The sequence below is a fragment of the Podarcis gaigeae genome, assembly GCF_964106915.1.
Source record: "Podarcis gaigeae genome assembly, chromosome: 13".
NCBI classification, from domain to species: domain Eukaryota; kingdom Metazoa; phylum Chordata; class Lepidosauria; order Squamata; family Lacertidae; genus Podarcis; species Podarcis gaigeae.
This window is the reverse complement of record NC_139689.1, coordinates 3,476,285-3,705,011: the sequence shown is the minus strand read 5'-3', so window position 1 is coordinate 3,705,011 and position 228,727 is coordinate 3,476,285. Positions and strand designations below refer to the sequence as shown.

At 46.8% G+C, this 228,727-nt stretch overlaps 4 protein-coding genes across 23 annotated transcripts in view; all 4 read left to right on the top strand.

Annotated features, from left to right (window-relative positions):
• Window positions 1-223: 223 nt before the first annotated feature.
• ACADVL (acyl-CoA dehydrogenase very long chain) lies at window positions 224-36,380 on the top strand. The gene is made up of 20 exons (XM_083706751.1): window positions 224-394; window positions 1,219-1,297; window positions 4,654-4,728; window positions 9,792-9,864; window positions 11,843-11,907; window positions 12,362-12,496; window positions 13,590-13,734; window positions 14,593-14,722; window positions 16,737-16,862; window positions 17,460-17,658; window positions 18,355-18,459; window positions 19,502-19,588; window positions 19,799-19,861; window positions 22,164-22,265; window positions 25,898-25,995; window positions 28,620-28,692; window positions 29,694-29,766; window positions 31,907-31,979; window positions 33,603-33,678; window positions 34,392-36,380. Exons 1-20 carry the CDS (start codon window positions 330-332, stop codon window positions 34,527-34,529), a joined length of 1,980 nt encoding a protein of 659 aa, XP_083562877.1. The 5' UTR covers window positions 224-329; the 3' UTR covers window positions 34,530-36,380.
• Window positions 36,381-54,299: 17,919 nt separating this feature from the next.
• Window positions 54,300-190,252, top strand: DLG4 (discs large MAGUK scaffold protein 4). 17 transcript variants are annotated; one of them, XM_083706653.1, is made up of 22 exons: window positions 54,300-54,416; window positions 57,291-57,361; window positions 135,241-135,306; window positions 163,780-163,833; window positions 163,986-164,036; window positions 165,575-165,699; window positions 166,838-167,007; window positions 168,967-169,103; window positions 170,295-170,439; window positions 170,832-170,970; window positions 171,720-171,876; window positions 173,207-173,309; window positions 175,071-175,185; window positions 177,330-177,506; window positions 177,613-177,649; window positions 180,693-180,720; window positions 181,500-181,547; window positions 181,751-181,852; window positions 181,995-182,167; window positions 183,332-183,441; window positions 185,337-185,428; window positions 187,430-190,252. In XM_083706653.1, exons 1-22 carry the CDS (start codon window positions 54,323-54,325, stop codon window positions 187,534-187,536), a joined length of 2,301 nt encoding a protein of 766 aa, XP_083562779.1. In that variant the 5' UTR covers window positions 54,300-54,322; the 3' UTR covers window positions 187,537-190,252. The 17 variants fall into 17 exon arrangements, with proteins under 17 accessions (XP_083562779.1, XP_083562778.1, XP_083562776.1 ...); XM_083706652.1 differs by having other exon boundaries at window positions 163,986-164,038; window positions 165,553-165,699; XM_083706650.1 differs by having other exon boundaries at window positions 135,241-135,405.
• A 9,818-nt stretch (window positions 190,253-200,070) lies between these two features.
• LOC310828982 (asialoglycoprotein receptor 1-like) overlaps window positions 200,071-228,727 on the top strand; it is a 44,053-nt gene continuing 15,396 nt past the window's right edge. Inside the window, exons 1-3 of one of the 4 annotated variants that reach the window (XM_083707111.1) lie at window positions 200,089-200,143; window positions 203,650-203,753; window positions 205,562-205,687. In XM_083707111.1, the coding sequence (XP_083563237.1) occupies window positions 203,684-203,753; window positions 205,562-205,687 (196 nt within the window). In that variant the 5' untranslated portion in view covers window positions 200,089-200,143; window positions 203,650-203,683. Of the gene's footprint in view, window positions 200,144-203,649; window positions 203,754-205,561; window positions 205,688-225,944; window positions 226,060-228,727 lie in introns of all 4 variants that reach the window. The other 3 variants (XM_083707109.1, XM_083707108.1, XM_083707110.1) reach the window with 3 other exon arrangements.
• On the top strand, window positions 205,819-218,082 carry LOC310829038 (asialoglycoprotein receptor 1-like). Its single transcript, XM_083707196.1, has 6 exons — window positions 205,819-205,914; window positions 207,114-207,185; window positions 210,189-210,281; window positions 211,305-211,456; window positions 215,880-215,986; window positions 217,749-218,082. The coding sequence occupies exons 1-6, from the start codon at window positions 205,893-205,895 to the stop codon at window positions 217,897-217,899; spliced, it is 597 nt and encodes a 198-aa protein (XP_083563322.1). The 5' UTR covers window positions 205,819-205,892; the 3' UTR covers window positions 217,900-218,082.

Sequence of the window (228,727 nt, the reverse complement as noted above, 5' to 3'; positions counted from 1 at the left end):
CCCTGGATTAGCAGGGGGAAGAAATGCACTTTGCATATGCTCAGGGCAGGCCAACTCTCTCCAACCCCCCCCCCCCCAAAAAAAAACATGCTTTCTTCCTCTGCTGGCCTGGAAAGGAAAGCCACGTCTCCATGGGGGAAGAAAACTACAACTCCCAGCATGCCCCGGGGCCATGGGTGGGGCAGGAAGTAATTAGCCCTATTCCCCCCCCCCCACATACACATATTTGAGCTGATGACCTTGCAAAAGGGGAGGGGAGGAGCAAGACGGAGAAACAGGCAAACAGAAACTTGAAAGCACCTCCGAGGTCCCCTAGACACCCCCCAGCCATGCAGACTTTGAGGCTGCCCCCCAAGTTCTGCTGGAGCCTCTTGCGGCTGAGCAGCCCCCCAGGGTGAGTCTGGACCATGGTTTGGAAAGGGGCCAGGAAAAGTTGCCTTTTGGTGGGTGTGGGGTGGTGGTTGTTTTGGGGGGGGGATCTGAGTGTGGGGCGCTTTGGAAGGGGTGGGGGCTGGTGGGAAAGGGGTTTAGGGGTGCAGAGGGTGATGGGGAGATATTGAGTGTGTGGTTCCAGGACCCTCCCCATAAGTGGATCATTTTGGGGAGACGGGATGGTGGGGTTACCTGTTGGGGGGCGATCGGAGACAGCTGTGCTTTTTCCCCTTAAAAAAATGTTTGGGGGGATTTTTTGGGGGGTACTCTCATTCTGACTCAAGAAAATCTCAATTTTATACTTCAAATCGGGGGGAATTAAGTACAGTAAATGGACCAAAGTACAAAGATTCACAAAATGTTTAGGGGTATGCGTACCCCTAGAAAAAAAAAAAGCACTGACTTTGAACTGGAAGGGATTAAACGGAAGAGTCTTAACTGGACTTTGAACAAATGTACAATTATTATTTGTCGCTGCTTCGAACTTGACTGTGTTATGACTTTCCTAAGTGGGTCCTGCGGGCTGCTCTTCTGAATAATTCTTTCTGTAGGGTGGTGGTGGGGCACTGAGGATGGGTTTAAGGAAACCAGGGGGTGGTGGCCCTAAAAAGAAAATTGGGAAGCCTTCCTCCACACCCACAAAAAGCCCTTAGAATCTTGGCTGTTTCTAAAAAAATATACGTATTTACAACCACAGCCACTTTACCTGGCCAGGTAGTTGAGGAGCCATTTCACTAAATTACCCTCTTCTTCTGAATTATCCCTTTCTTTTTTCCCCCTTCCCAGGTCTGGTGGGCTCCCGGCTTTGACGTACCCCCCTCCACACCCAAATGGAAGGAGACTCTATGCTACGCAGACGGCGGAGGTATTTTGGGGGTGCTGGGGGGAAGGAGCAGGGCCTGTTTCTAGTTACACCTCTTTATTTTAATGGGAATCCCCAATTGTGGTGGATCGGGCCCAGGGGCTTTTGCAGTTTGATGGTTGTGCAAAGGGGCTTTTGTTTTTTGTTTTAGGGGGGAGGTTTAAAAAGGTAAGGATTTGTGGGCCGTGTGGCGTGGGACGGTTCTTGGTTCGGGTGCTGGCAAAACAGGTCCGTGAACCTTTTAGCCCTTCCTCTATTGTTACCGGAGACACGTGGCTCCCTAATTTGATAAATGCCTATTGCGCACTCATTAATCTCATTTATGCTTGCAACACCCTTTGTTGGGCTTGACGCCTTCTGGGGGAGTGAGTCATGTTAACTTATCCCTTCCTCCATGTGGACTAGGAGCATGGTGGGTTTAAAAACCAAAAGCAGCTTTTGGAAAGTCAGGCGGATTTTATCCTAGCTCCGTTACGCGGAGAACCCCATTGAGAACCCCAGCAGCTACTGGCCTCGCTTATTCCTTTCATCTTCTCCACTCCACCCCGGGAAAAGAATATATATAAATTCTGAAACCCTGGTGCCCCAAATCCTTTTCAGGTTCCCATGACAGGGAGGCCAAAGTTTTTTCCCCCTCAGTTGAAGTGCTTTGAAGTCAGAGTGTGTCCTTAGTATGTGGTTGCTCTAAAAGGCAACCCTTTCTCACCCGAATGTCTGGAACTGGCATCTATTAACTGCCCACCCTACAAAAGGTGCATTTTGAACCCCCCCTTTTTTAATTATAAACACTCCACCCCAGAGGCAGCTGCCACCCACCATGGTGAAATCTAGCCACCTCAAACCAGACGGATTTGTAACTTGTCACTTCCAGACGTATTATTTTGTCTCATAAATACGCTGCTTGCTTTTAGAACAAAAAGCAGTTCACAAAGATGACGGAAAAGTGAAATTATCAATAAAATACGCTTAAAAACGGCTGTTTAAAGCAATCGGGTAACAATTAAGGTCAGCAATAAGCTTAAAATATTTTTTAAAACATTCCATATAGCTGGGTAGGCTTGCCTAAACAAAAATGGTTTTTTGGCAATTGCTTTTATTAGAAGATTTTCTTGGGTAGCAAAAGTACATAAAGCGTCTGTTCTCAGTTCATAGAGTCCTTCATACATCGAATGTGAAACATTACTGTTATGGGTGTTGGGAAAAATAGAAGTGGGGAGAAAAAGGGGGGCAGGGAAAGTAAACTTTCATCCATCTATCTATCTATCTATCTATCTATCTATCTATCTATCTATCTACTGTCTGTCTGCCTGCCTGTTTGTAATTTGCCCTGAAAAGAGCACAAAAAGGTCCCTGCCTGGCGTCAATAGGCAGGGAGTTCCAAAGTTTGGCTGCTGCTATGCTTAAAAGGCTGATTTCGTACAAAAAATAATAATAACAATAATAATTTATTATTTATACCCCGCCCATCCAGCTGGGTTTCCCCAGCCACTCTGGGCGGCTTCCAACAAAATATTAAAATACAGTAGTACATCAAACATTAAAAGCTTCCCTAAACATGGCTGCCTTCACGGCTAAACATTGCCTTCAGATGTCTTCTAAAAGTCTGGTAGTTGTTTATTTCCTTGACATCTTGTGGGAGGGCGTTCCACAGGGCGGGCGCCACCACCGAGAAGGCCCTCTGCCTGGTTCCCTGTAACTTGGCCTCTCGCAATGAGGGAACCGCCAGAAGGCCCTTGGAGTTGGACCGCAGTGTTTGGGCAGAACGATGGGGGTGCAGACGCTCCTTTGAGGCCATTTAGGGCTTTAAAGGTCAGCACCAACACTTTGAACTGTGCTCAGAAACGTCCTGGGAGCCAATGTAGGTCTTTCAAGACCGGTGTTATATGGTCTCGGCGGCCGCTCCCAGTCACCAGTCTGGCTCCCGCATTCTGGATTAATTGTAGTTCCCGGGTCACCTTCAAAGGTAGCCCCACGTAGAGCGCATGGCAGCAGTCCAAGCGGAAGATAACTAGAGGATGCGGAGCAGGGATTGTGTGTCACCTGCAGCCCTGCCGGTTTTGCAAATTGAGGTGTTATCCTGGATATCCTTCCCTCCCTGACTTCCACGCGCCATTTTCTAGGGGAAAGGTCAGGTTATTTAATCCCCGATTTGGGAAGTATGTAGGGGAAAGGTGAGCTGTCACCAGCTGAGCCCCAGGCGCCCTGTTGACATGGCTGCAAAAGGAGGAAGATCGCTCATCCCAGCTGCGTTGGAATTCCTGGAACAAAGCGGCAAATGTCCCGGCAGTCCTGGGATCCCGCCAGGATTTTCCTCTGCAGTTTCCCTCCCACTGCAAGGTTGATTTCAGGTTCGGCTCCAGTCTGAACCAGTAAGAGGGACTGTGCTGGGTTTGGCTGGAGGACCAGCTCCCTGCTCCTAGCAGTGGGCAGGCTGAATCATAGTATTCCAGAATTGGGAGGGACCCCCAGCGGTCCACCCCCTGCAATGCTGGAACCTCAGCTAAAGCAATCCATGGCAGATAGCCTTTGAACCTCTACTGAAAACCTCCAAGGGAGGAGAGCCCGCCTCCTCACAAAGGGGTCCGTTCCACTGTCAAGCAGATTAATCTGTTTTGCATTACAGTGGTACCTTGGTTCTCAAACTTAGTCCGTTCCGGAAGACTGTTCCAAAACCAAGGCGCGCTTTCCCATAGAAAGTAATGCGGAACGGATTTATCTGTTCCAGACTTTTAAAAAACCCCTGAAAACAGTAATTTAACATGAATTTTACTCTCTAACAAGACCATTGGTCCATAGAATGAAAGCAATAAACAATGTACTGCAGCCACACAATCAATCAGTCGGTAGCTGAACTGGGTTCCACACAGTCACCAAAACGAAACAAAAAAGAGCCGCAAAAATAAAAACGCAAAGTAAATAGCAAAAACAGGCAAACCCTCAAAACAAGCGTAACACTCATATATTTCCAGTAAGAAGTCCTTTTATCTTCACCTTATAAATTTTTCCTCGCTACTTGTACTTTCTTATCTACACCTAATCTCTGATTTTATTCCCTGATTTGTTAATGACTCCCTTCTATGCGGTTCCTAATTTCTCATATCTTAAAATTTCTGCATCCGTTCTTGTTCTACAGAAGACCATTCTCTTAACTCTGGAATTTAGTCTATGCTCAACCAAGAGTCATCATTGGAAATATATTTCATCATCTAATTTTTAAAAACATCCCATTCTGCTTTGATTCTCGGCCGAGGTCCTTCTGTTGACTGGTCAGCAGGTTGATAAGTCAACAAAGCTTTATATATAATTTCTCTAGCCGGAAAGCCTCTATCACCAGATAACTTTCTTGTTGCTTTTTGCAGGCCGTGGTGGATAAATCGAGTGTGAAGTCCGACACAGTTTCCCAAGCGATACCGGAAAAGAAACCTTTAATTGCAGTAGGTGCTTTTTTCCTATTTTGGGGCAGAGACGACGACAGGGAATTGATGGTGGGGAAGATATTTGGCAGATTGAATTGAATTTTCGGAAAAACAAACGGCTTAGGTGGTGTCCTGGTTCTCTGACCTGCCACCCCAGTTTCGAGGGAAAATGCTGTCCTGAAAAATCGGAGTCGTATAATGCTGTGTAAACCCCTGACCTCCCCACTGGCTTGAGCTTCCGGGATGTTATGGGGTATTCAAAAACATTCGTTCTCTGTGCTCGGAGGACGGTGGGGGAGAGGGCTGCCTAGGCAAGGGCCCCCCAAGCATTTTGGGACTTAACTGTTTGAAAGGCTGCCTTTTAAATTAAATTAAATGCCTCTTGAGAGTCCCATGGACTGCAAGAAGATCCAGCCTCTCCATTCTGAAGGAAATCAGCCCTGAGTGCTCACTGGAAGGACAGATCCTGAAGCTGAGGCTCCAAGACTTTGGCCGCCTCATGAGAAGAGAAGACTCCCTGGAAAAGACCCTGATGTTGGGAAAGATGGAGGGCAAAAGGAGAAGGGGACGACGGAGGACGAGATGGTGGGACAGTGTTCTCAAAGCCACAAACATGAGTCTGACCAAACTGCGGGAGGCAGTGGAAGACAGGAGGGCCTGGCGTGCTCTGGTCCAGGGGGTCACGAAGAGGCGGACACGACTAAACAACAACAACAAAATGCCCTTTTCAACGTGCCGTGTGAGGGGGGTTATTATTAATAATAATAATCATAAAGTTTTATTTATACCCCGCCCTCCCCGGCCAGAGCCGGGCTCAGGGTGGCTAACACCAGTAAAATTACAATTTAAAATACAATTTAAAAAATAAACCAATTTAAAATGCAGGTTAAAATATAATTGGATTGTCTTTATTCTTATTTTTAATATTTTTAAAATATATTGTAATTTTGTGTTGTGAGATCTATGGGCATATGGCAGTATGCAAATTTAATATATGGTGATAATTCTGCTGCAAACCCCCCACTGTCTTTGGAATACCTTAAGAACATAAGGATTGTCGTGCTGGATCAGGCCAGAGGCCCAGCTAGGCCGGCTCCCTGTTCTCGCCGGGGGTCACCCTGATGCACACTATAGGAAACCCCTGAGCAGGATCCGAACACAAGACCCTCTCCCCTCCTGCGGTTTCCAGCGACTGGCGTCTAAAGGAACGTTGCCTCTGATGGCGGAGCCGTTTTCCAAAAATATAGCTAAATGTAAATTAACAAATATAATTAAATGGGATGATAAGGGTGTGAGCGCGACAGCCCTGGCAGCTAATTATAGGGCAGGTATAATTCCAAAATGTACGCATGTGGGCGTTTCTGCACCGGCGAAAGTTGGCTGGTATTAATATCTCCCCTGCCTTTATTCTCCTTTGCAGAGAGAGACGTGGTTTAAATTTATGTCGGTCTGCATGCAGCTGTCAGTTGTGAGCTACTGCAGGAGCATCTGAACCGACATGGGTTTTTTTTTGTTACACAGAGTGAGGCCCTGTGGTCCAGGCTGGCTGGCTGGTTCTCCAGGGTCTCTGATTGCTTCTTCCGAGCCCTTCACGGAGGTGGCAGGATTTGAATCCGAGACCTTATGCAGGCCATGCAGGTGCCTTTCCCACCAGATTCCTAAGAATGTGAGGAAAACCTCCTGGATCAAGCCCATGGCCCAGCCAGCCCAGGATCCTGTGCTCACAGTGGCCAACCACGTGCAGGATCCGATCACAAGAGCCCTCTCCCCTCCTCCTGTGGCTTCCAGCGACCGATATATATATATAAATACATAATTTTTATTAATAACATTCCAGTTGGTAACAGATCGGGACGCAGGTGGCGCTGTGGGTTAAAGCCTCAGCGCCTAGGACTTGCCGATCGAAAGGTCGGCGGTTCGAATCCCTGCGGTGGGGTGCGCTCCAGCGGGAAGGTAAACGGCATTTCCGTGTGCGGCTCTGGCTCGCCAGATGCAGCTTTGTCACGGTGGCCACGTGACCCGGAAGTGTCTCCGGACAGCGCTGGCCCCTGGCCTCTTGAGTGAGATGGGCGCACAACCCCAGAGTCTGTCAAGACTGGCCCGTACGGGCAGGGGTACCTTTACCTTTACCTTTATGGTAACAGATCAAATCAAATCTTGATACCCACAATGTAACTGGCTGTGTTTAACTATCTAAATTCTTTATACATCATATAAGCATAACTCTTTTCACATTATCTAATTGAGTAGAAGCAATTAAGGACCAACATTTAGAACAGGAAATACAAATAGATCAGTTCTTATATACGTAACGTCCAAATGGAAGCTTTTTGTGTTCCACGTATGTCTTAGCGCATACAAGTGTCAAACGTAACAACTTTAAGGAGCAGTACTTGCAGAAGATGAACTTTTCTTTGTAATGTTCCACATTTTCCAAAGTACGGTTGTTGTACGCTGTATGCAGGTATCAGATGAAGGATATGAAAGATCTTAACATGTGCCTTTGCAAAATATAGTTGCTGTATGCCGGTGTCAGACAAAAGAACTTAAACGTGACAAGGATTCCCGGAATAATATTTTGTTTTGCCTTGCCGGGCTTCGTCAGCCGTGCATACTCTAAATAATCATAATACAAAAAGATAAAGCCAGTTATATATTCCAAATTAAACAATTTAATGGGACTTCCCATGTTCTGGCTGTTGGGAGAAAGTTTCTTTCACTTCCCTTGTTTTTTCCAGTTTCATAATTCCGCTCTTAAGCTCATCATTGCAATCGCTGGTGTATGACTTTCTATCATATTTAGCAAGTCCGTATGTCTATTAACCTGCAAGAGGCCTTTTTAGTCCGTCTTGTTATCTGTCGGTTGATTTTCAACTTGCCACCCCCTTCATTCTACAGTTCAAGAGCTCTGCACTCTCTTTCGTTTGAGTTAGGCGCAGCAGTCTTTCAGATCTTTTAACGAGCTGATAGTCCAAATATCCGTAGAAAAGCAACGCTGTGGGGTATATTTCACAAGCCAATAATTGTGTAAATAATCCTCAAAAATCCTAGCTTGCTCCTCCCAAGCCCCCAAGCCCTAGGGCAAGCTCGCAAAGATCAACGATTCACCCTCATTTTCACATTAATCCATGTACAAAAACAGATGCAGCTTTTGGTGTGAAATATTAAAAACGAAGATCATGGCCACTGGGCCCATCACCTCCTGGCAAATAGAAGGGGAAGAAATGGAGGCAGTGAGAGATTTTACTTTCTTGGGCTCCATGATCACTGCAGATGGTGACAGCAGTCACGAAATTAAAAGACGCCTGCTCCTTGGGAGAAAGGCGATGGCAAACCTAGACAGCATCTTAAAAAGCAGAGACATCACCTTGCCAACAAAGGTCCGTATAGTTAAAGCTCTGGTTTTCCCAGTAGTGATGTATGGAAGTGAGAGCTGGACCATAAAGAAGGCTCATCGCCGAAGAATGGATGCTTTTGAATTCTGGTGCTGGAGGAGACTCTGGAGAGTCCCATGGACTGCAACAAGATCAAACCTCTCCATTCTGAAGGAAATCCGCCCTGAGTGCTCACTGGAAGGACAGATCCTGAAGCTGAGGCTCCCAGACTTTGGCCACCTCATGAGAAGAGAAGACTCCCTGGAAAAGACCCTGATGTTGGGAAAGATGGAGGGCGCAAGGAGAAGGGGACGACGGAGGACGAGATGGTGGGACAGTGTTCTCGAAGCTACCAGCATGAGTTTGACCAAACTGTGGGAGGCAGTGGAAGACAGGAGTGCCTGGCGTGCTCTGGTCCAGGGGGTCACGAAGAGGCGGACACGACTAAACAACAACAACAACATCATTCCCCAATTGTATTCCATCGGTTGTCTTCACCCCCACTGGGTGGAGGCCGTTTCTCTTTTGCCCAGCCTCACAGCCTGTGCCATTTTCTTATCCTAGCGACCAATATTGAGAAGTACCGTATTTTTCGCTCCATAAGACGCACTTTTTTCTTCCTAAAAAGTAAGGGGAAATGTCTGTGCGTCTAATGGAGCGAATGCGTGGTCCCTGGAGTCGAATTGCCCAGGGGCAAAAAGCAGGTCATGCTTTTTTTTTTTTAAAAAAAGAGGGAAGTGGGTGTTGAAACAAAGCCGCTGAACCAATATTCAGGGAGAGATAAGGGGCGCTAGAGATAAAGGAGGCTGCCTGGCAGGGGGGAGGTAAAGATAGCGAACTTGCAAAGGGGGGAAACAGGAAAACCAAAGCAATGAGGAGAGAAATTAGAAGAAAAGGAGGAGCAAAAAACTGCTCCAGTTAAGGAAAAGACACTAAGGCAAACAAGAGGGAAGGGAGTGTTGAAAGGAAACAGCTGATCTGTGGGATCAGAAGAGAGATAAGGGAGGCTAGCGGAGGCTGCCTGGGAGGGGGGAGGTAAAAGCCCATGGGTCCTCAAGATTTTTGCATTGGGTCACCCCAAATTCACCATCAGATCACATAGCATGTCCATGGCTGCAGCCGGCACCAAAAAAATCACGCACCCACTGTTGCCTGGGGCCGCAATGACGCAAAAACGTGGTTACAAAGCACGGATCCACATGGATACTCAGGATTTTTGCATTGGATCACCCCAAATTCATCATCAGATCACGTGTCTGTGGCCATAGCATGAAACACAAAAATCATACATCCACTGATGTATGATTCAGAATATATTTTTTCTTGTTTTCCTCCTCTAAAAACTTGGTGCGTCTTATGGAGCGAAAAATACGGTATTACTGCCTCCAGAGCCCTCCTGACTACTTGTCCTCCCTGAGTTGGTCTAATCCATCTTTAAAGGCATCCATGTTGGTTACCCTCCTTCCCTCCTGTGGCAGGGAGCTCCAGAGTTTCTATGGATTGTTTACCAAAGGGCTTCCTTTTTAATCTGTCCTGAATACCTCCAACATTCAGCTTCTAGTGCTGTGAGAGAGGGAGAAAAAGTTTGTCGCGTTCTGTGGGATATGCATGATTTTATCGAATTCTGTCATGCCGGCTCTCGCTCGCATTTCCTCTAAATTTAAGAAGGCCCAAGTGTTGCAACTCTTCCTCTTGTTCTCCATCCAGGAGTCGAAGTCATTTGCTGTTGGGATGTTCAAGGGCCAGGTCAACACAGAACAAGTCTTCCCTTATCCTTCAGGTAAACATCAGGGCTTGGAGAGGAGATGGGTTGCAGGACTTTAATGTTTGATGTCTTACTGTGTTTTAGTTCGTTGGAAGCTGCCCAGAGTGGCTGGGTAACCCAGTCAGATGGGCACCATGTAAATAATAATAATAATCCAGAGTACAGTGGTACCTCAGGTTACATACGCTTCAGGTTACAGACTCCGCTAACCCAGAAATAGTACCTCGGGTTAAGAACTTTGCTTCAGGATAAGAACAGAAATCGTGCTCCGGTGGTGCGGTGTCAGCAGGAGGCCCCATAGGCTAAAGTGGTGCTTCAGGTTAAGAACAGTTTCAGGTTAAGAACGAACCTCCGGAACGAATTAAGTACTTAACCCGAGGTACCACTGTATTGGGAAATGATCCATAAGGAATTGAAAAAAATGTTTAAAAGTACTTTCCAAACAAACCCAGAGTCCTTTCTGTTGGGGATAATTCAGACTGAAATTCCCAAGAGTCAAAAAAGGTTATATATGTATGCCACTACTGCGGCCTGTATTTTGTTAGCCCCAAAATGGAAAACAAGCGAGGTCCCAACCAAAGAAGAATGGCAACTTAAGTTGACAGAATATGCCCTAACATATAGAATGAGAGAACGTTTAAAGAAGACTGGAAAACGTTTATTGACTATATGGGAAATAATTGTGTACAGCTGTAAACGCTGGCAGCATTAAGATCAATTCAGCAGTGTAATCAAGTTTTGATGGGTGCAATAATGGAATACTGAATGGTGTCATTTTTGTGAAATATGCTGGGATTTGTGAGATGTAAAATGAACCATGGAAAGAGAAGAAGAGAAACCATTGGTATCTTAAGGATGTAAAATGAGTATTTTAAATTGTAAAACTGAAAACTTAATAAAATTATATACAGAAGGAAAGGAAATGCAAATAATGATATTATAATAGCAATTCATACACCTGCCAGAAATCCAGCCCAAGACCCCTTTCATTTTGAGTCCTGGGTCTGCCTCATTTCCTGTACTTTCCTCCTGAGAACGAGACACTTCAATCAGCGGCCCATGTTTGACCTAGTCCAGCATCCCCAACCTTCGGCCCTCCAGATGTTTTGGACTACAATTCCCATCATCCCTGACAACTGGTCCTGTTAGCAAGGGATCATGGGAGTTGTAGGCCAAAACATCTGGAGGGCCACAAGCTGGGAATGCCTGACCCTAGTCCTAGAGACCATGGGTAGGCAAACTTAGGCCCAAATCCGGTCCAATCACCTTCTCAATCCGGCCCGCGGACGGTCTGGGAATTAGTGTGTTTTTACATGAGTAGAATGTGTCCTTTTATTTAAAATGCATCTCTGGGTTATTTGTGGGGCCTGCCTGGTGTTTTTACATGAGTAGAAGGTGTGCTTTTATTTAAAATGCATCTCTGGGTTATTTGTGGGGCATAGGAATTCGTTCATTATTATTTTTCTTGCCAAAATATAGTTCGGCCCTCCACAAGGTCTGAGGGACAGTGGACAGGCCCCCTGCTGAAAAAGTTTGCTGACCCCTGGACTAGCCAGACAAATTTCTTAATCTCGCTTCTTTCTTCCGTAAAGGGCAAGGCAGAGGGAGGTCTGTGGGTTTGCGTTTTAAGTCTAAGAACGTTGGCTGAGGATAGGAAAGACCAACTCTAGCTGTGCAGGGCTAAGTTGCCCCCTTTTCCTTAATAATAATAATAATTTATTATTTATACCCCACCCATCTGGCTGGGTTTCCCCAGCCACTCTGGGCGGCTTCCAAACGAATATTAAAAACAATGCGGCTTGGCGTGCAGTTAAGAGAATCCAGCCAGCCGTCTCAGATGGGAAAAGCTTGGAGAGTCTAAAAAGCAGAAGGAGGCAAGGAAATCCGAATTGGTTCCGCCGCAAGGTGCATGTTGGGGTTTGGAAAAGCAGTTTGCTAGGAGGGCTAGCAGGCTAGCAGCGGCTGATATTTTCCTTCCCTTCTCTTATTACAGTTCTAAATGAAGATCAAGCCCAGACTCTGAGAGAGCTGGTGGGCCCCGTCTCTCGGTTCTTTGAGGTGAGGACTCCCAGAATGGCATCTGTCTTAATAATAATATATTAGGGCAGAGCCAGAATTATGTGGGTGGGAATTGCAGAGAAATGGCAGGTTTTGGCTGAACCTTGGGGGACACATTCCCAACAGCAAGGGGAAATGCAGAATGGGTTTAAATCACAGGTAGGCAACCTAAGGCCCCGGGGGCTGGATCCGGCCCAATCGCCTTCTAAATCCGACCTGCAGACGGTCTGGGAATCAGTGTGTTTTTACATGAGTAGAATGTGTCCCTTTATTTGAAATGCATCTCTGTGGTGCATAGGAATTTGTTCATTTCCTCCCCCCAAAATATAGTCCGGCCCCCCACAAGGTCTGAGGGACAGTGGACCGGTCCCCTGCTGAAAAAGTTTGCTGACCCCTGGTTTAAATAGATGCTTTCCCCATCATCTGACTCTCCCTTCCTCCCTCTCTCTACCAGGAGGTGAACGACCCGGCCAAAAATGATGCGCTGGAGAAAGTGGAGGACAAGACCATGGAAGGCCTCAAGGAGCTGGGAGCTTTTGGCTTGCAAATCCCCGTCGAGCTCGGGGGGCTGGGGCTCAGCAACACCCAGGTGAGGCTCGAGGGCTGTGGCGCCCCCCCCATCCTTCCCCTAAATGCTACCAGACTCAGAGGGAAGCCTAGGAACATAGGTGTCAACCGTCCCGTATTTGCCGGGAAACTCCCTTATCCCAGCGCCATGTCCCGCTGCTGTCCCTTATTGATGATGTCCCTTAAATTTCCCAAGTTTCAAAGGAAGCAGCTCCTCTCCCTCCCTTCCGGCCAGGGAGGAGGGAGGCTCCAACTGTGTTGCTTGGCTGCCTGGCCCGCCCCCCTCCGGTCTCCTCTCACCAGCCTCGACCCCCGGGAACCCCTCCCCGCTGGGACTGAGGAGCCTTGAGAGGAGAGCGAAGGCAACCATAGAGAAAGCAGTTCAGAGAGAGGAGGAGGAGGCAGGTGTTCCAAGGGCTAATCATAGAGGGGGAAAGCGGAGGAAGGACCGCTGGAGCTTCTCCCATAGATTTGTAGTGGTAGACTAGCATAGATGGTCTGACCTGTGGGTTTACTTCGGGCGCTATTCCCCCCCGCCTTCCTCCCGCCCCACCTGGTGGAATTGAGAGCTGCAGATGGAGCACGAGAGAAAAGAGACAGAACTGCAGCAGCATCTTCGTTGCTTGGACTTCGTTTTGCACGAAAAGTGGTTGCTGCTTGTAGTTATTTAATTGCAATGTTTCATCAGCTGGTGTCTTGAGGAGCAATCTCTGGAAACGAAGGGCTAAAAACAGGCGCTGCTCTCCAAAATTATCTGGTCCCTTTTAACTTCGTATTTCAGCTGGTTGACTAAAATCCCTTATTTTGACTGCTGGTCCCTTATTTTCAAATCTGTAAGTTGACAGCTATGCCTAGGAAGGTAACGACATGGAGGTTTGTGAGCTTAGAGGGATTTCCTGCTGCTCTGTGCAGCCATTGGTCAAGTTGCTGTGATGTCATGGAATGTTCTCAGACATTGTCCTTTCAGGGATGGGGGTGGCTTTCCTCCTTTGAGGAAGGCTGAGCTTTCTTGCCACTGAGAAAAATGTGCTCTGCCCATGCTCAGAGGCGAGAGAGAGAGAGCTTTGAATGCTTCGCGGCCAACGACCCCTTCTTTTTCTCTCTTCCCGCCGCAGTATGCGCGAATGGTGGAGCTCGTCGGCATGCACGACCTGGGGGTGGGCATCACCTTGGGGGCCCACCAGTCGATCGGGTTTAAAGGCATCCTCCTCTATGGCACCAAGGAACAGAAGGAAAAGTACCTCCCCAAACTGGCAACAGGTAAGGGGTCGTGGCCTTGTGGGGGGTGGGGAGCTGAGGGGCAGAGACATCATAACCAGGGGCAGGCGATGGGGAGGCGAGGGGCAGAATAAGGGGCTGAGGGAGGAAGTTGAGGGAGGGAAGTGCACCCTGCAGCACAGTCCCTCCTGCTGCGTGAATCCCTGCTTCAAGGGTTCCTCGCTTCACAAGTTCCCCCTTTCGCTGCCCAACATCCCATTTACCTGCCTAAATTCCCTTTCATCATGGTGTATGTGTGTTTTTTGTGTGTGCACAAGGTTGGGTTGTGTTGTTATTATTTTTTGAAATAGTTATAATATATAAACTTAAAACAAAATCCATTGAAATTCCATATTGCGAGATCTCTCTGAATCTCATGACTGCTTCCCCTCCCTTCCAGGGTCCTAGTATCAATATTTACATTTGCATAGCAGCCTGTTATCCACATTTTTTTCCTCCATGTAAGTTGTCCGTAGTCTTTGTTACCTTGCAAGTGAGATTAAAATCCTGCTAGTGTTTTCATCTGCTTACAGTAGTTTCCTAAATAAAATATATACCATTCCCCCCCCATTCTTTTTTTAAAGTTCGTATCATCTTGGTTCCTTAGCTTTCCAGTTAATTTGGCCATTTCGGCATAGTCCGTCAACTTGGTTTGTCGTTCTTCCCTGGTCGGGATTTTTTCTTCTTTCCCATCCGGGTTGCGTTATTTGGATCACGAGGGTTGAGGCATGCTTATATCGCATAAAACTTGGAAGCCGCTTCAGACCTTGTAGACAAAGGTGGCTGTGCGTATTTTGGGTGCCTCTGTCTTGCCATGACGACCCTCTTTTTTAAAAAATAAAATAAAATAAAACCCTCTAGGTGAGACCATTGCTGCGTACTGTCTGACGGAGCCCACTAGCGGCTCAGATGCGGCTTCCATCCGATCCACAGCTGAGCTCAGCCCCTGCGGCACTTACTACACTCTCAACGGGAGCAAGATTTGGATCAGGTGAGTTGGGGGCCAGCCTGGGTGGGTAGGTGGAGGAGAAGGAGAAGGCACGGATTGGGGCAGGGTGGGGGGAGTGGTTGCCACCCACCTTGGAGCAGAGATTTAACCAAAAAGAGCCTTGAACCTGCCGCACTTCTCTTTGGAAAACACCCCCTTCCTCAGTATATTTTGGATAATTTTTATACTGCCGCTTTTGATCATATATTACTACTACTATTATTATTATTTATTGAATATACGGTATTTTTTGCTCTATAAGACTCACTTTTTCCCTCCTAAAAAGTAAGGGGAAATGTGTGTGCGTCTTATGGAGCGAATGCAGGCTGCGCAGCTATCCCAGGAGCCAGAACAGCAAGAGGGATTGCTGCTTTCACTGTGCAGCGATCCCTCTTGCTGTTCTGGCTTCTGAGATTCAGAATATATATTTTTCTTGTTTTCCTCCTCCAAAAACTAGGTGCGTCTTGTGGTCTGGTGCGTCTTATAGAGCGAAAAATACGGTATATACCGCCCTATACCCAGAGGTCTCAGGGAGGTTCACATAAAAAGATCACAGTGTGAAAAATAAAAATAAAAGCAATGACCCAATAATACAGCCCCCCAAAAGAGCCACATTTTAAAAGGGTATGGTATGTTGATCAGGTCAACCAAAGGCCTGGTTAAAAAGGAACGTGTTTTTTTATCTATATATCTATCGATCTATCTATCTCAATGTTTGTATGTGTATTAACACACACACACACACACACACATATTTACTGACCTGTACTATTATTTTTGGATGAATCCCACCCCCCCGGTATTTTTCGCTCTATAGGACGCACCTGACCATAGGACACACCTTGTTTTAGAGGGGGAGAACAAGAAAAAAAAAATTCTCCCCCTCTCTGCTCAGCGCCCCTTCAGCGAAGCGGGAGGAGAAATGGAGCCCCTTCCATTTATCCTCCCGCTTGGCTGAAGGGGCGCTGCGCAGCTCTCCCTCTCTGCTGAAGCCGGGAGAGTCAGCCAAAGGAACCTGAAGCCTGTAGAGCGCAGTGGGAACTCACGCTGTGCTCCGAAGGCTTCAGGCGGCTATCCCTGAAGCCTGGAGAGGAAGAGGGGTCAGTGCGCACCGACCCCTCTCGCTCTCCAGGCTTCAGCAAAAGCAACGCGAAGCCTCCGGAGCGCGGAGGGAGCACTCCCTCTGCGCTTTGGAGGCTTCGCGTTGCTATCACTGAAGCCAAGGAGCCTGCATTCGCTCCATAAGACGCACACACATTTCCCCTTCATTTTTGGAGGGGGGAAAGTGCGTCCTATAGAGTGAAAAATACGGTACATTAATACAGTGGTACCCCGCAAGACGAACGCCTCAGAAGACAAAAAACTCGCTAGATGAAGGAGTTTTTCGTTTTCTTAGCCGCTTCGCAAGACGCATTTCCCTATGGGCTTGTTTCGCAAAACGAAGCTTGCCCCGCAAGCTCCGGGGGTAGCGGGGAAGCGCAGTGCGTCTTCCCCGCTGTCCCCGGACATCTTTTGAAGCAAGGGGCGGCGGGGAGAAGATCGCTTCTCCCCGTTGCCCGCCCCGCAATCCCCTTCCGCCGCGTGCCTTCCCCTCTCTCCCCAGACCCCTTTTGAACCAAGGGGCGGCAACGGGGAGAAGCTATTCTTCACGCCTTCCCCTTTGTGTCCCCGGAGATTGCGGGGCAGGCAACGGGGAGAAGCAATCTTCTCCCCGCTGCCCCTTGCTTTAAAACAGGTCCGGGGACAGAGGGGAAGGCGCGCGGCGCTTCCCCTCTGTCCCCGGACGGTCTCCATAGGAACGCATTGATTGATTTTCAATGCATTCCTATGGGAAACCGTGCTTCGCAAGACGAAAAACTCGCAAGAAGAAAAAACTTGCGGGACGAATTAATTTCGTCTTGCGAGGCACCACTGTATAGACCTTCAAATGTGAGGTTGGGGGCTTGCCTGTGGTCCTGCAGTTACGAGCGCCAACCCCCCCCCCCCCGACGAATCCTGACTGGCAAATCTCTTGCAGCAACGGCGGCCTTGCGGATATATTCACCGTTTTCGCAAAAACGAAGATAAAGGACGAGGCGACTGGGGAAGTGAAGGACAAGATCACGGCCTTCATAGTGGAGCGAGCCTTTGGGGGCGTCACACGGTGAGTAGGATCGGAGCAAGCCACCTCACTCCAGCTTCGGCTTATTCCTCTACCCGGGCCAGTATTGCCTGCTCAGGCTGGCAGCTGCTCTCCAGATTCTCAGGCCACGCACAGGAGGAGAGATTTCCTGGCTCCGCTCACTGGAGATTGAACTTGGAAGCTTCTGCATTTAAAAAACGGGGAATTTACAAGAATGCCTGCAAATGATACGTATGTGAAAATTTAAAATTGGGGACTCTCCGCTAACTTATTATAGGAAGGTGCTTCCTTAATTGTCAGTGCTTGGCGACGTAGAAAAAATTACTGCAGGCTTTTAAAGGTTAAATGCATTTACTGTATTTTTCCGTGTATAAGACTGTATTTTTTTAGGTTTAAAATTGGGAATTGTCTTATACATAGTGCATAGGGGGGACTGGCAATTCCCCCCCCCCAAAAAAAGCTCAGCAACTCTGGCCAATCATCCCCCAAAACAGCTTAACAACTCTGGGCAATCTCCCCCCATTTTATTAATTGGAAGTCCCCAAAAATAGGGGTCGTCTTATACACAGGGGCGTGTTATACACAGAAAAATACGGTATTTATTTCACCCCCCTCCAGCGGACCCCCAGAGAAGAAGATGGGCATCAAGGCGTCCAACACTGCTGAGGTCCACTTCGACGGGTGCCGTGTTCCTGTCGAGAATGTCATAGGGGCCCCCGGCTCTGGGTTCAAGGTGGCCATGAATATCCTGAACAACGGGCGGTTTGGCATGGCCGCCGCCACGGCCGGCACCATGCGGGGCCTGATCAGCAAAGCGGTGAGTGAAGTCTCATGGTACCTTTGGTTTGTTGAGTTGGAAGAGGACCCCCCTCTTTCCAATTTTTTTAATGCTTGATGTTTTAGCGTGTTCCTATATCTGCTGGGGGACATGGGTGGCGCTGTGGGTTAAACCACAGAGCCTAGGACTTGCCAAGATCAGAAGGTTGGTGGTTCGAATCCCCATTACAGGGTGAGCTCCCGTTGCTCGGTCCCTGCTCCTGCCAACCTAGCAGTTTGAAAGCACGTCAAAGTGCATGTAGATAAATAGGTACCGCTCCGGCGGGAAGGTAAACGGCGTTTCCGTGCGCTGCTCCGGTTCGCCAGACGCGGCTTAGTCCTGCTGGCCACATGACCCGGAAGCTGTACGCCGGCTCCCTCGGCCAATAAAGCGAGATGAGCGCCGAAACCCGAGAGTCATTGGCGGCTGGACTTAACTGTCAGGGGTCCCTTTACCTTTACTCCTTATGGCTTTGATCTATAGGCTACCACTAAAATGAGGCTGCATTTTAAGCTGCATTTTAAACTGTATTCTAACTTATATTTTAATTTTTTTTGGTTTTTTTTGTTTTTTTTTACTAAATTTATATTCAGTGTTAGGTGCCCTGAGCCCGGTCTTGGCCAGGGAGGTCGGGGTATAAATAAATTATTATTATTATTATTATTATCATCATCATCATCATCTTCATCCCAAAAGGTGAACTACGCTGCAAACAGGACCCAGTTTGGAGACAAAATCCACAACTTCGAGGGAATTCAGGAGAAACTGGCTCGCATGGCAGTTCTACAGTACGTGACAGAGGTGAGGGCAAAGGCGAAAGTGAGCTAGCGCATGAGGTTGGGGCAGCGATGCGCCAACTGCTGTGGCGTGCCGAAAAAGCCCACTGCTCTGCACCAAAGCCCCCGACTTTAGCCCATCCTAACCCACCACCTTCCCCCAGCCTGGCAATGCTCCTTTAAATCTTTGCTTCATAAGGACTAGGAACTTGAGAAGACCGTCAGGAGAATCCCTGCAGCGGGATCAGGCCAAAGCCCATCTAGCCCAGTTTCCTGTTCTCACAGTGGCCAACGGGGGGGGGGGGGGCGGGGATGAGTGCAACTGAATTTCCCAAAGGGTTGTAAACTGAAAGGTGAAATTAACAGGACGCACCCAGAAGCTGTTAGTTTCAGCGCGTCCTCTTACGACACAGACTTTTTCAAAACAGTGGTGGAGCAGAGCGTGGGTAGGCAAACTAAGGCCCGGGGGCCGGATCCGGCCCAGTCGTCTTCTAAATCTGGCCTGCGGATGGTCTGGGAATCAGCGTGTTTTTACATGAGTAGACATGTGCCCTTTTATTTAAAATGCATCTCTGGGTTACAGTGGTACCTTGGGTTACATACGCTTCAGGTTACATACGCTTCAGGTTACATACGCTTGAAGTTACACACTCCACTAACCCAGAAATAGTGCTTCAGGTTAAGAACTTTGCTTCAGGATAAGAACAGAAATCGTGCTCCGGTGGCGCGGCAGCAGCAGGAGGCCCCATTAGCTAAAGTGGTGCTTCAGGTTAAGAACAGTTTCAGGTTAAGAACGGACCTCCAGAACGACTTAAGTACTTAATCTGAGGTACCACTGTATTTGTGGGGCCTGCCTGGTGTTTTTACATGAGTAGAACGTGTGCTTTTATTTAAAATGCATCTCTGGGTTATTTGTGGGTTATTTGTTCATTTCCCCCTCCTCCAAAAAAAATATAGTCCGGCCCCCCACAAGGTCTGAGAGACAGTGGACCGGCCCCCTGCTGGAAAAGTTTGCTGACCCCTGAAGCAGAATCTCACTCCCTTGGCTCCTTTCCTCTTCCCTACAGTCCATGGCATACATGATCAGCGCGAATATGGACCAAGGGGCAACTGACTTCCAGATCGAGGCGGCCATCAGCAAAATCTTTGGCTCGGTGAGAAAGGGGCCTGGTGGGAAATGGGGAAGGTGGCCTTGCCCCCTTGTCTGTTGGTCACGTGTTTGGCTGCATCCCTGTTTTAACGGGCAAAGTCCCCTCTGTTTTGACAATCTCTCTTGGCGGCCGCTGTTGGTGTTTCAGTGCGCCCATTTTACAGCCTGAGAAGACCGAGTCATTTCCCCCTCTTTTTTCTTTTGTGTTGCCCAGGAGGCTGCTTGGACTGTTGCAGACGAGTGCATCCAGGTCATGGGAGGAATGGGCTTCATGAAGGTGAGTCAGTTGGGAGCAATCTCTTCCAACACCACCCTGTCCAAAACCACCAATTGTCATCCACAGTGTTCGTGGTTCCAGGTTTTCATTCCCTTTTCCTTTCCAAAATGATTTTTTCCCCTTTTCTAAGAAATAACTGCAAGCTAATACCTGAAAGATTGTCGTACCACCATTTGACCACTTTGATATATGAAACTGGCAGTATTCCAGGTGCCAAAATAATACCCATTCCTCATTCATTTAAAAAAAAATAAATCATTTTTTTTAGCGTGGCAGCACCTACGCGCAGGAACGCTCTGCCTATTGGCATGTACTCTTTTCAGCGCCTGCTAAAAACATTTTTCTTTGGACAAGCCTGCCCAGACACGTAGAACGTTGCTATATGTTTTAATCTGCTTTCAGTTTATTGCTGATTTAATCTTCTGAGTGCTTTTAAGGAGTTGTTTTTACTGCTATTTTTCTTTTTTTTTAAATAATAATATTTATTGAATTTTTAACAAAAAAGAGTTACAAAATAGTAACACACAAAAGAAAAATACAAAAACCAAAATTTAACATAAGAAGAAAAAATAAAAACTAAAAATCCCTCTTTATAAAGTCTTACAATCATTTACTTATTTTCGTGACTTTACTGCTATTTTTCGTTTTATTCTCTTTGTGTATCGCTTTGAGGTTGTTGATTTTTTTAAAAAAACAATCGAGCATTGTATAAATCTATGAAATAAAATAACAAGGCAGAAAAATACAAAGAGAAGAAATGAAAACTCGGCTTTGTAATTTACTGAATTGATAAGAAATAAACAGTGGCATGCGAAGGAGAGAGAGGTTGGGTTGTAATTGCAACGACAAATTATTTCGAAAAGAAGAGAAAAGGTAACTCTAAGCGACGTTAAATCCAGATATTTGCATGAACCCAAGGGACCTGACATTTCTGACCTGTATTTGTATCTGAAATAAAATTAAACTAAGTGGTGAGGAAAGTAATCTCGAGTGCTCTGGGACACCTTGAATTTGTTTCTCTCTCTGTGTGTGTGTCTTTTCCCCAAGCAAAGCAATTTTCCAAGACTTGGAAAACGAGCAGTCCAGGTTGCCAGGACTGAAATCCTTCCAAAACTTGGCCTTTGTGGCTCAGCCCCAGATTTTCCTTTCTGAAATGAATGAAACCTGGCCTTGCGACTCTAATCCAAAAGCAATCTCCTGCCCCCAAATAGGAGATGGACAAAGGCTGCGTATGATTACTAGAATTCAGAAGCATGGCTGCTTTTGAATGTGGAGGCACAAAGCCACTTCACGCCCACCCCACGTGAGCGGGGGCTGGTCCCAGCCCCTGCGAGAGCAGGGGAATCCCGGTCGGGTCTGCCCCCCCCCGCCAGCCAATCAGCTGGCTGGCTGGGGGGCGTGGCCTGCCCTATTTAGGGCCGGCGCGGAGGGGGCTCGCCGTCTTTTCGCCAGCTCGCCCCCACGTTTTCCCACCCTCCCTCCCTTTAACTAGGCTTAGGTAGGTCTTTGACTTTGCTATGGTCTTCGGTCTGTCGCCGCAAGGGGCATGGTAGGAATTTTTCCCAATTGGCGATTTCTGGCCTTTTGGTTTTTCGCCTACCTCGTAGCAACTCGTCACAACTTCTCGGCATTGGTGGTAGGCATTGGTAAGAAGGGGTTAAGAGGATGTGGGGGGGGGGGAGGAACGCCATCACCTCCCCCCAGCGAGCGAAGGGTGGTCCGTTAAAGGACCCCGGGGGGCGTGGCCCTGTCCGAAGCCTATGGAAGTGTGGGCCAAAGGCACGCCCCCGAGCGGTGACCCGGGGAACTCCTAGACGTGCCTCGGCAGGAGACTCCCCCGATATAAGGTTAACCCTTCCCCGTGTCTCCAGCAAATGGGCTGGAGCCGGATAGTCGTTAGGACCAATGCCTAAGCCAATGCCTGAATTCAATAATGTTGTGGCCTAATTCGCCAATTAACCTTAAATTATGGTGTGTCGTGTCTTTATTTATCCTGGTGGGGGGCGGGAACTCGCCACGCAACGTATACAACCCTCTCCTCCATCCTCTAGGTTGCTGGCCATCTTGTGGCAGGGAGTTCCAGAGTTTATGCACTGCGTGAAGGAGCTCTCTTTCCTTCATCTCGTCCTAAATCTGTCCTGCTCAGGCTCAGGCTCTTGATTTTAAACTTGCCTTGGCCAGGACTCTCGGCCATCCAGACCCTTGGATTGAAAGCCCCCCCATGTCAAGGTCAGAACCGGTGGGGGAATCCTGGTTCTGTCCACCTTGACCCTCCTCTCCTTCTCTTCTCGCTCTGCTGCAGGATGCCGGAGTGGAACGCGTGCTGCGTGACTTGAGAGTGTTCCGGATCTTTGAGGGAACCAATGACATCCTGCGGCTGTTTGTCGCGCTCAATGGATTTCAGGTGGGTCGTTGGGAATGTGTGTCTGTGGTTCAGAATCTGGGGAAGAGGAGAAAGAGAGGAAAGAGCGCAGTGTTTTTTAAGGTGGGAGGCAGAGCTTCTGTGTTGCCCCCGTGGCTTTCATTCGGTTTTTTTTTTTAAAAAAATGATATTTTATTCAGTTTTACAAAAAAAGAAAGAAAAAATTCAATAAAACAACAAACATCAAAACACCGACAAACATCAACATTCAAACAACAAAAACAGGCAATCAAAAGACAACCAAAAAACAGGAAGTAGAAAAAATATTACAAACCTAAAAAAACTTAAGAAAAATTTAACATAAACAGAAATAAAAAAAAGAGCTCTTTTCAAATTCATATCCTTCATAACCCCCGTGGCTTTCAGCCATTGATGAGAACATTGGAAGAGCTCTGTTGGATCAGGCCTAAGGCCCATCTATTCCTTTTTTTAAAAAAAAAAATTAAAAATAAACTTTATTATACATCAATTAAGATCACTTTGCACATTACAGTGGACACTCGGGTTGCGAACGTGATCCGTGCGGGATGCACGTTCGCAATCCGCAGCGGTGCAAGTTGCGATTCGGCACTTCTGCGCATGCGCAAAGTGTGATTTAGTGTTTTTGCGCATGGACGAGCACTGAAACCCAGAAGTAACCCGTTCTGGTACTTCCAGGTTTCGGCGTGTCCGTAACCCGAAAAAACACAACCTGAAGTGTCTGAAACCCAAGGTATGACTGTACTAATAACATTTAACTTAGACAGTACATACAACACAACCAATACACACTACACAAATTACAACATAAACACACCAAACAGACCCTCGACACTAACTTCCGATTCTTTTCATTGTGCTATATTACATTTTGTTAAACTATACATTTCATTGTCATTAGTTTCCATTTCTTCCAACTGATCTTATTATATACTTTCTTTTTTTTTCATGATTCATTCTGCGTCTGCCAGGAGGTTAGCATTATCACAGCAATTTTTAAAGTATTCTTTAAAAATTATCCAAACTTTATTAACTTTTTGTATTGAGTTTCTTCTTAATAAGAATAATAATAATAAGGCCCACCTATTCCAGCGTCCATCTTTGCAGAGGAGCCAGCCTGATGTCTCAGGGAGACAGACCACAGGAAGGGTATGAGGGCAGTCCCCCCCCCTCTGCTTGTTTGGTTGATTTTTTTAATATGGAGAGAGAGAGATCACACTCTCCTTTATAAAATAAACAGCAGCTTACAGAAATTCATATCCAAAACAGTAGAAGCAGTGCTCCCAATGGCTAAAGTGGATTTCTTACAAAAAAACCTTGCAGCTCCCTGTTGGCTAGTGTTTAAAGGTAAAGGGACCCCTGACCGTTAGGTCCAGTCGTGGCCGACTCTGGGGTTGCGGCGCTCATCTCGCTTTACTGGCCGAGGGAGCCGGCGTACAGCTTCCGGGTCATGTGGCCAGCAGGACTGAGCCGCTTCTGGCAAACCAGAGCAGCGCACGGAAACGTCGTTTACCTTCCCGCCGGAGCGGTACCTATTGATCTATTTACCTATTTATCTAGTTATCTGATGTGCTTTCGAACTGCTAGGTTGGCAGGAGCAGGGACCGAGCAATGGGAGCTCACCCCGTCGCGGGGATTCGAACCGCCGACCTTCCGATCGGCAAGTCCTAGGCTCTGTGGTTTAACCCACAGCGCCACCCGCGTCCCTAGTGTTTAAGCTGTGAGTCATAGCTGTTCACAGACATCTCCTCCCTCCGTGAGTGTGGCTTAATCATCTTTAAAAGCCACATCCTGTGGCTGTAAGTTCCGTGGGTTAATTTTGCCTTTCAAATTAAAAACGGAACGTTTTTTTGCCTGTTTTTGTATCTGCTTTTTGCAACCACGCGTTCAAATGCTGCCACAGTTCCTGGAAGCAGAACCGCTTCCTGGAAATAAACAAGGGCACACAATACCCCTCACTGTCACTGCCTGTCAACTGTGCCTACCACACAGGGTTGTTGTGGGCATTCGGTGAGGGTGGGGAAAAGCATGTCATTGCTGCCTTGAGTTCCTTGGAGAGAAGGTGGCATGTTGTTGTTGTTGTTTAGTCATGTCCGCCTCTTTGTGACCCCCTGGACCAGAGCACGCCAGGCCCTCCTGTCTTCCGCTGCCTCCCGCAGTTTGGTCAAACTCATGCTGGTTGCTTTGAGAACACTGTCCCACCATCTCGTCCTCTGTTGTTCCCTTCTCCTTGCGCCCTCCATCTTTCCCAACATCAGGGTCTTTTCCAGGGAGTCTTCTCTTCTCATGTGCTGGCCAAAGTACTGGAGCCTCAGCTTCAGGATCTGTCCTTCCAGTGAGCACTCAGGGCTGATTTCCTTCAGAATGGAGAGGTTTAATCTTCTTGCAGTCCATGGGACTCTCAGGAGTCTCCTCCAAGGTGGCATATCAGTGCAATAAATATTAAAGAGTGTCCCCATCCGCATTAGCATCTTAAATTGGGCCTGGTAACGTAAAGAGAGCCAGATCCTGCAGAATAAGCTTTGTTACGACCTCACACACACGTATTCTGGGGGGCTTCGCTATTCTGGACCAAGTGGTGTTTCTGAGCCATCACCAAGGGATGCCCTATCTAGAGCGTGTCACAGTAGTCTAGACACATTTTTGCTACCTTTTTACGAGCCCTCAAAGCCTGGAATCCACTTGACTTTTCTTTTCTTTTTTTTTAAAAAAAGTTTTTATTCAAAATTTCACCATAACAATTTATCAAAAATATATCATCCTGATTTCCCGCCCCTATTTTTCCCTTCCCCCCTCTGAGAAAAAAGAAAAAAAGAAAAGAAGAAAAGAAAACCCACCCTCCCACCCCCCCACTCGGACTTCCCTCAGCTCCTCTCTCTGGTTTTTCAGCACATGTTATTCTCTGCATATTATAAAATTTTAAAGGTCCTTAAATTATCTGTCTTTATACAATCCATAATAAATTTGTGTATGTTTATTCAAAACCTGCAAAGGAGTCTAATTCAGTTTGTTGTTTCTTTAAGTACTTTGCTAAATGTGATTTCATTCTTTGAAATCACAGTTGTCCTTATCACGCAGTTTGTATGTCAATTTCGCCAATTCCGCATAGTCCATCAATTTCTCTTGCCACCGTTCTTTGGTCGGCATTTCTTCCTTCTCCCATTCTTCTGCTATTAGGACTCTGGCCGCCGTTGTCACATACATAAATACCATATTTTTTGCTTTATAAGACTCACTTTTTCCCTCCTAAAAAGTAAGGGGAAATGTGTGTGCGTCTTATGGAGCGAATGCAGGCTGCGCAGCTATCCCAGAAGCCAGAACAGCAAGAGGGATCGCTGCTTTCACTGCGAAGCGATCCCTCTTGCTGTTCTGGCTTCTGAGAGTCAGAATATTTTTTTTCTTGTTTTCCTCCTCCAAAAACTAGGTGCGTCTTGTGGTCTGGTGCATCTTAGAGAGCGAAAAATACGGCATGTTCTTCAATTTCCTTGGCAGGTCTTTTCCTACAATCCCTAACAGAAATGCTTCAGGCTTTTTTTACAAATGTTGGAACATTTTCTTCAATTCGGAATCCACCTGACTTTTCAATATAACCACTCCCTCGTGCTGACCTCTCCTCTCCTCTTTCCCTACCCCAGAACGCCGGGAACGAGCTCCGCGGGTTGCAGCGTGCCATCAAGAATCCTCTTGGAAATGCTGGGCTCATAGTCAGCGAGGTTGGGAAGCGAGTCCGCAGGTATGCATCCCCCAAGGGATGTGGGGTGCGGGTGGGCATACGACAGAATTAAAGCCATGCAATTGTTGTGCATATCCCCATCCCTGAGCGGGAAGACAGTGGTGCCTCGCAAGACGAAAAGAATCCGTTCCGCGAGTCTCTTTGTCTTGCGAAGCAAGCCCATTAGCGGATTAGCGCTATTAGTGGCTTAGCGGGCTTAGCGGATCAGCTGATAAGTCGCTTAGCGGATCAGCTGTTAAGTGACTTAGCAGCTTAGCGGATCAGCTGTTAAGCGGCTTAGGGGATCAGCTGTTTAGCGGCTTAGCGGATCAGCTGTTAAGCGGCTTAGCGGATCAGCTGTTAAGCGGCTTAGCGGATCAGCTGATAAGCGGCTTAGCGGCTTGGGAAAAAGGGGGGGGAGGGAAAAAACCCCACAGGAACTCGCAAGACATTTTTCTCTTGCGAAGCAAGCCCATAGGAAATTTGTTTTGCGAAGCACCTCCAAAACGGAAAACCCTTTTGTCTAGCGGGTTTTCCGTCTTGCGGGGCACCACTGTACGTTTTGGGGTTCCAGCAATGCACCCTGGGGTGGTTACCTTTGAACAAGGCCACTGGAGGCTAGTGATCTACCGTTTGGTCTACTCCAATGCACTCTACATGGGGCTGCCCTTGGAGATGGGCTGCAGCTAGCTCAGAATGGGGCTGCTAAGGGGCAACATGATGGGACCATGGACCGCCATTTTTAAAAAGCACAGGGCAGGGTGCCAGTCAGCTGGCAAGCCCAGTTCAAGGTGGAAATGCTAGCTTCTAAAGCCGTAAATGGCTTGGAACCCAAGTACTTAAGTGAGTGCCTTTCCCCCAATATCGACCCCTTCTAGTTAATTTTTCTCACTTGATTTTTAAAATTCCTTTTTTGTAAGAGCTTTTTGAGGGCTTTTTCCTGTCAGGCGGTGTATACAGTGGTACCTCGGGTTACATACGCTTCAGGTTACAGACTCCGCTAACCCAGAAATAGTGCCTCAGGTTAAGAACTTTGCTTCGGAATGAGAACAGAAATCATGCTCCGGCGGAGCGGCAGCAGCAGGAGGCCCCATTAGCTAAAGTGGTGCTTCAGGTTAAGAACAGTTTCAGGTTAAGCACGGACCTCCGGAACGAATTAAGTACTTAACCCGAGGTACCACTGTAAATTTTATTAAATAAACGACAACAATAGCTGCAGGTTCTTTGTGGCATACAGTTTTAATTACAACTGTATCCAGGGGGGGAATAGGCAGAGTAGCTGCAACTCTTAACTAAGATGTCCAAGTTTGCTGCCTTCCCACCAGATTCTGGGGGACGTGACCAGCCCCCCCCCCCATGCTGTTAGCTCCCCCCCCTCTCTCTCTGTAACTGCAAAAGCTGTCAAGTCAGTTGTTCTCTTTCACACATGCAGACACCTCGAGTGACGTCCCCTCCAGCCAGGGGACAGTGGGGCAGAAAGGCTTGCCCCCCCCTTTTGTCAGGCTGGCTATCACCTTTCTCCTGCTATCCAGTTTCCATGGCAATGCGTTGCCCCCCAATTTATATAACAAATGGGAGTTTTAGCAGACCTGACCAGGGCTGTTTAAGTAAATGAAACGAAGTAATGTGACCTAATTTGAGCATTTATCTCTCTCCCCTGCCACCCCGGAGGATGCGTATGAGGAGATGTGGCCATAATAATAATAATAATAATAATTTATTATTTGTACCCTGCCCATCTGGTTGGGTTTCCCCAGCCACTCTGGGCGGCTTCCAACAAAGATGAAAGATACACTAAAATGTCACATATTAAAAACTTCCCTGAACAGGGCTGCCTTCAGATGTCTTCTGAATGTCAGGTAGATGTTTATCGCTTTGACATCTGGTGGGAGGGCGTTCCACAGGGCGGGCGCCACTACCGAGAAGGCCCTCTGCCTGGTTCCCTGTAACCTCACTTCTCGCAGGGAGGGAACCGCCAGAAGGCCCTCGGAGCTGGACCTCAGTGTCCGGGCAGAACGATGGCCATAAAATGGTTCCTCCCCCCCCCCCATTTAGCTGTGATTCCTGTTTTTCAGGGGGTTAAACTAGATGACTCCATGATTCTTCAGGCCCCGGCTATCTGGAAACTGGAAGTTACGTTGCCTCTGAATATGGACGCCCCACATTCAGCTTTCATCACCTTCTCCTCCTCTTCCTTGTCCAGTGAATCTGTTTTAATCCTTGCCTCTCTTTTTTCTTCATTTTCTCTCAAAGCAATCTGGACAGGTGGCAGCAGCCCCTTCCGCCTTGTGGCAGTGAGTTCCATAAGTTAGTCACGTGTTGCATGACCGAAACAAATAAACTCCAACCGCCCTTTTGTCGTCCATATAAACGCCGGCTACCTTCTTCCGAACCAACCTTGAGTTTTTGGTAGATGGAGGAAAGAGAACCATTTCTCTCTCTCTGTCCGTCTTTCCACATCATTCATGATTTTTGTCAGCCTGTCTGGAGTCCTGGTTTGAGTCATTCTCTCATTGTGTGTCTCTGTTCCCCCTTCCTGATTGGCACTGTTCTGAAAGCATTTTATTTCAAGGGCTCTCCTTTTTTCTATACCTTCTCTTGCCCTAAGAATCATGCCCTCTTTGTCTTCCTCCTGCTCCTTTCAGGAAAGCCGGTTTAGGAACGGGGATAACCTTGAAGTCCGTAGTGCACCCAAGTCTCGACTCCAGCGGTGAGCGGGTAAGTGGTGGCTTTTCAAACCCAGCTGATCTTTTTGGATCCTCTGCACTTTGATCGATTGCATCGTTATCCCAACTTTTCCTCCTCCAGTTTGCTCAGGGTAGTTCTCCTCCTCACTTTGAACCCCACAGCAACCCTGTGATGTAGGTTAGGCTGAGAGAGGCAGTGACCTGGGCCCCTAAGGTTAGCCTGTGAGGTTCGCGGCTGAGCCGGGATTCGAACTCTGATCTTACCCAGGTCCTAGCCCGGCACCCTACGCCACACTAGCTCTCCACTTGCCTTTTGAAGAGCCAAGCAGGATTTATTTTTTATTTTTTATTTTTTTGCACAGATTTACATTCCACTTTCCAAATGACATGGTTTTTTTGGGGTGGGGCGAGGGTTTACATTGATTTTTGAGGATGAATACTTGAAGCATGTTGAAACAGGTTCTGAAGCAACATTGGCAAAACCAGTGTAACAAAATGGAAATTTACCCCTCTCTCTCTTTTTGCCTTGCTTACGCAGCTAATTTTGATGAATACTGTACTTTATAAACTGCATAGAGATTTTCCCCCCAGCAGTATACACTAGCAGCCAGAATTGTGGAAGCCTTCTGGAAAAAGTTTGTTTCCAAGGTTTGATGGCTCATAACACCTGACTGGCTCTCTAAACACTCATGTTCATTGGCTACTTTCAAATGAAGATAATTTTATGGAATTATTAAAAAAAAAAAAAGTGGTGTTATGAGCCATCAAACCTCAGAAATACACTTTTCCCAAAAGGTTCCCGCAATTTTATCTTGCTAAATAAACAAAGCACTAAACTGGAGAGAGTTAGTCATATTCAGACATGTGTTCTTATTTAAAAAACAAAACAAAACCTCTGGATTTTATCTATATTTTGACAAATGTGTTTGGAATTGTGAGGGGGGTCGTGTCTGATAGAGAGAGGGAAACTTTTAGTTGCCTCCTCTGCATGGCTTTTGGCTGCCATATTCTCCACCTCTTCCTTCTTTTTAGGCAGTACGGGCGATCGATCTTTTTGGTGCTGTTGTAGAAGAGAAGATTCTGAAACACGGCAAAAAGATTATTGGTGAGTGTGTGTGTTTTTAATAGCCAAAATGGCACCATCCGTGCTCTTTCGGTTAGTTTTTTCAAATTATTACAGTGGTGCCTCGCAAGACGAAATTAATCCATTCCGCGAGTCTCTTCGTCTTGCGGTTTTTTCGTCTTGCGAAGCACGGCTATTAGCGGCTTAGCAGCTTTAAGAAAAAGGAAACAAACTCGCAAGAACTCGCAAGACGTTTCGTCTTGCGAAGCAAGCGCATAGGGAAATTTGTCTTGCGGAACGACTCAAAAAACGGAAAACTCTTTCCTCTTGCGCGTTTTTTGTCTTGCGAGGCATTCGTCTTGCGAGGTACCACTGTACTTCATTTGATAATGTATGTGAACCAGAGAGAACAATGATGACAACAGGGCAAAGATGAAAAGGTGGAAAAGCAAAACTGTAAAATAGGCACGTACAATGAATGCAGTTGCACATGAGTTAAGATAACAAAGTCCAAGTGAAGACTATCAACATTTATCAGTTCATCAAACAGAGTTCCAGATTGCCTTGGAAATGGTGGTTCTGCTGTATATGTCATAAAGGGATGGCAAACCATATAAAAGGGGTCTGTAGGTTCTAGTCCTTGTCAAAATCTCAAAATTACGCATAATTTTCTTTATGATAGTTGTGAATGAGTAGCGCCAAGTTTCCAGTGTAAGATTTGGGGCAGTTTCCCATTGAGTTGCAATTACTATTCATGCTGCCAGGATCATATATAAGATCAGTTCTTTTTACAGTATATTTGCATTGGTCTCTTCAAAAATATTCAGTAATGTTAATTTTGGACAACATGCAGTATTGTTTCTTTGGTGATATTTATCATTTCGGTCAAAATTATATTCCAAAAATCTTGCACCAACTGAAGTTTCTACCACAAATGAAAAGTTTGCCAAGTCTATTGCAACCCCTCCAACAATTAGATGATACAGAAGAAAACATTTTTGACATTTACAGAGGAGTGCAATACCAACTGTGTAGTAATTTTAAGGAGTTTCCCCTAAGAATACTGGAAACATTTCCCCCCCCCCCATCCCTGCAAAGAATTTGAATTCCAATATCCAGTTCCCATACCTTTTTAAGGGGTTCTATAAATCTGTCATCAAAGCTAGTTTTAATCCCATTAAATTAAAGCGCAAAAGAGATGAACAACCCCAGATTCTTTAGCTACACTTGCAGGGGTGCAGTGGGGGCTAGAGCATAATGACAGCCCATCAGGCCACAAGGCCCACTTTGGCCAGCATCCTGTTTTCACAGTGGTCACCCAGATGCACCCAGGTCCAGTGGTGTAGTGTGGGGGTGCAGGGGGGGCCAGCCGCACCGGGCGCAACATCTGGGGGGGGCACGCTCGCCGCTTCCGGAGTCACCGAAGAGCCTCGGGCGCAGGCTGTAGCAGAGCCCCATGTCTTGCGGAACCGACGAGCTGTGCGCGCGTCCGGGCTGAAGGCGTCTGGCAGGCAGCGGCTCTCAGTGCTCGCCACGGAGGGTGCGCCAGGCAGCCCCTCCTCACAGCCCCGCTGCTGCAGCTGCTGGGCCATGTTGCATTTTCCTCGCCTCTCTGTCCTCCTCCTCCTCCGGGCAAGCGGCAGCGCCAGCGGCAACTCGCCTCAGATCACCTGACACGGACCTGCCGCCGCCGCCATGGCTACCTTACCGTAAATACCCCAGCCCAGGCAGCAGCAAGAAGAAGCTGGCAGCGGCGGCAGGTTAGGGGGCGCAAATTACTTGCCTTGCCCCGGGTGCTGACAACCCACGCTACGCCGCTGCCCAGTTCCTGCCTGTGGACTTCCAACCAGATGCCTTTTGGATGTCTGCAAGCAGTATCTGAGCACACGAGCCCGCTCCCCTCCTGAGGTTTCCAGAAACTGGTATTCAGTAGCATTTTAATCAAATATTGAGGGTGAGCAACTGGAGAGGAGCTGTTAGTTTCACGGACTCCTTGCAGGAGCAGCAGGAATGAGGCGGCTTCTTAAGAGAACCCAGCTGCCCACAGGATCCTGGGAACTTGGATTTCTTGTTTTTTTTTTTGCTGTGCTTATCTCCATCCATCCCTCTCTGGCTTCCTGGTATAACGGCTGGTATCTGTTTTCTCTCTCTCTGCTCTTCTCCCCCTTCCCACAAATCCCAGATGAACAATTCGTGTTGAAACGCATTGCTGACAGTGCAATTGATTTGTACGGCATGGTTGTGGTACTCTCCAGGTAAGGCCTATTTTCCAGGAACATAGGAAGTTGCCTTATTATATACTCAGTCACACCCACTGATTCATTTGCATTGTCCACCTTGACTTGGAAACGGCAGCTTTCCCGAGTTTCTGGTAGGAAGTCTCTACAGTGGTGCCTCGCAAGACGAAATTAATCCGTTCCGTGAGGCTCTTCGTATCGCGGTTTTTTCGTCTTGCGAAGCAAGCCCATTGACAGCTGAGCGGATTAGCGCTATTAGCGGTTTAGCGTGGTGTGGTGTAGTGGTTAAGAGCGGTAGACTCGTAATCTGGGGAACCGGGTTCTCTTCCCCGCTCCTCCACCTGCAGCTGCTGGGGGACCTTGGGCCAGTCACACGTCTCTGCAGTCTCTCAGCCCCACTCACCTGTTTGTTGTGGGGGAGGAAGGGAAAGGAGAATGTTAGCCACTTTGAGACTCCTTAGGGTAGTGATAAAGCGGGGTATCAAATCCAAACTCTTCTTCTTCTTCTTCTTTAGCGATCAGCTGATAAGCGGCTTAGGAAAAGGGGGGAAAAAGGGGAAAAACCCCGCAGGAACTCGCAAGACATTTTCGTCTTGCGAAGCAAGCCCATAGGGAGATTCGTTTTGCAAAGCGCCTCCAAAACGGAAAACCCTTTCGTCTAGCGGGTTTTCCGTCTTGCGAGGCGTTCGTCTTGCGGGGCAGCACTGTACCAGCCCTCGCTGGCAATGCCATGAGAGATTGAACCAGGAATCTTTTGCATGCAGTCAGATATGCCCTCCCACTGAGCTATGATCCCTTCCCCTCTTCTGGTTGCCCCGAGGATAAGTCCCCCACCCCAAATCCCATTGGCAGGCCATGTCCTAGAATCTTTGAGTTGCAGGGTTGGAAGGGACCCAAGGGTCATCTAGTCCAGCCCCCTGCAACGCAGGACTCTCAGCCTTCAAGAAAGTTTCTTTCTGCGGAGCTCTGGGGTCAGTTTTCTCCCCTCCCCAAAACAAATTCTCTGGTTTTTTTTTTTAAATAATTTTTATTAATTTTCAATACATCACACTCATACACATTTTATCTGATTTTAACAAAATTCAAATTTTGGTCTTCCTTCGGCTTCTCTGGTAATCATCCATTTTTACCATTCAATACACATTTCTTTCATTATATTGCCATTTATCTTCCCTCATTTTTTCTATTTCCTTTAAACAATACCTCTTAAAGTTTTACAGTGCTTCTTGAAACCCCACTAGCGCTGTTTGTACCTCACATATATTTTTTCGATATTCTACAAATTTCCCCCAATCTTCAGTGAACTTTTGGTTTCGAGTATATCTTATTTTCCCGGTCAGTTTATCAAGTTCCGAGTAGTCCGTTAGTTTCATTCTCCATTCTTGGATTGTCGGTATTTCCTCTTGTTTCCAGTTTTGGGCCATTAAAATTCTTGCTGCTGTAACTGCGTACTGGAAAAGTCTTTTCTTCTTATTTCTTTTCCTGTGATCCCTAAAAGAAAAGCTTCTGGTTTCTTAACAAAGGTGTATCTTAACATCTTTTTCAATTCATTATATATTGCCTCCCAGAAGCTCTTTACCTTTTTACACTCCCACCACCCCCAAAACAAATTCTCATGCCTTTTCTGTCTTTCCCTGGTAGGGCATCCCGGTCCCTGGAGCGTGGAGAACCCACAGCCCAACATGAGAAGATGCTTTGCGACACCTGGTGCATTGAGGTAAGGAGCTCCTCTGTTTTTGCTTTGCATGAGAACAGCCGTTGTGTTTTTTAGACCCAGACGTGGCTCCCTGTTTTATGTGATCTCTGCCCAGAAATCAGTGGTGCATGCTTCACTCTTGGGGCTGTGATTGTATTACTCATTTATTTAAAGCATTTTTTAAAAATCCCACTCTTGGATGACCCTTTGAGTGGCTTATGAATGTAAACTTATAAGGCAGTGCCTGTCTCGCTCCCTCCCTCTGAGGTTATGGGGAACCAGGCAGAGGGCCGTCTCAGTAGTGGCGCCCGCCCTGTGGAACAGCCTCCCATCAGATGTCAAGGAAATAAACAACTATCTGACTTTTAGAAGACATCTGAAGGCAGCCCTGTTTAGGGAAGTTTTTAATGTTTGATGTTTTATTGTGCTTTTAATTCTGTTGGGAGCTGCCCAGAGTGGCTGGGGAAACCCAGTCAGATGGGTGGGGTATAAATAATAAATTATTATTATTATTATTATTATTATTATTATTATTATTTATTATTTTACAATTTAAAAGTCATAGCACAAAAGGAAAATGGGTCTGGAGGGAGGAATTAAAAAACAAACCCTGAAGCACAATAATTACTTTAAGCAAAGGTGTGTGTGGCGCATCAAAGAGAGTGGAGACTTGGTACTATGTGCTGAGACCTCCACCATTTTTATGCTCCATCTCTCTCTGTTCCCCCACTCAGGCCTACAACCGCATCACTCAGAACCTGACCTCCCTGCGTTCCGACAACACACGCCACTTCTTCAGGAACCTCCGGGGCATCTCCAAGGCGTTGGTGGAAAACGAAGGAGTGGTTTCCCACAACCCTCTGGGCATCTGAGGCGCGCCAGCCGTTCCTGGAGCTGCCTCCTGTACCCTCTTTGCCCCCACCCTAAGAGATGTAACAATTAGAGCCTGCAGATTCAGAAAGGAGGGGTCAACCGTCCGTAGCTCATTCCCCCTCCCAAGAGAAATATACCTCTTTGCTTTATAAATGCCTTAATGGACTCCTGTGCGTTTTGGCAGGGTACGTGAAGACTAGAGTACGATCTCAGAATTGTAGAGTTGGAAGGTACCCAGAAGGTCATTCAGTCCAACCCCCTGCAATGCAGGAATCTCAGCTATTCTTGTGCTCAAGTAGTAGGTTGAATTTTGAAGGAGTGGGGAGAGGCTTTCATTTGAATTCTGTATTTGGCTTCCTTTGAGAGTGTGGCAAATCTTCCCCTCCACGCATGTGCACCGTGACCTTAGCAAAGACTCTTCTCCCGTCCCCAGTGCAATTATCATAAATTCTGAGGTCAGAATTCTCTGAATTGCAAAAGGGGACCAGACTCCTAAATCCAGCTGCTTGCCTATTTCATTGGCGTCCCAGAATTCACGAGCCACTTGAGTTGGAAAGTTTAGCTATAAATCAGCGGCATATATAAAGCCCTCTGCCTCTGATTGCTGTATTTTCTGTGGGAGAAAAAAACCTATTAAATTGCATCGACAAATCTGAAGAGCTGCTGAAGTGGGATAGATTTTTCAGAGAAGCTGTCCAGTGTAATGCACGTGTTGACATCAGAAGAGCCCTGCGGCTGGATCAGGCCCGCCTAATTCAGTGTCCTGTTCTCACAGCAGCCAACTAGGTTCCCCTGTGGGAATCCCAGAAGCAGAAGCTGTATGCAGACATGCTTTTGCCACTTGCGATTCCCAACAACTGGTGTTCCAAAGCAATACTGCCTCCGACGGTGCAGTTAAAGCATAAGAAGAGCCTGGTTGCTGGATCAGGCCAATGGCCCATCTAGTCCAACGTCCTTTTCTCACGGTGGCCAACCAGGTGCCCCAGCAGGCAGGGCCTGAATGCAACAGCAGTGCTGGCCCCATTTTGTGACTGCCAGCAGCTGCCTCCAACCGTGCATGTAGATAGAACATAAACCATTGTGGCTAGCAGCCTTTGATAGCCTTTACCTCCAGGAGTTTGTCTTGTCCTCCTGTAAAGCCATCGTAGTTGGTGGCCACCCGCTACCTTCCTTGTGGGAACGAACTCTGCAGTTTAACTTATGTTCAATGAGAATTTCCTTTTATCCGTCTTGAATCTTCCAAGTGTTGATTTAAAAATAGTCGCTGACACACACACACGCAGCAAATTAAGAGAAAGTGGAAGGCAGCACATCGGATAGAGCATGGGTTTTTAATACCCAGTCTGCAAAGCTTTTTACAGAAAAAAGGGGGCTGGGGGACGTTTATAGTGGCAGAGGAAAACACGTCTTGCCAACTGGGCAGTTTCTGTGATGTTCCTGGGGTGGAAGGGATTTGAGCCATTGGGGGAAAGGATTGTAAAATAAGGAGCAGAAGTGCCCTCATCCCACCCAGAATGCCAAGTCTTGCATTTTTGGTTGTATAATATACACATCTTGGCCTCCCAGCGCTCATGTTAACTTCTTACCTCTCTTTCTCAGCCAAAATTGGGTTGGAGTTTGGCACTTGTTGGAAGTAAGAGTCTTGGAATTTAAGTCTGATGTTGCCCATGTCATTTAAAGGAGGGAAAGTTGTCACAGTTGAAATGCAATGTTGGGGGAGTGGGCCATTTCAAGCAAGCAACTTTTTCCCCTTTTGGATCTGCTGTACTAATGATTGTTGTCAACATTCCCACTTATGGATGCCATCTGATTGTGTTTTATGAACAGTGTTATTAAACATGTGAAACTGAGCTGCTGTATGCTTGATGTAACTTGTCACGTTACAAACATTTCTAAAAGGAACTCTCGGCCGTGACATTTTTAAAACAACCTCCCTTTTGAAAAACAATTCCAGAGCCTGAGTATTTTGCTGGATCTCAACCCTTTCGTGAAACTTCCGCCTGACTTTTTTATGATCTGGGATGTGTCGAGCTGCAGGCTTCAAAAGGGGCCTGACCAATACTACATCTCCCAGAATGCCCTTGGGGAAGGGGTTAGAGTTTGCAATCTGTCCTGCAAATCTTTTAAGCTGGCAGCTGTTTGGGAGAGAGATTAGGAGATTAAGGTTGTACATGTACAAACTGCCTCCGAGATGCCAGTGAAAAGGCAAGGTAAGACGGCTGTCCTGTCATTTGTTTTTATTCCTTTTGGTGAATGCGCCCCTCCCGTGGAATGTATTCAGGGTGCTGGCTTGAGGGGAAGGGTGGTTCCTCCATTCTAGGGCTATAAATCTTTAATCCGTTTTCCAGTTCCTGTTTTGTGCACACACACACACACTTCCTCTTAGGCTAAAAGGTGCAGGGAGAAATCCTCCCCAAGGGTGATCGGCTAATGCAGGGTGGCCGCGCTCTTTCACTGCTCTTAGTCTGGGGCGAGAGAGAGCTGGTCATTTTGCTCCACATTTTGGCACTGCGGGTTTGTTGACTGAAACAGCAACCCTAAGATGCCTCTTTCGTAAGGGTTATGGAGCAGGCTGGTGGCAGAGTTACTCCGTGGTAGAGCATCCCCTTTGCATGCCGGATTGCCGGAAGGTCCCAGGTTCGGTCCCAAATGGTGTTTCCAGTTTGGGCTGAATCCAGGGGAGCCTCTGCTAGTCAGTGTGGACAATATGGAGCTAGATAGACCTCAGTGATCTGATGTGGTATAAAGCAAATTCCTGTGTTCCTACGAGATGAATTATGAATAACCGTATTAAGTTTGCCTTGGCAATATGTCAAGTTGAAAAGCCATACAGAAAAATATATTGGGAAATGCGGTATATCAGTGGTAGAGCTCCTGCTCTGCATGCAGAACGTCCCAGGCATCTCCAGGTAGGGCTAGGAAAAGCTCCTGCTTGAAACCACTGGCACTGAGTCTGTAGGCAGTACTGAGCTGCATGGTCCAAGGACTTTGCATGATACAGTTTTATATTCTCTTGCACTCAGTTAATTCATTGAAGAGTGGGCGAGGGGTTGAGTCTGTGTCTGCTGGGATGTTTGCAACGGAAAGGTGTTTGCCCCGTGAAAATGGTGTGTTGTGTATCACTTCTGGGAAGGGGTCGTAGCCCAGTGGTAGAGTATCTGTAGTGCATGCAGAGCATCCCAGATAGGGCTGGGATTTTCCCCTGCCTGAAACCCTGGAGATGCGCTGCCAGTCAGTGTAGACAATACTGAGTTGTTGTTGTTGTTTAGTCGTTCAGTCGTGTCTGACTCTTTGTGACCCCCTGGACCAGAGCACGCCACGCACTCCTGTCTTCCACTGCCTCCCACATTTTGGTCAGACTCATGCTGGTACCTTCGAGAACACTGTCCCACCATCTCGTCCTCCGTCATCCCCTTCTCCTTGTGCCCTCCATCTTTCCCAACATCAGGGTCTTTTCCAGGGAGTCTTCTCTTTTCATGAGGTGGCCAAAGTCTTGGAGCCTCAGCTTCAGGATCTGTCCTTCCAGTGAGCCCTCAGGGCTGATTTCCTTCAGAATGGAGAGGTTGGATCTTCTTGTAGTCCATGGGACTCTCCAGAGTCTCCTCCAGCACCAGAATTCAAAAGCATCCATTCTTCGGCGATCAGCCTTCTTGATGGTCCAGCTCTCACTTCCATACATCACTACTGGGAAAACCAGAGCTTTAACTATACAGACCTTTGTTGGCAAGGTGATGCCTCTGCTTTTTAAGATGCTGTCTAGGTTTGCCATCACCTTTCTCCCAAGGAGCAGGCGTCTTTTAATTTCGTGACTGCTGTCACCATCTGCAGTGATCTTTGTCTTTGTCCATGGAGTTTTCTTGGCAGGGATACTGGAGTGGCTTGCCGGTTCCTCCTCCAGGTGGATCACGTTGGGTCAAAACTCTCCACTATGACCTGTCCATCTTGGGTGGCCCTGCACGGCAGAAGTGAGACTCTGATCCATTTGACTTGGGAACACTGTGTGAACAGAACAGGTGAAGTGTGTGTGTTACGCATTGTGCAACAAAGCAATGCAGCCACATTTCATAGAATTGTAGGGACCTCCTTCCAGGGTGATGCAATGCATTTCCAGAATATGCATGAATAAATGCCTATTTCCTATCCCTAATCTATTTATTTTAAACGGGGAGGCTTGCCTACCTTCTTGCTGAGGGGAGTAAGGCTTCCCTTAACCAAGACCAAAGGAATACAAACTGCACATGTGCAGAAATGCTCTTGATTACTTTGCATCTCCTGAGGCTGAACCATGACAATAGAAACTTGTCCCAGGACTCTGGGCTAACTCAAAACCTGGCATGCAGAAGATCCCAGATCCAGGTAGGGCAGGGAAAAATTCCATGTCTGAAACTATGGAGAGTCACTGCTAGTCACCTTCTTACACCCCTAGCCAATTAATAACTTGTACAGGCCTAAATGCACTAGAGTAGAGGGCGCATATTTATAATTTTAAGAACGGCCACTGCTCTGGAGTAGGCTAAAGGAGCCTTGTCCCCCCCAGTGCTCTGTCTCCAACACTGGATACAGCTTTAGGGGCCTCGGGATGAACAAGAATAAGTCCATGTGCTTCAGTGTCTTTGCAGCTATTGCCAGGTGCATCCCTGACCTTGGTAAGCCGTGAGAAATTGAGACGTCCATATTTTTGTAGAGCACTTATAAACCTTCCGCCAAAAGGTTCCTACAGTAGTGTACAGAACCAGAAGAAAGGCACTTCCTGCCCGCAAGCTTGTAAACTGCAAGACACAACACACAAGGCAAAAAAGTTGGGGAGGGAGGAGGGGGAAAGCAACTCAGGTAGCAGTCCTGGTTCTTATAATGGGGTCATATACTGGTAGTTCTGGCTATGCAGATTCTGAGCATCTTGAAGAGCAAATCCTCCCTTAAAGAATTCCTTTGCACCCCACTCCTAGTGAAATCTGGGAAAACAGCGGGTGATGATACAGTGGTACCTCAGATTAAGTACTTAATTCATTCTGGAGGTCCATTCTTAACCTGAAACTGTTCTTAACCTGAAGCACCACTTTAGCTAATGGGGCCTCCAGCTGCCGCCACGCGATTTCTGTTCTCATCCTGAAGCAAAGTTCTTAACCTGAAACACTATTTCTGGGTTAGCGGAGTGTGAAACCTGAAGCGTATGTAACCCAAGGTACCACTGTATATTAAGGGGGGTGCATGAGGGCAGGGCTTCCACAACAGATACCTTCACTCAGACAGCTGTTCTGGGGGCAGGTGAAATCACTGTTTTTTTTCTGGGGGGATGCAGGGGGATGCATACCCCTAAACATTTTGTACTTTTGTCTATTTACAGTGGTACCTCAGGTTACATATGCTTCAGGTTACATATGCTTCAGGTTACAGACTCCGCTAACTCAGAAATAGTGCTTCAGGTTAAGAACTTTGCTTCAGGATGAGAACAGAAATCGTGCTCTGGCGGCGCAGCAGCAGCAGGAGGCCCCATTAGCTAAAGTGGTGCTTTAGGTTAAGAACAGTTTCAGGTTAAGAACGGACCTCCAGAACGGATTAACTACTTAACCTGAGGTACCACTGTACTGTATTTATTTCCCCCGATTTGAACTATAAAATGGTGATTTTCTTGAGTCAAAATGAGAGTGCTCCTAAAGATTTTTTATTAGAAAAAAAGGACTGGGTGAAATCCTTGCAGGACTGATTGAGTCGCTGCTCTCCCTCGTGATTTGTGCCTGCGGTGACCCTCAGAAAGCAACATCTGAATGTGTGCAAACTGGTTCCATTTAAAAACACCTGTGCTTGATGATACGAAATGTTCTGCCTGTAATGAAGACTGGTGAAAATGTTGTGTGATTTTGCAGTTAACTAGCAGTGGCATATATGCACATAATGTGTCATGTGTCTTAACCAGACTTTATACCCCAAGCTGGTCCCCTCCAGATGTTTTGGACTACAGCTCCCATGCTGGCTGGGGCTGATGGGAATTGTAGTTTAAACATCCTCAGATAGTGGAGAAGGCTGGTCCTACCATTAGTGTGACCTGTTGCTTAAGGTCAGGAGAGCAATTGTGTTGTTTGATCTATTTCTCTCCTGTTTTTCCTCTCCAAGGAGCCCTAGTGACAAGCAACGAAATAACAACACATTTTTTAAGATAAAAAGCAATATTAAAAACATTGGAGAAAGGACCCATGTAGCTGGTGGGTTGTTCCTCATGCAGGTAACAACTTAGTTTGTAGCATTGTTACCAGAACAAACTCTAAAAAACTCTTAGCTCAAAAGTTGGTGAACAGGATGTTATAAGAAAGGTTGCAGAGCATTTCCTTCGCTCCTCAGAGTTCCGTAGGGTTGCCACATTTTAAAAAGTGAAAATCCTTTTCGTTGAGCTTTTTTTTCCAGTTTTGACCAAAGTCGTTGAACTTTTTTTTGCAAAATCTCTGGGGGGGGGGGGAATACATTTTGAGCTATTCTTAAGGAAATTACCGTATTTTTCGCTCTATAGGACGCACCCGACCATAGGAGGGGGAGAACAGGAAAAAAAAACATTCTCCCCCTCTCTGCTCAGCGCCCCTTCAGCGAAGAGGCAGGAGAAACAGAGCCCCTTCCATTTCTCCTCCCGCTTGGCTGAAGGGACGCTGAGCAGAGAAGGAAAACTGTGCAGCACCTCCCCAGCGAAGCGAAGCCTGGAGAGCAAGAAGGATCAGTGTGCACCGACCCCTCTCGTTCTCCAGGTTTCAGGCGGCTAACCTGTCCTCTCCTCCTTCAAGGATATCCTAAAACCTGTGTAAGTCACCCCCCCCCCCCGGCCTCAAAACTGCAAAATTACTTTTCTCTCTTCTAAAAATCCACAGCTAAAGTTTTCCTCTGCTTTTTCACAAGATGCTGTTGCAAAGGCAAAATGTTACTTTTATCTGTACGAGAGAGCTTCAAAAAGCTAATGAATAGACTCTGTCAGAGCAAGCCTGAGAACTGACTCTTATCTCATTCGGTTGTAAGACATCTTGAACACACTGAACCGTGAGACTCCTCGACCCCCTTGGCTTCTCACCCCCTTTCCTGGGAAGGGCGCCAAGAGTCCAAAAGAGTCCCAAGGCAGGAGCTTTCTGTTCATGCTCAGGAAACTCAACTTGGGGCAGGACTCCTGAGGAGGAGGAGAAAGGGGAGGGAACTGAAGGGGAATATCCTAGAATCCTAGAGTTGGAAGAGACCCCAAGGGCCATGGAGTCCAACCCCCTGCCAAGCAGGAAACCCCATCAGAGCACTCCTGACATATGGTTGTCAAGCCTCTGCTTAAAGACCTCCAAAGAAGGAGACTCCACCACACTCCTGGGCAGCAAATTCCACTGTCAAACAGCTCTTACTGTCAGGAAGTTCTTCCTAATGTTTAGGTGGAATCTTCTTTCCTGTAGTTTGGAACCATTGCTCCGTGTCCGCTTCTCTGGAGCAGCAGAAAACAACCTTTCTCCCTCCTCTATGTGACATCCTTTTATATATTTGAACATGGCTATCATATCACCCCTTAACCTCCTCTTCTCCAGGCTAAACATGCCCAGCTCCCTTAGCCGTTCCTCATAAGGCATCGTTTCCAGGCCTTTGACCATTTTGGTTGCCCTCCTCTGGACACGTTCCAGTTTGTCAGTGTCCTTCTTGAACTGTGGTGCCCAGAACTGGACACAGTACTCCAGGTGAGGTCTGACCAGAGCAGAATACAGTGGCACGATTACTTCCCTTGATCTAGATGCTATACTCCTATGGATGCAGCCCAGAATTGCATTGGCTTTTTTAGCTGCCGCGTCACATTGTTGGCTCATGTCAAGTTTGTGGTCAACCAAGACTCCTAGATCCTTTTCACATGTACTGCTCTCAAGCCAGGTGTCACCCATCTTGTATTTATGCTCTGTGCAAATGGCTGTGAACTCATGCTTGTTTTGGTAATCTATCACACTTGCTCCTTCTACCACCTGGATGGTAGAAACAAAGCTTTTTCTCTGAAACTATTCCTTGAGTGTCTGTTGACTCCCATTTTCCCCGTCCCGGGTGCAAAGCTCCTCTCACCCGAGGCTAAAAAGGCTACATCCTAAGCTGTCCTCTCCTCCTTCAATTATTCTTGTAAATGTCTGCTAGGTGATATAGCCTTTGTGCTGTGTGATGTGATGGAATAACGGGTGATAAACCAAGGAGATTAGTGGGGTTGGGGACAATATGCCTACTTTTTCTTTCCATGCCTTAAAAGTGGATAATGTGAACCTATTTAGTGTTGTGCGGTTTTCCCCCCCAGCTTGTTTTGGAGGAAGGGATATGCAGCAGGGGTGTTTTCAATTGTATCTAACTCCAACTGATCCAACTGTCTCCTAGAATGTATGTTATGATGTGTGTTTGGTTGCCAAGGTAGTAGTATTCTATATTGTGAATTCCCCATCCTTAGTCTGAGGTTGAGAAGAGCAAGTAGCTGAGACCTGCTCTTTAAGTTTTGTACGATAAAATGAGTGGTTGTAATTTATTTGTTCGGCCACATACTAAGATGGTTTGGTAGATGGTGGAATGAAAGGGTTGAGAACGGGTAGGTTACCGTATTTTTCACTCTATAAGACGCACCAGACCACAAGATGCACCTAGTTTTTGGAGGAGGAAAACAAGAAAAAAAAATATTCTGAATCTCAGAAGCCAGAACAGCAAGAGGGATCATCTGCTGCACAGTGAAAGCAGCAATCCCTCTTGCTGTTCTGGCTTCTGGGATAGCTGCGCAACCTGCATTCGCTCCATAAGACACACACACATTTCCCCTTACTTTTTAGGAGGGAAAAAGTGAGTCTTATAGAGCAAAAAATACGGTAATTTTAGAAGGGTGATCATTTTGATCGTGGCCATTTTATCTGAGAGAGTGAAGTTAGTATTGTTCCATCACAGGTCTTTGTTAATTTGTCGCCACGGGGATTTTTAATTATGGAGGTATAATTTGTTGAGGTTTCTGGATATTTGAACCCCTAGGTATCTGAATTTGGTACAACAGAGTTTTATCTTTATTTTATATATTTTGGGATATGAGAGAATGTTGAAACACATTGCCTCAGATTTAGCAAACTTCACTTGTTGGCCTGACACCACGGCAAAAGTGTTGAGTTCTTTGGCTAGGTGATTGCTGTATGAATAGGGTATGTTGTCGTGACCATTAGGCCTGCAAACAGGGCTAGTTTATATGTTTTACCTTTTATTTGCACTCCCTTGATATTAGGGGCTGCCCGGAGTTGGATTGCTAGAGGTCCTAGGGCCACAGGGCCACGATGCATAGGAAGGGAGGCAGCAGGCTACCCTGTTTGTGCCTCTTTGGATTGCTATAGTGTTAGAGTCCATATTGTTTTGTTGTTGTTTAGTCGTGTCCGCCTCTTTGTGACCCCCTGGACCAGAGCACGCCAGGCCCTCCTGTCTTCCACTGCCTCCCGCAGTTTGGTCAAAGAAAAAAGTTTTTTCTTCTTAGGAAGAAAAAAGTGCGTCTTATGGAGCGAAAAATACGGTACTTCTCAATATTGGTCGCTAGGATAAGAAAATGGCACAGGCTGTGAGGCAGGGCAAAAGAGAAACGGCCTCCACCCAGTGGGGGTGAAGACAACCGATGGAATACAATTGGGGAATGATGTTGTTGTTGTTGTTTAGTTGTTTAGTCGTGTCCGCCTCTTCATGACCCCCTGGACCAGAGCACGCCAGGCACTCCTGTCTTCCACTGCCTCCCACAGTTTGGTCAAACTCATGCTGGTAGCTTCGAGAACACTGTCCCACCATCTCGTCCTCCGTCGTTCCCTTCTCCTTGTGCCCTCCATCTTTCCCAACATCAGGGTCTTTTCCAGGGAGTCTTCTCTTCTCATGAGGTGGCCAAAGTCTTGGAGCCTCAGCTTCAGGATCTGTCCTTCCAGTGAGCATTCAGGGCTGATTTCCTTAAGAATGGATCGGTCTGATCTTCTTGCAGTCCATGGGACTCTCCAGAGTCTCCTCCAGCACCAGAATTCAAAAGCATTCATTTTTTGGCGATCAGCCTTCTTGATGGTCCAGCTCTCACTTCCATACATCACTACTGGGAAAACCAGAGCTTTAACTATACAGACCTTTGTTGGCAAGGTGATGCCTCTGCTTTTTAAGATGCTGTCTAGGTTTGCCATCACCTTTCTCCCAAGGAGCAGGCGTCTTTTAATTTCGTGACTGCTGTCACCATCTGCAGTGATCTTTGTCTTTGTCCATGGAGTTTTCTTGGCAGGGATACTGGAGTGGCTTGCCGGTTCCTCCTCCAGGTGGATCACGTTGGGTCAAAACTCTCCACTATGACCTGTCCATCTTGGGTGGCCCTGCACGGCATGGCTCATAGCTTCTCCGAGTTATTGAAGCCCCTTCGCCACGGCAAGGCAGTGATCCATGAAGGGGTCCATATTGTTACCGGTAGCTAAAATCTGCACTTCCGACTTGGGTTGCCATATGTCCAGATTTTCCCGGGCTTTTTTAAAAAAGCGAATTCTGCCCAGACACTGTTTGTGACGGTCAAATCCTGGCTGCGTTGGACATATGGCAACCCTAGAGTTTTGTGTAACATAGAAGCTTGGGAACACAGGGAGTTGCCTTATACCGAGTCAGGTCATTGGGGTCAGTATTGTCAACACTGACTGGCAGCACTGCCTCTCTGGGGCATTTTCCCCAACCCTATCTGAAGATGCTATTGAGAACCTTCTGCATGCAAAACACAGGCGTGCTCTCACTAGGCTACAACCCTTTCCGTTACTTAAAACAAAAGAAAATAAATGAGCTTATAGGCTAAATGAAAGAGTTCTTTCTCTCAGCGACTTCACAGGGCCTCAGGAACTGGGAATGCCAAAGTCTCGTTTTGCTCTGCCCTCTTGATTCAAAATGGCTCCCAGCGCTCAGACGACAGGAACCCTCATGCTGAGTTTGGTGAGGAGGGGTGTCTGAGCCTACAAAGCCCCCACCAAGCTAGGGCTTCAACCTGACCCAGACCTGCATCATTCTTTTTATTGGGGGGTGCTTAACTAGGGTTTGTTTGGTCAGCCATCTTGATTCAAAATGGCACCCGCATCAAAGCGTCTACAGCGTCCGCCAAGCCCACGTCGGGAAACCTCGTGGCAAGTTTGGCAATGGCAATCTCGAGAGGCGGCCGGACCTACACCCCCCCACCCCCAAAAAGAAGGGCAAAGTCAGGTCAAAAGTCGGTGTGCTGAATCAAAATGGTGGCCGGTGTCGAAACCACTTTCCAAAATATATATTGTGATAGGAATTTTGAGGTCTTAGATATATGGCAATGTTCATAACTGCACGTACATAGATCAGCACAGGAAGGCCGATCTGAAGCCATTTTGATTCCTAAACTGAGCAATGTTTTCTCTGCAAGGTCAAGGTGGAAAAGCCTCCCCGTTGTCTTTTCCTTTACAAATCCTGTCTTAAGGGTATGTCTGTGTTTGAATAGGGTGTGAGCCTTTGACCTGACGCAGGAACTAAGTATTTATCACTACAAAAGACTGGCCAGGCTGCCCAGGCAATCCGATCAAGTAACCTGCCAGACAGGAGATAAAAACGACAGGAGAAAAACATTCAAATTTCTGTTTAGACCACCTTTTCTGTGATGTAGGTATGATGTATCTGAGGGGTGGTCTTGATCTACAGGGTGGCAATTTCAAAAGTCTTTATAAGGCCTTGTGCACCATTTTTCTGGGTCCCTCCTCCTCTCCTGCGCGTGAGGGGAGCACCCTGTTGCAACAGATCAATAAAGATCAAGCTTACTAGCTTTTTTGCTTCCCAATATTCTCTGGTTGGCCTCTGTTATTCTCTCCTACCAATAGGGAACCTATGTAAGGACTCTATATGGGCTCTTGGATACCCCATAAGGGAAAAAGGGCATTTTTTGTTTACAACAATATTAGATAGACCAGATAGAAGATGAATGTAAGGGGGTGAGAGGGATGGAATGTTGGCGTGTGCTGTGTGCTGATTGGCTGAGGGTGAAGGGTGGCAGTTGGAACAGGTGTGTGTGACAGTTAACGGCAGTTGGGTTTTGGCGGGAAAAGGAGAAGGGGGTAGAGTAATAATAATAAAATTTTTTTTATTTATACCCCGCCCTCCCCAGCCAAGGCCGGGCTCAGAGCGGCTTACAAGCAATAATAAAAACAAGATGAATGATTACAAACTTAAAAACAAAAATAAAACACAACAATTAAAATAATGGAACATTAAAATATTAAAATGTAGCCTCATCGCAGGAGAAGAAAAAGAAAAAAGAAAGAGAGGGAGGGAGGGAGGGAATCAAACTGGCTCCAAGCCAAAGGCCAGGTGGAACAACTCTGTCTTAGAGGCCCTGCGGAAAGAAATCGATCTTGCCGGGCCCTGGGCTCATGAGGCAGAGAGTTCCACCAGGCCGGAGCCAGTGTTGAGAAGGCCCTGCCTCTGGTTGAAGCCAATCTAACTTCCTTAGGGCCCGGGACCACTAGGGTGTTGTTATTTATGGACCTTGAGGCTCTCCGTGGGGCATACCAGGAGAGGCGGTCCCGGAGGTACGAGGGTAGGAGTAGGCAGGATAGGAACAGAAGTTTAAGTACATGTTATCAAATGCTAAGTATCCAGACATTTATTAAAAGCATCATGTAAGAGCCTGTTATATCCAGCTTTGATTTATGCTTTTATTTTTTATTGTTGCATAGTGAGCATTGCCGACAAGCCAAAAAGCGCCTTACTTCATACCACACACAAAGCCATTTCCGAGCTTGGGGAGGAGAGGGGGTTGCGGGCTACCCCTTCCCACACACGCGGGGGCTGGCTTTTTGCCCCACGCTGTAGCCTTATGGGAGTTCACCGATTGGGTCTGCGTTGCTCCGGGACAGGAGGAAGGAAGTCAAAATGACACCGAGTTGGTTCACATATGTTCCTGCTCTGGTACTCTCAACCATAAAGGGATATTCCTTCCTGCACTCCTGACAATAAAAGGATATTCCTGCTCCTACTCCTATCTTGGAGCAAGAGGTCACTACGTCCGAGAACATGCTCTGGCGTTAGTCCCAGACTTGGGTCTGTTAAGTTGTGGGTTGACATAGCCGACGACCAGCGATTTCTCCAAATAGCTCTTTATTTCGTAAGCTGGAATAGAACTGACTGCAAACAGCTCAGCCGGCCTGCTTTTATAGGCAGCTGGCTGTCAACATTGTAACAACAACAGCCCAGAGTTCCCGCCTAAAATAACTGACGCGGACCTGAGGGAAAACTATCTACAGACCTGAGTGAAAACTATATACAGTATCCCCCTGCTGGCCCAGGGTGAAACTTCACTACGTAACAGGGTCTCTGCATCATTTGTGGTCAGAACATAAGATATGTCTGTGTCTGTTCTACTGGGAGAGTCAAGGCCAGTCTTGCCGTCAAACTGATAAGGGAGAGAGCTGTGTTCTTGTTTTGCATTTGCTCAACGGCTGAAGTTTATGCATTTTAGCTAAGGAGAAATGGGGATTTTGGTGCAGTTTAAAAACTGCCTGCATAGTCAGTTTATGGGTTTTGGAAACCCATTCCTTCAACGCGAGAATAGGGAATCCCCGGGTGTGCCTTCGACCCTGCCCACCAATCAGCGGGCCGGGGAGGCGGGGCCTAGCCTATTTAAGGCCAGGCACGCCCGGGGACGCCCTCTTTCCCCTTTCCAGCTGAGCGGTTTTCCCATCAAAATGGTTTTTCCCATTTTATTTTTGTTTTTAAGTTGTAATCATTCTTATTGTTTTTATTATTGTTTGTAAGCTGCTCTGAGCCCGGCCTTGGCTGGGGAGGGCGGGGTATAAATAAAAAATTATTATTATTATTATTATTATTATTATTATTATTATTATTATCCCACCCACCCTTTAGGCTTAGCTATCTATGACCTTGCTAGGGACTCCGGTTGGTCGCCGCAAGGGGCCTGGTAGGAATTTTTCCAATTTGGCGCACTTCGAGCCTTTTGGTTTTTTTGCCTACCTCGGAGCAAACGTCACAACTTCCGCGGTGTTGGCGGTTAGGCATTGGCAGGGGTTGATTGTTACACAAATGAATGGGGGGAAGGAAGCGCCATCACCTTCCCCCAATGGAAAGGGTAGTCCGGTGGAGGACTCCGGGGGGCGTTGCCTTGTCCGAAACCTAGGGAGGTAAGGGCCTCCGGCACGCCCCCGAGCGGTGACACCCGTGGGATCCTAGTTGGCGTACTTCAACAGGACCCCCACGGCTTGTGGACAACCCTTCCGGTAGTCGATAGGAGCCAATGCCTAAGGCCAATACCTTTCAATTCTGTAATCAATAAAAGTTGTGGCCTTTTTATGCCCATTAACCTTAACTAATGTGTCCAGTGTCTTCATTTCACATGGGGGAGGGGACTTGCCACGCAAACAATAAATTATGAGAGAAAGGCATGGCGACACACCTATATAATAATAATAATAATAATAATAATAATAATAATAATAATTTTTTATTTATACCCCGCCCTCCCCAGCCAAGGCCGGGCTCAGAGCGGCTTACAAGCAATAATAAAAACAAGATGAATGATTACAACTTAAAAACAAAAATAAAATACAACATTAAAATATTAAAATGTAGCCTCATCGCAGGAGAAGGAAAAGAAAGAAAAAGAGGAGAAGAAAAAAAAAAGAGAGAGGGAGGGAGGGAATCAAATTGTCTCCAAGCCAAAGGCCAGGCGGAACAACTCTGCCTTACAGGCCCTGCGGAAAGAAAACAGATCCTGCAGGGCCCTGGTCTCAAAAAAAACATAAACCAAAGACATCCTTATTTCCCGAGCTGGAGTGGATGGTGAATGTCAAGCCTCTTAAGTCAGAAGCACAGGAAATAAAATATCACCAGATGACTTAAAATTGTTCTGGGTCCTCCATCCCTCTAGAGACAACACATAAATTGTATATTTCTACACACCCCCCCCCCCTGAAAAAAGACAAATGTAATCTGCTTTGAGGTGTTTTGTTTTTTCCTCCAGTCAAGCACTGTATAAATTTCATAAAATAATTAAATTAAGTCTATATTTTTTTCAAGGCTTTCTATTGCTGGGCTATTGAAACCCTAGCTGCAGCAAACATCCATGTCAAACGTCCTTTAGAGCGGCAAGCTTTCATGCTATCAGCCCGCACAGTCAGCCATGACAGTTGTGGGGAGGCTTAAACAGGGGATTTAATTATTTTATCTATTTCTTGATACACCTGAGACCATTGGTTGGTATACCTGAGACAAGATTTTATGGCAAAAATGAAGATTTCTTGCTCAAACTGCCTCTCATGCTTGGCCAGGCTATCTGTGCTGTGACAAAGACAGTCAGAGATAGTTTGCATTGATTGATTGATTGATTGATTGATTGATTGATTGTCACTCAGAAATAATCGTATCTTACATTGTGTCAGTGGAATTCCAATAGTGAGATGGCTTGAGATGCCCCATGAGGCAAAAAGGAGCCATGGGGAGTTGAGAGAACTATTCATCGAGCAAAATAGGATGGATGATTTGAATTAAAGCACCTTTTTGCCACCCATGAGGCAAGGTGGGGTGACTGCCTCAGGGGGCAGGATCCACTGAGACAGCCGTTCCCGGTGTAGATCTTTATTCCCCCATTGTTCCTCGTGTTGATCTTCACTCCCCTGGCGGGGAAGGGACACCATTTTGTGGTTCCTGTATCTTCATACATTCACTTGAAAGCACATGGTCCCGTCCCCCCGCCCTCCATGTCTTAGACTGAAGAGAGAGAGGTCACCTCCATCCCCTTTTTGCTCATTCTCCACACGCTATAAATTTTGTGTGGGTGAAGACTGCAAGATTATGTTACCTCACACTTCTTATGGACTATCATCGTTCTAATTTAAGATAACGTACCCACAACATTTCCTTATATATATATATATATATATATATATATATATATATATATATACACTTTTTATTAGTTTTTTAACATATTGCTTTCAACAGTAATTAAACATACTTTTACATCTTATTCAATTTTTTTTTTTACTTCCATCAATCCTGTCTGAAAATTTTCCAATCTAATCTCTCAGTATGCATTTCTTATCTTCCCTATTACATTTCAAACTCATAACCAATATCACTATCTTTTTCTACTTCGTAACACTTTGTATATTTCTCCTTACAAAACTTCTTGTAGTCCTACTAGCGTAATTTGTTGACTACAGTCGCTCTTCAAATAATTCATATACTTCTTCCAAGCTTCTGTAAATCTCTGGTCCCGCAGGTTTCGAATCCTTCCTATCATTTTGTCAATTTTGTCATTTTGTTCCCACAACATTTCCAATGCACAACGAATGGGACAGTCTCTATGGGGCGTCTCCCTCTGAATTTTTCATATATTTGATTTTTTTTTTTTTTTAAGTAAGGCTCCAGTCCCTTTGAAGCGTTCAGGTGCAGTAGCCTCCCCAGCTATACCCAGCGATAGACAAAATGCAACACAAAACCAATAAAACTGCATTAACATAAACAGAAATTCAGGAATAAAGAGAGTGCAATCTTGTGGGTCAGGGAAAAGCTAGTAAAAGGACATGTCTTCAGACAAATGTTTCTGAAACAATTAACAGATGATTCTTTATGTACGCTGCTCTCCATAGACGGCTGGCTCAGCACCATTTATTTTGTTATTTTCCAACATTTAAACCCCAGCTCTCTATAAAATATTCAAGGCAGTTTATAATTTAAAAATGAAGCTATCTTTCACCATGGCAGCATCTACACTCCGGATCTCCTTGCCCATTGATATGTGTTGAAAATTCATAAGAACATCATAAGAACATATTATTAAGAGGTTAAAATCACTCTAGAATGCTGGGGAATTGCTTAAAAACAGTGTTAAAGCTCAAGTGGAGTTGTATACTGCAGGTCAGGAAAGGTACCATAACGGCTAAGAGGTCGCCAATGTGGTTAACAAGCAGAATCAAATAAGCTATTAGAGATAAGAAGGCTTCATTCAGGAAAAAAATGAAGTCGTCAAATTGATAAAACAAAAAGGAACACAAGCTTTGGCAAAAAAATAATAATGCAAGCAGACAGTAACGGATGCTAAAAAAAAAAAAGATTATGAGGAGCACATTGTTAAAACTATTAAGACAAACAAGAAGTTGCTTAAATACATTAGCAGCCCTGGGGGGGGGGGGGGTCAGCGTTTAGACCATTGGATGACAGGGTAGTCAAAGATGTCCTAAAGGAGGATAAGGAGATTGTGGAGAAGCTGAATATCTTCACAGAGGACGATATAAGGCATATCTTGGTGCCTGAACTAGCTTTCTCAGGAAGGGAGACTGAGGAACTGAGGCAGGGAGTAGCGATGAGAGATGAAGTTCGAGGCCAAATAGACAGATTAACAACTGACAAATAGTCAAATGTGGTTGAAATCCATCCACCCAAGAATTCTGAAAGAACTCAAATTGCTGATCTTCTAACAAAAATATAGAACTTGTCTCCCAGATCAGCTTCCATAGCCAATGTAACACCGATTTTTAAAAAAGGAATTTGAGGGAATCCTGAAAAGCATAGGCCATTTAGCTTAATGTCTCTTTCCCAAGAAAACTGGTAGAAAATATGATGGAAGGAAAAGTAAGCAAGCATATAGAAGAACAAGCCTTGCTGAAGCAGAGCCAGCATGGCTTAAGAGCATTAGAAGTGCCTGATGGAATCAGGTCAGTAGCCCATCTAGTCCAGCATCCTGTTCCCACAGTGGCCAACCAGTTCTTCGTGGGGAACCCACAAGCAGGACCTGAGCACTGCCTGCTCCTGTGGCTTCCAGAATCTGGTATCAGAAGTATCAGTGGAGACAGAGCATAGCCAACATGGATTAGTAGCCATTAGTAGCCTCCATGAATTTGTCCAATCTTCTATTAAAACATTCCAAGTTGGTGGTCTACACAGTCTCCTGCAAGTTCCATAGTTTAACTATCTGCTATAATAATAATTCAAAAGCATCAATTCTCTTGAGAGTCCCACGGACTGCAAGAAGATCAAACCTCTCCATTCTGAAGGAAATCAGCCCTGAGTGCTCCCTGGAAGGACAGATCCTGAAGCTGAGACTCCAGTACTTTGGCCACCTCATGAGAAGAGAAGACTCCCTGGGAAAGACCCTGATGTTGGGAAAGATGGAGGGCACAAGGAGAAGGGGACGATGGAGGACGAGATGGTGGGACAGTGTTCTTGAAGCTACCAGCATGAGTTTGACCAAACTGCGGGAGGCAGTGGAAGACAGGAGTGCCTGGCGTGCTCTGGTCCAGGGGGTGACGAAGAGGTGGACACAACTAAACGACTAAACAACAAAATAATAATAATTTTTTAAATTTATATCCCGCCCTCCCCAGCCGAAGCCAGGCTCAGAGCGGCTAACAACAATAAAAGTAACACAGCATTCTAAAATCAATTCATTTTAAAATCAATTCAAAATCAAATTAAATTAATGGCACCCATTGGGCTAGAGTTCTGTGAGGATTACCAAAGGAGGGGGTCAGGCTGTGCCCTGGCCAAAGGCCTGGTGGAACAGCTCTGTCTTGCAGGCCCTGCGGAAAGATGTCAAGTCCCGCAGGGCCCTAGTCTCTTGGGACAGAGCGTTCCACCAGATCGGGGCCACAGCTGAAAAAGCCCTGGCTCTGGTTGAGGCCAGCCTAACCTCCCTGTGGCCTGGGACCTCCAAGATATTTTTGTTTGAAGACCGTAAAGTTCTCCGTGGGACATACCAGGAGAGGCAGTCCCATAGGTACGAGGGTCCTATGTGAAGAAAGTGGGTAGAGAATGGCATGGAGAAAGTGAAATGAGAAAATTTTTCATCCCCCTACCATAACTCCTGGAACTCCTGGACATCCAGTGAAGCTGAATGTTGGGGGATTCAGGAGAGATTAAAAAAGTACTTCTTCACATAGTGCTTGTTGAAACTATGGGACTTACTCTCACAGGAGGCTTGGATAGTTTTAAAAGAAGTTTAGACAAATTCATGGAGAAGGCTATCAACGGCTATTAGTCATGATGGCTGCAGTCTCCCTCCACTGTCAGAGGCAACATGCTTTCAGAACACCAGTTGGTGGGAACTGCAGGTGGGGAGAGCATTGCTGCTGCAATTGGGTTCTGTTTGCAGGCCTCCCAGAGTTCCCTGTGCGGCCCCCGTGAGGACAGGATGCTAGACTAGATGAACCATTGGCCTGATCCAGCAGGACTCTTCTTATGTTCTTTCTAGGCAGGCACCTTCACTGTAATGTGTTTGGTGCCTGCTTAAAACACTTCTGCAAGCCAATCCAGACTGGTCAAGTTAATAGTTTAAGATGTAAGTTTCTTCTATATTGTATACTGTTAACTGGTGATTTTATCACTCTTTTTTTTTGGGGGGGGGAAGGTCAACTAGTTTTTATAAATAATTTTAATGTGTATTTTATATAAACTACTTAGAGGTTTTTACAATTAATTGACAAACAAATTATGTTAAATAAATAAAATAAAATTATGCACAACAATTATCTACCTACCTACCTACCTAAATGCCTACTTGAGACAGGCCATAACACGGATGTCCATTTTACAGCTGAGCAAACTAAGGCCGGGGTTGAAAAAAATGGCATCTTCCCTTTCTAGAGTGGGGGGTTAACCCCAGGGCCCCTGTCCTGTTGCCTCATTACCTCCTCCTCTCCAAGTGAGGGGGAAAACCAAATCTTCCCTTTTATGTGTGTTTGTTTGTGGGTATGGGACTGGTGTTGAACCCCCTTCCCTCTTTCTCTTCTCCTCTGTTCCAGACACGACGGCGGCCCTGCGCCTCATGGAAGAGTCATTGTTGCTGGACCAGAATTTCCGACACAAGGCAGAAAAACTCCTTGGGATTTTCCAAAGTGAACTGTTTCAGGCTCTCCTGGGTGCGTATGGGAGGTAGCTGACACCAGGACTGATGGGGGGAGCAAGCCAGGGTGCTGCTTGAAGAAATTGAGGAGGAGCTAATGGGCAAGGGGCAGGGCTTACATGCAGCACTTAGTCCAGCTTTCCCAAACCTGGGGCCCACCAGATGTGGTAGTCCAAAACAGCTAGAGGGCTCCAGGTTAGGAAAAAGTACTGTATTTTTTGCTCTATAAGACTCACTTTTTCCCTCCTAAAAAGTAAGGGGAAATGTGTGTGCGTCTTATGGAGTGAGTGCAGGCTGCACAGCTATCCCAGAAGCCAGAACAGCAAGAGGGATTACTGCTTTCGCTGCGCAGCTATCCCTCTTGTTGTTCTGGCTTCTGAATATATTTTTTTCCTGTTTTCCTCCTCCAAAAACTAGGTGTGTCTTATGGTCTGGTGCGTCTTATAGAACGAAAAATACGGTAGTTTAGTTTCCGAAAGTCAATGAATGTCATACCCTCCTACCAGCCCAACTCCCAAATGTGGAGTATGAGGTGCAGGGAAGGCAGAGACTCTGAATGTGCTCAGAGCCACGCTCATCTTTATTAACAAAAGAATCATAGAATTGTAGAGTTGGAAGGGACCCCAAGGGTCATCTAGTCCAACTCTTTGCAATGCAGGAATCTCTACGAGATCATACATGACAGGCGGCCATCCAATTTCTGCTTAAAAACCTCTAGTGAAGGAGAGTCTACCACCTCCCAAGGGAGTCTGTTCCACTGTCAAGCAGCTCTTACCATCAGAAATGTATTCCTGATATTTAGTTGGAATCTCCTTTCTTGTAACTTAAATCCACTGGTTTGGGTCCTAGCCCTCATCCTCCATGAGATATTTGAAGATGCTAACATATCTCCTCCCAGTCTCCTCTTTACCAGGCTAAACATACCCAGTTCCCTCAACCATTCTTCATACAACTTGGTTTCCATACCCTTGATCATCTTTGTCTCCCTCCTCTGCCCACACTCCAGCTTGTAAATATCCGTCTTAAATTGTGGTGCCCAGAACTGGACACAGCACTCCAGGTGTGGTCTGACCAAGACAGAATAGAGTGTGGCTATGACTTCCCTTGATCTGGACCCTAGACTTCTGTTGATGCAGCCTGAGGCCCTGAAGTTAATAAGCCCCGCCTGCCCCATATGTATAGATGAGCTAGAGAACTAGGTGCAGAAGCCAACGAAGTGTGGCTTTGTGAAGGAGGGCTACTGAGAAAGTGTGCAGAAAGAGAAAAAGAACCTGAAAGCTTCTTGGAGAGGCAGAAATAAGAGGAAGCTGCCTTATGCTGAGACTATTGGCCCATGTGGCTCAATATTCTCTACACCGACTGGCAGCAGCCCCCCAGGGTTTCAGACAGGGAGTGTCTCCCAGTCCTATGTGCAGATGCCACCAAGGATTGGACCTAGGATCTTCTGCAGAGGCTCTACCACTGAGCTGCATCCCTCTCCTAAATAGTGGTGTAAACAGGCAAGCAGAGATTGCATATTGGAGGGGGCAGGGCAGGGAGAATTCCCACTAAAATTTCCAGTGACCACCGTTTCCCAGGAGAGAAGTTTTTGAAAAAACAGTTCTTGACTATATTTTTAGATTAAAAGATCTTAAGTTATTTTTGAGCAGGGATCTCAAGTCCTGTAATTTTCCAAGATTTCAAAACACTGTTTAGAGGAGCTAAAAATACAGAAGGCCAAGGGGGAAATGAAGCAACTGTGTTTAATTTGTTCTGCAGGTGGGCGGGTTGCACACGGGTTCAAATAGCCAACGAAGTGCGGTTAGCTTTATCACGGGGTACAAATACTTTTTGAAATGGTTACCTGAGCCTTCACCAACTTAGAGCCTTCCAGATGCTTTGGACTACAACTTCCATCAGCCTCGGCTGATTGTAGTCCAAAACATCTGGAAGGCTCCAGGCTGGGGTCTATGAAGCATAATTCCCTGGGGAAAGGGAAGAGGATCTAGCTGGGGCAGTTGCTTATCTGAACTTGATAAATTGAGGAGGGTCTTAAAGCAATGAAGCAATGCGGGGGGGGGGGGAGGAGAAGTGGGTGAAACTTAAAAGTGGGAAGAGCTTGTTGGTTGGCTGGGGTATAGAAGGGGAATTGTGGGGGGAAAGAGGTTGGCCAAAGTTAGGGAAGACTTCTTCTTCTTTGGGAATTAGGGAATCAGAGGGGAATTAGGCATTATCTCCTGAATACCAGGCCTGAGCTTTGAAGGGGGGGGAGGAGGCGGAAGATGAAACTTGTAGTGAGCCTTGTTGAGCTTTCAGCATGGAGGGTGCCCAGGTGTATGGGTTTGGGGGCTGCTTTCCTCCAACCATGTAGCCCTCTCATCTCTCACCCTTGCTCCAGGGCCCAAGAGCCTTGTCTTGTCATACACCTGCTGAGTCTACCTAATGCTAGGAGGCAGCAGCCTCCTTATCTTCCTCCTCCTCCTGATGCCAGAGCTGCACCTGCAGAGACTCGCCAGCCAGCCAGGGAGGGGTTTGGCTCAGCTCGTGGGTCTAAATATAGGCTTTAATCTGAGTTTCATAATTACTTCTGAGCTGGGCTGAAGGGAGGTGGGGATGGGATGCCCGGAAGCATCTAGGAGCTCAGCTGTAAGGTGCTTGGTGTGCACCTGGAGAGTCCTAAGTCCTTTTCTTCCCACACCTGTGTGGCCAGCTGCTCCCCCTGGCCTACCTTGCAAGAGGATGTTCTTTGCAGAGGAGGCTCCTCCAAGGCCCGTTTTGTGAAAATGTGCCTCCCAGATAGTGGCTTTTATTTTTCAGACAAAAGAAGAAAAAGAAATATTGGGGATTCCCCCTCCCCTTTTTATCTAATATTTAAAAATTATTTGACTTTCCATCCATGCTCTTGGTTTAGATATCCAGGAGTTTTATGAAGTGACCATTTCAGACACTCGCCCCACAACTTCACGGAGGTCTCGGCCTAAGGTAGGTGCTCTTTTGTCAGTGATTTCCTTCCTCTTCCTATAGCTGTTTGCTTTCTTAGTACTCCTGAGCCCAACTCCTCCAACCTTGGATTCTGTGCCTCAGTGGAATTACAGAATTTGCTGCCACAGGAGGCCGTGATGGCCACCAAACTGAATGTCTTCAAAAGAGGACTAGATAAGTTCATGGAGGAGGATAGGGCTATTGTTTGTTGCTTTTGTTTTAGCTACTTATTTGTATTTTTACCTTGTGAGGAGCCCTGATATATTTTGATGAAGGGCGGTAAATAATAATAATAATAATAATAATAATAATAATAATAATAATAATAAATGACTACTAGCAACAATAGTAATGTTTTGCCTCCACAGTCCAAGGCAGCAGTGCTTTTTTATGCCAGTTGCTGGAAATCGCAGGAGGGGAGAATGCTCTTGTGCTTGGATCCTCTTAGTGGGTTTCTCACAGGCATCTGGCTGGCCACTGTGAGAACAGGATGCTAGACAAGATGGGCCTGCTTTGGCCTGATTCAGCAGGGCTTTTCTAATGTTCTTATTGTGCACTGATGGAAAAAAAAATCCAATGTAAATTTGAAGTGATTCTGTGGTCCCTGAGTGGATTGCTAGCTAGCTAGCTAGTTAACACCATCTTATATATTTAATTTAGAATTTTCTTTACCTTTATATCTCTCTTATTTCTTTTGACATGAAACCCAACGCGACATACATGTGGTTCCTAGGCAGTCACCAATCCAAGTACTGTTCTGACCTAGACTTGCTTAACTTCAGCAAGGTGATGGCTTCATGTGCCTTTAGACCAGACCCTGGGGCCCTCCTGGGGCCATCAAAGCAGTATCTTTGTACAGTGGTACCTCGGGTTAAGTACTTAATTCATTCCGGAGGTCCGTTCTTAACCTGAAACTATTCTTAACCTGAAGCACCACTTTAGCTAATGGGGCCTCCTGCTGCTGCTGCGCCGCTGGAGCACGATTTCTGTTCCCATCCTGAAGCTAAATTCTTAGCCCGAGGTAATATTTCTGGGTTAGCGGAGTGTGTAACCTGAAGTGTATGTAACCTGAAGCGTATGTAACCCTAGGTACCACTGTACACCTGAAGTCCCAAGAGCCCTTTTCATTTCAAGCCCTTTTCTGAAGGTTTCTCTCCCTTGAGGACATGAATACTGGGAAATGGGTGCCAGGGAGAGGCAGAACACAGCTAAATGTTTTTTGGGGAAGAGCTGTGGCTGTGTGGTGTAACCCAGCTCTTGCACTTGTGGGGATCCCAAATTCAGTCTTCTGTATCACCATTGGGAATGGATCTGGGCTAGTGTGGTTAAGATCCTGGTGCCGGTTCAACAATATAAGGCAGCTCTACATATGTTTTAAGCAAGAGACATGGCAACAGGAAGTTGAAGATTAAACCGTCCAGACTCTTTGAGGTTGTATGCAGAGCAGTACAGACTGTTCGGATCGGATGGGTTGGAGGGAGCACTCTAAGGGACTGTTGGGGGATGTTCTTTCTAATTGAGTGAACTTCTGGTTAATTAATCTCACTGCTTCTCTTCTGGGAGAATGGAAGAAGGGAAATAGAAGGGAAAAAGAACTGTGGGCTCTCTCTCTCTCACCCACCCACCCACCCACACCCTGGTGGATCTGCTTCTATGAATCCGGCCAATTAGAGGCCACAGGTGCCTTCCCATGCCCTGAAACGATGGAGACATGGATTCATTGGCTCTGAGCTTCAGTACAGACGCGGGTGGCGCTGTGGGTTAAACCTCAGAGCCTAGGACTTGCCGATCAGAAGGTTGGCATCTCGAATCCCCGCAACAGGGTGAGCTCCTGTTGCTCAGTCTGTGCTCCTGCCAACCTAGCAGTTCGAAAGCACATCAAAGTGCAAGTAGATAAATAGGTACCGCTCCGGTGGGAAGGTAAACGGCATTTCCGTGCGCTGCTCTGGTTCGCCAGAAGCGGCTTAGTCCTGCTGGCCACATGATCCAGAAGCTGGACGCCGGCTCCCTCGGCCAATAAAGCGAGATGAGTGCCGCAACCCCAGAGTCGGCCACAACTGGACCTAATGGTCACGGGTCCCTTTACCTTTACCTACTTTGTCAGTGGCATGTTCCTCACTTAGTTTGGGCTTCACAGCCTGTAGTAACCTCCACAACCCTCTCATTTGTGTCATTACCCAAAAGAGTACTCATTAGTGGTTACTCGTCATCCTGGAAAAAGTAACAAGTGCTGTAGGGTTTTGTCCTGGGCCTGTTGTTGTTCAACATTTTTATAAATGACTTGGATGAAGGAATTGAGGGGATGCTCATCAAATTTGCAGGTGACTCCAAACTGGAAGGGGTAGCTAATACTGCAGAAGACAGAATCAGAATTCAAAATGACCTTAACAGATTGGAGAACTGGGCGCTAGCTAACAAAATGAATTTCAATAGGGACAAATAGGGACAAATGTCAGATGCACAAATATAGGATGGGGGACACCTGGCTTACTAGCAGTACATGTGAAAAGGATCTAGGGATCTTGGTGGACCACAAGCTTAACATGAGTCCACAGTGTGATGCAGCAGCAAAAAAAGAAAAAAAAAGAGCTAATGCTGTTCTAGGCTGCATCAACAGAAGTATAGTGTCCATTTCAAGGGAAGTAATAGTACCACTCTATTCTGACTTACCGGTAGTCAGACTACACTTGGAATACTGTGATCTGGGCATCACAATTTAAGAAGGATGTTGACAAGTTGGAATGTATGCAGAGGAGGGCAACCAAGATGATCAAGGGTATGGAAATTAAACCTTATAAGGAGCACTTGGAGGAGCTGGGTATGTTTAGACTGGAAAAGATGAGAGTGAGAGTATATATGATAGCCATCTTCAAATATCTGAAGGGCTGTCACATAGAGGAGGGAGCAAGATTGTTTTCTCCTGCTCTGGAGGGTAGGACTCAAACCAATGACTTCAAGTTGCAAGAAAGGAGATTCCAACTAAACATTCGGAAAAACTTTCTGACAGTAAGAGCTGTTCAGCAGCGGAACAGACTCCCACGAGGGGTGGTGGACTCTCCTTCCTTGGAGGTTTTTAAACAGAGGTTGGATGGCCATCTGTCATGGATGCTTTAGCTGAGATTGCAGGCAGTTTTGGACTAGATGGCCCATGGGTCCCTTCCAACTATTCTATGATTATCTATTTCTCTTGCTGCTGCCTGTTACAGCTTCCTGTAGCAGTGAGTTCCACAGGTGAATTGTGTGTATGTGTGTGTGTGTGGGGGGATACTTCTTCACCAACACCTCTGTTCTGTTTGTCACACACTGGAGATGTCTTGCTTGTGGGTTTCTCATTGGGGCATCTAGTTGGCCACTATGAGAACAAGATGCTGGACTAGGTGGGTCTTTGGCTTGATTCAGCTGCTGCTGCAGTACTCTTCTTATGCTCCCTTTCTCTTCTCCCACCTTCACCCCACTATGGAGCTGAAACCTGCTCCATCAGGGCCTCTACAGTGACAGGGTTCTATCCAACATTAGTTGTTCTCAGAGCGGTCCCATTGAAATGAATGAATGTGACTAACTTAGGTCCATTGTTTTCAGTGGGCCTATTCTGAGCATAACTTCATTGTTTCGAGCTCAGGTTTCTTTTCCCTCCAGCACCAAAATAGTCAAATGGAGGTTGACAGGGCAGAGGTGGATATAGAAGCAATTTCTGAGGAACCAGGGCAGAGTGGCAGGATAAGGATGTGAAACAGGGACAAATAGAATCTATGAGGTGAGGTTCACTCCTGGAGATCCCACTTTCTGCAGTACTAACTATACTTTTTCCTAGATGTGTCAGATCTGGCCATGTCTGTATTAAAACTCATTTGAATTACTACCATGGGCTTTGCGTATGGTTGCCTTTGAAGAATGTCCAGAAGCTTACAGCTGGTTCAGAATGTTGCAGTGGAGCGGCTGCTGAATGGGTGAATTATAACAGGAATGGGGTCTGGAAGCAGCCCTCTAAAACTCTCTGTATGGCCCTTTGTCTGTCCCCAGACAATGCCCCTTATGGGCCATTTTCCATGTGTTTTTGCATGGTTGGAGTGTGTCCTTTGAAGTGCAATTCTTTTATTTTATTATTCAACACGTTTAAATTCCATATGTCCTCAAAGGAGCTGAAGGTGGCATACATTGTTCACTTACTCCCTGTTTTGTCTTCACAACAACCCTGCAGTGTAGGTTAGCTTGAGAGACTATGACTGGCCCAAGGCCATGCAGTGAGTTTCAAGGCTATGTAGGGATTTGAACTCTAGTCTCCCAGGTTCTAATCCAATACCTCTAACCACTGCACCATACTGGCTCTCTTGATTAACTGCATGGCTTTCGGAGGAATAATAGGGACCTGCCTTTATAAGGATTTCTGATGCATTACATGTTAAAGCAATGTTTGAACACTCATAAATCTATGTATAAATGCTGAGAATGATTATTTATTGATGTTACAAGCATGGTCCTTGCTAAGAAGATGGGGAAGCATATATAGGGACTGAGTAAAGGAGAATGAGCAGTCCCAGTGGGGGAAGGGCAGAGCATGGCTTGTGGGGCATGAAAGTGTGCTTTTCTGCACAGATGCAGTTGCTCAAAGAGGGGCAGATCCTGGAAGGCCTGGAATTTAGATCTGCCTTCTCTCTGTTTCTCACCAATGACCCTCCTGTTCTAGGGTGGGTTAAGAAAGAGACAGAAGATAAGGCTAGCCTGTTTCCTCATGGGTTTTATGCAAATCTATAGGGCGGCCACGTTACAGTTCTGCTTGTCTCATCTCAAAATGGCTAGCATAGAGCAGGGAAAGGTGCAGAGAAGCAGGACAAACACCAGAACTAGAGTTGCCCTTGGCACAGTGCTGATGAGCTAAGCAGATCTTGGTTTTTTTTAATATAAATATTTATTAAGATTTTTGTAAAAGAAAAGCATAGGTAACAAACAACATTGCTTATATCATAACAAAATTTCATAACTTGTTTAGACTTCCTCACGTCTCCTGCTCCCACTTACAGTGTTAAAAAGTTTTTTTCAAGCAAATTATCATCTTGTTTGCAATCTTATATCCACTCATTTAAATATAATCTAATAGTTCTCCCAAAGGGTTTATCTTTTCCTTAATCTCACTTATCATCAAATTCCAATCTAGTTTAGTGGTGGCCAGTTATTTATGATCAAGCCCTCTTCTTAACATTCAATCAAATTACAATATTTTTGTAAATAAATTTTAAATTTCTTCCAGTCTTCTTCAATCCTTTCTTCTCCCTAGCTAAGCAGATCTTGGCTCAGCTCTGCCACGGCCACCACATGCTTTCTCTGCTGCTGCTGCTGCTGCTGCTGGTGCTGCTTTGGTGGTGGCTGCGTTGGCACCACTCACTGCCCCTCCACTGGGCTTCTGGATTCACTTCATTGATGGATGGGCACCACCACTTTTGAGTGGGAGCTAAACTCTGCTCCCAACCATGGTGACCACTTGCCATCTTACAATACCCAAAATGCAATCCCTTGCCCCATACATCTGTTAAATCCACAGATTTAATATATTTATAATCCTGCTTGAACTATAGATATATGAAATTAGTAAATTTTATAGATCTGTGGGCCCAGGGCATTACATAAGTTCATTAATAATATTTTTGAGTGACTTAAAAATGGAGGAAAGCTAGCACAGATGGGACTCAAGTTTGGCTCCTGTTCCAAAGTGGGACCGTTTCCTGTTGCTGAAAAGCCTCTGAGGTCTGTTTAGCGGTGAATGGCAGCAGAACCTGGTCAGGCAAGTGAGGGGCTCTGCTGAGACTCTGGGCCCCTTGTCAAATGCCTGACATGGTTGACAGCTGGCGCCAGACCTGCTGAAAAGGGCAACTGAAATGATCAGCAGTTTGGAGCAAGCTCAAGTATTTGGGGCTTTGTGCAGAGCAATCTTATACGCTAGTTCCACTGGAAGGGGATAAAAGATCCGTTCTCTATACCTTCAGCATAACCCCTCAGTAATCATCTCTTGGCTGCTAAAAACTAGCAGGGAGGGGGACAGTTGGCTGGGGCAAGGAGATGTCAGCCTAAGAGGGAGATGACTGAAATTAATACAATTATTAATGATATGGGTAGGTGTCCCCCTCCAGTAATTCTGTAGCTCAGGCACGTCCAGCTTCCAAGAGACTGTGATCTATAAAAAAACTGGCAGTGACCCATTGTATTGACCAGAGTTTTTTGGGGGGGGCATGATCAGGGTCCTGCAATCGACCATTAGATCATGATCGACCAGTTGGACATCCCTGCCCTAGCTTATCCTCTGCAATTGATTGACAGTAGTGTGGAATTGAGCTCTCTGCCATGGAGTGGTGGTCAGTAGCTTAAGGGTAAGACATATTTATGGAGATGGAGAGAATCCACCATTGGCTTTTGGAAGGGGCTTCAGCTTGGTGACAGAATACATTTTTTGCTCACAGAAGGCCTCAAATTCAGTTTCCTCTACCATCACTTTAAAAAGACTTTGGAAGTGTGCTAAATGAGATGCCTGATGGCATGAGATAGCTTTATATGCAACTTCCATGGCCAAGGGCAGTCTAGCACTGAACACCAGCTGCTTTTAGAGCCACAGCAGGTATGAGGACCCTGTTGCCCTTGTGTTCTGCTTGAGGGCTTCCCATTAGGGCACCTGTTGGAAGCTCGAGGCTGGCCCGGGTAGACCTTTTCACCTGATCCAACAAAGCTCTTCTTATGTTCTCTCTGTTAGTTTCTGAGGATGACGTGGTTTCTGTGGGCCATGATTTTTATTTGTCTCTGCACCCCCTTGTCCTGCTTTGTCAATTTCCTCTCAGCGCTCATGATCTCATAAGCTCTCTCTCATCTCCTTCCCCAACTGAACCTCGCTCCAGAAGAGAGATTATTCAGCCCCCCCTCCCCACAACTTCATAATTTTAGTTGCTGGTGTAAATGACTGTGAGAGTGACTTCACAGAGTTTGTTTATCCTGTCTGCTGAGACGGAGAGAGGATAAGAGGAAGGAGCAGCAGCCGCCGGTTTCAATGTGACAGGAAGGAAGTCCTTTTTCTAGGAACAGATTCTCTCCCTCCCAAGAGCTGAAGCAGTTTAGTGTGGGCTAAAGCTGGCTGGAGGGCAAGGTGCCAGAAAATTCTTGGAGGGTTTCATAGGGTTCCTCAGTGTGCTGGGGCAGTCTACCTTTCCATATGTAGCAAGGGAATGCTGCAGACTTCAAGCACTGGCTATGTAGTCCTAGGGCAGCCTTTGCTAACCTGGCATCCTGCAGACTGTCTGGTCTTAGGAGCCTGAATAATAATAATATCACTGCTATTATTTAGTTAGATGATGATGATGATGATGAATTTCAGTGCCAGACTGTCTGATTTGGCGAGCTGGATTATCATTATCATTATTGCATTTATTGGTCATTTACTACTAAACTGTCTCAAAGCTACTTACAGTTATAAAAACCTGCATGATAAAATACTTAAAGTACATCATTAAGATAAAATAACATTAAATGATGGAACGTGCTCATCCTGTCGTAACAAAGAAAGTGATAAATCCTACCCCACCCTGCTGAAAGATGAACACCAATACAGGCGTGGGGATCATCGTACCCTGTGACCCCCACATTGAGCCAAATGCATGGGGAAACAGGAATGTCTTTGACTGGTGCTCAATGGCTGATATTGCTGGAATTAGGTGCGTCCAACGCTCTGGGGAGAGCACTCCCCAATCAGGGAGCCACCACGGAGAATGCCTGCTCTCATGCTGCCAACTTCTGTGCCTCTCTTGGAGGGGGCGGGGCAAGAAGAAGGGTCTCTGGTGATGAGGTAGGTTCATGTGGGGAAAGGTGGTCCCTAAGGGGATTGGGGCCCTGAACCATGTGAGGCTTTATAATATTAAGAGTAGTTCAGGCAATCCAGAAGGGTTCGTTCTGTGTTTAGCTCCAGAATGAGGAACCTTTGGCTTTCCAGAAGCTGTTGGAGTCCCCACTCCCATCAGCCCCAGCCAATGGCCTGGGATGATGGGAGTTGTAATCCAGCAACATCTGGAGGGTCAAAGGTTCCCATCCCTGGTATATATGCAGGCCAGCCAAACACCTGTTATGGAAGAATACGAAGAAAAGTATCCTGGCTGTAATGGGGAAGGGAGGCATCTTGGTGTCCCTCCTATGAATTAAGATGGGGTACAACTCAGTGCTTGTGCAGGGGAACCTCATGGGTCTCTTGCTCCACCTGCCTTGGAGAAATTTAAAAACCCTTCCTAGAATGCGAGACATAATGCCTAGCAGCTGAAGAGTCTCTCAAGCTTGCCTCCTCAAAAGCACAGCCAGAATGTCTTGTCTCCCAAGACAGCTTGCAGGGCCAAAGCAAGTGCTCCTCAAATTTCGGCCCCCTCATCTGCTGCTCAGGGTGTCTCTGATCTGGCTGGCCTTGTACTCGCTTTGTCTTGCAGTAAGTGGGAAGGGCTGAAGTCAAATCAGTGACTGTTTGGGGGTTCCTGTTGGAAGTGTTCACCGGAAAAGAGAAATTTTAATAACATTTGGGAAGGGACTTCAGGGCCTGAAAGCCGCTGTGGGGTGGTGGGCCACCTATAAGAACCGAAAAGAAGAGTATAGGCTGCCAAATAGGACTTAGGGCCTCAAATAGCTGAAAGGACTCCTCTTCTTTCCCCACAGATCCTCTCAGGTGTTAAGATCAGCAGAGAATGATCAGCTCTTGGTAGTTCCTCTGCCATCAGAGCTTTGGGGTGGTGGTTCTCTGGGACAACCCCTAAGTTAGGATCATGGGAAGCTGTTCCTTATTCTGAGTAGGGCCATAAATCTGTCTAGCCCAGTATTGTCTATACTGTCTGGCAGCCGTTCTTCAGGCAGGGTTTTTCCCCAGCCCCCCTTGAGATGCCATTGCGGACTGAACCTAGGACCTTCTACATGCAAAGCAGACGCTCCACCACTGAGGGACAATCAGTCCCTAAGTTGTGGAACTCCTTCCCTACAGAGGTGCACCTGCAACCTTCACGCCAGGTTTCTCCTCATATGGTGAAAACACACCTCTTTATCCTGACCATTCCCACCCGAGAATGATATATTTAGGACCTACCCTATTCTTGTGACTGTAATTTGGGAAGGACCATAGTGATAGAGCGTTTGTTTGGCATGCAGAATGCCTTAGGTTCAATCCCTGACTGCAACTCCAAGTAGGGCTAGGAGAGACCCAGAGACTGAAACCCTTAGAGCTACTGCCAGTCAGTGTAGACAGTACTGAGCTAGATGGATCAAATGGTCTGATCAAATGGTCTGCTTTTCGTATTGCATTTCAAGATAGCTGAAACCCACACTGAGACCTTATGGTAAAGGGTGGGTAAGAAATCAAATATATTATTATTATTATTATTATTATTATTATTATTATTATTAATAATAATAATTATTATTCTATGTACACACATAGGCACACATATAAAAGCACACACACACACAACATTTCCCATTTTCTGTCCGTCTGTCTCATGCATCTATACCTATGTATATCTACTGGCACATACTCCCTGATATTCTCTCTCTCTCTACATTTCCAGCAGATCTTCTGTTTTCTACCTCCCCCTCACTTCTGTGATCAAGGCATTTTAGCTGCAGTTTTTAAAACTCTCCTCCCTCCCACCCCAACATCCGTTTGACCATATATTTCTATCTCTCTTTTCATGGGCATATATTTTCCTGGCAGTTGGATCTGATCTTTTCTTTTTAGCCCTCCTGTCTTCAACTCCAAATTTAACCTATTGCAGTCTGTTTTGGGATTGGTTTTTTTCAGGGGTTTGAGGGAGAGAATGTTAATAAATTCCTGGAGATCCTGTGTGTGTAAAGGTCAGATTTGTGGGGGTGGCATTATTTTTCTTTTTTTACCCCCTCTCTTGGCTCCCAGGCAGCCCCCCCACCATTTTATATGAGATATTTCCTGTTAGGTGTAAAATTAAATTGGTCTCAAGTGTGTGTGTGAGTGAGACTGTGTGTGTGTCACACACACTCACATATACATATACTTGTGATTATCTTCTCCCTCCCAACCATTATAACAAAGGAAGAAAAATCTTCTGAAATTAGATGAGGATCAATACCCTGCCCTGAAATATCACACTCAACACTTGTTGAGATCCCAGGGTCTCCCAATGCCTTTTGGATCCCACTTTGTCACCACTTTCTGCCAGTTACATGCATGACCCATACTGGGTGAGCTCATATGACAAAAATGTACACTTGCAGTCTCACACACGTACAATCACACCCACCCCACCAAAGTTCCTGATATCTCCCTTCCTGATCCTTTCTGGACTTTGGTGCTGGGAAGAGGCTGTCTGTGCCTTTCACTGTCACCCACAATTGAAATTCAATCTCCCTCCCGCCAGCCTCTCATTCTACTACCTTCAGTCTCTCTGGCGCTGGGAGAGTTAACTCCCGGTGACGCTGCTGCCTCCACACACCGCCCACCTCCCTTGCTGGGCTGGATCCTTTCTGGCACTCAAAAGGTTAACCTCCTCTCCCTCCCCCCTTTTTCTTTGTGCCCCCCTCTCTCACTGCTCCATATTCCAGGTCCCTCTCCCCTCCCTCTGATGGGGAGCAGCAAGAGGGCTCTTCCTCTCTCCAATTCAGCCCCTACATCTTAGCGGGACCCCCCCTGCTCCTGGCCTTCCCCCCATTTCCCCCTTCTTCCCCCCTTCTCTCTATCTCTCTTCCTCCCCTCTTTTCCCACCCCTCCACCTTCTTTTCCACCTCTGCACCTCTTTCCAGCTGCCCATCTTGAGCGAAGGGAGCAAAGGACTCTGTTTCTCTGAGAACAGGCAGAGCCTCCTTCCTTTTTCCACCCTCCCCTTCCTTCCTTGCATTCTGTCACTTCCCCCCCCTCACTGTAAGCTCTCTCTCTCCCCCCCTTCCTTTTGGATCTCTCGCCTCTCCTTTCACACACGCTGCCTTTCATCTCTCGCATACTCCCAACTGGCATCCCCCCACCCTAACACACACACACACACACACACCACCCAGATGCCAGCATTGGCACCCCTAGGATACACCAAAGCGTAGCTCAGGGGCGGGTGGGACGTAACAGCCCTGGTACCCCTCATCAGTCAGGGTGATCTACCCAAGAACCATAGTTGAGGGGGGGGGCAAGCGGTAACCCTGAGCCCCGGAATATCTGATGTTCTACAGACCTTTCCCAGCTAGGTGCTTGAGTCAAGAAAGGGATGGACTGCTTGTGCATAGTCACTACCAAGGTAAGATTTGCCTCTGGAGGGGGTATATTTGTACTGTCTTTTGTGCTTCTTGTTAACTGTGGGGTAGTTTGCTCACCTCTGCAAAGGGTGGGAAGGGGAGAGGGGGTAAGAGAGCTCTGGAAAGCCATGTGTGTTTGTCTGTGTGTCAAGCGACGGAGCAGGGGCAGTTGCTGATGGGTGGCATGGAACAGCTTGGCAATGCTACTGGGTGCCAAGGTGGTCACTGGCGATAGGGGTGCTTATGATGGTTGTGGTAAGCAATGGAAGAGACTCCTCCATTGCTTGAAGTGGTGGGAGGAGGTCTCCAGAAGCCTTCTGTCTCTCCCATGAGCAGTTTCCATGGAGCCGATGGCTGCGTGGGATAAGGCTCTATAGGGTGATGTGGGGTAGTGGTGGTGAGATTGGGGAGGTGGAATCGTCCCTATAAAGAGGCAGGAGGGAGAGAAGTGGGGTGTTGCAGCGGAAAAAGGTGGCATCTTTACTGCTGGAATGTGAGGGTGCTGGCCCTGGTGCTGAATCTTTGGTGCTCTCCGTGGTGCTGAAGGTGGATGCCACAAGGCTTGTGTCTTAAAGAGCTTGCAGCTAAAGGAACGTGATGGTGGCAGAGCACTGGGAACACAACACACTACTAGGCTGACATTGGGTGCAGGTGTGTGCATGTTTGTGCGTGCACACACATACATTGTACAGCTCCAGAGGTTGCTGGGAGGTTTGTGTGTGCGGAGGGGGTGGAATGGACCCGTTCCCAATTCCACTTTGAAATATCTTAGGGCTGGAATGGTTCTAAGATTAGGGTTATGGTGAAGTACAGGTCAAGGGTTGAGGTCCCTCTCTGTTTTAGCTGTCTTGCTAATGGGGGCTCTAGGGCTTTGCCATAAAAATGTGTGTGTGTGTGTGTGTGTGTATGTGTGTGTGTAAGAGAGAGAGAGATGCTTTTGCTATGCAGTTTCATTTGGTGTGTGTGTGTGGGGGGGAGGTTGGGGTCCTTCCCCAAGGTTGGGTGGTGGTTGTTTTAATAACAAGGAGACTTTCGATTGTTGAAATGGTGTGTGTGTGTGTGTATGTATGTATGTCAGGGTGCTGGGAATTCTAGATTTGGGCTACTGGTCTTGGGAAAACTTGTCAATAGCTACAGTATTGAGAATTGAGGAGTAGGTGCTTCTCTGTCCAATCTGAGAGCCACTTGAGTCCTATATAAGGTAGCAAGGGGACCCATCCATTTCCTTAGTGCTCTCCATGGATCTTGGTGCTCAGCAATTTCTGGCCTTGCTTTCCTAGTCCCTCTACCTCCCTTCCCTGACTTCTTTTCCTGGTGCTGTGGGTGGATGGGTGGGTGGTGGTGGTCATTGAGATTTCCAGGCCTCATTCAGGGCCTAGTTCTGAGTGGGTATTGGGAATTGAACTCTCCCTTTCTCCACTGGACTAGGATTGAGAGCTGCCCCTGCTCTTGGCTGTTGGAATAAAAGGGTTTCCCACAGGTGTGTGATGGAGGTTGCCAGTGGGGTGGGGGCAAGAGAGGAAGGTCTGCATGTGTCAAGATGGGCAGCAGGAGGGAGAGCAGTGTTGGGGAGTGAGGGAAGGATAAAAGTCTGGCATCTTCTGATGCTCATCCGAAAGTATTTGTCTCTTAGCAAACTCATGTTACTTCAGAGAACAGCAGATGGAGGAAGCATAAGAATGCACCACCTAAGAGGGAGGGTGGGGGAAAGCTGTGGAATGCAGTGTCTTGACAAAGCGAGATCAAGAAACCTTTCTTAACAAAAAAAGAAAAAAAAAGAAAAGCATTCCGCATTGGGTTTTCTGCCCCTCCATGGAAACGCAGAGCAATCCAAGATCCCATCAGGCCTTTGGAGAATGGAATGATTCAGTCCTGATTAGTCAGGGCGGGGTGAACATTTAATTATAAAATAAGGCATTGAGGAGGGTGGGTGGGGGGAGAGTGAATGAGTCTGTGGGGTGGGGGTGGCCAGGCTCCAGGGGTGCACAGTGAACAGGTGTTGCTTTTGGCTGAGATGGCTTAAAGTGTAGCTGGCTTATTGGGGTTTTTTTTAAAAAAAGAGTGGGGTGTTGAGAGCGCATCACCCGGGGTGTATATAAGTGTGAGTGGGGGGAGGGGGAGAGAGACAGAAATAGCACCAAAAGGAGCCATTTCATTCCGCCCGTCACACACACACACACACACACACACACACACACACTGCTTGCGCTAAATACCACACTCCAACTGTACATGAATGCTGATTTTGGGGTGTGAGTGAGGAGGGTGGGGTGGTAGAAGAGAGAGAGGTTGAGTGGTTCGAGCATCTGATAGGAACCAGTAGTAGAAACTGCAGTGGCTGTCCGCTGTCCAGGCGGAAGAGGAATTTGGGGTGGTGGTGGTTGAAAGGTGTAAGTGCAAATAGGAAGATGAGAGAATGTCTGGGGTTCTCCCCCCCCTCACAAAACCCCCAACAAATTTTCTTGGTAGTGGGGAAAGTGATAAGGTCTATTTGAAAAGTGTCTCTAGGCCGCATAACTGAAAATCAGGGTAGGGGGCTCTGTATGATGGGTGGCTAGATTGATTTTGCTGCGGAATGTAAAGCAGGCAGTGGAGTGGGTGGGGAATGGCGTTAATAGGGTTGGGTGTGTGAGGAGGGGAGACACAATCTAGGGCAGTTTTTCCCAATCGGATGCCCTCCAGATGTTGGGACTACAACTCCCATCAGCCCTAACCAGTACTGACTGTGGTTGATGGGAGTTGTAGTCCCAAGATCTGGAGGGTGTTGGGTTGGGGAAATCAATTCTACAGAGACTGTAGGTTATTTCTTAGCCCTGAATGTGAGGGTATATCTACATTAATTTGTGCAGACACACAACACATCTGTAAGTGTGTCTGAAGACTCTGAGGCATAAGAATAGAGTGTATTATTTTTTCTTTTTCTTTTTTAAAAAAGGTTTTGAGGAGGGGGAGTCTGGTGATTGTGGAGAGGGAGGGCTCTCAGCATAGCAGCAGGAAGCCCTGGCCCATCATGAGAGGGACAGCCTAATCAGATGGGCGGGGTATAAGTAATAAAATTATAATAAATTTTATAGGTCACTGGCAAGGGTGAACAATAGGTTTTCTGGGGGAGGGGGAATTGGACTTCCACTGAAAATAGCCTCCCCCCACTTTCCATAAATTGACAATGGTTCATTAATAATGGATGTGGGCACTGGGAGTGATTGGCTGGAGCTTTACTTCCTGAGGCTTCATCCATCTCTACTCTTATCAGATCTTCTAAGGACTGGCCTTGGATTCTTTGCTGGTTAAGTGCATGTGGAGGGGTGATGAATGTGTTGAGGAGGGGTGGGAGAGAAGGACCCCTGAGGTTTATTAGATTGGTCTTTGCTGCCTTACATTCCAGGCTAAGGGCCTGATCAACATTTGATGGCTTCATGGTATTTGTCTGTCATTTGGGGTCTTCAGGGGCTTGGCTAAGCTTGGAAACCCACTCTTCAGAGTTGACCAGCAGGTTATTAAAAATAGAATCCAGGGAGAAAGTTGGGTTGAGTTAAGCCACCCACAGTGAGCTGTGTGGGAGTGTTCTTGCCTGCCTTCCCATTCATAGTTTTGATCCACGAAGAGTTCTTAAAGTGTCAAGAGCAGGTGACGTCAGGAGATTTAAAGGCAGGTAGTTTCTTTTTTCTTTTTTTCTAGGGGAGAATTTTTTAGAGGCATTTCCTGTGGACAATCTGGTCAGAGTTCTAGGACAAAGATGGGGAAACATTTTTGGCCCGAGGGCCACATCTCCTCATAGGTAACTTTCTGGGGGGCAGAAAGTGTTTTTTTTTCGGACAAGCAAAAACACTTGAGATAGGGACAGGGCAAGGCTGGTGAGAGATGAAGCCTTGGGTGTATCCTGAGGAGAGTCCCAAGAGCCATCAACAGAGGCTTAGAGGGCAGCATTTGGCCCCTGGGCTTACTGTTCCCCCTCCTAGGAACATAGGAAGCTACCTTATACTGATTCAGATTATCTAGATCAGTATTGTCCAAATAGTTCAGTCTATATAGCTCTATGGTCCATAAAGCACAGTGTTGTCAACAAAGACTGGCAGCAGTGGCTGTCCAGGGTTTCAGACATTCTGATTCTTACCTAGTGATGCCTTTAGGGACTGAACCTGGATCCTTCTGCAGGTAAAGTAGATGCTCTGTATTATCCTCTAAGTTGATATCAGTGTGTTAACAGTAGTGTCTGGATCCTGTCCAGTTTGTATGTGTATTCTAGAGGCTTCAGGAAAGTCCCCCCTCCCACACTTCATTTTAACAACTGGAGTAGAAATTTGCCTTGAGGCCTGTGAAGATGGCAATTTGGAATCATCTAGATGTAGACAAATGCCTAGAATCAGGAGTGCAAAGGTGTTTGATATCAATCAGCCATCTTTTCTAGTCACTTGGTTAGGAATATAGGAAACTGTCTTTATACTAAGCCAGACTATTATCACCAATGGTACACTGACAGTGGCTCTCCAGGTAGCAGATAGGAATCCTTTCTCACCTGTACCTGGAAATGCCATATGGGACTGAACCCTGGGGCCTTTTGCATGAAAGTCAGCTGTTCTACCATGAGTTTGGGCCCTTTCCCAGCTACTGAGTTTCTAGATTTTTGCGTCTGTCTTGAATGCATATTGGTGGAGACTGATTGATCCAGGTAGAGCATTTGGGGTGGATGTAAAAGTGTGAACAGGTTCAGCTTTCCTTTCTAGAAGGCCTTGGATTTAATGCAGGAGTGGGGAAATCTGTGTAGTTGCCAGAGTTACAACTCCCATCATTCCTGAACATGCTTGGCTGAGGCTGCTGGGAATTGAGTCAAGCAGCATTTGGAAGGGTGCAGGTCTCCCATTCCTCATCTAATGTCACAATATAGGGGTATTAATTTATTAGGGAGGTGGGTGCATTGGTACCAAGGTGCTTCAGGTGTATCACATGGGGGATCTGATTACACCACTTATCAATGACCAGGATAGAAAATATGTTTTCTTAGATGACTAGGTGTTGGGCATGGAATCCTTGCTGGGCTATTCTGAATGCTTTGGGCAGAGATTGGACTTGAAAGTATCTAGCCGTGGCTATTGTTTGTTTCAAAAACACCTAATAGCCATGGCTATATATTTTCAACTTCAGAGCTAGGGAATCAAAAAAGGCTGAGGGGGAGGACCTTCCGCCTCCCCTAGGCTTTGGAGGGTAACTTGTAGATTGGGGTAGGAGGGGAACCTGTGGCCCTTCATATACTGTTGGGCTCCAGTTCCCATAAGCCTCAGCCAACAACAGCAATAATCAGGGATGATGGGAGTTGCAGTCCAGCAACATCTAGAGGGCTGCTGGTTCCCCATCTAGATGGGGATAGACACATGAAGAGGCTTCTAGGGGAGCTGTGAAGGATCCTGCTCAATCTCCAATGGCATATCCAGGTAGGACCGGGGATATCCCTTGCCTAAAACCCTGGAGAGCTGCTGCCAGTGCAGAAAATACCTACCTGGATGGGCAAAGAGCGTGATTTGGAATAAGGCAGCTTCCTATGTTCACTTCTTCAGATACTTAGCCAGGGCATGGTCCATCCGGACATTTTTCCATGCAAGGTGCAGTCACAGTTCATTTTTCTGGGGTCTTTGTGAGACAGCGTCCCAACAGATCATGACTATTATGGCCTGATGGTTTGTTGGTCCTTCTTCATCTGCTTGCCTCTACTGAGCTCTTCCCATGTATGTGCTAAAATTTCTTGGGGTTGGTGGTGGGCAGAGATTTATTTAAAAAGTGGCAGTCTTGCAGATCAGTCCTCATCAAGGCATCCGGAATGTGACTCCAGAAAGCTGCTAGATAGCCTAGAATAGCACTGCCTTTACCTTCACCCTTTTTTCTTGTTCTCAGTCTCTCCAGGCATGGATTATTTGTGAGAGTGTGGTGTTCTTTAGCAGCTGTAAGAAAATGGGGGTGGGATAGGGCATCCGGTTGGTTGGTGACATTTTGTGTTGTGTGTGTGTGTTACATGCCTGTGTGGCTCTTGCCATTGATAATCTGGATTGGGAATGAGTCATCGTGTGTGTGTGTGTGTATGAGTGACAAGGAGAGAGAAACTCACAGTAGAAGATAGATTCCAAAAAAGAGAAATGCTTCTGAGGATGGGTGAGTGAACCGGGACTGACCTGTGACCACTGCCCCCCAAAGGTTTATAAATGATTTGGTCCAAGAATTGCTGAAAGGGGGGCTTTGCTGAAATTTAGAAAAGGCCCTTGAGCTGGCAGAAGGTGGGTGGGAGGTATCATGCAGCAGTATGTGAGAGGGGGAGGGAAGTACCGTAAATTAGGCAATTTGGAAAGGCTCAGTCTCAGTGAAAATTCAGCCACAGGACCTATTTTCAAGCATTTGGTGTTGGAACAAAAGTCCTCCTAAGGGCATTTAGGGAAGGTTGTGGTTGTGGATGCAAAACACCCCAGAATCCACCGGAAACTTTATACACATGTGTACACACCCACACAACACACCTGTTGCATCCCAGTAGGTAGATCTTGGGTATCAGTCAGTGAGATTGACAGATCTGGTCCAGAGTAGATGCCTTTCAAACATGTATACTAATAACCACATAGGCAATCTGGCACACACATTTTTTTCTTGATATCAAGAAAAGCTGGATGTATTTATGATTTTTAATTGTCTATTGTACTGTTTTATTTTAATAATCTTTTAATTGGCCTTAAAGCTATTTTGGAAAAGGTGGGATTTGTATGTTTTAGAGAAAACAACTTATGCAACCCAAATAGACCTTGTAAAAATCTTCCATTTTTGCTCATGCTCTCTAGTTTTTATCCTTTTCCGCCACCTAAGGAACTCTGAACAGTTTATGTGAATCGTCTGCCCCCTCCCATCTCAGCAACCCTGTGAGGTAGATTAGTTGGGAGAGTTGAGCCCATCAATTTCACCCACTGCATTTCATTGATTTGTAGAAATTTGGGCCCAGGTCTCCTCTCCTGCCTGGCCCCCACATTCCAACATACTTTCCACTCCACTGATGCTTTAAAAAAGTATATTGTTAGAAGTAGTATTCAAACTCACTTGCTTTTTAAAAAAGTATTTGCTGGGGACATATATTTGACATTTTTTTAACTCTCTTGTCTTCAACTGGTGGGTCAGGACCCACTAGTGGGTTGCAGCCTGATCCAAGAAAACGGTCATCCAAATGCATGTTGGAGCTAAAAGTGGGTCCTGGGTCTGAAAAGGTGGAAGATACTTGTTTTAACTGACTTTTCCTGCTCTCTGTCCTAGATTTGGAGGTGTGAATGGTGCGAAGGGCTGGTCAGTGACAGTGTCCATGGTGGTTGTGGTGGAGAGGGTCAATGTCACTTTCAACATCTTGTCCGAAAATGCCTTGAGCCTATCGGAAGATCTGGCATCCTCAGTGGGGTGGGTGGTCCAGAGCTCAGTGGTGGAGCATCGGCTTTGCATGTCAAAAGTCCTTGGTTCAATTGCCAACGGCCTCTTCAGATGAAAGGGGCAGGCAATAAGAAGAGAGACTCTCCTCTCCCTGAGACCCTGAGGAACAACTACTAGCCACCCTCCTTCTATCCACACCATACACTGAAAGCACATTCAAAGCATATGACTTCCCCAAAGAATCCTGGGGACTGTAGTTTCACCCTCACAGAGCTGCAATTCCCAGTACTTTTAACAAACTAGTGCTCATGTTTCTTTGGGAGAAGCCATTTGATTTTAATGTGCCTTGAATTTCTTTTAAATACATGGTGTAGATCTGCATAGGCAAAACTAGAGTAGATGGAGGGATTGCCTGAGTTTGGGGACAAGGCAGCTTCATAGCTTAGGAAAAACCAAGGGGATGCTGGCAGCAATCAGTCCAGTTTTTGCTTATCTAGTGGAGTGTGTTACATATACCATGACCCATTTAGTTGCTCTTGTATGGGTGTTGGATATAGGATTATAGCTCTGAGGTTTGCTCTAAAGGGAAAGAGGGTGGCTAAATCCCAGATTTTTATAAGAATGGAAAGGTCACACAGGAAACTGCCTTCTACTGATTCAGACACTTGTTCAGTATTGTTGACTGGCAATGGCTCTCCAAGGTTTCTAGCAAGAGATCTTTCCCAGCTCTACCTGCAGATGCCGTTGGGGATTGATCCTAGCACCCTTCTGCATTCTACCACTGAGTTTCCTCAAGCTAGGTAGCAAGCTTTAAAGATGCAGCAAATGCCTTGGCTAATTGTTTGCATATCTCCTCAGACAAGTTTTGACAAGCCTCCTAAGTTGAGCTCTTCATCCCAGTCTACATCTGTACTGGAAAAGTTTTAAAGATGTTTTAATCATTTTATCACTTCTTGTTTGCCATCCTGGGCTCCTTGATATGAAGGATATAAATAAAAATAAACTTCACTGGGTAGGACTGCAAGCTTTTGGTTTGTCCTGGAGTCTTCTTCAATGAGCTGTGTTTGAGATAGTGACTGGCCTTTGAACCAAAAGGAGCTGTTTTTGCCAACAGGGTGGTTTGGGGTGGCAAATCCTTGGGAGGCCAATGATTTGAAGAGATTTCTATTCCAGAAATGGATGTTTAATTGGTTGATGGGCTTTTGTTTGTCAATAATAATAATAATAATAATAATAATGCAAATTTGGCATTAATGCCCCCCCAAATATGATTGAAAATATGCAAACTAAGTGTTCAGGGGTCTTGGATAGAGTATTTCTGTTGCAGCCATTAGAGTTTCACCAGACATTCTGTGTTTGTCTGGAGTGATGGTGGATGAGAACAGTGCTGGGTTAGGTGATAGTGAGGTGGATGATGGAAAGGGACTCAGACAGCAGAGGACATGTTTGCAGTCCTGTTGTGTTCTTGCGTTGTTTTCAAAGGTTTCCATGCAGGCAGGAAGGCAGGGCTTCTGTGCCCTTTTACATCCACCATGATAGTCGGGCATCAACAGGTGGAGCGTTGCAGTGTTGGGGGAAACACTTTGTCAGCTGTTTTCTACTTACTATGCAGCTATGGGCCCTGAGTTTTTGTACACGAAAGTGGTGGTGGCCTCAAAGAGGACTGGAAGCTTGGGCTGCATTTGTGTGAACAAAAGCTAATGGTGTTTTGCAAGGAAGTATGTGCCTTATATCTCTGTGCGACTTACATGCACTCCACTGACAGGTGTACGTTCTGTGTCTGCTCCCAACAAATGCTTTTCTCAAGTTATGGGAAGTGCTCAGGGAAGTGATGGAAATATATCTGTCTCCTAGCAGCCCTGGTGTGTGTTGAAGATGGCCTGCAATGTGAAGCCAGTTTTTATTGTGCTGTGCTGTGCTGTGCAGTGCTGTCCTCCCCCCCCCCAGCCCCCCAAATATACACACATACTTGAGATGGAGGGCACATTATGAATGAATTTCCTTCCTGGGCCTGCAAAAAATAGTGGCTGCCCCCAGGAGTCATTGGCATGAATGGGATTGTAACAGTGCAGATCAAGGGTCTGCGAAGCTGCATTCATGAACAGAAGCAGCAGACAGAGGGGGTAGCTTTAAGAGAGTCTTCCTCCATGCAAGGCCCTCTAGATGTTGTTGGAGTTCAACTTCCAGTGACTACCATGGCCAAGGACTGCACTGGTTTGGAGAAGGTGGCTTTAAGATATTTAAGGGGATGACGCCGCTAGTGCTGGAGATGAGCCAGATCTACCCAGCTCATGGGGGGAACTTTATCCAAAATAAGCTCAATTGAAATGAATGGGACCCACGCCCATTTATCCCAGTGGAGCTCATAAGATTGCTGGGAGTGCCCTATTGGATCAGGCCAATGGCCCATCTAGTACAGCATCCTGTTCTCACAGTTGCCATCTGGAAACTCTCAAGTGGGATCCAAGCACAAGAGCACTTGTCCCTCCTGTGGCTTCCAGCGACTAATATTCAGAAACATTGCTGCCTCTGAATGTGGAGGCAGAGCATGGCCATCCTGGCTACTATCCACCGATAGCCCTTTCCACCGAAAGCCTGTATCCATGTTGGTGGCCTTGGATGCCATCACTGCCACCTCTGGAGTGAGTTCCATAGTTTAGCTTGCTCAGGAGACTGTCCACATGAATTGTGCTGTGTGCTTCAGATCTGTCTGCCACCCTGAGTGGTCCCAGACCCTCCTCCAAGGCATTCACCTTTCTGTGCCTCCAGTTCCTGCCCACCCCAGCCCTTTATATTATGAAGTCTCTCAAGAAGGTTTCATATGTGAAGGGCTGTTATGGCTTATAGAACAAGGCAGGCCACTCTCTCTCACTCCAACCCCTGGTGCTCCTAGCATAGGTTGGGGTGGATGGTGGTAGGATGTCCCCGCATCACAGCTGATTGCTGTTTTAAGGCAGAGGTGGTGATACCCAGAGGCATAAAGATGTGTGCCTTTGAAACCACCCAAATTTTGATTTGGGGCGGTAGAGGGTCATACAACTGTTTTTTGACAATTGCGAGGTAGCTAAAACACCTCAGGCCAAGGAGTGAGATTGACGAAAGCTTCCTAAGGCAGTGTTCAACACACTCCTGATTTTGAAAGCAGTCTCCACCACACAGGTTCCCTCTAGAAGTTTTGGACTACAGCTCCCACCATCCACAAGCCAGCTGAGGGATGATGGGAGCTGTAGTTCAAAACATCTGGAAGGTGCCACATAGGGGGAGGCTGCTATATCCAGTTTCTTTCTCCCTCCCCCACTTTTATCTCTCTTCTCAATCCTTGGCTGCCTCATCCCAGCACCCTCCCCCCCTCCTATCAGCCTCGGCTGCCTCTTGGATGCCATGGCAACCAGGGATAACTGGATCATGAATGCGTAGGGGGGGATTATTTCAGGCAACGTACAGCAACACCCCCCTCCATTTTCCTGTGTAGGCCCTTCATGCCCAGTTCCATCCAGTTCCCTTTCTACCCACCCCAAGGACTCCCAAAGAGATTGGGGGGGGCACACATGCTATTAATTTGGCATGGGGGGTGTAATGTGGGGAAGAGGTTAAGGGCTTGCTTAACTTCCAGGTCACAGATAAATCCTGTTTCCAGTGTCCAAGATGAATCCTGGAAGTAGGTGGACTTAGCCCAGATATTATTATTGTTGTTATTCTTATCATTATTATTATTACCTATCCTTCAGGTCCCAGGGTGGGTTACAACAATTTAAAATTTCTTAGAATATACCATACATATTTTTGCATACAGTTTGGACTAACATGCACATTTTTGCAAGTGTTTTTCCTACTATAATGCATTTTCACCAACATTATGCATTTTTTATGCCCTACCATGTTTTTCTACACATTTGTTGGAGAACTGCATGCAAAATTTGGAGAAGCATAAATTTCAAAGAATAGTAGTGTTTCAGTTTGTGTTTTGGTTTGAGGAGTGTGAATTAAGTGGTTTTTGATTCAAATGTAAGGCAAAATTAATTATTAGTACTATTATTGCACTTAATTTATTAATCACCTTCTAATCCACTGTCTCAAGGTTATTTACAAATAAAACAGTAAATTTAGCAATTTATAAACAAAATAATTAAAGACAATTAAAAATACAACAGCAAATACATTTAAAAAATGATTAAAATCCTAACAAGTGGGCATTCATAGTAAAGAACCATTTATCTAGCTGGGAAAGCTTTTTGGAGCAAAACATGTCTTCAGCTATTTCCAGGAAGTGCAGATAGTGGTTGCCTGTCATATCTCGACAGGAATGCTCTTCCACAGAACATGGGCAGCCACACTACAAACCCTGCTGTTGACTGAAACTTTTTCATTTCTTTCATTTATATACCACCTTTTCCTCCCATGAACTCAAGGTGGTGTACATGGTTCTTCTCCTCAAATTATTCTCACAACAACCCTGTTAGATAGGTTACGTTGAAAGAGGACAGTGACTTGCCTAAGGTCATCCAAGGAGCTTCATGGCAAGTGGGGATTTGAACACTACCACAGACTCAACTTGCAGGAGAGACTTTTGTGCAGATTGAAATAATCAACTGGGTGTATAAGGGGTACAGTGATATCTCAGGTACGGTAACTTGGTCCTGAACTGCGTAGGGACTTAGTACCAACACCTTGAACTTGTCCTGGTTAGCAGATTGGCTGTGAGTGCAAATTATGCAAGCAGGGTGTTCTATGCTGGTGATAATTTGCCTCCTAAAGCAATATAGCCACTGTGTTCTGCACCGGCTGCAGCCTCAAGATCAACCCCAAGGGTAGCCCCACAAACAGCACACTGCGGTAATCCAGTCATGAGGTTACCAATGCATGGACAACTGTGCTCAAGCTATCCTGATCCAGGAACAGCCAATAACTGGTTGGTAAAGGGCACTCCTAGCCACTGAGGACACCACCTCCTGTCACAGAACTAGATCTAGCATCCTTTCTGCCCCATTCCTAGTCCCTGAGCACATATAGACACCAGAAGCTTAGATTTTTATTGCTATATATATACTAGTCCTGTCCTGTCTTCCCACAAAAGTAAGGATGCTGTGTTATGTTGCACTAGCAGGGCAGGGAAGAAAGTTAAAGGAGGTGTATCAGTTGGAAAATTCTCAACTTCTTATTAAGATCTTACAAATGCTTCTGAGGAGAAGGAGGCAGAGGCAGAGGCAGCAGCATCTCAAACTGCCTTGAAACTCAGCAACAAAGACACCTGCTTTACATTTGACAGTAGCACATCAGGTAAATTACCTGTTTTGTATGCAGCAGCTCCCTGGCTCAGTCCCTGATGAGATCTCTAGGCAGTGCTGGGAAAGACTTCTTGTCTGAAATCCCAGTGAACTTCTGCCCGCCAATGTAGACAATACTGAGCTAGATAGACCATATGGTTTGACTGTATAAGCCTATATTGTGGTGCTGCTCAGGGAAGGCCCTGCTTTCAAAAGCACTAGATCAAATTCTAAGTTGAGGCCTCTCCTGAGGATACTAAGAACTGCAGGGGTTCCTGTGGGAGAATATCATGTGTGAATGCAGCAGATAACTTCAGAGTTGTGTGGAGACTGTCTCCTAATTCTCCTTGGCCGTGACCCACCCATCTTAATGACCCTTGCAGCAGACTGTCCTTTTTTTGGCTGTGATTCCTCTCCAGTCCCCTAGTCATCGTTACAACAACCATGTTGGGATGACTGATGCTGGGCTTGGAGTGGGGGACTGGCTGAAGGGCCAGCTTGTGACGTCAAACAGGGACTTCTGCACCAAATAATTAATACTTAGCATTTACAGTGCCCACATTTTTCATCCCACCTTTCATAAGGTTCTTCTACTAACCCAGTCACCATATTTTAGGCATTCAGGCTTAATTGAACGGTGGCGCTGTAGGTTAAACCACAGAGCCTAGGACTTGCTGATCAGAAGGTCGGCGGTTCAAATCCCCATTACGGGGTGAGCTCCCGTTGCTCTGTCCCAGCTCCTGCCAACCTAGCAGTTCGAAAGTACGTCAAAGTGCAAGTAGATAAATTGGTACTGCTCCGGCGGGAAGGTAAATGGCGTTTCCATGCGCTGCTCTGGTTCGCCAGAAGCGGCTTAGTCCTGCTGGCCACATGACCCGGAAGCTGTACACTGGCTCCTTCGGCCAATAAAGCGAGATGAGCGTTGCAAACCCAGAGTCGGCCACGAATGGACCTAATGGACCCTTTACCTTTATATTTAAATTATGCTGGGACTAGATATATGCTGCTGCTGCTGCTCTGGCAGTACAGCCACTACATCTAGTGCCTAGCATGAGGGGCAAGCTCATAGGTAGAAAATACAAAAATGGAGGAAAGACCGGCTAGCCCACACCATCCCTAGAAACTTCACCATTGTTCACCAATCAAGGACTGCTGGTAACAACATCCACATGCTGCCTGCAAATGAAGGGAGCCAATGAACTTATGGCAATGAGGAATAGCACCCCACTCCCCATACACACTTACACTTAGTTTTTTTTACACGCTACAGCAGGGGTAGCCACTATGATAACCTCCAGATGTTGTGGACCTCAACTCCCATCATCTCCAGACAGTATGGACAGTGGTCAGAAATGAGAGGAACTATAGTTTTAAGAACACCCAGAGGGCTACCTCTTTGCTAGAGCTTCCCAATGGGACAGCTCCAAACTAAGAAAGCATGAAGGGGGCCATTCACCACTCAGCCTTGGATAGGTGGCTAGACAGGTAACAGGTGCAGTGCCCACCATGGCACCAGGATGTAGGAGTCTGCTGGAGCAAATAGGTTGACAGCCCTATGCAGGAAGCATGCTGGACACTGTTGCTGTCGCATGGGATGGACCTCCCTTCTAGCCTGCGCAAGTCAAGGCGTGTGTGGGAATCTGAACCTGTGTGGTCAGAAGGAATCTCCATGGGCAGAACAGTTTTTCACACACAGGACAAAACAAAGATAATAGTTTGAGTTCCTCACTTGAAGTTTAATAAATTTATATAGTATGCCAACGCAAATGGAAATCATTAATTATGCAGCTGTTGATTAAGGGATTATTATATTAACTGAAATGTAACTGACATTAATAAGATTATGGAATGCAGAAATGCGGGGAGCCCCTTTATCTAAAATGTATGAATTGGAAGTTGATTGGCATTTGAATGATTGTATTAATTGGGAGTTAACTGATATCGTTATAATTTGGCTATTGTGGGAATATTGGAAAACTAATAAAATTTATTTGGAAAGGAATCTGTACCTGTGGGAGAGTAGCCTGTGTGGATCAAGGGAAGACATAGAGGAACAAGAAAGAGGCAGCTTCTCGAAGGACATATAGGCCCTAGAGCGGGATGTGCATATGGTGTTTGTGGATGCTCTGCCAGCCCTCCTGCCACAGTCTTCCTCCACCTTGCTCCGGTGACGGGGAGACTGCTGTGATTGTGAGTGCTTCCCTCCTGGAGGTTGTAGTTAAAGAATGTGGTGATATTCACTAAAAGAATTTACGAAACTTTATTTCAAAAGTCTTTTTTAAAAAATAATTTTTTTTGTAAACTCAGCAGAGTTTAAGAAGAACCACACATCATAAAATTATGTGTCTGGGTTGGTTTAATAAAGGAGAAGTCTGTTGATGGCTACTAGCAATGATGGCTAGCTCTGCCTCCAAAGATAGGGGCAGCAATTTCCCCAACTACCAGTTGCTGGAAAACCCAGGAGGGGAGTGCTCGCGTGCTCAGGTTCTGCTTGTAAGTTTTGCACGGGCATCTGGTGGGCCACCGTGAGAACAGGATGCTGGACTAGCTGGGCCATCAGCATGATCCAGCAGGCTCTGTTTATGTTTGCCTAAACAAACAAGATTTTAGGTAAAGGTAAAGGTACCCCTGCCCGTACGGGCCAGTCGTGTCCGACTCTAGGGTTGTGCGCCCATCTCACGTAAGAGGCCGGGGGCCAGCGCTGTCCGGAGACACTTCCGGGTCATGTGGCCAGCGTGACGAAGCTGCTCTGGCGAGCCAGCACCAGCGCAGCACACGGAAACGCCGTTTACCTTCCCGCTATAAAGCGGTACCTATTTATCTACTTGCACTTAAGGGTGCTTTCAAACTGTTAGGTGGGCAGGAGCTGGGACCGAAAGACGGGAGCTCACCCCGCCGCGGGGATTCGAACCGCCGACCATGCGATCGGCAAGTCCTAGGCACTGAGGTTTTACCCACAGCGCCACCCGCGTCCCAAAGATTTTAGCAAGCATTAAAAAGCAAAGCAACTAAGGTGCTTGCCTGACACAAAGAAGCAAGCGAGTTGTATAGCATAGTTCCTACCACACTAAAAGTTTGATGTCTCACAAGCATGGGGTGAACATTTTGTGGCACTTGTAAAGGTGCCAGTTCCACATATTGCTGTGTGGTCAAGTGGGCACATAAAGGGTTGAGGAAATACTTCAGGTAATCTGGTCCCTAGCTATTGAAGGCTTTATAACACCTTGAATTTAAGCCCAGCAGCATACTGGCAACCCTGAGAGACAGTTGCAGCAGTTAGACATTATGGCAAGCTTCTCCAGTCTGATGACTTACTTGCATTGGACTAGATTCTCCCCACCCCCACCCCAATCAGTCTACATCCAGTACAGAATTATAGTCCAAAACATCTGGAGGGCTCCAGGTTGGGTGTGAAAGCTACATGGTGGAATGTGCTTCCCTTCCCCTAGTTTATCCAAGTGATAAGCTTTGTGTATTCTTGGTTGTTTTTCTACATGGTGATATTGATGTAATTCTACCTGTGGGCTTTTGCGGGAGGTGGGGGAATTCCGCCACCTCCCGCAAAAGCAGGGAGAAGGTCTTGGAGTAGACCTCCCAGAGCTCCCAGAGCTGCGGGGGGTGTGTGTGTCATATTTTCCCCCTTGATTTCCCCCCCTGAAAACTAGGTGCGCCCTATGGGCCAGTGCGCCCTATGGGCCAGTGTGCCCTATAGGGTGAAAAATACGGTATATGATCCCATTCTCAATATGGCTTGCACCTGCAAAATGTTGGGGCAGATAGACGGCTACATTTCCAGTTGGTGCAGGTCCCATAACTGCCTGCTGGAATCCTATACCTTATTATACCACAAATGTTCAAGTTTATTTTTTGTCCAGCCTCTGTGGCAGACAGAAGTGTCCCTCCAGATAGCAATAATGCATTGGGGAAGCTTCACACAGCAACTGATGAAGCGGAATGATGTGTGGATGGTCTAGTGGCACTGTGGTCTAAACCACTGAGCCTCTTGGGCTTGCTGATCAGAAGGTCGGCGGTTCAAATCTCCACGATGGGGTGAGCTCCTATTGCTTGATCCCAGCTCCTGCCAACCTTGCATGCCAGTGCAAGTAGATAAATAGGTACTGCTGCGACAGGAAGGTAAACGGTGTTTCCATGTACTTTGGCACTCATCACGGTCCTCTGTGCACCAGAAGCGGTTTAGTCATGCTGGCCGCATGACTCGGAAAGCGGTCTGTGGACAAACGCCGGCTCCTTTGGCCTGAAAGCGAGACGAGCATCGCAACCCCATGGTTGCCTTTGACTGGACTTAACCGTCCAGGGGTCCTTTACCTTTATCTTTTATCTAGTATAAATAAATGCACCCACTAAAGCGCTATTACTCTCTGCCTCTTGACCTTATGCAGGTACCATCATTGTACTCTTTTAGACACCTCTGCTGAAAATTTTTCTGTTTCAGCAGTCCTACCCAGATACATGATTTGGTTGCATCTGATTTTAATTTTTCTAAAATGTTTTGTTGTTTTTAATTTTTTTAAAAAGTATAAAAATATTTTAAAGACATTTTTTGTTTATTTTTTATTGCATGTTTTAATTGCAAAAGTGTTTGCTGCCCTGGGCTCCTTTTGGAGGGGTATAAGTTTAACTCGTAAGTAAATATCATCAATGACATGTTTCAGAATACACTCACAAAAAGTCATTGGTCAGGAGGAAGCCTTAGTTACAAAGTTCTTATAAGTGCTCTGGTTGCCTCACTTCAGAAAGGATATTGTAGAGTTCAGAAAAGGGCAACCAAAAAAATCCAGTAGAATGGAGTAACTTTCCTACGAAGAAATGTTGCAACATGTGGGACTTGTCTAAACTAAAAAGGCGAGTAAGAGATGACATGATAGAAGGCTATGTAAAGGTTCATGGCATGAAGAAAGTGTCTAGAGAAAAGTTTTTCTCCCTATCTCAAAACACTAGGACCCATGAACAGTGTTTGTAACTCCCATTGTTCTAGGCACATTTTGCGACAGGGAATTGCATTAGAGCCGTTTCTGAGTTCTGGGCGCAGTACTGCACCTAAGATTTCAGATTAAAACTGCAGAGTGGAAGGAAAGGAGGACCTTTTTCTGCTTCCCCACGTCCAGCTACTCTCTGAAGACTGGGGAAGAGACCCTCTTAAGAATATTAGGGAGGTGAGCAGGGGAAGGATTAGTCCATGTGAAAAACGAACATAATATTTTAGCTGCCGTTCATTCATTTTCAGCTTTGTATTCTTGTTGTGAAGAAAAAGCGCACCTAGACATTCTGTTGTTGTTCCCATAACCTAGGTTCAAGGTGCCATTTAGCACCTAGCTTTCATTGCTCAGTTTCTAACACTGCTCATGGACATCCACTGAAGCGGAATGTTGGAAGATTCAGGTTAGATAAAAGAAAGTCCTTCTCCATGCAGTGCATAGTTAAGTTATGGAACTCCCTCCCACAGGAGACAGTGGTGGTAGAAACCCAGCCAGGTGGGTCCGTGGCACCATTCACATAACAAAAACTACTATAGAGATAACAAAATTTTCAAAAGTTGGGTCTCTGGCTTGGCTTTTGAAAACCTAAGTCCACAGTTCTTGCTAACTGACCTAGACCATGCCCCAGAATCTCCCATGATGCATGCCAGTTATGCAACAGAGACTGTGGAAGGGGTTCTGTCAAAGGAGAGCATTAAAAGCTCACAGATGTAGAGTGTGCGAGTAGAAATGTAAATTTTGTATTTCAAGACTGACTGCTTTTTAAAAATACATAAATCTTTGGAATTCAGCCCTGTTGAATTCCTTTCATTCAGGGTGACAACTTTGACAATAAAACCAATCCTTTTGCTCCCCCCTCCCCATCTCTGCACTGACAACCCACTTGGAATTACTTCCTTGCAAACTCACACCAACATTGAGCTTGTATCTGTCAGAGAAACGAAAATGCTGGTTTGGGTGGTTCATGCCTGCATGGTAACAATTGGGAATGTGTGGCAATTTTGCACCTTTCGTGGCCCATCTCAGGGTGGTTAGAACCCGCTGCCTGTTGCAAAAAATAAAAATGCACCACATGGAAACTTACTGCATTTTTAGTTGCTTAGTTTCAGTGCATTGGCCTTGAACATTTTTTCACAGTCATGACTACAGAGTCATCCAGTTTCTAACAGTTTCACAGCCACGTGCTGTTCTTGGTAAGCTTGTGAGCAGGGCCTGAGAGCCACAACCCTCCCTTTTGTTTTCTCCAGTGTGTGCTAATCAAAGCTAACCTGCCTCTGACTATGGAGGTTCCATTCTTAGCCTTGTGGCTAATGGCGCGTCGTGGAATCTGCTGTGTTCGTGCCGGATCCACTTATGCATATGTCAATGGACATTATATATTCTTGTGGCAGTTCAGTTTTTTTTGCAGTACGTTTCCATGCCAAACGGTCAGCATGCTCACATTTTGAAACATTTCTCTTTTTCTGGCACCAAATGGTCATTATTCTTATGGTCGAAATGTGTGAGAGCCAAATGTATGAGAGGGGCTGTAGCTCAGAGCATAAGATAAGAACCCTGTTGGTTCAGCCTAAAGGTCTGTGCTGAATCCTGGAAAATATGTCTGTACACTAGACTGTGTGTACACACCATACATTTAAAAACACATGACTTTCCCCAAAGAATCCTGGGAACGGAAGTTTATCCCTCACAGAGCTACAATTCCCAGGATCCACAACAAACTGTTAATATGAACATACAGTGGTACCTCAGGTTACATACGCTTCAGGTTACATACGCTTCAGGTTACAGACTCCACTAACCCAGAAATATTACCTCAGGTTAAGAACTTTGCTTCAGGATGAGAACAGAAATCATGCTCTGGCGGCGTGGCAGCCACGGGAGGCCCCATTAGCTAAAGTGGTGCTTCAGGTTAAGAACAGTTTCAGGTTAAGAACAGACTTCCGGAACGAATTAAGTATGTAACCAGAGGTACCACTGTATAGTACACAGTGATGCTAACAGAATTTTCTGGGTCCAGAATCTTTTATGGAGATTGGGTCCTATGACCTACTCACAAAAGCAGTCACAGACTTGCATAAAATCTGCATATGCTGTGTTGCATGCAAAGTTGTTTCCTCTTTTGCGATTGGAGTGGCATGTGAAAAAATAAATCAGTGGCTGCACATGTAATAAAATGTCTGACAGAATGCAGACAGGTGAAGCTTTCCCTCCATAATTATTTTTCCATGCTAGAAAAGGTTTAACCTGTTGAATTTATGCTTGACACATAACTGTTAAAGGCACAAGAAATTTGCTTTCCCACAATGATGACCCTAAATTAAAGCCTGGGCTGCAATCCTTTACCCATGTACCTGCGACTAAGCCCCACTAAACACAAAGTGACGTACTTCTGGGTAGACATGTATACCATTGTACTGTAAGTTAATTATATAGTGGATTCCTAATTAATGCTTTGCCTTTAGCTCAAGCACAGCGGGAGAAATGCCTAAGCCTCTTTGTAAAGTTTTCATATTTTGCATTTTCCAGTTCAGGGGCGGTCTTTTAACATCTACCTGCTCTTATTGTGCCGTGATAACTTTATCTGATCTCAGATAACCCCCTACCCCACAGTAAAGATGCATCCTAATTACTAGGGGGAAAGGAAGGGCAAAAACTATGGAGATTCCAAAAACTGGAAAATGAGGCAGAAGCAGGAAAAATGCACTAAAGGGGAGGATGAAATAGTTTTTTGGGATCCCGGGGATTACCATCATCTGGAGCACAAATAAGTCACATCTCTGACTTCACTCATTGGCTACAAACACTGAAAGGTGGGAGCAACCAGGTTGATGCATCTCACAAAAATTGTCTCAAAGGTTGCCTTCCTTCTGGGGGGCTAGAGACTTACATTTTTAAAAATGAAAGCTCAGAGTCTGGGGCTCCTGCTGGCTGAAGGCCTGGTACATCAGTACCCCCTGTACTCTGAGCATCTGTGACAATATGTGGTCACCAAAGGCCCATCTAGTCCAGCCTCCTGTTGCTCACAGTAGCCAGCCATATGATTTCAAGAAGTCCACCAAGAGGAGATGAGGCTAATGGCCTACCCATGCTCTTGTTTTCCAGTGATTGGTAGACGGGCAGACTGATTTGGCCTTGGAGAAAATACAGCTTAACAACTTGGGACCAGTTTACTTTTGAAATTGCCTTACTCCATCTCTGCACAGTTGACTACTTAGATATGTGGATTTGGTACTTTTACAAGTGCCATATAATATCCACACTGTATCTGTAAGATCTTGGATCCTTTAGGGTGGTGGCACCAACACTTTGGAACCTATTGGCAGGCACCTATCAGGCAGGCACTTCCACTGTTTCTTTTGGCGCCTGCTGAAGATATTCTTATTTAGACAAGGCTCCCCAGTTGGTTACAAAGTTTGTAGGCATTTAAACTTAGTCAATTTTATTGCAGTTTTAACATTCTGTATGTTTTAAATTATGGTTGCAAACTTTTTAGTGATAACTTTATTGTTTATCTGCTTTGTAAACAATTTTGAGGTTTTTTCTACTATCAAGCTGTATATAAATTTTATGAAATAAACAGCCATAACAACTAGTAGCCATAGGTAGTCCTATCCTCTATGAATTTGTCTTTTGTCATTTTAAAGCTGTCCACATTGGCAGCCATCACTGCATCATGTGGGAGCAAGTTCTGTAATTTAACAATTCTCTGTGTGAAGTGTTTCCTTTTGTCTGTCATGAATGCCCCACCATTCAGATTCATGCTGGTGTTATGAAAGGGGGGCGGTGCAGAACTTCTCTATTCAGTTTCTCTGCATTTTCTAAACCTGTAAAATGTTACTTTTGGGTGGTACAGTATCTGCTTTGCCTGCAGAAGTTCCCAGGCTCAGTCCCCAATGGTATCGCCAGGTAAGGCTGGGAGAGACTTCCTCCCTAAAACTCTAGAGATTCACTGCCGGTCAGTGTAGGCAGTACTAAACTAGATGGGCCCCAATGGGCTGACTCAGTGTAATTCAACTTATTCAGTCCCTAATTTCCCTTAAACTAATTGCAGTCCTTCAACCCTTTTGTGTTTTTATTCTGGCAACTGAAATACATAAGCACAATGATAAGCTTTTATGAAGCTCAAAGACTACACAGTCCATAATGCACCGCCACTGAAACCAGGAGATATGTATGTGCAATTATGCCTGGGGCCTTTAATTGAAAATGTGTTCTCTTTGCATTCTTCTAGTTAGGTCTTCCCATTCTCCTCTCCGCACCCACCAATCTAAATGTTAAGCTTCCTCCATCTGTCTCATCTGAGTAACATAATGAAGACCAATTGAGGGGCAGAAGAGTGTGTTTTCAGAATGAATTGTCAGGTTGCTGTTATATTAGCACATGGCTGCAAAAAAACCCTCCACTGTAAAACTACTTCCCAGTACTACATGTGCTATGTCAGTCTTTCCTCAACAGGGTGTCCTGTTTTGGACTACAACGCCATCAGCCCAAACCAGCATGGCATTTTCACCCTTTGCCTTAATCTTGTCTTGTTTGGGGCTTCATTAAAGCTGGGGGACCATGCGTGTTGAATGCCCACATCTGCTTTGATTTGGGGTTGTTTGTAGGAATTAACAAGGAGGTGCCACTGAGCATGGCTATGCTGTCCTTCCTTGTCCACCAAGCAACTTTCACCACTGCTCTCATTCAGGAGTGCATGACCTTTGAGTATGCATGAGTTCCAGCAGAAATTAATTAATTTAGGCATTCATCCCTCCTTTTCCCACAATTTCAGTTCCTTTAATAATGATTCCCCCCCACAACAACTGCAAACAACAAAATCTATCTTTTAAAGTAAAAATGTTATAAAAATATTCTAAGAGTCTAGATAAAGCTGTATTTCAATTGAAAACCAGTGTTCATGGTTTGCTGTGTTTGTGTATTTTTCTAACCCTATTAAAAAAACGTGCAAGAAAACCATCCTTGTTTAGAGAACTGTCCCTAAACAGCATTATATAGTTTGTGCAAACCTATGAACACTTTCTAGACCTTTTGCTAATTGTCTATAAAAAATGTTCATAAAGTAAAGGTAAAGGGTCCAGTCGTGACCAACTCTAGGGTTTTGGCGCTCATCTCGCTTTATTGGCCGAGGGAGCTGGCTTACAACTTCTGGGTCATGTGGCGAGCATGACTAAGCCACTTTTGGTGAACCAGATCAGCGCACGGAAACATCGTTTACCTTCCCGCCGGAGCAGTACCTATTTACCTACTTGCACTTTGAGGTGCTTTCGAACTCCTAGGTTGGCAGGAGCAGGGACCGAGCAACGGGAGCTCACCCCATCACAGGGATTAGAACCGCCAACCTTCTGATCAGCAAGTCCTAGGCTCTGTGGTTTAACCCACAGCGCCACCCGCGTCCCCATAAAAAATGTTCATACAGGGTGGTAATTAATGTTCAAGCTCATCTCAAAGGGGATGCTGATGGTTGTAGTTTATTGGGAGAGAAATGCCTCTTTTTGCAATGTGTGGATGCTTAGTACATACAGATGTTTTTTGATCTGCTGTCGTTGGGATCAAAAGTATTAAGCAGACGGAGCAACTCCATTACGAAGAAAGATGGCCGTGTTTGGGACTTTTAGTTTAGAGAAAAGGTGAGTAAGAGGTGACATGATAGAAGTTAACAAGGAGGAAGTAGATAGAAAAGCCCCTTATAACATTAGAACTTGTGGATATCCAGTGTGAAGCTGAATGTTGGGAGATTCAGGACAGTTAAAAGAAGGTTCTTCACACAGTGTACAGTGGTACCTTGGGTTACATATGCTTCAGGTTACATACGCTTCAGGTTACAGACCCCACTAACCCAGAAATAGTGCTTCAGGTTAAGATCTTTGCTTCAGGATGAGAACAGAAATTGTGCTCTGGCGGCGCGGCAGCAGCAGGCGGCCCCATTAGCTAAAGTGGTGCTTCAGGTTAAGAACAGTTTCAGGTTAAGAACGGACCTCCGGAATGATTTAAGTACTTAACCCGAGGTACCACTGTATATGGAACTCACTCTTGTAGGAAACAATAATGGCCACCAACATGGATGATTAGACAAGAGGATAAGGCTATTAATGATTGCTAACCGTGATGGCTATGTTCTGCCTCCACAGCTGGAAGCAGTAAAGCTTCTGAATACCAGTTGCTGGAAACCACTGCAGCAGAGTACTCTCCTGCTTGAGGGCTTCCTATAGAGGCACCTAGTTGGCTACTGTGAGAACAGGTTGCTGGACTAGATGAACTCTTGGCCTGATCCAAAAGGCTCTTATTATGTCTTTATAGGAGATATATCCCTGGAAAGCTTCCTTCAGGAAGAAAAAGTTGTAAAATTGAAGAGTTATTGGACTCACAAAACTTGCAGAGAGTTCCAAAGAACATCTGACCGGCCACTTTGGGAAGCTGGGAGCAGAACTAGATGGAATCACTTAGGTTCATACAGTAGAGTTTTTTGTATGTTGTGTTAAACCGATGAAGCACACTAGAGGTTCGTCAAGACTTCCTTTTGTGCTGCATTTCTGGGCACAGGTTTGGTTTTAAATCCCTATTATTTTTTTGTCCCTCCACTTTCCCCAGGAAAATCCGCATTTTACCACTGAATCAGAGCAAGTGGCAATCAGATTTTCTGCAGTTTGCTGTTTGCTCTCATTCAGCAGTAAAATGCAGGTTTTCCTGGGGAAAGCGCCAGAACAACAACAAAACAGAGGTGGAGCTTTAAAGTGTGGATCTGTGTCTGGAAAGTGTAGTCAAAAGGAAGTCCGGATGAGCTCTAGGCCAGCCTTCCCCAGCCTGGGGTGCACCAGATGTTTTGGAGCTTTCTCTTGGGGCTGATGGGAGTTGTAGTTCTAAACATCTGGAGGGCACCAGGTTGGGGAAGGCTGGATGAGCATAGGCCCACTCACTTGTTGACAGTGCATCTCTAAGCAGGATGCTTACTGGGAAGACACTGTGTTACCTTCAGGTTTGTATAGTTGGGGTTAGATTGTCAGAATAGGATCTGGGAGACGAGGGTTCAAATCCTCACTCAGCCATGAAGCTCACTAAGTGACCTTGGGCCAGTCACTGTCTCTCAGCCTAGCCTACCTCACAGGATTGCGGTGAAGAGGGAAGAACTGTGTATATAAATGTTGTTTGTGTGTGTTTGTCATAAATACATAATAAATAAAAGCAACAGTTTGAAGGGAGAAGAGCACACATTCTGTTATGCACAGAATGTTGCATCAGCTCCCTTTCCTGCATTGTTGAAGAGGAGTTCTGTGTAGTACAGAAAACACACATTTTAACCAACATTCCTGATCAGGGAAGCAGTATAATATAGAACCACTTTGCAGCAAACTTTTGTCCCCCCAGTAACTAAGGGGAACTTTGAAGCTGACCAGATTTGACACTGATCCCCTTAGCATGTATGTTGAATCATAGAATCATAGAGTTGGAAGAGACCACAAGGGCCATCGAGTCCAACCCCCTGCCAAGCAGGAAACAAATATATGAATATGTGTGTGTGTGTGTGTGTGTGCGTGCGCGCGCATGCACTGAATTGCCTATTGGAGTAGAGAAGATAACTGTGTAATCTGAAGTGAGGCAGCTGCATTCCCAGTGGGCTCCCTCATCTTATGCTGACTTGCAGCGGCCTCCTTGAGTGTATAGACTACTTAGACTAGGGATCCCTCCTTCACCACCTTCTTAAATGCAGCTGGTTCTGTGGTTGGGGGGGAGTTGCTCTGCAGCTGTGTAGAATGGAGGGGTAAGAATTACAGAGGAGGAAAGAAGATTTTCATTCGCTTCTGAATCTGAGTAATGCGGGAAGGTTGATGCTATACTTCCATATAATTTCCCCCTATCCCCTTGATCTCTCTGTTGAACCCTTCTGTCTTACCTCCCTCTTTAAGATCTTTCCCTATGGCCTTTGGCCCCAAATGTTGGGAGTTGTATTTTTAAAAAAAATATAGGAAGCCACTAATTATTTTTTTGCCTTTTTTAAAAAAAGAACTGCATCCTACCCCCCTCCCCACAAAAAAAACCTCTCAGCGCCATGCGGGAGCAGGAGCCTGTCGCCATGACAACCCCAGAGCCCCAGTGGCTTGGTTGCTAAGCGACTAAGAGACAGGGAGGCCAGGATGGATGGAGGAAATACATCAATGCAGATGGGGGAGGCAAAAAATGATGGTTCCGCCCCTTTGAGTGACTTTGGGATGGGGAGATTTGAAGAGCATGGGGGTATCCTTACGCATCCTTCACCTCTCCCAGTATCTTTTAAGGTCTCTCTGAGACCATCTGCTTTGCATGCGGAAGTCCCCAGGTTCTGTCTCCAATGGCATCTCCAAGAAGGGCTGGGAATGTCCCGTCTGAAACCCTGGAGAGCTGCTGCCAGTCAGTGTAGACAGTACTGAGTTAAATGGACTCGTGCCTGTCTCAGTATAAACACAGCTTCCTATGTTCCTAGGACAGGGATGTTGGGGTGTGGAGGCTACTATTCCAAGCCCTCTTAGTGGGTGATGCGGTGGGTTAGGATACCTTCTTAGAGAGGTGGGGAGAGGGGGATAGTTCCAGGGAGGACTTGTCCATGACAGCAGTATCCCACCCTTTGGAATCCCCAGCAACTGGTATTCAGTGCTACCAAGGTGGAATTTATCAGTGCAGGGGACTGATTTATTTATTAAATTTATATACTGCCCTTCATCATAATATCTCAAGGCTGTTCACAGAATAAAATTTCATCACAGAAGAACATGCTTCACTCTATGTGTGTGTGAGAGAGAGAGCAAGAGGTTTTTGGATATGGTCTTTTTTAACAATTGGTGTGCTGCTAGAATAATGGTGCGCATTATGTGTTGATTTAACACTCCTCCCTTTTATGCAGAGTGGGCCAAATATTGTCTGCCAGCAGTCAGGCGCAGTAGCCCTCCAAGGGTGCCAGAAACTGCATGGTTTTGCTTACATTGTTTGAGCCTACAAAAATAGGATGGTGTTGTACCCAGCAGGCAACAGGAAGAGGCCTCTGGGCTATGTTCATGGGCTGCACTGCTTTGAACATAAGAAAAGACTGCTACATTAGGGTGTGTTGAATTGTTCAACCTTCAAATTCCAAAAATGAAGGGTGCTAAAAACTTGCAACACGACTTGGGAAGTCAAAAGATATTTTGATTAAATGAATATAATTTAGTTTTGCTTGGTAAGTAAAATGTGTGTAAAATCACATAGACATCATTTAAAATGATTGCCAAGTATTTGCAGTTATATATTATTCTTATTCTTATTTTATTTAGCATTACCCAACATTTTCAGAAGGTAAAACTAAATTATTTGGTTTTCCAAAAGCAATTTATGTGTTTTTCATCAAGCATAGACTTAACAAGCTAAATGTTGTCTAGTCAAAAATAATAGCAGATTTGAATTCCTCACACTCAAAAACATATTTTTTAAGACCCTTCACTGAAGAAATTTGCAAAAATTAAGTTTCACGCCCTAAAATGGCATGCCCTGCTACTGTATCAGGCCAATGGCCCATCTAGTCTACCATCCTCTTCTCAGAGTGGCCAACATGATACCTGTAGGAAATCAGCAAGCAGGACCTGAGTACCAGAACACTCTCCCCTCCTGTGGTTTCTAGAAACTGGTATTTGGAAGCATATTGATTTATATATTAGTAACTTGGTTTTAATGTAGCATTTTAATATGTAACTGTATATTTTTGTAATATTTTGTTCAAGTTGTCTGTTGTTGCTTCAGTTTTCTGTATACTGCTTAGAGATATTTTAACTATACTAAGGCATATTTTTTAATTGCATCTGTCTCCAGAGACAATGGAGTGCACCTCTGAGGGTGAAATCAAACTGCATCAGCAGCATTTAAGTGACCTCCCTGGGGCGCAAGCCCGGGCAATGTGTAAGGAGGTCCTGGGCTGCCCAGTCTTGGCCTCATTTATGTGGTCCAAAGGAAAACAGAGCAAGACAACTGGCGCCAGCTTAGCTGCCAGAAAAAGGCTTACAAGGCACAATCCAACTGCCACCCAAATGTGTAGATTTGTGTAGGGTTTACTTCTGAACATTTTCTTTTCCTGAAGATATACTGTAAGGCAGCAGAGGTTGAGGATCAGTGTTTTCTTTCTTCTTGACCATTGAGACTCACTCTTGGTCTCATCTGCTCAATCTGTCAGAGCCTGTCTTCACATGCAGGAGAAGTCCCTAACTCACCAAGGGCTTGAATCCCATTGGCTACCCTCACATGGTTTAGCTAGCCAGTTGAAGCCATTCCTGGGATGTAGCCACTGTTGCATGCTGACAGCTTCTAGGAGCCACAGGTGAGAACCAAGTGCAGCGTGGAGACCAAAGGTGGTCAGGCTACCTCAGAAGGAGCATGACATGTTCCTCATCAGAGGTCCTACCCCTCCACTAGCACCCAGTGCACCCCATTAAGTGGTATAGAAATTAAATAATCATTACTGCCTCTGACCAGTAGGCAGAGCACAGCCATCATGGCTAGTAGCCATCAACTGCTGTCTCCATTAATTTGTGCAATCTTCTCTTAAAGCCATGCAAGTTGGTGGCCATCATTACCTCCTGTGGGAGCAAGTTCACAGTGCTGCATGAAAAAGTACTTTTGCCCATCCTGAATCTTCCAACATTCGGCTTCATTGGATATTCCGGGGTTCTAGTGTTATGAGAGGAGAGGGACTTTTCTCTCTACACTTTCTCCAGGCCAGGCAGAATTTTACAAGCTGCTATCATGTCACCTCTCAGTCACCTTTTCTCTGAACTGTGGTTTAGCAGTTTGCACCTATTGGAAATAGGGGCAGTCTTGTGCTCTGTGGAGACAGTAAAATGCAGAATTGGTGCATAAGTGCTACGTATGTGTATGCTCACAAGAATGTTATTGAACACCTTTGCACTGCATCATTGTATTTGCAGTCAGCTGTCCCTCTCACACATGTGCTTGCACATACATGAGATACTCAGTAGTACTTTACCATTGCACTGTGTGTGTGATTCTCATTCATTCACATGCTCTTTCACGCTTTCTCCATGAGAGCACATGCATGTTAATCAACTGTGTGACTGACACGTTGAGAGAGGACTGGCACGTGTGAAGCGGTTGTCACAACTCAAATGTCACAGATGGTGTGTATATTTGCATCCTTATGGCCCCCGCCACAAGGAGTTTTTGGCTGTTCACACATTCGACTGCAAGTCAACCACTGAGTGGTATGATATGTGCAAAATATACACGTGCACATACCCAGCCGTGTTGCATGTCTCAACTCTGCACTTCCCTGTCCCTCTCTTGCACACGTGCGCTCTCTCTCTCTCTCTCTCTCTCTCTCTCACACACACACACACACACATCATTTCTCAGGGTGTTTCTGTTTCAGCTCCACACTCAAAGCTTTGATGATTCAATTTGTGAGCATTCCTTGCATAGTGCTTGAGCATTCTGAACACTGCAATGGTCTTTCTCCCTCCTTCCCTCCCTCCTTCCCTGCCTTGCACACACACACACACACACACACACACACACACACACACACACACACTATTTCAGCTGCATTCTCCTAACAACTGCATTGACTTTTTGGTGACACACTCATAGCAGTCACTTTGCTTCCCACATCCCCATGCAAAGTCCTGGCGCGCACACACGCATCACCCCCACATTGACACCCCTGCATTCCCCTTCTGGGAATACTGCAATGGGGTATCTCTCTCTCTCTCTCTCTCACACACACACACACACCACACCACACCACACCACACTTTTGCATTGCACACACCAGAACATCCTTCTTCCATCCAGCCCTCCCCATCTCCTCCGGCATCAATTGGACACTCACAACTGGAGCATCCTTTTCCTTCAACACCCCCCCACCCCCGCAAAACGCAGCATCCTGGACACTCTCTCTCTCACACACACACAAATCCTGCGACTGTCTCACACCCACACCGCATCCCTCACTCAGACTCCCCACATCCTTTTCTTGCACACTCCTCTCTCTCTCTCTCTCTCTCTCTCTCTCTCTCTCTCTCTCTCTCTCTCCCTTGCTCACTGCATCAATCCTCTAATCACAGCCCTCTTTTTACCATTCTGCTTATATCCCCCCCCCCCCCGCCTGCACATTCTCTCCTCCCTCCTTCGCCCTTTCAGTTTCCTCCCCTCCGTCTAGTCGTGAGGATCAAGCCCCCACCTCCTCTCTCTGGCAGCCCCCACACTCAGCTCCCCCATCTCCACCCCCCCACCCCCATGAAGACGAAGAACAGGCTCTCTTCCATGTGTCTCTGTGTGGTAGGTGTCACCTCTTCTATCTTTATGAACCCCCCTCCTTCCACCAGCCCCTAAGCAAGTCAGAGCCACCCCTATCTTTAACCCCTTATTTTCCTCCAGCCCCACAGCAACAGGTTCAGAAGAGAGAGGGAATGCATTGCGGGGGGGGGGGGTGCCGGGTGGGGGTGACACAGATGTCTTTCTTATTCAACATGCAGGAGGCTGCCAAGAGACAGACCTTTCCCCCAAATATATTATCTCTGGTCCTTAATCTGAAAAGGTGTGTGTGTTTGTGTGTGTTTGTGTAGCGAGATGGTGGGTGGGTGGGTTTGTTGCTAGGCACAAATCCAAATACTGACCCCATCACTACCCCAAATATTCAAGGCTTAATGTCCCCCCCCCAAAAAAAAAACAGCAGCCCCTGACATCATTAATGGCACAATCTTCCCCATATCCCAGCCACTTTGGCCCCCTCAAATTCCAGAGTATTGCTCTGTTTGTCTTCTGACACCCAAACACCATCTGATTCCCCTCCCCATTTGTCTCCCTAAGCTCTGCTATTTCCTCCTTGGGTACACCCCCCAAAAAATAGCAAATTCTGGTCTTGTCCCCTTCCGTATATTACAAATCCTTGGCCTTCACATCCCTCCTACACCAATATAGTACTCTCCCATTCAAGGATATTGCCAAATTCTCTGACACCCCCCCAAAATGTTGGAGGCTCCCAACATAGTGGTACAGCTCTTCCCTCTCCCCACCCCATTCAAACCCTCATGACGTCTTAAAATCTCCTGCTCAGTAACAACACAATGATCTCTCTTACCCTACCCCTGGAGAAAAAGTCTGGGGAGGGGGAGAGTTACAGTGGATTTTATCCCTTCCTCTAGAATCACCTGTTTACTCTCACCATGACTGCCCCCCAACAATAGAACACCCCCCTTTCCCCCCACAGGATACCTGGAAACTTTGGGACCCCCAAGCCTCCATTACACCCCAATCCTTTCACCAAAACAGCCCTCTAAACTAAATTTCCTAACAACCATAGGTAGGGGATGCATCAGTTTCCCCATTGGCTCATGTACACGTCTTTTTCTGGACTAAGTCAAGGGAAACCCCTACAGTAGACATTTGGTGCAAATGCTGTGCTGCAACTCAAACCCTTTAAATTATTGTTATCTGTCTAATACGTTACATTAATATTTATTATTAATCCCCATTCATTCACAGTGTAAATGCAGTTATTCACATCCTGTTAGAAGCTCTTGGTTTTTTTATGAATATTTGCTATAAGAATCAGTTGCTTTTGGATGGTGTTAATTGGGGAGGGGTTGTCCCTTTTTCCTTGCTAGTGTTTCAGCTCTTTTTATCACCTCTTTGTTTTGCTTCCAGTGTTACTCAATTTTCTAGTCCTCATGAATGGTGCAAATGTTACAGTTATGATAGATGCTAGTGCATCGATGATATAAAGTGTCTGCTCCCCACCCTTCCCTTAGTCCTTGCTCCAAAGCTAATTCTTTCCTTCCAGATGTGAAAAATGTTGATTCTTTTTTTTTCCAGAAAAAAATTCTGAATAGTCTCAAGTGATGGATAGACTAATCACATACAAATAACAATTTGTTTTCTGTTGTCCTTTCCTTACTCATTACAGAGGATATTCAAAGTCCTCTCTCTGAACTTTCTTTTTAAAACTGCACGAGCTTTTTTCAAATAAGTGGTACATGTATGCTTTTGCTTGAAAAAAAAAATTTTGAATGCCAAATACATAATATATAATAATCATAAAAATGTATATATACAAGTGGGGTGAGTGTGTGTGAATATATATTTTTTGTAGGGCTTCTGTCGTCTTATAATGGGTGCTTATTTTTTTTATTTTTTTTTTGCCTTCCAGAGGAAGGGCAACTGAGTTTTTCTCATTCTAACTAGAATTATAATAGTGTGCAATAATATGCAAATATTTTAAACCTCCTGACTGGGACATCTTTTAAAAATGCAAAAGTAATTTTTTGTCAGATGGTAGATTTTGCTTCACTTCTGTAAAATGTTCAGAATGCTCCAGTGTTAAATGACATAACCCACCTTTTATCCTTCTTTTTTACATATTTGTTTTTGAAGGACACCTGATCTGCTGCTTTTCAAATCTGATGCCTATGTGTATGTACAATCCTATCAGTATCTTGTCCTTTTTAAAGCCAGATGAAGAACCTGTGCTCCACTCAATATTGTTGGACTCCTTCAGCCCCAGTCAGCATGGCCAATGATCAGAGGTTATGGGAGTTGTAGTCCTGCAATATCTAGAGGGCCACAGATTTCCCTGCCCAATTTTAAAGTACGCTAATGGAGGGTGTGTGCCCAATATGTTTCCAGTTCACTTGAGGAGGCTCTTCCCGCATGATCAGGCCAGCCTGGTACCATCCAGATATTTTGTGCTACAATTCCCATCAGCCCTAACCAGCACAATTGATGGAAGTTGTAGTCCAAAACATCTGGATGTCACCAGGTTGAGGAAGCCATGCCCACTCATTAGAATTTAGACCTGTTGCATATAGTGCATGTATGAGTCTCTCTCGTTTCCTCTGGAGGGCCATTAATGTTTCATGTGTGTGCCCTTCCACACACTTTCCTGACCCTTCTTTTATTTAAGTGGCAAGGGACTTGTGGCACTCCTGATGTTGTTGGACTACAACTCCCATCAGCCCCATCCAGCATGGCTAGTTGTCAGGGATTGTGAGAATTGTAATCTGTGAACATTTGTAAGGGCACAAGCTCATCAAATCTGCATTAAGGGAGACCCGGCAGGGAGAGACTGTGTCTTCATGGGAGGGCACCCGTTTTGCAAGGTTCAGTCCCTGGCAGGATCTCCTGGTAGCACTGAGCAAAACTCATGCCTGAAATCCTGGAAAGCACCTGCCTTCCAGTGTAGGCCAAACTGAGTTAGGGCCTTTGTGGGCCTGACTCATTGCAAAGTCCTCCCACGTGAGCCCAGAGTGGACTTCTGTTTTCAAATAAACATCAACGCCTCCATTTTTGCTTCCAGCTCAGGATTGATTTCCTTCCATGCAGCTTAAATGCTGTTTTATGTTCTCTCTTTAATCCCAAATCCACTAACAAGGACAAGCGAGCTTAACCTGACTCTCTTGCACGGATGACGAGGCTGACCCGAACCATGACACGTGGGGGCTTGCTTATCCCCTTCCGCCATGCGGCCGTCCCCCCGTTACCTTTGGCCAGAGGGCTCGCCTCATGTCAAGTCAAGGGACTTTGACCTTAAATTATGTACAGTACTTTATTAACAGCCTACCTGAGACTTCACCAGCATGGTGCCCTTCAGATGTTTGGGACTTAAGCTCCTATCAGCTGACTGGGGCTGTTGGGAATTGTTGTCCAAAACATCTTGAGAGCACCAGGCAGGCAAAGGCCGGCCTACCTCATCAGGCTGAGCTTGAAGCCTAGTAATTAAGGTCTCTGAACCTCAGTGTGTCTCTTTGTGAGCCACTCAACAACACTTGGTGCAAATGCACTCCCTTGGGGCCTAGTGTTATCGTTTGTGGGGATGTGTCTTTGTGAATTCTTATGGGAAAACCCCATACCTCCATGGCAGAACAAGTGTTTTGCATGCAAGAGAAGACCTCAGGTTCAATCCCAGCAACACTTCTCATTAAAAGAATCAGGTGGCAAATAATGGGAGAGTTCTTCTTCTCCAGTACCTTTCCTCCATGGAGCTCAAGGTGAATCCCCATAGTTCTCCCCATTGTATCCTCGCAACAACCCTGTAAAGTAGGCTGTGCTAAGAGTATGTGACTGGCCGGGTGAGCTTCATGGCTGAGTGGGGATTGGAACACTACTTGAGATTCTGGGAAGCCACTGCTGATCAGAGCAGAGAGTACTGGGCTAGATGGAGGAATTGTTTCGCCTGGTATAAGGCATCTTCCTATAATCTTAATTTGAATGTTTTGGGATGCTCATGCAACATGTTGACAGCTGTTGGGTTTTTTGTTTTTCTGTGTTGCTTTGTCTCCCTTTGATATGCAGTATGCCTCAGAATGCCAGTTGCTGGGGGTCACAAGTGGGGAGAGTGCCGCTGATGCCCTCGGGTCCTGCTTGCAGGCTACCCTTTGGGTCATCTGGCTGGTCACTGTGAGACAAGGATGCTGGACTAGATGGGTCCCCCTTTGGCTCTTCTTACATCCCTAATATGATTGCTGATTAAGTTATGCTGGCTACAATGGTTACTAGCCAAGATGGCTGTGTCCTCCCTTCACTGTCGGAGGCAGTACACCTTTGAATACCAGTATTTTAGGATCACAAGTGGGAAGAGTGTTGCTGTTGCACAGGTCTTCAATGGGCTGCATCAATAGGAGTATAGCATCTAGATCAAGGGAAGTAATAGTGCCACTGTATTCTGCTCTGGTCAGACCTCACCTGGAGTACTGTGTCCAGTTCTGGGCACCACAGTTCAAGAAGGACGCTGACAAACTGGAACGTGTCCAGAGGAGGGCAACCAAAATGGTCAAAAGCCTGGAAACGATGCCTTATGAGGAACGGCTAAGGGAGCTGGGCATGTTTAGCCTGGAGAAGAGGAGGTTAAGGGGTGATATGATAGCCATGTTCAAATATATAAAAGGATGTCACATAGAGGAGGGAGGGAGAAAGGTTGTTTTCTGCTGCTCCAGAGAAGCGGACACGGAGCAATGGATCCAAACTACAAGAAAGAAGATTCCACCTAAACATTAGGAAGAACTTCCTGACAGTAAGAGCTGTTTGACAGTGGAATTTGCTGCCAAGGAGTGTGGTGGAGTCTCCTTCTTTGGAGGTCTTTAAGCAGAGGCTTGACAGCCATATGTCAGGAGTGCTCTGATGGGGTTTCCTGCTTGGCAGGGGGTTGGACTCGATGGCCCTTGTGGTCTCCTCCAACTCTATTATTCTATGATTCTATGAAAACTTCCCACAGGCATCCAGTTGGCCACTGTGAGAACAGAATGCTGGATTAGTTGGACCGTTGGCCTGTTCCAGCAGCCAGGCTCTTCTTATGTACTTATTGTGGGACTCTGTTTGTACATAGAAGAAAAGATCCTTTAAATTGTAATGTGTGACAGATTGTGTGTTTGATACCAGGACAGTGTACTTTGGGTCTGGTGTGTGTGTGTGTGTGTATGCAGGAGAAACAGCTGTGTCTCTGTGGCCTACTCAACTGGAGGAGGGGGGTGTAGCCTTCTCTCATCTATACAGGGAAAGGGCTGGGGAGAATCTCTGATTAACACCAAGGATTAATGATCTTAGCATAGCCCACGCAGACCACGTCCAGCCATTTCAGCTGCAGGGAGGAAGGACCCTGGAAGGAGTGAATAGCTTGCTAATTCTCCCTTCTCCCTGCTCTTAATTTAAATACCCTAGTTGCCCAAATCCCATAGCTATGGAGCACCCTTCCCCAACTTGTTGCCCTCAAGATGTTTTGGAATTGTAGCCTGGTATACAGTTGGCAGTATTTACCCATTGATGAGCTGAAGACTCTTTGCACATTCTCAGAATTGCTGTTCTCTCCTACTGCCCTGCAAGGTGCAAAGTGAATAAAACAGCAGGAAACATAATAATAATAATAATAATAATAATAATAATAATAATAATAATAATTTTTATTTATACCCCACCCTCCCCGGCCAGGACCAGGCTCAGGGGGCTAACACTGGATATAAATTACAATAAAATGTAATAGAAAAAAAGAAAATCAGTCTGTGATGTGGGAGACGAAAGTTTCTGAAATATAAAGGCCAAGGCCTAATCAGGGCCTCACTCCTTCCCCTGAAAAGAGCCTGTTTATAGGGTCTAGACTCAGTTCTGTAATCATAGAATTGTAGAGTTGAAAAGGACAACCAGGGTTGTCTAGTCCAAACCCCTGTAATGCAATAATATTTGGCCCAAAGTGGGTTTTGATCCCATGACCTTGAGATAGGGTTGCCATACTTCAAAAAGTAAAAACCAAGACTAAGATCCAGGACAAAGCACCACATTTTGGAAATTCTCCCTGGACGTCAATTCCACCTTTGAAATCCCGGACGTATGGCAGCCCTACCTGAGATTAAGAGTCTCATGCTCTACTGACTGAGCATAGGCTTTGGGATTTTTAAATCAGGGTAGTAGCTGCTGTGATCCTCCTTGATTCTGCACTTCAAATGGTAACTTTAAGAAGCAAGTGTGTGTGTGTGTGTGTGTGTGTGTGTGTGTGTGTAGAATCTTAGAATCACCAATGCTGAGATAAGCTCTTGAAAGGCATAGGATGCCCACTAGAGGGTGCTAATCACGCAGGAATTACCATTACTCCAGCACCACTACTCTGTTCTGATTTCTACTACATAGCACCCCCTGGTGTATGGGATGTTCTGTGGCTTGAGAGGTCAGATTGTGTCAACCAACTGACGCATGTTTAGCTGCTGTTCATATGGAGCCAGGGCAATGCAGATCGCATCTGAAGCCTGGGGCAGGAGTCTTGTTAGAATAAAGTTGTAAACTAAAACAAAAAAGCAGCCGGTCCCTGGCTGGCTTAGCCCTCTTAGGCCCGGGACAAGTGTACCTGACTGTCCCCTACCTGGAACCCTGAACAGGTGCTGCCTCTCCGTGTAGACCCGGGGGTCAGCAACCTCTTTCAGCTGTGGGCCGGTCCACCGTCCCTCAGACCATTTGGTGCGCTGGATTGTATTGGGGGGGGGGGGATGAACGAATTCCTATGCCCCACAAATAACCCAAAGATGCATTTTAAATAAAAGGACACATTCTACTCATGTAAAAACACGCTGATTTCTGGACCATCCGTGGGCCGCATTGAGAAGGCAATTGGGCCGCATCTGGCCCGCGGCCTTAGGTTGCCTACCCCTGGTGTAGACAATATATATGAGCAACAATGGGCCACGTTCACACCATACATATAAAGCACTATGATACCACTTTACATAGTCATGGCTTGCCCCAATCAATTGTGGGAGCTGCAGTTAGTTAAAGATGCTGAGAGTTGTTAGGAGACCACCACCCCTTCTGATTCCCCTCACGGAGCTACAATTTGCAGAATGGTTTAACAGTCTCCCTTCCTAGGCAACTCTGACGATTGTAGCTCTGTAGAAACAAGGGGTCTCCTAACAACCTTCTGCACCTTTAACAAACTGCAGCTCCCAGAATTCACTGGGGGAAGTCATGACTATTTAAAGTGGTATCATAGCACTTTAAATATAGGGTGTGAATGTTTCTGTGGTCTGAGACTCAGGATCAGGCAACTGCCTAGTATGTTCCTATGAAAGAAGGTCAAACTGGTTTGGGCACAGAGGGGCTGAGCTTGTAGAGGCCAGAAGGCTGGCCTAGGAGACATTTGGCACCAGTGAAATCTTTACTGCTTTTCCAGGCCTGTAAGAACCCCTGCGAATTTGTAGTCTGATCTGTCATCACAGGAGGACAGAAGCTTGTTGAAACTGGGCATCTGGTGCCCCCTGCAGGACCATTGCTAGGACAACTTGGCCGGACAGATTCATCCACACTGTTTATCAAAGCTCTTTTTGAGATGCTTCAATGACAAAGGACCACTACCAATGTCCCCTCCCAAATCACCCCACAGGCGTTCAATCAATATGTATGTCCTGCCATCACACACAGAAAGAACCTCTTTGTCGTTATATGTGACAGCTGCATCTTTTAACAATCTTCTAATTAGGGAGATATAGTCTGGCACTTTGGAGAGGCTGAAATGTATAATTCTGAATGGGGAGTCCCCACTCCTCAAATGTTTTTGAAAGAATATATTAAGACTTTCACACTGCCAAGCAGCAAAGCCCTTATTTCATCCATTCTACCTCCGTCTCCATGCCCCTTTCCCTCCCCAGTTTTGAAAAAATCATTTTCTGTAAAGGACCACACAGTTACAATGTGTGTGTGTGTGTGTTTGTATACTTAAACCACAGTGAATGTGAATCAGAGGAAAGATTTGGGATTTTCTGTCATCTCTGTGGGGTGATTGGGTTATGCTATTCCCAGATTTGGGGACAGGCTGACCACATACAGATGATACATTTAAAGCACTATGATTCCACTTTCAACAGTCACAACTTTGTCCCAAAGCATTCTGGGACCTGTAATTTGCTATGGTACTGAGAGTTTTCCCCCTCACAAAGCTACAATTTTCAAAGTGATTCAACAATCAATGCCCCCTGCAGGGGACTCTTGCAATTGTAGCTGTGGGAGTGGGTATAGGGGTCTCCTAACAACTCTCAGGACCCACAACAAGCTAAAGTTCCCAGAATTCTTTGGGGGAAGCAATGAAGCGGTATCATAGTGCTTTAAATGTATGGTGTGAAAGTGGCCTACATGTTAGAGCACCAACTTTGCACTCAAAAGATCCCAGGTTAACCCTCTCCCTTTAAGACCCTGCCTTCCAGGTGCCAAAGATTCACAATGTGATAGTGCAGTTGGCCAGTCTTATGAAGCCCACTTACCACAACACCTTCCTTTTGATTCATGTGGGTACAAACAATACTGCCCCACACAGCCTTCAACATATAGCTAGGGACTATGAGACTCTGGGTAGGAAGTTGAAGAGCCTTGGGGCACAGGTGATCTTTTCATCACTCCTTACTGTTGAAAGTCATGGCCCAAGGAGGGAGGAAAATACTGGAAGTAAACCACTGGCTGCGCTGGTGGTGGTGTCAGGAACGGGTTGGCTTCTTGGATCATGGTCTCCTTCCTCAAGGAAGCAAAAGATGGGCTACAGCTCACAGCAGTTGGCAAGAATGTGTTTGCTAAGAGTCTTGTGACCCTGATCAGGAGAACTTTAAACTAGATGCTGATGGGGAAGGAAACAACATTACAGACAACAGAAGAACACCTGGTACTGGGGATATAGCTTCATTAATGAAGAGGAAAGTGAGGTGGTGCTCCAGAAACCTGCTAAAGGGCAAGAAACTACAAGAAGGAAGCAGCTAGAGGAAATGACTCATGGTTTCAGTTGTCTCTATGCAAATGCACAGAGTATGGGAAACAAGCAAGATGACTTGGAGCTTTTAATAAAAGGTAAAGGTAAAGGTACCCCTGCCCGTACGGGCCAGTCTTGACAGACTCTGGGGTTGTGCGCCCATCTCACTCAAGAGGCCAGGGGCCAGCGCTGTCCGGAGACACTTCCGGGTCACGTGGCCAGCGTGACATAGCTGCTCTGGCGAGCCAGAGCTGCACACGGAAACGCCGTTTACCTTCCCGCTAGAAAGCTGTCCCTATTTATCTACTTGCACCCGAGGGTGCTTTCGAACTGCTAGGTTGGCAGGCGCTGGGACTGAGCAATGGGAGCGCACCCCGCCGCGGGGATTCGAACCGCCGACCTTTCGATCGGCAAGCCCTAGGTGCTGAATATGGCCTGGTAGGCATTACTGAAACCTGGTGGGATGAGACTCATGACTGGAATGTAGGAATTGAGGGGTATAATCTGTTCAAAAGGAACAGACGAAGCAGGGAGGAAGGAGGATTATATGTAAAGGATGTGTACACTTGTGAAGAAATCCATGACCTGGAGCATGGAAGGCAGATTAAGAGTATATGGGTCAAAACTGTAGGAGAGAACAGCAACAGTGACCTTACTGTGAGTGTCTCTATAGACCACCAAGCCAGACTGAAGACTTGGATGACGCCCTCCTAGAGAAGATTACCAAACATTCTAAAAGGAGGAATACAGCACTCATGGGAGACTTCAACTTCCCTGATATCTGGTGGAACTCAAACTCTGCCAAGAATGTAAGGTCCAACAAATTCCTCCATTGCCTTGCTGACAATTTCATTTCCCAGAAGGTGGAAGAAGCAACAAGGGGACCATCTGTCTTGAACCTGGTCTTCACCAACAGAGAGGAACTGATTGACAAAGTGGAAGTACTCAGAAACTTGGAAGGATGTGGTCATGTTCTCCTGGGTTTCAAGATACAGAAGCAAGGGAAAGCTGACTGTAGTCAGACATGCACTCTGGACTTTAAGAAAGCCAATTTCAAAGAGTTTAAGGAGATACTGGGTGAGATCCCATGGTCAGAAATTCTCAAAGATAAGGGAGTCCAAGATGGATGAGAGTTTATTAAGGGTGAAATATTGAAGGCCCAAATGCATACAGTTCCAACAAGAAAGAAAAGTGGGAGGCATCTAAAGAAACCAGTGTGGCCGTATAAGGAGCTTACAGATGAGCTGAGATTTAAGAAGGGCATGTATAAGAAATGGAAGAAAGGGGAAATCACAAAGGAGGAGTATACATGAGTAGCCAACAGTTGCAGGGTGAATGTCAGGCGGGCTAAAGCTCAGAATGAGCTCAGACTTGCAAGAGAGATTAAAAATAATAATAAAAGGTTTCTTCGGCTATGTTCAAAGCTAGAGGAGGAACAAGCAAGTGGTAGGTTCCCTAAGTGGAGAAGATGGAGAAATGTGGAAAAGCAGAGCTGTTCAACACCTATTTTGCCTTTATTTTTACCCAAAAGGAAACCAATGCCCAACCTGGTGATAACAGAATAAATGATGTAAGAGGAGGGAACTGTAGCCCAAGATAGGAAAAGAGGTGGTAAGGGAACACGTAGCTATTTTAAATTAATTCATATCTCCAGGCCTGATGAGCTGCACCCAAGGGTATTAATGAAGCTTGCAGATGTAATCAATTCTTCGAGAACAGGGGAGGTCCCTGCAGACTGGAGACATGCAAATGTTGTCTCCATCTTCAAAAAGAGGGAAAAAGAAGACCCAGGTAACTAGCAACCAATGAGCTTGACTTTGATACCAGGAAAGGTCTTAGAACAGATAATTCCACGGTCTGTGAGCACTAAGAAAAGGATGCTGTGATTACTAAGAGCCAGCGTGGGTTTCTCAAAAACAAGTCATGCCAGACAAATCTCATTTCTTTTTTTCCTTTTTTTGATGGAGTTACAAGCTTTGTGGATCAGGGGAATGCTGTGGACATAGTTTATCTTGACTTCAGTAAGGCTTTCAGCATAGTCCACCATGATATTCTTGCGAGGAAGCTTGTAAAATGTGGGTTGTACAAGGTAACTGTTAGGTGAACTTTCTGATGGTAAGAGCTGTTTTGACTCCCTCAGGAGGTTGTGGACTCTCCTTCCTTGGAAGTTTTTAAGCAGAGGTTGGATGGCCATCTGTCATGGATGCTTTAGTTGAGATTCTTGCATTGCAGGATGTTGGACTAGATGACCCTTGGGGTACCTTCATGATTCTATGAACTGCTAGTCAGAGTAGAGAATATTGAGCTGGCTGGACCAGTTGGCCTGATTCAGTCTTCATATGTTCACTTTGAGGGGGGAAATGGGATTTTAATTATTTTCATCGGAATTTGAATGTGTGTGTGAAGTGAAGAAGCACTTTTGGTTTTCCAAAGATAGGTGATTGTTTGAGGAAGCTACTTCTCTTCTCCATAATGGAAAATACTAAAAAGATAAGAACACAATAATCTTCTATTTGGAAAAAAAAAAAAAAACATTACTAAAGATTGGTAGGCAATAAGAGAATAGAGTAAGGAGAATTTACATTGGCACTTGGCACTTGTCCAGTTAGCATTAAATTTTGCTGTCTTACACACACACATTGTCTCTTTTTTCTCCTTTCGGTGGCATCTGCTGTTCTAATCCTATTGTGGATGTGAATATTTCTGATTAAACTGGCCAAGGCGTTGTCTGCAAGGTTTTATCTGCAGGCAAGGGCAGCTGGCTGTTTGAGAAGGAGGGGGTTGCTTGATAGGAAGGAGCAAGGGGCAAATAGTGGTGAAAATGCTTTGCTGCTTGTTCGGGTTTTTTTCTTTTAAATGATGTGTTCTAACATTTTCAACACCCTGCTTTGCTCATCTATGAACTCCCTTAGCACCTGACACATTATTAAAGTACATGAACCCACAATACACAGTGATATCAGTTCTCTGCATAAACAATTTTAAAATGGGGGGGGAGGGGAGCTGGAAACACTCATCTGAACACCTCAAATAAAACCAGGCATTTCATTAGCTGCTTTAAGACTGACAGGGTGAGTTTAAATAGGGGTGTCCAGAGTACTATCTAGTTCTGTTCTGTTAGATGAGTTTCAGTTTGTAAGGCTTGAGGATCTAGACAACGTGCTTGGATCAGTCAGGGTGGCCGCTTGCACTCTGGCTTTTGCCCCTCTTGGCTGATAAAAACTAGCAGAGAGGGGAGAGCTGGGCCAGGGAGGTGGTTAATGCCTCCTTGTGAGAGATAATGGTCCCTGCCTGCCCGAAGGAGGCAATGGTTAAACCACTCCTTAAGAAACCTTCCTTGGGTTTGGAAAAGCCAAGTAATTACTGGTCAGTTGCCATTCTCCCCTTCTTGGGCAAGGTTCTTCAGTGGCTGGTTGCAAACCTCATCCAGGTGCTCTCGGAGGAAACTGGTTTTCTAGATCCGTTTTAATCAGAGTTCAGGCCCGGTTTTGGTACAGAAACTGCTTTGGTCACTCTGAAAGATGACTTACGCCAGGAGAGAGACAGGGGAATTGTCTCTCTTAATTCTCCTCAACCTCTCAGCAGCTTTCAGAATTGATCATAGTAGCCTTCTGGACTGGCTGTCTGAGTTGGGGATGGGCAGCACTGCTTTGCAGCAGTTCCGGTCCTACTTGGATGGTCATTACAAGAGAGTGATGCTTGAGGAGGGCTCTTTGACCCTGTGAAGCCTTCAATGTGGGATTCCTCACGGTTTAATCTCACCCCACAAGCTATTTAACATCTACATGAAACTGCTGAGTGGAGTCCTCCAGAGTTTTGGAGTACGTTGCCAGAAATATTCTGCAGACACACAGCTCTGCTTCTCCTTTACATCTGCAGGTGTGGGAGAGTGGGATGTGCTGGACTGATGTCTTGCCTCAGTAATGGACTGGAGGAGAGCCAATAAACAAGCTCAATCCAGACTGAGGTACTATTAGGGGGCTGTTTCCTAGACTGGATGGATGGGAGCTGGCCTGCTCTCGAGGGGGGTTACACTCTCTCTGAAGGAGCAAGTATGCAGCTTGGGGGTCCTTCTAGATCCTTTGCTGTCATTTGATCCTCTGGTGGCACAGAAGGCCTTCCATCCACTACGGCTGGGGGCCCAGCCGCACCCCTATCTGGACTGGGTTAGTCTAACTTTGTTGTCTATGCTCTGGTATCATTTAGGTTAGATTACTGCAATGTCTTCATTATACATAGGGTTGCCTCTGGAGATGGTTTGGAAACATCAGCTGGTGCACAATTCAGTGACCAGGTTGCACACCAGAGCAAGGCGGTTTGAGCATATAACGTCAATCCTAACATCCTTGCATATTCTCTATGCATTTTTTTTAAAAAAAACTCCCTGTAACAGCCATCTAAGAAAATGATGGACAATAAATTCAAATCAATATACTGTAATACCCATTTCCAAACAATAAACCTAATACCAAAAATTCAGTGGTGTACGTAGTAGCCGCAGTGCTAAATAACTGAAAAAGCAAATGTGTTGAACATATATATATACACTCCAGCTAGACTAGTAAAATCTTGGACAGGTTACAATTCCCATTTCACAATATTTGAAACCCAGTTACCTCCCACCTTCATCCTTTTCTTGCAATTCCCTCATTTGGGAACCGGGGGTGAGGCTTCAGGTTTGTACGCCTGGCTAATCTGCAGGGGAGGGGAAAGGTAGTTCCATAGGTATGAGGCTAAATTGGGACCCAAATGTGATGTGTGGTTATTTGATTTCCTATATATTACATTTATATCTCACCTTTCCTCCAAGGAGCTCAAGACTGCATACATAGTTCTCCTCCACCCCTCCATTTTATCCTCACGGCAATCCTGTGAGGTAGGTTAGACTGAGAGACGGTGGCTGGCCCAAGGTCAGCTGCATGGCTGAGTGGGGATTGGAACTGTGTCTGATGCTCTAACCACTACACCACACTGGTTTTTCCCCCAGCTTGGTGTTCCTATTAATTCATTGTGGGGTAACTGTTGTCAGTTGGCATTGAAGGTGGTCATGGTGGGGCACAGAATAAAGGCTTAGTATGCTGGGATTTATTTATTTTATGCCAGCTGTGCCCATGACACATGTCCCAAGACATCAAGTCTCTGTCCAACGGAGCCTACAAAAGAAAATTCACCGTAGGGAAAATAAACAGCTGGTGAGGAGGCAGGGGATGAACAGGGAAGGAATACACAGTTGTCTTAGGGTGCCTCCAGGGTGTCAGTATTTCACAGGAGGGGTTCAAGTGCATACCAGAAGTTTAGGATTGCGTATTTTAAAGTGGACTCCAAGGCTCTCTTGGCCCAGCATGGCAAATCGACTTTTAAAAAGAATTGGAACTTGTTGCAGTTTTGGAAAGTGACAGGAAAATACATTGAAAAGGCTGGGGTGCACAAATGACTTAACGGGAAGATGTCCAAACACCCCAGTCAGCACAAGTGCTCCTTGTCATATAACCTGTTTGCAAAGAAATAATAGCAAATTCTCAGTTAAGTCCAGATATCATCTAACTACAGTATAAATTTGTGCAAGCAAATCAGGATGAATACTCAATGAATATGTTTTCTGGAGATGACTTTGGTTGCATATGCTTAGGCTTACTTGCAGGTAACTTTAGGCCAGGCTTTGCCATTGTGTCACCCTTCAGAGGTTTTGAACTCTCACCAGCCCCAGCAAGCACAGGTGGCTTGATTAGGGTATGAGATTGCAGACTGAGCAAATGTAGAGTGTAAGTTACTTGCAGGCAGGGGCCTGTCTCTTTGCCGGTTAAGTAACATCTTGTGCATAATATTGTATGTTATACCCAGAGAGGTTGGGGCTGGGTTGGAAATCTAAATAAGGACCTTGTGGAATAATGACATACACACTGCATCTGTAGAACCAGCCCTAGCGTTAGGCAGAGTGGGTCAGCTGGCTCAGGTAGCTGACGATGGGATGTGGGTGGATGGACTGTGTGACTCGAAGAGAGGGAGAGATCTCCTTTGAACATGGGCTGAGTGCATTTCTGTCCCACTGAGCAACCTGCCCCATGTAGCAGGGCTTCTACTTCACAGAACACACTATCTCCAAGGCTGACTTAAATTAAGCTGCATCCGGGTATATGCACACCATGCTGCATACCTGTTACAGCACACCTAAAGGACATCCCCACCCCACCCCACAGATTTCTGGGCACTGCTTTGAAAAGCCTGGCACCTGTCCCTCTCTCTGCCAAGCCGTGGCAAAAGCGCATGGGATCTCAGGCACCCACACAGGGTCTGTGTCCCTTTTAAGAATAGAAGACACGGCGAAGACTGTTGTGCCTTAAGAAATTGGGTTTATTCACCTATTTACACCCTCAGTCTGCTAGGAGGGGGTCCGCATCTTAACAGCATGGTCCACAGTAGTGCAGGCAGCCTGTCCTTCACCCTCCCCAAGAACGAACTCCCCTTTCTTCTTCCCAGAAGCCCCTTGCCCTCTCCCAGAGCAGTTAGCCTGGCAACTTTCCAAATCCCCAGTCTCTGGTCACGCCTGGGACAAGTTGTTGAGGACCCTCAATGGCTCTCTTTTGTAATGCTAACAGCTCTGCTCTTCCTTCAGCCAGCCAGACTATCTAGTGCAGGCATGTCCAAAGTCCGTTTCGGGCCTAATCCGGCCCGCCCATTGGTTTAGTTTGTTTCCTGGGGTAAAATCCTAAGAAAACCTCAACAACTTCAATCCTAAAACAAGCTCAACAACTTTGGTTGGCCCTTTGGTCGGCCCCCACGGCCCTTGACTTCATCAAATCTGGCCCTCTTTGAAAAAGGTTTGGACACAACTGATCTAGCGTAAGGCAGCCCAGGAATCCCCTTGCAGCTTATATTCTCCCTGCATATCACAAAGAACCCCAAATCCTGGCATTTATTAATTTCTAGGGTTTACCCCAAATCTCTAATAGTACTGTGTGTGTATTCTTGGAAACCAGGGTTGGGAGAGAGGAGCGACTTTGGGCTGTACAAATGGACACCCAAGCAGATATGGGCTAGGGAAGGCGAAGAGCAGGATGACTTTAGGGAAGGGGTCACAGGTCACTGGGAGAACAACTGCTTTGAATGCAGAAGGTTGCAGGGTCAATCCCCAATGGCAACAAGCCATTTTTCAGAAAAGGCTGAGAAAGACTGGTCTGAAACTTGGGGTAACCGCTGCCAGTCATTGTAGGTACAGACACTGCTGGAAATAAGTCAGCTTCCTATGACTGCTAGTTAAGATTGTTCCATAAAGGGGAGATGAGAGACCTCAACTTCCAACTCGCATAATAATCTCTGAAAACACAGGTTACTGGCAGCCCAAGAATGCTTGTTGTCAGCTAAATCCTACTCAGAGTAGACCCACTGGAATCAATGTGTCTGTCCACTACAGTGGGGCTTCTCGCATACAAAGCCCATGTTCCCCACACGTTGCCAGAAAGTCTAATATGCGGAGACCCTTAAGTGGGGGCGCGTGGAGACTGAGAGCAGAGCCCCCACGTTCAGGGGCAGTGTTACTTCTCAGTGCCTGCGGCTAGGGAGCTGCAAGGGGAAAAGGGCTGGTGCCTTGCTGCCCTGCCGACTTAGGAGCTTTGGGGGCCGTCCGCCCTTGGAAACGGGATACTGGGCTGACCGACTGGACCCCGTCCCGGTCCCGTCCGGGGATCCGTGCACGTGCGGCCTAGGGGGCGTCTCTCCTCTTGGGCTCTGGCGGGGAGGAGGCTGGCCTGGCGAGGGAGGGGAGGAGGGAGGGGAGGGGATTAGGGCAGGCAGGCAGGCAGGCAGGCCGGCCTGGCGGGCAGCGGCAGCAGCTGGCGGCGGGCGGGCGGCGGGCGATGGGGCAGAGTCGGGGGGCGCCCCCTGGCCGCGGCGGCGCGTAGCCGATGGGGGCAGGCGGGGGGGCGCGAGGGGGATGGGCCTGAACGGCGTGTCCCCCCCGTTCCGCAAGCTGGGCTGCTTCTCGCCCGTCCTGTGCCAGTGCAAGGTCACCTGCAGCAACCGGACCCTCTCGCTCGTCTTCGGCTGCAAGGTACGGAAGGATCGTGGCGCGGGGGGGGGGGGGAGGCGGGCATCCGAGGTCGGGAGAAGAGGCGAGAGACGATCCGTGCAAAGCTGGCAATCCGACTTTGACAGCCCGCTGTGCAAACGTGCAAGCGACTGGATAAGGCGCAGGGAGTTTGTTCAAGGATGCATCTTTTGGGGGGGGGGGCTGGCGGTGCTGGGAAAGCTGGCCCAGCGGAATTAAGGATGCGCGCTTGAGCGGCGTGCAAGGTTGAGCGGCGTGCAAGGTTGTGTGGCCTGCTCCATCGGGGAAGGCGCGAAGGTGGGGGCGAGAAGCGACGGGCGTGCAAGCGTCTCTCTCGGGAGGGAGGCGCCTGACCTCTCCGGCGAGCGCCCAGGGGTGGGGGTGCCTCCACACTTCTGTGGGGACATGGCTGTGTAAAGGACCGTGAGCGCCAGCCTCTAGGCCCCGCTTGCATAGTGGTGCCTGATTCGATGAGTTTCCCACATTGCGCCTGGTCCTGATGCTGAGATTTCTGCTCCCTTCATCTCTTTTTGCAAAGATGGTGCGCAAACATGGGGTAGGGAGCTGATGACTAGACCCGGGCTCCCGCTAAGCAGGGATCCTGGAATCTGGCCCCACTTCCATTTTCTTCCCCAGAGGTTCTTCAATCACTCCCAGGGTTGAGAACTCTTGAACCCAGGGATTTGGGTGAGTGTGGGGTGACATTAGTGGTGCCCTATGTATGCTGGGGAATTGGGGCAGGGGTGGGGTGGGGTCGTGGGAGTCTTCTCCTTACAGTTTTCAGTGTGCAAGGAGGAGCTTTTGTCAGGGCAAGGAAGGGGGGGATATTTTCCTGAGCTGACTTTAATCTTCACCAGCCTGAGGCTTGTCTCCTCGTAAAGTCCTGGCTGTGCTTGTGAACCTGGGGATTATGCTTTTTAATCTTCTGACACTGAGTGAAGGAGGGTTGTAATAATGCAGTGACAAGCCAAGTGGGGGGAGGAGGAGGTAAAGTGGGAAGTAAGAGGGAGGAGGGAGAAAACTTCCCAGTCACCCCTCCAGAGAATAAGCCCAGCATTTCCACCCCAAGCTTATCCCCTATTTGAGACCCAAGTCTCGCAGGAGGCGGCCCGTGCCAGCCTGACACCCTCCAGATGTTTTGAACTACAACTCCTGTCAGTTTTAACCCAAACCATATGAAGGGTGCCCGTTTGGCAAAGACTGGTTTAGTAGATCTGTTCAAGAATATCCCTGCCTTCCTCCAGAAAAAACCACTACAGTGGTACCTCGGGTTACATATGCTTCAGGTTACAGACTCCGCTAACCCAGAAATAGTACCTCGAGTTAAGAACTTTGCTTCAGGATGAGAACAGAAATCGCGCGGTGGCAGCAGGAGGCCCCATTAGCTAAAGTGGTGCTTCAGGTTAAGAACAGTTTCAGGTTAAGAACGGACCTCCAGAACGAATTAAGTACGTAACCAGCGGTACCACTGTATTGACCTCTGACAATTGTCCATGCTGGCTGAGGCTGATGGGTGTTGTAGTCTAAAACCTCAGGAGAGCACCAGGTTGGCAAAGGCTGGTCTTAGAGATCTTCTTTCTTCTTTTCTCTACACTGCACCCCTCCTTCTCAGTCTTGTCTTTTGTCCCTTTTCAAAGCTTCCTTGTCAAAGCTTAAAAGGAAAGATCAAAGAAGGGAGCGAAAGATGGATGGGGTGCCCCCCCTTCCAGGCGCATGGTTGTGGGAGGTTGGACACATGAAACATATCAGAGAGCCCAGGTAGAAGTGGGGAGGCCTGTTGAGGATTGGGGGTGGGAGGGAGGAAGAAATATTTTGCACTTACACTCATGCAAAAATAAGAAAAACAACAATCAAGAATCATTTGAGCTTCATATCTCTCCTGCCCACCCAACCCATCCCCAAATTGCTTACAGTAACCTCAGGTTACAGACGCTTCAGGTTACAGACTCCACTAACCCAGAAATAGTACCTCGGGTTAAGAACTTTGCTTCAGGATGAGAACAGAAATTGCGTGGTGGCAGTGCGGTGGCAGCGGGAGGCCCCATTAGCTATAGTGGTACCTCAGGTTAAGAACAGTTTCAGGTTAAGAATGGATCTCCAGAATGTATTAAGTTCTTAACCCGAGGTACCACTGTATTGCTGTATACTTAAGGAGGCTGCTGTAATGAAGTACTATCTATCTGCAAAGGTAAAAACTGAAGAATCTCGAAGGACAGAAAGCTTTTCCTCCTTTCATAACTTGCAGACATCTAGTGAAGCTGACTAATGGAAGATTCAAGAGAGATAAAAGAAAGTCATTCACACAGCACGCAGTTAAACTATAAAACTCCCTGCCACAGGAGGCAGTAATTGCCATCAAGCTAGATAGCTTTAAAAGCAGATGAGACAAATTCATGGAGGAGGAGAGGGCTATCAGTGGCTTCTAACCATGACAACCATATTCTGCCTCTACTGTCAGAAGAAAAAACGCCCCTGAACAGCATCAGATGTAGGACGGTAGTGGTGGTTTCCCCAAGGGGCCAAGCCAAGGGGCCACAAAATAGAGAAGATCCATAACTGGAAAGATTCATTTGGGGGTGCCAAAATTTGGCCTTGCACAGGGTGCCATATTATAAAAGATTACCAAAGTCCGCCCCTGCCTCTGGATACCGGTTCCTACTTGTGGGCTTAAATTCTTGTGAGAAAATGATTTTGGACTACATGGGCCCACACTGCCCTAAATCCGCTGCTGTTCGGAGGCATTACTGCCTCTGACAGTAGAGTTAGGCCATAGTAATCATGGCCAGAAGGCACTGATAACCTTTTCGTCTGTTAATTTGTCTTAAAGCCATCCAAGTTGGTGGCCATTGCTAATCTCATGTGGGAGCATCTTCCATGGGTTAACTACCGTATTTTTCCGTGTATAAGACGCCTCCATGTATAAGACGACCCCTATTCGACCGCCAATCGTTCTACAGCCTGCCGCCACTGCAAATCACATGCATCGCTGTGGCCACTATTTTTCCCTCCTCAACCTTTCATAAGGTTCAGGACTCTTGGCTTCCAGCCCCTTCACTTATTCACTTTCATTTCGAGGACATTTTTTAACTCTCCAATTATTTGGATACTGCTTTACATAAACTTTGCATGCAAATTTGACAGATATTAAAACTTCCTGCTTCTGACCTTCATTTCTGTTTTAGGTGTCAAATAGAGCTGTCATTTATACAGTTCATCTACTACCACCAACCACCACATGGATTTCTTATCACCCAATACAATTTATGGATTTATTTATTTCATCCCAGCTCAAATTTTCTTCTCCAGAGATGAAGTTCTTCCATAGCTTTATATAGGTAGAGAGCAGCCAATAGCTATCCAGGCTGTGACACCAGCCAACCAGAAACCATGGGTGTGGCTTATGGCTGTATATTAGGTTCTCCCACCAGGTTGTGAGTTGCAAGAATTTTGTACATTTCATAATTGTACAGTGCTGTACCTATGCATGTGTATAAATGATTTTAGGAAAGTGAAACTGGAAGAGCTTTGTGACTTGATTTGAGTGTTAAATTCTCCACCACACCAAATTTAGCTAGAGAGTTGTTTTCCCTTCAAGTCTGTGGCTGCTGGTCTGTGTCTCTGGGCTGGACACTTTGTTAGAGTTGATTATACTGTCTGCCTTTTAAAATTTCCCCTTTATTTAGGCTGCAGTCTAAACCATGCATACTCAGAAGTAGTTTAATTGAATTCAGTGGGGCTTACTCCCATGTAAGTGGAGATAGGATTGCAGCCTTGGGATATTTACCGTATTTTTTGCTCTATAAGACTCACTTTTTCCCTCCTAAAAAGTAAGGGGAAATGTGTGTGCGTCTTACGGAGCGAATGCAGGCTGCGCAGCTATCACTGAAGCCAGAACAGCAAGAGGGATTGATGCTTTCACTGCGCAGTGATCCCTCTTGCTGTTCTGGCTCCTGAGATTCAGAATATTTTTTTTCTTGTTTTCCTCCAAAAACTAGGTGCGTCTTGTGGTCTGGTGCATCATATAGAGCGAAAAATACGGTAATACCTTGCTCTTCCGTCCCAAAGGACTCGGGGGGGGGGTTATCTAGGGGGAGGGGGGAGAATGTTTTAAATGGTGAAACATAATACATAATGATAGGAGTCCAAGGGGAGCTGTCCTCCAGCTGTTTTGGACTACAATTCCCATCAGCCCAGCCAACTTGGGAGAGGGTGTTGTGTTGTGGCTGCTTTCCCTTATGGTCTAGTGGCAAACCGTGTGGAGTAGAGGTTACCCGAAGAGTATACCGCAGCGGAAAATGCCATTTTGCTTACAGTTTCTAAGCCCACAAGTGGAAAAGGTTCATCCTCTGGTGTGAGACTCTCAAGGATGTGGTTTTGAAATGGAAACACAAATGCTTAGGAAGGCCCCCTTAAAAAACAGCAACACAGAAGCCACAAACTGAGTCAGTAGGGCCCATAAATAGTATGAATCAATCAATGTAGTTGAGAGCTATGGCAGTACTATATATTATGGCAATAGTACGTAAGAACATATGTGAAATGGAATTATGTTATAATACAGTGGTACCTTGTGTTAAGTACTTAATTCATTCCGGAGGTCCGTGCTTAACCTGAAACTGTTCTTATCCTGAAGCACCACTTTAGCTAATGGGGCCTCCTGCTGCTGCCGCGCCGCCAGAGCACGATTTCTGTTCTCATCCTGAAGCAAAGTTCTTAACCTGAAGCACTATTTCTGGGTTAGTGGAGTCTGTAACCTGAAGCGTATGTAACCTGAAGCGTATGTAACCTGAGGTACCACTGTATATGCAAAACAGATGTGCATTGTTGTTGTGTTTTTTGTATTAACATGTAAACACAATGAATCTAGTGTGGCCCAGTGTACATGACTGGTAACCTGGCGTTGAAAATTTGGTTCTTCTCTGAGTGTCATTCCTGCTGGACTGATTTCTTTATGATGCTTTGCCATTCCTTGATGGGAGGACCATCCTAGAACACAGGCTCCAAAACTGTGGTCCATGGACCCCCTAACAGTCTGCGAACTTCATTCAAGTGGTCCGCAGCATGCCTGCATTAAGTGTTCACATTGATTTATAATTGCATTTTTATTGCTTATTTTATTTCTTAAATTCTATTTTACTGTATTGCAATTTGAACTCTATGAAATGCAAATTGTAATTCAATCAAATACAATTTAAGGAGTAAAAGAAGGAATGCAAAACACAATTAAAAGCCATAGAGCATCTAGCTTAGCTCATTACCATTGCTACAGTGGGGCAGAAAAACCATTAAGTGGTTTGCCAAGACTCTCAGCAATTTTCAAGTGGTCCATTGCCTGGGAAGGTGGGGAGGGCAAGAGTTTGGGAGCCAGTGTTCTAGAGGCAGCAACCATTTCCTGGCTAAAAAGCAGAGTGGGGTTTCCAGTATAGAGCATGAAATACTCAGGTTGCTGCTCACCTAGCAGACGTGTTCATTGGCCTTAAAGAGTTGTTATGAAGATAAAGTGGACTCCACCCCATAGATGTTTTCACAGTCCCTTTGGAGGAATGATCTACAAATACATTGTTTTAAATCCTCACCTTAAAGCCAGTGTGGTGTAGTGGTTAAGAGCGGTAGTCTCGTAATCTGGGGAACTGGGTTCGCGTCTCCACTCCTCCACATGCAGCTGCTGGGTGACCCTGGGCTAGTCACACTTCTCTGAAGTCTCTCAGCCCCACTCAACTCACAGAGTGTTTGCTGTGGGGGAGGAAGGGAAAGGAGAATGTTAGCCGCTTTGAGACTCCTTGTTGTTGTTTAGTCGTTTAGTCGTGTCCGACTCTTCGTGACCCCATGGACCAGAGAACGCCAGGCACCTCTGTCCTCCACTGCCTCCCGCAGTTTGGTCAAACTCATGCTGGTAGCTTCGAGAACACTGTCCCACGATCTCTTCCTCCGTCGTCCCCTTCTCCTTGTGCCCTCCATCTTTCCCAACATCAGGGTCTTCTCCAGGGAGTCTTCTCTTCTCATGAGGTGGCCAAAGTCTTGGAGCCTCAGCTTCAGGATCTGTCCTCCCAGTGAGCACTCAGGGCTGATTTCCTTCAGTATGGAGAGGTTTGATCTTCTTGCAGTCCATGGGACTCTCAAGAGTCCTTAAAGGGAGTGAAAGGCGGGATATCAAATCCAAACTCTTCTTCTTCTTCTTCACTCATTAGCTTGAGAGGGGTGGGGAGGCTAACTGGAGGGGAGCAGGGATTGATAGAGCCAATCTGGTTCCCTCCAGGTGTTTCGGACTACAACTCCCATCAGCCCCAGTCAACACTGCCATTGTAATTGAGAACATCTCAAGGTCACCAGTGGGGTGGGGGGGTGGGGCGAGGGGAGGAAACTGTCATAGAAACTTGTAAAAACAATGCAAGGCATGGATGGCAAAAGTGGATAAGTGATAAGTTAACTGAGGTAATCCACCAGAATGGATGGGCGGTAGATTTAGGACCAGCAAAAAGAAGGAACTATTCACACAGTTAAACTGTGGAACTCCCTTCCACAAGAGGCAGTGTTGGCCGCCCGCTTGGGTGACTTTAAAAGAGGATCAGACAAGTTCATGGGGGAGAAAGTGATCAAAGGGTACTAGCCACAATGGCTGTGCTCTGCCACCATGGTTGGAGGCAGTGATACCAGTTTGTAGAAACCGTAGGAAAGTGCTCTTGCGCTTGGGTCCTGCTTGCAGATTTCCTACAGGCATCTGGTTGGCCACTGTGAGAACAAGATGCTGGACTAGATGGCCTGTTGACCTGATCCAGCAGGGCTCTTCTTATGCTCTTATGGAAATCCCTGCCACAAAGTGTGGAGACCATCAGCTATGGGAGCTGGATGGACTCATGGAGGATAAGGCTCAGAATGGCTACTAGTCATATATTGATTGTATGGTACCTTGAGGATCAGAGGTAGTAAATGCCCCTGATTACCATTTTCTGGGGGTCACATGTGGGAGAGGGCTATTGCGCTCATGTCCTGCTTCTGGTCTTCCCAGGAGAAGCTTCTGATTGGCCACTGCCCAGCAAAGGACTGGAAGAAGGCTTTGCAGGCTTTAACTATCTGAATTTTTGTAGGTGGGTGTGAGAAGCGGCCTTTGAGCTCCGTATAGAATTGGATGTTTGCTTTTGGGGTGGCCTGTCAAGACTACCACTGATTCTCAGCATTTTTTGCTTGCCTCCTCCTACTCAGCTTGTACATCAATAAATAAAAATACATTAGAAATACAGTGGTACCTCGGGTTAAGTACTTAATTCGTTCCGGAGGTCTGTACTTAACGAAACTGTTCTTAACCTGAAGCACCACTTTAGCTAATGGGGCCTCCTGCTGCTGCCGCGCTGCTGGAGCCCGATTTCTGTTCTCATCCTGAAGCAAAGTTCTTAACCTGAAGCACTATTTCTGGGTTAGCGGAGTCTTTAACCTGGAGTGTATGTAACCTGAAGCGTATGTAACCTGAGGTACCACTGTACTTCAAACGAGCAGTTTCCCCCCAATAACAATCTCTAGGGCTCTTGCCTTGTTGGTTGCTCCCCAAAACATGGGACCATTTGGGGAAGTGAGAAATACAAACCACTGTAATGTACTCCCATTCTTTAAGTTTGTGCAAATGGTGATGGAGTAAAGTGAGCCTCAGTCCCCTGAATAACCCTCTTCAGGAGTATGTAATGCTCCCTGTTGTCTTTGTTAGCATGAAAATGTCCTCCATGTCCAGTAAACACATTATTCGGTTGTGGGGAAGGGTTGGTTTTCTGTGGGTCTCAGCATGTATTTTGTATCAGAGAGAGGTGTATTTCTGTGTGCTGGCGTGATCATGAACATTTCTGCTTGCATTAGCTTCCTACAGCTCTGGTGCTCAGGGCGTGGGGAAGAGAAGAACCTCTGTGCTAAGCAGTTTCACAGGGTTTCATGTGCTGTGTGGGATTTGCTGATCAATTCCACCTGCAAACTCCCGTGCTGCTTCCCCTCCTCTCTTTGATACACCTGTATTCCATAAAAAATATTCTGGAACCTCTGAGCGAGAGCCACATTTCATTTTATTGAATAATCTGGTCCATGGCCTCATGATGTATATGCCTTTTGGTATCTACTTAAAATGTTGTTTAGGCAAACCTTTCCAGATTTGTTGATGTGTTTTAATCTTTTAATTTAATCTTTTAATTTTAAACATCTGTAATTGTTTTTAATTTTAATATTTATTGAAAACCACTTAAAGGATTTATTATAATCAAGCAGTATGTACATGCTGCTTTTACTTTTTGAATCATCTTTTGAACAAACAGCATGTTGTATGTGGAGGTGGAAATATAGATCTGACCAATGTGTGGGTAAACAAGAAAAAGAATTGGCTTTGCACATTTTCCCGCAGGAGAGAACCCCCAGCAGAGTTAAAAACACTCTCAGAGTTAACCAGCAACATAGTGTGAAATATGGGTTGTTAAACCCTTTTACATACGGTATTTCTTTTTGTCTGTCTGAAAACACTTGCTACCTCTCTCTACCCCTCTAGCAATGAAAAGACCACTCACTGTCAAGTAAGTTTAAAAGGATTTACTTAGTAAATCCAAAGGTCCAAAGGGAAGTAATAGTGCCACTGTATTCCGCTCTGGTCAGACCTCACCTGGAGTACTGTGTCCAGTTCTGGGCACCACAGTTCAAGAAGGACACTGACAAACTGGAACGTGTCCAGAGGAGGGCAACCAAAATGGTCAAAGGCCTGGAAACGATGCCTTATGAGGAATGGCTAAGGGAGCTGGGCATGTTTAGCCTGGAGAAGAGGAGGTTAAGGGGTGATATGATAGCCATGTTCAAATATATAAAAGGATGTCACATAGAGGAGGGAGGGAGAAAGGTTGTTTTCTGCTGCTCCAGAGAAGCGGACACGGAGCAATGGATCCAAACTACAAGAAAGAAGATTCCACCTCAACATTAGGAAGAACTCCCTGACAGTAAGAGCTGTTTGACAGTGGAATTTGCTGCCCAGGAGTGTGGTGGAGTCTCCTTCTTTGGAGGTCTTTAAGCAGAGGCTTGACAACCATATGTCAGGAGTGCTCTGATGGGGTTTCCTGCTTGGCAGGGGGTTGGACTCAATGGCCCTTGTTGTCTCTTCCAACTCTAGGATTCTATGATTCTATGTGTTATTCCATGCAGCAGCAAGGAGAACACAGGTAGATTACTGTTGGGTGCAAAATACAGCATATAGTTCCAAACATGTCCTGGTTGCTTACATGGTGCAAAGAGAGAGTGAGGAAAGGAAGAGAAGCTTCACTTCCTCCCTCACCAGAGGGGCCTGATTTAAACTGAGTCTAGGAACACAGCTCTGTGGTCTTAACCCCTTTGTGCATTAACTAGTACTCATGCTTAGTTATGTTTGAATACAACTTCCTACAGTTTGAACGAAATTATCTTGGTAGAGACTTTTACAGTGGTGAGACGGCGAGTGACTCCTTTTTCTCCCCGTGTCTTGCAGAGCTGGTGATTTTTCATGGTCTAATATAGCAAAATATTGGTTTAAAACAGGTTTAATTGCCATCTGCTCCATGTGCTATTCAACTTATTTTGTGTGTATTTTAAACAAGGGAGACTGTTGTGGCATCTTAAATACATTTTTTAAAAAAAGCAATATTATGGCATCAGCTTTGTACGATCCATGACATACTAACATGACTACTAAACCTCTGGAATCGTTGCTAGATTTTAGTTGTATGCTGCTTGTTGCAGTAATTGAGTCTGATTTTAATTAGTAGTACAGTTAGTTCATCCTTCCAGAGGAGTCTACAAAAGTTACTGGCCCTGACATCCTGTGTTTAGTCACAGAGATACATTGACATCCCGAAATACAGAACCTTCCATTTTATGAATGCTTCCTTTCCTTGCTCCTTGACTTTTCTGTCCCCTGGACTCCAAAGCTTTCCATGCCTTCCCTTTGTGAGATTTCCCCCCTCCCCGCCCAGTCAAGCTAACCTTTACTTCCCTCTCTGGAAGCAGCACTTGTTGCTGTTGTGTGGCTGAAGTTCTGATGACGTCACATAAGTTCATCTAGTAGGTTCAGGGCTCTGTTAGATGCAGACTGTGGTAAATTGCCATAGAAATGATTCTGAATGGATGGACTTCAGGTTTCAAGAGCTGAATCGAAGTGGTGCTGTAGCTCAGGGGGTAGGCAGAAGGTCCCAGGTTCAATCCCTAGCACAGGGATCAGCAAACGTTTTCAGCCGTGGGCCGGTCCACCGTCCCTCAGACCTTGTGGGGGGCCGGACTATATTTTGGAGAGAAAAAAATGAACAAATTCCTATGCCCCACAAATAACCCAGAGATGCATTTTAAATAAAAGCACACATTCTACTCATGTAAAAGCACCAGGCAGGCCCCACAAATAACCCAGAGATACATTTTAAATAAAAGGACGCATTCTGCTCATGTAAAAACATGCTGATTCCCGGACCGTCTGCAGGCCAGATTGAGAAGGCAATTGGGCCGGATTTGGCCCCCGGGCCTTAGGTTGCCTACCCCTGCGCCTAGCATCTCAGGGTAGGACTGGGGATGATCTGTCTGAAACCCTAGAGCACTTCAGTCAGTGGGAACAGTAACACCCTACATTTAAAGGACATTTAACACACATTTAAAGCACGGGGCTCCAAAGAATCCTGGAAGCTGCTGTTAGTTAAGGGTGCTGGGGAAAACAGTATCAGAATGGCAAATTAAATTTTGCGAATTTATTGAATTGGCTAAAATGACGGCGGCAATCAGATTACAATCTAATCAAAATTTAAAGAAAGAATGGGTAAGCATAGATGAAAGTATGGTAAAACGATGTTCCAAAAGTGATCTACTGATATGTTTAGACTGAAACCCACAAAGTTAAGAGGTAAAGGTACACGGTTTCATGGTCAATAGCAATAATATACTGCTTAACACAACCTAAAAGATACCGTAATAGAGCTAATAATGCCAAGCATGGGTGGAGGGAAGCCGCAGGGGAAAAAGAGGGTGAAAATAAATAATATTTGGATATATGTATGTTGAATGTAATGTTAAATTGCTAAAGGACGGTTTATTTTTGAACACATCATTGTAGTATTGTTAAGAACTAAATCATAATAATAATAATAATAATAATAATAATAATAATAATAATAATAGGGTGCTGGGAAATGTGAGCTCTGTGAGGCTTGTCTGACTCAGTACAAATTAGCTTCCTATGACCTGCGAGAGGTTTTTTCTGATACATGTTAAACTTTGTGATGCTCCCCCAAGTTCTTTTTCAGAGAAGGTGGAGTGAGAGTGGACTACTTGTGTTCATGTTCATTGTGTGAGACAAATAGCCATGTTGGAGAAGTGTGTGTATCTTGCAGTTCATCCCTCCCTTTAAAACAAACAGACAAATAAACAAATAAATATGCTGTCCTTCTAATACAGTATATCCGTTTCAAATTAGCCTGTAAAATTCATGGAGATACCAACCCCAAATACCTGGAAAAGTTAGCTGTTCCTTTCCAAAGTTGCTCTGTTAATGCAAAATCAAGACACAAGCAGGCTGTCAAGTTGTGTGTGTGTATAACGGGAGTGTCCTGTTGAAAAATCCTAACTGAATTTAACCCATCACCAACCCCTGCAAGGAGTATGTCGGTTTTGACCAGTTTCCAAGCAAAATGATGAGAGGCTTTTTTTTGTGATGGGAGGGCAGGAGCGGGGAGTGGACTGTCTACTCTGTTCGTCAAGAAACTAACCACCCGGTGCTGGATGCCAGCTCTTTGACCATCCAACATATCTGACCCACCTATGGGGAGATGATTTTAAAAGAAAGAAAGAGAAATGTGGAATTCCTGACATTTATTTATCACTCATTTTATTTATTGAATTTATACTCTGCCCTTCCTCCCAAGGAGCCCAGGGTGGGGCACCATCAAAATCTGACCTAGCTTATATTGTCTCACCCAGACAGACGCTTTTCCTAGTGCCTGCTACCTTAAATGCCAAGGATTGGATCTTGGAGTTTTGCGTGCCAAGAAGATGCTCCACCACTGAGCTAGGATTCAATCCCTCCCTCCCATAGGTCTGTAAAACTTAGGTGTTGGGTAAAGAAAAACAGAAAAAGCTTTTTTTCCTGATTCTCTCCTACAAGAATAGAACACTGACACCGTCCAGTGAAATCGAATAGGAGACGATTCAAGACCGACAACAGGAAAGTGTTTTTTGCATGATGCATAATTTGTTTAAGGAATTTGCTTCCTCCAAAGTGTGGAGGCAGCCGCTGGCTTAGATGGCTTCAAAGGGGGATTAGACAAAGTTTGAAGAGGAGGAGAAGTCTATATTCATCCTTATAGCTGTGATATGACTAAATGGAATATCCATGTTCAGTGGCATTCTACCCATGAGTACCATTTGCAGTGGCTCCAAACCTGGGGAGGAATGTTGCCTTCAGACACCTGCTTCCTGGAGGCATCTGATTGGACCGGCTGGACCCACCCAACAGAACAGCAGAGTTCTGTTTAGAACAGGCTTCCTCAACCTCGGCCCTCCAGATGTTTGGAGACTACAGTTCCCATCATCCCTGACCACTGGTCCTGCTAGCTAGGGATCATGCGAGTTGTCGGCCAAAAAACATCTGGAGAGCTGCCGAGGTTGAGGAAGCCTGGTTTAGAGTTACGGCAAAAGTAAATCACACCTTTCTCCACCCAACCTGGTACCCTCAAAGTGTTTCATACTACATCTCCCTTGAGCCCCAGCCCTCACAGCCATGTCACCTGTACTCAGGTGAAGTGTTAAGCGTCAAGTTGAGAGTGAACAGTTGCCTCTTAAACCAGTAGGGTTTTTATGACAGCACCCAGCCAGTTAGCAAAGCAGACTGGGAGGGAACCAATCAGGCCCTGGAAAATTGCAAGATGGCAGAGGAACTGGGTGGAGTTGGTTTGCCAACTAACCATTAAAAATAAGGTCTGTAGTTCTTGTCCAGCCTCTACACACTGCTTCTCTAGACCATTTTGACATCCTGGAAAACATATCCAGTACTGTATATACGTATTTGTGTTTACGCTGCTGGAATCTGAAAAGCTGCTGAAATCAACTCTCTCTCTCCATCTTCATCTTCCTTTCCATTTGGGATTCGTTTCACAGAGGCTTTGTTCCTGTACTCTACATGCCCACCGCATGTCAGGAACAGAGCTAATTAGTCCCCTCTGCTCAGTTGATTTTTTTTTTGTTAATCAACACGATAACGACCCAACTCCAGTGAGGATGTTCTATTCCTGTTAACAGGCAAGAATTTTTGCTTCCTGTGAAACTCCTAGTACTTGAAAGAGAAAAAAAGAGGCTTTGAAGAGTGTTGAGCAGGAAGAACCCTATAATCTCTTTTTCTTTTAACCCTTCCATTTATACAATGCATTACTGCTACTGTTTGACAATTATCTGGGGCCAGCGGTGTGTGCATGATAAGTACTATACAGGACATAACCCTGGACCAATTCTGTCTGGCCAGTCCACAGAAAGATTCATCCAGACGCTGAAGAATGGTGCAAGTGGCTGAGTTTCACACAGCTCTTCCACCATTTCCTGTGTGGTGTTTTTATGTAATTAACCTCAGTCCTTAGTCGGTTGTCACAGTGAATCAAGGCAGCTTCCTCTAAATCGGGAGTGGGAGAACCTCTGTTCCAGGAGGTGAATGTGGCCCTCCTCGCTTCCCTATCTGGCCCTTCGAATGCTCCGCAGACTGCACATTTCAGCAGCATTGCTTGGGACACTTCTTGAATGTATTTGCCTAGAATATATCCTTGAACTCCCAGTAGTGATGTATGGAAGTGAAAGCTGGACCATAAAGAAGGCTGATTGCCGCAGAATTGATGCTTTTGAATTCTGGTGCTGGAGGAGACTCTTGAGAGTCCCATGGACTGCAAGAAGATCAGACCTCTCCATTCTGAAGGAAATCAGCCCTGAGTGCTCACTGGAAGGACAGATCCTGAAGCTGAGGCTCCAAGACTTTGGCCACCTCATGAGAAGAGAAGACTCCCTGGAAAAGAGCCTGATGTTGGGAAAGATGGAGGGCACAAGGAGAAGGGGATGTCTGACAGAGGATGAGATGGTGGGACAGTGTTCTCGAAGCTACCAGCATGAGTCTGACCAAACTGCGGGAGGCAGTGGAAGACAGGAGTGCCTGGCGTGCTCTGGTCCAGGGGGTCACAAAGAGTCGGACACGACTAAATGACTAAACAACAACAACAAATCCTTGAACTCTGATCATTCTTGCCTGGATAGGGACTAGAGATGCACATGTGAGTGTGTGTAGAAGCCAACCTACTGTACAAAGGTAAAAATAAAAAAAAAAGTTGCTTCACCCACTTTGGCTCCTGGCTCCACCAATCCTGTCACCCCATGGGCTGAGAAACCTTACCCACCCCTGCTCTACAGCAAGGACGGGGCTTGTGGCCCTCCAGATGTTGCTGGACTGCAACTCCCAACATTTCCTGAGTATTGACCATGCTGTTGGGGGCTGATGGGAGCTGGAGTCCAGCAATATCTAGAGGACCACAGGTTTTTCAAGAATAATTTCTGATGCAGAGTAATGGTGTCCCCCAAGAACTTAAGCTACAATGCTTGCTGTTGGGGGGATAGAATTCTGCTCCTTCTCCCAGACTACCTTGTACTGAAGTGTGGTATGTACAGGACACCAAATCAGTGAAGCCACGCATTGGCCAGTGTCCGTGATGTCACTGGTGAAGAGAAGCATAACTTTTCTTCTCTGCTGGGGAAGGGTGCTAGCTCAGTGGTAGAGCACCTGCCTTTGTTGCAGAAAGTCTCACATCCGATCTGTGACTGCCTCTCTAGATAGGACTGGGAGAGATCCTGAAATCTTGGATAGCCATTGCTGCCAGTCAGTGTCAACAAGAAGAATCCCATTATCTGATTTGATATGAGGCAGCATCCTATGTTCCTATAGAAGTTGTTAAAAAGAATCATCATCATCATCATCATCATTATTAGCTGAAAGTCGTAAGATCTAATATCGCTTGACCACATTCCTATACATTGCTTGATATTTTGCACATGTGAAGCAGCCATTGCCAGTCAGATCCCACAATTCCATTCTCTTGTGTTATCCCAATCCAAATACCGTACTTTTCTTGCAAGGTCAGCTGACAATTCCCAGTTAATTCAATGTCACGTTGGTGTTGCATGTTTGTGTGAATCATCCCCGGTAGGTGACACTCACTCTCTTGCTGGAGATTCATCTCCCCAGGGCCCAGGAACTTGCCCCCCTCCAATTAAATCCTTCCTCCACAGCTCTCCGCTTCCCCATTCATCCGTGATTCCTGGCAAATGTGCATTTTTAAAACTCCCAGCCGTCCTGTGTTCTTAAAGGCTTTGGTGGCTCCAGAGGATTGAGCAGTGGTGAGGCATCCGCCTTAATTATTTTCTTCTGCTTTGGGGCATCTTGTTGGGATGAGAAGGGGAGGGGCCTGTTCCTAAACACCCACTCCCAGCCCACACTGATTTCTCCTTCACTGCCTAGGATCTGAAGGAATCTGAAAGCCTGATGCGGAGGCAGTGCAGAGGCAAATGTGTACATGTGCGTATCGAGAGAGGCTTGCTATGAATGTTCATTGCATCTAGGTGTGTGTGTGTGTGTGTGTGTGTGTGCTAGAATGGTGACCTGAAGCTTAGATTGCCTGTTTACATTTGTGCACAATGTTGCTTCTCTCTTGGGCGCTGCAATCCAGGTTCCAATGTTCATGCCTGCCAGCTGCAGCATAATAACATAAGAGGCTGCTGGATCAGGCCAGTGGTCCATCTAGCCCAGCATACTCTTCTCGCAGTGACCAATCAGATGCCTGTGGGAAACCAGCAAGCCGGATTCGAGCAGAAGAGCCCTCTCCCATCCCGTGACTCTCAGCAACCAATATTCAGAACCACTGCTGCCTCCAATTGTGCTAGCAGATAGACATGCTTGTTAGTAACCACCCATAGCCCTCTCCAACAAGAATTTAACTCCTTCTATTTTAAAGCCATCCAAGATTTTTGATCTCAACAAAATTGTTCGTTTTTTAATTACAGCAAGATACCAATTTTATTAGGACGCGGGTGGCGCTGTGGGTAAAACCTCAGCGCCTAGGACTTGCCGATCGTCAGGTCGGCGGTTCGAATCCCCGCGGCGGGGTACGCTCCCATCGTTCGGTCCCAGCGCCTGCCAACCTAGCAGTTCGAAAGCACCCCCGGGTGCAAGTAGATAAATAGGGACTGCTTACTAGCGAGAAGGTAAACAGCGTTTCCGTGTGCTGTGCTGGCTCGCCAGATGCAGCTTGTCACGCTGGCCACGTGACCCGGAAGTGTCTTCGGACAGCGCTGGCCCCCAGCCTCTTAAGTGAGATGGGCGCACAACCCCAGAGTCGGACACGACTGGCCTGTACGGGCAGGGGTACGTTTACCTTTACCTTTACCAATTTTATTATTATTTATGCTACTCATAATTCACTTTTGGTGGATGACAAGCATGCACCACTTAAAAGCTAAGGTAAAGGGTAAAGGGACCCCTGACCGTTAGGTCCAGTCATGACCGACTCTGGGGTTGCGGCCTCATCTCCCTTTATTGGCCGAGGGAGCCGGCGCACAGCTTCCGGGTCATGTGGCCAACATGACTAAGCCACTTCTGGCGAACCAGAGCAGCGCACGGAAACGCCGTTTACCTTCCCGCCGGAGCGGTACCTATTTATCTACTTGCACTTCAATGTGCTTTCGAACTGCTAGGTTGGCAGGAGCAGGCACCAAGCAATGGGAGCTCACCCCGTCTTTGCCGCAAATAATCATGGGAGCTGTAGTTTGTTAAGTGTGTTTAGAGTTGTTAGGGGATCCCTGTTCCCCTCACAAAGTTACCTGGGAAGAGGGGTTGATTGTTAAAGCATTCTCGATAGAAGGCAAGGATAGATAATTACCTAGATCATTGCTCTTCCCACTGATCATAGCTCAGTGGATAGATGCTTCGCATGCAGAAGGTCCCAAGTTCCCCGCTTGCAATTCCTGGCAACTGATATTCAGAGGCATACTGCCCTCAGCACTTGAGCTACTGCATTGCCATGGAGGCTTGTAGCCATATCCTCCATGACTCCATCCAGTCCTCTTTTAAAGACATCTGAGTTGGTGGCCATCACTGCCTCCTGAGGGAGGGAGTTCCATAGTTTATATACGCATAATGTGCTGCTATGTGTTTATGTATACTCTTGGTTGATTTTAGCATCTATCCCACAGGTGCCACATCCTGAGCGGGTACCCAGACAAGTTAAAACATGACAGTTTAGCAGTTGAAAGGGCTTAGTGGTAGAACCAAAACACCACAAAAGCAACTCCAGAGCTGGAGAAATATCAGCTGAGCACGAGAGAGGAGCGATTTGGATGAATTCCCGCCCCATCCTCTCCCCTGAATGTGGTTTATCTGTAGAAAAGCACAGAAAGGAAGGAAAAGGAGGAGGCAGGTGGTTTGGCTCCGGATGGTTTCTCTGCCCATGTGTTAACACCTCTCATGCAAGGCTGCTGAGGCATGGACTAATCTCAGGCCTGATGTGAATGGCTGCTTTCTAGTGAGAGGAAGGAACTTTACATATGCACAGGAACTCTTGTATCCTGCAGTTTCAGGTGCTGAGCTCTTGTGTATGAAGTGGTGCTTATGGGGGGTGGGAGAGGTGAATTTTAAATCGAGGTGCTTTTTGTGTGTGAAAGTGGTTTTTTAAAAACAATAAATGCAACCCTTAGTCAATAGGGGAGGTGGGGAGCCACCATAGGAGCCCCCCCCCCCAACCTGTGGGTGGAATCCCAGTTCGCAGAAGCTCCGGCCAGCTTTAGCCTATATTCAGGGACGATTTATTTATTTAAATGTTTATGATCTGCACTTTCATAAAATACATCAAAGCAGCTTACAACATGGAGCACAATAAAAAAATCATTGTATACATATAAAACAGAACTAAAAACATCAGTAAAAACTGGGGGAAAACAGCTAATAAAACACCAATAGATACATTTGGTAAAAAGGGAAAAAAAGCATACTGTTAAGGCCTGTCTTAAAAAGCACAGTTTTCAGATGACTTATGAAAGAAGGCAGGTATTGTTCCTGCCAAACCTCTACAGGCAGGGAGTTTGAAAGGGCAAGCAAGGTCTGCCACACTGAAAGCTCAAATAAGCTTCAGAGGTATAGGGAATCACCAGATGTCCGTTCAGAGCATCTCCGATTGAGGGGGAGAATAAGGGGTCAGGTGGGACTTGGGAATCCCAAACATTTTATTGTATGGTACTGATTTATTCTGTTCATATCCCAATATTCCTCCAAGGAGCTGAAGGGGGTGAACATGGTCCATCCGCCCCCCCTCCGCTTATTCTCACAACCACCTTGTGAGGTGGGTTAGGCTGAGAGTTAGTGACTGGCCCATGGTTCCTTGCTCAATAGATGAATCAATGAAACATGAACTTCACTGGGTCTGCACAGTTTGTGCTCTGTGCAGTTGGATTTATTGCACCATAGCCAGCCTTTATTGGGGATGGGATGCATGGCAAACAGCCCATGAGAAGGTGGGGGAAGGGCTGTCGCTCAGTGGCTAAGCATCTGCTTGCCATGTAGAAGGTTTCAGGCTCAGTTGCTCAATGGCATCTCCGTATACAGCTGGGAGATACTGCTGCTTGAAGCACTGGCCACTGCTAGTACAGGAGAGGAAATGGTGACCGTAAAGGTGGAATACAATACAGGGAGAACAGATGGGCAGGTCTTTTACCTCTTCTGCCAAGCCTTGAACTGCATGGCAGATGGAGATTCAACAGGTAAAAGCTCCACTACGAAAGCTCGGCTTGTAGATTAAAGGTAAAGGTAAAGGGACCCCTGACCGTTAGGTCCAGTCGTGACCGACTCTGGGGTTGCAGCGCTCATCTCGCTTTACTGGCCGAGGGAGCCGGCGTCCAGCTTCCGGGTCATGTGGCCAGCAGGACTAAGCCGCTTCTGGCGAACCAGAGCAGTGCACGGAAACGCCGTTTACCTTCCCACTGGAGCGGTCCCTATTTATCTACTTGCACTTTGACGCGCTTTCGAACTCCTAGGTTGGCAGGAGCAGGGACTGAGCAACGGGAGCTCACCCCGTCGCAGGGATTCGAACCGCCGACCTTCCGATTGGCAAGCCCTAGGCTCTGTGGTTTAACCCACAGCACCAGCCACGTCCCTCCTTTGTAGATTATGAGACTCCTAATCTCAGGGTTGTGTGTCCAAGCCCCACGTTGGGTGAAAACAGTCCTGCATTGCAGGGGACCGAACTAGATGACCCTTGTGGTCCCTACAATTCTATTATTCTCAAGGCCCGTGTGCAGCTCTTTAGGGGTACAGGTAAAAGTCTCCCCAAGGGATGCTGTAATCTGTCGTGGATTTTACCCTGCCATGAAGCTGTTAGGGGCACAGGTAAAAGTTTTCCTATCCCCACATCTCAAGGGGTTCAGTACCTGTTGTATCTCAGCCTGCCATACAGGACAAAAGAAAGGGGGTGAAAGCCTGCCAGCAGCTGATTCCTTTTGCAAAGGCTTCTGGGAGGGGAGGCGCAGGGCCAAGCAAGCAGAGTGGTCTCTGCTGCTCCCCGCCCCGGTTTCAGGTGACGAGGCTTGGGTGCGCATCCTGACATGGCACTGTTATGCCGACCCAGCAGTGTTCTGCTTCCATGGCGTGCCGTGGCACTGACGCTCTGCCTCTTCCCTTTCAGAAATATCGTTACCAAGATGAAGACAGCCCCCCGTTGGAGCACAGCCCCGCCCACCTCCCCAACCAGGTAAAGGCCCCTGAGCTGGTCCACGTGGCGGAGAAGAACCTGTCCCAGATCGAGAGCGTCCACGGCTATGTGTCTCACTCGCACATCTCCCCCATGAAGGTAGGAAGGGGGGGCGCGGGTGCCCCGGCCAGGAGAGGGGACACCATCCTGCCACACCCGGCCCAGCCCACCCCTGCCACACCCGCACTCCGCCATACCCGCACCCACCTGTGGCCTGCGCTGGAGCTCCTGGACACCACCGTCCACGTGGCAGCATGTGTGTGTTTCGTGTGTCAGGTGGCGTTTGGCTGCTGCTGTCTCTGTAGTAGGCCGTATGTGTGATTTTTTTGGTGGTGGTAAGGTTTAGACTTTGGCGTTTTGATAGGTGTGCGAGTGAGGGAGTGTGTGGCGCTGTTTTTGCTTCTCTGTGTGTGGGGTTGTTATTTGTCCATGTAAAGCTCTCCATGCACGTGTGTGTGTGTGTGTGTGTGTGTGTGTGTGTGTGTATTTCACGGCAAGTGCAACTGTACAACCCTTTTGTTTTTTCAAAGCACAGTGACTCAGCGCAGGCTTGTCATGACTGTGAATGTGTCTGTGTGCTGCTCTGTAGGGAGGGGGCTCTTGGAAGGAGTGTGTGTCTTCCTATAATATGTGGTAGCTAATGAGTGTTTGCCACCAACTGTATGCTTCTGGAGGGGGGAGTGCCAGTGCCTTACAAACAGAATCACCTGTGCCAACCTGGCACCTTTCAGTTGTTTTGGACTACAACTCCCATCAGCCCCAGACAGCACATGGGAGTTGTAGTCTGGAGGGCACTGGGTTGGGAAGGACTGAAAGAGACACAAATGCTTCTTTCCCTGTGCATCACCACACATCACTTTTTAAAACATAGACACATTTTTACGGGTCTTCCTTAACAATATAAAGCATCTCTGGAACAGCAGAGTGTGCCGGAGCATATAAAATGCTTTTGAAAGCGTGCTTTGCTCACTGGGCAGGAGGAATATTGTTATCATAACATCAGCGGCACTGGAGACATCTGCCTACGTTCATTGAAGCACTTGTGGTCTTTCACAAGTGCTGGTGGGTGTGACATCTTAGCGTACAGGGTGTAACTCGGGGATCTTTGTATATTTTTGGGCATACTACAGTTACACATGTGTGCTACATTCAAGGGTGCTTTTTTTAGTGTGTCTGTTTATCACTGTGAGAGTTTGTGGCGTATTAGCTTATGGTTTGTGTCTTTGCTAGACCTGAAAGGATCATGCTCCCTCGACTGGAGCTCTTCCCCTGAAATGGAAACCTTTGTTTCTTTATTTTTTGCTTCCTTCAAACGAGCACTGGTGCGAGACTCATTTAAGCAGGTCTTGCTGGGAATCTCAGGTGAGGAGAGCGCTGCTGTTGCGCTCAGGAGCTGCTTGTGGGATTCCCATAATGGGCATCTGGTTGGCCACTGTGAGACCGGGATGGGCCACCTTTGGCCTGATCCAGCAGCCAAGTTCATGGGCATTCCTTCCACTGTGTTGAAGCATTTGCACGAGGATCCTGTCGTTCAGCACCATTGGCATTTGACAGTGTCTCAGCTGCTCCCTAGAATACAAACACACTCACACCCGCACCAACCAACCCTTCCCAGAAAAGAAGATTGCTATTTCAAATTCAGCAATAGCCAAATTTTGGAACCCGTCTAAATTTCAGGCCCCTATAAGCAAAATAAGTGACTGGCCTGAGGTGTCACCCAGTGAGCTTCACACTGCTGAATGTGTACCACCCTGTCTCCAGGATATAACACCAACATTTAAATTCTGTGGTTTGTGGCATGTTATTTGGGCTCAGGCTAAGCACTAGTCTGTGTGCCTACTGTGTCTTTGTCTGCTGTGGTGCATGGCTTCTTCCGTTCTGTATCCACCATATTGGATGCTGACCCTCACACAGAGACATCAGAACCTCACATCACACGTAGCCTCCGCTCTACCCTACTGAGAGGTATTTATCATTGTGGGCTGCGATGGGTGGCGGGGTGGGGTGTGGGTTACGGATATGGAGTTGTCTTTTGGACAAAAAGTTTTTTTGTGGGACATTGTTGTGAGGGAGTAACCCCTCATAGTGGAGGGTGACCGGCAAAACAAATCTGTGCATCAGCAGCACATGTGATTTTGGTGAACAGGAGAGGGATGAAGAATTGGAGGAAGGCCTCACCCCCCACCACACACCTCAGATCCGCCCTATTTCAAAGCCTGATGGTGTGCGGCCTGCAGAACCTGATTCATCTTAAGTGTTGGTGGGTTCAAATCCAGAAAGGCCAATTATCCTGAAATTAATTTGTCAGCGCTGTGCAGAGTGAAGTGGTGGTTTTTGATCAATTGTTGTAATAAATAGGAGTATTATGCATACTTGAAGGGATGCCGGTCTCTAGATGTACCTCCCTGTTTGTTAAGATTTTCAGAGGGTGGGGCCCTAGTTGCAGAATGCTTTCCTCAGGGAAAATTGCCGGTTTGTTATCATCCTTTGGCACCGGGATTTTTTTCTCTCCAAAGCTTTTAAGAAACATTTTAGAAAGCTGCTGAAGGGTGGTGTGGGTTTTCTTGGGTTGTTGCTTACTTGCTGCTGCTTTTACTCTTTGTAGTGGTCTCTGGTTGTTCTTCACAACAGCCCTGTATGGTAGGACAGTATTAAAACATCCACATTGCCCATGTCATTGAAGAACCTAAAAGAAGACATGTATTACCCCCATCCCCTGTGGAACCTTTTCAAGATAGCGTGGGGTGTGTGGCACAGTGTGCCATTTTACCAAAGGGGTGGGTAGGGATGGAATGGGACAGGGGCAGAAGGTTGGTGAGTGTTGCCATGCTTGAAAGGAGAGCATGTTGGCTTTGGATAATTTTCACCTCTCCTACCCAAACTCCTGTTTCTGATGTGGAACAGCGCAGGCTAAGTTAGGGGAAATGTGCCAGCGAGTTGCAACCATACAGCAAATTGTCCTTTCTGAGGACTGCAGACTTCAGTCTGGTGTGACTAATCACCAGCTGATTAACTGGGTGACATTCCCCACCCCACTTAATCAATGGGTTTGTTGTTGTTGTTGTTGAGTCGTTCAGTCGTGTCCGCCTCTTCGTGACCCCCTGGACCAGAGCACGCCAGGCACTCCTGTCTTCCACTGCAGTTTGGTCAGACTCATGCTGGTAGCTTGAGTTTAGCAAAGAGCAATGGGTTTAGCAAAGAGCAAAAACTCCAGGATTTGGGCTGTTGAAGGTTGTGTCACTGTCAGGGCCATGTTGATGTTTCACTCAGTCTTCACTGTGTTGCAGTACAACAGCTATTCCCAGCCTGGTGCCCCCCCCCAACATGTTATGGACTGAAATTCCCCCTCAGCCCCAGGGGCTGATAGTAGTTGTAGCCCAACAACATCTGGAAGGCGCCAGGTTGGCATAGTCAGGATTAGAAGATGCTGAGATGGCTTGTGCAGAGTTGGCAGAAATTGTAAGTTACATCTACAGTTACATAATGGCATCTCTCTTGAAAACCTCGGCAAGGATTTTTCCACTGAGGATGGGCGGTATGCAAATATATTTAAATTTAATTTGCTGCTGAAATACTGGCGAGTTAACCAGTTTTAAGGGACGCAGGTGGCGCTGTGGGTTAAAGCCTCAGCGCCTAGGACTTGCCGATCGAAAGGTCGGCGGTTCGAATCCCTGCGGCGGGGTGCGCTCCCGCTGCTCGGTCCCAGCGCCTGCCAACCTAGCAGTTCGAAAGCACCTCCGGGTGCAAGTAGATAAATAGGGACCGCTTACCAGCGGGAAGGTAAACGGCGTTTCCGTGTGCGGCTCTGGCTCGCCAGAGCAGCGATGTCACGCTGGCCACGTGACCCGGAAGTGTCTCCGGACAGCGCTGGCCCCTGGCCTCTTAAGTGAGATGGGCGCACAACCCCAGAGTCTGTCAAGACTGGCCCGTACGGGCAGGGGTACCTTTACCTTTACCTTAAACCAGTTTTAAAAACCGTTGTCATCCCTCCTGCTGTGTATTATTTATATAGTGTCATCTGTGTGGTTGACACTGTCCAAAATTTACAAGCGGTCCTGTCTCTGTTGTGAGTGAGCTTGCTCCCCCCAACATCAAATGCTGTAAGGATATAAAAGACTCAGCCTGCCACTTGACCCCTTCCCCATTCGCCATAGTCTTGTGCTCCCTAGAATGCTCCCATAACTGCTCAAGGGGGAAGGGGAGGTCATAGAATGCTTACGTACAGCACCATTTCTGGGAGAGAGAGGGAGAGAGGTGGGGGAATAGCTGTGCAAAGGCCAGGAAACACATTTGAGGAGAGAGACGTGGTACTGGGGAATGTTATGGGAAAGTTACGCTTAAGGGACAGATGGGTGGAGGAATTAGACTCCTGAAGAAGTGAATTAGTGTAGGAGAGCATCCTTGTTAATCAAGACCTCCTTCTTAACTGGTGTTTGTGTATGGGCTTTGGTGCATTGGCTGATTTAGGGCCTGGACTGGCATGCAATTCAATGAATTACCTTCCTTACGAGGAATGAGGGGAGACAGGCTGGGAGAGGGCCATTTTTCTAACAACTGGCCCCTTCCTGTGAATTATTGGAATAATAATTTTTGACAAAGGGTGAATAGGGACCCCTTGACAGATCTAATCAAATGGCTGCTCTAGGCCTTGCAGAATCCCCTCTCCCCCATCTTTCTAGGGTTGAATTCCTGATCTTTGTCAGTTTGTATTTCCCTCTCCTCCGCCCCTTCTTTCTTTTATTCTAAAATGTGTGTGTGCATATATTTTTTAATAGCACAGGAAATGTTACCTTATTTTGGACGTGGTAGATGGTTAGGTAGCTGGGTGGATCCTCTGTCTTCAGGAACATTGTACCTCTCGGGTTACCTTCACTCTCCAGTAGATCTGATCCAGCAGGGCTCAATTATTATTTTATTTACTTAACCAAATTTATATACCTTTTGGTTGTAGGAAAAACAACCAACCCTCTAAGCAGCTTGCAAAAATGTGAAATCAAACATTTAAAATCTCAGCAAAAAAGCAGTTAAAAGCAAGCATATCAAAGCATTGGAAAGATGAGTTAAAATCAACAGGAGATAAAACAGGTGTAACTTTTCGGTGCCCGGCTCTGGGTAGGCTTGCCTAAACTAAAATGTTTTAAGCTGGTGCTGAAGAGAGTACAGCGAAGGCACCTGCCTGATCCCAATAGCCAGGTACTAGTTCCAAAATGTGGGTGCTGCCACGCTAAAAGACAGATTTCCTAAAAGTGCCTAGCAGGTGTTATGTGTAGCAGTGCCAGTTCCACTGATCAAATCAGTCAAGTGGGCATATATGGGGTTTGGCGATCCTGCAAATATACTGGTCCCAAGCTGTTAAAGGCTTTATATACTAGTAGTAACACCTTGAATTTGGTCCCATAGCAAATGGGCGCAACCAATACAGATATCTGAACAGAGAGATGTTATATACATATTCTGACGTTCTTGTGACCAATTTAGGTTGGTGTAGGAGTAAGTATGGAAATTTTAAACGCCCCCCCCCCCGGTTATATAACACCCAGATTTATTTATTTTTGCTTGATGTAGCATATATACAGAACTTGCTCCTTGCAGATCCACAAAAATCAACATTTCTCAGACTGTGCGTCAAAGGCCACCACCATTGAGCCTCTGCACTGCGGTCTGCCCCATGGTCATGCAGTAGTCTTTTGACTGGAGGGACACTAGCAGCAGCAGCAGCAGCAGCAGCAGCAGCTCCTCACATGCACAACGCATAGGTGCATGGGAGAGGACAGTTAGAGCATGAGGTGAGAGTGGATCTGTAGCAGGCAAAGATGGACGATGAAGAGAGATAACAGTGTAAATATTTTTTTAAAAAAGTAATACAGTGAGCCAGCCCACAATTTACGTGCATTTAACTTGTGCACCTTCGACTTTATGCATGTGGCAAATTTAAAAATAAAAAGAGGCAGAAAGGGGTTGGGGGTTCTGGAAAAAATGACTTTGGTGACCCCCCTCCCTCCATTGAACTCAATGGGTTTTGACTGTACACAATTTTGGCTTTAAGTGTGATCCCTGGAACATAACAACCTCATAAGTTGTGGGCTTACTGTAATACCAAACTGGGAATAGAGAAGAAGGGTATAAGAAAAGGAAGCTGCTATAAGAGGAAGAAAAGGCCAGAAAAGGGCAACCACAATGATCAAAGGAATGGAGTGAATCCCCTATACCGTATCCCCAAATTCGTGGAAGAGAGCGCTGTTGATGGCTACTAGCCATGGCGGTTCTGCTTTGCCTCCGCAGTTGGAGGTAACAGTGCTTCTGAAGGCCAGTTGCTGGAAACTGCAGGAGCTGGAGAGGGCTCTCGTGCTTGGATCCCGCTTGAAAGTTTCTTGCAGGCTGGCCACTGTGAGAAAAGGATGCTGGACTAGGCGGGCCATTGGCCTGATCAAGCAGGACTCTTCTAATGCTGTTATGTTCTTACGGCAGTAAAATGAGCAGGAAAGAAACAGGCACTTTTCCCCGGGATGGGAGTATGGTGCAAGTTAATTGCAGCGATGGCTGATAAGCACTGGTCTTAGCTGGCAGGGAGGGAAAGTGTAAAACCAAATAGGACCCAATAGATATTGATCCTTTCATTTTTTTAAAAAAAATAATTTTTATTAACTGGCCAATCACATCAAATTAAATCACATCATATAAATTCCAAATTACAAAGCCAAATTTTAAAATTTTGTTGGGGGAACCCATACTTCAAGATCCAAAGGGGGATTTAGATCATCTTCTTATTACTGCGTTAATGTCCAAATCAGTCCCAATCAGTCCAAACAAAGTTCATAATTCTATCCAGTCTTATCTTGGTGTTGCCACATCATATCTTGTTCGTATAATTTCTCTTTTTCCTTTACGATCTCTTCTGTTAGTCTCCTTAAGCCGATAGCAAGTGTTATATTCCTGTGTGGATTTCCCGTTCCTCCACTAAGTCCAGATGGTTTCCATATATCTCCTTTGTAGATAACGTCACTCTTTCCATCGTGAATTTTGGCATTTGTCGCTCTTAAGTCCCACCGAGAAGTTGATTCACGATATGTAAACAACTCTATTTCTCTCTTACTCCTCCCAGACCCAAGAGCTTCCACAATGCCTCACAAAATGGCGACGGCATTTTTTCCTGATTGCGTCACTCCAAAACTCTTAGCTTTCCAGCTTCCTCTTGAAATTGATCCTTTCAAGCCAAATCTGTGATTCCCCACGTGTTGTTGGACTGTTAGCCCCCATTATCCCTGGCCATTGACCATGCTGACTTCTGGGGTTACTGGGAGACCAGCAATGTCTAGAAGGCCACAGGGTCCCATTCCTCCAGTCTACGACTGTGCACGGGTTACTCTCTTAAAATGCAGCTAGGTCCTTTTCCCAATTCAGATTGAAAATGGTTTGGAGGGGAATGTGTCAAAATGCAGTATTTCCTGAGAAATGACAGGATAGGTATGGGAGAGATATGGATTGTGTCTAATGTAATGTGCCCACAGCTTCCCCAACCTTTGGTGGGATCAAATGGGATGCAGATTAAATGGGAGGGCATGCCCAGTCTGAAAGACTCAGGATCAGGAAATTGTGTCTAAAATGTGGAAGCTGTTTCCCTGATGCCTCCAGAGCTGAAGTCTCTACTTAGCTGGACTGTGGAACTCCCTGCCACAAGGAAACTGCTGCACCAAAGAGTTAAGCCATTTCCGCAGAGGGATTAGACAGCCGCAGAAAATGCTATCAGTGTTTACCAGCCTATATTGTACCTATTTTCCAGATGTCGCCATTTTGTGGTTGACTCTGCCCCTTGCGCCACCATTTTGTGACTGATCGCAAGCAGACCTAGGGAGCAGTGGGGTAGAGTAGAACTTTTCGAGAACCTGTCCCTTGCTCTAAAATATACCAATTTTGTACTTCCTACAGACACGACAATGCCTTTAGTTGTGGCTTAAAGCCCTAAAACGGCCTCTCACAGCTGGATAAATCTTTACCATGAACGGTTTTAATTATCTTATATGTAAATCGCTTTGAGATGGTGGGTTAGAAGACAATTAATAAATTAATTCCAGTAATGATAATGGCAACCAATAAACCTTCAGTGGGGAATTCAAGATCCTTTTGTTAGTCAAACTCTTCTGGGTGCAGGGGGCGGTGGGAGAGGCCAACAGGAGCTGAGGCACTTGGGTGTGGGGCAGAATTTCTTGCAGGAGGTTGGAAGAGGATATACCAGAATCCAAGAGGTTTGGGGCAGGATGAGGGTAGGAAGTGCTGCCGTGTATTTCAAAGACTCTAAGCTCAGGTCCATGGCACAAATTACTTGCATTTGCTAATTCATTTGTATGTATGCAATCACACACATTTTGTTTTTTTATAATAGATTTTATTAAAGTTTTGAAGGTTACAGAAAGAAAAGTAGAAAAAGTTAAACAAACAAAGCACAAAAACAAAAAAACAACAACAAAAAACACAAATCCAACCTTTACATAACTTTCTTTCCTTTGCTTATTTCCTTGACCTCCTCACACCTCCCTTTTTTGTATTCTAGTTCAATTAGATATTTCAGCAAATCCTTTCCATCTTTGTTTTTATCCTAAAAATTTATCTTGATATACTATAATTTTACATTCTCCTCTTTCACTAATTACCAATCCATTTTTACTTAATCCTTTATAACAATTCTGCTAAAACCACATTACTTCATTCCAACATCCTTCTAACATTCCTTAATTTTACAATGTTTCTGTAGATAAACTTTAAATTTTTTCCAATCTTCTTCCACCAACTCTTCTCCCTGGTCTTGGATTCTGCCAGGCAATCACACACATTTGAAGGAAATGAGAAGAAATAAGATTCTCTGGTCCCAGGACTCTGTGTATTGCCCCCTCTCTGCAAATTAAGGAGCTGGGAGGGGCTTTTGTTGGGGGCTCAGCTGCCCTGTAAGCAAAGGTTCTTTAAAAGGAGAGAAGGTGGATGAAGGTGATAGAATATATGGAATTAGCGGAAATGACTGGCAGAATTTGAGATCTGGGAGAAGAGTTGGTGGAAGAAGACTGGAAGAAATTTAAAGACTATTTGCAGAAGTATTACAAAATTAATGAATGTTAAAATGATGTTGGATTGAAAACAAGTGGTATTAGCAACAAAGTTAAAAAGAGTATGCAAATAAGTGAATTGATAATGGGTGAAAACATAGAATTTTGATACGTTAAGATATTGAGTTAAGATAAATAAAAGAGGGTAAGGATTTGCTGATCTGATTTTGTAAATGGGAATACAAAAAAGGGAAGGTGTGAGGAGGTCAGGAAAATAAGGATAAGAATTTTAAATAGCAAAAGAATAATGGTTGTTTTTCTTCTTTTTTATTTTTACTTTTACTTACTTTTTGTGTTTTGTGTATTTTTCTGTTTTGTGTTTTTTACCTTTCTGTTGTATTTTGTTAAAAACTTTAATAAATATCTATTTAAAAATAAAAATAAGAAAAAAAATAAAAGGAGAGAAGGTGAAGGAGATCTGGGTCTGGTGCAGAATCCACGGGGCTCAGCCGCCCCCTAACAGCCGTGTGTGTGTGTGAGAGCCAAGCATGGATGACTTGGCAGAAGAGATGGGGGGTTTCATCCACACTTCATCTTCTCGCAACGGGGCTCCCTGCCCCCGCCACACACCACCCCAATAAGCGGGCCTCATGGTAGCCTTGCGGTGGTATGGGGAGGGCTGTAAGATCTGTGACAGAGCACCTGCCTTGTGTGAAGAAGGTCCCGGGTTCAATCCCCAGTGGCACTTCCCAGGTAGGGCTGGGAGAGACTCTCTGCCTGAATCTCTGGAAAGCCACTGCTGCCAGTCCGTGAAGACAAGACTGAGCTAGACAGACCTAGCTTCCCATGTTCTTCTCTATTCCAGCCCTTCATTCTGAACGATGAGGGCTAGAATCTTGCTTTATTCTTAAGGGATTTGGCTGCAGCTCAGTGACAGAGCATCTGCTTTGCATGCAGGTCCCATGACACTGTGGGTTAAACCACAGAGCCTAGGGCTTGCCGATCAGAAGGTCAGCGGTTTGAATCCCCGTGACGGGGTGAGCTCCCGTTGCTCGGTCCCTGCTCCTGCCCACCTAGCAGTTCAAAAGCACGTCAAAGTGCAAGTAGATAAATAGGTACCGCTCCGGCGGGAAGGTAAACGGCGTTTCCATGCGCTGCTCTGGTTCGCCAGAAGCGGCTTAGTCCTGCTGGCCACATGACCCGGAAGCTGTACGCCGGCTCCCTCGGCCAGTAAAGCGAGATGAGCGCCACAACCCCAGAGTCGTCCGCGACTGGACCTAGTGGTCAGGGGTCCCTTTACCTTTACCCAGGTTCAATCCCCAACAGCATCTCCAGGTAGGGCTTGGAGAGATTCCCTATCTGAAACCCTGGAGAGCCGCTGCTGCCAGTCAGAGTGGGAAATTCTGAGCCAGATGGACTCCAATCAGCTTCCATTGTTTCTTTCATTTTAAACCATGGAAACAACATAAAGGCTTTGTGTGTGTGTGTGTGTGTGTGTGTGTGTGTTCGTTCCCTCCCCCACCCCACAGGACTGTAACCCTGGCCCAATTTAGTCCTTGCAGCTGGCTTTAAGCCTTAGAAACCCCTTGTCTTGTTTGACCTTTCAAGAGGCCTATAGAGAATATCGGAACATGGGGTCCTGGACGTCTGGGTTCCCCACCGGAGTCACAGTGTCCACAGCTGTTGGCTGGAGCTGACCGCACTACTTATTTCAACACATGCCCTATCCTAAATTGTAGGATTGTGATTTTGTTAAGGTTGCTAACGCATCTTCTCTTTGGAGTGGGGAGAGTTCCTCCCGGGACAGAGCTGGGCCTGGCATGTGGTGTGGTGGGCGCAGATCTCATGGGGCTCATCGGATCACCCGCCCTCACCTTTCCGCAGGGGACTGCTGTGGTGCTTCTAATCCCATCAGAGAGGTGACCTAAGAGGCCTGTCCTGACAGAAGCCTCCTCCTCCTCCCAATCCAATTAACCTGAGCGCCAGACCAAGGGCTGATAGAGGGCGTGAGGGCGGAGGGAGAAAGAGCCGCCAGGGGGTGCTGTGCTGCTGGCCTGAGCAAGGGATATTTAGCTGCGTCTTTTGGGCAGAGTTGCATCGGTGGGGCTCGGTGAGAGCCTGCCGTGGTTGTGCAAAGCTCACTGCAGCGAGGTTTCCGCCATCCCTGCACTTTTTAAGCAGGTGTCTGGCCCCTCCAAAACCCTTTCGCTGATAACTAGGAGGCCTCTTCTTTTCCCCCGCGTCCTTCACCTTCTGCCCCTTATTCTTCTTCCTTTCTACCTGCCTCCAGGAAAAGCCCCATTGTCGCTTAGCACCCCAAAGTGCCTCCTTTCAGCGTGATCAGGGCGCCACCTGGTGGCTGCTCTTGACACCTGCAGCTCCCCAAGGGCATGGTCTCGTTCTGTTCCGGAACTCAGGAGTTCTGCCCCTTCCCCACCTCCCCATTTGCCCTAATCTAAGCAGAACTCCACTTTGTATCCAGAAAACCTGGGCTTGGGCTCTCTCCAACCCCATCCTGCCCCAGAGAAACAAGGAGCCCGGGGTTCTGGAACATCTCTTTGGTTAACCCATTGTGCCCCGTCCTTCCTCTAGATTACCGGATTTTCCCTGCTCCTCGCCCTTTCGCCTCTTTGCTCTCCCTTCCCAAAGAATCCAGGAGACCTTGCTCCTAGAATAAGAATAATATGCCTCCCCCACGTCCCTAAGAGCCCAAGCTCCCAGATCTCCCCCAGCTCCCCTCTGCCCTAACCTCCTCTGCTCTCTTGGGAACCCAGGCGTCCTGGCGTCCTTCCCCAGCGCTCCCCTCCACACAGACACACACACACACACACACACACACCGGAAGTCCAGGTGCCTCCCCCTTTCCCGTTTTCTGCCTGCCTGATGAGCGATGCTCAAGAGGGATGGAGCCCCTCAACCCCGCTAGCTTTCCCTCCCTCCCCCCGCTCCAAAAGCCCAACCTGAGCTCAACCACCCGGGACCAGAGAGCGGGGGATCATTGCCTTCGAGCAAGGCAGGAATAGCGAGACTCCGTCCTTTCCAGAGGGAAAAACCTCCTTTCTTCGCCGCTGTGCCTCCTTGGCCCCATCAGGCACGTAGAACCCGAACCCGGCTCCATCTGGGCAGCCGTCTGCCTCGCCATCCGCTGCGAGCGAAGGAGAGAGGGGGGGAGGCAGTCTGCGCGAGTGTGTGAGTGTGTGTGTGGAGCGGGGGGGGGGGCAGAGAGAAGCTCAGGGATGCTGGGAGTCACAAACAGCCTTTAGCCCCGAAGGGAGGGGGTGCAAACAGTGCTTTCTCGCCGGGGTGGATCGGGCCCCTTGCCCATCGGTGGTCCCCCCCCCCCCCCCAGAGGTGAGCCGAGAGGGATTGCCAGCATCCATCCATCCGCTGGCCTCCAGATCTATTCCTCCCTCGGTGGAAATTTCCTATTCCACCTGTTTTTCTTTTCCTTCCCTCCCCCTCCTCCTCCCCCTCCCTCTTTTTTCTTCTTCTCCACCCCCCCCCCCCTTCTCATTGAATTCTTTCTGGCCCATTGAGCACACAGAGAGAGGGAGATTGTTTGGCTTCCCTGCCTGCATCCTTTCCGTCCACCTGACGGGGAGCGGGCGAAGGAGGCAGAGAGCGTGAGGGTGGCATGATGATGGTGGTGAGGACGGGAGGGTCCTAAGCAGCCTGCTTGCTCCTTCCACCTCCTTCTGCCAGAGGGGGACCTTGCGCCCCCCACCCCATCCAGAGAGAGAGGCGGGTCTGCATCCCGCCAGAGGGGAGCCGAGAGAAAGGGGGCACAGGGGGGAACAATGCCCCCTTTCCCCTAATATTTGCCTGGTGAATTTAAAACCCCTTCCCCCTCCCCTAAAATATATTTTGGTCTTGCTCTGCCAGTTTAGGTGGTCTTAAAAGGAAAATATTGGGGAAGGTATACAAAGAACTTGAAGGGGGCATTCTCCCTGTTTCTCCACCCTCCTGCCACCCTCTGGAGCGTCGCCCCAGGGGGCATCATGTTTGTGTCCGTGTGGTATGCCAAGAAAATGGGGCGAAGGTTTATTAGCAACGTCCGGAAGGCGAAGAGGCAAAGGCACCTGCTCACGGTACGGGGTTTGGGGGGGAGCGGGCTGGAGGGGGAGCACCCCTGTCGTGTCATTGGAGTGGGTGGGGTGGGTGAACCATGGGGAGGGAGAGAAATCTCAGTTTTGCTTGGGAGGGGCGTATCAGCAGCAGGGAGGAAGAGTGAGGGGGCTGGAGGAGGGGAAAGAGTGGAGTATGGGGTCTCTGTGGAGTTTGGGGTCAAAAAGTGGGGCATGGTTCAAAGCCACTAGGGCTGCAGCTTGTATTTTGGGGGTGTGTACAAACCAGGTAGTTTGGGGTGGGGGAATGTAAGAAATTGGTTGGAGGAAGGACAGGGTACTTTTTTTGGGGGGGGGGGAGATGGAGTTCCAGGCGCAAGGGGGAGAGACAGGGTGTGACACGATAGGGACTTCAGAGGAGAGTGAAAAGGGGCAATGGTGGGACCTAGGACTCCAGGGTTGGGGGGGGCTGAGGGGGAGGTGTGCCTATGGGAAGGGAGCCAGGACTCTTAAGGCTAATGAGGGGAGGTGAATTTTTTATTTTCTCCTGGGGTTGATTGGGTTGCAAGAGAGCGAGTGAGTGGGAGGTAACCCGGACTCCTGGGTTCTCTGGGAGGTCTGAGCTCCATGGGGTAGGATGGGGGCGGCTTTGGGGTAGTGGTGGTAAACAAATGGTTTTCTGTCTGCGTGGGTGGGTAGGAACAGACACAAGGCAGAACGTCCTTTTCCTCTCAGCCCATCTGGCTCTCCGCTCTGGGCCCAGACCCATAGATGTCCTTAAACCCCCCCACCCCACCTAATAAATGATACAAGGATTCCCAGGGGTGCAGGATAAGATGGCTGGGAAAGAGATAAAAGTCAGGAGTGGGGCAGCATTTGAGGATCTTAGAAGAGCCTTAGGGTTCTGGAAAGTCTGTATTGGAGGGGTGTCCCTGAATTGGAATGCAAGGAGATTAAGAGGGGTGAAATAGTGGGGTCAGGGGGCTTCATGATAGCCTGGGCATTGGGGGTGTGGGTCATGAGGGGCTGTAGATATTCTTCAGAAGGCCCATCTCATCTGGAACTCAAAGTGGGGTGGGAGGGTCTGTGAATAAACTAACCATGACTGGGATTTTTCTGGAAAGGATAGAAGATGGAAATTTGTGATCTGGACAACAGAATATTGGGGTGCAGGGTATTTATATGTGTCTGACTGGATGTGGATGGGTTGCAAGGGATACCCCCAGGAAAAGCACAGGCCATCTCCCAGATAATTATCTAGGCTTGGATGATTTGGGGTGAGGGTGGGGAGTAGTCCTTTGGCCAGGAATATTGGAGGGTCAGGATTAGAGGGCTGCCAGCCCTTTCAGTTCCCTTTGGGATCTATGTGAAGTAAGCAGTGTGTGTGTATATATGAGTGTGTTGGGGGAGCAGGGGAGGGGGGGAGGTTGTGCGTCAGCTTTATAGACAGATGGCGTCAGTGTTTATACTGTAAATTTTCCTGAGTTATGAATGGGAGAGTGAAGAAGGACTTTCATGACTTGGGTTCCTGATCAGTTCGGTTTGTTTTTTATGTGCTTTGCTTTTTAATAAAGGGGGGGGGGGAGAAAGAGCCACCCTTCCCCTCTATTCCCTTTTTGTAGAAGCATTGCAGTTGTTAAAAAAAAAAAGGTGAATGAATCCTAGCGTCTGATCCCTGTGTGCTACACTCACCCTTGGGTTGCCACCCCCCAAACTAGGCTCTGCTGCCCCAGCGTGACCCTGCCTGTCAGAATTACAGGCAGTTGTGTCGTCCCCATCCCAACTTAATTTAGGTCCTCCCTATCCAGGCTTCCCCCACCCCCCACAAGGCTCCTAGCAAGACTGCAGCGGCCAGCACCACCATGTTCCTTCTGGAAACTGCATTGCCTCCTGTTGTCGCTGGGCCGGCTCTGGATCCCGAAGGAGGGTGCATTTAGAAGATTAAAGGCCCCCAATTTGCCTTGGCAGACCTTCCCTGGGATTGCTGCATCGCCTGGCAGGGGGATGGACGCAGCTGCGGAAGGCCTGCTCTGTGGAGATGTGTGTGTGCGGTGGGGGGAGAAGGGCAGCCGTCCTTAAAGGAGGCCTTTTGCCTGCTGGAGCAAATTTGGTCCTTGGCACAACTAGGAATTTGGTCCTTGGCACAACTGTTGCCCATGACTTGAGCAGAATTCAGGGGTCTGCCTGCTTGTTTATGGGGTGCAGGGAGAGCTGTGAGAGTTTTTTTGGGGGAGTATTGGTGCCTTTGAATGCCACTTTAAAATGCAGCCATCTTGACACAGGAGACCCTTGTCCGGGATGCAACCTCTCACCCCACCCCACCCAGTTTTATATAGCTAACCCTGCATTCTCTTTCTGAGTCTTAGAGCTGGTGCTGATGTTGTGACATGTGGATAATGCTCCCCTCTCCTATGGCAATTGCAGAGTAATCGGAGGACTGGGGAAATGTGGAAGGAAGGAGGGGTCAGAACTCTGGCAGATAAGCTGCCTGGCATGCAGATTCAGTTCTTGGCATTTGCTGGGTGGGCTGTGAATGAATGTCCACTGTCCAAGACTCTGGAGAGCCACAGCGTAGACTATACAGCCTTAGATGGACCTCAAGGGTCTGACTCAGTATAAGACAGCTTCTTAGATTCCTATTACTTTAGACCCCTTCTGCACTATACCTTGAAAGCAGTGTCATTCTTCTTTAAACAGTCATGGCTTCCCCCGCAAAATCCTGGAAACTTTATGAAGGGTGCCGAGAGTTGTTGGGAGACCCCTGTTCCGCTCACAGAACTACAAATCCCAGAGTGGCTTCACCGTCCATCCCACTTCCCTGGGAACGCTGAGGATTGTAGCTTTGGGAGGGGAATAGAGGTCTCATACCCATTCTCAGCACTCTTAACAAACCACAGCTCCCGGAAATATTCACAGGAAGCCAGTGTGGTGTAGTGGTTAAGAGTGGTAGTCTCGTAATCTGGGTAACCGGGTTCGCATCTCCGCTCCTCCAGATGCAGCTGCTGGGTGACCTTGGGCCAGTCACACTTCTCTGAAGTCTCTCAGCCCCACTCACCTCACAGAGTGTTTGTTGGGGGGGAGGAAGGGAAAGGAGAATGTTAGCCGCTTTGAGACTCCATAAAGGGAGTGAAAGGCGGGATATCAAATCCAAACTCCTCTTCCTCCTCCTCCTCCTCCTCCTCCTCCTCCTCCTCCTCCTCCTCTTCTTCTTCTTCTTCTTCTTCTTCTTCTTCTTCTTCTTCTTCTTCTTCAACTGGTATCCTAGAGCTTTGCACTTACAGTGCTGGTGGGGCTGTAGCTCAGTGGTAGAGCAGCTGCTTTGCATGCAGAAGGTCCCAGGTTCAGTTCCCGGCAGTGTCTCCAAGTATGGGCTGGAAACGTCCCCTGTCTGAAACCCTGAAGAGCTACTGCCAACGAGAGTTTGCAATACTGAGCTGGGCATATGAGAGATTCTGACTTTGTATAATGCACCTTCTGATATTCCAAGCAGTGTTAGAAACTGGGATATGAAAGCTAGGAGCTCAATGGCACCTTAAACCTAGATTATGGGCACAACAACAGAATGTCTAGGTGCACTTTTTATATAACAAGAATACAAAGCCGAAAACGAATGAATGGCAGCTAAAATATTATGTTCGTTTTTCATTTGGTCTAGTCCTTCCCTGCCCACCCCCCTAATATTCTGAAGAGGGTCTCTTCTCCATTCTTCAGATAGTAGCTGGAAGTGGGGAGGCAGAAAAAGCTCCTCCTTTCCTTCCACTCTGCAGTTTTAATCTGAAATCTTAGGCAGTACTGTACCCTGAGCTCAGAAACTGCTCACTCTAATGAAATTCCCTGTCACAAAATGTGCCTAGAACAACGGGAGTTTTGAACACTGATTCCAAGGTTTAATCTGGACACATGATTCTGTTACTTACATTTTTATAAATAAATTGATTTTGTTTGTTTGTTTTAACAGTGGTAGTTCTTTATATATATTTAACTGGTTTGTGGGTTTCAGCTATATTTTTACCTATAATTTTATCTGCACGTAGTTTGGAGAGCTTTTTAGTTCAAACGGTTTATCCATTTTCTTAATAAAGAGATGCTTTTCTAAAAAAATCCCCTGCATCTCCAGGGTTGCTGTTGTTGTTTGAATAATAAAAGCATCAAGTAGGAGGTGATGGGGAAAAGCTCTCCCCCCTCTCTCTGCCAGAGACCCTTCAGGACTCAGAAGGGCTTCCATTCAGAGATGAATCACAGTTATTCCTACTTTATACCTTTCCTGAGATTGCATCAGTTACATTTGTGAACAGGAAAGCAGCCATGAGGGCCTAGTATAGGAAGTTGTGACTGAAGATTTTGTATGTGTTTCCGACACAAACTCACTCTCTCTGTAAGGGACTCAACTCCCATCATCCTTGGCCACCCTGAGGCTGGGGCTGGTGGGACCTGTAGTCTGTGAACATCTTAAGGGTGTCCATGTTGTGGAACACTGGATTGTATTGAGCTAGAACAGGGGAGATGTAGGTTCCATTCCTCACTCAGCCATAAAGCGACCTTGGGGCAGGTGTGCTCCCCTCTCTCTTTTACCCTACTAGCCTACCTTACAGGGTTGTTTTTGAGGATAAAAATGGAGCAGAGCTGTATTCCATCCTAAGCGCCTTGGAGGAAAGGTGGGATAAGTAACAGCAGCATGAGTGACCAAATGAATGAATGATAGTTTGCTTGGAGACAGTCAACCTGTGTGTGGGCTATACCTCTGTCTCCTCAAAGTCCCTTCGCAGAAAAATTATGTTGGGCAGGGAGGGAGAGAATTCCTGCCTATTTTTCTGGTTTTTATTTTTGGAGGACAAAGGAACCATCATGCAAGGACTTCTCATCATGAGAACCAGGTGCTGAGACTGAAGTTGACTGGCTGCCTTAATGAGAACTAGAACCTTAGTGACAGTCAGTGCTGGAGTGTTGGCTTATTTGGAATTCTGATATGCAACCCCTTTCAGGGGTGAGAGCAGGCGGCTTCATTTGTTCAGTAAGATAAGCCTGCTGGATCAGGACAGTGGCCATCTAGTCCAGCATCTTGTTTTCACACTGGCCAACCAGATGCCCATGGGAAACCTGGAAGCAGGATTTGAACCCTCCTGTGGTTTCCAGCAACTGGTATTCAAAAGTGTGGCTTCCTCGAAGTGTGACAGCAGAGCAGAGCTTTTGTGTCCAATCCTCTTTTAAAGGTTGGTGGCCACCACTGCCTCCTGCATGAGTGAGTTCCGCAGTTTTTACCGTGCGTTGCACGGAGAAAGGCTTCCTTTTATCTGTCCCAAACCTTCCAGCATTCAGCCTCGTTGGACGTCCACAAGTTCTAGTGCCGGGAGAAAATGAGAAAAAAGCCCTTTCCCGAACCACTTTACGTTGGATCCTCGTAAGAGAATCTGCAGCTGCCACGCAGGTTTCCTCTGGGGTGGAGGTAGCCGTTTTATACAAAGGTTTTGATGTAGCTGCTGCTGCTGGCATAGATGGGTGGGTGGAGGGGTAACCAGAGAGGGGGGTGAGGAGGCTACCATAAAAAAAAGAAAGTTAATGAAATGAAATGAAACTTGTCATGTCTTCAGAACAGAACAAGGCAGCCCTCATTAGCAGCTGTAAATAATTCATGCCAAGGCTCCGTTTGGAGCGAAGCGGATTTACTGCCTCCCCACCCCTCCCTGCTGTTCTCCTCTGCGAAGAAGGGAAAAGTGGGTTGCGGGCAGAAAGACTTTTTAAAAATACACCCCCAGGAGATCCAGGGGGCGGTGTTTCTAGAGGGCGGGGGAGAGGAGGCTGGGAACGAAAGGTCCCTCTTGAGTTTTCTTCTCCGACCTTGGATGCTGCGAGAGTGATGTAACTCCTTAAAATCTGGGCCTCCCCATGGCCCAAAAAGCACAGCCACATGGGGGGAAGGGTGTCGGCCGCCCTTCCCCTGATCTCCACATGGTCAGCTTTCCTTCCGCATGGCAGACCCTGCAGCCCTGATTCCCCCTGTTTGCTCTCTTCCTGCCTGCCCTGGTTTTAAAATGAAAGCCCTAGAAAATGGGATTGCACAGTAGGATACTTCTGAGCATGTTCAGAATGCTTTTTCTCTTGCAAAGCTGCAGAGCTCCCCGGCCATCTTCAGGAATGTACAGGTGAGAAGGGATTTCTGGCTGGCTTTTACCTACTTTCATTTTTTTAAAAAGAGAAAATGAATGTGAGGATTAAAGGCTGTGGGTATTGACCGTAGAATGGTTAATGGCTCTGGTCAGCTGAAGGTAACTGCCAGGGGTATCTATATGGCTTTTTATCAGTTCCTTGGGCAGGTTTTTTTTAACATAAAGGGGTTTCCTTCACCCACCGCTGACCTCAATACTGACTTCATCGTGATTAGCTCCTGTGGTCTGCACTAAGAGGCATTAAATCTCTTTTTCTCTTCTGGTACTTTTAAGCTGTTGGTGTAATTGAACTATAATATATGCGTGTACCATCTGTGTGTTGTGCTGGTGCACCCTCCTGGTATATCTGTGTGTGTGTGTGGTTAACCTGTGTGTCACCAGTGGCATCTCAAACACAGTAGAAAACTTCGCTGTGTAAACAAATAACAGCAAATCCTCGCATGTAGAAACTTAGTGTGTCAGGGAGAGGTGTTCCAGCGTAGCCCTTCCCTAGGAGGCTGGTTATCTTGTGCTAGTGCATCCTCCAATTATATATATCTGTGTGTGCGCATGCATGCGCATCTCTGAGCTGCAGAGATGGTTAAATTGTGTGCGGCCTGCGGCATCTCACATGCAGCTGAACACCTCTGTGTAAAAAAAAACACCTACCAGCCAATCCCTGCATGCAGAAGCTTAGCATGTCAGGGAAAAGTATTCCAGCATAGCCTTCCTCTAAGATGCTAGTTACCTTTACACAGCAGGAACTTTCTGTACAGAGGAATATTCCGTTGTGAAACTCCCCATTTGCAGGTTGAAAGTGGTATTAATTAGATACAGGTTTATCCCTTCTGGAGGATCTAGACCAAACTGATTTTATTTTTTATTTTTTGCTTGTTGCTTTGGACCACAACTCCCATCAGCTTCAGCCAGCAGGTTGCCTTAAATGCCCTTTAGCCCTTCTTATGCCATGCAACAGAAGGGTATTCAGGGATATTAGGAGTTGTAGTCTAGCAACCTCTGGAAAGCAATACTAATATGCTTTGCACTTCCTAGTCTTAGCCTACATGTGACATCCAGCACAGCCTCCACTTACACATAACATCTAGCATAGCTCATCTCTCTCCTTACTCTGAGATTCATGAAAACACATCTTCAAACTGTGCTGGCCGGGGCTGATGGGATTCATAGTCCCAAAAATAGCTGGGCGGCAGTGAAGGTTGATATAAGATTTGCAGCATGGGCCTCGCAGGTGTGTGTGACTTAGGGATTCACAAGATTCCTGTACACAGACAGAGCTTTGGAGACCTAGGTGTCCTTGTGTTGACGCCATCTTCTTCTGATATCTGCACCATGTTTGTTCAGCTCTGTGCCCGCGGCTTCTTGTGGCATGGCCGGTGTTCCTTGGGACTGTGTGTGTGGGCGTTCTTAGCCTCTCGTGCGCTCAGCCTCTTTGCAGCTGTCGGTCGGGGAGCCACACAATGCCTCTCGTTCTCAGGGCCATGCGTTTGTAAGTGCACCTTGTGGCCCAGTGTGCTGTGCTGGTGCAGTGTGCGTCACTGATTGTGTGCTGGCGTGGAGCAGGGAGACGTGGCCTCTTGTGAAGCACCGCAACTCTTCTTAGGAGTAAGTGTGTGCTGTGTTGTTGCCTGGTTGCAGTAATTTACAGGCGATGTGTATTTCATGTTCAGTGCCCTGGGGGCCGTGCTTTGCTTGAGGATCTGTGCCGTTTGCATGCTCCTTGTATGAGCCAAACCTCTGTGGGCTTCCTGTTTGTGGCTTACATGTCTCCTGGTTTTGCATGTGGATTGTTTGTGTCTGTTTAGATGTCTACTTTCCTGAACCCACACTGTAGACAGTTCAACATCAGCAGTACCCTGGTATCCAAGATTGCATATCTTCCGTCTCTGCGCTATTCTGCGCCATTCACAGCTAAATGTCCTGTATAATGTATGCAGATTAAGTCTGTGTTTGCATGTTTGTGCATAATTTATTCTATTACTGCAGATCATGGGAAGGAGCAAAGTGCTATCTAAGGTGCTGAAGTGTTCTCAGCCCCCCCCCCCCCCGATCCTCCTCAGCCCCCAAGTTTTCAGATGTAACAAAGAAACCTATTCTAAACCTATTCTTAGGGGCTAGGAACTTGGTTTTTTTAAAAAAGAAAAAGAAACCTGTGATTTCAAAGATAAAGAGCTCTGTTCCCTGTGCCAGATTCTCCATCTGTGCAGCTTGATTGGGGAGCTTGCTGCATTTTGTAGATAATCCCCATTTCATGACATAGGTGATCCGACATACTTGCTGTGTGACATACATTTCAATGTGGGCCAGTGTGGTGTAGCTGTTAGTGCGTTATCAGACCAGGACCTAGGAGACCAGGGTTCAAATCCCCCATTCAGCCACCTGAAGCTCACTGGGTGACCTTGGGCCAGTCACTGCCTCTCCGTTTGGCCTACCTCACAGGACAGTTGTGAGGATAAAATGAGAACCGTGTTTGCCACGGTTGAGCTTCTTGGAGGAAATTAAGCATAGCGAAAATGCAGAGGTCTTGTCATGTAAATGCACATGGTGGCCTAATGCCACAGGGCCCCATGGAGCAGAATGAGCAGTGAGGGTTTCCACTGATGATGACATATTAGATGATGACATATCATCATCTAAAGGAGGTGGCGCCTCACTTTTGCATGCAGTGGATCCAAGGTTGGATTGCTAGCATCCCGGGTTAGGCTGGGAATGTTCCCCACCTGAAATCCTGGAGAGTTGCAGCCAGGCAGTGCAGAGTTTGATTGACTGCCTGGTCTGTCTCAAGCTTCACTAGTCATGTTCTGTAGTCATTAAAGCAAGCCAAACTGCACGCTTCTGAAGGCGAAGCTCCTTAGCTCAGTGGCAGAGCATCTGCTCGGCACGCAAGGGGTCCCAAGTTCAATCTTGATGGCATATTCAGGAAGTTTTTAAAAAATGCTTAATGTTTCATTATGTTTTTATATATGTTGGAAGCTGCCCAGAGTGGCTGGGGCAGCCCAGTAAGATGGGTGGGGTACAAATAGTAAAAGCATTTTTATTGTTATCATCATCTTTGGGTATGGGTTAGAGAAGCTCTTGTGTGAAATTCTGGAGAGACTTTGCCACTCAATGTAGGCTAGATGGACTCCAATGGTCTGACTCCACACAAGGCAGTTCCCTATGTACCATTAAGTCTAAAATTACCTAACTGCAGTGGCGTAGTGTGGGGGGTGCAGGGGGGGCCAGCCGCACCGGGCGCAACATCTGGGGGTTAGGGTTAGGGGGCGCAAATCCATGGGTTAGGGGGCACAAATCCACGGGTTAGGGGGCGCAAATTACTTGCCTTGCCCCGGGTGCTGACAACCCACGCTACGCCACTGCCTAACTGCACTGCTGAATACAGCCTCTCTCTCTCTATCTCTTTCTCTCTCTCTGTCTCTCTCTCTTCCTTCTCTCTCACTTGTATGCAAATCGAGCAAGCTGCAGCTAAATGCACACACAAGTTGCCCTCTCCAGCACAGACTCTCGTTGCAAACATGCATCACTGTGCTCAACCCCACGCCATAGTGTCTCTCTCTCTCTCCCTCTCCTCACACTCGCAGATTCATGCACATGCACGCCATTAATGCTCTGAGACAAACACATGCAAAGATCATCCGACGCCACACACACACGTGTGTGAACATTTCCAGCTCTTCCACAAGCCTTCTCCCACACAGTTCCCTCTACCCAGCCACCCACATGCAGCTGCCAACCTGGCATAGCCCACAGTACAGGAAGTTCCCCCCTCCTTCCTCCCACTCCTCCTGTAATGCCACAGGCCCCAAGGGGACCCAGACCTCCTGGCATCCTCTCTGCCCTCACCTGCTAGACGCAGCCCCTTTCCTTCCCACAGGGCCCCAGGAGCCCAGGGCCCCGGAATTCCTTACATCTAGCCTGCAACACCCTAATTATTTCAACTGGCTTCAGATTCCCCCACCTGGTTCCACCTCTCCTCAAGGGGGGGAGAAAACCCAGGGGGTCTGCTCTCAGCAACCACCTATTCTTTCTTCATCAACTCACTAAGCTTCACTCTCCACTTGGAGCAAATAATTTAAAAAAGAATTGCCTCTTCCTTATTTTATTTTATTTTTTAAAAATCTGTATTTTCTCTTCTTTGACAGAAGCTTCTGTTCCGCAGAAAGCAGTCAAATGGGGAAAGGGTGATGGGGCCTGGATCCTGGATTCCCTGGGCAAGGGGTGGGGTGTAAGCAGTTCAGGATGCAAGTGAACCAGCAGCCAGGACTCTCTTGGTTTAGGTCAGGGTTTCTCAAACATCTGCGTTTGTTGATAATCTTATAAAATTGCCACTGACCCCAACCCAAATGTGCAGGAATGTAAATGACATTAAGTAAAGAAATAATCAGTATTTAGAAATCACCAGTCACCATTACTAGGAATCATAACAAGGAAGTAAATCAAGTGAATATTTTAGCAATAAGCAATAAAAAGAAGCCGTGCCACAGAATGCTGTTGTGCTGTGGAATCCTCTTATTCAGTGAAGAGATTCCTCAGTGGTAAGGGAATTGCGCTCTGTACATGCCCAGGACCATTAGTTCTGTGGTTCATAGTTCCTAATTATTCCCCCACCCTGTTAAATGTCTTTCCCCCAGGCCCTTTCAACCTCTAGGCGAAAGTGCCATTCTGCCCAACTGCATTGTGAGAAACTGGCCCACCCCCCACTTATAGTGCTTAACCAGCAATGCAAGTCATAGCAGTGACTGACATTTAGGAAAGCCAGAGCTAGCCCATTAGTCAAAAAGAAGGTTAGACGTGATGGACCCCATTAGCTTCATGGTTCATTTCCCAAGCTTTCCCCCCACCTTCTTCCCTCTGGTGGAGAGGAGATTTCTGTTTCATTTAAAACCATTCAGAAATCCAAGAATTAATTCAGCTGCGGTCTTCACAAAAACAACAGATAGAAAGATAGCCACAAGGACAGGAGTTGGTTCCAGGTCTTGCTTCATAACACCCCCCCCCCACCCATATGGCAACCCCACCCCCAGGTTTGAAAACATGTAAAAACACGGAGCAGTGGTTCCAAACTACAGGAAAGAAGATTCCACCTAAACATTAGGAAGAACTTCCTGACAGTAAGAGCTGTTTGACAGTGGAATTTGCTGCCCAGGAGTGTGGTGGAGTCTCCTTCTTTGGAGGTCTTTAAGCAGAGGCTTGACAGCCATATGTCAGGAGTGCTCTGATGGGGTTTCCTGCTTGGCAGGGGGTTGGACTCGATGGCCCTTGTGGTCTCTTCCAACTCTAGGATTCTTTGATTCTATCCATCGTTATTACACCATTATTGCAGAGGGCAGGACTGAATGGTACCTGAGTCTGGCACAGTCAGCCTGTATGTTGCACCCATTTTGCTGGGTGGGGACAACAACAACAAGGACAGACTTGGAGTAATGTACAATAACCTTGCAGTGTAGTCTGGCATCCGTATCCTGACAGACTGGGTTTTAAAAGTTTTTTTTTTCCTCAGGGAGGGCATGCTGTGAAGTTGATTGTACCAGCAGTGTGATTAATTGTTGATTTGTAGCAGCAATGCAATTAATTAAGGACTGGAGGGAGTGAAGGGACCCAGAGGGAAAAAAGCGTAGGGGTGTTGTTTTTCCTCAGCTGCTGGTGGAAAGGACCAAGGTGTAAACCAACTTGGTGTGTCCTTCTGGGGCTCAGGCTTTGTCTACCCCCTTGATCAGTATGTATACAAGAAACTATAGACCTCTGATGCTAGTTACCGTATTTTTTGCTCTATAAGACTCACTTTTCCCCTCCTAAAAAGTAAGGGGAAATGTGTGTGCGTCTTATGAAGCGAACGCAGGCTGCGCAGCTATCCCAGAAGCCAGAACAGCAAGAGGGATCGCTGCTTTCACTGCTCAGCGATCCCTCTTGCTGTTCTGGCTTCTGAGAGTCAGAATATTTTTTTCCCTTGTTTTCCTCCTCCAAAAACTAGGTGCGTCTTGTGGTCTGGTGCGTCTTATAGAGCGAAAAATACAATATATATAACTGGTATATACTTCCTGTCCCTCCCACCCGCAAGAAAAATTCCTGCAGATGCCCTCATTGCTTGGCTGGAGGATGAATGGAGGGTCTCCCCAGGAAATTTGTGAGAAGTGGGGGCTTAGGGTGAGAGAGCAATGTGTGTGTGAGTGGTGTGTGTGTGTGTGGTGTGTGTGTGTGTGGTGTGTGTGGTGTGTGTGTGTGTGTGGTGTGTGTGTGTGTGGTGTGTGTGTGTGTGGTGTGTGTGTGTGGTGTGTGTGTGTGGTGTGTGTGTGTGTGTGTGTGTACACGTGCGGGCATGCGCCTCTGAGTTAAGCGTGCCCGTTTCCCAGCATGCCTTGCTGGCTGAGCATTGGGGGTCATGAAAATTTGAAGAGCCTGAGATTAAAATGTGCCAGGGAAACCCGATTGCAGTCAAGCGTGGAGGAAGAGAACTGGCAGTCAGCGGTTGGGTGGGTGGGGGGGGGGGAAGAGGACCTGAGCCAGCAAAAGGGCAAGCGTTGTTTGACGGATGGAGAGAGGAGAGAGCCTGTCGTCTTTTTAGATCGAGAAGCTTCAGTTTAGGGAGCCAGGCCTTAGAAGAGGAGGGCTTCAACCTAGGACAGGTGAGTGGCTTTGCCATCCCTAGCCCCCAGGACTTTGCCCACCCTCTTTCCCTCAACTGCTCATCTTGCCCCTACACCCCCCCACACACACACTGAGTTGAATATTTCAGGCTTTTTGGAGCAGCTGGGACACATAAGGAGGAATGGAATAAAAATAAACAATTGCTGCAGTGGAACAGCCTTGATCCTTTCCCCCATTTGCAACTAGTCACAGGGCATATTATTATTATTATTATTATTATTATTATTATTATTAGTTTACCGCCCTTCTTCTGAAGATCAGAGGGTGGTTCACAACATAAAATGCAAAATACATAATGAAACAAAAGCAAAACAAACCAATACCCCCCTCCCACAGGGACATTTGGAAGGCCATAGAATGTCAATCAGCCAAACATTTATCTGGTTGGAGAGAAATGTTTTCGTTTGGTGCCTAAAGATATGTAATGAAGGCAAACGGGGAGCCACTGCATAAAAGTTCCTTTGCTTCTACCCTTGTGATTCCTCTTGTGGGGGAGGCACCCAAAGAAGGGCCTCAGGTGATCATCACAAGAAGAGGTGTCTTTGCAATACTGCAGTCCTGGCCCCATTTGTGTGGTTTTTTTTTGGGTGGGGGTCAGCTTTTAGGGCACCCTAAAAAGCAAACCAACATCAACCATGTTAAAAAATGTAGATATCTGTCCAGATGCAATACCCAGATACACAAACAGCCTCTTTTACAAGTTCAGGGTCTCAGAGTTCTGTGGGTGTGGTTTTTACATTCAAATAAGTTTCTAGCTCTCACGATGAGTAAATAAATCAATCTTAGTCACGTGTTTGCCTTGTGCATACCGCAGCTTCATACCGTCTTGCTAAGGGTTTCACAGGGAATTCTTGCTATCAGTGGCTGTCAGTCATGGTGGCAATGTATAGTGTTCCTAGGATCAGATGCTGGGTGCCTTTTGGCGACTGCGAGGGGATCACGAGAGCTTCTCTGCTCTTCTTCAATCTTCTGCTGGTCCTCAGCGCAGACACTACCACACCCATCCTGATCTCCACAAATTGCAGAAACGAAACCATGAAGACTCTTGTTGCACCTTTCTTGAATTTCAGGCATGCCCCTGATCAGCTATGCAATGAAACGTTTGCTCTGGGATTCTCTCCCTCCACACACAAACGCACCCCTGGCAATCAAATTGGAGGACAGCCCATCCTACAACCCCTGGCCTAGAGCTGGCGATGAAATCTATATATAAAAATTGGATGCTGTTATTAAAAGCCTTAGCTATTTCCTCTCTCTGTAAATGTAGACCATAATAACAATAAACCCCATGCTCACCCCCAAAATTGGTTTCTCCACCCCCTGCCAATCTTAAATATATTTCTTGATTTTTTAAATGCAAGCGGTTGTGCTATGCAGCCTCAAGTGGAGTTGTTCTGATGCGTAAAGGCCAAGGAAACACATTACTTCAAATATCCCCTATGAATAAACACCCACCCCACCTTCCCACCACTAGGAATGGGGTGTGGGGTTGATTGGGGTGGGTGCTAGTCCCACCCCAGAACATCCTGAACTATGGCGAAACCCGCGTTGCCACAGTAACCTTCTCCCCCTGAGGCAGATGCTGTTTCCATGGCATTGCCGTGGTTACCGTAGTCAGCAGCGGACAGTGGAGGTGGAGGAATCATTCTTTGGGTGGTGGGGAGAGAGGAAAAGAGAATGAAAGAGGATGGGGGTGGGAGAGAGAGGTTGGGTGCTTCTTGGGCATTTTAACACTCCTGGTTTGGGGGGTCAAAAATACCCTTTTCAGAGCCAGGAGGTAAGCCAGTCTCCTAGAAGCACACTGCCCTCTAATGCCACAATTTGAAATGGTGATTTGTGGATTTTGGATCTCTTTTCACCAGATATCTGGTGACCTCGGTTTCACCCCAGCTCATCCAACTAGCTGTCCTTAAATGCACAATTGTAGCCCCTACATTTTCTGCTGTTATCTATGCATTAAAATATACGGACATGAGACAGTGAGGGTGGAAAGTGTGTTTGTGTGTGTGGTGTTGGTGGAAATCAATTTTTCAGTCTAATTCAAAGTGGATTTGGTTATCCATACAGAAAATGTTCGGGTGCTGCTTGGCTTATTTGGGGGTTTTCATATGCTAGCAGGGTGGAAGGAGTTTAAAGGGATTTTTAAAAATTCACAGCAAGCTATTCTAGCTGAGAACAGTCATGCAAGTTCTTCATGTCTGCCAGCAAAACCCATTCTCCTTCCCTAAGCCGCACTGAAATGACCCAGGAGTTTTGCCAAACCACAGTGGTGTGGAAGAAAGAGCACAAATTTAGGGGCAGGGGAAGAAGGTTCATCTTTCAGCTTAAAACCTTCGGCGATAACAGCCATCTTTGGGGTGTGGTTTCAAAGTCTCACCAAGGGCTCCTGCTGTCTGCAAGCCAAGCAAAAGGCAGGTTGAGGGTTTGGGGAGCTTCGGCCTCGACCCCCAATTTGCCACCTACGGCCTCTCCTACCTGTGTGAAACAGCCCCACAACCACATTTAGGGACCATATTGCTTTGGGGACAGTTGTCCATATCATTCTTTTCTGTCTGTTTCTCTTCCTAGGCCAACTCCCCACCGGTAATTGTCAACACAGATACCTTAGAAGCACCAGCTTATGTGAGTTACTGGATGAATTCTTCCTTTTCTTCCCCCCTCCCCACAACCTTTCACACTTTTAACATATTCCAGAACACACACCCATCCCCATTTTGTTTGCCCCCCCCCCAATGCTGCATTAACACAATTCCTCTCTGTCCCCTCTCTTTCAGGTAAATGGAACGGAAGGAGAAATGGAATACGAAGAAATAACTCTAGAGCGGGTAATTCTTATAGACATCGTTGATTCCGGGTGGGTGGGGATTTTTTACTTAGCCCAGGGAACCTAGACGGTCACTTTTTCCAGGAAGGATTTGATCACTTAACGACAAATCCACAGTTACAGTTGATTGGGAGGTCTTGTGCAACAAACCTGCTTTCCCCCTCCCCCCCTCAAGATTAGACTTTTTTGCAATTAATGGAAGTGATGGGGAAAGGCACCGGAAAGTGTGGGTGATCCTTGCTTTGATGCAGCGTCATCATACCAGCTGCACTGGCTCCCGGTGGAGTACAGGATCAGGTTTAAGGTGCTGGTTTTAACCTTTAAAGCCCTAAACGGCCTAGGACCCTCGTACCTACGGGACCGCCTCTCCTGGTATGCCCCACAGAGAAACCTATGGTCTGCAAATAATAACATCCTCAAGGTCCCAGGCCTCAGAGAGGTTAGGCTGGCCTCAACTAGGGCCAGGGCCTTCTCGGCTGCGGCCCCAATCTGGTGGAAGGCTCTGTCCCAAGAGACTAGGGCCCTGCGGGACCTGACATCTTTCCGCAGGGCCTGCAAGACAGAGTTGTTCCACCAGGCCTTTGGTCAGGACGCAGCCTGACTCCCTCCTTTGGCAACCTGCACAGAATTTTGTTTAATCGGTTGCCATTAATTTGATTTTAATTAATTTTTATAATGGAATATTTTTAGAATGTGTGATTATTTGATTGTTTGATTATTTGATTGTTGTTAGCCGCCCTGAGCCCGGCTTCGGCTGGGGAGGGCGGGATATAAATAAAAATTATTATTATTATTATTATTATTATTATTATTATTATTATTATCTAACCTCCCCTCAAAGAAATTGGAGTGACTGCTCATTAAATAACCAGCATCATCTAAGGTGCATTCAAATGTGGGGAATATTGTGTTAGTTTTCCTGATTATAGTGCTAGTGCTAACGTCCTGTTTTCTAATGTTCCGTTTTATGCTGCAGTACCTGTTGTGTTATGGGACTGTGGCTTTTTGACCAATGTACCGACATGCCGTGCTAAATTTCATTCACACCAAGGAGCGTCATTAGGCAACATCGCTGCTCCCCCACTCGTTCCGCACATGTCTGCTTCTCTCTCCATGATTACCCCATGAAAACAGCAGGAAAGGACCATATGCCAGTGTACCTACCATATGCCACCCCAAATTTCACTACTTTACTCCCGCCACTTTCTGGGTTAAGTGGGCTGCAAACTGTGGGGTTTTTTTCTGGAATCAGATAACATGGAAATGAGCATTAAATGTGGAATTATATTCTATCGGTTTTCTAGAAATGGCTCTTAGGTTATGTGGAACCTCAAATATAATGCAGGAATTAACACATAGAGAAACATCAGGGAAATTGAATAGCCTATGTGATTGCCGCCTTAATCAGGATGAATGAACAATAAACAGGTTATTTGGAAGAATATGTATTTTTTTTAAAATGGGGGTCCCAAGCCTTTGTTCATGCTCTAATTAAATTCTGGCCTCTTCCTTTGGGTGGGGCATGACTTTTTCCTCCAGGGTAACTCCGGTTTGGGATTCAGCATCGCCGGTGGTACTGACAACCCCCATGTTGGCGATGACCCCAGCATCTTCATCACTAAGATCATCCCTGGTGGGGCAGCAGCACAAGATGGCCGGCTAAGGTACCAATGGCTTTGGGGGAAGCTTTTTTTTGTAGGGAGGATGCTGACTGGGCTGGAGACAGTGAGTCTTTTTCTAAGGCACTTCCAGATGGCCATTAGTCCCACATGGGATTCATCCCAGCAATTTCAGGCTGCACGGTGAAAGTGGGCTAGTCCTCTTATGCAACAAACTTGCTTTTCCCCCAAAGAGCGGACTTATTGCGATAAGGAAAGTGGAGAGATGCATTGGAAATTGTGGGATAACACTTGCTCTGATGCAAATGAAAACGAATGCTCATTAAATAGCCCACATTGTCTATAAACTCCCTGCAAAAGCAAATCAGGATGAATGCTCCATAAGCTGGTCATATGGGAGTTTGGGAAAGGGCTCAGAGGTCATAGAACATCTGCAAAAGTTCCCAGTTTCAATCCCCTGGTATTGTAAATAAGTAATTAAATTTGTATACCACCCTTTATCTGTAGATCTCAGGGTGGTTCACAGCATAAATGGCATCTCCAAGGGGAGCTGGGAGAGAACCCAGGCTGAAATCCTGGCGAGCCACTCTATCAGTGTGAACAATACTGAATTAGATGGACCATTTGTCTGGTTCAATATAAGGCGGCTTTCTATATTCCTAAGTTTTGAAGAAAGGGACATAGCTCAGGGATCGAGCACCTGCTTTGCATGCAGAAGGTCCCAGGTTCAGTCACCAATGGCATCTCCTGGTAGGGCTGGGAGAGACTTCTGCCTGAAATTTTGGAGAGCCACTGTTGTCTGCGTGGGGAAAATTGATCTAGTTGGGCCACTGATCTGACTCAGTACATGGTAGCATCCTATGTTCCTTCATTGGCCCAGTCAATACAAAGGTGTCTTCAGCCCCTTACGTGCCTGCAGGGGCTTTTGTTGGAACAGTTTCTTTGCCGTGTAGAAGGTTCTGAGGTTCAATCCTTGCCATCTCACTTTTCAAAAAAGAAAAGGGGATGAGGATCAACGAGCGAGTTTCAAGAGAGCTGGAGAAGTGGGTGGGTGAATCGTTTGTCTGGTTATCAATGAGACTTTTGTCCAGTACTTTTTACCCTAGGGCAGTGGCCCCACATGTTTCAGTAGCTCCCAGTATCCTGGCGCTAAACGTGTCTTTCTGATCTGGCTGTGACACAGGGTGAACGACAGCATCCTCTTCGTCAATGATGTGGACGTGCGGGAGGTAACGCACAGCACGGCTGTTGAGGCCCTGAAGGAGGCCGGCTCCATTGTGCGTCTCTATGTCATGCGCAGGAAACCCCTGGCCGAGAAGGTCATGGAGATCAAGCTGATCAAAGGCCCCAAAGGTGAGGGAGCCTAGCTCTGCCTCCCCCCCCCCCCCCGACAACTCCTTAAAGAGAGAGCACCCAACCCTTCAGGTGCATGAGAAGGGACTGCAGAAAGCTGTTTTGCAGAGGCTTTTCCTCTTAGGAGCATCCTCCCTCCTTATTTCAAGGGAAGCGCCATAATCCTGAATCAAGGATGGACAACCTATTATTATTATTATTATCATCATCATCATTTTCTTTATTAATTTAAATTTCTATACCACCTTTCATCTGAGGATCACATATATAAAAACACAAAAATGCATAACTTAGTAACAAACAAAAACAATAAGCCGCCCGCTGTAGTTTTAAAGGCCATAGATTGTTTAATTAGCCAAAGGTCTGGGAGAAGAGGAACATTTTTGCCTGGTAACTAAAGATATGTAATGAAGGTGCCAGACGAGCCTCCCTGGGGAGACCATCCCACGGGGAGCCACTACAGAAAAGGTCCGTTCTTGTGTTGCCGCCCTCCAGACCTCTCGTGGAGGAAACACACTAAGAACGGCCTCAGAGGGTGATTACAGGGTCCAGGTTAGTTTGTTTATTTATTTATCAAATTTCTATACCACCTTTGTGGGCTAAGCAGCACTTTATCCTGGTGGAAAGCAGTAGTAGGTGGGGCCACACACACACACACACACACAGAGCTATTTCCTGTGGAAACAGAGACCAATATTCAGTTGTGTCCAATTCAAGTCCTACTTATAGTAGGCCCATTGAGATTAATGAAACTAGTATTGTCATCCTCATTAATTTCAGTGGGTCTGCTCTGAGTAGGGCTAGCATTGGCTACAACCCTAAATAACTTAATTCCAGTTTCACTTCTCAATTTCTCCACGGACTTTTAAAAGTTTGTTTAAAAACAAACACTCCTTATTTTTCCTGACTCTGCAAAAGGCAAAAAGAGCTTAGTAAACCACAGGAGCATAATGCAAATAAAATCCATGCTCAGCTGAACTGCAAGCTCTGCTTTTCAAGTATTCAAAGCCTCCAACTTCAAAATGGAATTGCATCCAAAATTGGATGTACGCGGTTGCAAAATGCATGGACATTGTTTGCATATCTGCAAGGAACACAAGCCTGGCGGGGGAATAAATTCTCTCACTTCATCCCCCTCTTGGGGATGAATTGCCACAAGTGAATGGACATATACTGATCTAGCTTCTCCCATTCCATGCAGCCTGCTGCCCTCCAGATATTTTGTACTACAACTCCCATCAGCCCCAGCTAGCTATGGGGGCTGGAGGAGGCTACTCTAGGAAAACTGGATACAACCTACTATGGGGAATTCCATCTTGTCTCAATGACTCTGTCCCCTTGCACTATGGAGAATTATCACCTTTCTAAAAAGGCTCATCCCATGGGGGAGTAAACCCCGCCCTCTTCAAAAGTCTCTGCCTCTGCTGGTGCCACTTACTTCCTTACCTGAATAGTAATAATAATAATAATAATAATAATAATAATAATAATAATAATAATAATGTATTATTTATACCCCGTCCATCTGGCTGGGTTTCCCCAGCCACTCTGGGCGGCTTCCAACTGAATATTAAAAACAATACAGCATTAGACATTAAAAACTTCCCTAAAGAGGGCTGCCTTCATTTGTCTTTTAAAAGTAAAATAGTTGTTTATTGCCTTGACATCTGCTGGGAGGGCGTTCCACAGGGCGGGCGCCACTACCGAGAAGGCCCTCTGCCTGGTTCCCTGTAACCTTACTTCTTGCAATGAGGGAACTGCCAGAAGGCCCTCGGAGCTGGACCTCAGTGTCCGGGCAGAACGATGGGGGTGGAGACGCTCCTTCAGGTCTGCTGGGCCTTTGAGGCCGTTTAGGGCTTTCAAGGTCAGCACCAACACTTTGAATTGTGCTTGGAAACGTACTGTTGATTTTCTTATTCTTTTATTCTTTCTCTTCCCACCTTCCTCCCTTCCCCACAGGTCTTGGCTTCAGCATTGCAGGTGGCGTTGGCAACCAGCACATCCCCGGCGACAATAGTATCTACGTCACCAAAATCATAGAGGGGGGTGCGGCCCATAAGGATGGGCGCCTGCAGATTGGGGACAAGATCCTGGCGGTAAGGATAGGTGGAGAAGGCCTGATGCCAGAGAGCAGCTGGGCCTGTTGGTCTGGTCCATACCCAGACTTCAGGGAAGGGAAGAAGGGGAGGGAAATCTGGGAGACCAGCGTTCAAATCCCTGCTCAGTCATAAAGCTTGCTGGGTGACCTTGGGCCAGTCACAGTCTCCTCTCAGCCTAATCTACTGCACAGGGTTCTCGTAAGGATAAAATGGAAAGAGGGGAGAACCATGTACACCACGTTGAGCTACTTGGAGGAAGGTGGGAATTAAATGGAATAAATGGAATAAATAGCAAAAATAATTTAAATGGACTGAGTGGTTTCCCTGGGTTCTTTCTGAGGGTAAACAGAAAATGAGGGGAGGGAGGGGAGTCTCGCAAGAACTCCAACCCCCAAAAGTGAAAAACACAACAGAGATGGCCTGTGGTTTTAAGTATTTAAGTGGGGTGCAGCCTTGGGGCTTGTCAAAAGGGGCCTAAAATATTAGACTGTTGAAAATGGTACACAATGCAAAACAAACTACCTCTCTGCACAAATCTGGGTAATTTGATTTGTTAGCCCTGGAAACCCACAGAATTCATTGAAGACCAAAACCTCGCTCAATCCTAGCTGTTCTGTGTCTTGAGTTTCTTTGGCCCTGTGAATGTTTGACTGCCCCAATTCCGCATCTCACAGAAATACTTAATTCTCTTCTTGTAGTGTCTATTTTTATTTATTTTTACCAACCTAAGTAAAAAGGGCTGCTCTGCCTTATCCCATTGGAGTCATGAAGGTGTTATTTTTCCTCGGCCTAAACCTCTGCACGCTACCCCACACTAGTAATTGGAGACTGGGTGTTGGGTGGGTTGATTTTTGGGAGAGGAGAGGTGCAGTGAATAAAGCAGCCTTTGCTAATCTGGTCCCTTCCAGATGTTCTGGACTACAGCTCCCAGTCTGGGGCTGATGGGAGTTGTAGTCCAAAACATCTGGAGGGCACCAGTTTGGCAAAGGCTGGAGCAGACACAAGGCATGTGATCAGCCAGACCTTGGGCAGGTTTGGAAGCAGAGAACGTCCCCAGATCACTGAGTACCACTCCAGCCTGCAACTAGGAACCAGAGGACTGAAAGCCCACCCTTCTCCTTGAAATGCTACATTTCTATAAGCAGGGATTATTGTTATATATGCTTTCCCATGCCCACACCTTGCCAGGTAAACAATGTGAGCCTTGAAGATGTTATGCACGAAGATGCCGTTGCAGCCCTGAAGAACACATACGACGTCGTGTACTTGAAGGTGGCCAAACCCACAAATGTTTACCTGAATGATTCTTACGCCCCGCCTGACATCACTTCCTGTGAGTGGTTTCCTGTTCTCCCTACTGTGTCTGTGTTTGGCTGTCTTGTGGACAACCGGTTAAAAGGGAGTGTCAGTTCAGACACTGTCTGGGACACAACTGGATTTGATGGTGGAAGATTATCCTAAACCAAAGATGCTTGAAAAACTAGATTTTTGTGTTCCACACATTTCACATTTTTATTGACGCATTTGCAGTTATAAATACTGCTGGATTTAGAAAGTTAGCAAAGTGTTTAACATACCATGTTAATAATAGTGGGACACGATTTGCTGTTGTCCAGCCTGATTTAAGAGCTCTCAATGTTGCGTTCATAACTTTGGTTTCACTGCTTTCCACTGTGCTGTGCTGTTAAAGCTTTTATCTTTTTCTTTTTTCATGCCTTCTGACAGCCTATTCCCAGCATCTCGACAATGAAATTGGTCACCAGAGCTACCTGGGCACAGACTATCCACAAGCCATGACCCCCACCTCCCCTCGGAGGTACTCCCCCATCCCTAAGGAGCTGATGGGTGAGGAGGATATACCCAGGTAAGCTGTGCCCTTTCTGGCTCCTCCCTCTGGGCGTGGCTGTTCTGGTTTCCCATAGCACCACCAAGCAGCATTTGCTGTCCATGGTCCTGAAGAGTTTCTCTCTGTTGCCCAGTTTAAAGCTGCACCCTTCTTCCCCCATCACCTCGCGTGCATCTCATCCATCCTATATCCAGCTACTCAAGGCTGCCAGAGTTGTGAATATTTTGGCACAGGGTAGTAATGCAGCCAGATGCGGGTGGCGCTGTGGGTTAAACCACGGAGCCTAGGGCTTGCCGATCAGAAGGTCGGCGGTTCGAATCCCCGCGACGGGGTGAGCTCCCGTTGCTCTGTCCCTGCTCCTGCCAACCTAGCAGTTTGAAAGCACGTCAAAGTGCAAGTAGATCAATAGGTACCGCTCCGGCGGGAAGGTAAACGGCGTTTCCGTGCACTGCTCTGGTTCTCCAGAAGCAGCTTAGTCCTGCTGGCCACATGACCCTGAAGCTGGACGCCGGCTCCCTCGGCCAGTAAAGCGAGATGAGTGCCGCAATCCCAGAGTCGGCCACGACTGGACCTAATGGTCAGGGGTCCCTTTACCTTTACCTTACCTAGTAATGCAGCCAGCCCCCAACTTCCTCTTTCCTGTGGGGGTTGTGTAGGCCCCAGTCCTGTCGGGCATTTGGAGTTGGTGGCTCGTTGCTGCCTGCCGCTGCATCCGCAGTCAGCAAGCTGCTTCCAGTTCCCCCCAATTACTCTCCTTCCTTCTGCAGGGAACCGCGTCGCATTGTCATTCACCGTGGCTCAACAGGGCTGGGCTTCAACATTGTTGGGGGTGAAGATGGCGAGGGAATCTTCATCTCTTTCATCCTGGCTGGGGGGCCGGCCGACCTCAGTGGGGAGCTCCGGAAAGGGGACCAGATCCTCTCGGTAAGAACCGTTCCTTATCCCTGCATTGGCAGGCGCTTGGTTGGAAGAGGCAATCGGCTGGTACCCTACGATTAAACCCAAATGATGCCCACCCCCCTTCATAAGAATTAAGATTAGCCCTGCTGGATCGGATCAAAGGCCCATCTAGTCCAGTTTCCCATAATGGACAATCGGGTGCCCCAAAGAGAAGTCCATAACTAGGCCACGAGCGCAGTACCCACCCCCTTCTCACAACCCCAAGCAAACGGTTATTCAGAGACCAGCTCCCTCTTATCCTGGATGCAGCACATTGCCACCCTGGTTAGTAGCTGTTGATAGAATCAGAGATCTGTAGAGTTGGAAGGGACCATGAGGGTCGTTTAGTCAGCCTCCTGTAATGCAGGAATATTTTGCCCTTCGTGGGGCTCTAACCCACGACCTTGAGGTTAAGAGTCTCATCCTCTGCCAACTGAGCTATCCCAGGGTTTTCTTCCTCCATGAATTTGTCTTCTAAAGCAATCTCTACATCTTGTGGTAGCAAAAGCCAGAGTTTTAACTCTGTGCTATATGGAGACATCGTTCCTTTTGTCTGTCTTCCAACATTCAACTTTGTTTTATGATCCTGCTGGCTTCCTGTATTACAAAAGGGAAAAATTTCTCTCTGTCCACTTTGGTCCCCTCTGGACTTCCTTTTTATTCTGCATTCATGATTATTTGCGCTCATGATTGTATTGGGGTGATTTTTATACTTGATCCCACTTTCAGCATGGTATGTTCCTGCAAATGTTTTGGCGTGGACATGCTGCTTTCTTTCTAATTAGTTCATATTCCATAACTTCCTCCTGAAATTCTGTAAATTTTTATACCACAAATGTTCTGGTTTATTTTTTTGTCCCATGTTTGGTCATGTTCACACCATACATTGAAAGCACCATGATACCACAGTGATAGCGTCCCCCAAAGAATCATGGGAGCTGTAGTTTGTTAAGGGTGCTGAGAGTTGTTAAGAGGCCCCTCTATCCCATGCAAAACTACAATTCCCAGAGTTGTGGTAGTTAAAGCACTCTAGCGTTAAAGCACTCCAGATGGCAGTAATAAAGTGGAATGATGTGTTGGTAGCCTGCTATAAATCCACTCCTAATTCTCTATTATCACAGCCATGACTTGTTGCAGGAGGCCCCCCCCCCCTGCAAAAAGCCACCACCAGCCTGAAGGGACTTCTTTCCCACACTCTGAATAATGTTATATACCTCTATTATGTTCCCTCCTTTACTTTCCTCTTTTTCTAAGGCAAATAGCCTCAGATGTTGGCCCAGCCTCTTGATCATTTTGGGTGCTTTTTCCTTCCCAGGTCAACGGTGTGGACCTCAGGAACGCCACACACGAACAAGCAGCCATTGCTCTGAAAAACGCCGGCCAGACGGTCACCATCATTGCTCAGTACAAACCGGATGGTGAGTTCTGTTCTGCAGAAGCCCCTCCTGAGAGGGAAGAGATTTGTGTGTGTGTGAACTGCCTGGGAAATGGTCCTGTTGCTGCCAAGTGGGGTGGGGCAGTGGTGACTGCTATCCAAGGAGCAATGTAAGGGGCGGTGAAGATGGCCTAGGGTAGAATCCTCCTCATTTTCACCTTCAGGGATGAATGAATGGAGAGATTGCACGATTGCAAGGAAAGGTGGTCAAGGAACCACATGGGAAAAGATTGGTGCCTGTTGATGGGAAAATGGAAAGACAGAAGGGTGGGAAGTTGGGTTGGTTGGTTGCAGGCACATGTAGGGCAAGGCCATGTGTGACAAAGGGAGGGGGCAGTCTGTAGGTACCGTATTTTTTGCTCTATAGGACGCACTTTCCCCCCTCTAAAAACAAAGGGGAAATGTGTGTGCGTCCTATGGAGCGAATGCAGGGGGGAGGCAGGCAGGAAAAGCCCCCAAAAGCCACATGCAAGCTCTGCGCGGCTCTTGCGGGCTTTTCTGCAGCCAGTCAGTCCCTTCTCCCAGCCTCTGCCTGCCAGAGAAGTTGCACGGGGCTAAAGAAGCCATAGCCCCGTTCAGCCTCTCCCGGCTGGAGAGGTTGCGCGCGGCTATGGCAGAAACCAAGACAGGAGTGGGATGCATCCCGCTCGCTGTCTTGGCTTCTTTGCTCTTTGGGGCTGGGGGCAGTGCTCCCCCCCCCACCAGCCCCACAAGCTCGGGGAGCAGCGGAAGGCTGCGCGCCTTCCTGCTGCTCCCCGACCTGCTCTTTGAGGCTGGGGGGGGAAGGGTTTCCCCCCGTCAGCCCCAAAGAGCAGGTTGAAAGGAACCTTCACTGAAGGTTGCCTTCACTGAAGCCTGGATAGCGAGAGGGGTTAGTGCGCACCGACCCCTCTCGCTCTCCAGGCTTCCAAGGTAGCCGCCTGAAGGTGACTGAACACACCTTGAACGACGCCTTGTTTTAGAGGGGGAGAACAAGGAAAAAACTTTCTCCCCCTCTCTGTGCAGCGCCTCCTGCCGCTTTGCTGAAGGGGCGCTGGGCAGAGGGGGGGGGGATTTTTTTTTTTCTTGTTCTCCCCCTCTAAAACAAGGTGCGTCCTATGGTCAGGTGCGTCCTATAGAGCAAAAAATATGGTAGATGGGTAGGATTCAATTGGACTGAGAAGACTAAAGAGGTGCTGGAAGCTGCATGGCCCAGGTGTGCCCAATATGGTTGAGGTGAGAGGGAAACTGTGCAATGGGGTCTGGTCAGTGGTTTGTGGGGGGCTGGGGCCACATTTACACTGTGCATTTAAAGCGGTATCATGCCACTTTTAAGTTGTCATGGCTTCCCTCACCCCCCCCCCAAAGAATTCTGGGAGCTGTAGTTTGTTATGGGTGCTAAAAGGTGTTGGGAGACCTCTTTTTCCCCTCACAAGGCTACCTGGGGAAGAGAGAGAGATTGTATAACCCCTCTGGCAACTGCAGCTCTTTGAGGGGAATGGGTGGAGTGTCTCCTAACCATTTTTAGCACCCATAACAAATCACAGCTGCCAGAATTCTTTGGGAGAAGCAATGATTGCTTAAAGAGGTATCATAGTGCTTTAAATTGATAGTTTGATCTGTGGAGACTGGTGGAAGGTTTGGAAGACTGGGTTGTGGAGTTGGGTGGGCATGTGGGCAGCTGTGTAGCCGAATGAACTAGATGATTCTGTGAGGGAAGTTGAGTCATACTGAGCCTGACCCTTTCTGTAACCACCCACTGCAGAGTACAGCCGCTTTGAGGCCAAGATCCACGACCTCCGGGAGCAGCTGATGAACAGCAGCTTGGGCTCAGGGACAGCATCGCTGCGGAGCAACCCCAAGAGGGGTTTCTACATCCGGTGAGATCACACCTGCCTTCTCCTCAATAACTTGGCCATCCCCCGCCCCCTGTTCCTGAATTACTAGTAGACACCACCAGAATCCATAATACTGCAGGTCCCTTTGAGTTTGATCTATGGGGGCTGGGTTCAAAAGCCATTTTCTTCCTTGGGCTCACTTTCTCCCACCTGTAAAATAGGAGCATGTCAGGGTTGTCTTACGGCTGGATAAGAATGATAAAGGGCTCTGTTCAGCTAGAGTTCCATATAAGCAATTATGAATTATGATAACCTCTTTCCTTTGAAACAGAGAGGCATTTTAACCAAAACCATCCCTTTTATGTTGTTTTGAGTCTGAAACCTATAACCAGACTTAGTGTCTCTTTATGTCCAGGGTTGAAAAATAGTATAGCCCTGCTGATGTTGCTGGACTACAACTCCCATCTTTCCTGACCCTGGTCTGTGCTGATGGGAGTTGGAGTCTTCCAACAACTTCTGAGTGACCACAGATTAGCCCTCCATAAAGTAAGTACAGTGGTACCTTGGGTTAAGTACTTAATTCGTTCTGGAGGTCTGTTCTTAACCTGAAACTGTACTTAACCAGAAGTACCACTTTAGCTAATGGGACCTCCCGCTGCCGCCACGCTGCCAGAGCACTATTTCTGTTCTTATCCTGAAGCAAAGTTCTTAACCCGAGGTACTATTTCTGGGTTAGCAGAGTCTGTAACCTGAAGTGTATGTAACCTGAAGCATATCTAACCCGAGGTACCACTGTACTGCAAATATCCCCAGGCCACCCAAGCAATTCTGTCAATGCAGAAAATGTTCCCTTTCAGAATTTACATACCGTATTCTCTCTGGATCAGCTGTTGCCCACCCTTTTGGACTAGTGGGCAAATTTCAAATTTTGGGAGAGTGCTGGGGGAGCCAATCACAAAGTGGCTTTCAGGGGGTATGACATAACACAAAATGGCTGCCATTGAGAACGTGGCATAATGCAGAATTAGAGAGACAACAACCACCCCAGACAACCTTATGCAGGAAGTCAGCTCTGTCCTGATTGTGGACACTTAAAACAATACAATACCTCTTTAAACCCTCATGCTTTGCCCCAAAGCATCCTGGGAAGTGTGGCTTGTTAAAGGTGGTGAGGGTTGTAAGGAGACCCCCATTCTCCTCCAATAGCAGCAGTTCCCAGAGTTCCCCATGAAGAGAGATTGACTGTTAAACCACTATGAATCTGAAGAGGGGGGTAGGTGGGGAATCTCCTAACAATTCTCACCAACCTCAAAGAACCAAAGCGCTCATAATTTGTCAGGGTCTGCCATGACTGTTTAAATTAGCTTCAGACTGCATTAATAATAATAATAATAATAATAATAATAATAATAATAATAATAATAATTTATTTATAACCCGCCCATCTGGCTGAGTCTCCCCAGCCACTCTGGGCGGCTCCCAATCAGCTCCCAATCACATGTTAAAAACAATACAGCATTAAATATTATAAACTTCCCTAAACAGGGCTGCCTTCAGATGTCTTTTAAAAATAGGATAACTGCTTACAGTGGTGCCCCGCAAGACGAACGCCTCGCAAGACGGAAAACCCGCTAGACGAAAGAGTTTTCCGTTTTGGAGGTGCTTCGCAAAACGAATTTCCCTATGGGCTTGCTTCGCAAGACGAAAATGTCTTGCGAGTTCCTGCGGGTTTTTTCCCCTCCCCCCCTTTTCCTAAGTCGCTAAGCCGCTTAACAGCTGATCGCTAAAAGCCGCTAAACCGCTAATAGCGCTAATCCACTAAGCTGTCAATGGGCTTGCTTCGCAAGACGAAAAAACCGCTATACGAAGAGCCTCACAGAACGGATTAATTTCGTCTTGCGAGGCACCACTGTATTTCCTTGACTCCTGATGGGAGGGTGTTCCACAGGGCGGGCGCCACTACCGAGAAGGCCCTCTGCCTGGTTCACTGTAGCCTCACTTCTTGCAATGAGGGAACCACCAGAAGGCCCTCGGCGCATGGTGTAAATGTGATCCCAACCCAGAAGGCTCTGGCTGCACCTCCTGTTGGGTCTCCCTGCCTTCTGCCCCACCCTTTCCAATGGGCACCATCTCCCACTGCTCCTGTGTTCACCCCTGGCCAACCTCCTCTCCCTCCCAACTCCCAGGGCGCTCTTTGACTATGATAAGACCAAGGACTGCGGTTTCCTGAGCCAAGCGCTGAGCTTCCATTTTGGCGACGTCCTGCACGTGATTGACGCTTCCGACGAGGAGTGGTGGCAGGCGCGGCGCGTCCACCCGGATGGCGACAGCGATGAGATTGGCTTCATCCCCAGCAAAAGGCGGTATGTGTGAAGGGGTCTTGGCAGTTGGGGGCGGGATCAGAGGGAAGCTGTTTGTGTCACTGCCCTAAGCCTCCGCCCTCTGTTTGTCTCTCTCTTTCTCCCGCAGGGTCGAGCGACGGGAATGGACACGGCTAAAAGCAAAGGTAACTCATGCTCCATCCCTCTCTTGTTGGTGGAAGCTGAAAAAAGGCACTCTTGTGTGCGTGTGTGAAAGAGGGAGAACTTCATCCTGACGAAAAAGCTTCCCACTTGCACCCCAGTGTGCAAGTATGCTTTTTTGGTGTAAACAAATCCTGCGTCCAGTCAGGCTTCCCTGCGTGGCTCTGCTGGGGAGCTGACCTGGCAGGAGAGCAGAGTAGCAGCGGTCCTGCGTCCATGTGAGATGAGGGATAAATCAAGTCCAAAGACAGTTCGGTTCTTATCTCTAGAAGCGTTTATTTACAAAGCAGTAAATCCATCAGAAACCTCCGACATTCTCTGTGCTCCAAAAGCACACACGCAGCCTCCGAGCTGAGCTGCGTCTCAGGCAGAAGTGAAAGCAAGTCTGAACAAAAAATTCCTTCCAGTAGCACCTTAAAGACCAACTAAGTTAGTTCTAGGTATGAGCTTTCGTGTGCATGCACACTTCTTCAGATACACTGAAACAGAAGTCACCAGACCCTTCTATATAGTGAGAAGGTGGGGAGGGGTATTGCTCAGAAGGGTGGTGGGAATGGGTGATTGGCAGATAGCTGTGATGAGCCTGTTGACGACTCTTAACGACTGCAATAGGTCTTACAGGAAAAAGCAAGGGGTGAGAAGGTGAAAAATGGCTTTGTCATGTATAATGAGAAATAGACTGGAAAGAGAAGCTGCTGAATTGCAACTTATTACCAAACTTAAAACCATGGAGAGACCTGGTCTGAACAAAGACATTGGATTCTTATCTCATTATACATGACAAAGCCATTTTTCACCTTCTCACCCCTTGCTTTTTCCTGTAAGACCTATTGCAGTCGTTAAGAGTCGTCAACAGGCTCATCACAGCTATCTGCCAATCACCCATTCCCACCACCCTTCTGAGCAATACCCCTCCCCACCTTCTCACTATATAGAAGGGTCTGGTGACTTCTGTTTCAGTGTATCTGAAGAAGTGTGCATGCACACGAAAGCTCATACCTAGAACTAACTTAGTTGGTCTTTAAGGTGCTACTGGAAGGAATTTTTTGTTTTGACTATGGCAGACCAACACGGCTACCTATCTGTAACAAGTCTGAAGTGACACAGACTGTGACGCACTTCTCTGCGTTAAGCTCCTCCCAGATACAGGACACCACGGAGTTTTAACCCTGTCAGTTCCAAACTCCACATGCTTCGTCTTCTCACACACGCAGCGGGCGCCATTTCAACACAAGGCAGATCCCCACATGCAGGGAACTGGACCTGCCCATCAACTCGCTTGTCTCCATCCCTAGCCTCTAGGCCAGCCTTCCACAATTTCTCACCCTCCGCCATGGGCATAGCCAGGATTTTTGTTAGAGGGGGAGTAGAACCTCAGATTTGTATTGATTTGTATTGATTTAGGAGGGAGAGCTACCCCCTCCCCCCCCCTTGGCTACACCCATGTCTTCCACATATTTTGGACTACAGTGGTACCTCGGGTTAAGTACTTAATTGTTCCGGAGGTCCGTTCTTAACCTGAAACTGTTCTTAACCTGAAGCACCACTTTAGCTAATGGGGCCTCCCGCTGCTGCCGCGCCGTTGGAGCACAATTTCTGTTCTCATCCTGAAGCAAAGTTCTTAACCTGAAGCACTATTTCTGGGTTAGCGGAGTCTGTAAGCTGAAGCATATGTCACCTGAAGCATATGTAACCTGAGGTACCACTGTACAGCTCCCGTTTTAGCCCCACCATCCTACGGCCGCACAGACTGTGGAGGATGGGAGTTGTATTCCAAAGCAGCTGGAAGGTACCAGTTAGAGAAGACTGGGCTAACCAAATTCCCTTCCCCTCCCACTGTCGTACCCAAATGACTGGCATTCAGAAGAGTGGTGTGTGTTTTGACAGGAGAAGAGTGGATTAAGAGGTGTCATGATAACCACACGTTTGAGGGGCACATCTTGGAAGGATCATAGCTCAGGAGTAGAGAATCTGCTTCACCTGCAGAATGTGCCAGGTTTAGTCCCCGACAGCATCACCAGATAGGGCTGAGAATGCCCTTGGCCTGAAATGCTGGAGGGCCTCTGCCAGTCAGTGTGGACAATGCTGAGTTAGATGGACCAGCGGTCAGATTCAGTAGAAATCTTTTTTTCCACGCATCTTTTTCTGTGGCTCCAGATTGTAGGACCCGAATCAGCCTCTTAGGAAGGGGATTTTTGGCTTAACATTGGGCAGAACTTCCTGGTTATATGACTGGTTTGACAGTGGAACAGACTGCCTCACAAGGTGGCAGACTCTCCTTTGTGAAGAAGTTTTCAAAGAGAGGCTCGAGTAGAGGGGTTGGGCTAGATGACCCTCGAGGACCCTTCCAACTCTGTGATCCTTCAGGAAGTACGTTTCCTCTATCAATTGGTTTAATCCAGTTTTCAAGCTGTCCAATTTGGGGGCCATGGATGCCTCTTTTAGGAGTGGATCCCATAAGCAAGTTAAGGCACAGTGTGAGGGATGTGTTTCTTTTTCTTTGTCCTGAATCTACTGCCGGTTTCTTCAGATAACCTTGAGCTCCATTGTGGGGTTCCTGTGTTTGTGTGTTACATAACAAAAATAGAGATTCAGCACTTGCATGAATTATGGAAATGAAATAGTTATTTCATTATCCCCCTGCTTCTCGCCCCCCCCCCCAAATCTCCCAGGGCAGCTTACAAATGCCATTTGTTTATTTCGTCTAAGTTACAAGGGCCTTGCTTTTCCACTCCTGGGGATGGTCCCCAGAGTTAACGTGAGCTACTTTTGTAGTGTTTATTCGGACCCTAAAATTTCCTGGCATCCCTCTGGGGGCTGAGATAAGAGCCCCACACCATCTCCCTGTTTGGTAACTCTTGCACTTAAACACGGGGGTGGGGGGGCTTCTGCTGGTGCCCCCTATACTGACAGAAATTCCAAGGCTAATTGGTTTTCCCCTCTGTCTCTTCTTTCTTTCTTTCTTTCTTTCTTTCTTTCTTTCTTTCTTTCTTTCTTTCTTTCTTTCTTTCTTTCTTCTCCTTCCAGGATCGGGTGCCAGGATCGGGCTCTCAAGGTGGGTGTCTGTCTCTTGGCTGCCCATCCCCAACTTGGGTCCCTTGGATGTTTTGCCCTACTACTTCCATTGGCCCCTAGCACCATCATCTGCCCATACTGACTGGGGACTGATGGGAATTGTAGTCCAAAACAGCTGTAGGGCACCAGGTTGAGGAAAGATGCTCCAGGCCTTCCTCTTCACTCTTTCCCCCGCCCCAAACCTGTCCTTTGAGAAATATTTCCATGCTTTGAAATCCACAAGAGTGGGGGCTTTCCCCCCTTTCCTTTCTCCCTTCTCTCTCCACACCATTTTATTTCTTTCTACTTTTATATATCCTACCTTTCCTCCAAGGAACTTGAAGTGGCATGTGCGGTTCTTCCCCCTTTCCCATATGATCCTCACAACAACCCTGTGTGGTAGATTTGACTGAGAGACAGTGAGTGGCCCAAAGCCACCAAGTCAGCTTCATGGCCAAGGGGGGATTTCAACCATGGTTCTCCTTGGTCTTAAACTGACACTCTACACCACACTGGCTCTGAACTTGCCGCTATTTCCCTGTTGCTCTAGAGCAGCCTTCCCAAACCTGACACGCTACAGATGGGTTTTGGACTACAATTCCTATCAGCCCCCAGTGTCATTTGGCTGTGCTGGCTGGGGTCTGCTGAGAATTGAACCCCAAACATTTGGAGGGCACCAGTTTGGGGAAGGCCCTTTGTAGTTTGCTGTTTTCCCCGTTAAGGAGCAGTTGTTCTGGGTTGAACAGGTTGTACTTAACAGCCTCCTTCTTTCCCTTCCAGGTCGAGAAGATGCTGTCTTGAGCTATGAAACCGTTGTACAAATGGAAGGTGAGAACCCTAACCCTTCCCTTCCTCAGCCCTGAATTACATTATTATAGATGTTGTTGTTTGTACAATGAGGAAGGCTCAGAAGCTCACCCTTTGCTTTGTGGTTGGTTGTAATCAACTGATGGTTTCAATTTCCCTTTTTTGAGTTGTGTTCTCCACCAACACAGACCATTTCCCATTTCTTTGGGTTTTTCCACCCCTAGTTCACTACGCTCGACCCATCATTATCCTGGGCCCCACTAAGGACCGAGTCAACGATGACCTCCTCTCGGAGTTCCCTGACAAATTTGGCTCCTGTGTCCCACGTGAGTCTGACGGGGTCCCTATCCCTGCCCCAAGATAAAAATATGGGGGGGGGGGAGGATTTCTGCTTCAGGAGGAAGCCTTGGCTTGGGCTACTCTTGCTCCCCTGTGCTTGACGGAGACTCCCCACTCCCGCTTCTGCAGACACCACTCGGCCGAAACGGGAGTACGAAGTGGATGGGCGAGACTACCATTTTGTTGCCTCACGGGAGAAGATGGAGAAGGACATTCAGAGCCACAAGTTCATCGAGGCCGGCCAGTACAACAGCCACCTGTACGGGACCAGCGTCCAGTCAGTGCGCGAGGTGGCTGAGCAGGTAGGCCGGAAGTGGAGAGTCGAAGAATCACACAAATGCCACAGGTTCTGAGAAATCATTCCGTGGTAGAGCACCTGCTTTGCATGCAGAATGTCCAAAGTTCAGTCCCCAGCAGGGACTGTGAGAGACTCCTACCTGATACTGAGGAAAGCAACTCGGCATAGACAATATTGAACTAGATAGACCATTGACTGAGTAGGCAACTTCCTGGGTCTTCCTCCCCCTAACAGAAAGGTTTGGACAAAGCAAGCAGGGAGAGGGTACCAAAACTCAAGGTGAAGGTAAAGATACCCCTGACCATTAGGTCCAGTCATGGCCGACTCTGGGGTTGCGGCGCTCATTTTGCTTTATTGGCTGAGGGAGCCGGCATACAGCTTCTGGGTCATGTGGCCGGCAGGACTAAGCCGCTTCTGGCAAACCAGAGCAGCACACAGACACGCCGTTTACCTTCCCACCGGAGCGGTACCTATTTATCTACTTGCACTTTGACGTGCTTTCAAACTGCTAGGTTGGCAGGTGCAGGGACTGAGCAACGGGAGCTCACCCCATCGCGGGGATTCGAACCGCCGACCATCTGATCAGCAAGTCCTAGGCTCTGCGGTTTAACCCACAGCGCCACCCACGTCCCTAGATCTAGACAATATTGAACTAGATAGTCTAGACAATATTGAACTAGATAGACCACAATATCTAGACAATATTGAACTAGATAGACCACTGACTGAGTAGGCAACTTCCCCCTAACAGAAAGGTTTGGACAAAGCAAGCAGGGAGAGGTTACCAAAACTCAAGAGTCCATTGATATTTAGATGCTCTCCAACAGCACGCAGCCAGGGTCTTGCTCAGTGCTAACGCACCAGACTCAAATTATCCCCTTCCCCTGTTTGACTGGGTCTCTGGGGGCTGGTTGTTATGGGGGGGGGTAGCAGAGGATCCCTGAAGGTTGACACCCACAATATGCTGCGTATATCCCCTCAATTGTGCATGGGCGGCTGGGGGGGACAGAATAGGCGATTGGCCTGCCAGTGGAGTGGACATTTTTGGCAGGCGGAAGCGATTGGGGAGGCCATGGGATAGCTGTGCTTTTGCCTGACCAGTGGGGGCAGAAGTGGAATACAATTTGGTGTTGAAACCTCTTGACCACATTTCTCTCTCCCCGCCCAGGGCAAGCACTGCATTTTGGACGTTTCGGCCAATGCCGTGCGGAGGCTGCAGGCAGCTCAACTTCACCCCATCGCCGTTTTTATCCGGCCACGCTCCCTCGAGAATGTTCTGTGAGTGGCCCCCCGGGGTGGACAGGGGCTGTGGAATAGGGAGCAGGGGCAGGGGGCTGTCCGAGAGGTTTTCCGTTTGCCCTGTGCTTCCTGGGTACGGGTACTCCGGGCAGTTTTCCATTTGCCCCGCTGCTTTCACCAAGGAAACCCCACTCTTGACCACTGAATCAGAGGCAACATTAATCTGTGGAAAACCCGATAGAGTTTAGTTCCAGTTCAATGGTAAGAAGCAGGTTTTCCCAGGGAAAAGCGTTGTGACAAGCAGAAGTGGTGGATGAGCCCTCTGTTGCCATCCTTGCCTTGGTTTTTTGGTCTGAAAGGCCAGAAGGGTCTAAGATATTGCACAAAGGTTGGAGTGTGCAAGGGGGTGGGATGTGGCCTGAGATCAGCCAAAGCTTTCATTTCTCATTCACCATTTATTTACTTAAGGCATTTACCGTATTTTCCGGCGTATAAGACGACCCCCCAACTTTTCCAGTTAAAATATAGAGTTTGGGATATACTCGCCGTATAAGACTACCCCTCTTCCAACGCACACCAAATAAAAATGAAAAAACCAGTCTCCAGTCTGGCTCGGAAATCCGCTCCACTTCCCAATGGCCGGGGCCTTCTGGGGCCAATTTTCAAGCGTATTTCTGCTTCATCTAGAGAACTTGGTGTCCTCTGATTTAATTTGCTGTCGTTTTATCCTTTGGTGGGGAGTTGCTGCAGGAGCTGCTGCTGTAGCCAGCGTATAAGACGACCCCCGACTTTTGAGAAGATTTTCCTGGGTTAAAAAGTAGTCTTATACGCCAGAAAATACAGTATATGCTGCTTAACCATGAAGCTTGCTGGGTGAGCCTGGCTCAGCCACTGCCTCTTGGTGTTTCCCTGCCTCACAGGGTTGTTGTGGAGATTAAATGAGTAGGAGAGGGGAAAGAAACCATGTACACCACATTGAGCTCCTTAGAGGAAAAGTGGGATATAAATGCTATAAATAAACAAGATTAATCCTTAGCATTTCTAAGCAGCACCTAGCAAGATAATCTCCTCCACGCCTTTGAAGAAAGACAAAATTGTTCAGGGGCTTTTAAGTCTTTGTTTTAAAAAGAGAAGGCAACAAAGGGTACTCCCATGCTGTCACTATTTTCGGGTGGGATTCAATCACAGACCAGCAAATTCGAGTTGCACAATTATTGGCAAAGGTCTTGTGCAACAAACCTGCTCTCCTCGACCCCACCCTCCCTCCCTCCAAAAATATATATATAGGCGTTTTTCTATAGGGGATGTGGTGGGTGCTTTGAAACAACCTCCCTGCAAACAAATCAGAATGAATGCTCATTCAAAAGGAAAGGCTCAGTGATGGAGCCTTTGCTTCTTGGATGCGGAAGGTCGAATCCCCGACAGCATTTCCCAGTAGGGCCAGGAGAGACTCCCTGCTTGAAACCCTGGAGAGCCACTGCTGCTGGTCAGTCTAGGCAGCAGCTGGCTGGGGCTGATGGGAGTTGTAGTCCCAAACTGCTGGAGGGCACCACCTTGGGAAAGGCCGGATTGGGTGCATTAATGGAAGCAGGCAAGGGATAGCCGTTGTGATGTCTAAAGAGAACCTCCAGATATATCCTGTCAACACCAGTTGCTGGGGAGCAGCCACTAGAGAGGGTTTTTTTCCTTCATGTCCTATTTAGTGAGATTTACAGAAGCATCTGGTTGGGCACAGGGTGGGAACCAGGCTGTCCCAAGCTGGTTCCCCAAATAGCAGAAGCATGTGTACACACACACACACACACTGTGTGCACACACCCAAAGCACAGGGGGGAAACCCAGCAGAATACAGGCAGGTGGAAGAGACAGCTTTGGGGTTGCACAATCTTCGTAATCACGTTGTGTCCTCTTTTTCCCCCTTCCTTCTTCTCCAGAGAAATTAACAAGCGGATAACGGAGGAGCAGGCGCGGAAAGCCTTCGACAGAGCTACAAAACTGGAGCAGGAATTTACAGAGTGCTTCTCGGGTAGGTCACCTCCTGCCCCCTCTTGCTTTCCGAACCATCAGCTCCGGGCACAATTCACAGAAGGCTTAAGTCGGCGGGGGGGGAGGGGAGGGGAGCCTCAGGCTGCTTTGGGGGTTTTCAGAGAAGGGAAGTGGCTCATTGGTGAAAGCATCTAACCTTGTGTGTAGAAGGTCCCAGATTTAATCTCTGACAGTGTCTCCAGGTAAGAGTTGGGAATGTCCACTGCCTGGAAGTCTGGAGTGTCATTGCTGCCAGTCACTGGGCACATCAGAACATGGAAAGAACCCTGCAGCTGGAACAGCTCAAAGGGGAACCATTTAGTCCAGCACTCGGTTCTCAAAAGTGGCCAACCATGGGAAAACCACAAGCAGGACCTGAGCACAACAGCACCCTCCTTACCTTTGATTGCCAGCGTGCATAGTCATTGTGATTAGTAACCAGTAGTGGCTGCTGTGGTCTAAACCATTGAGCCTAGGGCATGCCGATCAGAAGGTTGGCAGTTCGAATCCCCACAGCGACGGGGTGAGCTCCCATTGCTCGGTCCCTGCTCATGCCCACCTAGCAGTTCGAAAGCACCTCAAAGTGCAAGTAGATAAATAGGTACCGCTCTGGCGGGAAGGTAAACGGCGTTTCCATGCGCTGCTCTGGTTCGTCAGAAGCGGCTTAGTCCTGCTGGCCACATGACCCGGAAGAACTGTCTGCGGACAAACACCGGCTCCCTCGGCCAGTAAAGCAAGATGAACGCCACAACCCCAGAGTCGTTCACGACTGGACTTAACTGTCAGGGGCCCTTTACCTTTTAGCAGCCTCATCCTCCAGTGTTCCTATGATTTCCTCCTATTGGAAGGAGCTTCAGCAGCTATCTAATTCCTCCCCACTGTAGGAATTGTGGGCATACAATTCATGCAGGTGGGCTTGACTTGCATAATCCAAGTTTGTCCCTTAACCAAGGCCACAGTGTGAGCTTCAAGGATGGGCCTACATCCGACAAAGTGGACTGTAGCCCACAAAAGCTTATGCCACAACAGTTTTGTTAGTCTTTAAGGTGCCACAAGACTCTTGATGTATCCAGGCCAGAGCAGAGATGGTGGGGCCAATTGGCATGAGGCCTAATCCGAGTCCCCTGGTAGAGGGTGAGGGGGACCTTTTGGCCTACATTTCCCAAATGGTGGGCCTATAACCAGCTCTGCACAGCCCTGGATGTATCTGCTACAACAGGCATTCTGGGACTCCTCTCTTGCCAGGAGCTGAATATCAGCTGCTGAGAGCCACCGGAGAGAAGAGAGAGGTGTTTTGCTCAGGTTCTGCCTCCTGTCTTCCCATTGGCTCCCAGTACATTTCCAAGCACAATTCATAGTGTTGCTGCTGACCTTTAAAGCCCTAAACGGCCTCGGTTCAGTACATCTGAAGGAGCGTCTCCACCCCCATCGTCCAGCCCCGGACACTGAGGTCCAGCTCCGAGGGCCTTCTGGCGGTTCCCTCATTGCGAGAAGTGAGGTTACAGGGAACCAGACAGAGGGCCTTCTCGGTGGTGGCACCCGCCCTGTGGAACGCCCTCCCTTCAGATGTGAAGGAAATAAGCAGCTATCCTATCTTTAAAAGACATCTGAAGGCAGCCCTGTTTAGGGAAGTTTTTAATATTTAATTCTGTACTGTTTTTAACATTTGATTGGGAGCCGCCCAGAGTGGCTGGGGAAACTCAGCCAGATGGGCGGGGTATAAATAATAAATTTTATTATTATTATTATTATTATTATTATTGAGGCATCTGCTTGGCCACTGTAAGAACAGAATGCTGGACTTGATGTGCCATTGGCCTGACCCAGCAGGGCTCTTAGATCCCGGAAATATCCTCAAGATCCCGGAATGAGCCCCTGGCCTTGTTCAGCAGTCAGCCTCTTCTCAATGTTCTTACTAACTGATATCTCGTGTTCTAAAAGCAACCCCAGACTCTCTCGCTCTCTGACACACTCACCCCTTCTTCTCCCTCTCCCCCCCCAGCCATCGTAGAAGGAGACAGCTTCGAAGAGATCTACCACAAGATCAAAAGAATCATTGAGGAGCTCTCCGGCCCGTACATTTGGATCCCGGCTCGTGAGAGACTTTAGGAGCTTAATGTGAACTGATATTTCCCGGAAGGGATGGCAAAACCAACCACCACCGAATCTGCGACAGAGCTGTCCTCTCTGGAGAGGGGGACCGACTCTTGTCTCTTGCCACTGAACTTAGCTGTTTGGTTAATATTTTGGGGATGGGTGGGGATGTCTTGGGACAGGCTTCTTTCGTTTCTTCCGTTGACTCTTTAATCTTCTGAATTTTTGTTTTCCTTTTTCCTTTCTTTTTCCTTTTCTTCTTCTTGCGTGATCCGGCTCCCCCCACCTCTAATCCTGATTCAAAACCGCTCCCGTTTTAATTTCTGCAGCAAATGTGGGGCTTTCTTCCATCCCCAACAGCGCTAGCGCATGCATGCTGTCATTTGGGGGGGCAGGTGGTGGCACAGGGGAAGAATGGGGGGGGGGGTTCTTAGATTCTGGTCTGTTTCGTTTTACAAGCAGCAAGGTGGAGGGGAGGCACACGCAGACTCTGAACTCGGAGAGAGAAAGACTGAAACAAACTTATTGTGGGAGAGAAGAGAGAGATATTTTTTAAGAAAAACTTTCTGCAAATGGAAGCCACTTTTGATGAGTTTACTTTCCAGGGCTCCCACCCCTTTTTTCCCAGTGATTCAGAAGAAAAGAAGGCATTGTTGCTGAGGAGTTTTAAAGTTCCCTGGTTGTGGTTTGATCAGAGGGAGCAGAGAAGAGGGATGGGGATTCCGGAGGGTTTTTTTAATTTTGGAAGGAGGAGCAACACTGCACACTCGTTAAAAGAATCAAAACAAATTCACCAATCTAAGTTTTCTGCTGTTTTAAAAAATAAAAAAAACCGACTATTTTCCCCTTGGAAGGAAACAAGATACCTTTTTCCGTTCCTTCCCTCTTTTGTTTTGGCTGAATAATATTCTACGATTGAAACAAGCACAGACCCAGGACTGATGAATCCAAGATAACCCTCGCTTGCAAGAATGGCCTGATGATGACGATGACTTTGGGATATAATATATCTATATCTATATATCTCTATATAGATAGATATATATTATTTTCAGTTGACTTTTTCTCTGTTTTTGATTTTCTCTTTCATTTTGTTTCGTTTTTTTCCTCTTCAGTGCATGAAGTTTACTTTTGTGGCTTCAAAATTTAGCAGAAAAAGGATAACAAAAAATAATAATAACAATAATCATGGAACCATTTTTGCAATCTATATTTTTCTTTCTGGGGGAGGGAGAGGAGAGAGAGAAAAAAAGAAAAGAAAGGTTAGGGAAAAAAGGGAAATAGAGTTTTTTTGATGTCCTGTGACTATTTTTTGGGGTCATATCAAGTATTTTGGTGCGGCTGTGCGTGATGTATGAAAAACAAAAATACACAGAGGAGAACAGTTTTAGTGGGTGGGAGATATATTTCGGAGGGCTGTTTTAAGTTCACTTTGAAGATTTTAATTTCCAAATTTAATGGATTAATTATTATTTTTTGTATATAAAGAAGAAAACAGAGCTTGGACTTGGGGGTTGGGGGAGTTGGAGATATTTAGCCCCCAACCCCACTGCTCCAGCCACTGCTGGCCCCCGGCAAGACACAAAACTCTCCAAAAGTTAGCCTGTCGGGGGTTGGAGGAAGGTGCCGGGTCAGACTTGTACTCTAGGAAGGAAGAGCTGCTGGTGTGTCAGTGGAGAAGTTTATTTCTGTAGCTGCCGGGAAGTTAAGCAACACAGATTCTTCTGGGTTCGGACTGGGTTCTCCCCTGCCCCACCCTCCAAAAGCAAGCCCCACCCTGACCGTTCATAGAAATAATTTTTAAAATGACAGGGGTTGAATCTGACATTTTAATTATGCCTGAAAAGCATATGTTGGACCTGGTCCGAAGGCTGGCTACCACCCCCCCACCCCACCCCACCGCCCAAGGAGCGCAAATGTCTTTTCTTTTAACAACCGCTGAATTGAGGCAAAAACCAAGGATAGTCTACAGAAAACAAAGGGAAAGATGCAGCTGGAATGGAGGTACAGAGCACAACGATACCAATGTGCTTGGAGGGGGGTGGGGCATCCCAGGGCTGTGTTTGCCCCCCCTCCCCCAAAGTCGCCCCAGCTCACACGACTAAATATGCCAATTCACCCACAGGCCAGTGGGGTGAAGCTGGGGGGGGGGGAGTTTACTCTGAGGAAACTGCCCACCCATGGCAAGATGGCGGCTGGCAGATGTGGCCTCTCATCCTGATTTAAACAGTTTGATCTGGCCCTCTGCGCCCCCTCTTCAGGCCCTTCTCAAAAGTGTGCCGTTTCAAGCAGGGCAGCCCAGACTCCTGAACTCCCTGTGTTTTCTAAGAGGGCCCAGAAGGGATCGGACACTTTGCGTCTCTTCTCCTTGCCCCCCCCTCCCCTCCCAGTAACGCTCGCTGAACACAATGGGTGCCTCCCGTCACACGGATTTGTTAAGGGCTTTCCTCCCAAGGGAATGGGGTTCCTGGTGCCAACCCCCTCCCCCCCCAAAAAAAAAACACCAGTGTGTTGGCATGGAAGGGGTTTGTCAGACGCAAAGGGTTCTTCCCCCTCCCCTGGGGCATTATTTAAAAAAAAAAAAAACAAGATGTAATTGGAGGTTGTTTCTTGCTAGGGGCCACGTGAAGTTTGTTTGGGGTGGGCGGGTGGGTGGGGAGATATAAGAGTATTTTGCATAGAAATATTATCGCCTTCGGCAACGAATAATTAAAAACCAATGAAAAACCCATGTGCTTGTGTGGCTGTGTGATTTGCTCCAGGCGGGGAAGAGTTGTCTTAACTTCAGAATCACTTCTGTTTTCTTCCTAAATACCAGGGGTGGCCAACTCCCAAGGGACTGCGATCTACTCACAGAGTTAAAGACTGGCAGTCATCTACTCCCTTTTGGGAGGTTCAGGTCAAAGTGGTTGAGCATTTTTTAGGGAGGACGCGGGTGGCACTGTGGTCTAAATCACAGAGCCTAAGGCTTGCCGATCGGAAGGCCGGCGGTTCGAATCCCCGCGATGGGGTGAGCTCCCGTTGCTCGGTCCCTGCTCCTGCCCACCTAGCAGTTCGAAAGCACGTCAAAGTGCAAGTAGATAAACAGGTCCCGCTCCGGCAGGAAGGTAACCGGCGTTTCCATGTGCTGCTCTGGTTTGCCAGAAGCGGCTTAGTCCTGCTGGCCACATGACCCGGAAGCTGTACGCCGGCTCCCTCGGCCAATAAAGCAAGATGAGCGCCGCAACCCCAGAGTTGGTGACAACTGGACCTAATGGTCAGGGGTCCCTTTACCTTTTTAAACCCCATTTTTTTTGGGGGGGGGGGTTCATGGCAAAAGTGTTGAGCTGGGGTAACCAGTGATCTACCCATCTACTGGTACATCACGATCTACCTATTGGATGTGCCTGCTATATACATAAGAATGTAAGGTGTCATCACGCTCTGCAATTTTCATGGCTGCCACTAGGTGGCCACACCAACTGCAGCATGCAGGATAGCAGGCTGGTCCAGGGGAACTGTGCCTCCCTCCATTAAATGGGCCTGCAGCAATGTTGAGGGGTGGGTTTAATTTACACCATAGTTTTGCAAGCTGCTGTGTGAAGCACCTCCCCCCTCAGTGCCTGCAATGAGATTTAATTGGGGGCAGGAAAAAGCCCTTCACACAGTCGTTTAGCAAGCAGCTCTGTGCAGAGCTCTGATGCGTACAATGATAGCAAACTCAAGTTCTCAGTGCCAATGGCTACTGTCATTCCAGTGGGACCTCTGGAAAACAAGAACATAGGAAGAGCCCTGCAGCTGGATCAGGCCACAGATGATGCATCTACTCATGGTGGCCAACCAGGTGTTCCAGGTGTTCAGAGGGATGCAGATTTGAATGTGGAGGTGTGAATCGGGTGTGTGTGCTGCTGCTGCTGCTGCTGCTGCTGCTGCTGCTGCTGCTGGGAATTGTAGTCCAATTCCCCAGGGGCCCCCAGGTTTGGAATGGTTGGTGTCCACAAAGATCATAAATGACCTTAGAATAATAGAATCATCAGAGCACTCCTGACATATGGCTGTCAAGCCTCTGCTTAAAGACCTCCAAAGAAGGAGACTCCACCACACTCCTGGGCAGCCAATTCCACTGTCAAACAGCTCTTACTGTCAGGAAGTTCTTCCTAATGTTTAGGTGGAATCTTCTTTCTTGTAGTTTGGATCCATTGCTCCGTGTCCGCTTCTCTGGAGCAGCAGAAAACAACCTTTCTCCCTCCTCTATGTGACATCCTTTTATATATTTGAACATGGCTATCATATCACCCCTTAACCTCCTCTTCTCCAGGCTAAACATGCCCAGCTCCCTTCTCTCACTTAAAAATGAAAGCTGGGCCCTTTTGCATCCCAAACAGAGAAAGCGGTAGGATCCAAATAAACAGTCACTTTTTTGTGCACTTAATTTCACCTATTTTGAAGAAAATGGTAAAAACTTTGTTCCTGACCCTGATTGGCTTTTTTGAAAGCTGAAAATGCTTCCCTGGAGAGAGAGCAAAAGTATGTTGACAGTGCAAAGATCACTTGAGGGGGCCTGGAGAAGGTTGGCGGAAGGGGGCCGAGGGAGTCGATGCATAGAGTTTGTGGGACATCCTGTCCTGTAGACACTGGACAGCCAAAAAGAGGAAACAGAAGGACCCACTTTGTAGTGTCTGCTCCGCAAACCTCCATAGGAGCAATGTGCTTCCATGTTTCTGGAAACTCGTGATAAGGATCCTAGCCAAACCTTGCCAGGAGAGGCCAGCTCTTTTGCAGTAATTCTCTAAAGCGATTGGCTTGTAGCTGTGGACACGAAGGGTGCAATGATCCCACGGTCGATTGCTGGGGAGCAGTCTCATCCACTAGGCAGTCTGATCTTAGATATATGGTAAGGTTCATAAGCGTACCAACCAAGCACATAGATAGATCAGCACAGGAAGACCGACCTGGAACCATGTTGATTCCTAAACTGAGCAAATGTTTTCTCTGTGGAAAGCCTCCCCATTGTCTTTTCCTTCACAAATCCTGTCTTAAGGGCACATTTAAGATATGAATAGGGTGTGAGCCTGTGACCTGGCCCAGGAACTAAGTATTTATCACTACAAAAGACTGGCCAGGCTCCCCAGGCAATCCGATCAAGTAACCTGCCAGACAGGAGATAAACAACGACAGGAGAAAAACATTCAAATTTCTGTTTTAAGACCACATTTTCTGTGATGTAGGTATGATGTTTCTGGGGGTGGTCTTGATCTACAGGGTGGCAATTTCAAAAGTCTTTATAAGGCCTTGCGCACCATTTTTCTGGGATTCTCTCTCCTGTGGGTGAGGGGAGCACCCTGTTGCAACAGATCAATAAAGATCAGGCTTACTAGCTTTTTTGCTTCTCAATATTCTCTGGTTGGCCTCTGTTATTCTCTCCTACCAATAGGGAACCTATGTAAGGACTCTATATGGGCTCTTGGATACCCCATAAGGGAAAAGGGCAATTTTTGTTTACAACAACCCAAAAAGAGGTGCCTCCTCATGCCCCCTGCCCCGGGGCATGGGAAGAGGATGCCCACAGGGTTAGTGGCCCAGTAGAGACGCAAGAGGGCATCAGAAGAAGGAGGGAAGGAAAGAGAGATGGAGGCCATTGTTGCCTGTGGCACCCCTCACCATCATTCAAGGCACCCCCAGGGTGTCTATTCCTCTTTTAAGCCATCCAAGCTGGTGGTCATAACTGCCTGTGGCAGGGAGTTCCATAGTTTAACTCTGTGCAGAAGCACTTTCTACTATCTGCCCTGAATCTTCCAGCATTCAGCTACATGGGACGTCCACAAATTCGACTGTTATGAGAGGGAAATAATAATAATAATAATAATAATAATAATAATAATAATAATAATAATAATAATAATAATAATAATAATAATAATTTATTTATACCCCGCCCACCTGGATGGGTTTCTCCATCCACTTTGGGCGGCTTACAATGGAATATTAAAGTACAATAACCAATTAAACATTAAAAGCTTCCCTAAACAGGGCTGCCTTCAGATATACTGGGTTGACACCGTTTAGGGCTTTCAAAGTCAGCCCCAACACTTTGAATTGTGCTTGGAAATGTACTGGGAGCCAATGTAGGTCTTTCAAGACCGGTGTTATGTGGTCTCAGCGGCTGCTCCCAGTCCCCTGTCTAGCTGCCGCATTCTGGATTAGTTGCAGTTTCCGGGTCACCTTCAAAGGTAGCCCCACGTAGAGCGCATGGCAGTAGTCCAAGCGGGAGATAACCAGAGGATGCACCACTCTGGCAAGACAGAAAAGCTTTTCTCTCTTTGCGTTCTCCACCCCACGCATAATTTTATAAACTTCCATCACTTCATCTCTTACCCGCCTTTTCTCGAGACTGAAAAGCTGCAAATATGGCTGCCTTTCTTCACTGGGAACCTTCCTCCTCCTCTGTCTCAGCGTTGCCTTTGTGGAATTCATCAGTGACAGGCTAGAGTTGCGTGTTTCTGCTTGTCATTGGCTCTGGCACCACCTGCTGTTGGCCTCCCGGCCTCCCACCCTACCAGTCGCAAATGGGTACCAGCCACCACCGCCCTAGCAGGACATCCCAGGGACCACAGATCAGATCAGACCTCTCTAGCATCCGAGACAGAGATAATCCTGCACTGCCAATGGCTTCTCCTGACCCAGCCCAAGGCAGAACTGAGGTGTTGTTGTTGTTGTTTAGTTGTTTAGTCGTGTCCGCCTCTTTGTGACCCCCTGGACCTGTCTTCCACTGCCTCCCGCAGTTTGGTCAAACTCATGCTGGTCCCTTCGAGAACACTGACCAACCATCTCGTCCTCCATCGTCCCTTTCTCCTTGTGCCCTCCATCTTTCCCAACATCAGGGTCTTTTCCAGGGAGTCTTCTCTTCTCATGAGGAGGCCAAAGTCTTGGAGCCTCAGCTTCAGGATCTGTCCTTCCAGTGAGCACTCAGGGCTGATTTCCTTCCAAATGGAGAGGTTTGGTCTTCTTGCAGCCCATGGGACTCTCAAGAGTCTCCTCCAGCACCAGAATTCAAAAGCATCCATTCTTGGGCCATCAGCCTTCTTTATTGTCCAGCTCTCACTTCCATACATCACTACTGGGAAAACCAGAGCTTTAACTATATGAGTTCAGGTGTAGGTAGCGCAAAAAGAAAAGTGCATTGAGAGGGCATTGCAGTGGGTGACTTAGATTTGAAGGAGCCCAAGCAATCCTGGACCCCTGAGATGCCCAAGGACTGGTGGCCTTGTTAGTGACCCCCAGAAGCATGACTCTGCACTCTGGTTTCCTGCTGAGCGCTTCAATCATTTAGCAAGATTTATACACTGCTGAATCGGAAAATCTCTATGCAGCTTGCAAAATGTTCATTTCAATTAGCCATCAAAGCAGACTTTAAAAATAGTAGACACTTCTAAGAAACAAGATTACAGTGCATTCAAATTACAAGTAACGAGATTCCTGTTAAACATGAGGAAGAACTTTCTGATGGGAAGGGGTGTTTGACGGTGAAATGGACTTCCTTGGAAGATGGGCAGCTGTCTACCAGCTCCATCTGGTACACAGGACGAGACACTCCCTGCCCGCTGTCTGTCTCGCCAGAGTGGTGCATGCTCTGGTTATCTCCTGCTTGGACTACTGCCATGCGCTCTATGTGGGGCTACCTTTGAAGGTGACACTTTTGGTTGCCCCAGTTGCAACAAAACATGTCTCTCCCATATCAGTCTCTACAGCCACAACAGGTCCAGTAGACCTGAAGGAGCGTCTCCACCCCCATTGTTCTGCCCGGACACTGAGGTCCAGCTCTGAGGGCCTTCTAGTGGTTCCCTCCCTGTGAGAAATGAAACTGCAGAGAACCAGGCAGGGGGCCTTCTTGGTGGTGGCGCCCGCCCTGTGGAACACCCTCCCGTCAGATGTCAAGGAAATAAACAACTATCTGACTTTTAGAAGACATCGGAAGGCAGTCCTGTTTAAGGAAGTTTTTAATGTTTGATGTTTTATTGTGTTTTTAATATTCAGTTGGGAGCCGCCCAGAGTGGCTGAGGAAACCCAGCCAGGTGGGTGGGGTATAAATAATAAATTATTATTATTATTATTACTACTACCGTGAAGGGAACCTGTAGTTCTGAATGTGGCGTTACTCTACAGCCTCCAAGTATCACGGGTGAAAACAGAGATACCCACAGTGGTTGTCTATCAGGGACAGATTTCCTATGCCCTGTGGCAAAAAATGATGGTCACAGCCCTGGAACAATGGCAGAACCTGGGGCACCTTCAAAGAAAGCAGAGTCATCCTCCTTAAAACAGGGTAATTGTAAGGTCTTGCAGGAACGAAACCCAAAAGTTAATTCTGTGTTGCGGGGAGATGGGACCCCCCCTTCTTTTGTGCATCATTATCCTGCTGTTCTGGGACGCAGGTGGCGCTGTGGGTTAAACCACAGAGCCTAGGACTTGCTGATCAGAGGGTCGGTGGTTCGAATCCCCGCGACGGGGTGAGCTCCCGTTGCTCAGTCTCTGCTCCGGCCAACCTAGCAGTTCAAAAGCACGTCAAAGTGCAAGTAGATAAATAGGTACCGCTCTGGCGGGAAGGGAAACAGCGTTTCCATGCGCTGCTCTGGTTCGCCAGAAGTGGCTTAGTCCTGCTGGCCACATGACCCGGAAGCTGTACGCCGACTCCCTCGGCCAGTAAAGCGAGATGAGCACCACAACCCCAGAGTCGGCCACGACTGGACCTAATGGTCAGGGGTTCCTTTACCTTTATCCTGCTGTTCTATGTGACCGAAAATGACTTCTGTGCAGTAGGTGGAACTCTGAATTCTCAGAAGATTACACACAGAAACACACACACAAGAAATTGTTTTTATATCAGCAACTTTCCCCTTGGGGGAAAGAGGAAGCTAGAGCAAAACACTCCCCTTTGTGGTATTCATGGACCCAGTGCCATCGTGGCACATGCCATTCCAGTAAAATTTGGGGGCTTTTTGCAGGCCTTTCCTGTTGTGAAAAAGAGCTGTGATTTATCCTGTGGTACCTCGCATTACGAACTTAATTCGTTCCAGAGGTCCATTCTTAACCCGAAACCATTCTTAACCTGAGGTGTGCTTTCGCTAATGGGGCCTCCTGCTGCTGCCATGCAATTTCCGTTCTCATCCTGCGGCAAAGTTTGTAACCCGAGGTACTATTTCTGGGTTAGCAGAGTTTGTAACCCAAAGTATTTGTAACCCGAGGTACCACTGTATAAGATAAAAATCAAATAAAACAAAACCCACCTACAGCACCAAAACATTATACACCACCTAAACATTCGGAAGAACTTCCTGACAGTAAGAGCTGTTTGACAGTGGAATTTGCTGCCCAGGAGTGTGGTGGAGTCTCCTTCTTTGGAGGTCTTTAAGCAGAGGCTGGACAACCATATGTCAGGAGTGCTCTGATGGGGTTTCCTGCTTGGCAGGGGGTTGGACTCGATGGCCCTTGGGGTCTCTTCCAACTCTAGGATTCTATGATTCTAGCAACAGTGTTTTGTGTTGTGTAGGCTCCTACAATGTAAGTCACGGGCCCCGCCTGCTCGCCTGCTCCCTCAAATATCACTGGTAATTATTTCACTATTAATATACTTCTTAATTGTATTTCAGTTCAACAATTACCATATTTTTCTATGTATAAGATGCCCCCTATTTGGGGGGACTCAAAATTAAGAAAATGAACTATGCACTATCTGTGTGGAAGATGACCCTTTATTTTAAACTTCAAAAATTTAGGGAAAAAATATAGTCTTATACAAGGAAAAATGTGGTACTTTGATAAAATACATATTTTGTTATGCGCAAATGTCTTGAGATACCTATGAGGTCCATAAATATACCATATAGCATATATTCAACCCAAAAAACAGCGACAACTTGTTGTTGACAAAGGACAGCTGGACATAAAAAGGGCCCCATTACCTTCAGTAGCTCAGAGACTCATCAAACCTAAATCTGGCCCTGTGTATATGGTGGTCTTGTAGTAAGGTTAAAATTTAAAAACAAATAAAACAAAACCTACAGACAGCAGCAGGGTTTTGTGTTGTGTAGGCTCCTGGGATGTCAGTCACGGGCCCCGCCTGCTCCCTAAAATATCACTGGCTTGCTCCTTTCTATATATAGGGTGCCCACATTCTGCATGGACTGGTTGCAGAGCAACATGGGCAAATGGCTTGAGATACCTATGAGGTCCATCAATGACCATAGAGCATATATTCAACACAAAAAGCAGCGACAATTTGTTGTTGACAAAGGACAGCTGGACATAGAAAGGGCCCCATTACCTTCAGGGCCTCAGGGGCTCATCAAACCTAAATCTGGCCCTGGTTGTCCTGAATCCACCACCCAAGAATTTCAACTTTTAGTACCCTGGGAGATGGAGAAATCCCTCACACCCCTGTCTTGCCTCTTACCTGGCACCGTGTTATTACTGGAAGTTTCTGAGCAGAGGGTAGATGGCCAACTTTCAGGGATTCTATAGCTGTGATTCCTGCAATGCGGGGGTAGAGCTAGATGACCCCTAGGTCATCTAATCCAGAATGTGGCAGCCAGACTGGGGACTGGGAGCGGCCGCCGAGACCACATAACACCGGTCCTGAAATACCTACATTGGCTCCCAGTACGTTTCAGGGCACAATTCAAAGTGTTGGGGCTGACCTTGAAAGCCCTAAACGGCCTCAAAGGCCCAGTAGACCTGAAGGAGCGTCTCCACCCCCATCGTCCAGCCCGGACACTGAGATCCAGCTCCGAGGGCCTTCTGGCGGTTCCCTCATTGCGAGAAGCCAAGTTCCAGGGAACCAGGCAGAGGGCCTTCTCGGTGGTGGCTCCCCCCCTGTGGAACGCCCTCCCACCAGATGTCAAAGAGAACAACAACTACCAGACTTTTAGAAGGCAGCCCTGTTTAGGGAAGCTTTTAATGTTTAATAGGTTATTGTATTTTAGTGTTTTGTTGGAAGCCGCCCAGAGTGGCTGGGGAAACCCAGCCAGATGGGTGGGGTATAAATACCAGATGGCTTCCCTCACGACACTAAATAGCCTCAGGATACTGGATGTTTTCCTGCAGAATAAGCAGTCTTCGTTCACCCGCTTTTTACAGACCCCTGCATGGCGTCGTGATCAAAATATGCTCTCCTCAACCTCATTTTCTCATCAGCTTCTGATTTCTTATTCAGAGCCCAGAATATCTTACTTTTTGTTTTAGTGCAGGGTCCTGTCCATACTGAAAATAAAATCCCTGCACCAAATGAAGGAAATGGTGAAGCTCTACCAATGTATAATTTTGAAGGAAAATTTCACCAGTTCTTTCACTGCAACGCTTCAGCAGCTAGCAATTTTTTTTAGGAAACACGTGAGGTGTTGATTCCTTTATTGTAAATGGAGCCTTGCACTGTCTACTCAGAAGTAAGCACCACTGTATTCGATGGAGCTTACTCCCAGGTAACTGGGTAAAGACTGAGCGGCCTTACAATGCGATCCTAAGCATTTTTACTGGGAACTAAATCCCACTGAGTTCAATATGTTCCTCACAGTTTCTATTATTATTATTATTATTAGTAGTAGTAGTAGTAGTAGTAGTAGTATTACCCGCCTTTTTCCCTGACAAGGACTCAAGGCAGGTTTATTTTACTCCATTTTTCTGCATCACCTTGCCAACAAAGGTCCGTATAGTGAAAGCTCTGGTTTTCCCAGTAGTGATGTATGGAAGTGAGAGCTGGACCATAAAGAAGGCTGATCGCCGAAGAATGGATGCTTTTGAATTCTGGTGCTGGAGGAGACTCTGGAGAGTCCCTTGGGCTGCAAGAAGATCAAACCTCTCTATTCTGAAGGAAATCAGCCCTGAGTGCTCCCTGGAAGGACAGATCCTGAAGCTGAGGCTCCAATACTTTGGCCCCCTCATGAGAAGAGAAGACTCCCTGGAAAAGACCCTGATGTTGGGAAAGATGGAGGGCGCAAGGAGAAGGGGACGACGGAGGACGCGATGGTGGGACAGTGTTCTCGAAGCTACCAGCATGAGTTTGACCAAACTGCGGGAGGCAGTGGAAAACAGGCGTGCCTGGCGTGCTCTGGTCCAGGGGGTCACGAAGAGGCGGACACGACTAAACGACTCAACAACAACAACAATTTTTTTCTGCTCAATGTGATGTGTATACAACATCTATGTGAACCGAGAAATGTTGAAGGGGATGAGCTTCTGCAGTAAAAAGTTTTCCTCTGAGCCTTGGAAGATTTAGGGCATATAAAAGAAAGGGCCTCTTCACTCAGACTGTGGAACTCACTCCCACTGGAGACACCAAATTGTTTGGCTTCGAAAGAGGAAACGTAATCTTGGCTTCTATGCTTTGTTTGCTTTCTGGTTCCCCTCTTTCGGCTCAACTTCCACTTTTCAAAGAATGCCTGAGGGTGAACTTAGCCCCAGTTCAACTATGGGGGGGGGGGGGAACCCAGAGGTTGGGCTTCCCCTCATGTCACTGCTTTGCGGTTTTGGAAAGCTCTAAATATGACTGTCCCAGGGGAGAAGGAAGCACATGGACCAAACCCACAAGTGTCAGACGGACGACAGACACCCCTGACCCACCCCTGCCTGAGAGACAAATAACGAAGCAAAGGTAGGATGGGGGGGGGCTCCTAATCCCAGTTTGGACCTGCTGGGTGCCACTCCAGGAAACTGGGATTGGGTGGGCGATGTCTTCACAAATTCTCATCCGCAGAGGGTGCCTTTTGGGGCAGGACTTCGAAACAGACTTCAAGACGAGGAGCAAGGGGGGTGCTCTGTGAAGGGAATAAGGGGGTGTCCTCACAACTCTCAGCACCTGAAGAAAACGACAGCTCCCAGAATCCTTTGGGGGAAGCCAGGGCTGTTCAAAGTAGTCTCATAGCGCTTTTTATTTTATTTTTTTATTTTATTAACATAAAACACATACATATACATTTACACAATACACAACACACTACCTAATTTTCATAATGTAAAACATACCGACATTACTCTATATAATACCTACCTATACTATACATGGGATGTGGGTGGCGCTGTGGGTTAAACCACAGAACCTAGGGCTTGCCAATCAGAAGGTTGGCGGTTCGAATCCCCGCGACGGGGTGAGCTCCTGTTGCTCGGTCCCTGCTCCTGCCAACCTAGCAGTTTGAAAGCACACCAGTGCAAGTAGATAAATAGGTACCGCTCCGGCGGGAAGGTAAACGGCGTTTCCGTGCACTGCTCTGGTTTGCCAGAAGCGGCTTAGTCCTGCTGGCCACATAACCCGGAAGCTGTACGCCGGCTCCCTCGGCCAGTAAAGCGAGATGAGCGCCGCAACCCCAGAGTCGTCCGCTACTGGTCCTAATGATCAGGGGTCCCTTTACCTTTACCTTTAAGAAGGTAAAGAGTAACAACGTTTGGAATGCAGTTAAACTTTGTTTGTGTCTACAATAAACTACACTCTTCTTTGTTACCTTGAGAACCTGACTAAGACTAAATGATTTTACCGGGGAGGACCTGGTTGGTGGCAGCAGATTAGTGGTGTACGGGTCAATAGTCTGTGAGACGACCAGGGGCTTCACAAAGACCTTTAAAGCCAGTCTTGTTGACATTGTGAAAGAGCTTACGGGAATGGAGTAGAAGTCAGGGGTAGCACAGAGATGACCCACACCAGGCAGCACCCAAATCTCTTTGGTGGCCCCTGGTCTGGCCTGTCCGTGTGCCAGGGCTAACTCCAGATGTTTTGGGCGTTGACTGCTTTTCAGGGCTACTGTACCTTCAATTAAAAACTTGCCCTCTTGGCAGCTGGCTGAGTCGGATGGGATTCATGGTCTGAAACAGTTGGAGGTCACCAGGGTGGGGAATAATAATAATAATAATAATAATAATAATAATAATAATAATAATAATAATTATTTATTATTTGTACCCCGCCCATCTGGCTGGGTTTCCCCAGCCACTCTGGGCGGCTTCCAACAGAGATAAAAAATACACTAAAATGTCACATATTAAAAACTTCCCTGAACAGGGCTGCCTTCAGATGTCTTCTGAATGTCAGGTAGTTGTTTATCGCTTTGACATCTGATGGGAGGGCATTCCACAGGGCGGGTGCCACTACCGAGAAGGCCCTCTGTCTGGTTCCCTGTAACTTGGCCTCTCGCAGTGAGGGAACCGCCAGAAGGCCCTCGGAGCTGGACATCAGTGTCCGGGAAGATCGATGGGGGAGGAGACGCTCCTTCAGATATACTGGACCGAGGCCATTTAGGGCTTTAAGGGTCAACACCAACACTTTGAATTGTGCTCGGAAACGTACTGGGAGCCAATGTAGGTCTTTCAAGACCGGTGTTATATGGTCTCGGCGGCCGCTCCCAGTCCCCAGTCTAGCTGCCGCATTCTGGATTAGTTGTAGTTTCCGGGTCACCTTCAAAGGTAGCCCCACGTAGAGCGCATTGCAGTAGTCCAAGCGGAAGATAACCAGAGCATGTACCACTCTGGCGAGACAGTCTGCAGGCAGATAGGGTCTCAGCTTACGTACCAGATGGAGCTGGTAAACAGCCGCCCTGGATACAGATTTGACCTGTGCCTCCATGGACAGCTGTGAGTCCAAAATGACTCCCAGGCTGCGCACCTGGTCCTTCAGGGACACAGTTACCCCATTCAGGACCAGGGAATCCTCCACACCTGCCCGCCTCCTGTCCCCCAAAAACAGTACTTCTGTCTTGTCAGGATTCAACCTCAATCTGTTAACCGCCATCCATCCTCCAACCGCTTCCAGACACTCACACAGGACCTTCACCGCCATCACTGGTTCTGATTTAAAAGAGAGGTAGAGCTGGGTATCATCTGCATACTGATGAACACCCAGCCCAAACCTCCTGATGATCCCTCCCAGCGGCTGCATGTAGATGTTGAAAAGCATGGGGGAGAGGACAGAACCCTGAGGCACCCCACAAGTGAGAGCCCAGGGGTCTGAACACTCACCCCCCACCACCACTTTCTGAACACGGCCCAGGAGGAAGGAGCGGAACCACTGTATGACAGTGCCCCCAGCTCCCAGCCCCTCAAGACGGTCCAGAAGGATGTTATGGTCGATGGTGTCAAACGCCGCTGAGAGATCCAGCAGAACTAGGAAACAGCTCTCACCTTTGTCCCTAGCCCGCCGGAGATCATCAACCAGTGCGACCAAGGCAGTTTCAGTCCCATGATGAGGCCTGAATCCCGACTGGAAGGGATCCAAATGGTCCGCTTCTTCCAGGCGTGCCTGGAGTTGTTCAGCAACCACTCGCTCAATCACCTTTCCCAAGAATGGAAGGTTTGAGACTGGGCGATAATTGGCCATTGTGGCCGCATCTAAAGATGGTTTTTTAAGAAGCGGTTTAATAACCGCCTCTTTCAGCGGGTCTGGGAAGGCTCCCTCACGGAGGGAAGCATTCACCACCCCACGAAGCCCATCGCCCAGTCCTTCCTGGCTAGCTTTTATAAGCCAGGATGGGCAAGGATCCAGGAGACAGGTGGTTGGCTTCACTCGTCCAAGCAGCCTGTCCACATCCTCAGAGGTAACAGATTGAAATTGATCCCACACAACTTGACCAGACAGGACTCTAGCACTCTCCCGCCCCGGCCCTACTCCCACGATTTTATCTGCAAAAAATTTTGCAAAATCATTGCAGGAGAACATGTGGCCCGTACTGGGCCCCGATGTTACAGGTGGTTCCGCTAAATTGTGAACCACCTGAAAGAGTCTCCTGCTGCTGTTTTCTGCAGATGCAATAGAGGCGGTGAAGAAAGTCTTCTTCGCCGTCGCTATCGCCACTTGGTAGGCTCGACGTTGAGCTCTAACCTGTGTCCGGTCGGTCAGATTCAGAATGAGTTATCCGCCACCGGCGCTCTAGCCGTCTCAACGATTGTTTCATTGCCCTCAGATCCGTGGAAAACCACGGGGCTCTCCAGGCTCCATGCAATCGGAGTGGGCGCTTCGGAGCCAAACAGTCAATAGCCCTGGTTAACTCCACATTCCAGCGGGCCACCAGGGAATCGGCTGAAAGGCCATCAACATGGGATAGGCTAGCTCCACCAGTCCTTTAACTTCATCCTGCCTCTTCGGTTACTTCTCACCTCCTTCTGCCCTCCACACAGGCATCTCTGACCCAGTTCTGGAGCCCGATTCACAATGAGCCGGGACTACAACGACCTTGTGACTATGAGTGAGGAGGGTGACTGTGAAATTCAGCTCCGAAACGGTATGTCGGACAGGTGGGATTTTGACGTGGGCAAAGAGGGATATGGGGAAGCAGGTCTACATAGGGAAAGGCTAATAATAATAATAATAATAATAATAATAATTTATTATTTGTACCCCGCCCAACTGGCTGGGCTTCCCCAGCCACACTGGGCGGCTTCCCAAAAAAATTAAAATACTGTAATACACCAAACATTAAAAGCTTCCCTGAACAGGGCTGCCTTTAGATGTCTTCTAAAAGTCTGGTAGTTATTGTTCTCTTTGACATCTGGTGGGAGGGCGTTCCACAGGGTGGGTGCCACCACCGAGAAGGCCCACTGCCCGGTTCCTTGTAACTTGGCTTCTCGCAGTGAGGGAACTGCCAGAAGGCCCTCAGAGCTGGACCTCCGTGTCCGGGCTGAATGATGGGGGTGGAGCCGCTCCTTCAGGTCTACTGGGCCTTTGAGGTCATTTAGGGCTTTCAAGGTCAGCACCAACACTTTGAATTGTGCTCAGAAACGTACTGGGAGCCAATGTAGGTCTTTCAAGACCAGTGTTATATGGTCTCGGCGGCCGCTCCCAGTCACCAGTCTGGCCTGTCTCCTTCTGGCCTGTCTGCTAATAATAGCCATGGGGTCCTTGTGCAATGGCTGAGGACCAAGGAAGTTAGTGAAGCTAGCTCTGTTGATCAGTGCCTAACTTCCTGAAAGAGCAAGGATTAGTTTAAGATTGATTACTTCCAAGAAATGAGCACACCATACAGTCACATCCAACACCTACAAATCCACTGCAACTCTAAAATGTAGGCGGACTCCCCACTAGCCTGTTTCTCTGGAATTGGGATAGGGGTTCCTTGGGGCTACTGTGCCTTCAGTTAAAATGTTCCTTCCTTCTCTCCACCACATGCCATAGTAGCTGTGAGGTCTTTTGGCACTTCCTGCTGAGTGTCGCTGAGGGATTATAGTGATTAAGGTAAAGGGACCCCTGACCGTTAGGTCCAGTCGTGGCCGACTCTGGGGTTGCAGCACTCATCTCGCTTTATTGGCCGAGGGAGCCGGCGTCCAGCTTCTGGGTCATGTGGCCAGCAGGACTAAGCCGCTTCTGGCGAACCAGAGCAGCGCACGGAAACGCCGTTTACCTTCCCGCCAGAGTGGTACCTATTTATCTACTTGCACTTGACGTGCTTTCGAACTGCTAGGTTGGCAGGAGCAGGGACCGAGCAACGGGAGCTCACCCCATCGCGGGGATTCGAACCGCCGACCTTCCAATCGGCAAGTCCTAGGCTCTGTGGTTTAACCCACAGCGCCACCCGCGTCCCATCCTTATGCCATATAATTATGAACTATTACTGATCACGCGATAACTAAGAATTTGTAAATCAACAAATCAGTATGGCAAATTCAGCCCACACTTTCCCCTGTCTCATAATCTTTCTGCCTCTGATCCCTGTCTCTTCTCCACCTCCTCTTCCTCTCAGACTCTGGCCTGCTTTCCACCCTTCCTTCGGTCACCCTCTTTCTGAGCTTCCCCTCCATCTATGAAGTCTGCTCACTCCCCTGCCTTCCCTACAAAACTCCTCCTTTCCTTTAGGGCCTGTGTGAAACCACTTTCCCCCTGAGTGACAATTTCCCCTTCCCTCAAAGAAACTGGCCTGCAAACATTCAGACCGTTTTTGCTGCTTGGTTGCATGGAATGCTCATAAACATCACAGCGTTGCAGCCAAGTGGTGTCAGAAGTGTCAAGCAACGTTGACAGATAAATTACTGGAGAAGATCTAAAACACAAGCTGGAGTTGAGGGTGGATTCCTGACCGATGTCCCTTCTCCTCAGCTTCCCAGAAACGCTCCCCGGGCCTATCATGGAGGCAACGAATCTGCCCCACCCGTCGCCTGGTCCTGATCCTGCTGGGAGTGGGCGCCATCCTCACCATCGCAATCATTGTCTTTGGCGCCAAAGGTGAGTGCTTCATCATTTGAAGGGAAAACGTTTAAACCTGTTGTGGCCTCCAGTCTGGATTGCTTTAAACGAGGACTGTGTAGATCCAGGAGGACATGTCATATGTTCTTATGTCCTTACCCCCACCACAGGCAGTGACCACATCTCTCAGTTATTGGGATTGAAGGATGAAATCACAAGCATTAATCAAAGTGTTGGTGAAGGGATGGTCGCTTCCCAGCACAAGGGTAAGTGAAGGCAGCATTGTGGGTTCAAAGGAAAGTGAAACCTGTTCTTTTTTTATTTTTAAGAATATTTATTAAAGTTTTCAATAATAATACATTAAAAATCAAAAAAAGAAAAAAGAAAATAACAGAAATACAAAAATGAAAATAATTAAAAAACACGCAAAATTTCCGTTACTTATTTCCATTAACTTATTTCCCAGACCTCCTCATACCTCCCTTTTTTTGTATTCCAATTCAAATTGTTAGTTCAGCAAATCCTTATCAATAAATTATTAACCCAATTCTAAACCGTTTTTCCCCATATTCTCTTAAGGCATTACAGCTGGAAACCACTTAATTTCTATCCAACATCATTCTAACATTCATTAATTTTGCAATGTTTCTGTAAATAGTCTTTAAATTTCTTCCAATCTTCTTCCGCCAACTCTTCTCCCTGGTCTCGGATTCTGCCAGTCATTTCTGCCAGTTCCATGTAGTCCATCACCTTCGTCTGCCATTCTTCCAAAGTGGGTAGATCCTGTGTACTTTGCAATAAGTATTCTTGCTGCTGTTGTAGCATACATAAAGAAAGTTCTATCCTTCTTTTCTTTTCTTTTTCAATATATATATATTGAATATATATATTGTTCTTTTCTTTTTCAATATATTTTTATTATTTTCATTAATAAAACATAAAATATAACAACATTACAATAATCAATCAAATGCATTTACTCCGCTCAGTTCATGACTTCCCTCCCTCCCTCCAACTGGTTTCCTGCTTCCTCATAAATTGTACACGCCTTTCTATTGTCGGTTTCTGTCCTTTAATACATATCCAATCCTTCTATTGTCTATGATCAGATACTATTACTATACAGTCATACCTCATGTTACGTTTGCTTCATGCTACTTTTTTCAGGTTGCGTTCCGCGGCGACCCGGAAGTACCAGAAAGGGTTACTTCCGGGTTTCACCGTTCACGCATGCGCACAAGCGCCAAATCACACCGCGCACCTGCGCAGATACAGCGCTTCAGGTTGCGGCCTTTTCATGTTGCGAACGGGCCTCTGGAATAGTTCCTGTTTGCAACCAGAGGTACCACTGTACTGTGTTGCGGAATTTATGTCAGTTCTGCTAGTGTCTTCGGCTTTTTACAATAGCCTCCAACAATAGCTACCTTTTTACAATAGCTACCAACCCCAATTTGTGCATTTGCAGAGGCAGACACGGAAGCGAAAATGAAGGACCTGGAGGGGAAGGTCAAAGAGCTAGCAGAGAAAGCGGAAGCAGGTGAGTTGAGGAGGGACAACCTGGTGCAAAATGTCTCCAGGGAGAACTTGGGCAATCACTTTTGAAGGCAGCAATACTTCTGAATCGCTCTCGTGCTCAGATCGTGTTTGTGGGTTTCCCTATTGAGGCAACTGGGAGGCCACTGTGAGAACAGGATGCTGGTCTAGGTGGGCCATTGGCCTGATCCAGCTAAAGGCTCTTCCTATGTCCTCTCCCCAGCATCTTAAAAAGCAGAGACATCACCTTGCCGACAAAGGTCTGTATAGTGAAAGCTCTGGTTTTCCCAGTAGTGATGTATGGAAGTGAGAGCTGGACCATCAAGAAGGCTGATCGCTGAAGAATGGATGCTTTTGAATTCTGGTGCTGGAGGAGACTCTGGAGAGTCCCCTGGACTGCAAGAAGATCAAACCTCTCCATTCTGAAGGAAATCAGCCCTGAGTGCTCACTGGAAGGACAGATCCTGAAGCTGAGGCTCCAAGACTTTGGCCACCTCATGAGAAGAGAAGACTCCCTGGAAAAGACCCTGGTGTTGGGAAAGATGGAGGGCACAAGGAGAAGTGGACGATGGAGGACGAGATGGTGGGACAGTGTTCTCGAAGCGACCAGCACGAGTTTGACCAAACTGCGGGAGGCAGTGGAAGACAGGAGGGCCTGGCATGCTCTGGTCCATGGGGTCACGAAGAGTCGGACACGACTAAACGACTCAACAACAACAACAACATGTCCTCTCCCAATGCTGACAATCCTCCACCTCCAGGATGTAACAAGGCAGCAGCCTGGAGCCCCTGCAGATGTTTTGTTATGGGAACCTGCGAGCAGGATCCGAGCACGAGAGCAACTCTCTCGTCCTGGGGTTTCCAGCAACTGGTGTTCAGAAGAATCACTTCCTCCAACTGTGATGGGAGAGCGTTGCAATCCTAGTTTATAGCTAGTAGAATGTATGCTAGGCGGGTGTTGAAAAATTTCATTTGCTGCATCATATGGGGAAGTTTCAGGAGGGAGGAGAGCAGGGGATATAAACCTTTTTCTTTTTATAAATGATATTTATTAAGTTTACCAATTTAACGATCCAATAAAAACCACATTCAATCATTCCAAATTAAAATACAACAAAACGGCCAAAGAAGCATGCCAAATTATAAATCTTTGGGTGACTTCCCATGCTCTGAAGTTCAGGGAGTGATGATCTAATATCGTTAACGCATCCTTAATTAGTCAGATAGACCCGATAAACAGAAGAGGCAGGAATGAAGATTTGGAGATATGCTTCAGAGGTCCAGACTATGGGGAGCCCGGAAAAATTAATTACAATTGGGACTATATTTTGGTGGGTTTTTTAAAAAAATTATTTTAAATTGGATTATGATTCAGATATCTTGATTGGCTGTTTTTACTGGATTAAAAAAAAAGATAGTCCCAATAAACATTTCTGATGTTGATCCTTAATTTATTTTTAACAGTTCGTTTAAACAAGCGGGTCAGTCCTTTGTAGTTCTGTGTGAAATATTGTTCTGTAATCCAACGTTCTCATCCACTTTCACTTTCTTAATGTGTCTTAATGTGTCACAGCCAAGACTGAGAGAGATGTCGCCTTTTTTGCCATTCACGCTGGGCAGATATCCAGAATTCCCTCCTGTCATCTTTTTCCAGCTGCTAGCAAGTTGATGTTTCTGTAAAAAAACGCCACAGTTCCCATCATAAATTATTTTTTATCATTCCATTAAAGGTCTTTGCCAGAATCATAGTTCAGATTTCACACAGTCAATTTTGTAGCTAAACCACAACAATAACGACAGCAAGATGCTCTTTCAGCCCCGCTTGCTTATTTCAAACCATCCTTCGGGGAAGATTTGCCGAATAAAACAGCAAATGTGAAATATATAAAGAGGAAGTAATGGAGGCTCGCTTCCTCCAACATACCGATAGTTGCAATGTAAGTCCTTCTCTAGGTCGAATCTTTGGCACCTGGTGGCTGAATCAGTTAGCAGAGTACTTTATCTCCCCTAGTTCAGAGCATGTCTGTTAGTTAAGTCCGAATTTTATCTTAAAAAAGCAGGTGTCCGCTGCTCATGGTGACAGCTGTGGAGAGTTGCCAAAACTCACGGTAAAATCCACCCAGCGCCTCCTGCCCCCCCCCACATTCCTTCAGAGTGGGCGGCATGTATCGGACGATCTATGGGTGAAGAGTTGGGGGCATAATTACCGTATTTCTCGCTATATAGGATGCACTTTTCCCCCTCCAAAAGTTAAGGGGAGATGTGTGTGCGTCTTATGGAGCGAGTGCAGGCTCCTTGGCTTCAGCAATAGCAATGCAAAGCCTCCAAAGCGCAGAGGGAGCGCTCCCTTTGTGCTCCAGAGACTTCGCGTTGCTTTCGCTGAAGCCTGGAGAGCGAGGGGGGTCAGTGCGCACCAACCCCTCTCGCTCTCCAGGCTGTAGGGATAGCCACCTGCAGCCTTCGGAGCGCAGCACGGGTTCCCGATGCGCTCCGCAGGCTTTGGGTTCCTTTTGCTGAAGCTGGGAGAGCAAGACTCTCCCGGCTTCAGCAGAGAGGGAGAGCTGGGCAGCGCCCCTTCAGCGAAGCGGGAGGATAAATGGAAGGGGCTCCGTTTCTCCTCCAGCTTTGCTGAAGGGGCGCTGAGCAGAGAAGGGGAGATTTTTTTTTCTTGTTCTCCCCCTCTAAAACAAGGTGTGTCCTATGGTCGGGTGCATCCTATAGAGCGAAAAATATGGTACTCCCACTCATATTATCCTCGATTAGCACGAAAAGGCTCCACTGGAATGGGTACAGCCATTTGCCATGGCAGACTAACAGGAAGTCCCGATAGAAACCTTTTTCCTGCTTCCGAGATGGAATGGGTATTCCTGCTCATCCGTGGAGCCTTTGACGTTTTTGCAAATGTTCCTGATCTGTGTGCATTTCTCCCTCTGAAAGTCAAATGTGGCTGCCTAAATAGCCACCCCCCTTTTATGTTTTTTTCCCTCTCTCTCTTCGCTCTCACCAGCCAAGACGCAAATCCTGACCCGGTTGAAAGACATGCAAAAGAGCTTTCGACTCATGTATTGCGAGCTGGAGGATTTCAAGAACAACCGAACAGGTCAGGAGGGGGGCAGCCGGAAAGCAGGTGGGGTGGGGGGCTAAAGAGGTGGGATGTTCTCCCCAGGGACGCTCAGCAAAAATGTTCCTCTTCAACCAGGCCTTTGACTGATTAATATTCTATAGCCTTTTAAATGTATCTGTTGGAGGGGAGGGTATCGTTTTGCTGTTTTGTTTCATTTAGCTCCATGTTTTTATCCTGTGTTCATGTTTTTATCCTGTGCACTACCCTCAGATCTTAAGATGAAGGATGGTATAATAATAATAATGATGATAATAATAGAATCCATATACTGCAGTGTACCCAGATGTCTCAGGGCGGTGCATAGAACAAAATCAAAATATACAAATATATATATAAATATATATCAAAATTAAAACAACAACCCAATAACCCCCCAAAACCACATTTTGAAAGGGCATAGGATAATAATAATAATAATAATAATAATAATAATAATAATAATAATAATAATAATATAATACATCAGGCATTAAAAACTTCCCCAAAAAGGGCTGCCTTCAGATGTCTTCTAAAAGTTTGGTAGTTGTTGTTCTCTTTGATATCTGGTAGGAGGGCATTCCACAGGGCGCCACCACCAAGAAGGCCCTCTGCCTGGTTCCTTGCAACCTCACATCTCACAGGGAGGGAACCCCCAGAAGGCCCTCGGAGCTGGACCTCAGTGTCTGGGCTGGACAAAGGGGGTGGAGACGCTCCTTCAGGTCTACTGGGCTGAGGATGTTGGAGAATTACAGTGCCTGTTGTGGCTGTAGAGACTGATATGGGAGAGATGTGTTTTGTTGCAGCTGGGGTGACCGAAGGTGTCTGGTTGTGCTGCTGCAAATGTACCGTGGCGTTTCTTCTCTCTGTGCTCCTCCCTTCTCTAGTCACTGCTGGGGATACATGACCTGATAGTCTGTCTTCTGGCTGAAATCAGTGGGCGTCCGCTGTTTCATTGGGTCTATACAGAGTTTGACTGTTGCTCCCTTTATCTTCCTCCCTTTGTGTTGTCTGATCTCCCAGCTAACCCAAAGGAATGTTGTCCAAAAGGGTGGGACTTCTTTCGTAAAAGCTGTTACTGGGAGTCTGGAAAGAGTAAATCCTGGGAGGAGGCCAAGATCAACTGTGAAGTCCAAAATGCCCACCTGGTGATCATCGACTCCATTGAGGAACAGGTAGGTGCCCGGTGGGTTTTGTGTTGGAGAGAGCGGTTTGGAAGAGATGTGTAGCAGAGTTAGCACTAAAAAAATGTAGTATAAACACCGACAACTGGGAAACACTGGCCCGTGAGCGCTCCAGTTGGAGAACAGCCTTTACCAAAGGTGTCATGGACTTTGAAGACACTCGAACTCAGAACGCAAGGGAGAAACATGCTAAGAGGAAGACACACCTGGAAAATCCACACCGTGATCGACTCCCACCCAGGAACCAATGTCCCCACTGTGGAAGGACGTGTGGGTCCAGAATTGGCCTCCACAGTCACTTACGGACTCATTGTTAAAACCGTGTTTATGGAAGACAATCTTACTTGACTACGAGGGGTCGCCAAAGAAGATTGCTCTAAGCACATTGAAACTTGGTTAAATTTACACCTGCCCACTTCCACGTTTAAATAGATGTTCCCCACAAAAATACCTAGGCTAGAATAAATCACAGGTGCTTGGCTTTGCAAATATGTGAAGGTTTTACTCACAGAGTTCCAGGCATAACAGCAAACAAGTCACAATCTGTTGTAACGCAGTTAAAGCAAAGAAGAAAAAGATTCCAAAGGATAAAAAAGGGAAAAGATATTGGTTTCCTTACAAAAGAATTACACCGTCTTTGCATTAGCAAAGATGCAGGCAGCAAATATCTCATTTTAGAGAGATGTTTCATTCACTTGGTTTTTATACAGCTGGGAGCCACACTGCGTGGCTCCTTTATTCCAGAAAGGCAGAGAAAGGGGTGGGTGGGGAAGCAAAGGCTGATGGGAGCCTATTAAAAGGTAAAGGGACCTCTGACCATTAGGTCCAGTCATGGCCGACTCTGGGGTTGCGGCGTTCATCTCGCTTTAATGGCCGAGGGAACCGGCGTACAGCTTCCAGGTCATGTGGCCAGCAGGACTAAGCCACTTCTGGCGAACCAGAGCAGCACACGGAAATGCTGTTTACCTTCCCGCCAGAGCGGTACCTATTGATCTACTTGCACTTTGACGTGCTTTCAAACTGCTAGGTTGGCAGGAGCAGGGACTGAGCAACGGGAGCTGTCCCCGTTGTGGGGATTCAAACCTCTGACCTTCTGATCGGCAAGTCCTAGGCTCTGTGGCTTAACCCACAGCGCCACCCGCGTCCTTTTGGGAGCCTATTGAGCTCCACCTAATGGCAACTTGAACTCAGGGCTCAGGTTAATCCTGCTGTTCCAAAGGGTGGGACATCCTTCAGAAAAGCTGCTACTGGGAGTCCCGACTCAGGAGGCCAAGACTGACTGCGACACCCGAGACGCCCACCTGCTGATCATCAACTCCTATGAGGAACAGCTAGGGGCCTGGGGATCTTGCAGGTCTGCCCCCTGCCCTGTGTGTTTGATGATGGAGAGAATAAAATCTGAGAGGCTGCCTCTTTTCTGACAGACCCTCCCTAGTGTTGAGATCAGCAGGTGGGGGCCTTCTTGAGGCCTGTGATTTTCTGCGGAAGGACAGATAACAGATTTTAATCACCGGGCGGAAATGATTATGGGAATTACTCCTGCCTGCTGTATGTTCAGAGTGGGACACGGGTGGCACTGTGGGTTAAAACACAGAGCCTAGGACTTGCTGATCAGAAGGTTGGTGGTTCGAATCCCCGCAATGACGGGTGAGCTCCCGTTGCTCGGTCCCTGCTCCTGCCAACCTAGCAGTTCAAAAGCATGCCAGTGCAAGTAGATAAATAGGTACCACTCCAGTGGGAAGGTAAATGGCGTTTCCGTGCGCTGCTCTGGTTCGCCAGAAGTGGCTTAGTCATGCTGGCCACATGACCTGGAAGCTGGACGCTGGCTCCCTTGGCCAATAAAGCGAGATGAGCACCACAACCCCAGAGTCGGCCACGATTGGACCTAATGGTCAGGGGTCCCTTTACCCTTTACTGTATGTTCAGCAGTGTATGTTGGGGAATACTTTGGGACCCTCTGTGCATTCTCAGGAAATCTGATTTAGTTTCATTTATCGGAGTGCCTACCCTTCTGAAACACTACAGGAACCAAAACGCAGCTCTCCGACTTTTGCAAAATGCAGCTTTCTGAATTTTGCAATATTCATCTCTCTCTCTCTCTCTCTCTCTCTCTCTCTCTCTCTCTCTCTCTCTCTCCCTCTCTCCCTCTCAAATGGAAATCGCAGCTCTCTGAATTTTGTCATTTTCAGCTCTCTCTCGCTCTCTGTCTCAGAAATCGCAGCTCTCTGAATTTTGTAATGCAATTCTTTGGCCAAGTAATACCCGCAAAAATGCACATACCAGGCTAAAGTGAGCTGGATGGTGATGATGACATACCAGAATGCCCCGCGTTTGGGAACTGTGGCGATCACACAAGGTCCCTGGACATTTCACCGTCTATTGATCCCTGTTGTTGTTGTTGTTTAGTCGTTTAGTCCTGTCCAACTCTTCGTGATGCCAAGCACTCCTGTCTTCCACTGCCTCCCGCAGTTTGGTCAAACTCATGCTGGTCACTTCGAGAACACTGTCCCACCATCTTGTCCTCCGTCGTCCCCTTCTCCTTGCGCCCTCCATCTTTCCCAACATCAGGGTCTTTTCCAGGGAGAACAAAAAAAATTCCTTCCAGTAGCACCTTAAAGACCAACTAAGTTAGTTCTTGGTATGAGCTTTCGTGTGCATGCACACTTCTTCAGATACACTGAAACAGAAATAGACTATTTAATAGCTCATCGTCTAACATTGTGTATGCCATCAAATGCCAACAGTGTCCTTCAGCTCTCTATATTGGACAAACAGGCCAAACCTTACGCCAAAGAATAAACGGACATAAATCTGACATCAGGAATCACAAGACAGAGAAACCAGTAGGAGAACACTTCAATCTCCCAGGGCATTCTATACAAGATCTGAAAGTAGCTGTTTTACTACAAAGGAATTTCAGAAATAGACTGGAAAGAGAAGCTGCTGAATTGCAACCAAACTTAAAACCATGGAGAGACCTGGTCTGAACAAAGACATTGGATTCTTATCTCATTATACATGACAAAGCCATTTTTCACCTTCTCACCCCTTGCTTTTTCCTGTAAGACCTATTGCAGTCGTTAAGAGTCGTCAACAGGCTCATCACAGCTATCTGCCAATCACCCATTCCCACCACCCTTCTGAGTAATACCCCTCCCCACCTTCTCACTATATAGAAGGGTCTGGTAACTTCTGTTTCAGTGTATCTGAAGAAGGTGCTACTGGAAGGAATTTTTTTTGTTTTGACTATGGCAGACCAACACGGCTACCTATCTGTAACTTTTCCAGGGAGTCTTCTCTTCTCATGAGGAGACCAAAGTCTTGGAGCCTCAGCTTCAGGATCTGTCCTTCCAGTGAGCACTCAGGGCTGATTTCCTTCAGAATGGAGAGGTCTGATCTTCTTGCAGTCCATGGGACTCTCAAGAGTCTCCTCCAGCACCATTGATCCCTGTGCCACCACTTTATTTCTCGCTGCCACCACCCAGGCCCTACCTGGTACAATACTGAGTCCAGTCAGGGTTAAATTGGAACATAAACTTCTGTTTATTTACTGCAGTTTAACAAATGTGTGGTTTCATAAACGGTATTGGTCAATTACAATCATGGGGTGCCTATCCAGACCTATAACTTCCGCTACCTGCTCTCACTCACTAAACCACCTCTCAGATATTTACTTGTCTTCCTAGCCCCTAACTGTTCCTGACTCAGCTTATTTTGCTATACTAACTCAACCTACCCACAGGCTCTATCCAAATTCATTCCCACTCCAACCAACCTCCCAATGAACTCTGCCCATCACCCCTCCCAGAGTTGGTTTTATAGTCCCTCTGACTCCACCCCCCTGGGTTCTGATTGGGTAACTTGTTTAACTATTTCACCTCCAGCACTCTCATATGTTAACGTCACAGGAACTTTAATATTCCCCTTGCAAAATGGCGTTGAAAATGTGTCATTAGCGCTAGCGTACTCATCAGTTTTCATTGGGGTTCTCCAAAAATTAAAAAATCGATGTGGAAATGTAAAGAACTGAATTTAAGACGGGGGAAACTGAAGGGTGCTTGATTACAAAAAACTGGCCATCACTAATCTGGATTTGAATTGGAAGATAAGTGAGATTTTAGAAAACAAAAATTGCTGAAGAATTGTTATTTATCATTTAAAAGAGCGACTATAAATTACATGATAATTTGCTTGGAAAAATGTATTGACAATGTAAGTGTGAACGGGAAACGTGAGGAAGTCCAAAAAGGTTTGAAAATTTGTTAAGACAAAAGGAATGTTGTTTATTATTTTTGTATTTTTTATAAAAAACCCTAATAAATATCTTTATAAAAAAAAAATAAGATGGGGGAAACTGAGAGCAAGTTAAGAGATCCTTCTGTTTCCCTCCCCTCTGTGCTTTTTCCCACGGCAGCAATTTGTGGCCGTCCGTGTGCGCCCGCAATATATGTGGATTGGCTTGACTTACACCAGCGGGAGCTGGACGTGGGTGGACGGAAGGCCCTATACATTTCGCCAAGGGTAAGTTCGCGGGCGGCAGTGCGGCCAACCCATAATGCAATGCGGGGAATGCTAGGGGCTGGTGCCGTAAAGCAGCAGGCGCCGCCAAAGCCCTGCTGGAGCAAAGACTTTGTCCACCTTCACACCATACGTTCAAAGCCCTGGGGTACAGCTTTAAACAGTCCTGGCTTCCCCCCAGAGGATTCTGGGAGTTGTGGCATGTTCGGGAGACTTCCGAGGAAATTACCATTCCTCTCACAGAACTACAATTCCCAGATTTCCCTGGGAGGAGAGGTTGATTGTTAAACCACTCTGGGAATTGCAGCTCTGGGAGCAGAATAGGGGACTGTCTGCCGGGTCTGCCTCCTCTCCTCCCTCTTCCCTCTGTTGTTGTAAATTATTATTACAGTGGTGCCTGGCAAGGCGAAATTAATCCGTTCCGTGAGGCTCTTCGTATAGCGGTTTTTTCGTCTTGCGAAGCAAGCCAATTGACAGCTTAGCGGATTAGCGTTATTAGCGGTTTAGCGGCTTTTAGCGGATCAGCTGATAAGCAGTTTAGCAGCTTAGGAAAAGGGGGGGAAGGGGGGAAAACCCGCGGGAACTCGCAAGACATTTTCGTCTTGCGAAGCAAGCCCATAGGGAAATTCGTTTTGCAAAGCGCCTCCAAAACGGAAAACCCTTTCGTCTAGCGGGTTTTCCGTCTTGCGAGGCGTTCGTCTTGCGGGGCACCACTGTATTATTAATTCAATTTATACACCTCCATATACATGGAGGTCTCAGGGCAGTTCACAACAAGACCACAAGAAAGAAAATCAAACCAAAATTCACCTCTGTTGTTGCAAATTATCATTATCATCATCATCATCATTATTATTATTATTATTATTATTAATTCAGTTTATACACTACCCTATACACAGAGGTCTCAGGGTGGTTCACAACGAGACCACAACATAGAAAATCAAACCAAAAGCAGTAATCCAATAACCCCCCCCCCAAAAAAAAGCCACATTCTAAAAGGGTGTTGGATGTCAATAAGATCAACCAAAGGCCTGGCTATAAAGGAACGTTTTTGCCTGGTGCCTAAAGGTGTATAATGAAGGCACCAGATGAACTTCTCTGGGGAGAGCATCCCAAAGATGAGGAGCCACTGCAGAGAAGGCCCCGTTCTCGTGTTGCCACCCTCTGGACCTCTCGAGGAGGCGGCACACGAAGGAGGGCCTCAGAAGATGATCTCAGGGTCCGGGTCAGTTCTTGAGGTACTGCGAGGCGGTCCTTGAGGTACTGCAGTCCTGAGCCATTTAAGGCTTTATAGATCAAAACCAACACTTTGAATTGGACCCAGAAACTAACTGGTAGCCAGTGCAGTTGGACCAAGATCGGTGAAATATGCTCAAACCGTCTAGCTGCTGAATTCTGCACCAGCTGAAGTTTCTGAAGCAAATTATTGCGTAGATTCTCTGGGCCCCACCCCCTGTGACATCACTCCAGGACTTCACCAGGGGCCATCCCTAAGACTCAGATTTAGGCCCTGCAGTCTCAGGGTGTGGGGTGCTCCTGACTTGGGAACCCTAATTTGGGGCAATGGTTCATCAAAGCACATGGTTTTAACCTCCGCCTGAGCCCCTGTCCCTCTGGACCTAGAATTTCAACCTCTGAACCCCTTTGCTAAGTAACCAAGTAGATTCCGCGCTCCTGCTTTCCGGAACTGAACCCGGAGGTGGTTTAGAGGATCGCGACCTGTGTCTTCACCTCTCCTTTCCCTCCCCGTGCCCCTGTCTAGGGACTGGGTTCCAGGTCAGCCGGATAACTCTTCCAGCCACGGACTTTTGGGAGGAGAGAACTGCGTCCACTTCCACAGCGATGGCCGCTGGACCGACGACCACTGCTCTCTCGACTTTGGCTGGATCTGCGAGATGGAGATAACGGATTAAGGTGGCAGAAATAGGGTGTAGCCAGGATTTATTTTAGGGGGCCCCAGAACCGAGTTACCTGCAACGCAATTGGTCAGTTAGTTAAGTATTTTTATTTATTTACTTGATTGGAGGGCAGCTGCCCCCCCAGCTATGCCCATGCGACAGACGTCTGACCTCCAGCTCCATGAAACTTAGACCCCAACCAACCCCTCTCAACATGGTTCTTAGTAGCTGCCAGATATTCTATTGCCCAAAATGGGGAGAGAGAATTAACGGACCTGGTTTTGGTACAAAAATGGTTGCAATTGCTGAGGAGATAACCCACAAGATGCGGGTGATAAAAGGCAAGGAATAAAGAGGACCGTTTTCTGCAATTTGGTGGGGTTTCGTATCCTACCTTTCAGATCTGCTTGAATCCTCCCTGGCACCCAAAAATGAAATTTGGCTCTCCAAACCCATGAGTTCGTTCCAAACTTTTTTCAAAGAAGGCCGGATTTGATGAAGTGAAGGGCCGTGAGTTGTTGAGGTTTTTTTAGGATTGAAGTTGTTGAGGGTTTTTTTTTTTAGGATTTTACCCCTGCAAATAAACTGCCACAGGGGCCGGATTAGGCCCCCGAAACGGACTTTGGACATGCCTGGTTTAAAATGTAGTACAGTATTCACTACCATTGTGTAACTGTCTCACTGATGATTTCCCAACTTTAGGTGTTGTCTCTTTCCATTGGCTATTGTTTGCATGAAATATGAATAAAACTTTGTAATTAAAAAAAATATATTACACGTTGGTGGAAGAAATTCGATTCAGTTCTCATCTAAAGACAAGCCTGCCAAAATTGCACATGAAACAAAATACAGCTATCTGTCAATATTACATTATTTTTGCAGTTCTCCACCCAAGGAATATGCTCACAAATGCATATGCTATGGTAAACTTTCACACTTGTTATAGAAAAACTTGGGGTTGGCTTTTACAGCCCAACGCCCTATCGAGGAGCTTTGTATCCCCTAAGCCTATTATCAGTCGGAGAAGAAAGGATGGAGGCAGGATTCAGTCAAAGCAAAGCAGATCTTTATTTTTCTGTTGCAACAGAGTGCCCACCTTGCACCTTGCAAGGAGGTGAGGACCCAGAACAAAGGTGTGCAAGAACTTTTAAAGACTTTAGAAACTGCCCAAACCCCTAGCCAAAGACCACCCCACACATGCCACAGAAAGAGGCGGTCTACAACAGAAATTTGAGTGCATGCCTTCTCTCCTGTCAGCCAAGATACCTGGTAATGGTCACCAATTACCTGGCCAGTCTGAGCCAGTTTTTAGAGATGGTACATATTTTAGTTCTTCAATCCAGGTCAGAGGTTTCCCCAAGATATTTCCCTTTACAGAGGAACTATTTGGGGTCATTCAGAGTCAAAATGGCTTCAGGATTGCTCTCCTGTACTCTTTCATACATGTAGTTTATGTACTTCTGCATAGGTGCTTACTATGTGCACTTAGGAGCATTAATTTTATTTATGACATCTATGAATTCTTATACTGTAACGGCATTAAAATGCAACTGTAATCATTTACAGATGGTCACAGCATATGAAGTCAGAAGGAAGAAGTTGCAGGTGCTTTTAGGGCAAATCTCAGTCACAAATGGGACTTGGGTGGCGCTGTGGGTTAAACCACAGAGCCTAGGACTTGCTAATCAGAAGGTCGGCGGTTCAAATCCCCACAACGGGGTGAGCTCCCGTTGCTCGGTCCCAGCTCCTGCCAACCTAGCAGTTTGAAAGCACTTCAAAGTGCAAGTAGATCAATAGAGGGACCGCTCCGGCGGGAAGGTAAACGACGTTTCCATGCGCTGCTCTGGTTTGCCAGAAGCGGCTTAGTCCTGCTGGCCACATGACCCGGAAGCTGTACCCCGGCTCCCTTGGCCAGTAAAGCGAAATGAACGCCGCAAACCCAGAGTCGCCCACGACTGGACCTAGCGGCCAGGGGTCCCTTTACCTTTTACAGTCACAAATCTCTCTTTCTCTCCCCTCTCCTCCCCACTACATTTTGGGGCACTCCTTGAGAGTGTGAGCCATCCTGATGAGCACCTCCGCTTAAAAACAACAACACTTCTTCTTCTTCTTCTTCTTCTTCTTCTTCTTCTTCTTCTTCTTCTTCTTCTTCTTCTTCTTCTTCTTCTTCTGCGACCCCGAGCCGAGTAAGATTGTCTTCCATAAACACGGTTTTAACAATGAGTCTGTAAGTGACTGTGGAGGCCAATTCTGGATCCACACGTCCTTCCACAGTGGGGACATTGTTTTCCGGGCGGGAGTTGATCACGGTGTGGATTTGCCAAGCGTGCCTTCCTCTTAGCATGTTTCTTCCTTGCGTCCTGAGTTCGAGTGTATTCAAAGCCCATGACACCTTTGGTAAAGGCTGTTCTCCAACTGGAGCACCCACAGGCCAGTGTTTCCCAGTTGTTGGTGTTTATACTACATATTTTAAAGATTTTCCTTGGGGGATCCTTAAACCTCTTTTGTTGACCACCAGCATTACGCTTTCTATTTTTAAGTTCGGAATAGAGTAGTTGCTTTGGAAGACGACAATCAGCCATCCACACAACATGACCAGTCCAACGAAGTTGACGTTGAAGAACCATCACTTTGACACTGGTGATCTTTGCTTCTTCCAGTACACTGGCATTAGTTCGCCTGTCTTCCCAAGTGATGTGTAAAAATTTTCGGAGACACCGCTGATGGAATCTTTTGAGGAGTTGGAGATGGTGTTTATAAATGGTCCATGTTTCACAAGCATACGGTAAGGTTGGCAATACAATAGCTTTGTAAACAAGCATTTTGGTTTCCCTGCAAATGTCCCGGTCCCCAAACACTCTGCGCTTCAATCGGGAAAAAGCTGCATGCGCAGAGCTCAGGCGATGCTGGATTTCGGCATCAGTGTTGGCCTGTGTGGAAAAGTTGGCCCAGGTAGGAGAAGTGATCGACATTTTCCAGTGTTACACCACTGAGTTGGATTTGTGGCGCTGCAGAGGGGTTGTTTTGTGTTTGTCGGTGCAGCACTTTGGTTTTTTTGGATGTTGAGTAATAGGCCAAGCTTTTTCGTAAGCTTCTGAGAAGATATTTAGCATGGTTTGAAGGTCATCCTCTGAGTGTGCACACACTATAAAATGCACCATTACTCCCCAAGCCACAGTCACGTCTTGCAGGAGTGAATCTCATGTTAATTTTGTGTTGTTGTGAATCATGACCCTGCTGTCCTACACGACCTAGAATGACTTCTGTAGGTGTGCCCCTGAATTCTAGGGAAATGACAAACACCAAACGTGTCTCAGTCAGCAGCTTGTCCCTACCAGCTCAGCGCAAAAGAGGAAGCTGGAACAAAGCTCTTGGCCACGTGGAGAAATATTGCCGGATAAAATGTGCCATAAATAATTCCACTTTCAGCTTGTTCCACTGCTGAGGTCACAGGGTTTGGGGAAAAGGGGATGGGAGTTTATGAAGTTGAGCCTGGTTGGAGGAAGTGGGCACAGGAACATTCTCTTCTCCCCCTCTTGCCAGGTGTGGGGGAACCCCTGGTCCTGAATGGGGCAACTGTGCCCCTGAAGGACCAGGTGCGCAGCCTGGGGGTCATTTTGGACTCACCACTGTCCATGGAGGCACAGGTCAGTTCTGTGTCCAGGGCAGCTGTCTACCAGCTCCATCTGGTACTCAGGATGAGACCCTCCCTGCCCACAGACTGTCTGGCCAGAGTGGTGCATGCTCTGGTTATCTCCCGCTTGGACTACTGCAAATGCGCTCTACGTGGGGCTACCTTTGAAGGTGACCCGGAAACTACAACTAATCCAGAATGCGGCAGCTAGACTGGGGACTGGGAGCGGCCGCTGAGACCACATAACACCGGTCCTGAAAGACATCTCCATTGGCTCCCAGGACATTTCCGAGCACAATTCAAAGTGTTGGTGCTGATCTTGAAAGCCCTAAACGGCCTCAAAGGCCCAGTAGACCTGAAGGAGCATCTCTACCCCCATCGTTCTGCCAGACACTGAGGTCCAGCTCCGAGGGCCTTCTGGCGGTTCCCTCCCTGCGAGAAGTGAGGTTACAGGGAACCAGGCAGAGGGCCTTCTCGGTGGTGGCGCCTGCCCTGTGGAATGCCCTTCCGTCAGATGTCAAGGAAATAAACAACTATCTGACTTTTAGAAGACATCTGAAGGCAGCCGTGTTTGGGGAAGCTTTTAATGTTTGAAAAGAGACAAATTCATGTAAAGGAAGGGTATTGACAGCAACTAGCCAGGATGGTTCTGGTCTGGCTCCACGGTTGGAGGCTGCGATGCTTCTGAATCAGTTGCTGGAAACTGCAGGAGCTGAGAGTGGCTCTGGGGCTCAGATCCTGCCACTTTCCCATAATGGATGTCTGGTTGGCCTCCGCAAGGACAGGACGCTAGACTAGATGGGTCGTTGGCCTGATGGAGCAAGCTATTACAGTGGTACCTCGGGTTAAGTACTTAATTCGTTCCAGAGGTCCGTTCTTAACCTGAAACTGTTCTTAACCTGAAGCACCACTTTAGCTAATGGGGCCTCCTTATGCCGCCGGAGCACAATTTCTGTTCTCATCCTGAAGCAAAGTTCTTAACCCGAGGTACTATTTCTGGGTTAGCGGAGTCTGTAACCTGAAGCGTATGTAACCCGAGGTACCACTGTATTATGTTCTTATGTCCTTTTACCCCAGCCCACTTGTTAAAACACTTAGAGACTGCCTTAAGTGGTAAAGAAGTACATTAAATAAATAACAGATAAATAGGGAGAAATGCAAAGATTTCATCCAGTGAAAACGCCGGCAGCATTCAGATAAATTGAACAGTGTAAACAAGTTTTGATAGATGCAGCTTGGATCCCAAACGCCTTGCGACTCTAACGTTTTGGCTCCCGAATGCCGCAAACCTGGAAGTGCTTGTTCCAGTTTGCAAACGTTCTTTGGAACCCGAACGTCTGGCACGGATTCTGCATCTTCTGATTGGCTGCAGGAACTTCCTGCAGCCAATCAGAAGCCACGCCTTGGTTTCTGAACGTTTTTGAAAGTTGAACAGACTGCTTCTGTTCTGCTTCTGAGGTATGACTGTAGTGGAATACTGAATGGTGTAGTTTTTGTAAAATATGCAGGGATTTGTGATATTTAAATTTATCCATGGAAAGAGAAGATGGGAAGTCATTGATATCTTTAGGATGTGAAATGAGTATTTTAAACTGTAAAACAGAAAATTTAATAACACACACAAACTAAATAATTCATCCGGCAGTTCTCCAAACCTCTTTCATGTGGGAATTTGATTAAATGGGCAAAAAAATTGCAGATGGATTGATTACAGGGTTAAAATTCACATTGTGATCTTAAATAACTTTTTTAATAAAACAGTGTATCAATGGGCGCCAACACTGGCGAAATTATCTAGAATGTCCCAAATGTTTGCTGGAAGTATGAAAAATAGGAAGAGATGTTTTATCATGCTTGGTAGACCTGTAAAAAAGCTAAGAAATATTGGGTACAAATACATACACCTATTCAGAAGATTTTAAAGCTTAGCATTCAGTTGAAGCCAAGACTTTTCCTGTTAGGAATAATGGATATGTAATTGGAAAAAGACTATAGAACAATATTTCAATACATGAGCACAGCGGCGAGGCTTTTATATGCACAAAGATTGAACGATTCACCATTACCCACCATGGAGGAATTATTGTTAAAATGATTGGTCTTAGCTGAGGTGTTTAATCAGAGAAAAACCATATCAATATTTACTAAAGAGTGGAAACTCCTTATAGACTTTTTGAGAGAAAATGAAAATTATGATATCTGGGTTTAAAAACTGAAGAAAGTATTGGTTTATAGAAAGTGCTATCTTGGAACAGATGTTTTGAACAATTTTCGGTGTATAGCTGACAAACGAAGATTTGAAACTTCTCTCTCTTTTTCCCCTTTCCCCTTTATTTTCTTCCTTTTAGTTTGCGTTTCTATTTGATGAGATAGATAATTTATTACGGTCGGAGACCAGCTTATCAAACACACTTGGGGGTACAGTCACAGAAGGAAAACAATCAGTCAAAACAATGTACAGCAATAAATTTAAAAGCAATGTACAATTTAAAAACAACGTACGACAATAAACTACCGCAGGGAGCTGACCCAGAGTCACCCATAGAACCGAATTTGGTTTTTTTTCTTAACAAACTTGTTTGAGTTGGGAGATGGTCTGCGCATACAGATCTGTATTTAGATGAGTATTTTTTGGGGGGGGAGGGATGCAAAGGTTAGCATCAAATATCCAATATTTTGTTATGATGAGATTAAAGACCACTTTCAGAGTTGGTTGCATTATCGACAACGATATGAAACACATTAAGAAGACAGCAAAAAAGGATTCAGTTATACAAGATCTAGGTTTCAGACGGAAGTGATCGAAGGGAAAGTGAAATTATTGAAGGCCGCATACAGCATACTATTAGAATGGGAGAGGAAAGATGAAGAGGTAAAATCAGTTATGATTAAATGGGCACGAGATGTAGGTCACAACATTATGATGGAAGATTGGGAAAAATTATGGAAAACTGATTTCAAATTTACAGATTGTTCCCTACTGAAGGAGAATTACATGAAGATGATGTACAGATTGTACACAACACCAGAGCAGTTAGGGAAAATGTACAAAACTAGTTCAAATATATGTTGGAAGTGTAAGGAAAAGGAAGGGACATTTTATCATATGTGGTGGGACTGTAATGCAATTAAAATTTTTTGTATCTGAAGAAGGTATCTGAAGAAGTGTGCATGCACACGAAAGCTCATACCTAGAACTAACTTAGTTGGTCTTTAAGATGCTACTGGAAGGAATTTTTTTATTTTGTTTTGACTATGGCAGACCAACACGGCTACCTATCTGTAACTAAAAAAATTTGGGAAATGATATACAATGAATTGAAGAAAATGTTCCATTGTTAAAAAACCTGAGGCATTTTTGTTAGGGATTGTGGGAAACACCTGCCCAAAAAGTTGAAAAACATCTTCATGTATGCTACAATGACCGTGAGAGTTCTGGTAGCACAAGGATGGAAGGCTGAAGAAATCCCAACTAAAGAATCATGGCAAGAAAAATTGACGGACTATGCCGAACTGGCAAAACTGACATATAAGCTATGGTACAAGGATAACTGTGACTTTAAAGATGAATGGGAACCCTTTACAAAGTATCTGAAGACGCAACAAAGCGAACTGGACACCTTGGCAGGTTTTGAATAAACATTCACAAACTTTTTATTGATAATAATCAGCTAAGTAGTTTGAGGATCTATACAACTTTGTAACATGCAGAAAACAGCATTCTTAGAGAAACCAAAGACTGGAACTGAGGGAAGTCGGGGGGTAGGGGTGGGGTGGGGTTTGTGGGGGAGGAAAAATGGGGGGGAAACAAGGATGATATGTTTTTGGATAATATGTCTTGTTTTAATTTTGAATTTAAAAAAATCCAATATCGTTTTATCAAAGATTTTTTTTAAAAAAAACTTTAATAAAACCTATTCCAAATACAGTGGTACCTCGGGTTAAGTATTTAATTCGTTCCAGAGGTCCGTTCTTAACCTGAAACTGTTCTTAACCTGAAGCACCACTTTAGCTAATGGGGCCTCCTGCTGCCGCCGCGCTGCCAGAGCATGATTTCTGTTCTTATTCTGAAGCAAAGTTCTTAACCTTAAGCACTATTTCTGGAGTGTGTAACCTGAAGTGTATGTAACCCGAGGTACCACTGTATTTGTGTGTGTGTGTGTGTGTGTGTGTGTGTGTAATCTATAATAAAACATTTCCTCATTTTTGTATCTTCCTGGGTGGGGAAATGGGTTTAACTCGGTACGTTTTGTTCTCTCCATGGTTCTCCTCTGTTGGCTAAACTTCCACTTTTAAAAGGAAGCCAGAGGGTAAACTTGGCTATCAGGGAGGGAGGGGGCAAACCCCGGAAACTGGGTTGCCCCGTGATGCTGCTGGCACTGCTCTGTGATTTTGGAAAGCTCTCAGATTTGACCGTTCCCTGCAGAAGGCGGCGTGTTGACAGGGCAAAGATCACCAGACAGCGCCAGGCCAAACTGGGAGACGTCAGGAGCCCCTGAACACCCTCCCCCCACCCCCGGGAGACGAGGAAAAAGGTAAAGGTAGGACTGGGGGAATCCTAATCCCAGTTTGGGTTTGGGGCAGTTTGCAGCGAAAAGGGCTGCCTGGTATCACCCACCCAGGAATTGGAATCTGGCTGGATGGCATTCTCGTGGCGAAAAGGACAAAGGTGCCATTTTAGGGACAGGGTTTCAGGGCAGGCGTCCGGGTCCCTGCTCACCGGACCGGGCTTCTCTTTTCAATTTTTTTTTAATTGATTTTCCAAAATTTATAAACAAGCAAACAAACATAAATCCTAACTGTAATTATTCCGCTCTTTTTTATTATTAGATTTTCCACAATGATAACACAAAGCACAAAGCAGAATGATACACAAAAATAGGGGGGGGGGGGAAAGGAACAATAAACAGATAAACAATGACAACAAACTTAATTCTTCACAAATCCAACCTTTTAAACATCTTGGTTGATTTCCTCAAGTCCCTGCCTTCTGAGTTTCCTTGTAGTTAAAAGTAACAGCTTTCCAGTATCAATAATAAACTAAAACAATTTCCAATTACAGTCCATCTTACTCACTTTTGTTAACAGTCTAAATCCCATTTATTTAATTATAACTTAGTTTAATCCTAGGCCTATTTGATTCTTTCAAGTAATTTCTAATTTTTTATATTTGTAATTATTCCACTCTTAATAACATTGTTATATGACTTCCTGGAATCCCCCTGGCTGAGTTTCGATATGTATCATTGTAACAGTTTTCCAAAACAGATTTCTCATAAAATTTACTTAATCGATTAACGTCTTTCTTTCTTTTCATTTTAAATTTAAACATGTTATTCTATAACAGCACATATTTAAATCCTAAGCCTATCTAGAGTTTGCAAGTATTTCTATTTAAATTATCTTAGCATATTTAACCACCGTATTTTTTGCTCTATAAGACTCACTTTTTCCCTCCTAAAAAGTAAGGGGAAATGTGTGTGCGTCTTATGGAGCGAATGCAGGCTGCGCAGCTATCCCAGAAGCCAGAACAGCAAGAGGGATTGCTACTTTCACTGCGCAGCGATCCCTCTTGCTGTTCTGGCTTCTGAGATTCAGAATATTTTTTTTCTTGTTTTCCTCCTCCAAAAACCAGGTGCGTCTTATGGTCTGGTGCGTCTTATAGAGCGAAAAATATGGTAAATAGTCTTTGAATTTCCTCCATTCCTCCTGGTACTCCTCCTCCTTCTGGTCGCGGACTCTTCTGGTCAGGTCGGCTAGCTCCGAAAAGTCCATCATCTTCATCTGCCATTCCTCCACCGTTGGCACTTCTTGTGTTTTCCAATTCTTGGCTAACAAAATTCTAGCTGCAATTGTGGCATACAAAAACAATCTAACATCTTTCTTGGGCAATTCCAAACCTGTTATTCCAAGGCCTCTGGTTTCTTAATACCTGTAAATGTATATTTCAACATTTTTCCCAATTCATTATAAATCTTCTCCCAGCAGACCGGGCTTCATGCTGCATTTTGAAGTCATGGACTCCTAGACTGGTAGAGTTGGAAGGGGATCCAAGGGTCATCTAGGCCAACCCCACCCCCCCGCGACGCAGGAATTGCAGCTGGAGAGTCCCTGACAGACAGCTGTCTGAGGCTCTGCTGACCACCGCCTTCCGAGGTCGGAGAACCAGCTGTGGGGTTGGAATGGGGACCCTGAGGGTCATCCAGCTCAACCCACCTCCAGAGGGAGTCTGTTCCACTGCTTGGCGGCTCTTACCGTCACAAAGCTCTCCCTGAAGTTTTGTCGGGGTCTAGGGAGCGGGTGGCGACTCCCTCATGTAGACTTGTTATCTGTGTAGACATAAATCAGGCTACAATTCTCCCTTTCCGCATGTAGGCTTGTACAGGGCCGGATTTAGGTTTCAAGAGGCCCTAAGCTACTGAAGGTAAGGTAAAGGTAAAGGGACCCCTGACCATTAGGTCCAGTTGTGACCAACTCTGGGGTTGCAGCGCTCATCTCGCTTTACTGGCCGAGGGAGCTGGTGTACAGCTTCCGGGTCATGTGGCCAGCAGGACTAAGCCGCTTCTGGCGAACCAGAGCAGCGCATGGAAACACTGTTTACCTTCCTGCTGGAGTGGTACCTATTTATCTACTTGCACTTTCAGGTGCTTTCAAACTGCTAGGTTGGCAGGAGCAGGGACCGAGCAATGGGAGCTCACCCCGTCGCGGGGATTCGAACCGCCAACCTTCTGATTGGCAAGTCCTAGGCTCTGTGGTTTAACCCACAGCACCCTTTATATGTCCAGCTGTCCTTTGTCAACAACAAATTGTCGCTGTTTTTGTGTGTTGAATATATGCTCTATGGTACCGTATTTTTCGCCCTATAGGACGCACTTTTCCCCCTCCAAAAATGAAGGGGAAATGTGTGTGCATCCCATGGGGCGAATACAGGCTTTCGCTGAAGCCTGGAGAGCGAGAGGGGTCGGTGCGCACCTACCCCTCTCGCTCTCCAGGCTTCAGGAAGCTCTGCGCAACCTTTCGGAGCCCTCCTGGGCTCCACGCAGCTCTGCGCAACCCTCAGGAGCCCGGCGGGAAGCTGCGCCAGGCTCCCAAAGGTTGCGCAGAGCTGCCTGCATTACGGAGCCTTGGTCGCGCTGAAGAGCACGCCCGGGCTTCGCGCAGCTCTCCGCAAGCCTGGGGAGACCGGCGCGGCTCCCTAGGCTTGCGGAT

Excerpts from the sequence above, each read along its gene's own strand:
- ACADVL (XM_083706751.1), top strand. The coding sequence starts at position 330 with ATGCAGACTTTGAGGCTGCCCCCCAAGTTCTGCTGGAGCCTCTTGCGG. Across the intron at positions 25,996-28,619 it reads GTTGGGAAGCGAGTCCGCAG|GAAAGCCGGTTTAGGAACGG; the intron begins GTATGCATCCCC and ends TGCTCCTTTCAG. Across the intron at positions 29,767-31,906 it reads ACACGGCAAAAAGATTATTG|ATGAACAATTCGTGTTGAAA; the intron begins GTGAGTGTGTGT and ends CACAAATCCCAG.
- DLG4 (XM_083706641.1), top strand. The coding sequence starts at position 54,323 with ATGGAAGAGTCATTGTTGCTGGACCAGAATTTCCGACACAAGGCAGAA. Across the intron at positions 170,971-171,719 it reads GGTGAGGAGGATATACCCAG|GGAACCGCGTCGCATTGTCA; the intron begins GTAAGCTGTGCC and ends TTCCTTCTGCAG. Across the intron at positions 177,650-180,692 it reads GGACACGGCTAAAAGCAAAG|GATCGGGTGCCAGGATCGGG; the intron begins GTAACTCATGCT and ends TTCTCCTTCCAG.
- LOC310829038 (XM_083707196.1), top strand. The coding sequence starts at position 205,893 with ATGGTCGCTTCCCAGCACAAGG. Across the intron at positions 210,282-211,304 it reads TTTCAAGAACAACCGAACAG|CTAACCCAAAGGAATGTTGT; the intron begins GTCAGGAGGGGG and ends CTGATCTCCCAG. Across the intron at positions 211,457-215,879 it reads TCGACTCCATTGAGGAACAG|CAATTTGTGGCCGTCCGTGT; the intron begins GTAGGTGCCCGG and ends TTCCCACGGCAG.